Genomic DNA, 241,570 nt, shown 5'->3' on the forward strand with positions numbered 1-241,570 from the left:
TTACAGAGAAGGGGGAGGGATAAACAGTGTTGTGGTTTGAAGGTGCAGCTCGACCACCGGGTGCTCGTAATAAGGGGACAACAAGGCGACCAGAGCTGGCAGACTGGAGTGGTCTTGGGTATAGGGAGCAATTAAGGTTTGGATGTAGAGTGAGGTAGTCCCTTTAGCAGCTTGGAATGCTAACACTAGCGCCTTGAAGCGGATGTGTGCGGCAATAGGCAGCCAGATGAGGCCAATGAGGAGTGGGGTGACATGAGCAGCATTCTGGACCAGCTGGAGGGCCTTGATGGTACAAGCTGGGAGACCAGCCAGGAGGGAGTTGCAGTAATCCAGACGGGAGATGAAGAGCGCCTGGACTAGTTGGTATCGAGATATATAGATATATAGAAGATAACATTAAACAAAGTGAATTTCAAACATAACATTTCTATTAATTTTACTATAATAATCACATATAATCTAATCTAATGTCAACTTTGATGGATGAGGAGACCCTTGGCAACCTACAAATCCATAAGGTTTGTTTATTTTTTAACTGTGAACATCGTTATGGTTTCCAGGAAATTTAAAAGATTAAATCTGCTGTCAAGGAAACTGTGCTGCCTGGACCGGATTCTCGATTTCCAGCCAAGCTAATTTAACATCATCTGGTTCCGCTCAATATGAAAGAGACCGATGTTACTTTTGTTGTCTGCCCAGTAGGCTATATATCGTTGTGTAGCCTAAAAATACAATTAAAGTGAATTGATCATGCTTCAAAGTTTTCCCCTCTAAAAAAAATCTCTCAGTTCGGTGTAGTTTAAGCCATGCCATTTTTACTGTTGTCAGTATTTCTTAGTTTTAGCATAGCATGTTTAACCTGTTTAGCTACAGGTTTAATGGGATTAAATCTTGCCCACAATAAATATTTAAGCAATGTTTTATTGAAATTCTGATGGAAGAAAATTCTAACAATTTTTAACAAATTTCTCTTATTCATGAGATTCGTTAGAATTACACTTTTTGTAAAAGTGAAGGCTAACTCCAGCAAAATAATGTTTTGAGAGAAACGTCTGATTAGTAGGCCTATATCCAAGTCCTCATCTTCCATTGCTGTCATAGACTGGAAAATTTCCAGTCTACCCTGCGCATTGCACACAGTTCCATCCATCCATTCATCCATTATCCTAACCCGCTTATCCTGAACAGGGTTGCAGGGGGGCTGGAGCCTATCCCAGCATACATTGGGCAAAAGGCAGGAATACACCCTGGACAGGTCGCCAGTCCATCGCAGGGCACACACACCATTCACTCACACACTCATACCTATGGGCAATTTAGACTCTCCAATCAGCCTAACCTGCATGTCTTTAGACTGTGGGAGGAAACCGGAGTACCCGGAGGAAACCCACACGAACACGGGGAGAACATGCAAACTCCGCACAGAGAGGCCCCGGCCGACGGGGATTCGAACCCAGGAGCACACAATTCTAAAAGGCAATTAAAAGAGGTCAGTTGATTGACTGTGAATGAATTGAGCTTGGAAACACCCACTGGTAATATACTCACCATAATCCAGGCCATTTGCCATCTGTGCTGCGTGTCTCACCTCCAGTCACGAAAATACCAACATTCAGTGGCCACACCCAGTGTGCTGACACCCACACCACTGTGCCCACGCACCATACGACTTTGATTCCAGAAAATAGAACCCTTAAAGTTGGTTTTATTACAGAATACAAATATTTTGAAAGCCTCAAGCACGTTATTGCCGTTCATCGACATGAGGACCAGAGTTCTGCCAATGATAGTGAATAAAGCAATTATGTGGCAGAGAAATAAGGCTAGCCAATAGGCTTACCGAAACAAACTTGGAACATCATTAAGAAGAACGAGCACTGCTGCTGTCCAATGAGTTTGGAGGCATTTGATTTATATGCAGAAGAGTGTCAGGTTCTTTGTGTTCTGTGATCAGTTTTCTGTGTGAGTCCATGGTGTTTTTGTTTATTTGTACCCTCTGTGTCTATTTCCTGTTCATTTCATTCATTCATTCAGACTCCCTAAGAGATTAATGAAAACTGCTCTGCCTCATCACCCCATTTGTTACAATTTGTTATCAATAAGAATGCTGTAGGCATACTATATTTATGATCCCAGAAGGATTCCAATTCCAATTCTGATTCCAATTCAATCCTGAGTGAGTTTACACTGTTCCTTGTATGCATAAAATTGCACGGCTGCATTCACTGTGCCTCATTTGTGCCACCAGAAGTAGGGCCAGGTTTTCAGGTTAATGCAGATCTAGTTCCTTCCAACATTATAACCTAACATAGGTAATTAAAGAGTATCAACTGTTGTAAAACCCCACAGCTAACCCAATGACGGAATTTAGCGGGGGCCGAAGGGGGTTTTGCGTGCTTGTCCTTCTGGCGTTGCTGGGAGAACATTAGTTGGGTTAATTATTATCCTCCGTACAAGAACAGAGCACAATTATGTTTAAGAATATACTGGGTCCGTTGCCATGGGTCGGATATGGATTGACCTGCCCCATATCAGCTTATAGCTGGCCAGAAACGGATCAGTACAATTATGAATATTCTCCGTTCTCAAACGGGGCCGTATTGTACGCTTAGTGCAATACGTTTATCTGACTCCATTTAAAATATAATTTAGAAATTTGGGTTTGCAACTTACGCGGACCTCGGGAGTGATTACATTCGACTTGTACCTGCGCCACCATTACTCAATATATGCTCCCGGGATTAGCATTACTGCTGAAATCTCAGTTCGGTGGAGAACTCAGAGGCTGAGGGTCCAGTCAACACAATACATGCAAACCTGCCATGATAGTTGCGAGCCCAGGTCGGCGTAGCATTAACTGGGCTCCTTAGAGCTAATTTGGCAGGAACCGGCGCCGTAACGCCCATGGGTTCCCTTCGCACCAGATTACAAGAGCCGTGCGTCCCCCGACCCTTAAGGGACAGAAATTGCTGGCCGCACAGCTTAGAACTACCACAGATGTACCGCCCCGCCGATCGGTCGGTCTTTGGCCACCATTTCCCCCTCAGTATTTCAGTTGTAATTTAGGCTGAAAAGGTACAAGATGAATTAGAGTCATGGAGATCACGCAAGTTACAAGCAAAATAGTTTATTCGCAGACAGGTAGGTTATTAGCTTTAGAATATCACAATCAAGTATAAAATACACAAATTAAGAATAGAGAGAGTAAATAATCATACCTAGCCTGCTTGGACTACACACAAACACAGAGTATAGAATATGCCGTGTGGAAAGTCGAATACGATCTTCCTGATACTTACATACACGTACAATATGCTGTGTGGGAAGTCGAATACAATCTTCCACTGCTACACATACATACATACATACACAAGACATGTTGTGTGGGAAGTCGAATACGATCTTCCCAGATTGGTCTGTCTCCCTTGCTTTTATGCCAAATCATACGTTTGAAAGCAGGCGGCAGTGCCATAAATCAACCTGGAGCGGTGGGCAAATCTGGAATTTAGACCCCCACCGTTGGGGGTTGTTGAGTAGGGAAAATTAGATGATTACCAGGAGAGGACGTGTAGGTTTTCCCTTGGGATACTGAAACTATAGTTTATTAAATTCCATTTGGTATGAAATGTATCTCATCCGATTCCTTGATTTTATCAGATCACATCCATACCAAACAGATTACCCTTATGTTTTATTATGTTGCAGTTATCATGAAACTTCCCTCCTGATTATCCATTTTACATGCAATTCCTGTTACCATTACATAAGACTTAATGCAATAATACAAGGATCACATGGGCAATGTTTTCAAGGTGTTATTGGGTCTATTTACTATCTTAATAGCAGTTTTGAATATTTAATCTAAGAGAGCAGTCACCGGTGTAATGACAGCAGTGCCCAAATGAGGGCAATGTGGCATTGTCCGGAGTCTTCCCCCTTGGAAGTGACCAGGTATGGGGTCACAGGGAGGTCACCAATCTGTAAGCCAGTCATAAGTAACATTTGGTCTCATGCGCTGGTCAGCTTGCTGACTTCCCCCTCCTGGAGTATACATTGTTAGCCCCCACCGTTGGCACACATGTCTGTGGGGGAGAGCTAGAGAAGGATTCTTAGAGGCACCTTCCTTTCTCACATTCCAGAACAGGAATATTGGAGATGGTATAAAGATGTTTCATGATAATCCCAGGTCAGAATATAGTGATGTTTGGTGTTATTCTGATTGGTTCAGTGTGACTGGTGTAATGGTCTAGTTTTTGTAACAGTCTACCTTTGATAGCATAACCATTCAGGAGCCGAGGGGAAACTGGGCAAAAGCTGTCTCTGTAGAAGCCATGTGTTTTAGCCCCCTGCCTGGTGGGCCTGGCTGTAAATTATAGATGGGTGACTCACTTTTAGGGTCAAGAACTCTAAGGCCTGGATTTCGGAGATAAGGAGAAGAAACCAAACAGTCTGGGATGTCTCCTTTCCTTTCATTCACCCAAATCAGGTTTATCCAAAAGGTATATTACCATGAGAGGCACAAAGACATATTTACAGCATAATGCAGTTATCATGAAAACTCCCAACTACAGCATTCATAGATATGATGGGGCGGCCTGTAGCATGGTGGTTAAGGTCAGGAAGGGCTGCCATGTGTGAGGGGCCTGAGAGCTGGGGTTCCAATGTTGTTTAGACTACCTGTTGGGGAGTTAAGATGTATGAGTGGTCCAAGGCCAGTTGGGTCATGGGAAAAGAATCCTCCCGAACATTGGTAACCTCCCTGTGACCCCATACCTGGTCACTTCCAAGGGGGAAGACTCCGGACAATGCCACAGTGCCCTCATTTGGGCACTGCTGTCATTACACCGGTGACTGCTCTCTTGTATTAAATATTCAAAACTGCTATTAAGATAGTAAATAGACCCGGTAACACCTTGAAAACATTGCCCATGTGATCCTTGTATTATTGCATTAAGTCTTATGTAATGTAACATGAATTGCATGTAAAATGGATAATCAGGAGGGAAGTTTCATGATAACTGCAACATAATAAAACATAAGGGTAATCTGTTTGGTATGGATGTGATCCGATAAAATCAAGGAATCGGATGAGATACATTTCATACCAAATGGAATTTAATAAACTATAGTTTCAGTATCCCAAGGGAAAACCTACACGTCCTCTCCTGGTAATCATCTCATTTTCCCTACTCAACAACCCCCAACGGTGGGGGTCTAAATTCCAGATTTGACCACCCCTCCAGGTTGATTTATGGCACTGCCGCCTGGTTCCAAACGTATGATTTGGCATAAAAGCAAGGGAGACAGACCAATCTGGGAAGATCGTATTCGACTTCCCACACAACATGTCTTGTGTATGTATGTATGTATGTGTAGCAGTGGAAGATCGTATTCGACTTCCCACACAACATATTGTACGTGTATGTAAGTATCAGGAAGATCGTATTCGACTTTCCATACGGCATATTCTATACTCTGTGTTTGTGTGTAGTCCAAGCAGGCTAGGTATGATTATTTACTCTATTTCTATTCTTAATTTGTGTATTTTATACTTGATTGTGATATTCTAAAGCTAATAACCTACCTGTCTGCGAATAAACTATTTTGCTTGTAACTTGCGTGATCTCCATGACTCTAATTCATCTTGTACCTTTTCAGCCTAAATTACAACTGAAATACTCAGGGGGAAATGGTGGCCGAAGACCGACCGATCGGCGGGGCGGTACACCTGTGGTAGTTCTAAGCTGTGCGGCCAGCAATTTCTGTCCCTTAAGGGTCGGGGGACGCATGGCTCTTGTGATTTGGTGCGAAGGGAACCCTTGGGCGTTACGGCGCCGGTTCCTGCCAAATTAGCTCGAAGGAGCCCAGTTAATGCTACGCCGACCTGGGCTCGCAACTATCAGGGCAGGTTTGCAAGTATTGTGTTGACTGGACCCTCAGCCTCTCAGTTCTCCACCGAACTGAGATTTCAGCAGTAATGCTAATCCCGGGAGCATCTATTGAGTAATGGTGGCACAGGTACAAGTCGAATGTAATCACTCCTGAGGTCCGCGTAAGTTGCAAACCCAAATTGCTAAATTATATTTTAAATGGAGTCAGATAAACGAGTAAAACTATAGTAACCACTAAGCGTACAATACGGCCCCGTTTGAGAACGGAGAAGATTAAGAATTGTACTGATCCGTTTCTGGCCAGCTATAAGCGGGATATGGGGCAGGTCAATCCATATCCGACCCATGGCAACGGACCCAGTATATTCTTAAACATAATTGTGCTCTGTTCTTGTACGGAGGATAATAATTAACCCAACTAATGTTCTCCCAGCAACGCCAGAAGGACAAGCACGCAAAACCCCCTTCGGCCCCCGCTAAATTCCGTCATTGGGTTAGCTGTGGGGTTTTACAGTTGGTGACCCCGACGTGATCAAATTTTCATTCATATCAGATTCGGCTGCCGACGTGATCAAATTTTCATTCATATCTGATTTGTCCGACGTGATCAAATTTTCATTGATATCAGATTTGTCCGACGTGATGGTAACTTTTCATTCATATAAGATTTGTCTGCCGATGTGATCAAATTTCATGCATGTGTGTGAAATCAGGAGTTTTACAGTTGGTAAGCTCGACTTGAACAGCTTTCATCCATGTGAGATTCGTCTGCTGAGGCTTACAATGGGTGAGGTGTCTGAAGTTTGTTCCTTCTGGTGGTGTTGTTGCATTCCGGCATGATACCCGTTACCTCGGGTGTGTGGTTTTTCTTCCATCTGGTTTTGCTGTCCTTGGTGTGGTGAGTAGCACGATTTCTTTCATATCAGCATATGTTAGGGAGAGTTGTGTTATTTTACTGCATGGATACTGTTTAGGGGATCGAAATATCCTGTACAGGGCTGGGACCGTAGAATCCAGTCATATTTGCAGGTTACTACCTCTCAGGGTATGTAACGTAATTATTGGAGGAGGTAAAGAGAGAGAAATGTTGAGGTGCATGTTTTGTAACGGCGCTGTGCTGCTGTGGCTATTAGCTTAGAGAGCAAGTAGGCTCCGGTAGCAACAGGTTTGCAAACAAGTATGTCACAGAGAAGGTAAAAGTGTTTAGATCTGTATGTAGGGATGAGTGGTTTATGAGCTGGTAAGCTTTGAAAGTTGTATAATAATACATATATGTGTGCGGTCTGTTAGGATGCGCATATATAATATTAATTTTGGAGTAAGCTTGAGCTCCGTTAAAGGTGGCAAGTTTCTCCATTATAATTGCATAAATTGTTATAAGTTGCAACTGGGTGCTGAATCAGGGGCATAGCCTAGGTTCTAGGTTCCAGACCTAGAAGCGGAGTCTGGGGAGTGCTGATACTAAACCCAGGTTGTCTGTGTTCCACGGCGGGTATACGTCTCAAGCCCTTTGATTGTAGTGGTTATAACAAGTGTGGTGTTTATAACAAGACTTGAGACTATGGGGTATCCGTCCGTAGGGAGCAGCAGTTTAAGTCTCAGTGATTGAGGCCTGTATCAGTGGTTGCGATATCTCTGTGTACTAGGCCCGATGTTACGTCATAGGGCCGCTGGGTGCCACAGCTGATATAAGTCTCCACCCCTCTGATGCGCTGCTGCAAGGTTGGGGAATATGCTGCACGTGGTGCCTATGTCTAGACCTCTGAGACTGGTGTTGGGTGTCGCCTCACAGAATTTCTGTCTTTCTGAGCGGCTGGAGACTTGAGTCCTCTGGCATGTGCTACCTGTATTGGCAACAGTTGTATACTTATAATTAAATACATAGGCAATAGTTTGTGAAATATTTGTTATAGACATATGTAAAATTAAATCTACTAAATGTTCTATAATAGATGTCACATAGGCTTTGCCCTAGTGGGGATACATCTGTTGTAAAACAGGATGAAATCCCTGATTATATAATTTGTCCTATCGGATAAATTAAATTATTTAGGCATAGGCCAAATGTATAGTGCATCTTGGTGCACCATATTAGTTTCCTCTGCTTCACTTTGTGTGCTCTAGCTGCACCACAGTGAATGCAGAGGATTTATATTATTATATATGGTATACTGCATGTCTGTGCATATCATTTAAGAATTGTTAGTTAATAATACTAATATACTTACTTGGATGCCAGTTAGATTAACTGAGGCATGTGTGTACCTAAATCTAATTGTATGTTTGTGTGGTTTCTCCCACTAACACAAAATATATATATTAGAATATTTTCTAGACCTTAGATAAATCAGTTAATGCCATGAAATGAACCCTTTAAAGTTTTCACTGATTTACAGTGACTTGCGGCATCTGTGCTTATACGGTTTACAACAGGAGAGGTCTTTATAGCCCAGTAACACTGAATTGGCTTATATTTTGGAAGGTGTTCCAAATGAAAAATGTTTAAGCAAATTTCAGAGTAAAAGAGAAGAAGCAATTCCTCCTCTTATTTACACCTCTGGGCATAAAACCTAACAAGGGGGGGTCATTTTCTGGCAAGGACTGATTTATGGGTCATTCTACTCCCCCCACAGTTTCAAACTTCTCAGTTCCTCACTGCCCCCCCTCACAGCTCTCACTGCTCCCTTTGCCCTTTGCCCTTGTCTCTCCTTCCCTAAGTGTTTGTCACGTGTGGTGTTTCTTGTTGTAAGAGCAGTGAACCTGCACTCTCAATGGTTTATCTTGAGAGAGTGTATGAATTGTTTTGTTTTGATGTTGTTTTTGATCAATTTTTTAATTTGATTACAGATTTATGCAGACATTCACCCTGCATAAATGTGTATATTTTAATAGTTTTTAATCATTCTTTAATTTGATTACGGATTTATGCACACATTCACCCTGCATAAATGTGGATATTTTTATTGTTTTTAATTAATTATTTGATTGGACGTATGGATTTGTGCAGACATTCACCCTACATAAATGTTTATATTTTGAAGCAAATAGCTGCGTTATACATCTTGTGTTTGGTATATGTTAGTTTTAACCGTCCCAGCATTCTGTTCTGCATGCGATATACTGCAATATAGTAGTATGCATGGCTACAGGCACAGCTCGATAATTTAGTTCCTGAATTCTTAGGCAGACGTGCCATCCAAATACTTATAGGATAATTAATTATCCTAAATTTCATCAAGTTTGGTAAACCAGATGATCACTGGTCTCAAACATATCATTAATAGTTTACAAAAAATATATTCACGGCTATTAGATCTGAAGCGCAGGCGCTCCATTCTATTAGCCGTTCACTTGTCCATCAGACCCACACCATTGAGCGTGTCTTAGCCTGCAGAACATATGCCAAGGGTTGGTTTGCTGCTGCCAGCAAGATATTCTGGACTTTTGTCTGCACAAGAACCCTAGTCATGTTGTAAGGGAATTCATTGAGGCCTTAGGCTGGCATAGGTGGATTGTGTCAGAACAAAGATAAATATTCTTTATCCACCTCATTAATGTGTCTATGTATTGTTTGTATGTTTACTATAAATAGTTGTACTGTCTATATTGGATTCTTGGTTTCTTTTTCTTTGATTCACCTAAAACAGGTCGATCTAAATTCCACTACCATATGCTCAACCTGCATAGTAGTGAAGAATCAGGTATTTAAATTAGATCACCGTATTGGTGCATATCTCTATAAGGGACATGAAGACCATATTCACCACTCGCACTGGTTGTCATGAAACATCTTGTAATGATTATATGTCTAACAATATTTTCCCATTTTGTGCCAAATGTAGTATAGTGTTCAGTTTTTGTATGGCCACGCTGAGATCGTCCAAGTGTCTCACCCACAGTAGTACGTCATCAGCGAGATGAGCTCCTTCGCGCATGAAGGTCTGACCTCTCCAGCGAGTCACTTGATCGACTGGAAGTGATTGAGGACTTCGTAATGGGTCAGATCTGCGTTCTGAGGAGAATTCTGCTGGAGGTGGACGTCTTTCTGTGGTGGAAGGACACTATTTCTGGACAGTGTGCATGGTCTCTGACTGACCTAATGGACCTGGTGCAACAGGTCGTCCAGGGCTAGCTCCTCTCCCAGCTCTGCCCAGGATGCCTACACATGGTGGACTGCTGGGACTGGGTATTCTGAGGGTCCGTCATCACCAGCCTCATTCCACTCCCTAAAATCTTCTACCCCTGCTGTTTCGGTGCTCAGCCCCCTGCAGGTGCCAACACTGTCGGGATTGAGACCCCAAGCATCCCCAGGGAATTACATGTACAGCCACGGCTTTCACAGTGACCCCTTGGAACTGTGTTGTTTGTCCCTCGGGGCCATAGGGGGGAATCTGTAAGCCAGTCATAAGTAACATTTGGTCTCATGCGCTGGTCAGCTTGCTGACTTCCCCCTCCTGGAGCATACATTGTTAGCCCCCACCGTTGGCACACATGTCTGTGGGGGAGAGCTAGAGAAGGATTCTTAGAGGCACCTTCCTTTCTCACATTCCAGAACAGGAATATTGGAGATGGTATAAAGATGTTTCATGATCATCCCAGGTCAGAATATAGTTATTCTGATTGGTTCAGTGTGACTGGTGTAATGGTCTAGTTTTTGTAACAGTCTACCTTTGACAGCATAACCATTCAGGAGCCGAGGGGAAACTGGGCAAAAGCTGTCTCTGTAGAAGCCATGTGTTTTAGCCCCCTGCCTGGTGGGCCTGGCTGTAAATTATAGATGGGTGACTCACTTTTAGGGTCAAGAACTCTAAGGCCTGGATTTCGGAGATAAGGAGAAGAAACCAAACAGTCTGGGATGTCTCCTTTCCTTTCATTCACCCAAATCAGGTTTATCCAAAAGGTATATTACCATGAGAGGCACAAAGACATATTTACAGCATAATGCAGTTATCATGAAAACTCCCAACTACAGCATTCATAGATATGATGGGGCGGCCTGTAGCATGGTGGTTAAGGTCAGGAAGGGCTGCCATGTGTGAGGGGCCTGAGAGCTGGGGTTCCAATGTTGTTTAGACTACCTGTTGGGGAGTTAAGATGTATGAGTGGTCCAAGGCCAGTTGGGTCATGGGAAAAGAATGGGCACATTGCACACATTTGTTACTGCTGCAGTGCCCGTTGCTGCCTGGTTGAGTTCAAGTGGCAAAGCAGTGGAAATTACAATACGCAGTGCAAGTTTGCTTATGCAACATTGGTGTGTTTTATTTCATTACTATGCAGGGACTGTATGTTTACCTGCAGCAAAATATTTGGAAATACAACCCATAGGTCTTAGACAGGATTGTTCATGTGTCTACTCATGTTTCTACCTCTGAGGTTAAATAACCCTTTCAGACATCCCACACACTGCATTGCAATCACATTGCATAACCCAGGTCAATTAACAAGGCTGGATGGAGGAGAATTGAATACAAATGATTTTTTCAAGGGGATTGGATACACAAATGCCTCGTGCCATTCAAATGTTGGCACACTCCGTCGGCGTGTTTTGGAGGGCTCCGACGCCGATTCAACATGTTGAATCGGCGTCGGAGCCCCCGGAGCCGTCGATGAGAGAGAGCTCTCTGATTGGCTGTCCAGCTAGCGAATCAGTGCACGAGAAGAGAAACGGAAGCGACGAAAGCAAGCCATTCCAAAGTTACTATCACTACCAGACATAATTTTCGATTAGTATTACTAAATAGCGAGAGAACAAGGAAATTGCTGCAAACTGTTTGTTGTGAGCGAGACAATGGCTGCTTCTAGGTCCAACGCAATGCAAACGCATTCCCCGGTCTTCCGGTTTCCATTTTTTGAAAGACAAATACAGACTACCGCCACCTGCTGGTGTGGAGAGTTATTACCTCTCACGCAGGCGCAGAACGTATGTGCAAATCGGCCGTCGGCGGACCGTTGTTGCGGTGTGTTTGGCACAGCCAACATTAACGACACGTATCGACGCGAGGCGATCTTTGTCGGCGCTCTGCGACCGACCGTCGGTTTGGTGTGTCCGGGCCTTAACCGTGATCCCAAGGCGCCCGGAGGTGCTTTTTTGCGGCGATCTACTAACCCTGCCAAGTCCCTCCCCCTGGAGCAGCGAGCCAATTATGCTGCTCCACATGAGCCGGGCCAAACTTGGCTTTTGGCAGGACCGAGAATCAAACCCCAGTGCCCGGTGTGCAACTGCAGCAAACTGCAACCGCAAGTCTGCTGCATCTTAGCCTGGTGCGCCACCGCGGCCCTTTTTTTAATGTCCAGATTCTGTGATCGTAACAGGAAGATTTAAACTATATTTCATCCCTTCTTTACCTTATCCCTGCCCAATTAATTATTTCAATAATTGTATATACTTCTCAATGGCAAACTGCACCTCTCAGTTCAGTGATGCATGGACCCATCTCAAATGCAAAATCTAATTTATTTTATAGTTTAGCTTGGGCAAATACTGTACCGTACTGGACAAATGTGTGTAAATATTCCATTAGAACTTGAAACTAATTTTGTGCTTAAAGGGAAAAAGGTACAACAAACTAGGTATTTAAAGTGAGGAAGGAAAGTGGCAATTAAAAAATAAATCAACTGTACTGAAAGCAAACAATATCCCTGGGTTTTGAAGAACAACCCCTTATTTAGAATTTTAGTAATATTGATTTAATTGCATGAGAAAGCATTGAAAAACATAAGCACAGATCATGGTTTGGCAAGAGTCTATATTTATGTTTTACAAATACACTGCATAGACAGCAACTAGTACTTTCAATTGCCTTCATTCTTGAAAAGGTAAGGTGGACTGAATGAATTCAGACCTATAAGTCAATATAGTGATCTGTCTCACAGCTGTTCATTCTCATGGCATGTGAATGTTTCTTTTGGAGTCAGCAGTCTGCCACATTTACAGTAAACCATGGGAAGCTATTACCCCTGTAAATGGGAACATTTATTGGTCAATTACTGTCAAATAACGAACACTAGCTTTAAATCATGTGACCTTCAGCAGGACAAATTTACTCAAGGAAATGAATGCAGCTGCAACACCTGGCAGTACAGAGTAATTTCCCTCATGTATCACTTGTCCTTCACACCCATCTACACAACCTCCTGACAGAGAGATGATTGACAGTCCCCCATGCCATCGTCCAAACCTCCTCCCTAGCTCCACCTTGCCCTTGAGGTTGTGGAATGAGTGTCAGATTTTCTCATTTCATAGCAAGAACTCTCTCGCCTATGTAATGATGCAGCTACAATATATAGAAACAATTAATTAATGAATCACTTGTGCAGCTTTTCTGATTTTCCTTAGGTGGTAGGACAAATGTGAATGTTTACACCATCCTGCCTGACCATGGGCGTATCCTTACTTTTTCTGGCATCTGGTTGCACAGGCTTCATGAGAACTGACAAAGAACTGTTTTGATTGAGTTGAAATGAGAATCAGTTTTGGTATTCAATTCAGTTGCATTAGAACAGACAATCCTTGGTAAATTCCTTGGTAAAGGGCATTTTTGTTATGTCTGAGGACCAGCCATTCTTCCCTTGACTGAAGCCAATGCTTGTAGAATTTAATAAATTGGAATACGTTGAAAAGTCCGTATACTGATACTTTTCACCAAACTTTGTGATTTATAGAGCATCACAATGACTTCCAGATGCATTCTATTTTATACACTCAATGAGCCCTTTATTAAGTATTTATTAAACTTATTTTTTAGACTTCAACTGTGGTAGCCTATCCACTTAGAGTTATGATGTGTTGTGTGTTCAGAGGTGCTCTTCTGCATACCACTGTTTGTTATTTGCGTTACAGTCACCTTCCTGTCAGCTTTGACCAGTCTGGCCATTCTCCTCTGACATCTCTCATTAACAAGGCATTTCTGTCTGCAGAACTGCTGCTCACTTGATGTTTTTGTTTTGTTTTTTTGCACCATTCTTTGCAAACTCAATAGACTAATGTGCGTGAAAATCCCAGGAGATCAGACGTTTCTGAGATACTCAAACCACCCTGTCTGCCACCAACAATCATTCCCTGGTCAAAATGAAGTCAAATGGTCAAATTCCATGGTCAAGCTCCTGACCCGTATCTACATGAGTGTATGCATTGCACTGCTGCCACACAATTGGCTGATTAGGTAATTGCATTAATATGTGTAATAAAGTAAAAATGGAGTTTGTGTAATAAAGTAAAAATGGAGTTTGTGTAATAAAGTAAAAATGTTCCTAATAAAGTGCTGCAGTGAGTGTGTATATATATATATATATATATATATATATATATATATATTCAGTACTGTGCAAAAGTATTAGGCACCTGTATAACAAGATTCTTTCAAAAATAATTCAATGAAAGGTCCTAAATAAACATACTATACATTTTACATTACATTTTAGTAATTTGGCTAAATTTGGCTAAAAACTGAATCAAATCAATATTTTTTGTGACCACCCTTTGGTGTTAAAACTGCATCACTTCTCTGAGATAGCCAACGCTGTCCTGCAGTTCTATAAGACAATCAGCAGGGAGGTTGTTCCAAGCATGTTGGAGAACTGGCTGTCACGTTTCAGGTCTGTCTCGCCATGTTTTATGTTTATTCATTTTGTCTTAGTCTTGTATTGTCTTATGTATTATGTTAGTCTAGGTTCGTCATGTTGTTTAGTTTATTTCTTGTTACGATTTATTTTCTCGTCATGTCTAGTTATGTTTCGTCACGATTATATTACCTTGTTATGTTGAGTGGTTATCGTCTTAGTTTCGTTTTGTGTTATGTTTTGATTTATGTTTATTGTTACGGAGACTGGTTACTGTTTTCAACATACACTTTTACATGTCTTTCCGCAAACCTTGCGTTTCGCCTTTTCTCTCTCTCTCTTTCTGTCATTCACACCCTAATTGTTTCCATTTGTCTATCTACTAAAACTACTAACGCTAGATCAGGATTGGGTAGAACTAACAAACTAATCATGTGTTCATGTTACCTTACGTTTCTCGTGCATGTCATTTACTAATTTACTAATGCTAGGGCAGGATAGGTTTATTACTAATGATTACTAATTACCTTGTTAAACTTGTCATCCATCGCACCTGTTTTCCATTTCCTTGCTACGCTCTAACTAATTGTCTACACCTGCCTACCCCTGCATTTATATCCCAGTCGCGCTACTGTTCACTGCGAAATTGTCTGCCTCTAGTTTACTACGCAACTCTTGAGTATTATTACTGATTGAGTCACGTTAAGAGCCAAGCCTGTTTTACCGACCATCATTTATTGATTTCTGTTTCGTTGACCATTGTTTGTTTTTTGACCACGTCTTCGCCTACCGTTTTGTACCTTTGCCTCACTGATTGTTTCATGGTTTCGACTTCCGCATCGCCCTCGACTACGACTCTGCCTGCCGTCCGCCTGTACTTCTGCCCCGCTGACGGCTCTCCTGCTACCGGACCTTCCTGCACGTCTACCGACTACGAGTTTGCCTCTTCCCTCGGCACCGTGCTTTTTGTTTGTTTAGTGTTTGTTTGGCTGGATCTACGAGTATGGACTCTGCTTGTTTTGACTACGCTCCTGGGATTCGTCCCGAATAAAGCCCTGCTGGGACTTTATCTAACCATTGTTTCTGAGTCGTGCATTTTGGGTCCAACCCCCACGCACCCGTCTCACTGGCCACAGTTCTTCTGCAGACTTCTGCAGTCACGTTCCATGCTTGTCATGTCATGTTTTATGTTTAGTTATTGTCTTGGTTATGTTATGTCACAAATTTTGTTTGTCTTGTCATGTCACATAACCAGTTTGCAAAACTATGACAATAAACTGTATTATGTCACAATTTATGTTTTATGTTATTTTGTACTGTTCATTGATTAGCATACACTTTTTCTGTTTCTGCAAATCTTGCATTCCTGCTTTCTCTCTCTCCCTTTCTGTCACTCGCACCCTAATTGTTTCAATTTCCCTTGGCTTCTTACTAATCTACTAACTTTAGATCGGGATTGGGTAATACTAACATTCTTACCATGTGTTCATGTTACCTTATGTTTCTTGTGCATGTCATTTAATTTACTAATTTACTAACACGGGCAGGATGGGTTTATTACTAACGATGACTAATTACCTCGTTAACTTGTCAATCCTCCACACTTGATTTCCATTCTCATGCTGCTCTCAAGCTAATTGTTTACACCTGCATATAAAGTTCAGTTTCACGTCATGTCTTTGCAAAATTGTTGCCTCCTGTTTGTCAGTGCAGCGCTTTAGTGGTTTTGTCAAGCCATTGTCTACTCGATATGATCCAAGCCTGTTTATTGACCAAAGATTATTGACTTCTGTTTTGTTGACCATTGCCTGCTTGTTTTTTGACAACACTCATTGGACTCTCCATGAATAAAGCCCTAACGGGACTTTATTACACCTGTTTCTGAGTCGTGCATTTTGGGTCCAACCCCCCACACACCCGTCTCACTTTGATTGGCTCCTTGTTTCTGATCTCAGACGGCCTTTTTTTGTAAAAGTTTTTATGTAAAAAGTAGTCAATTGCTTACAGTAATATATTACTTTTTTAAATTAAATACAAAAATGTCTAATATAGTCTAGGGTGCCTAAGACTTCTGCACAGTACTGTATATATTTAAATAAAATGAAAAATATAAAATATATATATATATATATATATATAAACTAGATCTTTCAGAAATACTATTTGCTGAAACTTGGACATCCTGTATTGCACATCACACAACATCAAATAAAAGTAAAAGTAAATAAAAACTTCAACTGGAAAATAATCATCAGATCTATTTGACAGTATAATTACAAGAAATATGATCGCAGTTTTGGCCTTGTTGCCCTGTCCAGTATTCATTCACACTGTACTCCTGCCTGACTTTTGGTTTTCCTCCAAATTAAGAGTGGTATGTGGTTTATTATGTTTTATTAACTGTTGGAAAGTGCTGAGCTCTTTTATAAGGTTTTGCCTGGGTGTAGTCCATAGTCCTGGAAATTCATTCACAAGGCTACACAATATAACCACACATTAGGGCTGCTGGATGGCATATTTGGTCATTAGGGCTGCTGGATGGCACTGTGTTACACGGGTGAGCCTTACAGCTTTGCACTGTGCCAGTGGTGACTGTGGATGGTAGCTCCATAGGGCTACATGCAACTGCCGATTGTGTTGCCCAGCAGGGAATGGGAGGGTTCAGTCAGAAAGCATTCCGTATGCATCACTATCTAGCAACCTTGGCACCTGTAGATTGCAGTCAAAGCCGCATATGAAAAGCACTTTGTTTTGTCCATCCATTCATTCTAAGTCTGTAGTGCACAAAAGTCCCAGAAAGGTAGCTGTTTCTGAGATGCTGGAACCACCATTTCTGGCACCCACAATCATACCACTGTCAAAGTCTCATAGATCGCTCTTAGATTGCCTATTGTAATGTATGGTCGAACAACAACTTAACCTTGTTACCATGTCTGCATGCTTTATATATTGAGTTGCAACCATGATTCACTGTTTGGAGGAACAGGTTAATGAGCAGTTGTATCTACATTACATTACATTATTGGCATTTGGCAGACGCTCTTATCCAGAGCGACGTACAACAAAGTGCATACCCATAACCAGGGATAAGTTCGCTGAAAGACCCTAGAGGTAAGTACAATTTCAACTGCTACCTGTACAACAAAGATAAGGACAAGGGCCTTTTTTTTTTTTTTTTTTTTTTTTTTTTAATAGTGGCCAGTAAGTCAACCTTCCTGGGACTTGCATTGACAGGAGTTTTTTCTACTCATGAATGTGACCGGCAGGCCAGCATCCCCTACACAAAATTAGCTTCACTCGTTGAGTGGGAGACAAAGAAAGGTATAATTATGAGCCACTTTTTCCTGAACCCATCCATCAGCACATGGAACTGAAAGAAAGAGAGATTTGTATGCTGAAACCCACAAAATAATATCATTATTATTCATAATGATAAAATAGCTGTGGCGTTCCCCTCATTGCATTCTTTATCTCCTTTTATGAAGTGAATGCACAAAAAAGGCATTTCATGAATTATAACTGGATGGAGAGCGCTGGCGCCATATAAATAAGTCTATCATAAGTGGTCAGACAACTGCTGTCAACAACTGCCCATGTGTCTCCTTGATGAGGCACATTAAACAACAGCAAAGTGTTCCATTGCTGTGAAAAATGCACAATGTTGCATTTATGTTGTCTGTGTCGTCAGGTCCAGCAAGATGTTTCATTAAGATACAAATATATCAGCTTTGTGGTTACTCACTTTAAAAAAAGTCTGCTAGTTGGGATTTCCACAGTCTATATGGTTGGAATACCTAACTAACAACCGAGGAGTGAGACACAGTGAAATATAGCAATGAAATAGAAGCATGGATCTGAATTTGAAGTTATTGATGATGCATTGCACAAGGATGGCGTTCAAGTAAGTAACGTTAGACAGTGAAAAGGGATTTTTTGGGGGGTTTGCCACTGTGGGTATGAACAATTGTGTTTTACATACTAACAGTAAGCCCTTACCAAGAAACGTATATCAAGGATAAGGTAAAATAATCCAGATGTACTGTTTCTAAAAGTTAAGGCACCAAGTTTCAAGCTCCAAAACCTATAGGTTGGGTTGGTGAGGGTCTGTTTAGGAAATCTGTTTGATTTGGAAAATTACTTACAATGGAAAAGATGTGGGGTGTATGGTTACATCTTGGAATTTGTGTGTTTTTCAATCATTTCGTAACATTAGATTTGGGGATGTAGTTTTTGAGTGTTTGAAATTGGGAACAGTAAAAATCAAGGCAATAACAGGTGGACTTTATTGCAAGATGATTATATATATTATATTTATTTGATTATATAGCCAGCTTGTATGTTTTTGGCTATAACAATATAAAATAGATCTTATTGTGTCTACACCTAGCCAACTTCCTGGGTCCCAGTCATGTACCTTAGCACAAAACATACTTAGTAGGGCGTAAACCCTTCATAAAGTAATGTGCAGTTGCACAAAAAATTACAATGAATTTTGGGTCCAACCCCCACGCACCCGTCTCATTGTTTATCTAATCAGCCAATTCAATTACAATTTTATTTGTATCACGCCTTTCACAGAAGACTATCACAAAGACACTTTTCAGAGTAACAGAACAAATAATAAAAAGGGGAACTATAACTGAGCCCCAAATAGCATGAGGTAAAAAAATAAAAAAAATAAAATTAAAACATAGTGGGGAGAAAAACCCTCAAACGGTGACGAGAAACTCCCTGAAGGGCCTGCTCACATTTTTATTTTAACAATTTAAAGGCATACTCTGCAGGATTTTCACTGCTCAGTCATTGCCACTGGATACACTGGCAACCTGTGCCTGTATCTAATTCTGCCCAATACCTTGACTGTCTACTTTTATTTGTTTTCCTAAAAACTCCTCGGGCCTCTTCTGGGCGTGGCCTTTTTATTTCTGAGCTGTATCTGAAAAGCATGTGTCCAATGCACTAAACTCATATGCTTTATGACCAAATAGAAGGAGGAGGGGGGCCAGAGGAGATGATTGGCTACTACCGTAGTGAGCTGGGCTTGCGAGAGATTAGCCTTGGCAGCAAACCATTAAAATGACTTGACAGCTTTCGGTAACATTAGATAGCTGCTGCATTATTTGCTAGCTAAATAAATTCCCTGGGCTGGGAGCCCATGCCTAAATCTAAGTGAATCCCAGACTTTCAGAAGACTTGAGATGCCTGATAAAAATATAAGCAACAATGAATTGATTTTTACGGTTGTTTGTTACGGAATTGTGCAGGCAGGCTAGAGAGAAGACTGAAATCCCCTGGTGTTGGCACCAGAATCAGTGGCTAGCATCACTACTAGCTAACGTTAAACTAAAGTTACCACACTACACTAGTTACTACACTAGCTAACTAAATACATACACAAGTAATGTCAGTTAATAGCTTGTGAAATAGCCATTGTGGAAAGCGACTACTAAAGCTGATGTTTTATGAATCATATCAGACTGCAGATTCTCAGCTCATTGCTATCACGGTATTGACTTTCACTACTTACCTGTCACTTAAGTCAACCTTCTGTCTTCTGTCTCATGGTTCCCCTCAGGCCAGGCCAGTGACATTCATCAACCTGATTCCCATTCCAAAGAGAGAAAGAGAGATTTGAAAGAGGGCTAAACCCCCCAGCTACCGACTCACCAGCAAGGAGCATTTCAACTATGTTTGTTCAACATGTTTGAGCCAACAAAGGCTGAGCAAGCAGCCAGCCAAGCAGAAACCCAAACTTGCAGCAGCTACCCCCATAAGGTCTGTAGGAGAATGTATGGGGACAAAAGTGACACCAATGCAACAGAGTGGATTAACTATCACCAGCGCCATTGCTGGTTCCAGGAGAGCTATGGGGAGAATTTTTTTGCTACAATTTAACAATTAAAACTAAAACCGAACTAAAACCCTGTTAAATTTAAACCTTAACATAACCTCTTAAATGTTTCATATTTCATAGCACAGTTATTTCACTCTGTGCCGCCCTTCTATAAACGTTTTATTTTGTTATCATATGTAATTATTTAATTGTAATTATTTAAATGTATTATATTGTAATTGTATTCTTAATTAACACCTGATTCCCGATTATATGCTGTTCAACCCTTCTATAAGCTATAATGTACTTTGTTCAATTGTACTATTTTCTAACAAAAAAATATTTGAACAGAAAATGAATCTCCCAATTTACCTTACAAGCTGTCAGATTTTATCGGAACATGCCATCATCATGAGAGAAGAGGCCTTGGTGTGTTTGAAGGTCAGTAGTTTCAAAACAAGTATACTTTACAACATAATTTCTAAACATAATATTGCAGAGATCCGCGATAAACATCATTGGAGTGAGTAACCAGCTTTTTGGTGGTCTCCTGGTAATTCTACCAACAAGTGTCCCAAAGAACCTGATTCCACTATACCTCAAATGTTACCTGATAGCAAGGTATGGGGCAGTTCGGACATTACTTACAGTACTGTGCAGAAGTCTTAGGCACCCGATACTTTATTATATTCATTCATTCATTATCCTAACCCGCTTATCCTGAACAGGGTCGCAGGGGGGCTGGAGCCTATCCAAGCATACATTGGGCGAAAGGCAGGAATACACCCTGGACAGGTCACCAGTCCATCGCAGGGCACACACACCATTCACTCAGACACTCATACCTATGGGCAATTTAGACTCTCCAATCAGCCTAACCTGCATGTATTTGGACTGTGGGAGGAAACCGGAGTACCCGGAGGAAACCCACGCAAACACGGGGAGAACATGCAAACTCCGCACAGAGGGGCCCCGGCCGACGGCGATTCGAACCCAGGACCTCCTTGCTGTGAGGCGGCAGTGCTACCATTACATTACATTACATTATTGGCATTTTGGCAGACGCTCTTATCCAGAGCGACGTACACGCCGTACACGACGTGCTACCAGTGTGTGTTAGTATAAAAGAACACATTTGAGATTTCCAAATATTCAATTTCCAAAAGATTTCATTATACAGAGACATTTTTGTATTTAAAAAAGTTACATATTACTGTAAGCAATTGACTACTTTTTACATGAAAAACTTGATCAAGGCTGTCTGAGATCAGAAGCAAGGACCCAACCAAAGTCTGCAGAATAACTGTGGCAAGTTCTCCAACATGTTTGGAACAAGCTCCCTGCTGATTGTCTTATAGAACTGCAGGACAGCGTTGGCTATCTCAGAGAAGTGATGCAGTTTTAATGCCGAAGGGTGGTCACAGAAAAATATTGATTTGATTCAGTTTTTAACTATTCTGCCAAATGACTAAAATGTAATGTAAAATGTATAGTATGTTTATTTAGGACCTTTCATTGAATTATTTTTTAAAGAATCTTATCTGTACAGAATGTTATACAGGTGCCTAAGACTTCTGCACAGTACTGTATTTTGAAATGTAGTGATAATCCATGCGAGCCCAGTGTATTGAATGAGGTGTATTGCCTATGTCACAGACTGCCATGAGAGTTAACGCTAGCGGTCCAAGGATCTGGACGGGAGTGTGGTCACTGGTTACACAAGTGTTTGTGATTTATGCTATGTTATTTGAGTGATTTTTATCTGCATTCTTTTATTTATGTAACAAAATGTGATGGATGTTTTGCTTAAGAATATAGTGCTTTAGGAAAATGAGTGTGATTGCAACACGGATAGCCAAAATTGTTCTTTGTAAAATTTGATTTGTTAATGCACACGCACCATTTTATATAGACGTTTCGGTTTTTAATTTATGTTAAGATTAACCAGAGAAAGATTTAATAGAGATTTAGCTGCATAACAGTGCAAAACTGTAGTAGTTGTGCTTCAATGTACTGTAAATCGCAATGTAGTACGGTAGACTGTTTAAACAACACCACTTCTGGGTTAAGTCACGCCCATTTCCGAGTGCGAGTAACGAGTAATGCACTACTCGCTCACCCCTACTGCACAAAGTCAGTCATCTGCAATGGAGAGGCGGTAGACAATTACATTTACATTTACATTACATCATAGGTTCTACCATAAGTCAAAGCATCACATCCAGAACTAGCAAAATACACATGAAATGCTGTTCTGAACATAGTTGTCATCATAAGTGTTTTTTTTTTTTTTTTTTTGGGGGGGGGGGCGTTAGTCAAGGATAGGGATATCAGAAAGGAGGGGCAGGGGAAATCAGGAGGGAGGACTAAGCTAGAGTTTGAAAAGGTGGGTTTTGAGTCTGCGTTGAAATAGGGGGAGGGATTCTGCTGTTCTGACAGTGGTAGGCAAGTCATTCCACCACTGAGGAACCAGAACGGAAAACAGGCGTGAACGTGCACCTCGACCGCCAGGTGCATGTAGAGAGGGAACCATAAGGCGACCAGAGCTGGCAGACCGGAGTGGTCTAGCTGGGCAGTAGGGAGTGATCAAGGATTGTATGTAAGGTGGGGTAGTCCCCTTAGCAGCCTGAAATGCCAACACTGGGGCCTTGAATCGGATTTGTGCGGCAATAGGAAGCCAGTGGAGGCCAATGAGGAGCGGGGTGACATGAGCCGACCTGGGCTGACTGGTGATCAGGCGGGCAGCAGCATTCTGGACCAGCTGGAGGGGCTTGATGGCACACGCTGGGAGACCGGCTACGAGGGAGTTGCAATATTCCAGGCGGGAAATGACGAGCGCCTAGACTAGGAGCTGGGTGGCTTTCTCAGTCAGGAGATGACGGATATGGCGTATATTGCAGAGAAAGAACCTGCAGGTTCTGGCAGTGGAGGATACTTGTGGAGCCTGGGTGAGGCAGTTATCAAGAGTCACCCCAAGATTCTTTTTCGTACGGGAGGAGGAAACTACAAAGTCCTCAACAGTCAATGAGAGGTCGATTGACGGAGAGGACTTAGCAGGGATGTAGAGAAGCTCAGTTTTGGCAAGGTTGAGCTTCAGGTGGTGGGAAGTCATCCACGCAGAAATATCAGCCAAGCAGGCAGAGGCAGAGGTGTCGGGGGGGAAGGAAATAAAGAGTTGGGTGTCATCAGCGTAAGAATGATAAGAAAAGCCATGGGAAGAGATAACAGAACCAAGAGACATGGTGTATAGCGAGAAGAAGAGAGGCCCAAGAACTGAGCCCTACGGGACTCCAGTTCGTAGAGGGTGAGGGTCGGAGACTGAGCCCCTCCAAGTCACCTGGTAGGAGCGACCAGAGAGGTAGGAGGAAAACCAAGCGAGTGCAGACCCTGTGACACCCATCCCAGACAACGATGAGAGCAGAATCTCATGGTTGACTGTATGGAAGGCGGCCGACAGGTTGAGGAAGATGAGGAACTCTAAATGGTACAGAGTTAACATGAGACCTTTCTGCAAATTTTAAGCAAGATTGCTGTTTATTAAAATGTTTTTTTTTCCCTGTGCAAAAGTTTGGGAACCTTTTCGGACTATGCTTTGTTACTTTTAAAAAAGATGATTACTCATTAGGGCTTCAATGAGTCAGGTGAGTATAATTCCAGGGCTGCACTTTTTATCATGAAGTAACAGGCTGTTCTGCCTGTTCTTCTAAACAGTTATCCAAGGATTTCAGAATGAAGATGGTTCATTTCTACCAAGAAGGAGAAGGCTACAAAAACTCTCTCAATGTTTAAAATGACCTATTTCCACTGTCAAAAACATTATTAGAATTTGAAAGATAAATTGAAAAGTTGAGGCAAAGCAAGGTCTGGATGACCAAGAAAGATTTCCGATTGAAAGGCCTGAGACCTGTGATAGAGCATACCTTGAAATGAACCATGAAGTACCCCCATGAAAGACGGATGAAGGTTTTGGAATGGCCATCACAGTCCCCAGACTTGAATATTATTGAAAATCTGTCAAACATGCTGTAAATGCAAGAAGGCTGAAGAATATGTCTGAGAAGAATATGAAAGACTATCTGGCCACGGAAAGCATTTACAAGCTGATATAGTTGCCCGAGGAGGAGTTACAAAGTACTAATTAACAGGTTTCCTAAACTTTCGCACAGGCCATTTCCCCTTTTTTTGGATTATTTTGAAACTAAAAAGTAACCTTGCTTTAAAATGTGAAGAAATGTGTCATGTTTAACATACCATTTAGAGGTCAGGTTCACTTAGATATTAATTGTAAAAGGCATTTTGGCCACTACTGTATATGGGCTGTTTTGTGCAAGAAACGCAGGTCCCTCTGTCCATGCTTAATCATGACAAATTCCCCTGTTTATAACAGCCTGTGCAAAAATGAGGCGCCCTTGACTTCTCCTGTCACCATCCATCTGTGGCCGGCATAATTGCCACTCCGCGCCCCCCGCCTCCAAAGACCTGTGGCTGCGATCATTCAACTTCATTATCATCCATCCATCATTCAGGGTGGCATTGCACTGCCAAGGCCAGGCGTGGACATCACAACGTTGTGCTTTATGATGACAACTTTTTAAATAAGGTTGCTCTAATGGCTCACGCCTCCATCAGCTGCATTCCCAGACTAAATCCATGGACAGCATGGAAAATAGGAGGAATGCCATTACTGTATGCATACCTTAAATATCTGAATGCATTATGTAAGGTAATTAAGGTATAAAGTACTGTGCAAAGGTTTTAAGCAGGTGTGAAAAAATTCTGTAAAGGAAGAATGCTTTCAAAAATATAAATGTTAATAGTTTATTTGTATCAATTAACAAAATGCAAAGTGAGTGAACAAAAGAAAAATCTAAATCAAATCAATATTTGGTTTGACCACCCTTTGCCTTCAAACCAGCATCAATTCTTCTAGGTACACTTGCACAAAGTCAGGGATTTTGTAAGCATATAGTCAGGTGAGTGATTAACCAATTAGCCCAAAAAGGAGCTAATGATCAACAGTCATTAACTGAAAGAGAAACAGCTGTGTAGGAGGGTTAAAACTGGGTGAGGAACAGCCAAGCTCTGCTTCCAAGGTGAGGTTGCTGAAGACAGATTAATGTCAGAAGTCATACACCCTGGGGTTTCCAGATGTGCTGTTCAAGCTCTGTTGAAGAAGCACAAAGAAACGGGCAACGTTGAGGACCCAACCTCGGCAGTGGTCGGCCAAGGAAACTTACTGTACATAAGGTAAATGCATAAGGTAGGGTAATTCTGTTACTCTGTAGAAAGTGTTTGTGACAGGGTTCTGTGAAAGGGCAATGCAAATAAAATTGTACTTAAAATCGATTACAATTATTTGTGCCATATTCTGGACTCAGATATTGTATTGGTTATATTTAGGAGATTTTTCACAAAATATGGTTTGGTCACATCAAATCTTCAAACTGTCTCATTCTATGTACAGTCAAATCAAATCTTATCGAGTATATACAGTATGATTCTAAAGGGACATTGCAAAAAAGAAAAATCATAAAGTTTCTCATGAGCACACAAAAGGGTTCTCGTGAGAATGCAAAAGGTTAGATGAGAGCACGAGAAAGGTTTCAAGTGAGCGCATGACACAATCAAACACCTGATATCCGGTCTCCTGGATAAGGTGTCCGGCTAACAATGTTGATTAGACTGGGGATGGTTGCAACAGGGGATGGTTGCAACAAGTCTTATTCCTCCAATCAGAAACATGATAGAAGACACTTTCAACATCTGTTGTTATGTCTGCTTAAGCAGTGGGAATTTATTGGAATACCAGCTTGTGTGTTTCTATGTCTTTAAGAGCGGTTGTCGTGAGTGGCAGAGCTGTACGGTTTACAGCAGTGTTGAGGATGCTTTGGTAATGAGTACACAAGAGTAAAGTTAACTAAAACCCAGCTCCAGGTCTGGTCATTGTCAGAACATTATATTTGGCATACAAGGATGTCTTATTTGGTTTTACCACCACCCCTCCTTTCCTACCTGTTCCCGGTGGTCCTGCAGTTCCCAACAGATGGTTAACATTGTTTGAGGACTATCTGTTAGCTTTGGGACATGACGACTTGCAGCCGACTGCCCTCTTACTGTGCTCAAAGGGCACTTCAGCTCCGGAAAGGGCTGACGTATGCACCGGTTTGAGTTTTGTCCAGTGAGTCCGTTGCTCAGTTTGTGTCAGTGGTACGTGAGCTAGGTAAGTATTATGACTTTGGGGGGTTGGAAGGTGGTCTGATGGTTCAGCTGATAGAGTGTCAAAGGAGAGTGGGCCCAAGCGTTGTGGTAACTGTGGCTCTCCTAAGCATAGACTTAGAGACCAATCATGTCCTGCCCTGGGTAAGTGCTGCTGTCTCTGGAATAAACTAAATTATTTTGCATGCTGGTGCACTGAAAGACCCTAGGGGGAAGTACAATTCCAACTGCTACCTGCACAACAAAGATAAGGACAATTTGATCATGGGATTTTTTGTATTATTATTTATTTATTTATTTAATCATAATACTGCAACACGCAAATGTAGGAACAAACCACTTATTTAGCCAAACACTGCTTACCTAAACAAACAAAACATCCTAATACACAAGTAAATATCACAGGTAAAGACAACAATTAAGGTTTATCGGTAGGTAGGGAGGGACGGGGAGAGGTGCAGCTTGAAGAGGTGCGTCTTCAGTTTGCGCTTGAAGATGGCAAGAGATTTTGCTGTTCTGACCACCACGGGGAGTTTTTTCAACGTCGAGTAGGGGGTGAGAAAGGGGCAGATTCTCTGGATGTTGTACAGGAAGAACCAGCATGAATGGGTCACCGCCGCAATGTTCTCGGAGAGGGATAGTCTGCTGTCGATCACCACGCCGAGGTTCCTTGCACAAGGTGATGGCGTCAGTGAGGTATCCCCTAGGGCAGGGGTGTCAAACTCAAATACACAGTGGGCCAAAATTTAAAATTAAACAAAGCCGTGGGCCAACGTTGAACAAATGAACCTTTTAATATGGACCCAAACAAGTTTTGCTTTAACATTGAATATGGAACAAGCAGCGCTTATATAACTTCGAAAAAAAAACAAAAAAAAAAAAACATATCAATGGCATATTAAATTAAATTTTAATTTTAATTGTATGCCTCTTTTCTATTTGCAGCCTTCTGAGGTAAATATCAAAATAAACTTTTTCCACAGGCTAATAAATTTGAAAATAAAATAACAACAATGAATGAATCAACCATTCAGGCCTTGGAGTAGCAAGAAAAAGTGCATAAAGAAAACGTTAATTATTGCTCAGTTTGCGACACACTGATCTAATCTGATGTGCCCAAGCCAGATACCTGGCATCTTTTCTTGGATGCTAGTTCATCAATGTCTGGGCTCAGGCTCTGAACCCTCAGTATCGAACGAAGGTGTTCATCAGTCAGACGTCTCCTGTGAGATGTTTTCGTCATCTTCATCAAGGAGAAAAGTTGCTCACATAGATAAGTGCTGCCGAACATGGAGAGCAATTGAGCAGCTTGGGTGCGGAGCTGAGGCATTGTGTCAGGGATGAACTGTGGAAACTGTGCGGCGCAAACAGCATCATACTTTGACTTCAGCGTGTCATTACACTGGAGTTCAATCAGCTCCATTTGGAGGTTGGTTGGTGCATTTTCCACATCAACTGCGAAGGAATTACTAAGCAGTTCAAATCTACATTTCTGGACATCAAAGTCGGCAAATCGCCGGCTAAACTCAGCGCCGAGTACACTGAATTTTTCAGCAAACGGTGCGCACACGGCGGTTCCATCAATGTTAAATGCTGGACCCCGACGGCACCGAAAAACAGGCAGATTTCACTGCCATTCCATTGTTTACATTTATGGAGATGGTGACGCAACAATAGCTTTAACTGGTTTACTTCACGCGCTCATACATGGCAGTTGATGGCAGTTCGAACTGTCAAAAGTGTGACTGTAGCCAGGTCAATATTTTTGCTGGGTACTCGGTAAGTCCAAAGTCCCTGGTTACTTTTTAATAGTTTCAATGGATTTTGACAATAGACATGTCAGACTTCAATCATGTTAACGCTCTCGAGCGTGCGTCAAAGTTTAGGTAGCAAATAACAGTGCTGTATCCTTCTGACGTCATTTATAAAGCTACAGAACTGTCCGATCACGCCGAATCATTGATAGAAACAGGATGAATTAATGACGATTCAGAAAATGTATAACTTTTAAAGATTTAAATAAATCCTATGGTGGGACTTTGGCCATTTATGGACGGTACGACAGACAATTCCGGTGCCGTCGAACTTAATCGAATGCTTTTATTTATATCGTCCGAATGACCAAGTGCCGTTAAAAAGCTAATTGTATGGCTTTGTGCTATTCGCGTATGCTAGCTACATCATGCTAACATCGTACAGGGACCAGTAAAGGCTTAGAACACACTAGCACTTAGTTATTGTAAGTTTGATCACCTCTACTGTGAAGTAAAAAAGTGGACAAATTACGTTTTCTGTGAGAAATGTATTGGCGAGCTCACGTGCACACACAGCGGTCTACATTCTAAAGCTCCAGTTTGCCCTCCCTAAAACAAGACAAACAGGTCTGTCTTTTACATATGTAAACAGATATTCTGCCTCCCACCTGTCCATAAAAGTTCTGTTTTCTGCCTTTCTTTTCGACATTTTTGGGAAGGGGTAACACGGTGACAGTTGTAGTATGAGGTCGCGGCGTCGTCTGGGAGAGAGGCACGGGGAGGCGGGGTGAGCGGGGGCTTTCCAGCCGAAGCACGGATCGCTACTTACACAGAGGAGAGGGCATGTCTGGGTCCTATCCTGATTTACGCGCCAAAACAACAGCAGAGCATTATGGGATTTGTAGTATTAGCGGTGAATACGCTGTTACAGTGGCGCCGCCGCCGCTGTATAATACCGGCGGGCCAGCTCTAATAGTAATTTGATATTGCCTCGCGGGCCAAATATAATTACACTACGGGCCAAATTTGGCCCGCGGGCAAGAGTTTGACACCCATGCCCTAGGGAAATGGAGAGATCCAGATGGGGAGAGGTAATAGCTGGAATTAATATAATTTCAGTCTTACCTGGGTTGAGCTTTAGATTGTGGTTGTCCATCCAGCTCTGGATGTCACTGAGGCAAGGAGAGATACGGGCTGAAACCTGTGTGTCAGACTGTGGGAATGAGATGAAGAGTTGGGTAACATCCGCATAGCAGTGGTAGGATAGACCATGAGCAGGGATAACAGGGCCAAGGGAACGAGTGTAAAGAGAGAAAATAAGGGGGCCTAGGACTGAGCCCTGGGGAACTCCTGTGGAAAGGGGCTGAGGTGTCGATACTGTACCAGCTGTAAGACCCCACGCTAACCCAATGACAGAATTTAGTGGGGGCCGAAGGGGGTTTTGCGTGCTTGTCCTTCTGGCGTTGCTGGGAGAACATTAGTAGAGTTAATTATTATCCTCCATACAAGAACAGAGCACAATTATGTTTAAGAATATACTGGGTCCGTTGCCTGGCCAGAAATGGATCAGTACAATTCTTAATAGTCTCCGTTCTCAAACGGGGCCGTATTGTACGCTTAGTGGTTACTATAGTTTTACTCATTTATCTGACTCCATTTAAAATATAATTTAGAAATTTGGGTTTGCAACTTACACGGACCTCGGGAGTGACATTCGACTTGTACCTGCGCCACCATTACTCAATAGATGCTCCCGGGATTAGCATTACTGCTGAAATCTCAGTTCGGTGGAGAACTCAGAGGCTGAGGGTCCAGTCAACACAATACATGCAAACCTGCCATGATAGTTGCGAGCCCAGGTCGGCGTAGCATTAACTGGGCTCCTTAGAGCTAATTTGGCAGGAACCAGCGCCGTAACGCCCATGGGTTCCCTTCGCACCAGATTACAAGAGCCGTGCGTCCCCCAAGCCTTTAAGGGACAGAAATTGTTGGCCTCACAGCTTAGAACTACCACAGGTGTACCGCCCTGCCGATCGGTCGGTCTTTGGCCACCATTTCCCCCTGAGTATTCAGTTGGAATTTAGGCTGAAAAGGTACAAGATGAATTACAGTCATGGAGATCACGCAAGTTACAAACAAAATAGTTTATTCGCAGACAGGTAGGTTATTAGCTTTAGAATATCACAATCAAGTACAAAATACACAAATTAAGAATAGAGATAGAGTAAATAATCATACCTGCCATCATTACACCCCTCCTCAAAAAACCCACCTTGGACTCGGCAGTCCTTGCCAATTACAGACCCATCTCCAACCTCCCTTTCCTTTCCAAGGTCCTGGAAAAAGTGGTAGCTGCACAGCTCCAGGACCATCTCCAACTCAATAACATTGCAGAGAAGTTTCAGTCTGGCTTCCGCACCGCCCACAGCACTGAAACAGCACTTGTCAGGGTTACTAATGACCTGTTGATGGCGGCTGATGCTGGCTCCCCTTCACTCCTCACCCTGCTTGACCTAACCGCAGCATTTGACACCATTGACCATCATATCCTCCTTAACCATCTATGCTCCATCGGCCTCTCTGACTTTGCTCTGAATTGGTTTGAATCATACCTCTCCGACAGAACCGAGTACGTCTCTTTGGGAGGGAAAAAATCCCGGACCCATCCTGTCACCTGTGGCGTCCCCCAAGGATCCGTCCTCGGCCCCGTCCTCTTCACCCTCTACTTGCTCCCCCTCAGCCGTGTCATCAGCCAGTATGGAATTTCTTTCCATTGCTACGCTGATGACACACAACTGTACCTTAAGACTGACTCACCACCTTCTGCAGCTCCGCCGTCACCATCTCCATCATCCACACTCACTACCTGCCTGGAGGAGATAAAGGCGTGGATGAAATCAAACTTCCTACAACTCAACAGCTCCTAAACCGAAGCCATCCTAATTGGCACCCCCCACCAGGTCCATTCATCCATTCAATTGACCCTCACCTAAACTTTGAGGCCCACATTAAACACCTGTGCAAAACCTCCTTTTTCCACCTCAGGAACATTGCCAAACTCCGTCCCACACTTACCCTCCCAGATGCAGAAAAACTTGTCCACGCCTTTGTCTCCTCCAGGCTGGATTACTGTAACGCTCTTCTCATCGGGATCCCTAGCAAGAGCCTCCTGAGGCTCCAATACATCCAGAACAGCACTGCTAGGATCCTGATGAGAGTGCGTAAGTACGACCACATCACCCCGATCCTCCACTCACTTCACTGGCTCCCCATCACCTCCCGGACTGAATACAAAATATCCCTTCTGACCCATCAGTGCATCTATGGAAATGCCCCCCCCTATCTCAAAGAACTCCTCACCCCAGAACCCTCCACTCGAAACCTTCGCTCTGCCAACACCAACCGCCTCCGTCCCCACAAGACCAAGCTCTGCACCATGGGCGACCGAGCCTTCTGCTCGGCTGCTCCCCGCCTGTGGAATGCCCTCCCTGACTACCTGAGAGCACCACAGACCACTGATGCTTTTAAAAGAGGGCTAAAAACCTACCTGTTTACCAAAGCTTTTTCTTAGTTTTTACATTTTATACATGCCATTGGGTGTTTTATTCCCTGTTTTTACCCTGTAGCACTTTGAGATTTGGTCTCCAAATGTAAAGTGCACTACAAATAAAATGCATTATTATTATTATTACCTAGCCTGCTTGGACTACACACAAACACAGAGTATAGAATATGCCGTGTGGAAAGTCGAATTCGATCTTCCGTTGCTACACATACATACATACATACCTACATACCCAAGACATGTTGTGTTGGAAGTCGAATACGATCTTCCCGATACTTACATATACATACAATGTGCTGTGTGGGAAGTCGAATACGATCTTCCCAGATTGGTCTGTCTCCCTTGCTTTTATGCCAAATCATACGTTTGGAACCAGGCGGCAGTGCCATAAATCAACCTGGAGGGGTGGTCAAATCTGGAATTTAGACCCCCACCGTTGGGGGTTGTTGAGTAGGGAAAATGAGATGATTACCAAGAGAGGACGTGTAGGTTTTCCCTTGGGTTACTGAAACTATAGTTTATTAAATTCCATTTGGTATGAAATGTATCTCATCCAATTCCTTGATTTTATCAGATCACATCCATATCAAACAGATTACCCTTATGTTTTATTATGTTGCAGTTATCATGAAACTTCAGATTATCCATTTTACATGCAATTCCTGTTACCATTACATAAGACTTAATGCAATAATACAAGGATCACATGGGCAATGTTTTCAAGGTGTTACCGGGTCTATTTACTATCTTAATAGCAGTTTTGAATATTTAATCTAGGAGAGCAGTCACCGGTGTAATGACAGCAGTGCCCAAATGAGGGCACTGTGGCATTGTCCGGAGTCTCCCCCCTTGGAAGTGACCAGGTATGGGGTCACAGGGAGGTCACCAATGTTCGGGAGGATTCTTTTCCCATGACCCAACTGGCCTTGGACCACTCATACATCTTAACTCCCCAACAGGTAGTCTAAACAACATTGAAACCCCAGCTCTCAGGCCCCTCACAAATGGCAGCCCTTCCTGACCTTAACCACTATGCTACAGGCCGCCCCATCATATCTATGAATGCTGTAGTTGGGAGTTTTCATGATAACTGCATTATGCTGTAAATATGTATTTGTGCCTCTCATGGTAATATACCTTTTGGATAAACCTGATTTGGGTGAATGAAAGGAAAGGAGACACAACCCCAGATTGCTTGGTTTCTTCTCCTTATCTCCGAAATCCAGGCCTTAGTTCTTGACCCTAAAAGTGAGTCACCCATCTATAATTTACAGCCAGGCCCACCAGGCAGGGGGCTTCTACAGAGACAGCTTTTGCCCAGTTTCCCCTCGGCTCCTGAATGGTTATGCTATCAAAGGTAGACTGTTACAAAAACTAGACCATTACACCAGTCGCACTGAACCAATCAGAATAACACCAAACATTACTATATTCTGACCTGGGATTATCATGAAACATCTTTATACCATCTCCAATATTCCTGTTCTGGAATGTGAGAAAAGGGGGCCCCCAGGGCCCAAGAAGGCGCCTCTAAGAATCCTTCTCTAGCTCTCCCCCACAGGCATGTGTGCCAATGGTGGGGGCTAACAATGTATGCTCCAGGAGGGGGAAGTCAGCAAGCTGACCAGCGCATGAGACCAAATGTTACTTTTAACTGGCTTACACAGCCCAGGCAACCTGGAAGGAGCGCCAGAGCAGTAAGACTTGATCCAGTTCAGGGCTGTGCCACAAATCCCCGTTGCGGACAGGAAGAACAGGAGGATGGAGTGATCCACAGTGTCAAAGGCATAGAGGAGATAGAGGAGAGGGAGGCTGCTCGTGAGGCATGGAGTGATTCACTGATGGAGTCTCCGTCGAGTGGCTAGGTCTGAAGCCAGACTGATAGGGGTCTAGCAGGTTGTTCTTAGAAAAGAAAGGGGAAAGTTGATTTGAAGCAGCTTGTTCGATTGTTTTAGATAGAAAAGGAATAGAGATTCCGGGTGGTAGGTCTGACCAATGCACATACCCACCTCTGTTTGCATAAGAATGAGTCCTGTTATCTCAAGAAAGATTATTTAATGAATTTGAAGCCATTTATCTCATGCTCAGTATGTGTTTGCCTTTAAAATCTTCCATGTCTGAGGGTGGCACTGTAGAATAACTGAAACTGGGCTACAACTACAAGATTGTAATTTTGATTCCCAGGTGGGGAAATTGTATTCATGAGCAAGGTACTTTCACATTAGTTGCTTCAGCAAGTATAAGAAATGTTTTGTCCATTCAACTGCTACTGAATTAATAATAGAATAAAACAATAAATCTAATTATGGTTTATTGTTTTGCACATGTCTTTGATAAAGTTATTTTTCTGAATTATAATGAATTATAGTGTCCTTCACAGTGACTTAAAGCCCTTCTAAGGGAAAGTGTAAAAGGCAGCTAGATGAGGCCCAGCTCGGTCCTGTCACCCAGCAGAGGAACTTTCTGGAATTACACTTTCATCACTGAAAAGTAATAAGCAGAAAATTGCGTGCAGTGTTGTTTTCCACCATCAAAGGGTCCTGGTGAAAAGGATTACATTCTCATCTAACGCTTCCTCTCCCCCTTGACATCTATGCAGTTGAATTGGAGTCAGAAAAATGAAAAAACTGCACTTGAATCCATCCAATTTGGCATGCTACCAGAGCTGTAATATATACTACAATTTGATACCATTTTGAATGATCTGCCATTTCCTTTATTTTTTATTTGTTTGTTCAGCATGAAAATATACAGTGTATATATTTGTCCTCTTGAAATCCATAACATACAACATAATAGAATTAACTAAAAAAGAGTAATATATAAAAAACAGCAAGCTAAATTTGTTCATATTATATTAGATATACATAACTATCACTTTGTTTTAAGAATCCAAACTACATACTGTAAGGGAAGCACATTCACATCTACTCGAATGTAGTAAAGCAACCTAACATCCCTAAAATGTGCCTGCAGAAATGATACACAGCACTCTGCTGTGCAGTGTGCTCTCATTTGAGGATGTTAGCTGAGGGATGTCTCACTATCAGGTAAGGTGCAATTATGCACAATCAAATAGAGACTATGGGCACCACTGTTGACAATTCCACACCCTGTTCTCTGGTTTGTCATTAATTCATTACAGCAGTTTGCTGCTTGCAGTTTTGAAAAAGCATATTGCATGACTCTTTCAATGTCAGTTTGAGACTCGTATCCCTTTCAGGGGGAAAAACCTCCGGTAAAAATCCACATAGAGTTTGATGCATTGCAAGATGCTCTTCTGCATACCATTGTTGTAATGCGTGGTTATCTGCATTACTGTCACCATCCTGTCAGCTTCGACCAGTGTGACCATTCTCCTCAGACCTCTCTCATTAACAGCATATTTCTGGGCACAGAACTGCTACTTGCTGGATGTTTTTTGTTTATTGCGCCATTCTCTGCTATTTTGGGACAGTTGTTCATGTGAAGTCCAGGAGATAAACTAGTTCTTCAGATACTCAAACCACCCTGTCTGGCACCAATAATCATTCCATGGTCAAAGTTAAACTTAAATCACATTTCCCCATCCTGACATTTGGTCTGAAAAATAACTGAACCTCTTGACCACATGCTTTTATGCATTGAGTTGCTGCCACATGATTAGCTGATTAAATATTTGCATTAATACGCTGGTGTACATGTCTACCTAAAAATGCTCACTGAGTGTACACAGTTGTGAGGTTTAATTACATTAATTTGCCAGGCAATTTTACACAAATACTTTTTATGACAAACACAACTGACTGCCAAATCCTGCATGCACATGCAAGTTCCATGAGAGGAGAGATTTTCATCAGTTATCCTATGTACGAATGCATGCTTGTTCCTACTTTTTATGATATCGGCATGTGGGCCATATAGTGAATCCATGTGCAGAATGAGTATACGTGTGTTGCGTCAGAGAGCGAGTGAAACTGTTTGAGTCAATTTAAATTTAGCTGTTGGAGAAACCTTTTCCGTTAAACACATACATTAAGGGCATACCATGTGCTCATACTAGAAAGTTGTAAAATGAGAGGAGAGCTGTTATGTGTAATTGCACTCATTCACTTGGTCGATACTTGTTCCCAAAGTGTCGTATGGCACGTCAAGCAAAATTGCGTTAGAGAGTGAATGACACAGTTTACTCGAATGTATTTCATGATATTTTTTGCCTGGCTTGAACATGAGTGTCAAGTGATTCACTGACGGAGAGGAGCGCGGTCTCTGTCGAGTGGCCCGATCTGAAGCCAGACTGATGGGGGTCTAGCAGGTTGTTGTTAGAAAAGACAGAAGAAAGTTGAGTAGAAGCGGCTCGTTCTATGGTTTTAGAAAGAAAAGGAAGAAGAGATACCGGGCGGTAGTTCTGGATGATGGAGGGATCCAGAGTAGGCTTTTTTTAGCAGCGGAGTGATGTGGGCCCTCTTAGAGGATGCTGGGAAACAGCCAGAAGACAGGGAGGAGTTGACAAGGGAGGTGACAAATGGGAGAATGTCAGGTGTGATAGTCTGGAGAAGAGACGAGGGAATAGGGTCAAGGGCACAGGTTGTAGGGCGGTGGGAGAGCAGGAGTTGAGAAACCTCAGAGTCTGTGAGGGGGGAGAAAGTGGAAAAGGAAGGGATGGGCCTAGAGGGGGGGAAGGGCACAGTGAGGGGGGCAGTGGTTGTAAAGGATCTGTGGATGTCTGTGACCTTTTCATCGAAAAAATCAGCAAAGTCATCAGCAGCGAAGGAGGACTGAGGTGCGTTGAGGAGAGAGGAGAAAATAGAGAACAGTTTCCGGGGGTTAGAAGTAGAGTTCTGAATTTGTGTATGATAGTAATTTGTTTTGGCGGCAGTGACAGCGGAAGAGAATGCCGCCAGGTGAGACTGGTAAGTTGTGAGGTCTGAAGGGTCTCTGGATTTTCCCCACTTCCTCTCCGCTGCGCGGAGGCTGGCCCTGGAGGTACGGAGGGTAACAGATATCCAAGGACTGGGGGGGGTGTGCGAGGCGGCTTTGAGACAGGGGGACAGAGAGAGTCAAAGGCGGAGGAGAGAGATGAAAGGAGGGTGGCAGATGCAGAGTCAGTGGGGAGTTTGGAGAAGGATTTGAGAGGGGGGAGTGAGGTGGTGACCGTGGTGGCAAAGGAAGAGGGTGAGAGGGAGTGGAGGTTCCGGCGGACTGAGGAAGTATGGGTCGGAGGAGGGGGAGGAGGATGGGGAGGAAGAGGGAGGAAGAATGAGATGAAGTGGTGATCCTATGTATGCAGAGGGGTAACCGTGAAATCAGAGCATGAGCAGTTCCTCACAAAGACAAGGTCTAGGACATTGCCTGCCTTGTGGGTTGGAGGAGAGTGTTGCAGGGAGAGTCCGAAGGAGTGGAGTCGGGACATAGACATCACAGACACAGACATCTCAGGGGAAAACGAGTGCAAAGACTAATGAAGGTAAACAGAACACCAGACATGAATATGAAAAATTATCAATTACAAGATTAATGATAATAAACTGATAACAGGAACATATATGAGTGTTATTGGCAAATCACCTTATAAGTGCAATAGGTCTGCTGAAAGCATCTTCACCTTAATATTTATGAAGAAAATACTTGTGTAAATGCACATTTTCTTCATACGGATTGTATGGATTTAGTTGGGGACTGTGCATGTTGATAATTTGTGTTTTATAGCACCTTCAACTCATTTATAATCCACATAGCAAGGGAAATGTCATTTTACACAATATGAGACCTTTAAGTTTGTGCCTCAATAATAGAAGATCTCAAACTAAAATGTAGAAAAAATAAAAACTTAGACAAAATAAGGCTACCAGCTGCAAGATAATTTTGTGTTTACTCAATGTCAGGGCCAAGTAGCGCCAACTCATGTTTCAGTTAGACTGTTAGTTTACTTAAACTACTATTTGAGGTTCAATGAACTCACAATTAATATTCAGTTGTACTTATAGAACAAGGTTGAGCTTAAAATAGTAGTTTGAGTGAACTAACAGTCTAAGTTTGAAAAATGAGTTGGCACAACTTCTTAGCCCTGAAGTTGAGTAAACTCAAATCTCTTGCAGCTGGTTATTTTTTTAAGTTGTTATATTTTACAGTGTGTGAATTGTTAATTGAAGTGGTGTTACAGTAGTTTAGTGGCTAACATTAGCTGACTTAAATGTTTATCTATTTTATTTTGTTTGCATTGCATTTTTGTAGATTTCAAGAAATATACACCTATTCTTATTAAAAACAACTTAAATTCCATGTGTTTGCGCTAACCTTATTGAGGTTGTGTAATTGTATGCTCATAAGAGGATAGTATAAGAGGATAGTGGATATGAGTGTGCCTCTGATTGGCCACCCCAGTGTCACCCTGCACGTAGTGAGTCTGCTTTTGCCAAGACACCGTTTTTCCCGTTTTACTGCCTTCCAAATGTGCATCAAAAGCGCACCTGTCAGAAGCGTCAACCTGATTTGCACATTATTGGCTGTTTTGTCAGTCAGTCTGTTTTTACAAAGACATCGTCTTTTCCACTTGCAAGACTACCAAATGTGCAGCAAAAAAGGCAGAATCACTTGGACATGACAGGACAGCTTGCAAGCTTGTATGGTGCAGTTTGTAAGCTAAGGCGACCAGATTTCTTGGATCAAATCCGGGGACATTTTCATTCAGTGTAACTGTGCGACAGCCATAAGTGCATCTCTATATAACCATAAGTGCATCTCTATTTCAAATAATAATTTATTTGAGAATTTAATAACACTTGTGGTAATAGCATCATACAGGGCACTTGATTTGTTATAAATCACAGCAGTCACGTTATGTCAAGTCACGTCACTATGTAATCTTCTTTTTTTTTTTTTTTTGTGGTGGGAATTATTGTGAGGTTTATTATATTTGGCGGGACTCCAAGATCCAAATGTTTAGTTTTAAACCTGGTTTGAATTATAGATTTCAGCTGGAGGTATTCTAAATATTTGTTTTTGTCAATACCATGGGTATCTATTATTTGGGTAAATGGTATGAAGTGGTTACCTTGAAAAATGTGCTCCAGATGTCTAATTCCCTTATCATACCAAGTTGCAAAGTTTATTGTTTTTTTTATTTTGTAGGATGTGAGGGTTGTTCCAGATTGGTGTGAGTCTGCATGGGACCAATGAGGACCTGTTTAATTTAAGAAGTTCCCACCATGCTGTCAGCGAAGAGCTAATGCTGATACTCTTGAAGCAGCAGTGATGTTTGATGATGGGACTGATGAATGGTAATTTACATAGTCATTACCTAGTGATTGTTCAATATCCAACCAGCCACAATCTTGTTGATTTTGCGTTATCCATTGTACGATATATTTTAGTCTATTGGCCAAAAAATAATTATAGAAATTGGGAAGCTCAAGTCCACCCCTATTTTTGGCCTTCTGTAATGTTTTTATGCTTATCCGCGGTGGTTTAGATTTCCATAAGAATTTAGTAATTGTGGAGTCTAATGATTTGAACCATGCCCTAGGAGGTTTATTGGGGATCATTGAGAAAATATCGTTGATTTTTGGTAGAATTGTCATTTTGATTGTAGCTACCCTTCCCATGAGTGATATGGGCAGAGAGCTCCAGCGAGTGAGGTCCACTTCTATTGTTTTGAGTAGGGGAGCGTGATTTAAGCGTATTAAATCAGATAGTTTGTCTGAGATGTTGATGCCCAGGTATTTGATGTTCCCGGATTTTAGTGGAATGGCTGCGCTGAACTGGAAGTCGTGAGCAATAGGAAGGACTATTGATTTGTTCCAATTTATAGAGTAGTCTGAGATAGATGAGAATTTGTCTATGAGTGATAATGTTGCAGGTAGAGAAGTGTGTGCGTTTTGGAGAAAAGTTAATACGTCATCTGCGTATAAGCTAATTTTATGGCTCATGTTTGCTGTTTGAATCACAAACTATCTAATCTCACAGGCAGGAGTCGGCTATTGACGCTCGGCTGCAACAATAGACATTTCTGGGGACGGTGCCAGCCAGGGACAAGACACCGAATCCAGGGACTGTCCCCGGAAATCGAGGACGTCTGGTCACCATATTGTAAGCCTCTAAACTTTATTTTGCTCTTGTCAGTGTGACAGGTTGAAATATTGAATATGTTGAATGGTAACGTTATGGTTGAAATATCATTTAAATATCATCATTAAATAACTTCAAACTAGTTAGCTAGCTGACATTAGCTAACGTTAGCATTAGCTGACTAAATTGAAGACGAGTGACTAGCTAGCTAGCTAACAAATGTTAGTCTCAACAAGAAATAAAATACTTGAATGCTGTCTTTCTTTAATATAATATAATAACCCTTGCATACTACTAGCTAAATCAACTAAATCTACATTGCTAACTAACTAGATAAGTTAGCGATTTGGCTAACGTAACATTGTAACAGGTGGTTTTAAAGAATGTATTTACATAATAATATTGTACCCACTGCGTAGGTGCTGGTACATAATTCTTACAGTACTTAGCCTTTTTGTGTGACACATTGATTGATGCAAGTACTCAAGACAATAATTCATTCATATAGTTTCCAAAAGCTCTTAAAAATGTTACATGTAAACTTTCTTCTCATGTCACATTGTGACATCACTGTGTCTGACCCCTCTATGTTTTGAAAGACAATAAAAAAAGACAATAATTTAAATAAAGATAATTGTTCTTATGTTGTTGTTTGTGTTCTCTGTATTAATTCAGAAGAAGACTAATATGAAGTGACTGGATAAGTAACATAAGAGCTGGTGAGAATGTGATTTTGGACTAAGCAACAATGTATATTATCATAATTTTAATTAATTAAATTAATCATTTTAATTATATTAAGTTCATTTGTTAAAGATCCATGACCACAAATTCTTGAACAGGCTGAGTTCCAGGTCAGAGCATTATTTGCATGTGTTACTTATCCAGTCACTTCATGGTATTCTTCTTCTCAGATTGAAACAAGCCTGTAAATATTGGTATTATGTTGGTGTACCATGGCAGGGATTGCTCTACACCTTTGTTCTGAAGAACACAGTCCATGACTTTGACAGCATTTAAGGCCATGAAACAATTTGTTTTTATTCTTGGTCCATAAACATCTAATTGTCTTATGATAACAATTTATGATGTAATGTATGATATACTATGTAATTCAGATTAGTCGTAATTGGTGCAATTTTGAGGCTCTTCAGTGTGCTTTGCGCTAAAACAGGCATGGTAAATGGAATAAATGAGTCTACTGGATGTGTAGACTGCAGTTGTTAATGTCATCCTTACATTAACTTATTAGTAGCCTATAGCCTATTAATTTACGTTTAGTCTTAGTAGCCTAGTAATGCATAGTGTTTTTTGTTGTTTTTTGCACATGAAGCAATAAAAAAAAAACATAAATAAACCAAAAAATGCTCTGCGCGTGTGAACAAGCCACCCGTGTGTGGTTCTCTCGGAATATCACCCAGTCTAGTTGCGGAATTGATTTAACATTTCCCCTTTTAACAATTATTTAGTCTATTGTGTAAACTGCAACCAAGTGTAGTTGGTTAAATAATGATAATCATTACCCCTCTTTCATTGTAGATAAAAGAGGGTTAAATATAAAGATATATAAAGAATATAAAGAATAAGAATTTAAAGATAAAAATGTGTAGCCTAGCCTATTAATCAGAGGAAAAAACAAACGCAATATTATTATTTTTTGGATTGTACCTAGACAGTGATTTGGGTCGGATCAGGCCTGAAATCGGCCGGTACCAGCACTGATCCGGTCCGGAGTCACTTGCTTGCGGGCAGCTGGTCAATAAATTGAACATCTTTTTAGGTTAGGAATGTGTGTGTGTGCGTGCAGGCGCACGTGTCCCTTGAACAAAGGAAAGGTAAGGGTAGCTAGCTTGGGTAGTGTGGGAGTGTTAGTGCTAGCTGTGAGAAAGAGAGACTACCTGCGTAGTTCCACTCTATAATTACATACGCAAAAGACGGCAGATCTATTCACGTAACCAACTAACCGAATGCATTCAAGCGATAACACAGAGGTGCAAAAAACCATAGATTCACAATATCAGTTAAGACACTGGAACTGAAACTGCCTGGAATGTTTGGTTAGTCTTACTGATTCCATAGACATTGCCGGATCCAAAAGACGTGCTGTTCTTGTAGAAGCAGCGATGGAGCTGTGAATCGATGTCCTGGAGAGCTGAGCTGGGGTGTTTCCCATGTGCTGCGCGTTGTCATTTGGTCCATTCAGTCGCTGAAAAGATGTCCCTTTTTCGGGTGGAAAAGCTTGTTTTCTGCAGTTTCTAGTGGTAAGCTGATGTAACTGGCGTACACCAGTTTCCACTCACTATAGGTCACTAAGTTACTGCGAGGCACGCTGGGTGTGTCCAAAAGGCTTGGTGGTGTGCTGTAGAGGCCTCTGCCTGAGTGTCGAGAGCAGGGCGTGGAAGCCGGAAGCCAGATGAGGTGAAGGGAAGGGCCAAAGAGCAAAAAGAACAGAAAAGAGGAAGTCCAATGAGGGTGCCTTGCTCTTATTCTGGGGGAATTTATTGCTTCCACCGTTACGGTATTGGCTAAACCGTAACTAGACATCATGCCGGGATGGACGTTGCAGAAGTGTCCTGTGGGATTGTGGGAAATGTAGTTTTGTGGTCCCTACAAAGCAATATGCATATTTTCCAGCACCTCAGTTTGAGTGAAAAGGGCTTACAGTTGCGAAGAATTGGTTGCTTTCAGATTAGTCTTGCCCTGCTGTGTTTCACTGCCAAACCTGTCCTTCTGTTACAGAGAGCCAGCTCCTGTACTCATTGATAATGTCATCATATACAAACGCCCCAAGATAGCAGATGCACATCGGCCACATTAACATACAGCAGCCTCAGTGCAAGAGGAGGCAGTGGGTGTCATGGTTCTGGTAGGGATTCAGCTAGGTTTTCCAGACATTACTGTTATGCGCCTCTAGATGGCGGCATTGCCACATTCCAGCCTATTTTGGTAATTAATTTCACTTTGGCAAAGAATGGTGTTTATGTAATCAATTTTTGAAAATGTAAGGAACACTGCTACTTTACAGAGTCACCACTTTATTGGCAGACGTGCTGATGTTTCGGCACTAGGCCTTCATCAGAGTAACTTGGCCAGAAAATGGAGAGCTTCATTTATAGAGACATACAATAGGGAACACCCAATAGGGAGTCCCTACCAATAATTCTATCATTGATGTGAAAAGACATTAGGACATAAGGGCAATACATACATTGTTGAATAAAGACTTAACATCAATCACAAATTTGCAGCAACTAAGATGCTCAAACCACAACACTGTTTATCCCATCCCTTCTCTGTGAACAAGCTGACGTTGAAATGCCTTTGGCTGTGGCAATTAAAACCAATTTTCAACCAATGAGCTTGAATTATTGTACAGCTATACGCTGTTTTGGTACAGTGCCAGGCCATCAGCTGTATATTTTGGACTATAAACACAGGCAGACGGTGAGTCAACATGTCAGGGAGCCTTTTTCAATGATAGGAAGGGATTTACAATGGTCTTTTTACTATGTTTTAACACAATAATCTTACCTATTGTACCTTTAATGCTCCGGAAAATAAACTAAAAGAGGTAATCACTGCGAAATTACATAAGTACATAGTGTATATCTGATCTAATGGGAGCTGCCATGAAAAGCCATGTTCAGACAACCGTACATTCAGATCACAGCAGAGAACATTTGTACATATTTTGTAGAATTTGTGATTTGATTGATTTTACTTGCAAATTGTATAGTTTAAATTGTATTTTAAAATGTATAGTTCTATTTTAATTGTATTTCCTGTCGTATTGTGCTGCTTCTACTGATTCTTGTTAACAGAAAACTCTTGAAAATAAAAAGTACACTTTTCACACCTGGCCTGACCCCTCCCTACCTCTAAGACAAAGATTTTCTACAAAGCAATACTCAGTGAGCCATTTAGAATATATTTTTTGATTCAGGAATTTATTGAAATCACCACACCAACTACATAAAATGAAGATGCCATTCACAAATACCTCAAAGTTTTGCGTGCTGTTTTTCAAAACACTTCCTGTTTAGCTGCAAGCACAGAGGGACATCACACTCTTTGCTCTACCACAGAGATGTAATGGTTAGAATCGTTTCAGAACTGAGTGGGAACTTACAAACACACATTACTGAATATTCAGATGAATACAGAGAGAAGCTGCAATACAGCACACGTATTTACCGATATGACTGTAAGAAATACACTTGCTCTTGGAGTTGGTCTGTTTAGCTAATTTATTTCAGCTTTTTCCTCAAACGTAGACAGTGTGCTAATGTCGATTGTGCAAGGACACCCAGTTTTAGAATCCTGGCTACACCACTACACATCACGTATGTATTATTTTGAGATGCAAAGGTTAGAGTGTGGGAATTTACAAACACAAATATTGCTGATTATTTTTTTATTAAGATGGAGAAGTTGCAGTATACACAGACGAAATGCATGATGTCCAGTCATCCGTGCCATTTTCCATCATGAAACATGTTCCATGATGAAAAATGGTTTGCTCAAAAATATTTAGCCTAATTTTTGTGTTGTTATTATCATAATAATAACCCATACCAGGGTTATTATCTTCCTACCCAGACTTTTAAATGTCAGTTTGTTTTTATGGGTCATATCCGACAAACAAATTTGGCAATTTAAAACAGGGAAGTGGGTTCATGCATTTGGTTGTAGCCTACATAAAACCAGCATGACTGTTAACAAGCAGGGCAGCTATAGTTATTTCAGTAGCCTACGTAAACAGGCATGGATGAATTTATTCAACCAACTGTGTCCAATGGCATATTTATTGCAAATACATTTGTTACAGATGTTACAATGTGAACATTCGCGATAACTGACATATGAAGAGCCAAAAAGCATAGGCTACATTTCACTAATCTAAAGAAATGTTTCTCAATTAGTGTATGTGAGATGGAACTGACAATAGCCAAGAACATAAACTGTTACAGTACACGGTGTTCAGATCGGACACATTGGGATTCCAGGATTAGCCTATGGAGCTGGTCTAACTGCTCAACCAGCTGCTTCAAAACCTAGCGCAAGGTACTTTTTTCAGCAGGGGTTGATATTCGCTTGCAAAGCTGGACAGGGATGTAACGTTATAAGCAACGAGGAAATAATGATACGGACCAGGTCTTGTTTGGTTGTAGCCTATCGAGATGGCAAAGTATGGCTTTTAATTATACACAAGCTAAATGACAGGGTAAACACTGCCTGCTTAGTCACGTTACTGGAGGTCAGGAGGCAGAAGAGCCGTTAAGTTCTTTGCTGGAGTGACGTCACTGCCCTTCTGCCATTTTGGCTCCATATGGCTCTGGCAATGTATTATCGTATGTTCCATGAGTCGCGTGGCTTGCAGTTGCACCATGTCTTAGTAGAGTCACTGGCTTACAGACAAGCTAACTTTTCACTGGTAATTTTAATTGGAGCCTCATTCTGGAGAATAGCAACACCCTAGCACATCCTAGCAACCACCTACCAACACTTTAGCAACCACCTACCAACACCCTAGCAACAGCCTAGTGTAAAAAGACATTAACTAGCGAATAGGCTAGATGGTAAATGGTAAATGGTTGGCATTTATATAGCGCCTTTATCCAAAGCGCTGTACAATTGATGCTTCTCATTCACCCATTCATACACACACTCGCACACCGACGGCGATTGGCTGCCATGCAATGCGCCGACCGGCTCGTCAGGAGCATTTGGGGGTTAGGTGTCTTGCTCAGGGACACTTTGACACAGCCCGGGCGGGGGATCGAACCGGCAACCCTCCGACTGCCAGACGACTGCTCTTACTGCCTGAGCCATGTCATGTAGATTAACATGCATTCAGGTATCTGGTTTGCTGACACACATATCAATCATTTCGGGAGGCCTATAAATAGGCTGCTGCAGTCAGGTACAAGGAAATGCCTTACCTGTTGGGGTTCTTGTTCTTCCCTGCTTGTGGGCAGGTTCCTGTCTGGCTTCAAGGTTTGTTGCAGTTTGCTCTGTGTTACTTGCAGCCACGTAATGTTCCATGTAAGCCTGATGAAAATTGTTATTGTAGGTCACCATAGATAAAGTGGTAGAGCTTGAGACTCTGCATTTGCATAGCCTATTGAGGTATTTCTTTTAATCTTTATATCTTGTTAATGGTATGAGTAGTAGGCACACACCTGGAATACGTTACAAATCAGTCCAGGAAGTGTGCTTCTTTCCACAGTAGGCGACTGAGACCAGGAAATTACAGGGAGCAGAGAGCTAAGCCGAGATGAGATGCCAAATAGCTCAAAAGTTAGCCAGTGGAAAAGCCCATGTTTCAACATTCTTTGTGTTAGTTTGTACCCTGGTCACCCTTACACAATTGCCTTACCATTGGCCTGTACCTGGTAATCACTGCTGTAGCTGTCATATTATCTGGATATAAACCTCACTCTGTTTAAAGATAATTTAGTAATTTAGTCTCAGGTTGTGGGGAGGCACGGATGGTGCAGTGGGTAGCACTGCCTCACAGCAAGGAGGTCCTGGGTTCGAATCCGAATCTCTGTGCAGAGTTTGCATGTTCTCCCCGTGTTGCGTGGGTTTCCTCCGAGTACTCCGGTTTCCTCCCACAGTCCAAAGACATGCAGGTTAGGCTAAATTGCCCATGGGTATGAGTGTGTGAGTGAATGGTGTGTGTGCCCTGCGATGGATTGGCGACCTGTCCAGGGTGTATTCCTGCCTTTCGCCCAATGTATCCTGGGCTCCAGACCCCCTGCGACCCTGTTCAGGATAAGTAGGTTAAGATAATGTATGGATGGTCTCAGGTTGTGAAGATTAGAATTTTATGAAAAATGCATAAATTAACAAAATGGTGCAAAAGAAAAAGTCTGTGCACAGATCGGTGTGAGATCCTATCTCCCAGCTGAGCTGCTGGCCACAGTCATCATTGCCACAGTTGTTTAAGCCCTGCCTGTTTCTTTTCAATTTTATTTTCTTCCCTGTATTTCATTAATGGCATTTGGCAGACGCTCTTATCCAGAGTGACCAGAGATAAGCGCGCTGAGTGACCCGAGAGTGAAGTACAATTTCGACTGCTACCTGTGCCAGAAGATAAGGACCAGTGCCTATTTGATCGTCAGATTTTTTAAAAAGTAAAAAATATATGTATATAAATAGTAATACAGCAACACGCAAAAATAAACTGCTTACCTAGCCAAACAAAACTAGCTAGGTATCATCCTAATACACAAGCAAAAAACACAGGTAAAGACAACAGTTAATGTTTACAGGGAGGTAGGGAGGGATGGGGAGAGGTTCTGAGATCCTGCTGTTCTGACCTCCACAGGGAGTTCGTTCCACCACCGTGGAGCCAGAACAGACAGTAGTTGTGAGCAGGAGGTGGAAGTTTGGAGAGGGGGCGGCGTCAGGTGGCCTGTGGTGGCCGAACGAAGAGGTCTGGCAGGAGTGTAAGGTCTGATGATTTAAGCTGGGGCTGAGCCCTTGACTGTATGGAAGGCTAGCACCAATGTTTTAAATTTGAGGTGAGCCATGACAGGCAGCCAGTGGAGGGAAGTAAGCACGTGCGAGTGTTTGGAAAAGTTGAAGACCAGACAAGCTTCTGCATTCTGGATAAGTTGGAGGGGTCTGATGGCCAATGCTGGGAGGCTAGGAGTTCCAGTAGTCCAGGCGGGACAAAGGCATCGCTTGGACCAGGAGCTAGGTCGAGTAGGGGGTGAGAAAGGGGCGGATTCTCTGGATGTTGTATAGGAGGAACCACTGCAATGTTCTCGGAGAGGGACAGTCTGTTCATCACCACGCCAAGGTTTCTTGCACAGGGTGATTGAGTCGATATCCCCTAGGGAGAGATCCAGATGGGGAGAAATATGTGCAGTTCACAAGGGAGGTGACAAATGGGAGGATGTCAGGTGTGATAGTCTGGAGGAGAGAAGAGGGAATAGGGTCAAGGGCACAGGTTGTAGGGCGGTGGGAGAGCACGAGTTGAGAAACATCAAAGTCTGTAAGGGGAGAGAAAGCGGAAAAGGGATGGGCCTAAAGGGGGGCAGGGGCACAGAGAGGGGGGTGGTGGTTGTGAAGGATCTGCGGATGTCTGTGACCTTCTCATCGAAGTAATCTGCAAAGTCATCAGCAGCAAGGGAGGACTGAGGTGGAGGGGGAGGCCTGCTGAGGAGAGAGGAGAAAGTAGAGAACAGTTTCTGGGGGTTAGAAGTACAATTGTGAATTTGTGTTTGATAGTATTTTACCTTGGCGGCAGAAATTACAGCGGAAGAGAATGCTGCCAGGAGAGACTGGTTGGTTGTGAGGTCTGATGGGTCTCTGGATTTTCCTCACGTCCCCTCAGCTGCATGGAGGCTGGCCCTGGAGGTACATAGGGTATCGGATGTCCAAGGACTGGGAGGGGATGTGCGAGGTGGCCTTGAGACAAGGGGAAAGAGAGAGTCACAGGCAGAGGAGAGAGATGAGAGGAGGGTCGCAGATGCAGAGTCAGTGGGACTTTGGAGTTTGGAGAAGGATTCGAGAGGGGGGAGAGAGGCGGTGATAGTGGATGCAAAGGAAGAGGCTGAGAGGGTGTTGAGGTTATAGCGGGCTGAGGAAGTGGGGGAGGGAGGATGGGGAGGAAGGGGGAGGGAGAATGAGATGAAGTGTTGATCAGTGTTGATGCAGAGGGGTAACCGTAAAATTGGAGCATGAGCAGTTCCTCACAAAGACAAGGTCTAGGACGTTGCCCGCCTTGTTGTTTTGAGGCGAATGTTGCAGGGAGAGGTAGAAGGAGTGGAGTAGTGGCAGCAGCCTGGGAGGCTTCAAGGTGGATGTTGAAGTCTCCGAGGAAAATCAGTGGGGTGCCATCCTCAGGGAAGGAGCTGAGAAGGGCGTCTAGTTCATCAAGGAAACTTCCCAGGGACCCTGGAGGACAATAGACATCTGCAATAAAGAGGTTAGTAGGGTAGGTTATTTTGTTGTCTTTCTAAGACTAATGTAAAAAAAAAAAGGGAAATTCGCAATCCCGTACAAATTATGTATAAGATGTAAAAAATCAGTGACTAGTAGGGGTGAGCTGAGTACTCTTATATGAGTACCCATTACGATTATTTACTTTTTTCTGACAGGAGTGTAATTGGATCATTCATCGTGATCGAAGAAGTAAATCCAGGTAGTTTATAATAGCATATACAGTTAGGTCCGGAAATATTTGGACAGTGACACAATTTTCATAATTTTGGCCCTGTACGCTACCACAATGGATTTGAAATTAAATAATCGAGATGCAATTGAAGTGCAGACTTTCAGCTTTAATTTGAGGGTATTTACATCAAAATTGGAGGAAGGGCTTAGGAATTGCAGCAATTTTCATACATAGTCCCCTCATTTCAAGGGACCTAAAGTAATTGGACAATTGACTCAAAAGCTGTTTCATGAGCAGGTGTGGGCTATTCCCTTGTTATTTCATCATCAATTAAGCAGGTAAAAGGTCTGGAGTTGATTTCAGGTGTGGCATTTTCATTTGGAAGCTGTTGCTGCGAATCCACAACATGTGGTCAAAGGAGCTCTCAATGCAAGTGAAACAGGCCATCCTTAGGCTGCGAAAAAAGAAAAAATCCATCAGAGAGATAGCAGAAACATCAACACAAAAAGGCCCGGACGTCCACGGAAGACAACAGTGGTTAATGATCGCAGGATCCTTTCCATGGTAAAGAAGAACCCTTTCACAACATCTAGTGAAGTGATGAAGACTCTCCAGGAAGTAGGCGTATCATTATCCAAGTCTACCATAAAGAGAAGACTTCACGAGAGCAAATACAGAGGGTTCACCACAAGGTGCAAACCATTCATAAGCCACAAGAATAGAAAGGCCAGATTAGAGTTTGCCAGAACACATCTAAAAAAGCCAGCCCAGTTCTGGAACAGCATTATTTGAACAGATGAAACTAAGATCAACCTGTACCAGAATGATGGGAAGAGAAAAGTATGGAGAAGGCTTGGAACGGCTCATGATCCGAAGCACACCACATCATCTGTAAAACATGGTGGAGGCAGTGTGATGGCATGGGCATGCATGGCTTCCAATGGCACTGGGTCACTAGTGTTTATTGATGATATGACAGAAGACGGAAGCAGCCACATGAATTCTGAAGTCTATAGGAACATTCTGTCTGCTCACATTCAGCCAAATTCAGCAAAGTTGATTGGACGGCGCTTCACAGTACAGACGGACAATGACCCAAAACATACTGCGAAAGCAACCCAGGAGTTTTTCAAGGTAAAGAAGTGGAATATTCTACAATGGCCGAGTCAATCACCTGATCTCAATCCGATTGAGCATGCATTCCACTTGCTTAACACAAATCTTAAGGCAGAAAGACCTGCAAACAAAGAACAACTGAAGACAGCTGCAGTCAAGGCCTGGCAAAGCATCACAAAGGAGGAAACCCAACGTTTGGTGATGTCCATGGGTTCCAGACTTCAGGCAGTCATCGCCTGCAAAGGATTCTCAACAAAGTATTAAGAATGAATATTTTATTTATGATTATATTCATTTGTCCAATTACTTTAGGTCCCTTGAAATGAGGGGACAATGTATGAAAATTGTTGCAATTCCTAAACCCTTCCTTCAATTTTGATGTAAATACCCTCAAATTAAAGCTGAAAGTCTGCACTTCAATTGCATCTCGATTATTTAATTTCAAATCCATTGTGGTAGCGTACAGGGCCAAAATTATGAAAATTGTGTCACTGTCCAAATATTTCCGGACCTAACTGTAGGTGTATGTTCTGCTTCACAAGACCTAGCATTTATACAGAATGTAGTTCATTTGGCTGAAAAAGCTCAAACAAGTCTTATTTTTATCTTCAAGTGTTCCGCTGCATAGAAGCCTTGCGGAAAGTACACAGAGCATATGTCACGCCCCCAAAAGCTTGAGGCAGTGCAATTCTCCGTTGAAAGCAACAACGAAGAATTGGACTTTCTATTCTTCCCAAAGGACAGCTCAGGGGTACAGTAATGACACATTTTAATGTTTAAAATGCTTGGTTTTCCCTTTTAACAGAGATGTACGCTGACCCTTACTCTTACCTGACATACACTTTTATTGATATCTTAATGGTAATATATTCGATCCTTCCAAAATTTCTTGATTTTGTCAAGTAACATGTCCTCAATAAATACATACAATTTCTTTCTGGTTTCTGCCTTAATTTGGAGTGATGTGATGTGATGAGGAGGTGACATATCCTTTGGGGCCATATACAACCCAGTCAAAAGTAACATATTTCACCAATGCAACTTGATAAAGGAATTTAGATTTCTGTGGGGACAAGATATAAAGTGATACATGCCCACAGATTTCTTTGGCAGGTAGAATTATGTTCCAAATTAAAATTATTGGATACATGTGCTTAATTAATACAGAGGGTATATTTTAAATGTTTAAGTTATAAACATTGAATGTAAATTCTGAAAATTTGGAATTTCAGCACACGGCACAATACAGTGTGGGGAAAAAGTTCAAATTGTTTGGCTGTAGCATGAAGTAGGGGATGTCTGTAGTTCATTGTCCGTAGAACAATTTGGCAGCAGCAACTACAGAGCTTGTGAATCTTTTACTGATACCCCTGATTCAGTTCACAAATAATTATCAAAGAACAGAGTGACATATCACATAAAAAGGATATAAGCAATTTCTCACAATTTTACCTCAAGAACATTATACACTCAGTGACCACTTTATTAGGAAAACCTGTAGACCAGCTTGTCAATGTAAATACTTTAATCCGCAAATCATGTAGCAGCAACTAAATGCATTAAAGCATGCAAATGTGGTCAGCTGTCTTTCAGACTAAATGTCAGAATGGGGAAGAAATGTGATCTAAGTGACTTTCACTGTGGAATGATTGTTGGTGCCAGACAGGGTGGTTTGAGTATCTCAGAAACTGCTGATCTCCTGGGATTTTCAGCACAATGGCCTCTATAATTTGCAGAGAATGCTGCAAAAAAACAAAAAAACAGTGAGCAGCAGTTCTGCAGGCAGAAACGTGTTGTTAATGAGAGGTCAGAGGAGAAGGGCCAGACAGGAAGGTCGAAGCTGACAGGAAGGTGACAGAAATCAAATAACCACACATTACAACAGGTATGCAGAAGAGCATCTCTGAACAGCAGTGTTCATTTCATTTATGAAAACTATGACAAAAATCTTTGTCAACTACATTTTTTCTGTGACGAAAACGAAGCGACAACAAAATAAAAAATATTATTTGATGATAAAACGTGTTTACATTTTCATTAACGAATTGACACTAAAATGTTGCTCACAAATGACTGGACAAACAGTGTGAGCGGCAATGCACAAAGCCATAACCAACTAATATTTTTACTTTACTGTTAATATTCTTTAAAAAAACGTGAATGAATAAAAAAACTTAAACAAATCCCAGTGTTTCCCATTAATTTACTGGGAAGCAATAGAGTGTTTTTGATCTGTTTCTTCACCATAGCGAGTTTTCTCCGGTCATCCACTACAGTGGTCCTCCTCCATCTTCCGGGTATTTGACATAATTGAGTTAACCAGTTGTTTTTTTCTTGTTAATAATATTTTTTTCTTGTTAATAATTGACTTGGACATTGTTTTTTCAATGTTCCTGATTGATTGATTATAATTTCTGAGCTTAATAACATCCATCTTAATTTGCTGTGACACTTGCTGTCATCCTCTTGTTGTCACACCCCAAAAACAATGTTAACAGATCATTGTCAACAAGCCTATCTGAGAATGGACAGATTGTTTTTACTTTTCGTTTTTATGTGTTTGAGATGTGATTTGTGGATATGTGGTCTATGGTTTAGAAATACAATAAATACTAAGCTTATCTGGAGAAACTTCCAAAATTGGTCATTTTCTATACAATATTGGTATAGATTCATGTGCATGTGTCTTTCAAAAGCATATGAAGACTTTTTACATACAGAGTAGTGAGTGCGATGATTCTTGGAATAAATTATGATGAATTATATAAATTATAATGAATCTAGCATGATCTGTATATATAAAATGGCTGGTATTTTAAGGATGGGCACTCCAGTTAATAATAATAATTTAGTCTACTAAAAGTAGGCCTACTTTTTAACTGTTAAATGACTAAAATATGACTAAAACTATTTTATTTGAAGACAATGAAGTTAAACTAAACTATTTAAACTAAATAAGTCTAATAAATACCTAATAAAGTGCTCACTGAGTGTATGTTGACCTTTCAACCTTGTGTTATGGCTTAATGATATTGATGTTTTCATGAAAATGTTTAATGACATTTTAATGAAAATAAATGTTCTCCAATTGTTTGGGGCTTCTTTTTCATGAGTTTGAAATCGGGGTCATATGTGACCCCAGATGGTAATTTGTGTGTGCGGAATTATGTTGGTCGCTTGAGGGTTAATCAGTTATCAGTGCCACCAAACCTGTGAGTTTATCTCCTTTAAATATTCCCCAGGCAACACCGCCCTCTGCTGGCACTTATGTGTATGCACATATTTCATTTCACATTTTACTGAAAGTGCACAACAGAGTACCATAAACGTTTTTTTGTTTTTTTTGTTGTTGTTTTTTAAATTATATGCTGCTTATGGCTACGTCAAGGTTATTTTTAAAGTAGGGCTATACTACATTTTCAAATTATTCACACAACTAATGCGGCCAATTTCAAGTATTGGCTACCTACTAGTGAAGTATTTCATAGTAGCCCATGCCATTTATTCTAACGTCTGCATACTAAAGCGGTATACTTTAAAATTATTTTCTACTGGAAAGTGCAATTTAAAAAAAAAAGCACTGACAGCTCTGTGCCATAGTCAGCTTTCTTGGGATTGTCAGACGAAGCAATGCTATAAGCAAACCTTTTGTTCACATAAAGCAACGACACATTGTAAATACTGATTTCATTCAGTTTCCCGAGCCCCAACACAGGCTTCAAGTGAAATTTCTACGTAGTACTTGGTCTCCAAAAAGTCCTTTGTGCAATTGATAGTTTACAAATTCCGATCAAATTCCGACTGAGAACGAACACACTTTCCTGTGGAAATTAGTAGGCTTCCGCTCTGTAGCCAATACATCGCCCAACAAGTTGTATGTAATGCCAGTAGGCTAGACTTATCGACTGTGGTTAATCTGGGAGCACAAATACCCGGAAGATGGAGGAGGACCACTGTAGTGGATGACCGGAGAAAACTCGCTATGGTGAAGAAACAGATCAAAAACTCTGTTATGCCAGTGAAGACTTAAGGCGCAAAAGCCGCTGAGCCACTTCCATGAAAAACGAGATAACGATATCAAGTGAAAGCTATGAGTGCGTAGTTTACGATACTCAAATACTTGTGCTTAAAAAACGCTAAATCCCACACATAAGCTATTCCAAAACACAGTTCGTTGGCCGTTTGCATTCTTTGGCAAAAGCCGATATATTCACAGCGAGATCAGATGACGCGCATTCAAGATTCACTGATTCTTCACGATGCAGTGCGAGATTTTTTTGTTGCCAGTTTAATGCCAAATGAACATTAAAACAAAAGATCTCAGTTTCCGGAGCCATATAACTTTTTTTTCTTCCATATTTAGATTTTAGTCTATTTTTAAAAGTTTGAACTTTTTTTTTTGATGTTCCAAACCTCGTGTCCATGACAGGTCAATTAATTGTTGTGGGCGTGGCCATGTTTTATAAAACAGCTGTAACTTGTTCAAAGAAAGCCAGGGTCCTTTCTGTGTGGAGCTTGTATCAGGTCCCATGTTTACCTGTCCCACTTCCAAGGTCTTTGTCCTGCTCCAGTCCCTTCGCACGGCCCATGGTCCTCCACCCTTCTCATCCTCCAAGCCCCATCTCCGTTCCTGCCTTCCCCTCGGACTGATCTCCCTCGCCTGTGATTGACTTTGTCTCGCCTGCTCTCTATTGTACTATCTGCCTGGATTCTGACCCACACCTGTCCATTCACTACAAACTGATCCGGTGTTGGTCCCGTTTGCTGGCTATTGAACCTGGACTACCTGACCTCAAGAATCAAGCTCCATTTTCTACCAGTTCTAAGTCTGCACTGGGTTTAAGATATTCTATATGTGATAACTTGTATGTTCTCTGGGTGCTTCTTTGGTTTCCCTTCATCACATGAAATGGACTTAAATGGACTTGACTTGAAATGTGGTCCATGTGTACTACTGTTCCATCGAAGTCCAACTGCTGCTATGCTGCATGGACCCCGTCAATTGCTGCTTGCAGTTGTCTACATATTATTATAGACAGAATGTTTTTGTAAACTTCTGAATTCGTCTTGCTACTACCATGATGAGTTACATCATCAATGAAGATTAGTGAGCCTACTCCAGAAGCAGCCATGCAAGCCCAAGCCATGACACTTCCTCCACCGTGCTTCACATAGGAGCTTGTATGTTTTGGATCATGAGCAGATCCGTTCTTTCCCCACACTTTGGCCTTTCCATCACTTTGGTAGAGGTTAATCTTGGTCTCGTCTGTCCATAAAACTTAGTTCCAGAACTTTTGTGGCCTTTTCAAATTGTAATCTCACCTTCCAATTCTTACTACTGATGAGTGGTTTGCATCTTGTGGTATAGCCTCTATATTGCTGCTCTTCTTTGAATAGTTGATTGAGATTCCTTCACCCCTGCCGTGTGGATATTGTTTGTGATCACATCTTGCTTTCTTCACAGCTCTCACAATGTTTCTGTCATCCACTGCTGTTGTTTGCCTTGCTCAACCTGTTTGATGTCTGTTGCTCAGTACACCAGTGGTTTCTTTCTTTTTCAGGACATGTCATGTTGCTGTACAACAGTTAGTAAAAGGAGGCTTACGGGGGATTTGATTGATGCTTTTAAATTCATTAAAGGGATTAACAAAGTGAATTATAGGGGATTCTTCAGGTTGAGTTCGGTTAGCAGAAGGAGAGGACACAAATGGAAATTGTCCAAGGAGAAATTCCGTACAGATATTAGGAAGTATATTTTCACACAGCGAATGTGTGGAATAGCTTGCTAATGCATGTAATGGAGGCAGAAACACTGGGGGTTTTCAAGACCAGGCTTGATATGTTGTTAAATTCTATTGAGCTTATAGGAAAATTAGGCAGTACGTACACTTAGTGGTAGGAAAAGGCGAGCATTGCTGGGCTGAATGGCCTGTTCTCGCCATTACCTTATGTTATGTTCTGTTATGTTCTGTTATGTTATGTTAATTGCGCATTTCCATTTATTGTTAAGTCAGTGAAATATGACTCTTGACTATCGCTTTGCTGGAATGTTTGTTTCTGAGTTTGTTTGATCGGACAGTATGTTGCTTCATTGTTTCCTGTTCAGCATGGATGGAAAACCTCCAATAAGTTTTTTATGAGCTTTCAGACCTTCAAGATAAAGCTTTTTCTTAAATTATGCCATGAATCCTAACAATAAATCACTTCTCATCGTTGTGACTGTCTGTATATTTGAGGCAAAATCTTACTCATGCACACTCACTGTCATGATCTACCTGACTTCCAGTCATGCATCAGACAGGTCCTGTATTGCAGTGGTCCTCAGGCTGTGGTTGGTGTAAGAAGCTTGTGTCCTTGCCTATTTCCACATCCTGGATAACATTTTGTGCCAGCAGAACTGCGGTATAGCTGACGTTATATAACACCACTTTCATCTTTTCCGGCTGCAAATAGAGGGCTTTTGCATTGGGTGGAATTTTGCTCAGATTTCTACCCCTCCGATCTCTCTCCAACAGGTATTTCAGTTTTTTTGTTTGTTTGTTAAATGTAAACTTTGTTACATTCTTGTCACATTTTAGCAAGAATGAGTCTGGCTTCCGATTTCCATCTTTGCCCCTGCATCCAAAATGCAATTGAATGTCATACCAGACCTTATTCAGTAAAAAATTTGTGTAGTCTGGACTAAGTGCTGCAGAATCTTTCAAGATGTGCTGGTCTTTAGGTGAAATCGGAGGGTGGTGTGATTCTGTTTTATCCAGTCTTTTTGATCTGTTTCACCACGCCTTTTTTATTACCTGATATGAATTCCATAAACAGCTAAGAGGGGGGTCATTTATCTTAACAATTTAAATTTAATAAAAAGGTGAGGAGGTTCCTTGCCAGTTTGTTGGGGATTTGGTCAGAGTTAATGGTATCTTCAGTGTGAAGAAGAACAAGGAGTCCTGGAAGTGATGGCCATTCGCAATTCCTTCTCCCAACCCTCTCCCCCTGCTGACCCTCCTACCTTCCCCAACTCCCTAGCCTCCTTTTCTCCCCTCTCTGACTCCGACACTTTGAAACTCCTTACATCCCACTGCCTGACCACCTGTCCTCTTGACCCCATCCCCTCTCCCCTTCTACAATCTATCTCTAATGTCATTCTCCCTTTTCTCTCCTCTCTAATCAACACCTCCCTCTCTTCTGGCACCATGCTCCCAACTGTCCACCTATCTTCTTCACAATAATCTCCACGATCCCAACCAGTCCGGCTTCAAGAGTGGCCACTCCACTGAGACCGCCCTGCTCGCGGTCACTGAGGCACTCCACTCTGCTAAAGCCAAATCCCTCTCCTCATCGCTGTCTGGGATGGGTGTCACAGGGTCTGCACTTGCTTGGTTTTCCTCCTACCTCTCTGGTCGTTCCAACCAGGTGACTTGGAGGGGCTCAGTCTCTGACCCTCCCCCCCTACAAACTGGAGTCCCGCAGGGCTCAGTTCTTGGTCCTCTCCTCTTCTCGCTATACACCATGTCTCTTGGTTCTGTTATATCTTCCCATGGCTTTTCCTACCATTCTTACGCCGATGACACCCAACTCTTTATTTCCTTCCCCCCCGATACCCAGGTCACCGCACAGATCTCTGCCTGCTTGGCTGATATCTCCGCGTGGATGACTTCCCACCACCTGAAGCTTAACCTTGCCAAAACTGAGCTTCTCTACATCTCTGCTAAGTCTTCTCTGACAATCGACATCTCACTCAGTGTTGAGGACTTTGTAGTTTCCTCCTCCCGTACGGCAAAGAATCTTGGGGTGACTCTTGATAACTGCCTCACCCTGGCTCCACAAGTATCCTCCACTGCCAGAACCTGCAGGTTCTTTCTCTGCAATATACGCCGTATCCGTCATCTCCTGACTGAGAAAGCCACCCAGCTCCTAGTCCAGGCGCTCGTCATTTCCCGCCTGGATTACTGCAACTCCTTCCTAGCCGGTCTCCCAGCTTGTGCCATCAAGCCCCTCCAGCTGGTCCAGAATCTTGCAGCCTGCCTGATCACCAGTCAGCCCAGGTCGGCTCATGTCACCCCGCTCCTCATTGGCCTCCACTGGCTTCCTATTGCCGCACACATCCGATTCAAGGCCCCAGTGTTGGCATTTCAGGCTGCTAAGGGGACTGCCCCACCTTATATACAATCCTTAATCACTCCCTACTCCCCAGCTAGACCACTTCGGTCTGCCAGCTCTGGTCGCCTTATGGTTTCCTCTCTACGAGCACCTGCACTTGTAATTCACTTTGGATTAAAAGCGTCTGCTAAATGACTGTAAGCCAGTCATAAGTAACATTTGGTCTCATGCGCTGGTCAGCTTGCTGACTTCCCCCTCCTGGAGCATACATTGTTAGCCCCCACCATTGGCACACATGCCTGTGGGGGAGAGCTAGAGAAGGATTGTTAGAGGTGCCTTCTTGGGACCTGGGGGCCCCCTTTTCTCACATTCCAGAACAGGAATATTGGAGATGGTATAAAGATGTTTCATGATAATCCCAGGTCAGAATATAGTGATGTTTGGTGTTATTCTGATTGGTTCAGTGCGACTGGTGTAATGGTCTAGTTTTTGTAACAGTCTACCTTTGATAGCATAACCATTCAGGAGCCGAGGGGAAACTGGGCAAAAGCTGTCTCTGTAGAAGCCATGTGTTTTAGCCCCCTGCCTGGTGGGCCTGGCTGTAAATTATAGATGGGTGACTCACTTTTAAGGTCAAGAACTAAGGCCTGGATTTCGGAGATAAGGAGAAGAAACCAAACAGTCTGGGATGTCTCCTTTCCTTTCATTCACCCAAATCAGGTTTATCCCAAAGGTATATTACCATGAGAGGCACCAAGACATATTTACAGCATAATGCAGTTATCATGAAAACTCCCAACTACAGCATTCATAGATATGATGGGGCGGCCTGTAGCATAGTGGTTAAGGTTAGGAAGGGCTGCCATTTGTGAGGGGCCTGAGAGCTGGGGTTTCAATGTTGTTTAGACTACCTGTTGGGGAGTTAAGATGTATGAGTGGTCCAAGGCCAGTTGGGTCATGGGAAAAGAATCCTCCTGAACATTGGTGACCTCCCTGTGACCCCGTACCTGGTCACTTCCAAGGGGGAAGACTCCGGACAATGCCACAGTGCCCTCATTTGGGCACTGCTCTCTTGTATTAAATATTCAAAACTGCTATTAAGATAGTAAATAGACCCGGTAACACCTTGAAAACATTGCCCATGTGATCCTTGTATTATTGCATTAAGTCTTATGTAATGGTAACAGGAATTGCATGTAAACTGGATAATCAGGAGGGAAGTTTCATGATAACTGCAACATAATAAAACATAAGGGTAATCTGTTTGGTATGGATGTGATCTGATAAAATCAAGGAATCGGATGAGATACATTTCATACCAAATGGAATGTAATAAACTATAGTTTCAGTATCCGAAGGGAAAACCTACATGTCCTCTCTTGGTAATCATCTCATTTTCCCTACTCAACAACCCCCAACGGTGGGGGTCTAAATTCCAGATTTGACCACCCCTCCAGGTTGATTTATGGCACTGCCGCCTGGTTCCAAACGTATGATTTGGCATAAAAGCAAGGGAGACAGACCTATCTGGGAAGATCGTATTCGACTTCCCACACAGCATATTGTACGTGTATGTAAGTATCAGGAAGATCGTATTCGACTTCCACACAACATGTCTTATGTATGTATGTATGTATGTATGTGTAGCAGCGGAAGATCGTATTCGACTTTCCACACGGTATATTCTATACTCTGTGTTTGTGTGTAGTCCAAGCAGGCTAGGTATGATTATTTACTCTATCTCTATTCTTAATTTGTGTATTTTATACTTGATTGTGATATTCTAAAGCTAATAACCTACCTGTCTGCGAATAAACTATTTTGTTTGTAACTTGCGTGATCTCCATGACTCTAATTCATCTTGTACCTTTTCAGCCTAAATTACAACTGAATACTCAGGGGGAAATGGTGGCCAAAGACCGACCGATCGGCGGGGCGGTACACCTGTGGTAGTTCTAAACTGTGCGGCCAGCAATTTCTGTCCCTTAACGGTCGGGGGACGCACGGCTCTTGTAATCTGGTGCGAAGGGAACCCATGGGCGTTACGGCGCTGGTTCCTGCCAAATTAGCTCTAAGGAGCCCAGTTAATGCTACGCCGACCTGGGCTCGCAACTATCATGGCACGTTTGCACGTATTGTGTTGACTGGACCCTCAGCCTCTGAGTTCTCCACCGAACTGAGATTTCAGCAGTAATGCTAATCCCGGGAGCATATATTGAGTAATGGTGGCGCAGGTACAAGTCGAATGTAATCACTCCCGAGGTCCGCGTAAATTGCAAACCCAAATTTCTAAATTATATTTTAAATGGAGTCAGATAAACGAGTAAAACTATAGTAACCACTAAGCGTACCATACGGCCCCGTTTGAGAACGGAGAATATTAAGAATTGTACTGATCCGTTTCTGGCCAGCTATAACGGGATATGGGGCAGGTCAATCCATATCCGACCCATGGCAACGGACCCAGTATATTCTTAAACATAATTGTGCTCTGTTCTTGTACGGAGGATAATAATTAACCCAACTAATGTTCTCCCAGCAACGCCAGAAGGACAAGCACGCAAAACCCCCTTCGGCCCCCGCTAAATTCCGTCATTGGGTTAGCTGTGGGGTTTTACATGACAAAAATGTAAATGTAATGGTGTGGCTCCCACAGAGCCCTGATCTCAACATCATCGAGTCTGTCTGGGATTACATGAAGAGACAGAAGCATGTGAGGCTGCCTAAATCCACAGAAGAACTGTGGCTAGTTCTCCAAGATGTTTGGAACAACCTACCTGCCGAGTTCCTTCAAAAAGTATGTGTGCAAGTATACCTAGAAGAATTGAGGCAAAGGGTGGTCACGCCAAATATTGACTTTATTTCGATTTTTCTTCTGTTTGTTCGCTTCTTCTGTTCATGCATTTTGTTAATTGATGAAAATAAACTATTAACATTTCTATTTTGAAAGCTTTCTTATTTTACAGTATTTTTTCACACCTACCTAAAACTTTTGCACAGTACTGTATATCTTCCACTGTAGCACTTACCGTCATTAGCACTGGCATCTCGTTTTGCGTTGTTCGGTCCCTCCCTCCACATGAAGTTAACAAAGTTCATAATATATTGCTTGTAACGTTACATCTCTTTCCAGCTTTAGCAGCGAATATCAACAGCTAACGTCAGCTAGCCAGCTTGTATATTTAACAAACAAGTTAATGTACTGATGAGCTAACATTAACAACATCCACGTTTCTATAACACTAGACTAGTTCCGAATAATTGTATTACAGTCTTTAAATTGCAGTCTGGACTAGCTCCACCCTGCACCACACTTTTACAATGTAACGTATAACTAAAAAAAGTTTAATACGACTCTCAGAAAGAGAGGGCCTTCTAACTCATAGCCAGTACCATCTCTCTTGTAGTGGCATCCAACTTAGTTGTAAAGTTGTAAACAGAGAAACTGAGTTGGTAGCTGATACAAAACATTTTTAAACAAGAAACGGCTTGGCTTCCTGGTGCTAACTGAAGAAATTTGGCAAATAGCATCAAGATGGCAAAGTCTGGGCAAAGTCACTTGAAAAAAGTAACATGACATTTCCCATGTCCTTTTAAAGCTACCTGTGTTTGTGCCTTGACACATTGCTAATATGATGGTGGATTTAGCAAAAAGACTGATATGAGATGAGGTTTGAAAATATATGGAAACAACAGGGTTCCAGCAAATCTCTTAAAATCAATTTTTTTTTAGTAAGAGGTGAAATAATGAATTGCATAGCCTGCATATTCAGTAACATCTAAATGTTTAAATATTGGCCAAAACAGTTTATAACATAATCCAATATTAAAGATTATTTAGATAATACTGTAATTATGCTGCAGCACTTTTATGAAGGAGAATACTAGCTGTGCTTTTAAAGAAGTCAAAAATATGGCAATTGTCAAATTAATTTGGAGGAAATATTTTCATAATCCCCATGGTTTTAGTACAGGAATTTATTTTGTGCAGTTCCCTGTACATCCTGCTTATTCATGTCTCTTTGCCTTTTCTTCTTGTCTCTTTGAGCACACTGGGATTAGCCCTACATGTGCCCAGAGGTGCTTGTCTGCCCCATTTCAGAACAACAGAGATGAGCCTCTCACTGAATGGAGTGTGAGAGGTAGGGTTACGCGACACGCAGTGAGCAAGGGGGTTGTCTTGCATGAAAGCGGATGCGTGTCTGTAACTCGTCCGAGGCAGTGTACCAAGACAACTTGGCATGGTCAGCACTCATGTTGGCAAGGTGAAAAATGGTCTCCAGGCTTCCTCAATGATCGTGGAACAGTTATATACATTTATAAAAACAGTTTTGAAATACGTAGTATATACTACGTGAGCAGTATGCCAAAAAATGCAACATGCAGACCACACATAAGAACCACTACAAGATCACTGACCATTGCTTAGGTGCCAAATACTTTCCTGGTTTCTTCACTGAGGACCAGGAAAGTATCTGGTATTTCTTGTGGTCATTCATGATTGCTATGGAAAGCCTAAGGTTTGCATGGCGTCATGACAAGTGGGTGAGCATAACTACCTGAGAAACCCAAACTGCCAAACCTGGCCTACATTCAACAACCAGAAAAAAAAAAAAAAAGTCACAATATCAAATAATAGGTTTTCTTATAAATTCAGTCTTTATTCACATTCATTTCCACATATAAAAATGAGATGAGAAACCATGGCTAGAGAGCACTTTTTCATGTTGCAGTTCCACACAGAGCCTGCAGGGGGTAGTGGCGAGGCAATGCTGTGCTACAGGGCGCAGCTGCGGCAGGGCTGTAGTCCATTCTCGTTGCAGGACGTGCACCGGAGAGCCTTGAATGTGTCTGTGAAGCAGTTGCGGAACACAGACATCTTGCTGCCATGGCACACGGGACAGGGGACGAAGGCAAAGCCCCCACACACTGGGCACCCATGGGGGTGCTGTACTTTCTACAATGACAAAACAACATGCAGAGGTATTGCTTCTAAGTATATATTTTGCTATTATTCTTATGATGTTATGCTGCATAACAAGACCTACTATGAACAATAATAATGTGCCCTGTTATGATTACGTGCAGCCACATGAGGGTTCCAAACATTATGAGAAGCATCATGTTATCATAGTTATAAACAGAATCACCATTGCCAGGGAGAAACAGCCATGCACTGACTTCAGCTTTAATGCTCAACTTTGCTTACAGTTTAAAGGGGCCTGTCTTTTTGGACTAATCACGTGTCACTATTTGCCAGGCCAGTTAACACTCCTGACTGGTTCACATTGCCCAGACATGTATCAACAAACTTTGTGAATACTGAAGTGACATTTCCCCATTCATAATTGATGGCCCATTTATCGATGTCCATTCATAATTCAGGGAAGGGTTCTGGTGCTTTACTGATACCATATCTGCGCTTTATCATTCTCATATTGGCTCCCTCACTGCGGTGGTATGTGGGCACCAGACTAAGTACCTCAGAACCCTGTAAATATTTATTTGAAATACAGTGAAAATACAGCCTCTGCCTTTGCTTAATGGATTTATCGAAAGTTACTCTAATTGTTCAGATTTTGTACAACATCTTGCATTCACATAGGACCTTTCATCTCAGCAATTCAAGGCACTATACAGCGAAATATTCTCAGCCACCACAGATTAATCCCAGGTGGGAGATTTATGGCAGTCTTGTACACGTGTCAGCTGAGGTTGTGAGGGAAGGGCAATCAAGGGGGATAGCTAGAAAGCCAGTGAGCAAGCTAAGTTTGGAATTTGGAAAGCACTCCAGGGAGCTACGAAATCCAGGAATAAAATTACATGGAGTCATTATTGACCACAGTCGGCTTTTGGATGAGGTGAGTCAAGACCTATCTCTCCTCAACATACAGGGCCCTCCAAAACTATGTTAAATGTAGAGTGAATTGTGTTATGATTATGCTATTTACTTAAGGTTTTGCGATTAAAAGATGCATATAAAAGTACGGACAATCAGCTTTTATTTAATGGTATTTACATGCAAATATATTTTACCATTTAACATTGGCTCAGGAGGTAAGAGCAGGCGTCTTGCAGTTGGAGGGTTTCTGGTTCGATCCTGCCCTGGGTGTGTCGAAGTGTCTCTGAGCAAGACACCTGACCCCCAATTGCCCCTGACAAGCTGGTTGGTGCCTTGCAAGGCAGCCAATTGCCGTTGGTGTGTGAGTGTGAGTGGGTGTGTGAATGGGTGGATGAGAAGCATCAATTCTACAGCGCTTTAGATAAAGGCGCTATATAAATGGCAACAATTCACCATTGTTGGCAGTTTTTTGCTGTTTTTGACAACTTTCACCTCAATTTTTGTGAGAAGATCTTGGAGTTCTCCAGATTCATTCATGTCCAGTATTTTCTCTGCACCCTGTGAAGTGATACATTCAAATGAAAGATCTGCAATCACGGTAGCATTCTAACAGAATTTCAGTTGATTATATGTTTCTAACACACAATTATATTTGGAAAGCCATTAAAAGGCATCTTTAATAAAGAACAAAGTTAAATGTTCTTACATTTTCAGTGGGACATTCCAGCTCAGGTAAACTGCTATGAACTTAAACATAATGTAACTTCCATTGTGTGTACATTACAGGCCATGGTATAACTTTGGAAAACATTGTGTTGAAAGTGTGTGTCACGCATTCGTAACAATATAACTATGTTAGCCGTCTTGGCTAACAGCAACCTTGGCTAATAACTGTACGAACAGCCATCTTGTTATATTAGCTAATAAGACCCTGAGGGTCTTTCCCAGGGACCCTCACCCCAAGGTAGTGTCCATCAATGAAGATCACAGGGAGTGAGGGAGTCTCCCCGACCTTTCTGCACCGCTCCTCCAGGTCTTTGCCATACTCGCTGTTCAGAGCTATGTTCTTCTCCAGGAATTTTACCCGGTGGTTCTGGAAGATCTTGCGGACCAGCTCACAGCGCTCAAATGTTGTCCTGATGACACGGAAGCTGGTGGTGTAGATCACGATCCGCCCGTACTCCAGCGTAAACTCTGGCTGGGTAGAATCAGTACTTTAGAGGAGACTCAGTTATTTAAAGCAGAAGTGGTTGTCTCAGATTCTGAATTTTGTTTTAATAGAATACTCAGTTACTTGTATAAATCACGTCCTTCCAACATTCAAGCTTAGAGCAAAATATTGTGTGATCTAAAAACATATTGGCTAAACCTCCAGGATGTCTAAGATGTCATTGCCTGTTAATCCACTATTATTAATGTAATTATTAATAGTGAATTGTCTTTTTATTTTTGTATAACTTGCAGAAATACCTGTTTTATAGGGTTTTTTTTTCATTTTATGTTGTTAATATAAAATGAAGCATAAGTGATTCTAGCCATGTATCAGTAACAACTGTCTGCATGTGAAGTGTACAAATCAGGTATGAATACTGTGCCATTCTGCTGAAAGACAGGCTAGAAATGAGGTGATCCAAGACACGGCTTTCTTCAAAATAGAGTATACATTCAGTGAGCACTTTATTAGGTAGACCTGTTCACTAGCTTGCTAATGTAAATATTTAATCAGCCAATCATGTGGCAGCAACTGAATGCATAAAAGCATGCAGACATGGTCAAGAGGTCCAGCTGTTTTTCAGACCAAATGTCAGAATGGGCAAGAAATGTGATCTAAGTGACTTTGGCCATGGAATGATTGCAAAAACCAAAGGACATCCAGTGAGCAGCAGTTCCGCGGGCAAAAATTCCTTGTTAATGAGAGAGGTCAGTGGAGATGGGCAAGATGCTGACCAATGCTGACAGGAAGGTGACAGTAATGCAAATAACAACACACTAGAACAGTGGTATGCAGAAGATGGACCTGAGTACCAAGTTCCAGGATTGTCAGTTTACACAAATTCTAGGCAAATGCATTGGTGGTGACAGGTGCGAGAGAAAACTGACTTGCATATAAGGGGATAACATTTTTAGGATTTCAGAACTGAATCAACAGAAATCATATCCAAACAAGTTTACAGAAGTCATATCCAAACAAGTTTGGATCAGAGATTTATTTATTTTTATCATTAATCTTTTTAGTTTTTTGTAATTTATTTACTCCTAAGTGGTTCTATTTTGTGAGCTTCAGTTTTTAGGCACTATATATGCTGCATATTACATTAAATTAAGGGTATTTGGCAGACACTCCAACCCAGAGCGATGTACAGTTGATTAGACTAAGCAGGAAACAATCCTCTCCTGGAGCAATGCTGGGTTAAGGGCCTTGTTCAAGGGCCCAACGGCTTTACCACTAACCCCTACTCTATAGACCGCCCTATATAATATGGCTGATGACACCTTCAGATCCCGCTCCAGAGGTGGCAGCATTTATGAGATTACCTCGTGCCATCACAGGTAATAATGAATAAGCATCACTGGGATTTAATTTGTTCATACTGTATATGAATCACTTCCGTCCTCTGATTCAGTTGGTTTGGTGCAGTCAGAGCCAGTATAATCTTCCATATACGTAGTTCTCAATGTTCTGCAAGCAACTGAATGTACATTGTCCCATTTAAAAATGAGCAAAACTTAAGTAAACAACTTTTTAAAAGGTAGTTGCACAGACATAAAATAGTAAAATAGGTGAAGCGGTGGAGGATAAAAGACTATCATTATAAGTTTAAAAATGTTTTCCATATTACAGTACATTGTTGCAGCATATTGAACATCCTAAAATATATCAACCCAGAGATTAAACTGAGCAGTATGTTAATAATGTAGAGCTTATGTGTACCAGTTTATTTGTTGAGTAAAATCAGTATAGATGTTATTCACGAACAGGGAGTACAGCACACTGTCAGAATTTCTATTAAGTTTTGCTATGCTTAAATAAACCAATAGAACTGGTCCAGTACAACGAGTTCTAGGCATAACCATTTAACAGGGACTGCAGATGGAAATGAGCTCAGCTAAATTTGGTAAAAAGCATCTGTAATGAACATATATTTATGTGGTCTCTGCCAAAATAAATAAAAGCAACAATTTCTTAACTAAAAATAATTTAATCAAAAAGAAGTCAAATATTCTAATGACAGATTTGAAAGGACAAACCATGCCTAACAGTTGTGTAATGATGATTGGCATGCACTTGTCACATACTGAAATTTCAGCCTTTTGAAATGTATATAATTAATGCACAATTACTGGTAATGTGCAACATAATACATGATTAAACAATAATAATAACCTCTGATATTTTCAGTTCCCTAATTTGTGCTGATATTCAACTGACAGAATGTCCTAAAATTATGTTTACTCTGCCAGTGTGGATTTTGCAAGCTGGCAAGCTGTGCAGACATGGAACAAACAGTTTAGACAGGAATAACTGGGTCAGATAGCTCAAGAGCAGAGGAAAGCTCAAATAAAGAGTATCATCTGTAACATTTTCAAGACAATTCCAGCAAGGTCTCTCATACTTTTGTTTATGATTTCCTACTGTGCTCACACACAGTGTGTCATCTGAAGAAACGCTGGTCAAGAAAATGTGCAAGCTTTTCCATGAGCACATATCACATTCTTCATTCTTGGGTAACCTACAGCCTGTGAGTGTGATCTAATGGAAACAGACTTCCAGTTTCAAGTTGAATAAATGGTTACAGTAACAGTATGTAATATAATGTACTTAGATAAACCAAAATGTATTGTAACATAAATTTCAGTATTATCTGGGCACACAGATGAAAATATACACAAACATTTTTCAATATTCTGTAACGCTTTGTAAGTCATGTTGTCATTGCTGTGTATCAAGCCAGTCCATACTATTTTTAAATATTCAAATGTATTTTAAATGTATGTAAGCATACAGAAGGATTTCACAATCACTGTACAATGGAGACATACAGTATGGTGCACAGTGTCTGACTCCTTGTATGCATTTGGACAAAACTGCACACATAAATATTTTATTATTTGGTTGGATTTATGTTAATTTTCAAGAGAGTTCCAAAGAACCATTTAACAGTAATTTCAATTTATCATTTAATGGTTGACAGAGGCTTTTATCTAATGTATGACAATGTACATACAATAGCTTCCATCTTCATATTCTTTTTAACTGAACATTTATTTATACAAAACACAAATAAGGCTTACAACACTAATAGCCCATCCAGGTTTTGAAACTGTCACCATCTGGTGACAAGGTCAGTTCCCTAACTCTTACATCACACTGTTGTCTCACATTCCCAGTAATATCACAAATTCACCTACATGTGCATAGCATTAACCGCTTAATCACCCTGCTATAGACATACTATTGACCTGACATGAGCATATTCACTACAGAGCATATTCACTACTACATTGTGTCATTAACCTAATTAGTTCCCTCTGTAACACTTAGTGAATTACCACATGCATTTTTAATTTGGCCATGACCCTGTGCTTTAATCTCACACAGCTGGAACTCAAGGAAGAGAAAAGAGGCACTGAATCCAAAACCAAGTCAAAACTGTTTAAAATGCATCACTGGTACTGTGTATCAGTGACTGACAATTGTTCCCATTTAATGTATCAATTTCCTCAGCAAGGAATATTGTTTATACATTATCATTCATTTGACCTTTCCTAAAAGAAAGCTCATTTGATCTTTCCTAAAATAAAGCTCATTTGATCTTTCCTAAAAGAAAGCTCTTGTGTTTATTTAAATCATGTATATATTTTCAGAGGGTTTCTGATTAGTCTATTTCTTGTTAGTATGCTCCTGTAGTGCAGGAAAACTATTAATTGACTATCCAACTGAGATTATCGGTGATGTTTTTGATGGTCACAGCACAAAATAACTTCTTTAAGAGGCTCAATTTGGAATGAGATGCTGAATACTGAAAACAGGCAAACATTCTCAGAAACAAACCCAATTTTGCTCCTTCAGGGCACATCAACCTTGAGTAGGTGACTGAATACAAGAAAGTGATAGAATCAATCAAAACAGCCATAAGTATCAGTCTATTTAATGCACTCACCCCATAGACATTGGAAAGGTTGCTGAACAGCGCTTGGCCAGCACTGACTTTGTGCCTCACCCCCCGCACAGTCCCATTTTTGCTGAGAATATTGATTCGCTTAGTGCCGAATGCCCGGTCCTTGGAGGCACCGGCGTGCATCAGCAAGTCATCAGGTTCGCTCTCACTGTCATCCAGCTCTGAGCCGAGAAATCCACTGAAGTGGCCACTTGTGTCGCTGCTTGAAGGAGTGCTGGCCCGTTCAGCCTCTGAACTGCTGGTGATGTCTGAATCCAAAGAATCCAACGGTCCCTCATCCCTGAACATCTCCTTCAGGACCCGACCGCTGTTCGCTGATGACACACGAAACCTAACTCTCTTCTGCGGCTTCTCGTCCTCCAGTTTGAACGCTTCCCCCTCCATCGGAAAACAGCGACTGCTTTACATCGTCCTTCGCTTGGTCTTTCACCTTTTAGTTTCATTTGAGGACAGCTTCGAACATTAACATGTACACTACTGTACCAAAAAGACTCAAGACACAAGCTACAACAGAGTCAGTGTCATCAAGTCAGTTAATAATGCATGAACATGTGCTATGGTTACCAAAAAACTCCAAGAGAGTAAAATGATAGCCCCCCTGGTAAATAATTGAGCCCATTGTAAAAAATAAAAAAAAATTGAACAGCTTTAAAATGGATGCAAGAACCCATTTGACATGATGAAGTTGTTTAAACCAACAAACAAAATGCCTGTCAACAGCCAAAATTTACAGCCTACAGTGGTCACAAAAATGGGTAGAACCTTAAGCAAAGTCATTTCATAAATAAGAGGAAACCACATTCAAAATGATTGTTCTCTGTTATCTTTTTAGTAGGTAACGGGGTGAATGTATGAACAAATGGTTTTATATTTCATGGTTATGGTGTCAATTTCACTACTGTACATCATCTAGTCAGCCCTCTTGTTATAACTGGAGTGTTCTCCAAAGTGAGTTGAAGCTAGCTCAGATTACAGTAAGAGAGAAAGGGGTTGTTGGGTGGCTCGTTATGGCACAGTTCTAGTGTGTGGTTGGGCCCCATGGTCTAGATAGATAGATAGATAGATACTTTATTCATCCCGAGGGAAATTTTAGAAATTCTACGCCAGTCTCATTATCCACCAGAGGCCTCTCTTGTCAGTCAGATGCCCACAGTCTACCTGTGCAAGCAGCTCATGGATTATACTCCTCAAATTCTATGTACATAGGAGATTAGCATAGTTGATGTGGGGTTGTTGGGTGGCTCATCCTGTTCAGGCCAGGGGCCACACTACCATCCTGCTCCTGCCGAATGGCTGAAGCTGAGTGTGGGCTTGGTTACTACTCGGGAAAAGTTGCTGTGCAAAGTGCCCTTGGTGAATGAGAAGAGGGATGCTTTTCCCTTTGGTTGAAATGTCCCAGTGCAGATTAGACATTAACACTAAAAACGCCAGAGGCAATTCCATGGCCAATTAAATTACACCTGCACTGTAAATGCAATAATCCTTCCATGACTTTTCCAAAATATTTGGGCTCAAAATAACAAAAGAACATCACCGCTCAGTAAAGAAATAGTGGCAGTTTATTCCACTGTCGTCATAGAAATGCAGGAAGCAGGTACTGGTACCCAGGTATGAATCTGTCGCTCTCCTTCAACATGCTGTTCAGCAAGTGAATGGCCAATGCTTTGATGTGAATTGCTCAATAAAGTTCTATCAAAACAAATTTTGCACATAATAATCAAATCAATACTCATTGCAATCATTTCATTAAGATTAAAGATGACAAATCATTTCATTAAGATGACAAAGAGTGTAGGTGCGGATGAATAATTGCAGGTGTTGTAGTTATAGAAATGATTGCTTTAGCGTATAACTCCACAGAGATAATGCCTTCGACATATACTCAGTGAACATTTTATTAGGTATTTATTAGACTTCTTTTTTTAGATTTTTTAGAAGTCTTCTGCTGCTGTAGCCTATAATTTGCTGTAGCCTATAACTGCTGTAGTGTATAATTTCATTAACCATGCTTCCAAAAGAGATTCAGAAATTAAAATGAAAGGAGCTCTTGGTATAAGGAACATACACCCAGTGAGCACTATATTAGGTATGTATTAGATTTTTTTTTTTACTTCTACTGCTGTAGCCTATCCACTTAGTTATGATGCGTTGTGTGTTCAGAGATGCTGTTCACTGGTTTTCTTCTTTTTTTTTGCACCATTCTGCAAACTCTAGCTTGCATGAAAATCCAAGGAGATCAACAGTTTCTGAGATACTCAAACTACCTTGTCTGCCACCAACAATCATTCCACGGTCAAAGTCACATTTTTTCCCCGACTGATGGTTGATGTGAACATTAACTGAAGCTTCTGACTCCTGATATCTACATGATTGTATGCATTGCACTGCTGCCACACAAGTGGCTGATTAGATAATTGCATGAATAAGTAGGTGTAATAAAGTCCTAGTAAAATGCTCAGAGTAAAGTGCTTGGCAATGATCTATTATTATGTATTATATAATCATTTATTTAAAGACCCTCAACTTGACAACAAGACTTGGTCAAGCTATAGTTTGAGTACTGCTTAAGAGTTGCATTGCTTTGAAAGACTTTTGTAATTCCAATTGAAATATATTGCATAATATGCATATACTTTATTTGCCGGCTTAATGACTCTGAAAATGAAATCATTCTGGTTTTATCAAACATAAGGTTTAGTACTACACGTTATCAATCCCAGTAGTGGAGACATTGGTGCAGGGGTCTCTATGTAAGACGCTAATATATATTTTAAACTATGATTCTTTTTTAATGATCTCTTGTATGTAATTCATTGTATGTTATGTCTTGTCTTTTATCTCGACTCTTGAGTCTAAAATAAAGTTTGAATGAATAAATGCTAAATAAGTAAGTATATGTAATTGTATAACATATGAAAACATGAAATGTAAATGGTTGGGAGTATTCCCTTTTTGCCACTAGAGGGTAGAAGAACACTTATTTTGAAGAGTGAGCCAACTGAAGGGAGGAATGCAGAAAGGTGGGTGATTGCAGTTCTGACTACTTCTCTTATCATCTGAGCTGGGATGAGCTTAAACCATAAGGACCTTTTCTGTAAAGGCTGGTAAAGGTAGTAAAGAGTTCAGAAAATTAAAGTCTGGTTAATCTCATTGGTTATTTATTAGTCTTACAATATATTGTTCCAATCACCTTTTCCAATGGACCTGTGAAAGATGCATCCATGCTCTGTGTATTTATCTGAAGCCCAGAAGCGGATGGAAGCTGTTTGCCTTTAATTTCAATGATACTACTTTCAATGAACTTCAAGGAAGTTTATCAAAACCTGTGACACATGGAAAGCACACAGACATGTGATGTTTGAGATCTGAGACATTGTGTAAGGCAGTCATGGCAGCTTGAGGGCATAGAGGGCTTGGCAGTAGCAGACTGCTCGTACCTAGCCATTTTATCTGATGCAAGCAGTGACAACACAGTATATATACCCTTCCATGTAAGCAAGAACTGAAAAAACATCACTTGCATAATCCAAAATACAAGCATTCCCTCCTTGCTCTAAGAAACCAGACCTGCCACAGATACAAATCCCTGTAATGATGCAATTTTCACAGATCTGGCTAAATAAGGATGATTGCTCTGTTTGTCTGACCTTTCAGACACAAGAATGTTTTAATATAGGCCTATCATCCTCTCCATAAATGCAGTAATGTAAATCCCTTGTTGTGTTAATGTAACACAAAAAGACCATAATGTACAGCAAGTCAAACAGGATCAAGGTGAATAAATATTTAAAATAAATGTTGAAATGGTTTTCATGTTAACTCAAGTATTAGATGGGTAAACAGTGAATAGAATATGAACTTACTATGAGTGAATTAAGCGGTTCCACAGCTAACACAATCTTTTCATGAGCATAGAAAGATATTCTATATTGGTTAAATCATACCTGGTTATGACTGTTATAACCTTTTCCAAGTTCTCCATGATGGAGTGCATTCTAATTGAAATATGGGATTCATTCAAAATGGTTAATTTGATGTGATGTGGCACAACAGAACAGAAGGCATCAGGATTGATCAGAAGCAAATAATCCGTTTGAGGATGATCAAAGGGGAAGAACAACAAACAATGACCCCCGGATGCAGAATTGCAACTGTTGCTAACTAAAAACTGAATTCCACACACATGACTGCTGATCATTGTACTTAAACTAACTTTGTACTGACCATCGATTAAACTCCACGCTTACTGACTATAAGAAAGAAACCCACAGACCAGTAGTAGGCAGGCCCCATGATGAAACATGTATCACCATACACCATACACCTTCCAGGGAATTTGGAAAAAGCATGTGTTAGTAACATTTATACTAACTTTCCATTTTTATGAAATAATGATTTAATTATTAGCACATGCAGGCACATTTGTTTGTGCACCTCATAGGATACATGTACATTTTACATGTGCTTATGTGTGTGCTATACATATTTTAAAGTTATAATTTTCAACTAACAAACACAGCATAGGAAAGTAAACTATGCAGCTACACAGAATAAAACTGTGCTTCAATGGCAAATAACAGCTTCTATGTAAGGCTTTGCCAGGACAGAGACAAAAGGTACAAAACATGTTCTCTGGATATACTGGATATACCCTGAAGTTCTGTAGTCTGCTTTTGTGATTTCTTGGTGCTAGTGACTAGAGACATTCTTAATGATGGCTGTTGACTGGAAAACTCTATACACTTAGTGAGCACTTTATTAGGCATTTAATACTTATGCATTTAGTTGCTGCCACATGATTGGTTGATGAAATATTTGCATTAACAAGCCGGTGTACAGGTCGACCTAATAATGTGATCACTGAGTGTATATTGGTGTGGCCCTTAAGATACAAAATAGTCTCTGATTTGTGGATGAAGGCATCAAAGAGGATTTAAGCTGAAGTACAGGTGCCCCAAGCACAATTGCCAAGACAAACTTGACAAAGAGCGGAAATTGCAAATTGCTTTATTGACTGCATCTACGTTTACAACGAGTCCACTCCAATCTGCTATGATTTAAAGGCTGCTTTAGGGCTTTCAGTTCAAGGTTCTGATGTAGAACAGGAAGTGCCTATAGTTATGTTTCTGGCAAAGGCTGCATTATTGGTGTTACAGTCCCCTCCTTTTGGGGCCTCTGCCCTCCTCTGTGGTTCATTTTTGTCTGGCAGGTGGCTTGTGCAGGTCACCTGATAGCTATGGGTTTGGCCAGGCTCAGGTTACAATGTTGCGATGGCCACAGATGTTGGGGGGGGGGGGGGGGCAACTTCTGTTGACCTCTGACCTCCTAAGATGATCCCCCTCTCCACCAGGAGGTGGGTATCTAACAGGAGTGTGTAACTGGCTCTGGCCTCTGCTTCATAATAACTGTCCTCCACCCGGCACTAGGCCCCACACCCCAGTTGCCATCAGACTCCAAACATCACGGAGCCCCCTGATTCGTCGTCGCTGCCTCCACCCTTCCCTCCAACTAAAATGCACTCTTCCCCCTGGGGCGGCCTCCAGACGTCTAAGTGCCGTGCTCCTCGCGGACACATCAGGAGCATCACCAAGTCCCATCTCCCTCAGCCGTCTTGTCACAGGCCATGCCAGGGGCCCCCGGGCATCACCGGCCCCTCTGACCGCAAGGTTGTCCTCCATTTTGGCCTGCTTCCTACACACTCCTGCAGGTCAGATATGCCGTAAACATGCATCAGCCCTGCTTTAGCTTGCCCGAGCAGGACACCATAACATTTCTTATTCCTTTTTTCTTTTCATGGATGTGCGATCTTCTTCTGTTTTTTTAGATAATTGAGCACTTTATTGACTTTTTCATTGGCACCCCTTGTGGAATTCCACATGCTGTAGCGCAACCTTTTCTCAATATTTTCATTTGTTAGGCCTCGTTAGTCCTTTTGAATGTTGCGAGGAGAAACGAGAACGCATTTTGCTCTGCCTGAATTGCAACACTGATCTCTGCATTTAAAAACGAACTTTTATCACGTGCATTGTGAATTATTAAATGTCAATAACACTACAAAAGCATCATTACTGTTCCGTACAACAGGTTAAGTTATATACTGTATATTGTTAAGTATAACGCAGACAGACACACATGCACGCACAACAACGTTTTTTGGAGGTCAGGTCATCGCCAACGCTTACCTTAATGTTATTGTTTTCTTATTGGTCATGATCGTTATTATTTAGCAAAACCATAATGCCTATCTGCGGTGAGTACAGTACAAAGACTAAACATACACTTCTAAAGGGACAACAGCTAACAGTTATTGGTTTTTATAGAATCACAAAGTGGGACTGTGACGTCATAGGTGAAAACCACGCGCGAATATAAATATAATTATTAGACTGAAATATTTTGACGTTTATAATATTATTTTTATAATGACTTTGGTAGAAAATAATTTTGTCATGGAAATATATTTTCAGCTGCCTACTTGTAGCCACATACTTTCGCCAGCAATGTCTTATGTTTTAGATGATTAACAAATGTAAGACTATCGTGGATCGCGTTTCCTAAACGGACTTGGAGCCCTAAAATCCCTAAACACACTTGCAGCCCAGAATGCCTCATTTCTACCTTAGTCTATCTACTAGTGGCTATAGGACTCGCTACTATGTGATGATGTTCTATAAACTGTGAATGTTATATAAACATTGGGACAATGTTGTGTAGGCCTATTCAGCAGGTAGCGTCATTCCTTAATGTCTTTTCTTTAGTATTGTTTAATTTGTAAAACCTTTTCTCCGCATGTGTATGTCGCATTAGGCACATGGCATATTTAGGCGTACAGATGTACAACTGAAATTCATGATGTATCGTGAATTAGAATTTACAACAGTGAAAAAGAAAGGCAGTCCTGACATTATAGATGATTACCACAGACCGAAAGCAGTTTGATGTTCCCTCTTCTACTAGAGTCTTCTACTAGCACATGAATATAGGGGGACACAAGCGGAACTTTAATTTTTATTTGTATTCTATCATGTAAAAATGAATTAAAGTACTGACGATTGCTATAAACATAAAAACAGTTTTTAAGTTAAAGCTTCAAAATTAAATTGTGAACTCTGAAATACAGTAAATCGACAAACAAGCGTAGCTGCTGTCTCCAACACCCCCTATGCAACCCAGATGGTACACTCTGACTCGTAAAGTGGCGCTGTTACCCTCAGTTCACATTAGGAGAATGGATCAATTCTTGAATAGTGGTGAACCGTCTGCAGTCGCAGGGTGTGTTCGAAACCGATAGCTCACAGATCTATCATCTGTGTTTTCTTCTGGGCAATGGGACTGTGAGCGCCCTGGATATGCTGACTGAATCAGGCATTTTTATGTAGGGACGAAATTCTGTTGCATGTGGACTAGTTTTGACAAAAGACGACGGTGGAAAGGAACGGGACAGGCAATACAGAAGTCGTGGTTTGACAGGTGCCTTGCCGCGAGAGATGCATCCTGTTCAAAAAACGGTGTCCAATCTCCGCTCCCGGGTGGAAGGTGGGTGGCAGGCTAACGAGATAACACTGCATGCACAATGACAATGAATGGCCAGTATATTGTTGATTTCTGTTGATTGCACCGATATGCTTGCATTTGTTCGCTCTGGAGTTAGGTATATGTTATTGCAAGTTGTCCCATATCCATACACACAGATCACAAGCCTAGCTAGCTGTCCGTGTTAGGGCTGTTGACTAGCTATTTGATTACACATAGCCTAGTCCCCCGCACCGATCTTGCATCTGGAAAGAGACATTTGAAAGAAAAAGAAAGTTGGGTAATGGCCTGTTTTGTCCATTTGCAGTGCAGTTTAAACAATCTAGATGAACCAAAATTAGACTAACATTGGCGAGATTAGTCTAATTTGGGTTCTGTCTTGTCTACTTTAAAGTTACCGGGCTAGATAGCCTACCTGACAGAAATAATTTCCGTCTGAAACGAGTTCATGTTGCTTTCAAGATATTGCCTCCTAACGTCTCAAATCAAACCAGGAACAATGGTCACAGGGAAATGCTATGACACTCTGAAACATTTAATGAAACATTTAATTTCGCAACTGGGATTCTTGCGCAATAGAGTGTTATTTTATTTTTAGTGTTTCCGACTTCCCGAAGATTTGTAAATACTGAATGTTTTCAAATTCGTTAGGAAAAGGTTATCAGATGAAACCCATCCATGTCTGTCCAATGTGTTGCTGTATAACTGCCAGGTAGAGTTGAGGCCAAATTCAAAAGAAGCGATGACCAATTATTCTGAAGTGTCTGGACCTTTTTGTTTTGGGGTAATGATACAACTATTTGTAGAAAATTGCACAATTCCTGCGAGTGTTGAATTGGATGAACTAAATAATTAATTCCAGTATCAACAGAAAATTGTGTACAACATTTAGGGAAAACGTTTTTTTGTGGGGGTTTTTTTAGCACCGCACACTTAGGCTAAAGTAGGCCTGCCTCTCTGAGCTGGTGAATAGATGTTACCAAACACTCGAACTACCAGAAATACAGTGACAGCTGAGGTACATTTTTGCTCTTCAAGGGTCAAATTTTCCCACTATACCCTGGACAATTACAGTAATTGTCTATTTGGGTACAAATTAGTATGTGTGTTCCAAGCAAAAAAGGTACAAATCAATTCTGTATTGTTGGCTAGGGGTAACATTTTATTGGTTAAAAAACCTTTGTATCCTGCGATAAACCTTTGTACCTTTTTAGAAACTTTCCGTACCTGTATTTCTGAGAGTGCGTTGTGTCAGTGAAAATGAAATAAATATATATATATATATATATATATATATATATATATATATATATATATATATTATTATTGTATTTCCTGGTATTTATTTGCCATGTGGCTTTTAAAACTCGCACTTCCTTTTCTGTCAAGCGGATAGACCGTTTCCAAGACATACTGTAGGTCTGTAAGTATTTGGACAGTTGTACATTTTCTTTTGGCTCTGTACTCCAGCATTGGATTTGAAATTAAATTATGAATATGAGGTTGAAGTGCAGTCCTTCACCTTCATCCATATCAGGTAATCCGTGTAGGAACAATTTTTATACATTGCTGAAAGAGTTAACGCTTCAGTTCACTTGTCGAGAGTTCTGGAAAACATATTGTGTACTGATGAGTATAATAAGTTTATTTTCTGAATCCAGTGGTTGCAACAAACAATATCCTTGTTAAGATGTTCAGCACTCTAAATACTGAACACAAGTGGTGTTGCATGCTAGAACCCCTTACTTAACCTACGTATAAAATATATTTGATGTGATTTAAATTAATAATTATTATTAGGAAGGACAATTATCAAATTCTTTGAAAGGTCAGTCTACAGTAAGCTGGTGGAATCAATCATTCTGTCTGATGCATGCCAAAACAAACTCTATATCAGATCCTAAGGTTACATTACATAAGCTGACAGAATGATTCATACAAATCATATATTCATACAAATCATACTTTATTGTAGGCTCACTACATCTAATTTACAAAAGAGGAGACATTCTACAAGACATGAAACTGCAAATGCCAGAAAAGAAAGAGAGTGAAACCGATAAGCCAGACCTTGGCAGAGTATTACCCCAGGAACCAGCACCACAAGTTTCCACAAACACCAATAACAGATTCCAAAGGCAATCAAAAGACTAGATACTGAAAGCCTTCTTATACCTGCATTAAGGAAGTGATTGAAGACTGTGACTAATCAGAAACGACTGTGAAACTAACTGTCCAATTACTTTTGGTCCCCTAAAATGGGGGATAGTATGTATAAGAATTTATGTATATTCTACATGGATGACCTGATATGGATGTAAATACCCTCACATTAAAGGTGACCATCTGCACTTTAACCTTCTATACATCATTTAAGTTAAAATCCAATGTGCTGGAGTTCAAAGCAAAAAAAATAATAATAATTGTTCAACTGGCCAAATACTTACGAATCTCACTGTATGCGTAGAAGGCAGGCCTATACATTTTTTTCTCAGCCAGAGACAAGTGTCTGAGCCGTGTGCAGTTACAGAGATGCTCTTAGTTTCTGAGATGCTCAAACCGTGTCTGCCACCAACAATCACACCATCCGTTCCGCCCGCTCAAAGTCACTTCGATAAAATTTTTCCCATTCTGATGGTTGATGTGAACACTAACTGAAGCTCCTGACCCATATCTACATGATTGTATGCATTGTACTGCTGCCATACAATTGGCTGATTAGATACTTGCATGAATAAGTAGGTGTAATAAAGTCAAAATGCTACGAATAAAGTGCTTGTGAGTCAATGAAGCTGAAAAGGCATGGAATGTACTGTCATTGGAAATATCACAATTCTACATTGGGTGATAATATAAATAGAGCTGTTGTGTCAGCATATACAAAGGTATATTCAGAAAGGTGGTGCATGGGTGCTCAATCTAATCTGATAAGAAAGAGTGGATGCAAGCTTTATTGTCTAATACAGTATAATGTTATTGTGAAAATGGACAATCTTGCTGTAGTGTAAAGAGAGCCATAGTATTTGCCCCTTTCCCTGTAAAAATGCATTGATTTGTTCACCCACTTTCCCCATCCCTGCCAGAAGTATCCCTTTCTTCAACGCCAGCGCTTCTGAAGCCATATGTATCGATCGTGTCTGAGCTGAAGGAATCCGTGACCTCTACTGCTCTGTTCTATCGACCATGCCTGTAACAGCTGGTTGTATAATATTGAATAGTCTTTTTACAGTTTGCAGTTTGAGTTCTCAGATCTCAAAGAGAATCTGCATGAATGTCTTGGACTCATTAGAGGATGAATCACAAGACGCATTACTACAGTAACAATGCCTGGAAGCCATATATGTAGAGCTATTTAAATTGGGGTGTTGTCTGCATAGCTAAGATTTGATGCCAATTTGAACAATGTTCATAGGGAACTCATAAGTCTACTACATGGGGCCTAAAATGCGTCTTGCGTTCTGACCATTAAGGGGCCTTGCTCAAAGGCCCAAGAGCTTTACAGATCTTATCATGGCTACACCGGGGCTTGAACCACCAACCTTTCCGGATCCCTGTCATGTACCTTAGCCACTAGGCTACAGACTGACCATAGTAATCAGATAACCAGAATCCTTTGTAAACAGATTGCGGCCATCAACATCATAAAATCATTTCACCCAGGTGATTGTAAATTTTATGACTAGGACTTTGACTGGCTTTTCATTGACCCAGATTCATATCTGAAGAGATCTGTTGCCATATATAGAATGTTCAGGAACAAAATGTCAAGAAGTCTCAAAATCAAACCTAAAATGCCAGATCCATACAATGAGGCTGTTTGGAAGGGTTCCATAAAGAAAGCCCTTATTGAGAACAACCAGGGCATTGAAGTGTCTAGATCCCATTGGAACTATGGCTGGGACTATGGTCAGATGAGTTCAGAACTATTTCTTCTATTGTGGGAACTCACCTATGTCCATGCAATCAGAAGTATTTTTACCAAAGCACACCAGCATTCTTGAGCAGTTATTAGTGTGATTGCGAAGTAACACGCTACTGTTATTCTTTAGCTTTATTTATTGTTATTTATTGTTATTATTATTATTATTATTATTATTATTATTATTATTATTATTATTATTATCATCATCATGGGCGGCACGGATTGTGCAGTGGGTAGCACTGCCGCCTCACAGCAAGGAGGTCCTGGGTTCGAATCCCCGTCGGCCTGGGCCTCTCTGTGTGGAGTTTGCATGTTCTCCCCGTGTTTGTGTGAGTTTCCTCCTACAGTCCAAAGACATGCAGGTTAGGCTGATTGGAGAGTCTAAATTGCCTGTGGGTATTAGTGTGTGTGTGAATGGTGTGTGTGCCCTGCGAAGGACTGGCGACCTGTCCAGGGTGTATTCCTGCCTTTCACCCAATGTATGCTGGGATAGGCTCCAGCCCCCCTGCGACCCTGTTCAGGAGAAGCGGGTTGGTAAGCATCATTATTATTATTCCTTTTTTGATGGTCTACTCCTCACACTGTTTTTTTTTTATTAATTTTTTTATCGACTCCCAACCTACTAGAAAATGTCTGGCTTGGTCCAGAATGGTGTGCTTGTTCATAGCCTTTTTATATTCCCATTAATTTCCAAGATATTTACGGTTTGCAAGGAAGAAAAAAAAGTCCCATAGGAATGAATGGCTGAATATTGAACTCCCATAGTATTAGCAATAGTAACAATAGTCCACTGATTTTCCACAATCACACTCCGCATTTTCTTTAGGAAATGCACAGCTCAAGTTTTTAAAATTGAACTCTGCTTTTGTCCTTTTGTGTTGACTGAATAAAAAAAAAAAAAGAAGCCCAGTTTTGGCTGCTTGCTTCAGACCAGCTTGGAATCCTTTGTGGTGGGAGAGTGTGTATTTGTAGGGTCTCGAAGTGTTTCTACCTTCAGAGCCCTGCTACTGGTTACTTGGTTTGATCAATAAGTAGAGGGGAACCTTATGCAAAGACCGGGAGGCAGGTTCTCTGACCCCTCCCTTTCTCTGTCAGCAGTTGGTCAGGGGTCAGCATCTGCCTGAACCACTCGTCTTTGTCCCGTGTTTATGGATATAACTTTTGATTCCTTTCTTCTGCAGATTTTATGTGGCTTTCAAGATGCATTGTTCCCTGTATATTTGTTATGTTTTTGTTGTTTCCCATGCACTTTATGAAACAATGTGAAGATAATGTTGCATTCATCAACATTTGTCAGAAATTAGTAATAGGAATTTGACTAATTTATTGAAACAATTTTCAGTTAACTTTTTTTCTTCTTTTTTTGTTTCACCTTGCGATTCCAGTTAGTATGCATGTACTCAGTGAGCACTTTATTAGGTATTTATTATACTTATTTGTTTAGGCTTCTACTGCTGTAGCCTATCCAATTAGAGTTTTGATGCATTGTGTGTTCAGAGATGCTCTTCTGTGTACCACTAATTCATGGTTATTTGCGTTACTATCACCTTCGACCAGTCAGGCCATTCTCCTCTGTCCTCTGTCATTAACAACATGTTTCTGCCTGCAGAACTGCTGCTCACTTGATGTTTTTTGCACCATTCTCTGCAAACTCTAAAGACCTATTGTGTGTGAAAATCCCAGGAGATCATTCAGACATTTGGTCTGAAAAACAGCTGAACCTCTTGATCATGTCAGCATGCTTTTATGCATTTAGTTGCTGCCACATGATTGGCTGATTAAATATTTGCATTAACAAGCTGGTATACAGATCTACTTAATGAAGTGATCACTGAGTGTATATCACAATCCTACTTGCCGTTGATTATGCCTTTCCTTTTGAGTTCAATTCTAACATCACCACAGGGACCACTGCTTATCAAAAAAGCTGATAAGCAGTTTTGCTGACAGATGAGTGAAGCTCATCTGTCATCAAATGTGTCCCAATAATCACCCTTTTTCAAAGTGGGCTAATACTTCTTATTTCTCATTAATGAGGTGCTTCCATTTTGTGATATACTTGTACTTAGCTGACAAAGAGTAGTCATTACATGGATGATCTATCAGCCTGGACCAGGTACTGCTTCTCAAACCTGCAGGCAATAGGATGGGCTGAATGGCCTGTTTTTGTTATTAAACTTGAGTTGGGTTTCTTTTGTATTCCTTTTTTTAAGTTTGCACCTGCTGTGATGTGATAATTATGTCTCACTTTAACAATTATGGGCTTACTTCATTCATAATTTTTATGAAATATTGTGTCCCATTTATTTCTGAGGAAGACCATGAAAACAGTATTGACTCTACAATAGACTGCATTGACCCCACATTCTCAAAATATTTTATCATTATTCACTATGCTAAATATTGAATAATAAATTGCATGAATAAAATGTGAAATTGTGGAATGTGTTTGACTTGTTGATGGGGGTTGGATATTTGACAGAAACTTCAATCAATGGATCTCAATGAATATATTGGTGCACAAGATGGTATTATTGTGATTATTGTACTTCTTTCTTTATGATCTTCTTCACCTGTTGCTGTCTGAGGATAGACACCAGGAGTGGTAGGTTGAGACCGAGAGGTAGGGGGAGAGTGACAGGTGGCGGGAAGTGCAAACATCTTTTTTTCAGGATAAAAAGTGTTGTACAGTTTAGTAAACAAAATGCAGTATTTTACACCTCATGAAACCCATAATATAATTTAGTTTTCATGTGTCCTTTTGGAGTCTCCAAATGTATTTTTTGGAAAACTGCCTAGACATACAGTACTGTGCAAATGTCTTAGGCACCTGTATAACATTCTGTACTGATAAGATACTTTCAAAAATAGTTCAATGAAAGGTCCTAAATAAACGTACTATACATTTTACATTACATTTGAGTAATTTGGCAGAATACTTAAACACTGAATCAAATCAATATTTTTTGATTGCCTTCGGCATTAAAAGTGCATCACTTCTCTGAGATAGTCAACACTGTCTTGCAGTTCTATAAGACAATCAGCAGGGAGGTTGATCCAAGCATGTTGGAGAACTAGCCACAGTTCTTCTGCAGACTTTGATTGGCTCCTGATCTCAGACAGCCATGATCAAGTTTTTATGTAAAAAGTAGTCAATTGCTTACAGTAATTTATAACTTTTTAAAATTAAATACAAAAATTAAATCTTTTGGAAAATGAATATTTGGAAATCTCAAATGGGTTCTTTTATACTAACACACAAAATAAATGTGTATAATAAAGGCTAGGGTGCCTAAGACTTCTGCACAGTGCAGTAATTTATAAAAAAACAATGCAGAAGGCTCGTTTTTGGTGATATTGTCGTCAGATCTGAAAGGGTCCAGTGTTGTGGCTGTGGCTCTAGTGTTGTGGCTTTTGTTTCACACTTTCAGTGTGTTTGTGCGTGTCTAACTTTGTTTTAGTAATAACTGGAGTTATTGTGACTCTTGGTAAATAAAGCGCAAAGGGTACCTTTCAGAAGAGTTGAGGATTATGCCTGTTGTCAAAAGTGTTCAAGAATAGTAACAATTTTATTTTGGGTATGTCATTTTCAAGGTTTTCAAGAAAAGGGGTGATACTTATGGGATTAAGAATGTAGAATATCCCTCTTTCTGCCCTGGCTACATTGCACTGTACACTCCACAAGGCAAATCAGTACAGTGACAAGGTTCACATGTATTATGGCTTTGTCATCAGAGCCACAGCTTTATAACGTATCTGATGCAGCGTTATGACATACGTCACAGCATTATAACATAAAAGTCACTGTTTTATGACTTCAGGGACACAGCTTAATTACATCAGTGGCACATCTTAAGGATATCAGGGGCACAGCTTTATGACATCAGGGATGCAATCCAATGAAGGGATCATAGATTCAGTTCATGGGTGCCTAACTTTGATCGAACATGGGGGAGCAAACTTAAAGTTTGGAGGTCTGCCCTAGCCCCCAAAAAAGAGTCTCAAACCAATTTCATGCAATTCTGCTATGTTTCAACCATATACAACCAACCTACAATGTATGTGTCTTCTATGAGTAATTATGTAATACAGTCGTGCTTGAAAATAGGTGAACCCTTTTGGAATAGTCTGTTTTTCTCATATTTCAGACATGAACCTTTATCAGAAAATTTAATGAAATCTAATGAAAATGTAGTTCTGAAATATGAGAAGCTGGCTACTCCAAAAGGGTTCACATACTTTCCATGACTGTAGTTGTCTTACTTTACAAGTAGTCTAAGTCTTTACCAGGCCCTAAGCGTGGGACCCTGAAATTCCATTATGAAACTAACACAAGCTGCTACAAAGCATCAGAAGCCATTGGGCAGTTAGCAAACACTACTAGACTGTATGTCTGTATTGATTGTATTGTGATTTCTAATAATATGTAATATAATGTAATATAATTTCAATCATTAGAAACAGCAATCATTTTTTGTCAGCTCTTGCTCTTTAAACTTAGAGTATTATAACTGAAACATATATATAAATAAACTGAAGTGAATTACTGAACATGCCATTTTCAAAAGGTTACATTTCTCCTGCACTGTTTTGATATTGCGTTTGATCTTTTCTGCTCTAAGTGAATGATCCAAAGGCATTTCTCCTTGCACTTGTTTGACACACAAACTCTTTGGCAATCCTCTGAAGATCAAACGGGTCTGTTCTTTCCTGGTGTATGTGAAGGACTAGCATGTGATTGAGCCTCTGTTGACATACGACTGTGAAGGCAAGTCTTGAATCTTCTCAAGCCTGAAAAACTCCTCTCAGCCTCTGCTGAGGAGCTTGATAAGACTTTACCTCACTGAAAGTACTTCATAATGATGCTGGTCATGATGAAGCACCCACCCCCCATATTCCTCCTTGCTTCAACAAAGGTCGGTACATTGGTTTTTCCAGTCATGGAAGTCTGGAAACAGTTGGATTTTCAATCGCTCCATGTCAATATCTGTGTGGTAATGCTTTTCCGCAATGGTCAGCTCTTCAGTGCATTCCTCCTGTTGTGCTCCACAGATGCCACCAGTTTTTCAAACTGGCTTCAACCACCACATCAATTAGGGAAGGTTGAAGGTTCAGGCTGGATATAATCTTCCCTGACATCAAAAATTCTTGGCTTCTTCCTAGGATGAGGAAAGTGTGGTTCTTCTATATCCAGTATCATGACCATTTCATTGCATTCTTTCCAGAGGACAAGGAATGTTTTGAACTCATTAAGCTGATTATCAAGTCCTGCTGCCTTGCTTCCAGCTGGTCTGGTCTCATTGTCAGCCATCATCTGAAGTGCTTGGCTTAGCTCATTGAGAATGGCAGTTATTGCTGAAGTTGTCCATCTTGTTGGGAACAGATGTCTGAGTGCAGTGGGAAGTTCTTTGCATTCTTTGCAACATTATGTTATTTCATGTACCAAATCGGTTGTATTCCGCACAAGGGGCACTAACCTTGTGGCCTCTTGTAGGACCAAATTGAGGGAATGTGCATTGCAGTGCACATAAAAAGCCTTCAGCTGTTCTGCAACACCTGAGTACATTCCAGACATTGCACTGGCACTATCGTAGCACTGGCCTCTATCCAATGATAAACCTAGTCTGAGAATTACATCCTTGATTACACTGGCAAGAGCATTTGCTTTGGCAGAAAAAATAATCTGACGCATCAATGAAATGTACTCATCTTTGACTTGCTTTGCTCTATCCCACAGTAAAGTGTTGCTCATAATGTCTACTGTCATTTTCACTGTCATGGCCTAACCACTTCACTTTAAGCCAGTTTGACAAATCTTTAGTGTCAGATTGAGTAACTGATGTAAGTTACTGTCCTTGTCAATGTGCCCTCTAGTTGCAAGGCCTTAATTTAGCTTTTGCCTTCTGTGCTGCTTTTTTGAAAGGAGATGAAGAACCGATTCACTGGAAAAGTAGTTCAGTTTTTGCACTGCTTCTTTGCGAGCATTCGTGTTGTCATGGGAACTAAATCAAACCGTGGCTTTACTCCCAATTGTTTACACCATGAGTCACAAAGGCATCATCCTTTTACTTTGAATATGTAAGGAGTTTCAAATGGTCCGACATCCTGCATGTCTGGAAGAAATCGGCAAGAGCCAAGAGCGGCGTCATATTCAAACCAAGGGTATCGTTGGTACCATCTTAACTTAAAGCATCTTTCCATTGTTACGAATTTTCCAAAACAACATTGTGCTGCTCTAGTATAAGTATAACTAGTATAATAGAACAAAGTGGTGGGGAAACACCAGCTACTGTATATAATGTGATTGATTGTCAATAATAGAGAACTCAATCACACTAGTATATTGGTAGGTTAAACTAACTGACGTTATGCTCATTATGCTATTTGTTTCACTACCTCTTCCCCTGTCAGGTCTGTCTCCACCAATGACACTGCTTTTACATTACATTACATTACATAAATGGCATTTGGCAGACGCTCTTATCCAGAGCGACATACAGTTGATTAGTCTAAGCAGGAGACAATCCTCCCCTGGAGCAATGCAGGGTTAAGGCCCTTGCTCAAGGGCCTAACGGCTGTGCGGATGTTATTGTGGCTACACCGGGGATTGAACCGCCGACCTTGCGGGTCCCAGTCACGTACCTTAACCACTACACTACAGGCCTCCCTGTAGTGAGGATTCAAATGCATTTCTGCTTCTGTCTGGTCCTTCTCTGAGGCTGTCTCATCAAATGCAAAAAAATTATATTAGTACGTTATAGTGTGAGAGACAAGCCTTCTACATAGTCTGGCCGTTCTCTGTCTGGCCAGGCCTGGAAAAATCTGTTGGCAAGCTGCACGCCCAGCATAGGTCACATAGACACTTTACTCTAGGACTCTAGGACATATTCTAGCTGTTGTCCCCTGCCACCTACACCCATGTCAGAAAATGATTTACCCAAAGGCCCGGGGAGCGATGCTTAATTAACACCTTGGATGGTGAGCAATGTGATTGGAGTGGGAAAGGGAGAGGGAAAGTACGCATGGAGATCCCTGACAGCCTTCCTTGAGATGCTGCACTTTGAGATGGTCCCTGATCCATTTAATTTGTGTGTTGGGTACACCCTGGTGGAAACCGACCACTGAGCTCCAGTTAATATCCTGAATCCTCTTTGGATCTTCTGGTCTGCGTGTTCCGTGCACACATCTACAGGAGAGGTCGCCCACTTTTTGGTCCTCAACCTCGGATTGTAGCCTGGCCACCTAACCCAGCATGCAGAACTTCAGATGAGCTACACTGAAGGTTAGCAGCACTGCAGGCGGGTTTGGGCAGACAAGAGTGGGTGCAGTAATGGAACCCTCACCCTGTGATTTTGGGGCTTATGTGTAACGACTTGCAAAACAGGTCCTTGCTGGCCTGAAGCAGTGAACTCGCATAACCCCCTGGCAGCCACCCATGGCCTGCTATTATATGACCGTGGGATCGACAGGGTAGTGCTATTTTAGCCTCTACCTCATGGCTGGATAGAGGTGGTCGCCACGGTGCTGAAAAGAAACTCATAAAAGAATTATCGCAAAATACAAAAAATTCACATAACAGTGGGGCCTCAAAGTAGATGGGATTAGAGGAAGTAGGTGTGAGGGAAATTCTCTGAGATCTGTTGAGAGTTCCACTCTGTTTCCCCTGGTACCTGGCATAGGCTTAAGGGCAGTAAGTTGGTGGGACGAGGCAGGCTGTGTGATGCGAGTGGAGTATTACCGGTGGAGGTATCCCATTACGACTCTTTATATGACTCTGTGCTTTGTTGCCACTGTCTTTTAAAGCAGCAGCGCTGTGTTGTGTTTGGATCCCCGCCATCTCTACTTCCTGTTTTATATCTGTACTTCCTTGTAACCTATTTATAGGTTACAGGATATAGGTTATGGTTCATAGGTTAGCATATCTCAAATGCCAACCGTGGCCCAACCTGTCACTGCTGCAGCAGAGGAACAACATTGGGGGGCCTGGATGCAAGTGTGATGGGTGTTGTGATTACAGCAGACCTGGGTCAATTGCATAATTGTTTTGGATTCAAATGCATTTCTGCGCTTTCCTGAGCATGTCTGGTGTATTGGAACCTTTGAAATACTCAGTCAAAGTGCAAACCCAACCTTCTGGTCCTGTTGCTTGGCTCAGTTGCCAAAGGCAAATTCAGTCAAACACAGAAAGTATTTGAATCCAATACAATGAATGTAATTGACCAAGGTCTCGATTATAGGGAGGCAGTATAGTATAATGTCTATGGAGCTGGGTTTGGACCCTATATTTTACATATTCGATTCCCAGGTCAGACTCTGTTGTAGCCTTGAACAAGGTACTGACCTTAGTCATTCCATAGACAGCATACCCAGCTGTATAACGTGTGTAAAATTCCTAAATTTGATCTAGATAGGACTGTCTGCTAAATGCCTCTAATGTGTAATGTGATTTGTGTTGGTGGGGAATTTTGCAGATGCCTTTTCAGCAGGTCTGGCTGCTTTTATTGTCCTGTTCGTTTCTAGTTTCGTTTCACTGTTGTGGACTTTGCTTATCTTTAAGCCTTTCTGTCTGTGTTAGTTATGTCAGAACTCAAGCCAGCTGCATCATTCCAAGTCATGCACCTGATCTGAGGTTGCCGTTCTGAATTGTGGCACACAAGCTTCAGCTTCCTCCTCCCAGCCACCCCTTGTGTAAAAATATCTGTGGAGCTTTTCTGTTGAATGGAATTTCAACAGATGGAATGTCCCTGACATTGTCTCTGAATACTCAATTAAGAATAGGTCTATGTAACAGACAAAGATAAAGGGTCCATTGTAGATGTTTCTCCAGTTGCCCTTGTCTATATTTGAATTGTAATGATGATGGTCATTGTACAGACCGTTCATTGTTGGTGTTGGTTTTTCAGAGAGTCCCTCCTCAGTAGGGGTCACGCGCTATAAGCTTTCTCTCTAGTGTCTGCCAAAAGGCTATGTTTAGAAAACTCAGAGAGAGCCATCGCAACAGACTAAATCGAGTCACTTAACTGTTTTAAGTTGACTCTCCAAAATGATGTAAATAGTTTTTTCTAATATTTTAATTTTGCCTTTAGTAATTTTTATCTTTAATTGACATGTTATTGTACCAGGACTGTGGCAACAATAGAAAAAATGCTTGTTTGTAACAATAGTTTATCTGTGTTTGTATCTGTATGTTACTGGCTGGTGAAGGTGTTCTGGCAGGGACAATTGCTGATAAGAATGAGCAGGTTTTATGAAACTGCCACTTTAACCCCTTATGTCTCTGGGCTGGTGTGGGTTTTTTTGCATTCTTTCATTTTCACACTGCAATTTTAAATAACTATGTTAAAAGGATCTGCCATTTGAAAGCATTGAAACTCACAGTACCATCTTTATATCCTATTTTCTGATATTATTGCATTAGTGAAAACAGTACCTTATTTTGTAACGTGGGTGGTAAAACAAGCGTGGAGGGACCTCGCATACTCTGCATTTTGGAAATCAACATACTACATGAAATATATCTTGATCTGGCACAAGAAAGAAGAAGGCCAAAGGAAGATACACTTACCATGAAAAACATAATCAAGGATTACCAAAGGGGACGAACATCCATAAACAATGGGCCTCATGCAAACACATTTGTTCTTAAATCACTTGTACGAGTGATTTAAGAGAACTTGGTGCATTCACCAATTTTATGAATTCTTATAATGTTTTGCGAAAAAAAACGATGAACCGCAGTCTACCCAATCGGGTACCGACCTAGTGGTAGATGCTTCTTGTTCCTGTTAATTCCATTGGCCATCTGTCCTACAGAACCCACCTACAGTTACATATATACTGTATTATAATAGATAAATCTTCATTTGGGACAGTTGTCTGAAGTTTGTTGAATCCAACGTGGTTCCCTTGTACAAAAATAAATATGAAAATGTTCTTGCATGAGACCCAATGACCCCCTGGTGCAGGATTGCGACTGTTAGCTAAATCAAGATGATTGAAGTCCACACGCATGCAGACCAGCAGGCAGGCTTCTGCAGGCAGAGTCTCTGGGGCCCCATGCTGCTGGTATAGTGTAATAATAAATTATTTTGATGCTGGTATTATGTTTTCCATCTCCCTTCAGTCTTCATTTATGGGCCATTTCCATTTCCTGATCTGTTTCAAAGCTATAAAAATGTCATTGTTAGCTTGTTGCTGAAAGAAAATGTGAAAGTGGAGGTGGGAATGAGAGGATGCATGATGTCAATGTAGGACATTGTTAGTGAATAACTTACAAAAGCACATTTTTATAAAGAACCCTTATGTAGTGAAATAATGGATATGAAGGCAGTGTAGCGTGGTCCATTGTGTCAAGTGTCCTGATTTGGTGAGCTGGATTTGAAACTAAAACTACAAATCTTAGAATGTGCTAGGACAGTAGGCAAAATAATCTACAAGAGACAAGGATAGAGACCCCCTGCAGAAGGGTTCTAATTGTACAGGTTCAATTGCAGCAATAGGAAGTTCATAATAAACTCTTTGATTATAAGCACACCCCCCTAACCCTAACCCTAACCCTAACCCCCCCCCCAATCAACATTTTGTGGCGCCATGGAAGATCAGTTATGGGATTTTGCAAACATTAATCAGTGACAGTGTGCTTTTTTGTGGAACAAGGTCTTTCTCAATCAATTAATCAGACTTTATTTGCATTGTGCCATTTACAATCAACTTGTCATGCTTCACAGTAGGACATTTTCCACAGAGAATAAACTGTAAAGATATCTTTCGCTGAAAATAAAACTCATCTCATGACTAAATTGGGTCAGGTAGTGTGCTTCCCTTGTTTCATCGGGAGAGTTTTTGGGTGGGGCTGGCACTTTTCCAAAGGGAACTGTAACTAATCTTCTACATATGCAAGGTACAGGACTGCTTGTGTTTGTGTTGCTATTGACTCCAGTCTGGGGTATAATAGGAGTGAGCTTCATGGTGCAGGGACATATTGTCTATGGTGGAGACGTTTGCAGGTTGGTCGGTCCACTTCCTGGGCTGTGTCCCTGATACTGTGGCATTTACGACTGGAGGTGATGGCATGGAGTCAAGTCTGTCGACATGTTGCTGCTACCCACCTCTGCTCTACAGCAGAAAAGCCTCAGGTGGTGTGTGTGTGTGACGGGGTATATGTGTCTCATTTTATCTGCAGTCACAACTGGCTGCTGAGGGCAGACAAACTGGTTCTCCAACCAGTTTCTTGTTAGGATTTTGTTCCACTTTTAACCCCTTAAGTCTCGTTTTTTTGCATTCATTCCTTTTTTCACAGTGAAATTTTCCATCACTATTGGTGACAGGATAACAGGAAAGCATTAAAAGTCTGGTTCTAACTGTATGACATAATTTAAGATGCCATTGCTTTAGTGATAACAGTTCCTTATTTTGTAATGTGGGTGATCAAACATGCATGGGGGGGCCTCACCTTCTCTGCATCCAGTGAACCAAATGCTTAATAGTTTAAAATTCTAAAAAGTCTCGAAGAAACGAAGAAACATCAAAAGAATGTCCATTGTTTATTTAGAATTTCTCTGGAGAAATTATATCATTGTTGTCCGTTTCACTGTTGTGTACTTCTACAAAAGTACTTGTACATAGGAATGTTATTCTTGCATGAGATGTGCATGAGGGGTAATGTCATCTGGGGTTACGTCTTAGCTTTTGGCAATAGAAGAGCTCTGAGTGAGGTCTCCTGTAGCATCTAGATTGAAGGAAAGATCTTGCTTTGGACAGGACTTGGAGGGACTGTTGAGCACCCATGTCATGGCCAGTATTATAAAGAAACTACTGGTAAATTATATTACAACATTCTAGTAATTGCTGGTCCAAGGACTTACAAGTGCATAGGTTCTTCCACAGGTTAAAGCTTCAAATCCATAACTAGTAAAATACACATGAAGGACTCTAAACAAAAGGACAACAGTCATCGTAAGTGCAATTTTGGGGTTAGACAAGAGGGATATCAGAAGGGGGGGGGGGGATCAGGAGGGAGGACTGAGGTATAGTTTGAAGAGGTGTGTTTTTCGTCTGTGTCGATTGATTAGAACATTTAAATCTACTGTGTTAATAAACTAAAAGTTGTGAAATGTGGAAAAAAGGAAAAGTAGGGTAAAGTAATGAGCTGGACACATTGCAATTTGCTAGTTCTTGGAACATGAAGTGTCTACCTAGTAACTTCCCTGAACGTTTTCCTAGATGCACCCCAGCTGTCGTTTATGACATTTTAGAGCACTCCAGCAGATACTGCAGACATTACAGCAAATCAGCAGATGAGCGTTTGGCTATTTCTAAGCAGCACGTGGCCCAAGCCCTCTCTGCAGGAGTCTAAGTGTCTAGACAGGAGGATGGTCATGACAGAAGAGATGGCAGAATAAAGGCTCTTATCGATCAATGGCACCGCATGGGAACGTACGCTATTGCAGCGGCTGCAACCTTTCACAGGGGAAAAGCAGATGGCAGAATGTCATTTCACTCTTGTGAAAAAGTGTGGCGTGCAGCAGCAGACTGCTCCTAACGCAGTCCATCTCTCCCTCTGCCCCCTTCCCAGGCTACGAGAGGACAGAGGACACCTCAGGGAAGACGTCGGCAACTGCCCAAGAAGAGGCCAGAGTGATATTCATCAACAAGCCCCAGTACGCCAAGTTCTGCAGCAACCACGTCAGGTGGGGTCACAACAGGTCATGCTGCAGCTGTTGGGGCTAGACCTGGGTCAATTACATATTTGTTTTGGACTAAAATACTTTGTCCGTATAATAGGAGGTTGCTTTACTTCATGCTTTGCTGCTAGAATGTGTGGCAATTAGGATAATCTAATCTTTATTCATTTTTATTTATTTTTTGTTGTTGTTACTGAGCAAGCTGGGTACTGATATACAGTCCCCTCCAAATGTATTGGAACCGCAAGGCCAATTCCTTTGTTTTTGATATACACTCAAGTCAACTGAGTTTCAGGTCATGGCCAATCTCAATTTCAGCTTTTATTTTTTATTTAGATTTGTTAAACAACTTAGAACATATCACCTTTTGTATCAGACCACCCAATCTTTAGGTGAGCAAAAGTATTGGAACATGTGACTGACAGGTGTTTCTTGTTGCCCAGATGTGTCCTGTTAGATTGGAATCTCTACTCTTGGTTTTAGACTTGGGTTTTGCCTGTGAAGACGGTACTTGTGTTAGACAAGATAAACCAACATGAAGACCAGAGAGCTGTCTTCGGGAGAAAAGCAAGCCATTGTGAACCTTAGAAAAGCGGGGAAAGCATTAATTTTGGTCGAAAAAGTACAAGTAACCATATGGTACTCCAAGGATTTTACGGTAGTTAAGCTTGAGTGCCATATGGCACTCTTGGGACTGAAATGGTTAAAGTATGAGTGAATTAGTAGTGCCAAATTCCAAGTGTCAAATACACTGTACCTTGCCATTGCAATCCTCTTACAGTTAGTAGCTAACCAGCACTTGGTTAGTGCACATATTTTCTGCACCATTCACTGGGAAATTTCCAGGCCTAGCAAGCTAGCTAAGTAATGTATTGACTCCCCATTGAGGTCAGAACTGTAGAATCTCTTCCCACCTTCAAGCGCAAACTGAAGACGCACCTTCATTTCTGCTTGTTGTTTGTTTGTTTATTTGTTTGTAAAAAAATAAAATAAAATAAAAAATAAAATAGGCCCTGGTCCTTATCGTTGTTGTACAGGTAGCAGTTGAAATTGTACTTCCCTCTAGGGTCTTTCAGCGCACTTATCCCTGGTTATGGGTATGCACTTTGTTGTACGTCGCTCTGGATAAGACTGTCTGCCAAATGCCATTAATGTAATGTAATGTAATGTAATGATAATCTTAAGGGGGGTGGAAAACCACACTTATCTCTTTAGAGAAGCCTTATATGCTTTCAGCCATACGCAATGGCAGTTAGCAGGCAAACGCTCTCTTTTGTGATCACTGCCACCATGCCTCCCTGTTCTGAAACAAGTCACAAGCCAGGAGCCATTTGTCTTAGCTTGACAACTGAACCGTGGCCACATGCAAACATGAAAACTCCTTTGAAAAGCTATGTTCTAAATCAACAGTCACAAGGATGTGGATGTGGTGAACAATCAGGGTGTGGTACAGTATACTGTTTGGCTATCTTTGTATGAATGCAGGCTAATGTACATCAGGATTTGAGTCACACAGAATTGTTTATGTTTGCTTATTATTGATGCAATGTCAAAGATAACGCTTCAACACAGAACTGTCATTAGCACAGCACTTTCACATAAGCACACAAACATTCAGAAATGCTAATAATAATGGATTATAAATGCATTTTGGTTTTAGAATTTTGATATTAAAACATATTTGTTTTATTATTTACATTATTTTTTAAAGCAGTATAAGTCATTTTACTTATGTTTTGTGAAGCTTGAAATCTTTTTTTTGTCAAGCAACAGCAAAAAAAAAAAAACAGTTTCATGAGCTTATCGACTTCAGCTGTCTCTGGGTTCTTGCAGCTTGGCCTTGGCTTCAGAAAGGAGAGATGTTTTTAACTTGGGCGTGGCTCCACGCTCAGTGTGGTTTGACCACCTCAAGCTAGGTTTGAAATGGCTGGTCATTTCAAGCTGGTTATAGCTGGATGTTACAGCCCTGCTTCTTTTCACTTATTCTGAGAATATCTTGCTTTATTTAAATGGTGGAAGACTGCATTTGTGTCTATATATAGTGTATTTTTCTGTCAACAGTACATATCCTATCAATTTATTTGGGGGATGTATGTGTGTATGAATGCATTGTCGAGAAAGAGAGAGAGAGAGAGAGCTTATTTGTTTGTGCTTGTGTCCGATGTGACAGGCTGTAAAACACTTCTCTTCCTAATTGAATCAATCAATCAATCATATTTAATATTTATAGAGTCTTTGTATCGATTAGCTTATCCCACATCTTCCAACTGATGTTCTTTTTGACTCATGGGTCATTTCTGTGTCTAGATGGAGTGACAGTCAGGAGTAAACAAGCCAATATCTAATCACATGATATATTGCCTCTAAATAAGCTGCCACAGGGCCTTAATATGGCGATAAATCGTCCGAGTCGGCCCCGCTTTTCTGCCCTACATCCAGCTCTTCAGCTCCCTCTGCATTTATTATTCATGTGCAACTGTCCCTCATTCCATCTGTGAGACCCCAAGTGGCATTTCCTGCACTCTCAGAAAAAAAAAAAAAGTTCCAAAAGGAACCCTTTGATACCATAGAATCACATCTAGTTCAATGGTTTGTTGCTGAGAAAAATCATTCTTTGTTTGAGAGCTTTCACTCTTCACACCTATGATTGAGTTTTTTGTTAAGAACTAAAAAGGGCTTCTCTATAGAGGTGAACCGAATATCCCTTTTAATTTTGGGGTGAAGGGATTGTACAAAATTACTTGCATAATGCAAAAATCTGAATAAAATCCTGAAATGTAAATCCTGAGAAATATGCTGTTCTTTGACATTGCTGTCTGTATTAGAGGAGTTACTGATTTAAGCAGAATAAGTTCTGCAGTGTGAGTGATGTTGTGTTTAATGCAGTTCCACGGAGGCATGTGGAAGTCATTACATTAATTGAATAATGACCAAAACCAGGTTGATGCTAAATTATCTAAAGTATTGGTTCTTGTAACAGTATTTTTGTTCAGCTTATTACAAATGCTGTCACTTTGGTAACTTTAGTGGTAAAAGTTTTAAATAATATTGAATGCATTGAAGTACATGTCCAGTATATTCATATCAATATGATTCAGCAATTCATTCTGCAAGTGGAAGATGGCAAGTCTCTTGCTTGTCCTCATACTCTCCCTCTCTAACTCACTCATTCAATCACTCACTCTCACACCCACATTCTCTCTCTCTTTCTCTGCTCTCTCTCTCTCAGCACTGCAAAATACAATGTCCTCACATTCCTGCCTCGGTTCCTGTATGCTCAGTTCAGACGGGCGGCCAATTCCTTCTTCCTGTTCATCGCACTCCTGCAGGTAGGTGGGACTTAAAGAATGGGATGTACCCAGCAAACATAAAATTTTTCCAGAACTTTGTGGAACATCTAGTTAGATTTCCATCTGTTTAGATAATGTTATGGCGGGAGAATGCAGTGTGTTGTTCCATACAAAACAAAGTTGAATAAAAAAATAGCCACTTGTAAATCACTTTGCAGTCAGGAGGAGGATACGTATCAAATATACTTCGGAAGAACGCTCCAGCATCCAAGCCTCCTGTTTTAGCACTATGTCACCAAATTTAAACCTAAGTAAGGTGTAAAGGTGAGGAGGGCCTTGTTTTTATTTTGCTATTCAGGTGTTCGTCCTCAAAGACTTTCAAAGCCCAGATCCCAGTCCTCCGCTGGAGAGGAATAGCAGCTTATGTCAGCAACCTTGGAGAGAACTTTTTGAAGGCGCAGCTGGTCCGAGCTTGCAGTGCCTCGCTGCCAGTTGCAGCGACCTTGAGCACAAGCGCAATGCATAGTGTTCAGGCAGCATGGCTTGTTCACAGCACAAGGGATGCTCAATCTTACCCAGAAAGGGCCCGTGTGGGTGCAGGCTTTTGTTCCAACCAAGCAGTTAAACACCTGATCAATCTGATTAACCTGATACTAATCAAAAGCTTTCACCACACAGAGATTGAGTATCCCTGATTTAGGCTATGCTGTACTGCTAGAGGGCCGAGACTGTGTGGACTGAAACACTCCTTCCCCCTCCTCAGTTGAATGTGAGCACAGAGCCTCCCTTGCTTACTTTAATCAATCCACATGCAAACCAGTTTAGGGCACTGATTTCTGTCTATATTCTATGCCCTATGGACATTGGTGACACTTCATTTGGGAAACCAATCGGCAGCAGGATCCCCGTTCTGTAGAAAGGCGGCAATGACCCACCAGCAGACTCTTTCTTAGAATAGCATGGGGTCATCAAATGGTAAATGAACTGCATTTATATATCCAACGAACTTACAACATACAATTAATACTTCCCCCGGGGATGGCAGTGCAACACACACTCACACACCAATGGCGATAGGCAGCCATGCAAGGCACTGAGCAGCTTGTTGGGAGCAATTGGATGTTAGGTGTCTTGCTCAGGGACACTTCGACGCATCCCGGGGGGATCGAACCAGCAACCTTCCGAAAGCCTGTCGACCGCTCTTACCTCCTGAGCTAATGTCGCCCAAATGCTTGCAGATATCTCATTGTGTAATTGGTCACAATTGGCTTTTATGTCAGTGAATACGCATTGAAAAATACTTCCAGTAGTTGTAGAGCTGAATTTGGATACACACGTGTCCAGGTGTGCCAGCCTTCCCTTATCTGACCCAAAAAAACCTGGCCTGGTGCTCCTTCTACCTGCTGCCATGGCTCAATGACTAATGGCTTTGCCCGAGTTGCCCCTGACAAATTGCATTGTGCACAGCTCAAGGAGAGCAGTGTCAAGAAGAGATATGGTTCATCTGTGGGCTGGAGGATCGCGGTGCCCTTCATTGCCATGGTTGTGTGGTGGGCGGGCGGAACTGGGGGATGCTGGGTAGGAAGCATGTCTTGTTTTTTTGCCAAATGGGACTTCATGGAGACGCAGCTATCTTTTGCGCCACCTTGACAGATCACGGCTTTGTCTGTACTTCAGTCATTTGAGTTGACAGCTGTTTCAGAAGGCCTTTGAGTTCATTCATATTATCCTGTTCAGATGCGGTTAGCACGCAGTCAAGCCACTAAATGTGACCTCTGTAGTTTGGAGCTTTCAGAGTAACCACAAGAGCATTCTCAGCTGTGTATTTGAGAGTCACATCTGAGAGTTGTATTAGTTGCATGATAACCATTAAGAACACAATGTATTCTCTGTTTCATTCTAGCAAATTCCAGATGTGTCTCCAACAGGACGCTGGACCACCCTGGTCCCTCTGCTTTTAATCTTGCTGGTGGCAGCCGTGAAAGAGATCATTGAGGACCTGGTGAGGAAAGTTTGACTTTTGTGTGTCAGGCTACATTCTCGACTATTCAGGTGGGAATGCAGGGGCACTGCAAAATTGAAGAACTGCAAAATTGAAGAACAGAGAACAACTGGAGAGAAAGGTCTTGTAGATTATGCTGATATAAGCATGGGATTCATCCTGTAAATTTTAGATTGCCTAAATTGGGGCGGCTTGTAGCGTAGTGGTTAAAGTACATGACTGGGACACGCAAGGTCGGTGGTTCCACAATATGATCCGCACAGCCGTTGGGCCCTTGAGCAAGGCCCTTAACCCTGCATTGCTCCAGGGGAGGATTTTCTCCTGCTTAGTCTAATCAACTGTACGTCGCTCTGGATAAGAGCGTCTGCCAAACGCCAATAATGTAATGTAAACTGCATATGCCTATGAAGATACCAAGAGCCAGTATCACAGATACAGATTACAGTTGAGTCTTATTCTGAATTCAATTTCGAACTTGCAGGTTCTCCATACAAAACTCAATTTAGTCCAGGACTAGGCTTAATCTCGATCCATGAAACCTGCTCTTTGTGTGTTTGATGAAATACCAATACAATTCAATTCTTCAGGAGTGCTTGTTGTTGATGTGGTAATCTCTAGGCACTAATTCAGTGCTAGTCTATAGAACCTTGGAGGGTAGATTATATAGTTGGCTAATGACTTTGCCTCTATTCAAATTATTATTCGGATTATGTCTAGCCTATAGGGTTCAGCCCACATTCAGCCGAAGGCAAGCATTTTAATTGGCTGAACCACTCGTTACAAGCAGAAGGATTCTCTTGTGGCCAGCAGACTTGTGCTGACATTAATGTAAGATGGACATTAATGCATTGGCTGTGAAATCCAAACTTCCTTTCTTTGCACTGCAGGAGTGGCTATACAGTCACATCTGTTTCAGTGAAAACCCTGGAAGAGCAAACCCAGCATTTTTAAGTCTCTTCTGTGAATATTATTGTGTGTGAGTGTGTGAGTGTGTGTGTAGGGGGGTTAGAGGAGGGGGGGTGCGATTCCTCGGATACAGACACCATCTGTCCACTGGTTATGATTGAACGTGATAGGCAGCCATCATGGAAACATTCTCCTCCTACTTGACCAAATTCACTCAACATAAACGATGTTTCAGGGAGGGTATTTGTTTTAATCTATTTTATAGCAGTATAATATTTCGGCTAATTTTGGGGCAGGTTAGGAGGATGTTTGGGAGGGTTTCAGCATATCTCCTTATCAGCAAGAAGTTCATGACTTTCATTCCTTAACCTTTTATTAAACCAGGTTAACCAACCATTGAGATTGAAATCTATTTTCCAAGAGAAACCTGTCCAAGAAGGACTGCAGTAATTTCAGACACAACTCGCTTCAACACAACAGTCTAGCTAAAAGTGCTATCCAGCCAAAGTGCAAAGGAAAGACAATCAAATTATCATGTAAAACAGTTACAGTTCAATGGGAGCTGACACACACCTGTGTATGCACGTAACCTTTGACTTGGCCGATGGTTCACCTTTCAGCATGACAATGAACCGAAGCATGCAGCGAAGACGCATGGCCTTGGTCCTTCAATGGCCTGTGGGAATTTGCCGGGTGAAATTGGTTAAACTGCACTATATATATATTAGATGTGACATTTGGACACAAAATGACAAACAAAATCCCTCAGTGAAATTACTCTTCATACATGATAAAAAATGGGGCCAAAGGGCCAAAATAAATGTGACAAATGCATGCAGTTATTTATGTGAGGGGAAAAGACCAGTCTTTTGGCATGACTATACACTTTCTAAAAAAAAAAATTTAATTTAAAATTGTAATTGCATTTTCGAACTTTATTTTGGGCCGTCTTGAAATTGTTTCATTTAAATGTCAACATTGTTAGTCAGATAATAGCCTAATCGCCAAATTAAGGATTTACATTTACACTGACATCATGCTCTCAGATGTCCAGCAGTCTGTAGTTCAAGCCATATAGGATACGTTCATAAATGTCATTTTTTAAAATATTCTTCATGTTTTCATCCCTCTTGCCTATGGCAACGTTGCCTATCTGTCTGACAGACTTAACTGGCATGAAATGTGCCCTGTCTACTGCTATTGAGAACTTTGTTACAGACAGGGTTGTGCACTCAAAATTCTGTGGTCGCGTTAATGTCCAATATTTGCGTGCTATACAGTAACGAGATAACACTGTGTTGTGGTGGTGACGTGATAAATCTGATCTATTTTATGCAGGGAATCCGACGGAAACAGTGTAAATATAAAAATGGGATTTTAAACAGATACCATAGTCGACTAGTCTAATGATTTTACTCTTATGCCAATGGTTTCTGTACAATTTGGCTTATATTGTTAAGTAACAGTAAACTTTGCCAATGCATTTGAGTTTATATGCGCAGGGCAATCTTTGTGGTGACAGGGTTAATGTGGTCCTTTTTAGCTTTCAATATCCAATGGATATGATGGGCTACTGGTCTAGGGATTTTTCTTTTATGCCAAAAATTTTACTTGACTTTTAATACTTAAACTACACGGTCATGGAAGATGTTGGTAGCTCTGACCAGCATTAGATGCATTAGATGTAGAACACAACATTTAAAAAAAACATTGTATATCTATTGCACTATATAGGTTAGACTCAATAAAAATAAATTGATTGATGGATTTAATAAAATTATAAACAGTGTTATTACAGTATATCCTTGCCTACTTAGTAATGTTGTGTGCAATATTTGCTCAATGACCAGGGCTGGATGGTCCTACAGGCACTAAGGCCCCCAGGAGAAAGGGGAATGGTTCTGTGATCAATGCCTACCCAGTTGTGTTTTTATCCTGAAGTAGATTGCCCTGATGGCGCATACGTGCATTAACATTGATCGCAAGAGTTGATTGGTGAATATTGCAGGCAACAGTGCAGAACATGATGTACCCACATGGGATATGAGACCAGTTAATGGCCTTGTCCTTTCACACAGCCCACCGTACCAGAAAGCAGTGGGTTCAGTCCCCAGCCAGGTGAAATGGCAGGGGTCTGGCAGTTGTAACCTTCTGACAGGAGTTCTGCAGTTCTGTCCAATGTGCTACCTGAGCAGCCACTGCTTCACACTGTAGGCTCCACTTCCATGGGGCGATGAACTCTTCATCTCTTAAGATTGATTGACAGAATAATAATAATAATAATTTGTTATTTAGCTCACGCTTTTATCCAAAGCGAATTACAGTTGATTGCAATGCGAGGATTAAGGGACTTGCACAAGGGCCCAACAGCTGTGCAGATTTGATTTTAGCTGAACTGGGGCTTGACCCACCAACCTGCCATGTCCTAGTCATGTACCTTGTGCTGTTTGCGGGGGGAAAAATGTTGGTTGGTTGGTGTGTTTATAAAAGATTCTAATACATTAGCTTGCTTCTGCCTTTAAAAATGTATCTCCATTCACTATCAATTCATGTTCACCTGAACTGATTGCAATTAAATAGTTATTTGGTCCATTATTGTTTGGCCTAAAACAATCACCAGTTGAAACGAGGAAATTTAATGGTGACTTTTTTTTTCGGGCCTATCTAGCGGCTGCTTGTTTACCTGTAGGGAAGATTATTATAAATGGCTTATGTTATAGTGTCATTTTAATTTTTTGTATTTCAGAAACGGCACAGTGCTGACAGCGTAGTGAACAAGAAGAAAACACAAGGTAGTGTGTGTGAGTTTGTGTGTGTGTGTAAGGTAATATGTAAGGAAAAATCCACAACAAGGTGATCACTAAAGGGTTTTAACGACCATGGAGGGAAAGAACCGCTGCATATTTATTTTCTAATTTCTAAGGTCTTCTAAGCAAATAGATTATTGTTGAGTTTAAATTAATTCATAAAGTATATATTGTACTTTCATCTGCAATTTATTACTGTTTTAAGGGGAGATGTGAAAATATAGCTGACATGACGTGCCTGTATCTTGTATTTCATGTAGCAATCTATTGCTGTGACAGCTGTGTCAAATAGCTCCTGGTGGCATTGTAAAGATTAATTATGATTGATTTTACTTCTTTCTCTCTCCTTGTGCTTTTTGAAGTGTTCAGAAATGGAGCATGGAAGACTGTCCACTGGCAGAAGGTATGACACTCACTGACAATCACTTATGTTCAGGGTAGATAGGCTAGGATATTTGAAATCATAGCTGAAATATATGCAGTGAGCCCTTTTGAACCCTGGAGGGAAACGCGTGTTTACCCACCCTAAGGACAGGGCCAATGCTAGCGAACAGATGCAGAATTTTTTCCTTTTCTTAACCACAATGCTTTTCCCCTCCGGTCTGTATATATTAAGAGGAGAAGGAATTCCAGCAGTGAGCTGTTCTTGTCTGTCACTACATTTTTTCCCGATGTGTCCTTGGGAGTATGGTCGCAGGTGTGGGAGTGTGGTGCGCAGCTTTAATGTAGGATTTTGGACCCCTTCCAGTGATGGTGAGGACAGGAGAAAAGTGCCGCCATTTTGTCCTGAAGCAACGTAACCAGTCTGTTTTTTGCAGGTGGAAGTGGGGGACATAATTAGAGTAAATGGCAGGGAATACGTGCCTGCAGACACAATCATCCTGTCATCCAGGTAGCGGAGGGATGAGGGAATCTTTCTGTGTTCTCACTAAGGCCATCCAGGGATGTGACGGTTAAAGAAAGGCAAAAATAGAACAAAATTGTGATCATCTTAAATGATTGCCTCTCGTTGACTAATGAACTAGTATATGTCATATGTACCTGAACACTCCAGTATGTGTACATAGACACATGCGTGTATACACACACACACACACACACACACACACAGGGACATACGTATACGCACACATTGGAGGGACACAAAGTCATAAGTTGTCAATAGGTCACGTTTGCTTGTGTGCTTTCTTTTTTTGCCCTGCTGGCTCCGTCACGTCTTTTGGACAGTGCACTGATTCCATGTTCAACTGTCAGATTAGGCTGATCTTTTCTCTTTTTCAAAATCCATTCACAGTTAAGGTCTGAGTGCAACCAGCTCTTACTACATTTAGCCAGAAAAGATGTGGTAGTGTTACATTTCTTTACAACACACCTTTCCCAGGGAAAGCAGGGCGCTTGTGTCATAGACGAGTCACACAACGCATCTGTTAGTGGGCTGAGTGCTATCTGGGGACTTATATCTGAGCTGCTGCAACATGGCTGGGTTTAAGCTATCCCCTCCAGATGGTAGCAGTGTTTCTTTAGGCCCATGTAAATGTAAAAAGATAAATAATAATAACAGTGGCCAAGATGACTGACATAATTATAATAATTTGTTAATTAGCTGAGGCTTTTATCCAAAGAGGCTTACAGTTGATTTGACTAAACAGAGGACAATCCCCCCTGAAGCAATGCAGAGTTAAGGGCCTTGCTCAAGGGCCCAACAGCTGAGTGGATCTTATCATGGCCACACCGTGGCTTGAACCACCAACCTTCCAGGTCCCAGTCATGTACCTTAGCCACTAGGTTACAGGCTGCCTGCCCAGCCGTTAGACTACATGTCCTCAGCCATACGCTTTGATCCCTTCGGCCTGCATGACCTCACTTGAATGGCTTTAGAAAAAAAGAGAAAGAAAACTACACTCGCCAGAATGCTGTTCATTATGTTCTATTAGTTCTATACTGTAGGTGTTATTCATAATCAGAATCAGTCACCACTCTCTTCCGATCTCTCTCCCTCTCTCTTTACCAATTGCTCCCCTGTACCACGCCTCTTTCCCTGGCCCTCATCCTTCCTCTCCATCATGCACTGCCCCACCGTGCACTTTGCTGGTTCACCGTGGGTATAAATAAGGTGGCTGTTGGAGAGATAGTCAGAGCCAGCAATGGGGACCACCTCCCGGCTGATCTCGTCATTCTGTCCTCCAGGTCAGGACCCGTGTCAGGCATGGCAAAGGAGCAGGGTGCATGTGCAGCATATAACTGCGTATAGAATGAGGTAACAGGTAGTCACTTAAGAAAATTAAATTTTATCTTGCATATGTGTACTTGATTTAGACAATGCATTGCCAGAAATACTCGATTTTCCATTCAACTTACAGTAGGCATTGAGGTACGTTGTGTGTGGTTCTGAAAAATTAATACACACATGTGGAGAACAAAAAACACAGGCATTTATTTAATACATTTATTTACAAAACTATTTTCAACAGAAATATGATGTAAATTGAGCTATTTCAGCTATATGAGCTGTATAATTATTGGTTTAATTGAGGTTTGCTTGAGGGTACAACAGCAGTGCCCTCACTAGGATTTTGAACCAATAACATTTTGGTTATAAGTTCAGTCCAGTCCTGAAACACTGCACTGCATACTGTCCTTTTTATTTTTATTTTTAAATCCATTTATTTCTGATTTTTCCCTTTTTCTCCCAATTTAGTAGCCAATTGTACCCCCCTCTATTCCAATTAGAGTTAGTGTTAGATACACCGTCCACACCCCGCCCCCTGGCGGGCCGAAGGCAACACGCCTTCTTCAAGACGTCTCATCTCTGAAATCGTGTTCGTGATTCCGAGGCATACGAGGTGCTTATTGTGCGGTGATCAGCTAACCCTGCCAAGGCCCTCCCTCTGGAGTAGCGAGCCAATTATGCCGCTCCTCGTGAGCTGGCCAAACATGGCTTTTTGGCAGGACCGGGAATTGAACCCCGGTCCCCGGTGTGCAACTGCAGCGAACTGCAACTGCAAGTCTGCTGCATCTTAGCCTGTTGCGCCACCGCACCCCGCGTATTCTGTCCTTTTAGGCTAAAGTAAACTACCCAATAAAAATAAGAGAGCAAAGTGTGCCATTGGGCCCTCTGAAAATATCATCCTGAAAGATTAATGGGGCACATAGCATCACGGAATGGTTGCGTAATCCTGTCGGGGGGGAAGGGGGGAGGAGCGGTGGCATGTTGGCTGGGATTCATTAAGGTTTTATAACAACCTCACCATGAGATGAATCTGTAGTTACTGTAGGTCTGCTCTCTTAAAGAGGCTGCATCACCTACTTCCATATTTATCAACCCTGGATGTACTGTTCTGACAACGCAACAGAAAAGCTAAAGGATGTATGAGCCAAGCTTTTCATCAATTCAAAATGCTGAATTACTGGGTAAAATAATTTGTGCAAATGTGGCTCTAGCGTGTGTTCAACCCTGTTGAGCTTTGTCCTTAAATCGGATTGGATGGATGTTTTTTGTTTTTTTTCTCCACGTTTAACTTATTTAGATTTCCCCTGATTCCTGATTTAAGGACAGAGCTTGTTTGGTCAGAGGCCGTAGCCCTACATGGCACAGTAGTGTGCTTGTCTGCAGCCACTGCCTGTCCATAGACTGCGGCATATTGTACGTGGGCACACACAATCTGCTTGCAAAAGAGATATGCTATTACTTAGTTTTGCGAGGTCTGAGACCTGATCTGTGTGTTATTTGAATGGGCACGTGTTATTTCCTAAAAAGGTAACCTACCTTCTTCAAAATGGAGAAATGCACCTTACAGCAACTCCAAAGCTGTCTTATTTACACAGACACATCATGTGTATTTGAAATACACGTGCAGGAAAAAAGAGATGTTGTTTTCGGAGAAATGTGTATTTCAAATGCACAGGCTACACGTAGGCTACTGCCATAGGCTTCAAGTTTTTATGCAAAGCTAACACGTCTTGCTAACATGGAAATTGAGTCAGTGAATGCACAAAAATTTTATCAAACATCTCGTCTAAGTCTGGGAAACCCAAAATGTTTTCCTTTAAATCCATTCAGTCCATAATGGTCTTTATTCAGGTTGTATACTCCGGGATGCCCAATTTAAAATAGATTTCTTAAACTATAGGCCACACCGCTTCTAACAAACAGATGAAATTGCATGAGGATCTGTGAAATATGTAGGATGGAGGTGACAATTTCATTCCTTTCTTGCTTTTTATCATCTGCCCAACACCACTAAATCAATTTGCGGTGTGCAGCTGGGTTGCTTCTCTTGAGTTACACAAAATGTTCTCAAAATGTTATTGGAATGTTTTGTCAATGTTATAACATTGCCACGACATTGCTGCAACATTGTGAGAATGTTTAGTGTCAGCTGGATTTAAAACTCCCCATTCTCTGCATGTAGCTTATTTTCCTGTCCCACTAACACCCAACCACTTTCCTGCTTTTCTTCATAACGATGCTTTCCTTTAAGGACAACCAAAGATATTTCTCTGTTTGTAATTGAAGATGGCCCACTGATCAATCCAATGCAGGTTGTTGATTACCTGAAATCTAGGTGGGGAAAATTCTGTTCTCTTGGAATATTTTTTTCGACCGCTTGATGCACTATTTAAACCTCAATGTGTGATAAACCGGACACTCTACTGAGCACTGTCTCTTTCCTTGTCCTTTCATGATGGCCGTGACATCTAAGATCAACTGGAATCAATGGATTGAATAAGAGCATAAAGCACAGAAATATACCAGTGCACTTCTGAAGTTCATCAATTCTCTCATTTCATTCTGAGAGCCGAAATAATAAAGTTAAATATAATAAGGAAAGACGATGGGCAACATCTTGCAAAGTGGTTATGTGCCTGACAGTTGTTTGACGATGGGACACGTATGTGTGCATGTATATTTGTGTGTGGCGTGGTCGATGCTATTCTTTCAGTCAAAATCATTCATTTTCATTCCAACCCAGTGAGCCACAGGCCATGTGCTACATCGAGACTTCAAACCTGGATGGAGAGACCAACCTCAAGATCCGCCAGGTGGGCCTGTTCAATCACTCCCCCTTTTCTTCTTTGTATATCTAACTGACATTTGAAATAAATGTAAATGAATCTGTAATGAATCTTTCCCGTGTCTTTTCAGAGAAAAGTCTCAGGTGATATTTAAAATGGCACAGCTGTTCTAAAGGTCCCCCTTATCTCTCTGCCTCTCTGTCTCTCTCAGGGCCTGCAGGTGACCGCTGAACTACGGGATGACGACAGCCTGTCGAGGCTAGTAGGAAGCATGGAGTGCGAGAACCCCAACCGCCACCTCTACGACTTTGTGGGGAACATCCGCCTGGAGGGCCAGAGGTAAAACTTCACACTGGTAGTCTCGGGCAACTCTTGGTAGTTCTCCACCTTGCTTATGTCTTAAAGGAGCACTGTCATACTTTTTTTCAGTTCAGTTTATTTGGATTAGATGCTTCAATTATGTATAGGCATTTTTTTAAATCACCGTCAGTGTAGCCATTTCCTAAATATGGGGCAAAACATTTAAGGGCTTGAATCTCCAGCCTGTGTTACTCAGAAGGTAACGGGCACTGAAACTCCACCCTTGAACTCAGAGACTGGTTTATGGGTGGCCACCTATCCAGGCGATCACATGACACTCCAACGAAGATACAGTATCGTTAGCATAAAGATACCACGGAATCTACCTTGGCTAGCCTGCGCGATATGATGGACAGCTCTAACTTTTCAGAGTTAGAGGACAAGCTTTTCGATTTTGAAGAAGAAATAAACTTTACAATTTTGAGCCGGAATTTACAGAGGAAGAATTGCGTGAGTGAGAGAGACAGACAGCAGAGGAACACTGAACACTGAGTTTGCATCAATGCCAATAATAACTTAGAAAACTTGCTTCATCCTGCAGTACTTAACAACTTCTTTTAAAAAGGCCTATGCAAATACATCATTTAAGCATTTAATTCAAATAATCTCAACTGAAAAAAGCGTGACAGTGCTCCTTTAATATCATATATTGGAAAGCACATCATTTAAACTCAGTTTAAGCCCTGAGTAATGTGTTTTTTATGTAAACCTTGAAAATTCTTCTCTACTAAGATTCATATCACTCTTAAGGGTACTGGAGGAGGTATATCACACTTTAGCTCTTGCCGTGGACATACTATACTTAAGCTCATAATTGGGTCAATGCTGAAGGCCAAGTTTACGTTGACTGTACTTAACCTTTACTGAGGTCTTTTATTCAAAATGAGGATTACCTTACCTAAGTCCATAATTTATATCTGCCATACTTAAGCCCTTACCTGCTATACTGAACACACAAGATGTTTACTGAGGTATGACATCCTCAAACGCCTCTAATTAAAACCTGCTATGCTTCAGACCTGGGTCAAATACAGAATTGTTTTAGTAATATTTAAAGTAATTCTGACTCTTGGAAATATTTTGGGTATGTAATTAAAGCCCAATAACTACAGTCTGTCGTAACTCATTTGTATTTCCGATGTGAATCTGCAATCCTTATTTTCTAGCACGGTGCCTTTGGGTCCAGACCAGATTCTGCTGAGAGGAGCCCAGCTTCGGAACACACAGTGGGTCCATGGCATTGTGGTCTACACTGGGCATGACACCAAGCTGATGCAGGTATGATACTTCCTCTGCAAGTACTGTACCGTATATGCGCCCCAAAACAAAGCCCTTGCACCACACCACACATGCTGATTCATGTACCCCTGGGCAATAGAATCAAGGGGATTCCAGACCGTTTCTATGCCAGTAGCATCCAAATGCTATTGCTCCTTGACTGTCAACAGATGACTGCTTTAGGCTGAGACCAAAGGAAAAACCATGTGTTTTACTAACTTAAAAAAATTTAATGATTTGATAAATGCTCAGTGTTAAATAATACATTTCATTGATGGCTATTTTTCATCTTCCACCCCCAAACCCCCGCCCCCTCATCTCAGAATTCGACAAGTCCACCCCTGAAGTTGTCCAACGTGGAGCAAATTACCAATTTCCAGATTCTGGCGCTTTTCGGTTGCCTGCTAGCCATTTCCCTGGTGTGTGCCATTGGCCAGACCATCTGGAAAGTCCAACACGGCAACGACGCCTGGTACATGGACCTCAACTGTAAGATCAACACCCTCTCCCCCCCGCCTCCCTCACAAACCTCTAACCCCACCTCTTTCTACTTGTCATTTATTTGTTTTTCCTCTTCAATCCTCTCTCTGACTTTGTTGTCATTTCATCTTTTTTATGTCAATTGTAAAATCACTTTGTGTCTCACAGCACCATAAATTCTTAAACTGTAAGTTCATAAATGGCAATAGGGATGCAGTAGACAGTAAATTCCCCAATTTACATGCCAAAACCAGTGACCAGTGCAGTGAATGAAATGGTTCAGTTTCTCAGTGCTGGTGTGTCTTCCCTCATGTTCTGTTGTATCTTTTTGTTTCCTTTGTGGTTGTGTGTTTCTTTTCATTGAACAGCTCCAGGTAACTGCCATTTTAAATCTACCTCTAGACCCTCTCCGCACTAACTCCCTAACCGAGTGGCTAAGCATCGCATTGCCTATATAGCTGGTTACCCTGCATCCTAAGGACAGGTGCACCCCCATTTTCTGACTAGTACTGGTTCAGACAGCACCCCTCCTCTCTTCCCTCTCTCAGTTAATCAGTTAAAATGTATCATCGGCCTACTTCGGCAAGGGAAATCTGAAGGCCTAACATAATGAGAAATAAACCCATGAAATATGCATGCTTTATTGAACATTTCTTCTAAAGAAATGACCAAGAAAATAGTTGCATAAAGCAATCAAAGACAACAGTGGTCACAGGACTTAAATTAATTACCCTTCACAATGATTAAAAGTCAGGTAGATGCAAGACCGGTAGATGCTTATTTTTCTGTTTGCAGCAGTATCGATAGTAGGGTTCAACAGAGAATATCTCTTGTCACAAGAGCTTTACTCACTCTTTAGAATGGGTCTGGTTTGGAGTTTTGATTTGTGTCAGAGCAGTTTGTGCTGGTTTTATGTCCAGATATCCACTGCACTTCAGAAGGATCACGCTTTTAGTGCCCTGGTTTGAAGCTGCGTTAGCTACTGCATTTATAACTGAAATGATTATGTATCTGTGGAATAACACTTGAAAGGGCAAAGCAGAACGTGTGATACACATATCTGTAGCTGTATAAGTGAATGCTCCCTTTGAGACTTAGAATTCACATTATCTTATTTGCTGTCACATGCAAAGCATCTAGATTGCACATTGACTGTTAAGATATACTTTATTATAATCAATCAAAAGAATAGAGTTATACAGATTACAGTGTACATATCATCTTTTGCAGTTTGCTAATCACATGCAAGTTACATATACCCCTCTTAGCTCTTTCTAAATTACCTTTCCACCACGATGTTTAAAAATCAAGGTACACCCCTCCAATATCCATCCTCCTCTTTGGCCTTTACCTTATCTTATGGCTCCCCCTTCACGGAGATAAAAGCTACTGAACTTCCATTAATACAATGGGTACGAACACCCCTAAAGTCTACTACTTATTTATATCGTATATAGTATCTTTCTAAAAAATAAAAGACATAAAAATAAAAGGAAACTTATAATGTATTACTTCTATGTATTACTTTTCCTACTTCTACAAGTAATATAGATTATAATTACCACTCATGCCCTAAATATAGCCATCTCGTTTTCTGCGGGATTTGATCCCTCCTCCTTGCTGTTGATGAGCTCCGTTTTCCTTATTTTTGTTTTTCTTTAGCCAGGCATTGTGCCCCTCCCCTGTAGGGTTGGGGTATTCTCAGTCAGAACTTTAACCTTGCTCCTTAAAACCCTAAATCTAAGTCCCCCGACTTCAGACTCCTCTACTGACAAGTATGGCTGCTCATTCTCTGAACCACATATTTTTCTTCTTACGGGCGTTCTTACTACCACCTCGATGGCGTGTGCGAGGGGTTAACAATGCATTCCTTTCTAACCCATCCCCCGTCAATCTCTCATCAGGGGGGCCTAGGGCCGGGTCCTCGACACTGTACACAGAAGAAATGCACCAGAGAGGGGAATGTAATGCAAGCCAATAATAGAATAAGAATAAGAAACTTAAGTGTGACCAGACCGAGGCACAAATATTTAATTTATTTCTTTCTGTGCCTTCTCCCCACTCTAAAGCCAATCCAAAACTTTATGGTTCGACCTCACACTGGCATCTAGGCCAATACTTCAATACTTGGTTATAAGAAAAAGGAAATCCTTGGCACTGTATTGTTGGGGACAGTGCTTTGGACTGAACCTCGTACATTTGTTCTGACAAATCCTTCCCACTGCTATCGATCCTGACCCTGCTTCCATCTGCTCATCCTTTTACAGTCTCCAGTGATGGCTATTATTAGTAGCCTAACTATAAGCTAATGTTAGCTCACCCTACACTTGAGGTCCTGTTGCCTGTCAGGATCGGCGAGTATGTCTTCTTTTGACTCATCAGAAGTTATTGAAAATGTACAACAGAGCTGCATGTGTTCCCGCTGTGACGTCACTCACTAGAGAAGTCATTTTGACTTAGGGGGTTTCTGTCAGCAGCGATCATTTTGTCCCATTTTTAGCCATACTAAGAACAATTTCCTCTATAATAACAATAATTGATCAAATATCTGTGGGGCGAGTCATTATGTGGCTCTTAACCCACTGGGAAAAATCGCTTTGAAGTTTCTGGCTGGGTATGTTGCTTGGATGTCCTCCCGACATATGTTCTCTCTGATGACGGTGCTTTATGAGGACCTGGGGGCTCTGTCCCTATCCACCAGAAGGGACTGTATACTTGGAGGTGGAAATCTGATACAAATAGGATGAGAAGCTGTGAGTGATGATTTACAATTTACCTCTACTACCATTTCCCAGAACCCAAACAATGCAAGGATATGTTTCAGTAACTTTGAAATTGATCCAATCATGGCCTTACTCACACCGGTCACCAAGGGAACCATTGCAAGGTCAACAGCGCTCTTCCTCTGACCTCACCTCCCAATATGTTATGTATGATAGTGTACAGGGGAGAGTTTTCGAGAGGTATTCCCAAACGGAGCGCGCCGCATGTTGGCCAGACCTGCTTCAGTCTCCCGCTTTGCAGGAGGGGAGCTATGCTTTGCCCCTTGCATACTCACTCTCAACTTTCTAACTCTAATACTACCCCCTCTCCCTCCCACTATCCCACCACCAATTTGCAGATGGCGGCGCCGCCAACTTTGGCCTCAACTTCCTGACCTTCATCATCCTTTTCAACAACTTGATTCCCATCAGCCTGCTGGTCACCTTGGAGGTCATCAAGTTCATCCAGGCTTTCTTCATCAACTGGGTGAGTGTTGTCTCAGCATGGACTCCCAGTTTTTCCAGCTGTGTGGAACCCTTTGGAACATAGTCACACGTGTGTTTCAGTGGTAGAGTGGTGCCTGAAGTGTATGGACACACCGCTGTGATTTGAACACAAGATTCAAAAGTCTATTTATGAATGACCCAACAATTAAACATCATTCTTTCTAAGACTAAAGACATGGGATAAATGCACTAGGATATCCAGTTTAGACTGCTAAAGCTGTCAAAATGAACATAAACATAAAAATGAATATAAACATAGACCTGTGTAATAGCAATTACAATTTAAAATGTATAATTCCCAATTGTAACTCACCTTACATTCCAGGAATTTAAAAATATATATTTTTGTACAACTATATTTATACAACTGGATATACAGTCCCCTCCAAAAGTATTAGGACAGGAAGGTTCATTCCTTTGTTTTTGCTATACACTGAAGACAATCAAGTTCAAAAGATGTACAATTTCTCCCAGACACGTAATTATTTGTATGGCTGGGTGTTTGACACAGATGTCGCAGGTCATTTTATCTTTTTTGGCAGTCCCTTTAATTCCCAGTTTTAAAACAAACGCTCTTTTCCACGATGGACAAAAGTGATTAAAGGCAGCATATCACTGCATTTAGTCTACTCATATTTTTTTACAAGCAGCAACGCTGCTTTTTTTACACTGTTTTTTTAGCACATTATTTCAGTCACTTCCAATTCCAATCCACTTCGAATTATTGGTTAATTTATTAAATTATTTTGTCAATATTTTCTGTAACAAACACCCAGCCTTAATCATTAATTAATATTTACTATTGATAATCGATTGAATTTTTTGCTCTGGGGGTTGCAATGGCGTGATTATTGTTGCAAAGATTATTTTTCCGAAGACTAGATCTGTGTTTCTGTCTTATGCCTTGCCTTACGCCTGCTCTTTATAGGCAGAGAAATTTAATGCACAATTCCACCCTCGTTAACTTTACAATTCAACAAAATGCATAATCAACCACACATATCCACTGATCCACCCTTAAATGCATATGCATTAAGGACCTACAGCATCTTGCGATGACTCGCCTAGATCACACGCATATTGTGGTTCTAGCCCTGTGCGCCATTTTGATTCATACAACGCATGTTTCCTGAGCAGGATGCGCCAAATGTGCGCCTGGAAATTGTCACAAAAGGCATCTGGTCCCGGCAGCAATTTAGAGGCTATACCACAAGATGCAAACCATTCATCAGTAGTAGGAATGGAAGGCAAAATTACAATTTGCAAAGAACTACAGAGATGAGCCAAAAGTTCTGGAACAAAGTTTTATTGATGAGATGAAAAGTGATGAAAGTGATGAAAAGGCCAAAGTGTGGAGAAAGAAGGCATTTGCTCATGATCCGAAACATACAAGCTGATCTGTGAAACATGGTGGAGGAAGACAATAAACACGGTGGAGGAAGGCTTTGGCTTGCATGGCTGCTTCTGAAGTGGGCTCACTAATCTTTATTGATGATTTAACTCATGATGGTAGCAGCAGGATGAATTCAGTCTACAAAAACATTCTGTCTGCCAACTTGCGGAGGAACTTCATCATGCAGCAAGACAATGACCAAAATCTCACTGCCACTGAAAAGCATGACAAAAGAAGAATGCAACAATTTGGTGATGTCAATGGTGGGGACTGCATTCTGAAACAATTCAGGTCAGGTACCTTGCTCAAGGATACAACATGTCTGTGAGTGTGCTTTTGTGTGTTTAAGGCATTCGTCACGAGTGTGTGTACATGTCTTCCATATGTCTTCATGTATCTAGGACACAGACATGCACTATGAAGTCACCAACACACCTGCAATGGCTCGGACCTCTAACCTCAATGAAGAGCTAGGACAGGTACCTGAGCTTCGTTCTTTCTTTTCGTCCTGTATTTTATACAGACTCCTCCTCAGTCTAACTACTTTGTGGTGTTTCCTTTCAGGTGAAGTACATCTTCTCAGACAAAACGGGAACCTTGACCTGCAACGTGATGCAGTTTAAAAAGTGCACCATCGCAGGCTTAGCCTATGGGTGAGAAGGCTTTCATTCTATTCATCCAATCTCCCTCTGCTAATGCGTGCACACAAACACACACACGTCGGCCTCATTAGTGGCATAAATCCGTATCTGAAGCTCTCCTCCCCTGCTGTCTAATTAGTGTCTGCTTGAACGCTCCTTGAGCGCTCAGCTATAAATAACAGGGGGCTTCCATTTGCATGCAGCGCTTTGGGATCCTACAAAGGGATGAAAGGTGCTATATAAGGCACTATATAAATGTGGTTTATCGCCATTTTCATGATACCTGGTGTTTTGTTCTCATGTTTGATATTTTTCGACACACTTTCATTGTTTGTGTGTCATTAGAATTGGAGTGTGTTTCTTTGATTCCAAGCTCATATTTAGAGATTTCCAGAGCCGTGGCATGGAAGAGTATGCCACCATGTGTGGTTGCAGTGTACCTGCTAGTTATATACACTCACCGAGCACTTTATTAGGAATATTTTAACTTTATTACGCCTACTTATTCATGTGATTATCCAATGAGCCAATTGTGCGGCAGCAGTGCAGTGCATACAGTCATGTAAATACGGGTCAGGAGCTTCAGTTTGTGTTCACATCAATCATCAGAATGGGGAAAAAATTTGATCTAAGTGACTTTGTCCGTGGAATGATTGTTGGTGCCAGACAGGGTGGTTTGAGTATCTCAGAAACTGCTGATCTCCTGGGATTTTCACGCATACTAGTCTCTAGAGTTTGCAAAGAATGGTGCAAAAACAAATCCAGTGAGCAGCAGTTCTACAGACAGAAACGCCTTGTTCATAGAGACATCAGAGGAAAATGGCCAGACTGGTCAGTAATACCAATAACCAACCAACAGTGGTATGCAGAAGAGCATCTCTGAACACACAACGCATCATAACTCTGAAGTGGATAGGCTGCGGCAGTAGAAGTCTAAAAAATAAGTCTAATGAATACCTAATGAAGTGCTTGGTGAGTGTATATATCAGTGTAGTTAAAGTCTTTTCTTTTTTATTGTACATAGAAATGATATACTACTGTGTTAGTTGTTATAGAGGAGAAGATGCATTTGTCATTTGAGAGCTCAGTCATCTCAAATTGTGGGAAATCTTTTACTTTGGATCAATGCTATGCAGATGTGAAGCAGACTGGCTGATCTATAGCTGATCTCTGTGGTTATTTCAATTCCCTGAGCTAGGACTAACATTCGGTCAACATGCCACCATGATTGGCGGCTCTGCAAATCACCTGCAATTCCGGATTTATTTTGTGTCAGCACTGACCTCGCACTCACCTCTGAAGCAGATGTCTGCTGTTAACGGCAGCGCTCTCTGAAAAGTAAAATATCTTATTTCTTGAACCGTGAATCCACCCGAAAAAAATTAGTTGCGTTAACACGAAAATGCTGCTAGCTGCCGCATCAGACCATGCCTATAATGTTATGTATTGTAATGTAATGATGACTTGGTTTCATTCTCAATTTGGTGAGTAAAACTTATCTGAGCAGGAAAGGCTGGGATTGTGGGTGAAGATGACGGACAGGTAGATGCCTGGATGGATGGTAGGAGGAGCCAGTGACTGTATAATCGAGTGATCGCAATTATATATAGGACAATTCATTTATACAATCATCGAATTTTATAAACCGGTTTGTGTTTACTTACTTTTCTGTCTCCTCTCAAACTAAATTAAACCCAAGTGTATACCTGTCTCACTACTTAACGATTAAACTTTTGTAATTTAACTTGTTACGTGAGAGAAACGGAATTAACGCAAGCACTCATTTTAAAATATTGACACCAAATAGCCTACCCAGGACTAAAACGGTAGCATGCTTATGTGCAGTGAAAATTATTTTAAACGATTAAATTGCTTTTATGAATTAATTAAGTTAATGAATTGCTTTTCGTCTTCAACCTCATCAAAGTTGTCGTCCTATTATAGCCCTATTATAATCGTTATTTTTTGCCAAACCCACACATATTCCCATAGCCAATTAGAGATCGTACACGTGGTCTGTCCATTTAAAATTTCTAAAATTTAAAAAATTTCCCTCGGGATGAATAAAGTATCTATCTATCTATCTATCTATCTATCTATCATTTTAAGTGACAAAATCGCTTTTAAGTTTTAAGAACAAGTTGCATAGGATACAGTAGCCTGTAAAATCATAGCCTAGCCTATATGGCACTTCATATGTGAGTTATCGTTTTCCGATGTTCAGTGTTCACATTGAAAAACAATTATTTCCCACTGTAACATTTGTAACAAATTTATTGTTAATAAATATGTCATTTGGAAATGGTCGGTTGAATAAATTCTTCCATGTATGTTTACGTAGGCTACTGAAATAATAGTAGCTGCCGTGCTTATTAAGAGTCATGCTGATTTTATGTACAAACAAATATATAAACCCACTTCCCTGTTTTAAATTGGCTAATTTCTTTGTCGGTTATGGGCCACAAAAACTAACTGACATTTCACAATCCAGGTAGGATGATATTCTTGATAATAACAACACAATAATTTGGACCTAAATATTTTGCATAATTGGGGAATTCAAGTGCCCTGCCATCTCTGTTTTCTGGATCTGGATAGTGCCCGATTTTGTGGGTTGGGTTTTCATAGTATGTGAGTAAGTCACCCAGAAACGTGAAAAGACTTCCGCTGAAACATACATCGTTGTACACTACGCTAGGGGAGTGGAAGAGGGCGGAGTTGTCGCCATTTTGTTTGTACACTTTGACAGTGGAGGGATGGTGTCCACAAAGATCGGTTTCCGGGGTACAGAGTGGAAGAGGGTGGTAGTGGAGTTAAAGAGTATGCACTTTCCGGCTAATGGGACGCACCCCTAGTGTCACCACATCATTTTTTGGTTCCTCCATTTCCTGTTAATGCTGTGACCTGTTAATGCTGTGTCTACAGCTACTCCTTCCAGCCCCTCCCCCTTTCCCATGAAAGCACATAACTGTGTGAAAGGGCTTACACTGACTGAAATGCTGAAATTTGTTTCAGCTTATGCTTGTGCCCTCACCTGTAAGGCACAGGAATCATGGGATGGGGTGACTTAAATTCAATTTAATCAATAATAAAGCAGATTGCGTTACAAATGTTGGAAAATAAAGCTTATGTCAATAACGGTATTATTTAGAATTTTATGTGCATATTTATTGAGAGTGCGAATAATTCTGGTACCCACTGTATCTCATCAGCCAATCAGGTGGTAGCAGCTCAGTGCTTAAAAGCATACAGACATGGTCAAGAGGTTCAGTTGTTGTTCAGACCAGACATCAGAAGGGGCAAGAAATGGAATGATTGTTGGTGCCAAACAGTGGTTTCAGTATCTCAGACACTGCTGATGTCCTGGGATTTTAACGCACAGCCGTCTCTATAGCTTATAGAGAATAATGCGAAAAGCAAAAAACATAAAACATCCAGTGAGCGGCAGTTCTGTGGGAAAAATGAGAGAGGTCACCCCATTTGGGCCCTAATGCCAAGCTGAGGCGACTGTCGCGATCGTAGCCCTGCAGCCAATCAGACAACGCTGGGGCATCGGCTCTAATAATGCCTGTGACTTCTTACAGTGGGGTCCAAAAATCTGAGACCACATTGAAAATCTGGGATGTAATCCTGGAAATTAACAGGATTTGAGGAATTACGATGAAAAATGTAGAACAGAGCATGGAGTGCTGCACAATCTAGTCACCTGAACCCCATTGAACATTTATAGAGATTACATTTGAAGACTGACATAAGCCAAGCATTCAGTAACATGGGTATTGCTTTTTGGAACATTGTCAAATAATCCTGGGATAACATGAATCATCAGGTTTTGTGCAAATTTGTGGAGTCCATTCCAGCTCAAGAGCATGTTGCCATTAAAACAACTAAAAAATTAATTGACATTTTTCAAGATTTTTCACTTTTCAGTGAAATCGATATGCTGATAATATAATTTGTCATTAAAAAGTTTGTATTCAATTAGAAAAGAATGTAAAATTGATGCATTTTCACTATGTTTGGACCCCACTGTATTTTTGTATTCCAGTGACTTGGATAGTAACATCCAAGTCATTGGATGGTAATTTATGTTTGTATGATGTATGACAGTGCTCTGTGTGCCCAATCTGTGTTTATCTGATTATATTCTCCATATCCATTTTTCGCATTGGCCTCCTGTCTTGTCCTCCTGAATGTTACAACGACTATTGCTAGTTCAATTTGCCTAGTGTATACAGTACACCTAGTATTTGAATGCATTTACTGTGTATAGTCTTTCTTGCATCAGTTTCTATATCTCTCCGCATCTGTCTTCTGCTTTTTTCTTCCTACACTCTTCTCCTTCACTGAAGGCATCACTCAGATGAAGATTATGGTTATTTTGAGGATGAAGGGTAAGATGGCCCCTCTCTTGCACTTCCTGCTTGGCTGCACATTTGCTGCTTTGCTGTACATTTTGCTCTGCTGTCTGTTTCCTGCTTTGAACCTTTGTAAATGTTCTTGGTGGTAACAGCACTTTGTGGTGTCATTTACCACAGTCATGCATCCTGTCATGTGCTGCTGTCCTTGTGAAGAGATGATGATTATGCTTGAGGCATATATACACGTGACCTGCTCTATCTGGGTTTTAGAAACTATTTGAAAGAGGAGAATGTAAGCTTTCTATAAAATACCAAGATTGTTGCTCTACTTCGGATATCAAGGGAGTTGAGTTCTGTAAGATATGTTGTGTTTAGATTATGGCCTAAAAGAGAGGAACAGGGTGATTGCATGGGGCAATATTATATTGATTCTAAGAATGCTAAGAATGCTGATGTCCTCTTTCATTGAGTGTCTATATCGAAAATCGATAATTGTTGAAACAGTTCCAGATTCAAGCTGAAACCAACGTGGTGTGATTTGGTTTTATTTTATTGAATATGTAGATGGAAATTGTCACTTCCCAGCTTTAACAATTATTTTTCTCCAAATATGACCTCTGTTGTGGGAAGCAGAAGTATAAAAGAGGTATTCAATCGCTAAGCAGGATTACCTCCGAAAACATTTATGTTTAGTGTCATTAAAAAGAGACTAAAACCATGAATCTTCTCATTATAATACAGTGGTGCATAGCCCTGCTTTCAACAATATAAGGTCAAATGAATTAAAGAAAATGAATTACCCCCTTCTACACTTAACTCAGCATCACTCAATCAGGGGCAAGCGTCCTTGGGTAGCCCTCTCTGTTTTCTTGTATTTGCAATTTACTGTCTTGTCTAACATCTCCTGTTTTGTAAATTTGAAATAGTGAGCCTACATTCAATGATTTTTATTAATTTTAAATATATTCTATATGTAGGTTAAGTGAGGGGTTCTAGCACGCAATACCACTTGTGTTTAGTGTTCAGAGTGCTGAACATCTTAAGAAGGATATTGTTTGTTTGAACCACTGGATTCAGAAATGTATTATACTTTTACCACTATACAATTCCAGCGTTATGGATGTAAATGGATGTGTATGGATTTGGACAAAATGGCAAACAAAATCCATCAGAAAATGTATCCTTCTACATGATAAAAAATGTTTGTGCATGTTATTATAATAATAATGGATGGGCCAAAAAATTTTAAAAGACAAATAACTTGCGTTATGAATGTGACGCAAAAAGACAGGTATTTTGGGGAGGCCATATACTTTCTAAATACTGAATTTCAGTAGCTTCAGCTAATGTTCACATCAACCATCAGAATTTTGAAAAAATTTGATCTAAGTGACTTTGACTGTGGAATGATTGTTGGTGACAGAAAATCCCAGGAGATCAGCCGTTTCTGAGATACTCAAACAGGGTGCTAAATAACTATAATGTAATGTATCCCTCGCCTAAAACCTGTAATCTCAGATCCTGTGTTTGCACAAACCTGTGGATACACGGTCTCCCCGCCATGTAAAGCAAGGATTCACAATCCTGTTTTTCCTCTCGGATAGACACACTGCGCAGGTGGCTGAAGAGGTGGGATTTAACGACCCCAGCCTGTTGGAGAACCTCCAGAGAAACCATGTAAGTTTGCCCACCAATGAGCTCTGTGCCCGAAAGAAGACACAGAGAGAAGCCAGAGGGAAATTTCCCTGAGCCAAACAAACCACACTCACCTGGAAAGGGACCTCTTCCTAGGGTTACCTAGGGTCAAGTCAAATTTAGGAACAACCTTTCAGTAATTGTTTGCTCATGAGAAAATTTTTTTGGTTTTTCTCTCTGGGAATTCCCATTGTTTCAAACCACTTCCTAGGTCCAAGCAGCGGGTGGGACATTAACACTCTGTTATCAATAGTTAATATTTTCTTCATAGGGTATATGGATTTTCAGCGTTGCCTGCATTTTTATTTTCAGCAAGTCACCAGCCAGACAGTAGCACTGTATCACACTTCATAGTGTTGAGTACCATACTGTATTAATGAATTAGATAGATTTTACATTTATATAGCGTTTATATAGCGTTTATATAGCGTTTTGTGCTTTACAGTGATGAACTAACCTGAACCACCACCAGCACTCACATGGGTAATGCAATGGCAGCCATTTTGTGCCAGAATGCTCACTACACATCAACTATGGTAGAGAAGGAGAGAACAATTTAAATTGGGATGATTAGATGGCAGGTTGAAAGGTTGGGAATTTAGCTTATGGGTTCTTGTGTTTGCAGCCAACTGCACCCACCATCCGGGAGTTTATGACCATGATGGCTGTGTGCCACACAGCCGTACCAGAGCGGACTGGCGATGAGATCATCTACCAGGCGGCTTCTCCAGGTTTGCCCCGCCAAATCCACTCCGCACCTCTGATTATCAGCTCTCCGTAGCTGCTGAATCACTTCCAACTACACTATATATGATACATTATACCCTATACACACCTCAAGCAGCAAGTTCACCCCTAAAATCTGGACTGCCCAACCTTTGTTCTACCAGGATCACATCTTCCTGTACACTCCCCACCCCATAATTCCCCACCAGAACTCTCCACCCCCAGAGCCACATTCTCCACCACATGACATTATATGATGTGAAGTGATCTTTGTGGAAAATGTTTCTGTTTTGACCCAATGAAATTCTGTAAACCACTGAAAGCACAGTGAGGTGATTGAGTGCCTATCAGTACTGTCTGAACTCCAAACCACTCGGCCGAGTGTCATGTGGGACAGTTTTGCTGTTTTTTAGCGGTCAGCGATAAATGTCCCATACATATCCCAGCAATTGTGTCTGTGTACAGTAAAAGGTGTTCTTTGGATTTGCAGTTATGTTTCCCATGAGTTTAGGCCATTTCTGAGCTGCTGGCCGAGCAATAGAACTTAGTCAATATCAGGCTGCTCAGGCTATTATCTAAAATCACTGAAATGTGGAATAAAGCAACTTTGGTGGTATCCATATTACTCTTACATATTTTCATACATATTTTCACTTTTATTCATTTTTGGCTTGTTTACTGTAATCCAGTTGCACATGACATAATTTACTATACCACTGAATGAATGATGGAATGTTTTACTGAAGTCAATGTCACACCTAAAGTTAATTCATATTCTCAATATTCCCAGTAGCAGTGCAGGCCAAAAGCATATCTATCTACTTTTGGGGGGAAAAAGCCACTTGGGATCTTCTCTTTGAACATTTGTGACAAACCAGAGTTTTAAGCCACATTGTACATTTTAGAGTAACGCAACAGCTGCACACCTTGCGCGAAGCCTGCTTTCTTTCCCCCTCAGAGGAGCCAAAAAATGAGGGCCGTTAATTCAAATGAATAAAGCAAGGTCTGACTGTCCCGAAAATATGCCTGAGTGCTTCTAGAACTATCCACAGTTGCTAATTAGGGAAGAATTCCCGACTCTTTCTTTCTCGCAGGGACAGTGTTCCCTGGCCTTCTTGTTAGTTATACTGCTGCTACTGGTGCATCCCTTTGTGTTAATTTCAGTGACTCAGTCTTCCTCCCCTCCTCTCTGTTTTACCGTCATTCTCGCTTTCTTTTTCTCACTCTCACTCCTTATTATTCTAAACTTTCCCTATTTGCCTCTGCTGCTGTTATATGTTTTTGCCACAGAGAGATTGCTTTATTTCCATGTGAGTTTTGTTGATAATTTCAGTTGGAATGCGTTTTTAATGATGTGCTACTTGATGTGTAGAATTTATGGATCCTAAACTAGCTGCTTTTACCCCTTCTTCTTCAAGTCTTTTACAAAGCCCAAATGGTACTACATGATTTGTCCATCTGTAAAGAAATTATAGATAGGGTACTGTATATACAGTAATTGCATGGTACACAATGCTGTAGTCATGTAGTGCTGTACATATCTGTTGTTGATGATATTGCCTATACTGTATCACTAAAGTGAGGTAATTGTTTGGATTCATTGTGCAAATGTTGGTGAGTTGATTTGGGCTCATGTTGTTTTTTTGGGACTCCCTATTTTTTCGTGATGCTGGGTCTTCCCCTGTTTTTTCCAGATGAGGGGGCCCTGGTGAGAGCAGCAAGGGACCTCGGCTTTGTGTTTTCTGGCCGAACCCCAGACTCTGTCATCATCAATTGTGTGAGTAACCAGTGGAACGGTACAGAATGGGATGGATGGTGTTCTATAAGTTCTTTGCCAGAGGAAATTAAACCCATAGAAAGTGTTCGGTTGGACATGCTGAAGCCACGCCAAGGAGATAGCCCTGGCATAAATCATATTGTACATGGTTAATGGTGCATTCTAGGGTTGTTGGGCGGTTGATTCAGTTAAGTCACCACACTGTGGTGCATGAATGAGCCCCATGGTCTCTGATGGAAAGCAGACCATGCTAGCAATGACTGTGGCTGGTAGCTCCATCGGGTGACATGCAATTGGTTCAATGGGTAAGGGATCAGTGTTTCACTGCTCTTTAGTCACCCCCACTGGTCGATTAGGCGCCCATGGTCTACAGGTCAAAGTGGCATATGAAAGGTCTTCCTCCGACTCCATTCTGTGCAAGATTGACTGTTGTCTGCAATGTGAAAAGAAGCAGCTGGTGACTCCGGAAAAATCCACGGATGGTTACACTCTTCCAAATCAGTAGTGGGGTTCACCCATGAACGTGCTGGCGGTTGCAGATAATTGGACATTCTAAGTTATGGTGGGAATTGGACAGCCCCATGTTGGTTAGCAAATTTATTTATAATGGTTTTTTTTTCTCCAAAAGGGATTTCCATCAAATAAAACTGAACAAACAACCCTGAAAGCACAAGTGCTATTAATAATTCAGTTAAATACATCGCCTTTCCAGCTTAATGAGCCAGTAAGACCACACCACTGTCTTAAGTGGGCAAAAGAGTAACACATTTCGGCAAGCAATATGATTTACACCTTTAGGCTGCAATTAGCAGTTTTCCGTTTTTACTCCGTATCCTAAAGCAGCATCTTGAGTCTTGAGTCTTGTCATAATGGATACAGAGTGCAGTATTTTGCCCCCATAAATCAATTGATTGAATCACATTCCGCTGTATCAATAGCTATAAACTCTTAATCCCCAGCATGGAATGGCTGTTGAGATTGTAATTGTGCATCAATCGAGTTTTTACTTATCACAGTCTGCTCTCTGTTCAGGTAATTATAGCCCCTCTCCCAGGGTACAGAGTTGATTTATGAATGGTTTCCAAGGGATATGAAATATTACTCCGGTGCATCCACGGGAGCCTGCCGCATAATTAACAGTTACAGTCTCCAACCTGCTCTCTTTAACTCTTTAATGCACATACACTCACTGAGCCACTTTATTAGGTCTTTATTCGACTTATTTTTTTGACTTATTGGTTACTTCTGCTGCTGTAGCCTAACCACTTAGAGGTTTGAGGTGTTGTGTGTTCAGAGATGCTCTTCTGAATACCACTGTTGTAATGTGTGCTTATTTATGTTACTGTCACCTTCCTGTCAGCTTTGACCAGTCTGGCCCTTGTTCTAACCACCCTCTACTGACCTCTCTCTTTAACAACACGTTTCTGCCTGCAGAACTCCTGCTCATTTGATGTTTTTTTGTTTTTCACACCAGTCTCTGTGAACTATAGGGACTGTTGTATGTGAAGTTTCTGAGATAAGCAGTTTCTAAGATACTCAAAACACCCTGTCTGGCACCAATAATCATTCCATGGACAAAGTCACATTTCTTTCCCATTCTGACATTTGGTCTGAAAAACAGCTGAACCTCTTGACCATGTCTGTATGCTTTTATGCTTTTATGCTTTTAGTTGCTGCCACATGATTGGCTGATTAAATATTTGCATTAACAAGCTGGTGTCCAGGTCTACCTAATAATGTGCTCACTGAGTGTATGTGCTATGTAAAAACTTCATACATAGAAGTTTAAATGCTGTTCTCCTCAAACCAGTTATCATTTTACTGGGTGTAATATATTTCTCAAGCTAAGAGCAATAATTACTTTAATTGGCAATTTCCTGTTATCCCACATGTAATTTTCTGTTATGTCCTGTTATTTCCTCTTATCCAGTTGTCCAGGAAGGGCAATTGATAAATAGATTGTATGTACTGTACTATACTGTAAAGCGTTTTTGCAAGTTTTTTAACTTTTTATGTATTTGGTTAGGGAAGATTGCACCACTCCAAGGTATCATAAAAAGAAAATGTAATGGATTTTAGGCCATGACTATAGGTTTCACTGACATTTTCTTGAGCCAGTACTTTCATTGTGTCATCATCCCATTCATCCCAGAATCTTGGTTTCTCTGTCACATTTCTACATTTCTGTTTTTGTTTAAGCCCAGCAGGGGCCTTCCTTATCACACAAGGGTCCATTAAGCATTTGAACTGAATGATCAGCTGAATGCTGGCATCTAGTGGTTGGGCTTGAAAATGACTGCTCAGATCAGTAGTATTGTGTGTAACTGATATTTAGTGGTTTTTACCTGTGTATTATATGCCAGTCATGTATTTGTCTTAATACTTAATACTTTTTGCCTCCATGATTTTTCAAAGATCACTGAATTGAGAGACATTGAGGGCCTTGTTTTGTTTTCTGTATTCTGTGCATCAGCTAAGCCAGGAGGAAAGGTATGAGCTGCTGAATGTTCTGGAGTTCACAAGGTAAGTTTTATCCAGTGTGCATGTCTGTGCTGACTGTCATCAGTGTGGCAGGTAGACCACTGGCTTGCCAGTTCCAAATGCAGGCATATCAACTGCAGCTCAGTCACATTTGGTGAAAATCAGTACCTATTAGACCAGACTGTCAGTGATGCTCATACTTACAGCAGCCCTGGATCAAATATGTAATTGTCTTGGATTCAAATACTTGTATCAAACTTATAAAATACTCTCAAAAAGTGCAAACCCTGCCGACACAGAACGGTATTAGAATCCAAGGCAATTGGGTTTGTATCCCAAGTCAGTAGTGATATTAGTTAATGGTGTAATGTAGTTGTCATAGTTGTCATGGAATCTACATGAAATTGTGTCTGGCAGTACTCTGTTAGTAGACTGTTGTATTCTGATACAATTTGTCCCAAAGCTATACACTAGTACACACTTGCAGAAATCAGTCATTGATTTTAAGCTTTAATGACACACCACTGCAAACTATATTGTAATAGATATATTGTATATTGTATATTATCTCTTTCAGGATGCATTATTTATTGCTAAATTATTAAATAGAATTTATTTTGAGCCTGATTCTTTTCCTGACCTCATTGGGCTTACAGTATCTGTCTCTGTTTCAAGAGAATGATATTAATCAAAATGTTTAGGTCAACCCAAGTCTTGGCGCCTTTGAAACGTTTTTGACATGACAAAGCTGGATGAAAATCACATACTAAAAAACAATGATTCAGTGTGATGTTTTTCTGTGATTATACTGTTTTTCCCTCCAAATTCCTCTCATTCTCTGGCCCCTTTCCGCTCAGTTCCAGGAAAAGAATGTCTGTCATAATGCGAACTCCATCCGGGAAGATCCGCCTCTACTGCAAAGGGGCTGTGAGTATTTCCCTTCATGAAACTACGGCTCTTCACCCACGACATTCAGTTCAGAGCTGTGTGTTTTCTAAAATACATGCTAACAAAAGAATGGGTGTGACTGTAGCTAAGCATATAAATGAATAATATGTATGTGCGCTAGCAAAACTTGACAGAACTCAGTCAAGGCATGCTTTGAAGCATACTCCATTTTTTTTTTCGTAGACATCCATGCCATAGTTGAGGTCCTTTATCCCCTTGACTTGACTAGAGGTTTGAAATGTGGGAGGAAGTCACTGACAAAGTTCACTCAATGCATCCTGATGAAAGGTCATTGCAAGGTGACAATGAACTTGTCACCATTTGCTGATGAGCCAAGCACCCAAGCACATAGTGTGCAAGAATGTGTTTTTAAATACGGCCCTGATCTTAGTAAGCCATAGTTCAGGTGGAGTCATCTCCAAACCAGCACTTCTGTTTTATTAGAGTTCCCAACAGGCGTCCTAACCTTCGGCATACAGTGCTGGAGGAGTGCTCTTTCTGTCCAAAATAAGAACGGGCTCGACAGAGTAACTCCATTAGGTAATAATATTTCAGGCTTGCCCCTGGAGAGAATCACATCCCTGTCCAGGCCATACATCACAAGCTCTCCAAACACTTTCCCATTCATAATTCCCAGAGTGCAAACTGTAACCATCTGGCTGTAGATATCAAGTGCCCCAAAACAAGGACAAAGAATACTTCAAAGAATACCTCTTTTATACCAAAGAATATTCAACTCCTCAACAAATGTGTTTATTGATTAATTGTTTATTATTGTATATATTATTTAGTGCCATATTGGCTATATCCTTTGTAATACATTGACTAAATGTTGAATCTTGTTAATGTGAATTTTTTTGTGCAGAACAAATTGCCTTCAGGGCAATCCATGTTTAATTTATTTGGCTCTTTCACTCACTAGCCAACTCACTCAGTCACACACGCACACACGCAACTGAATTAGAGCTGGAAAATGGCCATCCTCAGAAATCAGATGGTGTGCATCTTGATTTAAGATACTGTGCTTGTTTAGCAAAGTGTTTCACAACCCTCCACCTGGGAACTAACTGTGCATGCCAGTATTTGTTCTAACCACAGTGACAAGCTCTGCACTGTAATGAGCTATAATGAGGAACGGCATGGTGAGTAGCCAATGTCAAAAGTGCTTTCTTTTTCCCTGCAGGACACAGTCATCTATGATCGGCTGGCTGCCTCCTCTAAATATAAAGAAATCACACTTACTCACTTGGAGCAATTTGCCACGGAAGGTGAGTCACCCGCACACAGACACAGAATCACACAAACACACACACACACACACACACAAACAAACACATGCACATTTTTGCATGGTGGGTATTATATACAATGCAGCCTGTAAGTATTTGGACAGTCGTACAATTTCCGCTTTCCAAATCATTTCTGTACAGTTTTCACTGTCCAAATACTTACAGACTGCACTGTACATATGCTCAGTGACCACTTCATTACTTAGACTTATTAATTCAGACGTAGTGGTCTTCTGCTGCTGTAGCCCATCCACTTCAAGGTTCGATGTTGTGGGTTCAGAGTTGCTCCTCTGCACACCACTGTCGTTATTTGAGTTACTGTCACCTTCCTGTCAGCTTGAACCAGTCTGGTCATTCTCCTCTGACCTCTCTAATTAACGGATGTTTTCTTTAGTTTTTTTGCACCATTCTCTGTAAATGCTAGAGACTAGGAGATTAGCAGTTTCTCCTAGTCCAAATATTCAAAGAACCCCATCTGGCACCAACAATCATTCCACAGTCATAGTCACTTAGATTACATTTCTTCCCCCGTCCAATGTTTCTTGAATAAGATCTAAACCTTTTGTCCATCTGCATGTCTGCATTGGGTTGCTGCCACATGATTGGGTGATTTATATATTTACAGTAAACAAACTGATGTACGGGTCTTACCAACACTTTGGGTAAAATATTACATGCCCACAATCCATAATGGCCATAGAATTACTAGATTAGACACAGTACAAACAAATGTGCAGAGAGAGGAGAGAGCTTTATTAAGTCAAAGCAGCTTCTTTCATTTAGATTTCTAGTCACTAAGCTCTCCCGAGTGTACATACGATAACCAGTGGCTCTACCTAGAATTCATGTGTGGCTCCATTCTCCCACTCCTTAGGGCTGCGTACTCTGTGCTACGCAGTAGCCGACATCTCGGAGGTTTCGTACCAGGAGTGGGTGGAGGTGTACCACAGCGCTGCGACTGCACTACAGCATCGGGCACTGAAGCTGGAGGAGAGCTATGAGCGCATCGAAAAGGTCAGGCCTACCACCCCGTCCCACACTTACCCACGGTCCCGCCAACTGTGTCTTTCACTGCATGGGTCACTTAATTGGCTTTGATGAAGCTCAGCATACACTGTGGGTCCCCAGGACCAGGGTTGAGAAACGGCATGGTGAGTAGCCAAGGTGCAAGATGTCAAAAGTGACCTGCTTTCTTTTCTCCTGCAGGACACAGTCATCTATGATCGGCTGGCTGCCCCTCAATTTCTCCTCAAAATGTACGCAGGCAAGCGTACACCATATCTGGGTCAATTGCGTAATTGTTTTTGGATTCAGATACTTTTCGACACTTTACTGAGCTTGCAAACCCAACCAAAAGGACCAGAAAGTGGCTCAGTTGCACCAGACAAGATCAGTTGTTCAGGCAGAAGTTTTTGAATCCAAAACAATTCCGTAATTGATCCAGGTCTGATACACACGGAGACGCACACTAACCATGTGCCTAGCACAGTTATGGAGCCATTAACTAACATCTCGTAACTAACAATTTGCCAAAGCACTGAATCATGTAAGACCATTTACAGTAGCAAGTCCAGAAGGTCGTTCTTTTAGCTTAATGTACTCAAATCATTATTGGAAGGCCACTGACTGTAACAAGTGCTGAAGGAGAAATATTTTAACTTATTTCGATAACTCTTAATATTGTGCCTGTGATAAAGTGTGTCTTCAGAGGACATTGTGAAAGACAGTGGTATCCTGAGAGGTTCTTATCCGACCAGTAGTGTGCAGTGTTTATGTACTGTATGTAGCACCTCAGTGAGCTGCAGGTTTGAAACCCTGCTCCACCCCTGGAAATGGGCTACTCACCTCAGTTGCCCCCTGCTTATAAATGGATAATACGGCGAGTGCAAGTCATGCCAGCTGCCACCTCAGGCACCTGCAGAGGAAACACGCTGCATAATGACTTGTTTATTTTCTCGACTACCCCATTTGACCAGAGAACAGCCTTTACAGTGTACGGTCATTTTATCCCGCACTTAACGGCTGGAGCAGCAAAGTTCAACCTTTTGGAGCTGCACCGTTATTTAATGCCTCCCCCAATGAGCAGATTAATGTGGGAGGCAAGTGGGGAATCCTACAGCCGATGCAGAGTCACGGAGCACAATCACGCCCCTGTCAAGCGCAACAATTTATCTCCAAAGTGCAAGTCAAACACAGGTAGCCACGCTCATAAATCACAAGTGGACCGAGCCCGCCAGGCTAGGCAGCCTGTGCAAATAAGCGGCCTCAATAACGCGCCTTCATAGGAGAACGGGTGCATCTCTGCCTCCTAGCCACTGGGTGGCAGCGCTGATCAACTCCGGTGGAAAATATTTCTTCCAGCGCAACACTGAATGAATGAACCCAATTCAGAATTTAGCACTCAATTCAGTTAACTTGTATACCATTTTCAATTTTGTCATTACTTAAAGCGCAGGTAAAATTTTAAGGATTTCCCTGTCATGGTGATAGATCTTTTTATTTTTTCAAGTGATTTCAGAGCATTTAATTAAATGACAAATACTGAAAGCACTTTTTGTAATTAAAGGTTAATCTAAATTAAATACTGAATATATTACTCTGTACTCATTAAATGCCAGTTTGTTAATACAAGAGGTTCAAGAGGTTCAGCTGTTTTTCAGACCACATCTCAGAATGAGGAAGAAATGTGACTGACCATGGAATGATTTTTGGTGTCAGACAGGGTCAAGAGATGCACAACAGTCTCTTACACAGTGCATCATTACATTACATTACATTACATTATTGGCATTTGGCAGACGCTCTTATCCAGAGCGACGTACAGTTGATTAGACTAAGCAGGAGACAATCCTCCCCTACGGGCAATTTAGACTCTCCAATCAGCCTTAACCTGCATGTCTTTGGACTGTGGGAGGAAACCGGAGTGCCCGGAGGAAACCCACACAAACACGGGGAGAACATGCAAACTCCACACAGAGAGGCCATGGCCAATGGGGATTCGAACCCAGGACCTCCTTGCTGTGCTACCCACTGCACCATCCGTGCCGCCTATTAGTATACATATTAGGGGAAATAGATTAATGAGACAGAGCCTTCCAGGAACACAGTTTGAAAAATGTGAATACCCAGACATAAATGCAATGATATTCATAGTGATTGGGGAAGTTAAAAGGTACTATACATTACCCTATATCACTATACAGTATAAGTGTGTTGAAAGAGCACCTTGAATTGTTAATCCCGAGGTGTACTTTAGCACTTCTCTCTCCAAAGTCCTGTCAAAGCCTGTGCTGCTCACAACACAATTGTGGCTATGTTAGTGACCGCTAGTTTAGCTGAAGCGCTCATGCCACACACCCGGGCACGCGCCGTGCCCAAATGTGTCCACAATGTTCTTTTTTCATTATTATCATTTCTTTATCAGAAGTACCTTCTAATGTGGGATGAGTGAATCACTTCTTCCCTTGCTCCACCAGCATTTTGAAGCCACTTTTCCCTCATCATTTCTGCCCTTGTTCACTCCTCTTTTTCCAGATGGCCTTGAATTTTATTTGGGCGAAACTCTATTTGCAGTTGTCTTTGGCATGTGTACATACGTTGGGACATGAAACTTATAGGACTCCTTTGCAGTGAACATTTTTAAATAAACCCCACCACTCCAGCCCTGGGAGCTTCATGCACATGCCAAGCATTCACTACAGTAATGCAAAGGCTGTTTGTGCTGTAGTTGCCTGGTCCCTCTGAGTGAACAGTGTGGCTTGTCTCTGTTTTCAGAACCTGCAGTTGCTGGGGGCAACTGCCATTGAGGATAAGCTCCAGGACAAAGTTCCAGAGACGATTGAGACCCTTATGAAGGCTGACATCAAGATTTGGATCCTCACCGGGGACAAGCAAGAGACTGCCATCAACATCGGTGAGCCACATCCACATTGCCGTCACTTCCTGCTGTGCTAGCCTTTTCAGTAAGAGAAACTGTTACCAGCAGCTGGTAATTTTTGGAAAGCAAAATAAGAGTTCCTGGCCCCTTAGTTCCTTTCTGGGGTGATACTCATAACATGCTCATAGGCAGGCATGACATAATCTAAGAATTAAGAAACCAATCCTGAAAGTCTGGGTCGAGTTTAGCATTTCTTTGATATAGGATCTGCCACTCTGAGCAGGCTTGTCTGAGGCTGTGAGCTTTGCTATTGACAACATTGCGTTTAGCGGTGTAGTCCTAATTGGTCTCCCCCACAATACTAAATTTTGTATTTATGTGTTCATATAATCATTTTTAGTTTTTATTTTATTGCGTGCATGTGGCCTGTGGTCTCCGAAATGGAAATTGTGGTGACAAAATAGCAGCCTTACATGTACACATACGTATGCAAGAGTTGGATGTGAACATGTGTAGTACAGAGTTGGATGTGAACATGTGTAGTACACGGGTCTCCATTATCCTGCATTATCTGCAGGCTTTAAGCCCTCAGATGTGGGGATATTTGCTAAATCTCTATAGCCTGACTGCCTCACACAGCCGAGGGCAGGAAAGGTGAGTATCGCAAGGCACCCGGGCCACCTACCGGCCAGTTGAATCACCGTTTTGTGTTCTCCCTCAGAACCAACGTGCTAGCTGAGCCGGTGGGGGAACGTGTTATTCCAGGTCCGGCAGCCAAATGGCTCGCTCTTTGAAAGTCTCAATATTTATTTTGTTTTACGGCTTTTCTCGAAGCCAAGACACGTGTTGCCGGAAACACTGCTACGTGGACCTTCCAAGCTCATTCACCAATGGCACCACAGCCTTGAAAAAGGTCCAACTTGGACATTCTTGCAATGGTAAAAAAAGAAAGCAGAGCCTGATAAGGGACCCAGAGTGGCATGAAAGGGCATGAACAGGCTGGGCCCTATGGCCCGGAATTAGCAATGTCCTTCACTGACTATGACCACACTATGTCCACAGAAGTAGGCCACAACTGATTCTGTCCCATCATTGGCTTAATTCGGTAATGAGTCCCCACAGGGCACTACTGCATTTGTGCTCCTTGGCCCCTTGGAGGCTACAAGTTAGCAGCTATTAGCAAACCGTGGGCCTCTCCATCAATCAGCACTAGCTATGCTAATAGGCTGTGTGATTTATGAAGTGCACATTGGCAAACATAATAACAATAATCATAATACATAATTATTTATTAAGTCATTATCCTAACCCGCTTATCCTGAACAGGGTCGCAGGGGGGCTGGAGCCAATCCCAGCATACATTGGGTGAAAGGCAGGAATACACCCTGGACAGGTCTCCAGTCCATCGCAGGGTACACACACCATTCACTCACACACTCATACCTACGGGCAATTTAGACTCTCCAATCAGCCTAAACTGCATGTCTTTGGACTGTGGGAGAAAACCGGAGTACCCGGAGGAAACCCACGCAAACACGGGGAGAACATGCAAACTCCGCACAGAGAGGCCCCGGCCGACGGGGATTCGAACTCAGGACCTCCTTTCTGTGAGGCGGCAGTGCTAACCACTGCACCATCCATGCCGCCATAATGCATAATTACCAATTCATAATTAAACATAATAATTTGTTTACTCAGCTGCAGCTTTTATCCAAAGCAATTGATCTTATCATCAGTACACTGGGGTTTGAACCACCAACCTTCCACGTTCCAGTCATGTACCTTAGACACTATTGACAATAAACAGGGTACAATCGGTCAGCAAATTGGGTGAAAAATCAGGAACAGAAGAAAAAAAAAAAAAAAAAGGGGGATATGAAGTGTTAAGTGTCAGGTTCAGTTTTCAGACTGCTTCTTAAACTGTCCGCGATTTTAGTTTCTCTATGTCGTAGAATAGATTAGCAGCACAAGTTCTGTGCTGTTTAAATTAAATACATAATTTTTATTCATATTATTTATACAATTCAAACATTGTACATTATGGCAGTGCAATATTAGCTAGCACCATGCTAGTTGTGTCATGGAGTAGACTGTTGTAGTAGTAAAACTGAAAGTATCACACTTAATTTTGCCATACACCTGGCAAGAATGAGGGGACTAGCTATTATACATTACAATTGGATTACTAAGATTATGATAATTAAAAGGGAAGAGAAGTTATACAGTACAGTAATAGTCATACCAAGCATCACACTCACAAACAGTACTTAAATCTATGGGGGCCTACAGTTTGAGTCTACAGTTGTGACAGACTTGACAAGTGCAATTTTAGTGCTTCACATGGCCTGGAATACGGACCCAAATGGTCCTCACAAGTTATTACTCTCTAGACAACAGGAGAACAATAAGTTAATGCATCTTGATAAAAAAGCATAGGTGAGTAATACATGGATAATTTTGGAAATAAGGCTCAATTTTTTTTTTTTTTTTTTTTTTTTTTTTTGGTGATGCAGCTGTCCAATTAGGACCCCCCATCTCCCTCTCCGTACCTTTTATTAAATGCGTGTATCCCCCTCACATAAAACCTGAGAAAATTGGCCTCTTGTTTTCATTATTAGAAGATTGCCCAATTTGTTCACAAATTGTCAAGTATAAAAGATAGGCACATGGGTGGAGATTGTGTCAAGGGTTAGGGTTCAGAAAGTGAGGGACACATTTTCTATGCCCTGGTGAAGGTCCCTTCTCCCCCTTCTTCCTGCTCAAACCTCAACTGCCTGTTCGTCCAGCTTCAGGATTTTTGAGGCCAGAAAATCCCAAAGGAACAACTATTCAAGCAAGAGAGACATAATTGGGCCATAAAATTGTCTGCGTTCCTGTTGCTGGACACATTTGTCCAGCTGTTGGCTGCTGGATCATTTCTGGTAAATTGCCTTACACCTGAAGTAAACACAGGATCTCTCTATTTCTCTTTTCCCTCGAGCCAGACTCCCTCCCAATGTAATTGCACATAAAAATGCAGGGAGAATTAGAGGAATAGTCAGCTACATTCCTGGGAATCACACCCAGAACCTTCTGCTTACCACTATGCCATACTGCTGCACTATGTACAGTGTTGTTGTTGTTGTCTAATCTGGTCAAAATTGGTTTGTTGGGTGATGATGTTACCTGGTCCATTAGGTGCACTTAGCTCTGAATGGAGGGACCCATGTGGATATAAATAAGTTCCTTTGGGGTGGTCACTATACTGTCCCTACAGTTGTGTTTGGGCCCTGTTGATTATTATCCAACTTCCTGTGGGATCAGTGCTCCCCTCTGTGTACATATGTCTGACTGTCTATTTATGCAATTTTCCTAAACATAAGTAAAAATTAAATATTTATTGCAGATTTAAGATGATTTCCAGGCCTGTGTCAAATATGTACAGTGCAGTCTGTAAGTATTTGGATAGTGACAAGCAATTTTTTTTTCTTCCTTTTGGCTCTGTACTCCAGCACATTGGTTTTGAATACAGTGCAGACTGTCAGCTTTAATTTGCAGGTATTTACTTCAATATCAGGTGAACCATGAAGGAATTTCAGCCCTATTTTATACTGTACGTTGTCCCCAATTTTTGTGTGTTTCCTGACAAAGAAATGTATATTTTTGTCATTGTGTCATTGTGTGTTTTTTTTACATGTAAACTTGTATATAATTGAATTCACCAAAGGAATGTTTTCCAGTTTTTCTATCTTAAGTATTTCAAGTATGCATTTGAAGCATTTGATGATTTGTAGTAAGTCAACCAAAGTGCAATATCTCTGTGACTAATGTTATGTTTGCCTAACTTTCCCATGCTGATCTGAATCAGATATTTCCAAGGCATAATTTAGTTACTGATTGGTAGGCTACTCCTCCTTTTTGCTTTGATTAGCCCCACACCACAGACAAACGTAATTTTCTTTGTGTTCTAATTGGGCTGATTCCTTGGTCCTCGTGGTGGCTCACACTGGTGGGCAGGTCTGATTGTCCCCCTTTCTTTGTTTCCATAGGGCATTCCTGCAAACTTCTTACCAAGAACATGGGTCTTCTGGTGATCAATGAAGATTCGTTTGACGTGAGTGTGTCCAGGGCATTACAGGTTCTTTACAGTATGTTGCTAGAAAACATTTAATTATGGAACTACTTATTAATAACTTCCTGCTTTTTAAAATATTATCTTTAATAAATGGAGAGTCATTACAGAATTGATAGGTACACTTAAGTAAATTGGTTACTTAAATACAACCTTTGTCATAGAGTGATGAAATTGTGTTCTGCTAAAAATATCAATTAGAGAAACTGACATAAATGATGAAATCTTTAAACCCATTTGTTCAACATTTCATGCTCTAGCCATGGTAGTTAACCCGTTCAGTCCCAAGCCCAATCTGAAGTGGCTTCACTGAAATCCCAAGGGGTTTTGGCCAAGATACCTCCTCCTCCTTCAACCGTGCCCACCCTGCATTTTTATATATCAAATCATTATACCTTTTTATTTTTTTGTTAGCTCTCGCTAGGAAGGAAAAGCAATTTTAAGATTCAGAGGGAAAATAATTCCCTTTCAATTCACTTCACTGTAGGCTTCTTTTCCTTACCTCCTCCATTGCAGTATCTAGCATTCTGCTGCTGAAACATGAAATACTCAAAACATTCTTGCATTATTATTTTATATAACTGCACAATGCCTGCATAAAAATATGTTTTGTTTTTGTTTCACTCATCACAGCATTTGTTTTCTCTGTTTAGGGCTGTTCCGAATTAGATTTAAGCAGTGTGTAATGGTTGCCTGAAATGAAAAAGGTGTGACTTTGAAACTTTCTTTTTGTTGAACAACTGCAAGAGTTTTGAATCAGTGTCACTGAAGAGGGTTATTTTACCCTTTTCCTTTTTTCTCCCTTGGTCTCCATTTGTACCTTTCTACTCTCTCTCGCCATCTCTCTCTGGGACTATTACAGTTGTCATAACATGGTTGTTGAGCAGGTGGGCTTGAAGAGAAGTTCTGACCTTTGACCCAGGTAATTCATGAGGTCACAGCTCAGGGCCTGTGAGACAGAGCCAACCAAGAATGCTTCACTGTAAGGTGGATGGATCGGCCACTCAGAGAGGACAGAAAAACTGTTTGGTGGCAGTGAAACTTCAGTCAACTCAGATAGCGGCATGACAGACCATGGGGGGGGCTAAGCCACTGAGCGCTAACTTGTAGGAGGCACACTAGACGTTCGACAGAATACAAGATGCATTGCTTTTAGTATTATAAAAGTACTAGTAGTACTTAAAAAAGTATTACTTAACCAATAACAAATTTCAATTAAGAATAATTACAGTAACTCTGTTAGAATTATATATGCAACCAAAATAAACGCACCCCTGTGAGTGAGTGTCTGTACAGTTGTACATACATATATGTGTGCATATGTGGTCTGTACAGTTGTACATACATATATGTGTGCATATGTGTTTGTGTGTGTGTCCGTCCATGTGCTTAGTTTGAGTGTGTGCTGCCATGTGTGTATTGAGCGAAATTGGTTTGAATAGTGGTTCGCAGATTTGGTCTCATTAGGCAGATTATGTCAGATAAACGTCACTGTTAAAATATCAGGGAATAGAAAATGTTCAAATACACTGCTGACAGCATTCCCTCCAGTGCATTCAGCGTACAGTACGTTGGAGCTGTCCCAGTGTTCCAACACCAAAATGTGAAAGGGCACAGATTGATTTGTATATAAAAAAAAGGAGATGGAGACAGAAGTGCTGAAGGGTCTTTCCCTTTATGACCCATAAATCAATTGGGGTTACGTCCCCATGGCCAAGTTTGGCAACAGGTGCACGGAAGAGGCCCTAAGCACATGCAGATATTCCTTTTGCCTTGCAGTGGGGAAAAATAGTATTCTTCTCCTACAAAGGCCAAAACAACATTTTGGTTTCGACCATATAATAGTGACATTAATATCCCAGCTACACCTCTGCCTCAGTAATTTGGCCGCTGATAACGAAAGGAATCCTATTACTGATTGAGTGACATTTACTGTAGTGCGGTAGCATTTAAAAATATTGCAGGAATTGTCTGTACCTGTAGTTGACAACAGACATAGCAATATCCCTATTGAGTTCTCAGTAACCATCATCCATGAATTTATGAATTTACAGCTCAAACAGAAAGTTATTCAGTTAAGTTATCGGAAAAGACATTACATCATTAAGGGTACTTTGAAAGCACAATGGTCAACCATTGAACAGGCAGTTTCTAATTGCCCAGCTGAACTTACATTTCTGGCACTGTTCAGGGAGAAGTACATGCATGAATATCAAAAACGCATTAAAATATGTTTTATTGTACAAGAATGTGAATGTTTTTATTTCATGAAACCACGCCATTGGAAACATGCTGCCCTTGAAAAGGTGTAGATTTTCAGTGAGCCATGATACATATATGTTATTGAAGTAACTCGATGTAGCACAGGCCATGCAGATGTATTGGGCTCTTTGGCCTATTGGGCTTATATTTGGCTCTTTGGCCTAATTACAGGAGATTGTTAGTCATTGCCAGACCTTCAGCTGTCAGATGTTGGGTATGTTGTTTAATCTGCTCCCATTGCCCCACGTAACCTGAATGGCCTCCTCCTGGCCCTCTCAGTAGATCCTCTCTTATTAATTTCCTCTGTACCCCTCTCTCAATTTCTGTGACACCCGATGCACTGTGCTCCAAATATTTCCCTTAGCTCAGGTTTCCCAGCTTTGTTATAGCAGTTCAGGGCCAAGGGGTCCCTGAAGGCATGATCTACAACTTTGAAGTGGCTGAACCTCCACACCCAACTGCTCTCCCCCACATGCCCCGAGTATTGCACTCAAACGGTCATTAGTGTTCCACAGGGGCGGTCAATGAGGGTGTCTGTATCCAACACTTGAGGCAACACTAACCCTCAGTGAAAGGCCCCATTTGAGATCTGTAATCCCCTGGATACACACATTCGTCCTCGCATACATGTGGATACACAATTACACACACAGATACACACACATACTCTCTCTTTCTCTCTTTCTCTCACTCTCTCTTTCACATGTACATTCAGATGTTTATTTGTGGCCAAATTCCCCTTATGTGTATTCATACACCTTGTAATGCAGCTTCAGAAGATATGCATTATCCAGTCACTCATTACTAATTTTTTTCCACGATCTCCCAGCCAGCGTGGTCAGATAATCTCGGTCTGTTTGCTTGCTTTCTGTTTTCCAAGACCACGGTGGTTCTGCGGGTTCAATGAAGCCTTGAGATGGCACCATCAATCAAAGAGAGAGCGCATTGGTTCCCTCGTTCAGGTGCTGCCAGCAAACCTGCGATTTGGCAGGTGACCTCGCGGCTTTGGCACGTCTCTGCTAATTGGCAGGGGGCACTCCATCACCTCTCAGCCAAGCTAAACTGCCTGGTTTGTCTTGTGGGAGATGTCACCCCAGGGACCTTTGCCCACTGCTGAACAGAATAAGCGTTCTCAGCCAACATGGCTGCCTTCCCCTCTGTTGTCTGGGTGAATCTTATGTTCTTGATCACTTTGTCTGTACGTCTGGCCTGTCTGCTGAGAAAGCTGTCTGGAAAGCAGAAGTATAAAAACCCATTCACGTCATTAATTCTAGCAGAACATAATAAGTCAGAAAATGGTGAACTTTTCTCCAAATCAGCTCGTTGCAATGTACATCTGGCACATGCTGAAGTGGTTGGGAGAAATGGCCTGAAACTATTCTAATGGTCTGTTTATATTTTTTTCTTTTTGTATCTTTATCTAAGACCTTCAAACAGGTCAAATCATCCAAATGCAAGAATGTGGTCCCCAGCTTTATCATGTTTTTAGCTTCAGTGCATCCAACAAAAAGAGAAAGCCCAGAACATCATGAAAATGAAAAGCTCATTCCAGCCAGGGCAGCCTATTCTGAATATTGCAGAAATTTGAAAGTCATCTTGACAGGAAACAGGAACAGGAAAAAGTGACCACCTCTTGGTCTCAGCCGGGATTTGCGTGTAGTGTGTTGTTCCATTAGGACTGAAAGGCACAACGTTCCCAGCTAGAGCCAAAGGAAAAGTCGTGCCCAGAGGCGTTGATGGGTTAAGTCAACTGCTGATTTACCCGTCTTTGATGATAATGTATGCGTGGCCACAGTCATGGAATAAGCCATGATTTTTCTTCTCCAGAGGAGCAGTAGAACCAGGCCATGGGTTAATGACTCTTTCCCAGTCTTCGCCATGGCAGCGTCTGTGCTGATTTCATAACTAAACCTGCACTGTACTTGCTCTGTCACCTCAGAGAATGTGACCCCTTAATTAATGGAATTGAGAGAGATTTTTAGCTGCTGAACACGCAATTCATTTCCTGCCAGGAATACTACTGCGGAAGAGAGGGAGAATTTTTCTCTCAACATGAAAAATGGAGCTGGTTTCATGGGAGCTTGAGATGGGCTGATTGGTGATTGGGGCATCTGGCATCCTCACCTGACCTTGCTTGTCTTTTCTCTGAGTGTGTGATGCTGGCCTTTCCATAAATATTCAGAGCATTTTCTTGGATCTGTCTTGTGTGCACCATTAAGCTGTGCATGGGGGTGGGCATTGGGGAACGTAGCTGTACTTATTTCCAAAATGAATGTATAATGGAGTTCTGCGGCTGGTTAATCTTTGTCTGTGCTTCGATTTTAATTTTAATTTTTGTTATTTAAAACATATATTTTGTGAACTGGCCATCCACCAATTGCCCCTACTGGCACTTCACCACATCTTCTGATGAAATTATTAATTGTTTTATTTTATTTGTTACACTTACAATTAATGTGATTATCTAATCAGCCAATTGTGTGGCAGCAGTGCAATGCATACAATCATGTAGATACAGGTCAGGTTCAGTTAATGTTCACATCAACCATCAGATTGGGGAAAAAAATGTGATCTTTTAACGTGGAATGATTGTTGGTGGCAGACTGGGTGGTTTGAGTATCTCAGAAACAGCTGATCTCCTGAGATTTTCACGCACACTAGAATGTCGCAAATAATAAAAAAAGTGAGCAACACTTCTGCAGACAGAAACGCCTTGTTAATGAGAGATGTCAGAGGAGAATGGCCAGATTGGTCAAAGCTGACAGGAAGATGACAGTAATGCAAATAACCACATATTACAGCAGTGGTATGCAGAAGAGAATCTCTGAACACACAACGCATCATAACTAAGTGGATAGGCTACAGCAGTAGAAGTCAAAAATAAGTCTAATAAATACCCATTAAGTACTCACTGAGTGTATGTTGGAGGAATAGTAATATGCAAGTATAATCCTACACATAGTGTAACAGGGTGCCCCAAAATGTATCATTACCTTTGTCACCGGATTTTGTGAGCTGAAGTTGTGCTCTTTTGGCTTTGTTACGGTAAAATGTAGTCTCAAAAATAATTGACTGGATGAACGACCAATATTCTATGTAAAGGAACATAGGCATTTTTTTGTAACGCAGCATAAGCACCTGTGGATACAGGGACTTGCAGTATGGGATGCTGAGCATTAAATACATTAATGTGTATGTCCTAGCCAGCCATTGAGCTCAAAACACATGAGACTTTTCTTTGGCTGGAATTCTAAGCATTTTGGTGCCTTAAAGAGGGCAGCTGCCTTTAAGGAAAACAACGTATATCCTTTTCACGGCTGTCAGTGATTTACGGTCTTACAAAAGTGTACTCCTCGGAGTAATGCATTTTACTGAATAGCAGTCATGAACAGGTAATAACTTATATCTGCAGGAGAAAATGGTAACAACTTTGATCTCTCAGCAAAGTTTTCAGTCCTGAGAGAAATATTATACTTTGGAATTTTCTGTATGACCAGACATATTTTTTGTGGATTTTGTTTTCTGACATTTGTCGTGCAAGGTTTTCAAGAAAAAGGTCTCATTTGGGTGTCTACAGTAACAACTTATGCTTTTTGGTCCACTCTCCTCTCGCAGCAGAAAGAAAACTGTTTTCCACTGTATTCCTCTTTGCCAAGCGATAAGAATGATGATTTGCTTTTAAGGAATGTTAGAGGGTACAACTGGCTGACATAGTTTAAGTATCTAAAGTTCTCTTTCAAGAAGTAAATGGCCTGTAAAAAGATCCAGGTTTATTTTTGACATGAACGTAGTCCAGGTTTCATGTTGAGTAAATTAAACTGCCTCTTAAAATTTCATTAAGAATTAAACTCAGTAGGGAGTAAAATGTTTACATACACACAAAAATGAATTGTTATTGTTCACATTAGTTTCTTCTTTTTGATTATCATTATTGGGGCTGGTGTTATTTTCAGTTATTTGTTGTTGTTAGTTTTTAATTGCCTATCAACTAAACCCATTTTAATTACTTTGTTTAATGCCTACAATTTATTGGAAATTCTTCTTGTTTAAGTGTATTGCATACCTGAAATTTTTTACATTAAATGGGAAAAGGGTGAAAATCCTCATTCTCCAACTGGTTAATACTGAATGGTGAAAGGGTTTCTTTGGGGATGTAGAGCACAGAGAGAATGACACTCATCTCTCCACAGGGTGCCAGGGAGGCCCTCAGCCAGCATTGCAGCATGCTGGGAGATCCCCTGCACAAGGACAGTGATTTTGCCCTCATCATTGATGGAAAGACACTACAGCATGCCCTTACCTTTGCGGCTCGCCAGCTATTCTTGGACCTGGCACTGTCCTGCAAGGCAGTCATCTGCTGCAGGTAACTTCTGCTTCCGCATGGCTGCCATTGAGATGCACGTCACAGGCTGGCGATGCCTGGTTTACGGGAACAGCCCCACAGTAGGACATCCTGCAGCAGCTGCATTGAAAGGAGGTTCTGTCCATCTCTGCTGAGGCTTACAGAAGAAATATCACTTAATCACTTAAAAAAGCCTTTCAACAGTGGAAGGGGGTGGGTACGAGTTTAGCAAACCTTGAGTGATGTACACCTGTTCCTGTCTAACTATAGTGTGCAAAAATGGTCGCAGGCCTTATGAATTTGATGCGTTTCCCTTTGGGCTACAGGGTGTCCCCGCTGCAGAAATCTGACGTGGTGGAAATGGTGAAAAAGCAGGTTCGGGTCATCACGCTGGCAATCGGTGACGGTGCAAATGATGTGGGCATGATCCAGACGGCGCATGTCGGCGTGGGCATCTCGGGCAATGAGGGCCTGCAAGCTGCCAACTCCTCTGACTACTCCATTGCCCAGGTGTGAGGGGTGGGCCGGGGGTGTGCATGCTCAGGCTAGTGTGCAGTTTGGGCCATGAGGTAGGTCATTTTTCTCAGGCAAGCAGTTAATACACGGGTGTGGTCACTTCCTGAATTTCAGCTGTTGGCTATAGGTGCAAAGAAACATTGGTTCTAATTTGTTCTGAACTCTGATCTTATACCCTAATCTCCTTTGACATTCATCCCTTTGGATGAGATGGTATAGGCCACACTGTATCCGCCACAGCAACGGTAGGTCTCTGAATTCACTGTGACATCTTTGAAGGGTTCCTTTTTTTGTTGTTTGCTGTGCATGGATTTCCTGTTCATGTTTATTTTCCTGTTCTTTCCTGTTTTGCACAAGCTCAGTGGTTTGGCCTATAGGGAGGGAAATCCAGCAGTATGCTACTTTACAGGACATTCTCTGTGCTATGGCATCAGATTACTGCAATAGAGAAGGTTACATTAGGATTCAGTTGTATAATGGCCTGCAGGAACTCTTAACAGTGAGAAACAGGGGTCTTTGATGAAAACAGGCTTGTTTTACAACATGGAACGAAAGCCAATTTTTCTTTCACTACAGTAGTATCCAAGCTATCTGGTTCCATGCCTATTACTTGTCCAGTTACTTGTTACATATACTATTTCAGGGGGTTAGTGTGTCAACCATGCTGATTTTGCTTTCTTGTTCAAACGACCCACTCATCTGACTAGTGTGTATTCACCAAAAGGGAATTGGTTTTAACTGATGCCTTCCTTCATTTTCCAGACTTTGGAAAGAGAACTCTGAGCGAGAGATTTATAGCTGCATATAAGCATGACTGTAAATCACTACCTTTAAGAACTGTGGCATATCCTCTTGTGATTAGTACATTTCTAGCTCCTAAGTTTTTCAATACTGACAGGACAGTGGGGCAGCCTATAGCAACCTATAGCTATAGCTAACCTTGTGCTTGACTGAGGCCTAGAAAGTTGGTGGTTCAGGCCCCAGTGTAGCTCCAATAAGATCAGTGCAGCTCTTGGGCCCTTTAGTAAGGCTTCTAACCCCACATTGCTCCAGGAGGGATTGTGCTTAGTCTAATCAACCCCAAGTCACTTTGGATAAAAGAATAATTTTTAGTTGGGTTATCAATACACCTCATACTAAGTACAGAAGCCTTTACAACAGTGAGTGCAACCAAGTAACCATTATGAAACTAGTTAAGCATGATTACAACAGTTTTGCTTGGCCACAAAATAGCACCTTATTGCATTGGTTAGGGTTTGTGATCTCATTCACAAGTCACCTTTGATCATAACCTGAATGGCACAGTGTTAGTCCTTCAGTGGGTTTCTCCGGCAGATTTCACCACATGCCTGGAGCAAAGCCATTTGATCTCTCCGTACCTCAAGGAGTCAGGGCATCCACGTTGCAGTAATGAGGCAAGAGGCGTTCGGTGTTCCGTTCCGCCCCACCCCACATTTCCAGATTTATAAATTGTGTGTGGAATTTGTGGGGGATGGAGGTGGAGGTGGAAGGTTGATGTGGCCAGAGTTGTGTTTAGACATCCAAACACACAATTTGAGAAAAGTCAGAAGGTACCACTGCAAGACTGCCCCAAACTATGGTGCCATCACAAGCACAGTTACAGTTACCTGAATTAGTGACAGCAAAATTGAGATTCACAGCACAGGCACATGAGCTAGACAGTCTCCCACCAAAAACATTCCTTTTTAAAGGAGTAACTTGGTGGTTGACACTTGCCAGTTGTCTTTAGACAACAACAAAATAAATAATGTTTTTATTATTCAGTCATTTAAATACATTTTAAAACATATTTTTATAAGCCTAAATTTCCCACGATAAAAGTTCACCCAAACTGTCTGGGCGTGGTAATGAGAACGCTTCTCCAAAACTAAAGAATGGACATATTTAATACTTTCATTGGGTTTCTTCAATGAGCTCTTGTGCAAATTGCATATAAAAACCTTGAAAGTGTGACCAACCGATGTTACTCCTTTAATTAATGCTAGAAGAAAACAAATGTTTAATGATTGAGTAAAAGTTGTTGGAAAAATATAAGCCTTTTATCTGTCAATCAGTGATTGATAGCTCCTTGTATCTCCATCCAGTGTTTGGCTCCATGAACCCTCGCCATCCCATTAAAGGCATGATAGCATAATCAAACCAAGGTGTGAAATGTGGGGAATGCATTTTTTAAGGTCTTGCTCCTGCTTCCCGCAGCAGTCCTGCTTTGCTGGGTGTCAGTGATGATATGTTATCCCAAAGTTACCACAAAGTCCCTGGTGCTACTAGCGGCAACAGACACCGTGATTCAGAATGCCACCCGTAGGCCAGTCGGTTCATTTTTTTTTTTATGTCTCGCTCCCTCCCTCCTCCCGTCTGCAGTTCAAGTACTTGAAGAATCTGCTGCTGGTCCACGGCGCCTGGAACTACAACCGAGTGACCAAGTGCATCCTCTACTGCTTCTACAAGAACATTGTCCTGTACATAATCGAGGTACGACCCCGCTCGAGAGCCTGTCCTGCAGAAAAGCCCGATACTTCTAGACACAGCCCAGGCCTCGCACCGATAGCGGGGGCCAGGGTCTGCCCTGATAGGTCAAAAGGGCGCCTTTCAGCACCATCCATATCGCAGGGGATGGTGTGATTTACGACTGGACATTGGGGCTCCGCAGCCAACGGAAATCACACGTCTGGAATTGGTAAGAGTGTCCATAGTGTCATGAGAGGTGGAAGGAAAATGCCTTGAGTCGAGGAAATGTCCTATTGTGTATTTGGGGCACTCGACGCTTGGTATGTTATATGTGGTATCTTACTTGTATTAATTAACACGTATTAAAAAATGGTAAAATCTGAGTTTTCTTGGAAACGGTATTTTGTCAATTTTGCCAAAGGGTTTTTTTTTTTCTATGCAAACTGTGTCAGTATATGCCTCATATATACTGTGCTATGCAACAAACACCATATTTGCATAGTTCAAGTGCAGTTAGGCTTCACTCTAAATATAGGGCATTTTAAACATTCTTTTTTTTGTCTGCTTTTGTTTTATGCTTGGTGGTAAATTATACTGGACTTCAGATTCCCTGCACGCCCTCCTTTATCAAAGCCCAGACTTAAGGAGCTGCCAACAGACCCTTTTTTTATCATGTTGTGGGATGACTCTTGGACCATATGCACTGCGCTAGAGACTCTTGGCACTGCTTGTTCCTAGAGTTTGCTCTAACAGCTGTTCTTATAGTTTTTAGTCATTTTAGTATGCTGCTAGACACAGTGTAATAGCTCCTTTAGGCAGTGGTGTTCAAACTAGTTCTTTCTTTTTCTGCTCTCATTTGTTAGTATCCACAAAGCCTATGGTGCTATGAATCTGACTAGATTGACATTTAATGTGAGCTAAGTCCGCCCCAACTTTTCAGAATGTGCTTTGCTAATAATGCAATGGGTATTTACTCTTTTGTTTTTGGGGCTCCAATTGGCAATTTAAATGTGATTCACCTGACTGGCCTGCAAAGGTAGCTGCTGGAAAATGTAAAAATATCTTGAGAAAAGTATGCATAAAGGCAGCTACGACCATGTGGATACCGTAAGCCAGGCTTGATGTGTGTCAGACATTTTACACTGTTTAACAGCATGCAGGAAATACCTCTCAATTCAAAATACAAAATGCATTTCATTGCATTCAAGGAAGGGACAACATTTACATCTTTTTGGAAGGTTTTGTTTCAGTGTTGCATTGCAAACTTTAAGATTTTCAGATTATATTTTAACATTTTGAATATTTTGCATCAAGGTGTTTGGTGTGCTATTCAGTGTGTGCCATGTTTTCATTTTACATTACATTACATTAATGGAATTTAGCAGATGCTCTTGTCCAGAGCGACGTACAGTTGATTAGACTAGGCAGGAGACAGTCCTCTCCTGGAGCAATGCAGGGTTAAGGGCCTTGCTCAAGGGCCCAACGGCTGTGCAGATCTTATTGTGGCTACACCGGGGATCGAACCGCCGACCTTGCATGTCCTAGTCATGTACCTTAACCACTATGCTACAGACTGCCCTTTTTTATGTTTGATTAAGGATTAATTTGCCACCTGCCTACGTTAATCATACAGACTTCTAAAATAAGGTACAACAGCTTAAGGAATTTGAATACTGACATGATTTAAATATGACATGCTGAGAATTCTGTTCATATTAGTAAATGTGCATTAATTGATACACATCGAGGGTACTGTTATGTGTGCACTGTAGCCAGTGGTTGTTTAGCTCCAGTTAGCCTCTGACTGTGTATCAATGGAACAGGGAGCAGCATCCATGCCAGTGGGAGCAGTTTTATGTTGCTGTTCTCCTGCTTCCTGCTACCTGTTTTCCCTAAAGGGAGATTTGTAGAATGAGTGTTTGCCAAAACTGGCCAACAATATTAAGAGCACAAATCACCCTTAAACCAAACCACAGCCTTTTCTCTCATATCTCTTTCACGTTGAATCTAAAGGAGAGGCGGTGTAACTGCCCTGAAACACAATTTTCCATCCCCCTTTTAGCTCTTTCACATTAGCCTCCAGGCCGCTGTCAAGTACCATAGACGTGTACGTAGACCTCTGCCTTCGCAGGTTAAGGCTCTCTGTAAGCTGACTCCTCTGACACACAGGAGATATATCAACCTTTTGTCCCAATTGATCTTTTATCCCTCTCTATACCCCCCCCCCCTTGAGGGCTCAAAGTACATAATGGTAGAAATTCTGCTCATTTTTCAGGACTCTAATGCATCAAGGTGCCTGCATTGACATTCAAGACATTTGTGTCCCCGGGGAAGGCTGAAAGTAACATTTGTCGGGCTAATAGGTTTGCTTTTGTGGATAGGTGTAGCCGCCTCTCTCCCTGGCCAGCGTTTGAGCCGGCACAATGCAGATGCTCATGTAAACAAGGCCGGGCATCTCGGATGCCGCTGTTTATTTCAGCGCTTCCCACTTCCCTCACTCACTGTTATATTCCGCTGCTTTCAGAGTTTCCTTTTCTTTATTTTTGTATCCTTTTGGGGTCCAAGGATCTCAGAATGAAAGGAAAAATAACGGTCCTATTTTTTTGTGTGTGGGGGGGCGGGGGTGAATTATTTCTTTCCCGAATGAACTCCTATAGACGGCTCAGTATAATGGGGCCACTCCAAATTGTGAGACCAGCTGCCTAGCTGTTGTCCTCTGGCTGTGAGACCTAGCATAGTTGGAGGTCTCCAGGGAGGGTGGAGTGCACAAGGTCGGGGATGGGGGTGGGAGTATCTTTTTCCCGCACTTCATGTTTGCCTCACTGTAGAGATGGAGCAACACCTAGTTCTACATTAGTTTATTTGACAGGGACAATGCACATGGGCCACATTTTTGTAAATGTGCCAGAGTTGGCCAGGGCTCATTTTCATCTATAGTCCCTGCTACATGTCCGTGGACTATAGGAGGAAACCGCACCCTTAGAAAAACCATGCAAACTCAGGAGAACATGCAGAGAGAATGCAGGCCAGCTGGGATTACATTTACATTTACATTTTAGTCATTTGGCAGACGCTTTTAATCCAAAGCGACTTTTCAAGTGCATAGGTTCTTCCACAAGTCAAAGCATCACATCCATAACTAGGAAAATACATAGGAAGTGCTGTTTTAAACATATAGTCATCAAAAGTGAATTTTTTTTTTTTTTTGGGGGGGTTAGACAAGAGGGATAGGGATATCAGAAAGGGGGGCGGGGGAAATCAGGAGGGAGGACTAAGGTAGAGTTTGAAGAGGTGTGTTTTTAGTCGAAATAGGGGGAGGGATTCTGCTGTCCTGACAGTGGTAGGCAAGTCATTCCACCACTGAGGAACCAGAACGGAAAACAGGCGTGAACGTGCAGCTCGACCGCCAGGTGCTCGTAGTGAGGGAACCATAAGGCGACCAGAGCTGGCAGACCAGAGTGGTCTAGCTGGGGAGTAGGGAGTGATCAAGGATTGTATGTAGGGTGGGGCAGTTCCCTTAGCAGCCTGAAATGCCATTACATTTACATTTTAGTCATTTGGCAGATGCTTTTAATCCAAAGGGACTTACAAGTGCATAGGTTCTACCATAAGTCAGAGCATCACATCCAGAAACTAGCAAAATACACAGGAAATGCTGTTCTAAACATAGTTGTCATCAGAAGTGCATTTTTTTTTTTTTTTTTTTGGGGGAGGGGGGGGTTAGACAAGGATAGGGATATCAGAAAGGAGGGGCAGGGGAAATCAGGAGGGAGACTAAGGTAGAGTTTGAAAAGGTGGGTTTTGAGTCTGCGTCGAAATAGGGGGAGGGATTCTGCTGTTCTGACAGTGGTAGGCAAGTCATTCCACCACTGAGGAACCAGAACGGAAAACAGGTGTGAACGTGCAGCTCGACCGCCAGGTGCACATAGAGAGGGAACCGTAAGGCGACCAGAGCTGGCAGACCGGAGTGGTCTAGCTGGGGAGTAGGGAGTGATCAGGGATTGTATGTAAGGTGGGGCAGTCCCCTTAGCAGCCTGAAATGCCAACACTAGGGCCTTGAAACAGATGCGTGCGGCAATGGGAAGCCAGTGGAGGCCAATGAGAAGCGGGGTGACATGAGCCGACCTGGGCTGACTGGTGATCAGGCGGGCTGCAGCATTCTGGACCAGCTGGAGGGGCTTGATGGCACACGCTGGGAGACCGGCTAGGAGGGAGTTGCAGTAATCCAGGCGGGAAATGACGAGCGCCTGGACTAGGAGCTGGGTGGCTTTCTCAGTCAGGAGATGACGGATACGGCGTATATTATACAGAAAGAACCTGCAGGTTCTGGCAGTGGAGGATACTTGTGGAGCCAGGGTGAGGCAGTTATCAAGAGTCACCCCAAGATTCTTTGCCGTACGGGAGGAGGAAACTACAAAGTCCTCAACAGTCAATGAGAGGTCGATTGACGGAGAGGACTTAGCAGGGATGTAGAGAAGCTCAGTTTTGGCAAGGTTGAGCTTCAGGTGCTGGGAAGTCATCCGCGCAGAGATATCAGCCAAGCAGGCAGAGATCCGTGTGGTGATTTGGGTGTCGGGGGGGAAGGAAATGAAGAATGCCAACACTAGGGCCTTGAATCAAACAAGGCCAAAAAGCTCCAAACAGTGTTGAGAACAAGGTTAGAAGGTAACTTAGGACCAAGGCTTTGTTTCTCATGTTTCATTGTGGGTTAATTTGCACTAAATTGTATTCTGAGTATTATAGTGATAAGTAAGTAAGTAAATGTGCAACATGCAGGATAAGCCATTCGATCTACTCAAAAACTAATATCACGCTGAGAAACAGGATAATGCATTGTCAGCATTTCAGCTGGCTTAATTCCCACTGAGAACACCTTAGGTCCTGACTTAACACCTTATATACTGACTAACACCTTTGACCACTGACTTGCAACTTGGGCCGACCGATGCTTTAGGCCTTAATTAACCCTTTCAGCCCCCCTTTCAGGCGAGCAATTAGATCTGCATTATGACCAACACTACACTTATCAACACTGCTGACTGACACTTTAGACCTTAGTCAGTCTGACATATGAGTGGCATTTATGGCATGAGTACAAGAGCAGAGGGCAACGGACAAGGAAGAGACAAAAAAAAAAAGTAGAGGTGAAAGGGTAGACTAGAACAGCCTACAGGTGCCGCATTTTGAGAGCCTCAAGTTGTCATGCATCCCCCTTCCCAACTACCCCCCCCCCCCCCCCCCGATTCACAGATTAACTTGATATTTACCAACCCTTCTGTTTTCCTTTAATCCCCCTTTCTGCCTTTCTTTTTCTTGGATTTTCGAATTAGGCCTTAATTACCATTTTTGGAGCTTGCTATAGCTGGACACATGTCAATCACATCCTTCCCTTTCTGTCCATATTCTTGCCAATGCCCACCCACCAGCTTTGGGACTGTGCTGAGATCACTGGGTTTTGATAATGAATACCTTCTATTGCCCCCCTTAATCAGCAAAGAACCACCATCTCCTACCCAAGGCTTTCAGAATGTGTAGTGAGAAAGAAGGTTTGCCCCGCTTTTGCTGAAGGGCTCTGGACAGGGTGTGTACCCGCCCTCTACAAAATATGAAAGTTCAGGCGACGTCTGTTGTGGAAAATATATTGTGGAAAATGACATTTCTCTTGCTATGTGAATTATAAAGGAGATGGCAAAGTATCAAAAGTATCACACAGTCCTCAAATAAATCCACACAATTCGTATGAAGAAAATGCATTTAAACAAGCCATTTGCAATTCCGTGACGTTAGGAATCACAATGATATGCCTATTTGCTTCAGCACGGCCCACCTCGTAGCTGGGCACAGACTGCATTCAGTTCAGCCAGCCAATCATAACAGAGGTTCATTGATATCAATGTGTCTTAAAGGCACAGCCTCTTCTTGGTAAAGCTCACGAGAGGTGCTGGAGAATAGACATTTACAACCGGATATAGGTTCTTTTCATACTTTAAACCACACAAACATCTTCTTATGGATATCAGGACCTAACATAAAACACTGGAAAGGTGTACAATATTGGACCTTTCAAGGACTTTTTTGATATACTGGGTTTGGTTGGAGGTAAAGACTTGTGCCTGTACTTGCCATTGGCAGGTATACATTATCTTGATAATGTCGGCCCTGAACTCTCATTAATCAAGGCTGAAATTATTTACACACTGACCCACCCTGCTAGTGAGTCACTACTCATTGTGTGGCTCCAACAGTGTATATAGCTCTGGTCTCCACTGAATTTAACATGGTAGAAGCAGCGGGTCTCATTTCTGATTCAGGGGACTGCCATAAAGGAAAGTTCTAGAACACTTTGTGGATGGCATTATGGTCACATCGGGGAGGTGGATGGTCATCCCTGCTGCCTTTTTTTGAATGGGCGTCTGCCATGAAAGAAACCAAAGTTGAGCGGTGCCAGTCCTATTGAAAACAACCTCGCAGTGGACCACGTCTGACATGGGGGAGCAAGCAGTAGACATTTTGTTTTGGAAAGGGAAAAGTGTCACATGTCAGCCCGTGCGATTAGGAAGCCTGGTGTAGAGGTGATTGGTAGGGGGGAGAGTTCGCTTGGGGGGCGGGGGGGCCTGGGGGTTTGGCTTTGTCAGGCCATGTAGCAATTCTCGCTTTCATAATGAGGTTAAATGAAGCGAGGAAGGGCTGTGCTCCGGTGGGGCAAAACACAGCAGTCTAAATCTGTTCAACAAAGAAAGAGTGTGGGGCAGAGAGAGAGAGGCTGAGTGAGGGAGAGGTTAAATAATGAGGGGTAGAGAGTATGAGGGGTAGAGGGTAGACCGAAAAAATTAAAACTCCTCATTTTTAGTTCAGAATTTATTCAACAGGCTTGCTTGTGTTTGAACATTTATCTGGTGTCTTTGGTCAGTTAGTGGCTCTGTAGTCTTGGTGAAGGGTTTGTGAATTAGTGTCGGAGTGCTCCTGTCCTGAGACCTCCATTCTGTCTCCTTCTTGCCTCTTTTAAAACAGCCAGGGCTTCAAACAGTCCACTCGTTCCTTTTCCCAGATCTCCAAAACTTGTTTTTCCGTAGCGTCTGACTGACTGAGCCATATGACTAATCAAGAGAGGTGACGATAAGATGCCTTAATGTTTCAAATATGTTTCAAATATTCATATTTCTTCCCTCACCGTTCCAGACTTCAGCCAGAAAAGCGAGCCCCTCCAGATCCGGGCAGGCCACAAGCCCCTCTGCCTCTCTCTCATAAGTCATACTAAGGCAGGGCGATGTTGTTGGATGGTGGGGGGGAATGTGGAGGGGGGAAAATGTTTATTTGATATATATCCATATTTAATCCCTGACTAAATCCATGAGAAATTTTACAACATTTAGACAGCGCCTTGAGGTCTTATTCTTCCCTTGTCTGACTCTCTCTTACTTTCTCACTTGTTTGCACTCTCTCTCTCTCTCTCCCTGACTCACTCTCTCTTCCTCTCCATTCAATTCAAATGGAGCTTTATTGCCATAATAAATAACATTGTCTTGCCAACGCATAGTAAACATCAATAAAAATAATTATAGAAATAATCTTTCTCTTTCCAGTATGTCACCACAGGGTGATATGTCTAAATTGGTCTTGTGAAAAATAAATAAGATCAAGGAGTGTTGCTGTCCAGTGCAGTTTTGCCCTGATTTGAGGGCAAGTATCTAATGTAGTTTCATGTAGACCAAGTCATTCAAGGGTCCTAATGTATGAATGCATCCAATGGCATTCCAAGTGTTCCTTTCATGGAAGGGATTTATTATTGGTATGTTAATAATGTTTTTAGTCTTTGTGTCATTGTATTCAGACCTCTATTTCCATAATGAGCCATACTGTGTTCATAAAACATTCATGGAGACTCTGTATAGCCTCGTCCCGCAATATTCCCTTCACTGATGCTTATCAGCGCAGAGACAAGATGCTATCCGCAGCTGTCGGTGACAGAAAGCATGCATCTGGCCAAAATTGGGGGCAGGGGGGAGGTAAACCTTATCTGCAGATGCAACATTATGGCCCTCCTCTTACATGCTCCCTTGGGGTTGTGCAGGGTTGGCCTGTGTAATACCAAAGAGGTGCTGAATGCAGGGTCCAGGCCAAATAAAGTGGTTCTGTGTTTAGGCTGAAATTATTCTAAGCCTACTGTAAAGTCCATTAGATTCACACCTGCTGCATCTTTCACTGAGTCTACTAATAGCTAAATGTCATATTCAGTTTACAGCTCTGAGCATCTTACTTAAATTTTTTGCCTATGAGGGTGACTTCACCATATTGTGAGTATTTCTATGACATACATAACATAAGGAACAGCAGACCTCACGGTGATGTCATAGACATTCCTTATCCTCCATTTCAGTTACGTCTACATTACGATATCATGCCTTAAAGTAGGTTACCTCCATGAACCTGGTGTCTTAAAATGTCACATTTTCTGGTTTCAGTAACTATCGTTTCTTCCCTTCTCCATCATAGATCTGGTTTGCCTTTGTGAACGGTTTCTCCGGTCAAATCCTGTTCGAGCGCTGGTGCATTGGGCTGTACAACGTGGTGAGTTCCTGTGATTTACTCTTCCCATTCCCAACGCCTGTGAAAAGGGGTCTGTTTCATTCTGCCTCCCCTGGCGATTCCTAGGCCAGAAACCAATTTGCTGCGGCACCCCCGAACAGGATCCCTTTATAGCAGGGTTGTGTCATCGACATCCTGAAAAATTTAGCCTTTATTTACGACCCGTCGTCGAGTCCACATCCCCTCGTGCCAGAAAATATGTACTATATGTGAAAGTAGAACAGCCGTGCATGCCCTTAAAAGCACACTTCAGCTGCTGTCGAGTAGCGCACGAAGCAGTAGGATGCAGCCAGAAAAGGATCGCCAATTAAACAGTTTTGATGTGTGGGTCCCTCAAGGCTCTCTACTCTGAACCCTATCTATCGCATTATCATGTCATTATCATGATCATTATTATTATCGGCCAGTTTATATTTGGACCATTTTTGTATAGTTTCAGTAATTGGTGAAGAATTTTGATTTAGGTCCATTGCATTTTTCGTGAAAGGCCATCAAATAGTCATCTCCACAGTGCAGGAGACCCTGATAATATGTGGGTGTCTACAAATAGGACAAATACCACTGTGATCTGATGATTTCAAAGGCGTATGAACAAAAGGGGATTTGCTAAAGTGTCTTTCTGTGTGTGTGTGTGTGTGTGTGTGTGTGTGTCTGCATGTGTGTGTTGAGCAGATATTCACGGCACTGCCTCCACTTACTCTGGGGATATTTGAGCGTTCCTGCAGGAAAGAGAACATGCTGAAGTATCCGGAGCTCTACAAGACCTCCCAGAATGCAATGGGCTTCAATACCAAGGTATTACCGTTATCCACTGCACATATATCGGTAATTGTCATGTCCCATAATAATGGCCGTAATGTATGGAAAGAAAATTTGAAATCTCACGTGAGATTCAAATCGCTTATGAGAATTGAAGGCTTGGGTCTGATGGTCTTTGGATGTTTTTTTCAAGAGGCAGTGCATGTTGCATTTGAAGTTTTTCCAAATACTCTCTCCCAAACAAATGCTTTGTGCTTGATGAATGAAGAATGAATATTAATTCTTCCTGAATACAAAAGTCAGAAAAAAACGTTTTGAAGAAATCCTTTGATCCAATATTGTACCCAATAATTTAGGCATGGGAGAGCAATGTAAAGTCCATAAATTAGATAAGAAGCAAATTTATGAGACTTCGGATGTGAGGTATTATCTTTTCAAAGCTGTCTTTCTAATTTTAGCAGCTATAAATAAAATGATAATGTCTGCTTATTTGCCTCTTTGGAATAAAATTTGAATAATTTTCCCGTAGGAAAATAATTCTACATTCTAGCCTTTCTCATCCTTTGTCTGTTACCCTTCTTCCTGCCTGGATGAAGGGAAAAATACAAAAACTGAGCACTTTATTAGGTATTTATTAGACTTATATTTTAGACTTCTACTGCTGTAGCCTATTCACTTATTGTGTGTTGTGTGTTCATAGATGCTCATCTGCATACCACTGTTGTAATGTGTGGTTATTTGTGTTGCTGTTACCTTCCTGTCAGCTTTGACCAGTCTGACCATTCTCCTCTGACATCTCTTATTGACAAGGCGTTTCTGTCTGCAGAACTGCTGCTCCCTGTTTTTTTTGTTTTGTTTTTTGCACTATTCTTTGCAAACTCTAGAGATTAGTATGTGTGAAAATCCCAGGAGATCAGCAGTTTTTGAGATACTCAAACCAAGCTGTCTGCCACCAACAATCATTCCACAGTCAAAGTCACTTAGATCATATTTTTTCCCCATTCTGATGGTTCATGTGAACATTAACTGAAGCACCTGACCCGTATCTACATGATGTATGCATTGCACTGCTGCCACACAATTGGCTGATTAGATAATTGCATGAATAAGTAGGTGTAATAAAGTAAAAATGTTCCAAATAAACATTTTTTCCAGTTTGCGTATATGGCCTCACACTGACACATGCATATACTGTATTCTTGCATATATGGATATATGAATGCATTATATACATAATGTATATGCATTTTGTGTTTAGATTGATAGGTGGATAGATGGATAGATGGATCACTGTTGTTGTCATGGCATGGCAGCTCTCGGCCCCTGTTTTTAATAAAGTTGTCTCCCTGCCATAGGCATTAAGGTCACCACCAAGTGGAAATGGATTACAGGCCCCCTGTGGAATTAGAGGTCAGGGTCAACTGAGGGCCCCACCCTAAATGTCTGTATGGGGTGGGGGCGGTATGACTGTATTTGCTGTGGACACAAACATGCACACATAGCCTGTGTGTTGGGTATTGGAAGCCGGGTAATGCTGAGTACAAAGTGCTGATTGATTTTTAACCTTAGGCACTGACCCTGGATCAGCTCCAGTTTTCACAAAATTGTTGGATGTCAGGGATTAGGGTTGGGTAGGTAGAGCCTGGATCGGTTTGTGGAGGAGGAAGGTGGCATTGTGAGCAACTTGACAAAGATGTGAACTGGGTTTCATGATTTCTTTATTTCTTCCAGTGGGAGAAGGCTTTTAATTTAGGGAGAGTCAGGTTTGGATTTTGGCAGTTAGTCCCGGCTGCAGAGCTCCCGCTGCCAAGCAAAACGGAGCAGAATATTTAAAATTCCAGCCGTGACGGTGATTGAGACATAAACGTTTTGGGAAAGGGTGAATGGAAACGGACCACCTTCGCTTGTTTTTTTCATTGCCTGTTTTTACTAGCTAGTTTGGACACTCATCATATAATCCAGAGTCTTTTCACTCTGTCTCTGCCTGCTTTGTGCACTTTGTGAATGGGGGGCGGGGGGTGCTTTAATGTTTTAGACTCGCAAACTGCGTCCCCTTTCACTTTATATTATTTTCAAGGCATTGATGTCACCCTAATAAACCCAGCCAATCAGGGTGGCCCCTTCAACTGGGTTATTATACTCCTATAGTAGTTGATGGCTTTTTGTTCTTTACACCAGACTTCTATAAGCAAAGAGGGAGGAGGGGACTGCAAACACACAAGTGCATCCTTTCAGCGTTTTCTTTTTAAGCAATTAGCGAAGCCACAAAGCGCACATCTCGCTGTGTAGAGCGCAGCGGGGCTGTTTACAAAAGGGGCCCTTAGCAACCTGCTGGGAGACGAGGGGGTGCCCTTGCTTTGACAAACGATTATGAACATTTATTGGTTTCATTAGCATTCATTTTGGGAAGGAGGGGTGGTGAGAAGGATGGAGGGAAGGGGGTAGTGCTTATAGTGACCGTACATGTTTAAAAAAATCTAATCTAAGGTGCAAGATGATTTTTGGATACCATTGGAAACCCCTCATCTAAAGGCGTATTTGTGACCTGCTCTATCAAAATCGTATTGACCCCAAAACTTATTTTGAGTTTTAGAAACTAATCGAAAGAGGAAAATGTAAGTGTCAGCATTGTAACAATCCCAAAGTTATCTCTACTCCAAATATCAAGGGAGTCTCATTTCATGTTTTTGAGAAAAACGGCTTCAAAGTTTCATTGCGAGAGGCTGGGAGACTACCAACACCGGGCTAACAAAACTCTGGGACTATAACTTTTCATCTAATGTATAAACCCTTTAAAACTATTTTTACCCTGAACATTTACTCTTGACATTAAGACTTGCAGACAATGAAAGCAAATACATTAACATAGCCACGAATGCAGCTGATATGGTTGTTTGTGACTGGTGAACAAGTGACAAGCTGGCTAGCCTCTAGACAATGCGCAAGTCTGGTGTTGCTTTTACTTTGACATTTCGCGTTTAAAAGCTTAAAAACTACACTCACTGAGCACATTATTAGGAACATTTTTACTTTATTACACTTACTTATTCATGCGGTGATCTAATCAGTCAATTGTGTGGCAGCAGTGCAATCAGTGCAGTGTACAATCATGTAGATACAGGTCAGGAGCTTGACCGGTTTGACTGGTTTGAGTGTCACAGAAACTGCTGATCCGATTTTCACACACACTAGTCTCTAGAGCAGTGATACTCAGATCCCGGCCCGTGGGCCACTTCCTGCCCGTGACGCAATTTTGACCGGCCCGCCAATCTAAAAAAATAAGTAGGCCTAATAACATCTAATAACGCATCCCTCACTCGAAAACTGTAAGTCCTCCAACAAATTGGAAAATGGTAAAGCCAGCCAATACACAACAACAAATGGTCAGTAGAGGGCAGCAATATGGTTAGAGCTCTTACGCGACCTGCCGCATTTGAGTGGTAGGGTAGGCGGCGAGTAGGCTACCAACGATCAGGGCCGCGATGAGCTTGAGCAAACGACGGAAGGTTGATGCCGAAAACCGGCAGTTTCATCCGAAATGGACAGATGTGTTTGGTTTCATTTTACCATCGCACGCCAATCCTTTACCGCTGTGTTTAATTTGTCACAATATAGTGTCGGTTATCAAGGTTGCCAATATAAAGCGGCATTATGAAACTAAACATGCCAGCTTCCATACTGCATTCCCGCTCGGTAGCAGAGCCAGACAAGAAAAGTTTGCTACATTGAAATGATCGTATATCGCCTCGACAACAATACTGACGGTAGCTGCAACAGCAACCGAAAAGGCTACCGCTGCTTCACTTCGCGTGACGTGGGAGCTAGCAAAGAACTGTAAGCCATTCGTTGATGCTGAACTAGTGAAACAATGCACTTTGGGAATGGTGGAGGAATTGTATGCTGGGGAGAAAAGCAAGTCGGAAATTATCAACCGTGTGAAACAAGTCCAGCTTTCTGACTCAGCGGCGATGCGCAGGGTTGAGGTTTTATACGAGACTTGCTTTTCATCTTTGCTGTCGGATCTGAAATCTGAGGAGATGAAGTACATGTCTATTGCAGTGGACGAGTCAACGGATCAGACGGATACAGCTCAACTATCGGTATTTGTAAGGTATTTTGACGGGAAGTCTTTTAAAGAGGAGTTACTGTGCATTTTGCCTCTAGCAACTAACACAACCGGAGAGGCCATTTATGCTGCTGTTAAACAATTTTTTAATGACAATTCTTTGGACCTAAGTAAAATCAGTCTTCTCGTAACGGACGGTGGCCCATCTATGATTGGAAAGGAGAGGGGCTTTGCATCACGTTTAGCAGCAGAGTATCCCTCTGTCAATTCGCTGCATTGCATAATTCATCAGACTGTTTTGTGTGCGAAGCTGTCTGGTAAGATGAAACAGACTATGGACGTGGTAATCAAAATTGTCAACCATGTCCGTTCAACATCGAGCAGCATCGTCTTTTCAAAATGTTGCTGAAGGAGCAGGAGGCCGAATTCTCGGATCTCCTCCAGCAGAACGACGTACGGTGGCTCAGCAGGGGGCGTTCTGGAGCACTTCTTTGCACTGCGGAAAGAGGTTACTGAATTCCTTTCCCGTCAGAAATCTTCAAACCAGAGGAATTTTCCTTGTTTATGCAAGATTCCGAGTTTATTTCCCACCTGGCATTTCTCTGCGATATCACAAGCCACCTTAACAAGCTTAATCTGCAGCTGCAAGGTGCATGTGCGAGCATCGGAGACTTGTTACATAAAGTGAATGCATTTCGAGCTAATTTGGATGTATTCCTATCTGATTTAAATGACAGGAAATTGCACTTTCCTACTTTGCGCGATGTCCCTGCAAAGGCTACGGCACTGTCTGCAATGCGGTCACTGCTACAAAGTCTGATTGACAATTTCAAGTCTCGTTTTGATAGTTTCAAAATTCCGAGCGAAGCGCTCTTGTTTGTGCGCGACCCATTCGTCTCTGCCACCGGGACATTCCCTGCGCAAGCAAAGGCACTGCTGCCCACTATTGACGAGGGTGCTTTCCAGCTGGAACTGATTCAGTTACAAACCGATGATCTCCTGAAAGCAAAATTCACGGAGGAAGAGCTTGTCGCGTTTTGGGTGTGTTCTAAACAACAGTATAAAAACTGCTGCAAACTTGCTATTTACCTTTTAACAATGTTTGGTTCTACTTATATTTGCGAGTCAGGATTTTCTGTTATGAATCTGATTAAGAATAACAAGCGCAACAGACTCACTGACACGCACCTCAACCAGTGTATGCATCTCGCTCTGACATCGTACAAGCCTATGTTCAGTAAAATGGCAATGAAGATGAAATGTCACCCTTCTAACTAATCTACTGTGATCTACGCGAGATAATGCAAATTACATAGGATTGTTCTACCAACAGAGAAATATGTCACATTTTATTAATTTCATGTGATTAAGTTACAGGACAGAATAGAATTGAATAGAAAAGTCTTTTGACTTTTGATTTGTTTCTTGTAAATAATGCAAATGGCAGACATAATACTTATAAAAAGGTTGTCTTCACGAATGTAAGTTTATTTTTTATGTGTCTAATGGCTTTTGGCTAATTTGTACAAGTTATTTTATTTGTGCATTGTGCAAATTATACAGACTTGTTCTACATACTGTTACAGGAAAACATGCAGAAACATTATTAATAATTTCATTCAATAAATTTACTGGACGGAATAGAAATGCCAAAGGCCAAGCCACAAAATATGTTTTGGGTAAATAAAGCAAATGACTGACGTGAAAAAGTGTCATTAATGTTATGTAGTTCTATCAACTGCCCCCCCGCCTCTTGCCATTTTTTTTATGTGGCCCTCAAGATAAGCTATCTGAGTATCCCTGCTCTAGAGTTTACAAAGAATTGTGCAAAAAAACAACAAAAAAAATCCAGTGAGCAGAAGTTCTGCAGACAGAAACACTTTGTTAATGAGTCTAAAAATATACACTCAGTTTTGCTGGCAGGTTTAGCAGGTTTGCTGGCTTCCTGCTGTTTCAAAACATAGCTTTAGGTGGTCAAACCATGTCCAGTTGGCAGTTGGTCTGAACTGGCCAACCAGCTAAACCATGTGGAGCTGGAAGCTGGTCTGAATTTGTCAATGAGTTACCAGCTGTTTCAAAACCTAGCTTGAGCTGTTTTTTTCAGCAGGGCGTACTAATTGTGATTATCCCTGCCCGTGTCAGCTGTTAGGTGGGTGGCAGCACTCAGCACAGGGGTCCAACAGGGGGGCAGCATTGGGGGGAAGGGGGAGATGACTGGTGGTGGGGGAGGGTAGTGGCCTTTTTCATGGACTTTTTCAGCTGTGGTTTATTTTGCTAAGACGGCAGTCGGGGTCAAAAGGTCACAACAGAGAGGCCAAAGTGGCAGAGAAATCTGCAGATATGTTTTTTTTTCTTTTTTTTTCTTTTTTTTTTACTTTCCCCCTTTACCCTCACACTCCCACCCTCACCCATGATCTCTGCCACAATGAAAGAGTGGGGTGTTAGAGGCCAAGAAAAAGTGACCTCGCATAATAGCACAAGAGATCGTGGTTACAATGATAAAACTATAGGAGAAAGCACACGTTCCTCCAGACAGGGAACTAGTTCCAGTCCATGCATACCTTTTTTCACACTTCCTTAGAAACAATATTATTCGCTCGTACTTTGAGCTTAAACAGCAGTATGTTGTCAGGACTAATTTTTTCTGCCTTGTTAAACATTCATTTGTACTCAAGTATTGCTTGGCTGAGTTTGCGATTTGTCTCGGATGGCGCCTATTTTCATTTCAAAAAGATGATTTCATGATATTGCTTCAAGGTAACATGAAATTAGAGTGCCCATTTTGTCTGCAGGAAATGAAAAAAATTAGGCAGCCTAACTTTCCCTCACTGCAGCAGCCCCATGTTGTCACATACGATCAGTTTCAAATTCAAACTTATCGTAAGCTTTGTAATAAAGGGAGTGAATTGGGCTGCGGAGGTGGGATGGGGCATGAAAGTCCCCATTCATCCAAATTTTACTTCGTAACCTTTGCACTGCAGTACATCGTCCATCCCTGTTTTTCTTTGGCAGGTTACCGGTGTAATGTAAATTTTGAACTAAAGGATATTGATTTAAATGGCTTGTCCAATGTTCGCACATACAAATTCACGTGCTTGTGCACTCGCTTCACTTCGCTATAGTACAATCGGGCAGTAGTTATTTAATTATTTCTTACTTGCATAAAGCTCCTGTTTTGTTCGTTGACCTGGCAGTGAAATCTGATGAAGGCGAGAAAAGAGAAAACCATCATCTTCCCTTCTCACCCTCTTACCCTCTCCATTTCACATTTAGAAACATATGTGGAGATAATACCCCTACAACCCATCCCCCATGTCATCCTGTATACGCCAAACATTTGTCAGTGGTGAAGCTACTCACTGTGCAACCTGACAACTTAGCCGTGTGTTGAGCCCGGACAAAGGGCCATGAGGGGGTTGGAGGTTGGCGGGGTCAGGGGTCTCTGGCAGGGTTTTCTCATGGCTCCTGTCACCTGCAGGTCTTCTGGGCTCATTGTCTGAATGGCCTGTTCCACTCCATCATCCTCTTCTGGTTTCCCCTCGCAGCCTTCAAGCATGGTAAGTGGCTTCCAGAACTTTCTCGGAGGGGTCCGCACACCTTTCCCTTTTCTGCTTCAATTTTGCTCTCATGGCATACATAGAGCACTGCCGCCTCACAGCAAGGAGGTCCTGGGTTCGAATCCCCGTCGGCCGGGGCCTCTCTGTGCGGAGTTTGCATGTTCTCCCCGTGTCTGCGTGGGTTTCCTCCGGGTACTCCGGTTTCCTCCCACAGTCCAAAGACATGCACGTTAGGCTGATTGGAGAGTCTAAATTGCCCGTAGGTATGAGTGTATGAGTGTGTGAGTGAATGGTGTGTGTGCCCTGAGATAGACTGGCGACCTGTCCAGGGTGTATTCCTGCCTTTCTCCCAATGTATGCTGGGATAGGCTCCAGCCCCCCTGCGACCCTGATCAGGATAAGCGGGTTCAGATAATGGATGGATGGATGGATGGATGGCATACATAGGACACACACCTTGCATGCTTTGCCTCACATTTATTAGTGATGTACAATAAGTACATACCAAAGACCATAACCATAACTACAGAATACGATTCACATAAAGTGTACATAAGTTGTCTACAGCCACTAACATAATATCTAGTTCACATGGTAAATGTAGGTTGTCAGTAGGTGTGGTATAACAGACTATAAAAAAGGAAATTATAGAATGCTGTAGAGAGGCAGACAGCACAGCAAAATTAGTGAAGAGGGAAAAAAATAATAATAATTATGGTAAGAAGAGAGGGGCACCATCAACGACATCACAAACTGCAAGCCAAACTGGTCTGTCAGTGACTGACATCCACAGGCAGAAACCTCTTGTCCCATAGAACTGTCACACCACAGTGAACTTGTAGTGGTGAAAGGAATTGTTATTTTTTTCAAGTTAATTTTCTTTCAAGATGGTCAAATTGTGTTAGCAAGCATGCCAGTGTGTTCTTTGGAACCAAGTTTATCATTCTGGCCAGTGAATCGACATCTTGGAGACTGAATGAATGAAAGACAGCAGCTAATGCCAGGCATTTTTGTTTATTTTCATTTCAACTCATTTTGGTTTTCAGTTTTTATTCAGCCAGGCTGTTTCATAATTGTTGTACGAGACAGTGGGACAGCGCTCTGTGAGCGAATTGGAAATAATAAGCACCAAATTAGTGGCGTCTCGCTGAGTTGGGCCATGTTAAGTCTGGGGACGTGTCCCAACAATCCCTCTGTGAAGGAGCTCTCTCTCGCTCTCTCTCCCTTTCAGAGATGACAGGTCTTCAATGACAGGACTTGGTATATTAGGATTACTGTTACACTGCTCATGAGTGCTAAAAGCTAAGCTGGGACACCTGTACATACAGTTCCAGGAGCAGGACTGGGAACAGTGCCTTACACCAGCTGCTGTTCAAAATTCCAGGCTTAGTTTCTCTGGCTTTTGACCCTCTTCCTGTGTCTGATCCTGGATCTCGCTCATACTTAATTCTAACAAACATCTGTAATCAATAACCTGCTTCGTAAAACGAGGGATATTTTCGTAGATGGGACTAAGCTCCTACGTTGATCTCTTTGTACGTCTTTTTCTTTCAGCCCCACTTTTTCTTTCTTGTACATTATTCTCTCTCTCCTATCTCCCTCCCTCCATCCCTCACACCCTGAATATGCAGATACGTTTTTATCGTCATTACCATTTCTCAATGCAAAGCTTCCTCAAGAATCAATTTCAATAGTGGGAACGGGTTGGTTGAGAGGTATTCACACACCCCCACCCTTTCAAAGGATTGAAAGTTGATTTATTTTGCAGACACAGTCTTTGGAAGCGGCAAGACCCCAGACTACCTTCTCCTCGGGAACATGGTCTACACAGTAAGTTTTTTTTCTGGAATGGTTATAAGTTCAAATACCTTTGCCGAGGTTTTATTGGCCTTTGCACATCAGTCTCTGTGAGCCATTATTGGCTTTCCTGAAGTCATTTTTCCATGCCTAATGTAAAACTAATTTCTACTTATGGAAAACCTGCAGAAAAGTGAAAATAGTTACATCACCCTGCTTTTTGCTGCAGGCGTCTGACTGTTAAGATCATTTCATTCAAATGCAATGAGTTGTAGCTGGAGGCCTGCTTTTACTGTCCGTCCAAGACAGTGACATTATAAATGTGCTAATTTACAGACCTTTTGAATTGCCTTTTCTGCTCAGATGGTTTTCAACATCTTGAGCCAGGGCAATGAGGCCCCCAAAAGGTGCAAGCCACCAGCACACACTGGTACCAGGTTCAAGTCTGATCCAGGCTAGAAAATGAAAAGGCAATCTAAAATAAGTGATAAAAACAAAAGTTAACTTGAAGGGTTTAGAATAAGTAAAATCCCTGGAACAATCTTTACTTCGTTGCATGCCAGCTACCAATACCAATTACCAATCAACCACATCAGCACCATTGACTTGGCATTTGCTATGGAAAACTAGTATATCGATGATTCTGTGAACCTGTTTTCCAACAGAACTGTAGAAAAAATTAAGATGTTCAATCATATTCATGTTAAAGGCCCATCCACACCCAGAACAATAACTATAGCAATAACTATGAATATGTTTTAAATATAAAAATTGTTCTAACTGAAGTGGAACAACAATGACAGTGACAAACAATATCATTGGGATCACTTACTGGGGCATTTTTCCAGCTGACAACCAATCAAAATCCTACCAAATTTACAGGGTGTCACATGACATAAATGGCAGATGACATAGCTGAGAGACTATTTACAGAGCGTTATCGTTCTGCAGTGTGGACGCTCACATCATTATCGTTAGTTATATATATATATATATATATATATATATATATATATATATATATATATATATTTGAAGGGCCCACAGAATTTGCATCAATTCTGGGAGGCAAAGCATTTCATGAATTTAATGACAATTTAATTGCTTATCTTTTTTTTTGTCCTCCCCAGTTTGTGGTGATCACTGTGTGTCTCAAAGCTGGTCTGGAGACTTCTTCCTGGACTATGGTAGGTTTTCATGGCATGTTATTTTTACTATTTCATAAATTAGTGTTAAACTGGGGCAATAAAAAGGGATGGCAGCAGGTTGTCTTGGTTGGCTCAGTTGCACAAGGCAACAGCAATCGAGCACAGATTCCAAAACAAGCATTTGACCCAGGTCTGGAAGGCAGTATTTCAGCATGCCACTTGAGCATTCTTGTCAGTGCTGCCATCCTCATCCCTTTTTCCTTTAACTCCCATTTCCTGAAGAGGATAGATGTCACTGTGACATTACAGTTATGCTATCCAGTGAGGTGTAGTGAAGATATGATGATACTGCAATGCAGTCATGCTGAACTGATGTTTCAATGATGCTGCTGGTATATTATAATGCTGAACTGTTGTTTCAGTGATGCTACAGGTATATTATAATGCAGAACTCCACTGGCTCCTTTGCTTCCCTTCTATCTCCCCACAGTTCAGTCACATTGCCATTTGGGGCAGTATCAGCCTGTGGGTGGTGTTTTTCTGGATCTACTCCTCGCTGTGGCCCCTCATCACCCTGGCCCCGGACATGTCCGGACAGGTAGGAGAAACACCCCCCACCCCCTCAATCAACATCTTCAAGGGCTCGTGGGAAACTAACCCCAACCCCAATAGTATCTCTGAGGGCTCATTGCAAAGAAACCCCGTTTCATGGGAAACAAAACCCAGCCAAATAATGTCTGTGAGGACTTGTTTCTTACCTTGTGATTGACATTCAAGGTAAGAAACACTTTTGACCACCATTGAAAAGACATGTAGCATTAAAGAGCAGTGATTCACTTTGTGACCACCAGTGAATAGCAATGTTTCATATTGTGACCAGCATTGCATGGCAGTGTTTCACATTGTGACCAGCATTGAGGAGCAGTGATTCACATTGTGACCAGCATTGCACAGTAGCGTTTTACATTGTGACCAGCATTGCACAGTAGCGTTTTACATTGTGACCAGCATTGAGGAGCAGTGTTTCACATTGTGACCAGCATTGAGGAGCAGTGATTCACATTGTGACCAGAATTGCACAGCAATGTTTCACATTGTGACCAGCATTGCACAGCAGTGTTTCACATTGTGACCAGCATTGAGGAGCAGTGTTTCACATTGTGACCAGCATTGAGGAGCAGTCATTCACATTCTGACCAATGATAAGGAACAGTGTCTCAGTGTCTCCAAACAGAATCAAAATTGACAGCAGTCTTATGTTGTGTCTCTATTTGCCATTGCATAACTGGACCTCCGTCAGGCCTGCTTCTTTAAATGAAATGAGAGATCTTTGTCCACTGCAGTGTATCCTGGACGAGCCGGTACAACAGAGGCGGGGAAATGCAGCCAACGGGTAACATTTTGCACATTGAATGGCCATACACTCACTGAGGACTTTTTGTTCCTTTTTTGCGGCTTTCAAGCTGTCGAGAAACAACTCACTCATAAGTAGACAGATTGACTGATCCCAAATGTAACTTTCCTCTGCTACCAGATGTTGAAAAGCCTAAAAAGGGGTCCGCTTAAGTATTCACAGCCCCTGAAATGTGTCTGTTCCTGTTTCTGTGTGTCTCACTGACAACATTGTCAGTTTAGCAGCCATTAAGACAAATAGCCAAAGCTTGTAATATTAAAGTAACAGGCCAGTCTCAGGCCATAAATATATAATATGCTTAGGCTCGCTAAACGTCAGTCCGTGTAAATGTTTTGGCTGACATTACATTTGAAATATTGCAAGCACCCCACCCACGGACACAGGGATACGGAGTGGTGTCTCGTTTGAGATGAAGGACAGGACTTCCCATCGCCTCGGGGCTGTTGCCCGCCAGCTCTCCAGTTGCTGTAGACGGACCGACGAGCCACTCGATCCCTGGCACCTGCTGTTTTCCCTGCCTCCTCCCTGGCTCCTTCCAGGGCCGCTCGCAGACACATTCATTATCACGCAGTGCACAGTGGATTCCTGACGCTCTCCAAATTCACAGCATCGCCGTTACTGCGACTGAAAGGGATGTAAATAGTGAGTGAGGGGAAGGAGAAAGCGGTCAAATAAAATTTCTTGCGATTTATGGAAAAGAATAGACGTTTTTTTTTTTTTTAATTCCCAGTCGGTGACACAGATTAAAACTTCTGAAATCGATTCCTCGCCCACCCATTCTTTGCACATGTTTCCAATACATTACACTGTTACACAAAAAAATACAGTGTGAACCATAACTGTAAGCTGTACTACTATTTGCCTCAACAGTACTTTTTCACAAACTGTTATATCAGTATAATTGAAATGTACTTTCAGTAATATTCAACTGGGATTTTTGTATGGAACAGCACAGGGTGCTTGGCAATCATGCTAGTGTCCCCTGCCATCTTTTTCTTGCTGTTACCCCCAAACCCTCGGGCACCAGGAAACCGCCAGGAGGAAAAGGAAAAGGTACTGCTATCAATTTAAAGGGAATGTTTTGTGTGATTACACACTGGGCCTGAATTACTTTTACATTCTTTTAAAATTCCCATGGTGTTTTATTGGTACAGTCTATCAACTCTGCACCCAAGCTCCCAAATCCATAATGTTGGAAGGCTTGAAATTTACAAGAGCCTGCCTGCTGTCCCAAAGCCACCGAGTTGGCTCAGACCATGTTTTTGGAGATTTGTGGGTCTGTTTGAGCTAGAGAGGGAATGCCAGGTGGCTTCATCAGTGTACTGCTGTATAAGGTCTTTTTAGACCACAGCAGAACGTTGTTACTAAGGACAAGGTCAAAGAATAACTTTTGACAGGTTAAGGTTATTTTCACATAGGGGTGGGAGGTTTACACATTTTGGGTGCTGCACACATTTAGCAGCCAGAGAACATCAGAATGAGAACATCTCATTCAGGACAAGGGGCTCTCACAGGGGATCTTGGGCAGGGGATGGGCATTCCATGCAACCTCTCGTAAAACCAAGTAATGCATTCATTTGATACCCCCTGTTTTTCCCCCCTCTGTCTGAAATGTCTCCTAAGCGCTCAGACGGGACAGAATGAGTAAAACAACCGTTTTGGGCTGAAGCCACAAATCTCCCCAACTCAGTATAGGGGCTCAATTTTCATTTTTTTTTGCCTTCCCAACTAGAAACATAAAATGTACAGGGACACGGGTGATATAGAAACAGTCTGCCAGTGGGGAGGGGTGGGACGGATTAGGGGTGTGGGGGGGTGTGGGGTGACTTGGCTTCTCGGTACCGTTTGTTTGGAAAATGTTGCAAGAATGGACCGGGCTGTGGATGAATAGCTGGTGCCTGATTGTTCGTCTTCTCCTCATTTTTACCATCACAATGGTCTGAACATTCCAGCTCTTACATCACCACTCCTGTACCGTTCCAGCAGCCAAGCATGACCAGCTGCCCACCAATACTAGCCCTCTCTCATTACGGCCTGCCTTGTCAATCACCGGTGGACAGCGTTAGACCGTTGTCATCGACACATTCACTCACAGAGAGACTGTGTTAGTTAATGGGAGGAATTCCTTTGCATTTAGTTCATATTAACAGGATGAAATGGTTTCTTGTTTTGCTTGCGGTTGTATTTTTCCCATAGTGCGAGTTCTCATATGGGTCATCAGTGTTTTAATTTTGTACCAGGTCGACTAGTGCACAGTGGGCTCCAGAATTATTGCCACCTTTGAGAAATATGCACAAAAAGTGCTGTAAACTAAAAAGTAATATTATTTACTTGAACTTTATTTTCCAGCATGTGTAAAGTAGTGCCCATTATTCAGTAGAATCAACCAAAGTCTTAAATTTTTCAAATTATAATTATTTTCCCAAAAAAACAGGTTCCACAATTATTGCCGCCCCTGTTTTAATACTTTTTACAAAGATGACAGCCATGAGACTTTTTCTATAATTTGTGATAAGGTTAGAAAACACTTTTGGAGGGATTTTATATCCATGGGATACCCCCCTCTTCAGTTCAGACCACAGGTTTTTCCATGGGATTTAAGATTTTGATGGATGTTTGGAGTCATTGTCCTGCTGCACAAGCTACCTATGATCAAACAAAGGTAACCAGATTTCTGCAAGGATTTCCTGGTACTTTGTGGAATGAATTGTGCCATTGATCTTAAATAGTGGCCCTGGACCACTGGCAGCAACACATCATCAAATCTTCACTTCTTGTATGCATTCCTTTTTGCCACCAAACTTGTTGATGGTGTGTATATCGCCAATTTTGGTGTCATCTGATCATAGCACTCTCTTTCAGTGATAATTCCAATTATGGTGTGGCAAACTCAAGATGCTTGGTTTTTGTTTATTGTGCTTAGTAAGGGCTGTCTTAATGCCACCCTTCCAAATAGTTTGCTGATATGGTGGAATATTTCTCCCTTTTTATGAAGGACGCCAATAATTCCAGATCCCCCGTAGACTGTCCCATTACAAGACATTAATCGAAGGAAAATTTGTTGAATGAAATTTCAAATGGAGAAAAATGCTTTAAAGGATAGTAAAAGCTAATGGATATTTATTCTCTGTTTGCAAACTTGGGTGGGCTTCAGTCAGTCTAAACACTGCACAGCGTCTTTTGGAACTATTTGTGACGGTAAACTTATGGTGATGTGCCAGTACTGAAAGAGGGTAACGCAAGATTACTTCAGAGGGGCAATCTTCATTCAGAGTACAATTTCAGCTAAAATTGTCACCTGATCTTGACTTGTTTCAACAGAAATCTTTTCATTTCACCATCTTAACTGTTCTTTCTCTTCCACTCTAATCCCCTATATGTTTGCGATGTGTTGTGGGATAAACTAAGCAGAAGAGTGGCCGGATATGGCAAACTCTACCTACTCCTTCAAAGCCATAATGCACTGCTCTATACAAGCATTAGGACTGAAAAATTAATCATGCATGTCATTGTACGTGAATGTGTGGGTGTACACTGGTTAGTTAGGTTGTCCAAATCCCTGTTAAAGACAAATAAAAGATCAAAATCACAGATAATTGAACTGAGTTAACGGATTTGCTACGCCTTGAGGCTTTTAAACCTTTGTCTCCCCATATGGAATGTGGTATTTATATTTGAAATACACGATTTTTTCAGTGTAACAGTGTGTGATTGTTTTTAAGGTCACCTTTCCTCAAACATAGTGTGGGGCTCTCTGATTTAAAAATAAATTCTGGGCTGGCTTTTTTTTCCAATGAACTATAATTGTATTTTTAGAATGAGTTGTCTGTGTTTATTTTTATGGGGATCTTATACCCTTGTAGTTATGTTTGATGAGAGTAAAAAAAATGGTGTGTTGCAGTGGAAAATGGCATTCAAAGAAAGGAAAGGAAAGTAAATTGAAAGGAAAACCACATTTTCCATGCGGGTCTGTCTCCCATCCCGTTGGGAAAGCACATCGCCTCTGGTCGTTATCATACTGTAACTTTCCAGTTGTTTACGTTGCTTTAACCTCCTTCATTCATTCATTCATTCATGTGTAATGTGTATAAAAAAAGGAAAAAGGAATCCCTTCAGATTTTCAGCCAGGCTGTTCCCACTCCAGATGTTCTGTGTTTTTGCAGGCTTTCAAAGTCAATTTGCTCATAATGACGGACAGATTATCCCATTTGCCTTTAATATCCCAACACCTTTGACATTGATCCGTGTGCATGTGACACGGGGCTGCGTTTTGAGGGGCGGTGTCAAGGCCCCTGTGCAGCACAAACGCATACCACCCTCCCCCAGTTTCACATTACGCTTTACAGGGAGAACTTTGTCTGCGACCCCCAAGTTTAAACAAGCGGCGCAAGCATGTTCGGCAATTTAGGAAAGCAGGATGTATTCCACTCTTTGACATTTAATGACAGATGCTTTCAGTGCAGCAGGGCCAATCCAAACACGACTGGCGAAGACCACCGCTCTTGACGTCCCATCACAGAGAATCCCTTTTAAAGGAATTCACCAACATTTTGGGAAATATACCTTTTTTCCCCAACTTGCCCAGATTTGACGAGATGTTCGATTTAATTTTAATTTCTGTGCTTTCGCTGGATGGTTTCCATGTTAGCATAACGTGTTAGCTTAGCATACAGACTTGAAGCCTATAGGAGTCAGTAGCCTATCTCCTCCTTCAAAGTGAAGAAATACACCTTACAGCAACTCTGAAGCTGTCTTATTTACGCAAGGTATCGTGTATTTGAATAACATGCAGAAAAACATTTTAAAAAACGAGGGAAGTTTTCGGAGTAATTAGACGGTTGGAACTATAACCTCTGAACACACATGTGTCCTTTGTCAACACACATGTATGAATTATATATGTTACATAACATTTATTCCTACAGTGAGGATAGAAGTGATTTGTGGCTGACACTATCATTGCGTGACTGCGAATGCACAGTGGTTAGCCATGACTTTGTTTAACTGGTCAATTACTTTTGGACAAATATGAATAATTATGTTGGCTATATATCTGCTTCTACGCTTTTATCCAGAACGACATACAGTATGGCTCTATGAATGAGATTATAGTAATACACACTCTTTACTGCCGGATCTATCAATTAATCACACTAGTTTAAAAACGGTATGCAACGTACTGACACAGTTTGTGGGCAAGCTATATTGAAAGAGTGATATAAGATATATGGTACCAAATGGGACACAGTGGACATGTTGGAAATGCTTTACCAAGCAAGCTTTACAAAAGAGTAAAATAAGTATATTGCCTCTGACATTAAGAAGCAAAATTGCCAATAACACTTGGGTGGGGGGGGGGCTGGCAGGATGGTGTGCAGAGTTGGGATGAAGGTCCTCCCCCTGCCAAAGCTCATCACACAGATGGCATTGTGGGACTCTCACCGTTGGCCCAAGGTGAAAGAACTGGATGGTTTTAACCGAGCTCATACTGCTATTATCAGCACCCTGATATCACATAACAATGCAAGAGCTTAAGTGCTCCATATCTCCTCCAGCAAAAGCCAATGGTACCACACAGCTGCCTGTAACAGTAGATGCTTCTGTGAAACTGTAGTGGGAATGGGCCTGTTCAAGCTCCCATTATAGAACTTCTTTCTCACTGGATTGTGTGGCAGACCAGATTTTATGAATTGTGAACCCACAGGTTTGTCCTAAGGTTTCATCATAACATGCTCTCACTGGCTCCTCTTGTCTTAGTTTCTTACTAACATTAAATGCATCTTTTATATGAACTATTCCTTTCGTCTGAAAGGAGCTAGTGGTCTAAATGGTAAGCTGGTACATATTGTACCGTTTAATTTTGAGAATTTCAGATGGCTATGTGTGAGAAATAAATATTAATTGTGTGTGTGTGTGTGTGTGTTTTGCAGGCGAACATGATGTTTAGTTCTGGGGTGTTCTGGATGGGCCTGATCTTCATTCCCATCACCTCCCTCATCTTCGAAGTTGCCTACAAAGTGTGAGTCTATCCAGCACACCCCTCACTCCCTCTCTGTCAATCTCTGGGGGCTGTGAATATGGCTGGGTATCGATAGGTGGGGGGTTAGGGTAGGGGTCTCCCTCTCTTGTCTCTGGGGGCTGTGAATATGGCTGGGTAACGATAGGTGGGGGGTTAGGGTAGGGGTTTGATATATATAGGGCTTGATATAGGGCTGAGTTTGTGGTTAGGTGTTCAGCTGACAGCGGAATTAGGTTTAGGGTTAGATGTAGGCTTAAGTATGGGGTTGGCTGTTGTGGCTTAATCTCATATCACTGAGACCTTTTTTGGGAAGGCAGAAAAACTCACAATCCTCGAGGGCTGAAAACTTCTGGTTTTCTTTACCTGGGAGTCTGGTGTGAAGACGGTCTGTTCAATCAGTAGCACCAATTACCCAGGAGAAAATAAATCCAGTGCTGGATTTGAGGGCCAGAGCTGATGATCCCGACCTTACATCCTGCCTTCCGCAGGATGAAGAAGGTGTTCTTCAAGACCCTGGTGGATGAGGTGCAGGAGCTAGAGGCTTTGTCCAAGGACCCTGGAGCAGTGGTTCATGGGAAAAGGTACACACCTCATTTATGTCAAATTATTTATACACATTGATAGGCCATCCGTTTGGTCTCCACCCCAATGTATGAAAATGCACTACAAAGCAAGTTGATTCAAAACTTTGATGAAGATGATAGAAGGTTGCAAAAAATAATACAGGCAAACAGCTGTGTGGTTATTTTATTATTTATCCCTGATACCGTTGATTAGAAAAAAAGATCAAATTTGTGTCCAAAATTATATTAATCACAATGAATCTCATGTCTTATACTTCCTTGAAATAAAAGAACATCATGTAAAACATTTACAGTACATTCTACTTCTTAATTCATATTAATCTCAGTTTGGGGGCTGTATTGTAAAAATGAGGTAACATGCATGCCCCAAGAAGCAAGGTGAGGGTTTTTTCATATTCACATGACAGGTGACGGTTACAAACAAATAAAGATAAACTTCCCACAATTTGGTCAGTAATGAAGACCACTGAATAATTAGACCACTGAACCAATGGAACAGAGGTAAACTTGCCTGATTGAGGCTGTTGGGACATCTTGCCCCAATGCACAGTGACAGTGAGCCAAAGAATTCCAGGACCACTGTGTACATCTTCAGTGGTTCCACCTCCATGTCAACAGTTTTTTGGGATGATCAATAAAAATACAGTATGCATCAGCACTGAAACTTTAATTTGAACTGGTGTTATGGTCAGAAGAGATCAACCACATACCAGTGGGTGGAAGACGGCCACACATGTAGGAAAGATTATATCTACAGTGACATATGGTGGCCATAGTTTACATTACTAGCAATTTTTATGTCACTGTCTATGGGGTTGAACCTACCTGAAACAATAACACAAGGCTTTGAGCAGTAGTAAAATGGCAGTGGCAAGAAACACCACTAAAATTGTTCAACCTATATTGCATTAGGAGGGCAGAAGAAAATTGAGCTGGGTCTGGTAATGGACCTGGTGTCACTTTAAAGAGCATGGGTCTGTCTCCAGGAAAAATGTTTAACTTCCGTAATTTGAGGAAGCTATTGGGTATTTGCTTTTGGTATTACTTGCTTGTCTATATTCCCCCCACCAGAGGAACCTGTGACATGCATATGCTATACCCTGAGAGGTGCTTTTGTTTCTTGACAGGGATACAAATATCCAAGATGTGAGAGTGGAGGGTATTTGTTCCTGTCAAATAAATAATATAAACTGAACAGAATGGGGCTACTCCCTCCAGTCGCTGGTCCACTTACATGTCCCTATATCCGTAGATGCTTACCTTTTTTGTGTAGAGTTAAATGTTGAAATCTTTCAGTTATAGACTGTGTATTTGTTAATTTTGTCCACTCCAGATGAATAATTTATCCTGTTTAATACGATTATTAGACCCATTCTTAAATGTGGATTTCATAGGATAACAGGATAATTTGTCATGCAATATAGGCCTGTACACCAGCTTGTTAATGCAAATATTTAATCAGCCAATCATGTGGCAGCAACTAAATGCATAAAAGCATGCGTAGATGGTCAAGGGGTTTGTTGTTGTTCAGACCAAATGTCAGAATGGGGAAGAAATGTGATCTAAGTGACTTTGACCTTGGAATGATTGTTGGTGCCAAATCAGAAACTGCTGATCTCCTGGGATTTTCACACTCAACAGTTTCTAGAGTTTCCAGAGAATGGTGCGAAAAACAAAAAATCATCAGTCCTGTGAGCAAATATGCATGGTTAATGAGAGAGCAGCTACCTTACCTGTACTGCTGTCTCGGCTGTAGGTTTAGGAAACTGCATTGCCTCGGCTCTGGGTGGGGGGCACGTGTGATATATATGGATAACTGTGTCCGACTGACGTTTGTCTGCATGTCTCCACAGCTTGACTGAGAGAGCTCAGCTCCTGAAGAATGTCTTCAAGAAGAACACTGTTGCCATGTACCGCTCAGAGTCGATGCAGCTGAACATACTCCGTAAGTTTGTCGCACACTCGCACTTATGCGCACCTTCATATTCATTTACAGATGCATACTACATATGCATACACACACACACACACACACACACACACACACACACACACAAGAAGAGCACAGATATTACATTCGGAATTTGGCAGACGCTCTCATCCGAAGAGACGTACACAAGGTGCATACCCATAACCAGGGACAAGTGCGCTGAAAGACACTAGAGGGAGGTACAGTTCCAACTGTTAGGAATGACAACAAAGATAAGAACAAGTAAAGACAAGACAAGTAAGTAAATATTTGCGCATAGATATTCTAGCTCTTGTCAGGGGAGAACTAGATTTAAGAGCTGAATTGTGTACCACTGAGCTTGGTGCAAACAAGAAGCAGATGCAAGCACTAGCAAAAACATATCAGATCATCCTAAGGTTATGTCTCTGGCCGCAACATTCAGCACTTAGGTCTCTGTCATGCTGTTTCTTTTGTTGTTTTTCTATTACACTTCTTTTCTGAAGTCTCTTAGGGTATGACTTGAACTTTGTTTTAGAGAGGGCTATGAGTTGGACCATAGAATGACGGGTCTCTTTTTTTTTTTGGGATACTCAAAGATGTGGGCTCAGGCTACGGTGCATGTTGCATGCTGGGACAGGAAGGGAGAGAAACCACATCTGTAAATGGCATGTATATCAATATCATCATCATTTCCACTGTGCACCATGTAACTACACAGATGGACTTTTCTGGAATGTATTTGTTATTTGATTGATTTATACAATGCACGCAAGATATAAATGTGTGGCTCCTATGAAATTACCCACTTGTTTACTAGAGAGATTTGTAGTTCTTTTTGGGGTAAATGGATGTATTCATGAACTTGCTGAAATGTTAAATTTATATGTATGTCTATATGTATTTGTTGCTAATAAGGAGTAACCTTCAAGTAGACTCAGGAAAAAAGTAACACAGTAAAGGAAGGGTTCACATGCAATAAGAAATAGCTATTACACGACTGGTGCTATGGCTTCAAGTTTTTAAAAGGTAGTTCCATAATGGGTAGTGGAGTGGTATTGTCAGTTCACTTTATAAATGACAGTCTAACTTAGGCGAGGACAATTACAACACTGTCAGTGCTTTAACAGGTTTTAACCTGTTTCTCTGCATTGTAGATGGCTATGCGTTCTCTCAAGATGAAAACGGCGTTGTCTCCCAGTCGGAAGTTATGCGGGCATATGACACCACAAAGCAGACCGATTAGCACTGAAGTTCTGCACCCTTGGGAGACACCACTTCCTCAGAGATGCAGTCCTACATCCACACTTGGACAGGGAAGTCCTGGACCAGTTCCTGGATCTTCTGTTCATACATATACAGTATATACACTCAGTGGCCACTTTATTAGGTACACTTGTACACCAGCTTGGACAGAAGAATATATGAGCGGATGGTCTAGGAAGTGTTCCAGCAGTTTCCTTTGTGTGTGTGCATGCATGCGTTTAGGCATGTTCGTGTTTGGGTGTGACAGAGCGAGAGAGTGTGGTAATTTTTTTTACCAATGGGGGTGACAAAAACGAATGCTCCAGCTCAACAGAATGATCCTCCAAACTATAGTTTGCTTTCCCGTAGTGAGTAACCAGTGTAGTTTCACTGTAACAGCCCGCAAGTCTAAAGTCTCCCTTGTAAGCCAACAGAGTTTATCTTTACAATATGGCTCTTCTCTTCGATCTCTTAAAAGCAGACTGTATGGCAGAGATCAGCAACTCACAGGCCTCGTGGGCTGAAAACGGCTGGTTTTCTACCCTGCCTTTACCTGGGAGTCAGGTGTGAAGACAGTCTGGACAATCAGACCCAGGAGAAAAGAAAAACAGGCCTGGATGTGGATTCATAGGCCAGAGTTGGTGATCCCTGCTATAAGAGATATAGCCATATAGCTCCTCTTTTACAATGCTGTTAGAATTGTTACTGGGTACATACTGCAAATATGTGATCGGGATAGAATAATCCAGATTATTTTGAAAGAAAATCGAAAAGCTTGACAATGCAAGGTTCGAGGGAGTCCTGACTGCCAAAGAAAAACAACAGTTTTTTGAGGCTGTGACTCGTGAATGCGGTTGCTGCTGAAGTTTCTCACTACACTTGGATTCTAGTATTGAACATACCCTATTTTCCAAACAGACTGGATATTTTTGTAGTTTGGATTTTGTTTGCACTGAAATGTTTGACATCTAGGGCATTGTATGGGTCATTGCCTTTGGCCATAATTCTTTCAGTTTTAGTTTAAATTTTTTTTTTTTTTTTTTTCGTTGTTTTGCAAAATTCACTTTTGACACAGTGCTGTAAATTTTTTAATTGCCATTTGGCCTATAGTTTTCGCATAACAGTTATTTGCATTCCATGTGTGGCTATCACAACAGTGCCTAAAACAATACTTCCCTGAATAAAATGTGTTGAAAAGGTCAGTTATGGTTGTACCCCTATGAGTGAGATGAGACCAATTTGTGGGACACCTTGCTCGTGTGTAAATAATCTGTCTGACCTATATAGCATTTTTGCTTCCAAGTTCCTTTGGAAAGCTATGGAGCACAACAACTTTTAAAATAACAGTTTTCACAGGGTGAAGTGTAGTTAAATTTCACATTCAGTCATTTCATTGTCACATTTGTGTTTCAAGCTTCCTCTTTGAACAGTTTTGGTTGTGTTAAGAATCTCATTAGCTAAAGGGAAGTCTTATTAGCTAAAGGGAGAAGAAACACTTTTGTGAATTCATTTTTATATGTATTATAGCAACTGGACAAATATAGTTTTCTACATTGGCCTACTGAATTGTAATGAATTTTCCATTCATTCTGAACTGATTTTTTTTTCAGACAGATGGTATATCTTTTCATACAAGGAAACGGGGAAAAAATGAAATGTGTAGATATTGCTTATATTTTTAAAAATGCTTATTTTAAATTGTAAAAATAATGATAATGTGTGAGTCTCCCTGTGGGAGAACTGTTCAGGGTGGGCATCTGTGCATCTGATATGTGTCTAACCTCTGTGCCTGTTGTGTGTGTGTGTGTGTGTGTGTGTGTGTACTTGTGTGTTTGGATGCGCCTGTTAATATTTTCAAAGGTTCTTGTGGATGAACGAATGCATGTGCCACAGATTCCGGTTGTGTATACATGGCAGTACCACTCATTGCTTTGTCTGCATGATCTCGGATGTAGTGCCAGTTACCCCTTCTCCGCCTAACATCCATACCTTTGGATCCTTCTAGTGCCCACCCCCTGGCCACTAATAAAGGGTGATAGGCCCTGCCAGGAAGTGCCAGGATATGGTTTTAAACATAGGGGACATTCATTATCATTTAGAAGTGACACTGTGTAACATACAATTTGGCTGCATCATAGTTTTCAGGAGCATGTTTTAAAATTTGAGAGAATGTTATTTTTTATTTTTTATTCTGAATGTTCACTGGGGTAGGGGGGGTGTAGCATCTTTGTAATTCTTTATTTCTTGAGGCTGTAGTTAAATAAAAATATAAAATTGTAGCCATACACTGAAAACAATGTTTTCATAACCAGTTTGGGAATCTGATGAACAGGAATGTTTTTGTTTTGGGCACATATGTCTGTTTCTGTCGACCTGTTCTGCTTGTATGTAATGTCAAACGAATCCTCAAAACATAAAAGTGGAGCACCTGCTGCAAATCTTCGATCATCTCATCTGTGAATCTTGGTCGCTGGCCTGCTGGTAGTCACTTTTAGAAAGAAAATGCACTTTTACGTGTGATGGTCTATTATTTTTAATATACCTTGTGATTCCTCTGCATGTGGCGACTGCAGCTTTTTAACATGTTAAATGTATTTTACTGCCATGATGGAAATAAACCTTGCTAATGGAGTAACATTTGTATGTGTTAGTGTGCACAATTTGTTGTATACAGCTCTGTTGAACTCATTGAGTGAGTCCTTGCTTGTCAAGTCGTTGACCTCACTGCTTCGTTTAGTACAGGGATCCTCACTTCGCATTCAAGTTACGTAGCGGAAAATTAGGATGTGGGGCTGGGCTGGTGATGTTTTTTTTGCATTCATTCCCCTTTTCACACTGTAATTTTCAATCAAAGCTTTAAAACTCACAGTTTATCTGTATAACCTATTCTAAGATGCTACTTCTTTTGGGCACATATGTCTTGAGATTTCATGGCAAAAAAAAAAAAAAAGGAATTTCTGAGGAAAACACTGATGACTCCACAATAGAGGGCATTTCAGTAACGTGACCAATTTTTTTTTTTTTTATCAGTGAGCATCTAAATACATTCTCAAAATATTTTATTATTATTCTGTATGCTTACGAATAAGGAACCAGCCTGCTTTTGAAAAATAAATAGCACTTGCAATTGGAAGGTGTTTGACCCAACCCCCATCAATATTTGACAAAAATTTCAATCTATTGACCTCAATAAATATTGATAAATACTCAGTATATTATGATATAAGATGTTATTATTGTGATTATTGTACTTCTAAAAAGTTTCCATTTTCACTGTTTGAGCTTCTGTAACTTCATTTGAATTTTTTAATTTTGAATTCTCTTGGAAAACAAACCCCAAAGGATTGATTAAAATGACTGCATCGGAATCAAAAGTGTGCAACCTTTCTTTTTAAGAAGCCATTTTTAATACCATAATGTTGTCAATAAGAAAAAGCAGAGAGCTTCTACATCGTCCATTAAGCCAACCTGGTTCATGTACCTGATACAGTTGGCCGGACATACACACATACAGTGGTGTGAAAAAGTGTTTGCCCCCTTCCTGATTTCTTATTTTTTTGCATGTTTGTCACACTTAAATGTTTCAGATCATCAAACAAATTTAAATATTAGTCAAAGACAACTCAAGTAAACACAAAATGCAGTTTTTAAATGAAGGTTTTTATTATTATGGGAGAAAAAAAATCCAAACCTACATGGCCCTGTGTGAAAAAGTGATTGCCCCCTAAACCTAATAACTGGTTGGGCCACCCTTAGCAGCAACAACTGCAATCAAGCGTTTGCGATAACTTGCAATGAGTCTCTTACAGCGGTGTGGAGGAATTTTGGCCCACTCATCTTTGCAGAATTGTTGTAATTCAGCCACATTGGAGGGTTTTCGAGCATGAACCGCCTTTTTAAGGTCATGCCACAGCATCTCAATAGGATTCAGTTGACTAGGCCACTCCAAAGTCTTCATTTTGTTTTTCTTCAGCCATTCAGAGGTGGACTTGCTGGTGTGTTTTGGATCATTGTCTTGATGCAGAACCCAAGTTCGTTTCAGCTTGAGGTCACAAACAGATGGCCGGACGTTCTCCTTCAGGATTTTTTGGTAGACAGCAGAATTCATGGTTCCATTTATCACAGCAAGTCTTCCAGGTCCTGAAGCAGCAAAACAGCCCCAGACCATCACACTACCACCACCATATTTTACTGTTGATGTTCTTTTTCTGAAATGCGGTGTTACTTTTACGCCAGATGTAATGGGACACACACCTTCCAAAAAGTTCAACTTTTGTCTCGTCAGACCACAGAGTATTTTCCCAAAAGTCTTGGGGATCATCAAGATGTTTTCTGGCAAAATTGAGACAAGCCTTAATGTTCTTTTTGCTCAGCAGTGGTTTTCGTCTTGGAACTCTGCCATGCAGGCCAGTTTTGCCCAGTCTCTTTCTTATGGTGGAGTCATGAACACTGACCTGAACTGAGGCAAGTGAGGCCTGCAGTTCTTTGGATGTTGTTGTGGGGTCTTTTGTGACCTCTTGGATGAGTCGTCGCTGCGCTCTTGGGGTAATTTTGGTCGGCCGGCCACTCCTGGGAAGGTTCACCACTGTTCCATGTTTTCGCCATTTGTGGATAATGGCTCTCACTGTGGTTCGCTGGAGTCCCAAAGCTTTAGAAATGGCTTTATAACCTTTTCCAGACTGATAGATCTCAATTACTTTCTTTCTCATTTGTTCCTGAATTTCTTTAGATCTCGGCATGATGTCTAGCTTTTGAGGATCATTTGGTCTACTTCACTTTGTCAGGCAGGTCCTATTTAAGTGATTTCTTGATTGAGAACAGGTGTGGCAGTAATCAGGCCTGGGTATGGCTAGAGAAATTGAACTCAAGTTTCATAAACCACAGTTAAGTTATGTTTTAACAGGGGGGGCAATCACTTTTTCACACAGGGCCAGATCTCTTAAAAAACTATTTGGTTGCTTTTGCAGTATGCTTCGGGTCATTGTCCATCTGCACTGTGAAGCACCGTCCAATGAGTTCTGAAGCATTTGGCTGAATATGAGCAGATAATATTGCCCAAAACCCTTCAGAATTCATCGTGCTGCTTTTGTCAGCAGTCACATCATCAATAAATACAAGGGAACCAGTTCCATTGGCAGCCATACATGCCCACGCCATGACATTACCACCACCATGCTTCACTGATGAGGTGGTATGTTTTGGATCATGAGCAGTTCCTTTCCTTCTCCATACTCTTCTCTTCCCATCATTCTGGTACAAGTTGATCTTTGTCTCATCTGTCCATAGGATGTTGTTCCAGAACTGTAAAGGCTTTTTTAGATGTTGTTTGGCAAACTCTAATCTGGTCTTCCTGTTTTTAAGGCTCACCAATGGTTTACATCTTGTGGTGAACCCTCTGTATTCACTCTGGTGAAGTCTTCTCTTGAATGTTGACTTTGACACACATGCACCTACCTCCTGGAGAGTGTTCTTGATCTGGCCAACTGTTGTGAAGGGGTTTTTCTTCACCAGAGAAAGAATTCTGTCATCCACCACAGTTGTTTTCCGTGGTCTTCTGGGTCTTTTGGTGTTGCTGAGCTCACCGGTGCGTTCTTTCTTTTTAAGAATGTTCCAAACAGTTGATTTGGCCACACCTAATGTTTTTGCTATCTCGCTGATGGGTTTGTTTAGATTTTTCAGCCTAATGATGGCTTGCTTCACTGATAGTGACAGCTCTTTGGATCTCATATTGAGAGTTGACAGCAACAGATTCCAAATGCAAATAGCACACTTGAAATGAACTCTAGACCTTTTATCTGCTCCTTGTAATTGAGATAATGAGGGAATAACACACACCTGGCCATGGAACAGCTGAGCAGCCAATTGTCCCATTACTTTTGCTCCCTTAAAAAGTGGGAGGCACATATAGAAACTGTTGTAATTCCTACACCATTCACCTGATTTGGATGTAAATACCCTCAAATTAAAGCTGAAAGTCTCTGTTTCATTTCAAATCCATTGTGGTGGTGTATAGAGCCAAAAAGAGGAGAATTGTGTCGATGTCCCAATATTTATGGACCTAACTGTACCTTTCCTCCCCCCGTTCCAATATCCCTCTTGTCTAACTCTAACCCTTAATAAAAAATAAAAAAATGTAATTGCACTTACAATGACTATTGACTTTTTGTTTAGAACAGCTCTTCATGCGTGTTTTGCTAGTTATGGATTTAATGTTTTTAACTTATCGAAGAACCTATGCACTTGTAAATCGCTTTGGATTAAAAGTGGCTGCCAAATGACAAAAATGTAAATGTAAATGTTGTCCCCACGGACAGTGAGTAAGGTGGTGAGGGAGGCAATAAATGACGAAAACAGCCCTTACTGAGCACAATTAACAAAACCAATCAACTGGAGTCTGCCAAACCGCATAGGAATTATGATTTTGCCATTGAATACTTCAACAACAGTACTTATATACTTATATATAAATGCTATTATCTATGTTTTGTATAGGCTCTCTCTCGAGCCCAAGTAGTAGTGTCTCTGACCAGTATTGGTAATGTAGTTGCAGAGAAAATGTGTTACCCCCATCCGTGTGTAATAAAATTCACTATTCAACTTCAAGAACCCACTATGGGCATTCTCCATTTTAGTCATTTTCGTGACGTGACCGCATTTTATATCGGCCAGCATCTAAACACATTCTCAAAATATTTTATAATTCAGCATGCTTATGAATAAGTAGCCAGCCTGCTTTTGAATAGGAAATAGCATGTGAAATTGTGGAATGTGTTTGACTTGTTTATGTAGGTTGTGTATTTGTTTTTTCAGGATGAAAAGTGTTGTATAGCTTCATAAGCAAAATGCAGTATTTTACACATAAGACCCATATCATATCATTTAGCTTCCTTTTGGAATCCCAAAATGTCCTTGGAAAACTGCCTAGACATAGATTATAAAAAACAATGCCAATAATTTTGGCACTTGTGTTTTTTAGAAAAATAAATATTTTAATGAAACATATTGAAGCATGAGAATAAATGTAGTGAAATAAAATTATATAGTTCTCCTACTCTCAGTGAGCACTTTATTAGGTATTTATTACACTTCTGCTGTAGCCTATCCACTTACAGTTATGATGCATTGTGTGTACAGAGATGCTCTTCTGCATACCACTGTTTTAATGTGTGGTTATTTGCATTCGGTCACCTTCAACCAGTCTGGCCCTTCTCCTCTGACCTCTCTCATTAACAATGCATTTTTGCCCACAGAACTGCTGCTCACTGGATGATTTTTTTTTTAAATCCCAATTTGGTAGCCAATTGGACCCCGTCTGATTCAATTAGAGCTAGTATTGGATACACCACCCACACCCCGTCCCTCCGCGGCCGGCAGGAGAGCGACACGCCTTCTTCAAGCCGTCTCGTCTCACAACTTGTGACCGTGATTCCGAGACGCTCGAGGTGCTTGTTTGTGCAGCAATCTACTAACCCTGCCAAGTCCCTCCCTCTGGAGCAGCAAGCCAATTATTGCTGCTCCACGTGAGCCGGCCAAACTTGGCTTTTGGCAGGACCGAGAATGGAACCCCGTTCCCCGGTGTGCAACTGCAGTAAACTGCAACCGCAAGTCTGCTGTGTCTTAGCCTGTTGCGCCATTGCGGCTCATAAACTGGATGTGTTTTGTTTTTCATACCATTCTCTGCAAACTCTAGACTCCGAGCAGAACAGCTGACATTTGAACAGCTGAACCTCTTGACCACATCTGCATGCTTTTATGCATTTAGGTGTTGCCACATGATTGGCTAATTAAATATTTGCATTAACAAGCCAGTGTACAGGTCTACCTAAGAAAGTGGTCACCAAAAGTATGTCACATGTAAAAGATAGAGCTGGCAGAGACCTATACAGTGATATAAGAACTCTTTCTCTATGACCTACAGTAATGTAAATATACAAAATCATTATTCATTAGTGCAAAATGTGTTAGCCCTTATCTCCCAGATTAACAATCCAAGAGTGTAAATTTGGTTCCAGGGTTTTATTATAAGGCTAAATAAGCATGTGATGGTGAGGTCTAAACGTGTGTTGAGTTGAGATGGAATGGTTCAACAATGGAAACTGCAGTCTAAGTGGTGCTTGTGCTGGAAGATATTGTCTAGTTAGCAGCTTGGTATTATATTCAATCAAGTTCCAGCTATGTATTACATCTAAATTGTTTCTGAAATCTTTGTAATTATATTCAATCAAGTTCCAGCTATGTATTACATCTAAATTGTTTCTGAAATCTTTGTACACCAGTCAGTGAAGAAACATCTTGACACTACAGACAAAAATGGGCAAGTAAGGCACTTAAAATGGACATGGTTTAACATGACAACATTATCCTTATATTTTAGTATCAAACTTTTGACATAATAATGTCCAACATCTGGAAAGATGACAGGCATTGTCCCACCCAACAACTATGCCAAACAAAGGCTTGCAATGTAGTCCATTCTTTAAAAATTACTGTACTGAACAAAAAGTAATCATTTATTCAGTTCAAAACCATCTCCTGCTGTGCAGGCTCAAGATTGTCAACATTGTCCTTGTATGTCCCCGATTGATTTACAACAAAATCCCTCATCAGTATCTCAAGTCCAGAATGTTACCCTAGAATGCAAGGCAGGGTTTACTGTATATCACCAGTTTTGTGCTGAGATCTAAGAATCCTTTAACATTTTTTGAAATGACACACATATGCCATTAGACAGAAGCCTGGAGAATATATAGTACACAGACAGGGAATCATGTCTCCAGAGGACATTCTGTACATTATAAAAGTGCAATAAGTCAAAACATGAACTCAATATGTCAAAACATTAGCAACCCCCTGGTTACACTTTCTTCTGCAAGCACCACCAAAACCCCATCCGAAGGAAATGTACAACCACTACCCTCCATGAACCTCCGGTCAACCCAGCCCAAAATCCGCAACGGCCTTTCCCCCTAGTCAGCTCTGGCCAAAATCCGCAAAGCCGTTCCCCCCAGAGAAGGGCTCGGCCTGCACGGGAAAGGGGAAGTGGGTTTGGGGGAAGAGGAAGGCTGGGTTTTGGGAGGGGTGGAGGGGCTGGTGTAGCTGCAGTGGGGCGTGGGGGTGGGAGAGCATGCCTTGAGCACCCATGGGGGAGGCGTAGGGGGGCGGCAGGCTCAGGGACAGGGCAGGCTGAGGGGAGGAGGGAGTGGAGGTGGCGCAGGTGGACACCAGGCCCTGCTGCTGCTGTCCTGGCCCCTGCGCCAGGTCGGCCCGGCCCAGGGAGAAGCGTCGCACCGAGCCGCCCCCGCCAACCGAGCTAGAGCTGGTGGTGGCCGAGCTCGACTGGCAGGAGGGGGAACGCAGGCTGGGCGGTGCGGCCGTCAGGATCATGGGGATGGTCTCTCCCTGGAAGCTGCGCAGGGAGAAGCGGATGGGAGGCTGTGCGGGCAGCTTGGGCCGCAGGCAGGTGCAGCAGTACACCGCCACCAGGGAGCCCACGGCCACAAACGCCACGAAGATTGAGCCCACCATCAGGAAGGGCACATAGACCGGCTCTGCGGGACAAAGGGGGAGCAAAAGCTAGAATTTTAAACATGTAGAGTTAGGTTTTGACATTAAAAGACTAGGTCAGTGGTCTGGAGCGCTACTGGGTCTGCTGGTTTTTCTTTTCACCTTGAAATCAGTACCCTGTTGAGACCCAGGTAAACAGGTATGGTGAGATAACTGCAATCAACTGCTCTAATTGATTAATTAAGTGCAGAATAACAATAAAGAACAGCAGACCATGTCGCTGGACAACTGGACTAGCTTAACCCCATGGCTTTGAACTTGGGAGCACACACTACATAAATATTCATAGTGGTGAGTGCTTTGGCCATTTCACATTGGACATCACATTCAGGACATCACAATTGCGGTCTCAAAACCACCAATATCAAAAACTCCACCAGGTGGCAATGTCGAGCATTCTAATGGGCATTTGGGAGCCCTAATTCATTACACATTTGATGTTACAATTATTTCATACATGTATGTAAGTAACCTTATAATCTTTGGACATAATATAATGATTTTGATGAATCATGATTTTAACTGCAAAGGGTCTAAGAATATTAAATGGTCCCTTATCATTGAACTACACTCCACTACCTTATTCGTGCATTAATGAATGTTAATGTTTTTAATGTGATGTAATTACCAAGCAAAATTACAATAAAAGGTCATGCAAAAAGTACCAATACAGAAAAAACTGGAAATGTTTTTCCAAGGTGAGTTTGGTTTAATTCCACGTCGAGAGTGATTACCTAAATAAACTCTATTAATAGCTCCAAACATAAATCACATTTTACTATTTGAAATACAGTACCAGTCAAAGGTTTGGAGACATCTTCCCTTTTTCTGGCTTTTCTAATTAATGTTTTATTTCAAAGTGAAATAAACCATGTTTTTATACATTCAGATTTCACCATGTAGTAATTACAGCATTTTTTATACATAGCCCCCCTTCAATGTTTGAGACAAATGAACAGACTGTCAAATAAAATATGAATGTTTTGTGTTGCATATTCTTTGAATGCCATGACTGTGTCTGTGACCTATCAACATCACTAGAGCTCTGGATATCGTATTTTCAGGTTGTCCTACAAGTGATACGATAACTTCTTTACATTTTAATTCATCTCTGTCGAAATTTGGCGGTGGGACTAGATTCAGATTCATACTGCTGATACAGTATACAGTATGATGCTGGCTGTGTATCCAAACTGTAGGTACTGGTAAACATGACAACAAAGTTCTCGTAGATCGTGATTAAGTTTGCTGCTAGGTTGCACATTGAAGATTCTTATTTCTAATGCAAAAAACACAAACTGTAGAAATGAGACTTGTTAGTGATTCTTATTAGTATTTTATGTGACAAATGTCACATTTATTTGTCACAAAAAAAAATACAAAAAAAATAATAATAATAATAATATCAAATATTATTGAAACAAACATATCGGGAAACCAAATATGAGACTAAAATAATAAATAGCTACAGCTTCATGCAGAATTTTTTTTTTAATCTAATTAAAATAAAACGTCCTCGTGATATGCTTATGTAAGACTGCAAAGTATATTCAGAATATACATTATCTACAGTTTCCTTTAAAGCAAAGCAGTGAATTGCTTCTGGCAGTGGGGTTGACTTTAATTAATCACACTAATATATTTTCCGCTCTGTAACTTTTAGACTCAAACAACACAAGAAAAATCGGGCATAATTTCAAAGTGTATTACCCTTCGAATTATTAAGGATTAGCACTATACATAAAAAGTATTTCTAGCTTTGAAGATTGCATATTTATTATCCACACCAAAAAGTGTATTGCATAGGTTATGTCGTGTCCTCCTAGTGTTAACCGAACAGGAGCGATCGGGGAAAGATCAACAACCGAACTTTACATGGAAAGGTCCGATTACACCTCGGTCGAACTGATGAACGGAATGGAAATATTTGTTTGTATTCGGCGGTCTGAAACATATCCAACCCACACCGTTTTTTCAATAATTAAACAGTTTTTCAATCTTAAAAAGTCCTATTTTTCCCTCGATTCTGATACACCCGGGTATTAAGGTTCTGTCGCTCTTCGTTCCACTTTTACTAAAATGCTCAACAAGAGTTTTTATTTAACTCTCTGCCTACCTTTCGCCCTTCCAGTGCTGCAAAATAGGCTATAACAACACGATTAAATGTGCCGTTTTGAACCAGACTGTTCGGAGGCTTTTGGAAGATACATTAGTTAGGCTATGTACTGGCCTACATCAGAACAATTTGGCTAATTTCGAATAGTAAAAGCAGTTTATGCGCTGACTAGTAGGGTAGGCTATACAACAGGTGAATGTGCCAATAACTTTACGCAGTATTTATTTATTCGTTAATTCATTCATTAATTCATTTTCCTGGTCAGTTAAATCTTTTGAATTTGTATCTATATTGTTTTTGTTGTTTTGAGTTGAGTAGAGCATTGTGTTATAGGCTATTTAACCTACCATATGAATGTCCTCTTTGATTTGCAGCTTTTTTCTACAAATTACAGTGGTGGTTTTATGTGAAAGATAACCTCTTGTCCTCACCAAAGAATGTCCTTCTTTGTCATATTTTGCATTTTCGCGTTGGGTGTCGTGCTACTTCAGGAATGTGTGATGACACTTCAGGAGTATCGCTTGTCAAATTTACTTCTCCCATCGCTTCGTCAAAGGAAATGACGAGTCGGATACCCTCTAAAATGTCTCTAAACCAGGGGTGCACAACAAGGGCCGATCCGGTTCAGGATCTTGAGGATGCTTCTGATCTTAATTATTTAATGGACTCAATCATATCTTATCTGACATGAGATGATGAGTACCGGCTACAGCTGCAGACTGCAAGTGTATGCTAATGCTCACTGGATTTTTTGTTCTCCATTCTTTGCAAACTCTAGAGACTTCCCTCTAGACTTCATTCTAGAAAATCCCAGGAGATCAGCAGTTTCTGAGATACTCAAACCACCCTGTCTGCCACCAACAATTATTCCACGGTCAAAGTCACTTAGATCCCATTTTTCCCCATTCTGATGGTTGGTGTGAACATTAACTGAAGCTCCTGACCCGTATCTACATGATTGTATGCATTGCACTGCTGCACATTGGCCGATAAGATAATCCCATGAATACGTAGGTGTAATAAAGTAAATGTTATGTTCATAATATATATATATATCTTTTTTGAAACACAATATTGTAAGAAGTAAACCTACAACTCTAAGGCTAAAGTAAACCTACACCTCAAAGGCTGAACATCCATAAAAGTTTCAGGTTGTAGCCTAATATTCATATAGGCTACTTGATACACAGTAGATGCAATTTAATGTCCACACAAAACAGAGAAAAATGAAAAAGCCTGATTTGTTCAAATGTAAGGATAAAGAATCTAGATTTTTACATTTTAGTTGTTAATAGTGGTTGATAGATCTATGCCTATAGTTATTTTTATACAACTAGGCTTAGTCCGTTACATGTTTCAGGGACTTTGCTCTTGTTCCCAATACATACAATATAAGTATTTGTGTCTTTTTTGACCACGGTTTACCTTTTTTCCAAACTGTTACTTCCCGCAGGATAATACAGCATGTCATACAACTGAGTGACTTCGATCTACTCCATTGGCCTTCACAGTCCTCACACCACCAAGTAATTACTACACATTTGGAATGAGGTGAAAGGGGAGTTTTGCAGCATGAATGTGTGGTTGAAATATCTGAAAGAACTGTGTGATGCTATCAAGTCAGCCCGGGCCAAAATCAATTGGGATGTGGTTCAAAATTATGTTCCAAACAGTTAATTGTGCTTTGCCTATTGTTCGGACTATATCTCTGACTTTTTTATTTATTATTATTTCTCAGCCTCATAATGGCCTCCTTGATTTTAATTGGTAGAATCATGTTCACAAAAGGCAATAAATCCAAAGGCGATCAACAGCCTAGATTCAAGACTAGACACTTAAGGAAACTCCGAAACTGTGAAGTCATTCCTCCCAAATATTTTAGCGCTCTGAAATGGGGGACTATGTATAAAAAGTGTAATTTCTACATGGTGAAAAGAAAATACTGTTTGTTTAAAGCTAAAAATCACATATCACACGTGAACTGTTTCTTTAGAAATCTAAAATGGGTACAGAGCAAATAAAAAATATGCAAATATGTCTGTCCCAAGACTTATGCGGCTCAATGTATATATAAAACCAGTGGCCACTTTATTAGGTATTTATTAGACTTATTGGTCTTCTGCTGCTGTAGCCAATCCTCAAGGTTCAACGTGTTGTGTGTTCAGTGCTGCTCTTCTGCATCCCACTGTTGGTAACCAGTGGATATCTGAGTTAATGTCACCTTCATGTCAGCTTGAACCAGTCTGGCCATTCTCATCAGACCTCTCTGGCTAATAAGGCATTGTAGCCAACAGAACAGCCACCCAATTGGTGTTTTTTGCACCATTCTCTGTAAACTCTAGAGACTGTTGTGTGTGAAAGTCCCAGAAGATCTGCAGTTTCTGAGATACTCAAACCGGCCTGTCTGGCACCAACAGTCATTCCATGGTCAAAGGCACTTTTCTTCCACATTTTGATGTTTGGTCTGAACAACAACTGAATATCTTGACCACGTCTACATGCTTTTATGCACTGAGTTGCAGCCACACGATTGGTTGGTTATATATTTGCATTAACGAGCGGGTGTATTGTTTTACCCATGTTATGTACATGTATTACCCACTCACACATTCACAAATACATATTTACATAGATTACTTACGTGCAGCAAATTCGGTATTCTCTAGTTCTCTGTCGTTAGTACAGCTGCCCTGATCTAGCCGGGCGTCCACGGCAGCGCAACAGTATCGCAGGGCGCAGGTGCCGCAACATACGGTCGCGTCCATGGTGTCGAAGTCCTCCGGACATTGAAAACCGTCGTGGTAATTCCCACTGCCGTCTAGCCAGCCGTGGCAGTACTCCCCCTGGGCGTCAGATATCCGAAGATTCCATGTTAAGTATCCGAGCACGAGGCAGTTTAACAGACGCATCATCCCGGGAGATGCGGTCGCGTGCCCCCCACACGGTCCAGCTGTAGGCTGATTCAGTGTATTTTCTTTCTCACTAAATTATTTTCTTTTATTCAGTTAATCTGTACAACTAATAGAGACGAAAACACGTGGTTAATGGTCACGGAATATACTATATAAAATCTGCATGGTCTGCCCATATTTCCCATTTTCAAGTTCTGACATAAAAATTTAAAAAAAGTATTCACCGGTAGCCATACGCAAGACGTTCTTCCATTTCAAGCTTTTCCATATCAAAAAAGCTCTAAAGAACAGCAAATTAATGAATGAATTTCAACATTAAGTGCAATTCGATTTTGTCAGCTTGCTGTTTGCGCGAGCCGTGACAGACAGATTAACAGGAGCGTTTCAAAAAGAAAATCTTCCCTATTTGTTCAACATTTTTTAAATATCTTCTTTCTCCTCCTTCTTTTCTACGAAATAATGTTTCATTTCAGTAGAATGCAGGAGATTTTTTGTCCACAGGAGATGAGTAGCCAGAGTTCCCAATGCGCTGGTGAGCTGGTCTTTCTCTACTCATTTCAAATATGTCGCTTTTTTAGTGAGCGCTCTGCAGACGCGCACGCTGTCCATTTCCTGGACGTGCGCATTCATGTAATTATGGGAGGGAAGGAAAGGGGGTTCTCCAAAGTAGCGTTGTCCATCACTTTTTTCGTCGTCTCATTGATGTTAAGTGAAGGAAAAACGGGTTCTATCAATATTGTGTTGTTAGGGAACGCAACTAATTCAACAGGTCTTGCAATTTAGTTTGAAGATACTTAATCTGAGACGTTTGAACCACAGGATGCAACTAAACTATAATTACAAACACAGTGGCAACTGAAATGTAAACCCACAAATGAAAACCACGCATGTTTGCGCACCATGCCAAAAATTGAGGCTCAGTCAACCTGAAATGTCTCTGGACCATAATGAAGAGTATGCATCACAGATTCGCCCTGTACATCCAATTGCAACTGAAGCACGGCACTCGGTCATTGGTGCTGTGAGGCGCCCCACAACCCAGGAATCATGTATCACAATTTGCGATGTAATATTGTCACAGCATCGCCAATGGAAAGAGGGAATTGCCAATCTCGCAAGCAGTTGCGCTGGAAGTGCAGTTGTCGGTTGGTTTCATGCACGCACGAAAAAACGTGCGTGACACCTGTTGCAATGTCAAAATAGAGCAGTTACAATATTAAACTGAACTTGTATTGATATGGCTCCCCCTTGTGGCAATTCACAGCAATCGAACGGAATGTGGAATAAAATTAAATACAAATACAATTAATTAAACAATTAATTGAATATATTAATACAATTATGTAAATAATATGCATATAAATGCACGATGAATGAATATGATTTAGTTTGAACTCCTTGCTGTATACTTTTCAGGAATAAACTTAAATTGCTTTAATGTTTTGAAGAAATATGAAACAATAATAATAATAATAATAATAATAATAATATGTACTGTTGTAGAACAGTTATTATTTCTCATCATTGTCGAATGGTCTCTGACATTGTCCATCTGTCTTATCATTCTAAGATTCTATGGAAGAGGTTAGCTCAGTGGTACATGAAAGATGATTGTCATGGCAGTGTAGTCCATTCAACTTGCCACAGTTGAGCCCTGGAGCCATAATGGCAGCCTCCAAATGCGCAATTGCACAAGAGGCAGGGTATGACTCTTATTTCAATGACAAATAAAAAAGATGAATTCTCATGTTCAGTTACTTTGCATCCATTTTCTGCATACAGACTGAAAATGAATATACAATGGTGTCCTCCAAAATGCCATTAGGCACACTTAATTGAACCTCCTAAGGGAGGTACCGCTCTCCAGCCCTTTGTGTTCCAACCTACATATTAAATTGATGTTTGGCTCCTGTTTGGTATAATTGGTTAATCACACACCTGACTATATGCCTACAAAATTCCTGACTTTGTGCAAGTATACCTAGAAGAATTGATGCTGTTTTGAAGGCAAAGGGTGGTCACACCAAATATTGATTTGAATTAGATTTTTCTTCTATTCATTTTGTTAATTGATAAAAATAATCTATTAACATTTCTATTTTTGAAAGCATTCTTATTTCACAACATTTTCACACCTGCCTAAAACTTTTGCAGAGTACTGTATATGAGATTACTGAGCCAAATTTCAGCTTTTATTTCCTGGTTTATTTTGCTTTGTTAAACAACTTGGAATGTATCACCTTTTGTATCAGACCACCCAATTTTAGCTGAGCAAAAGTATTGGAACATGTGACTGACAGGTGTTTCTTGTTGCCCAGATGTGTCCTGTTAGATTGATTGGTTAAACAATAAATAGTTCTGAATATCTACTCTGTGTTTTAGCCTTGGATTTTGCCTGGGAAGACTGCATTTGTGTTAGAAAAGATAAACCAACATGAAGACCAGAGAGCTGTCTTTGGGAGAAAAGCAAGCCATTTTGAAGTTCAGAAAAGAGTAATCAATCAGAGCCATTTCACGAACATTGAGGATAGCTTGGACAACAACTTGGAATGTCCTGAAAAAGAAAGAAACCACTGGTGTACTGAGCAACAGACATCGAACAGGTCGACCAAGGGAAACAACTGCAGTTGTTGATAGAAGCATTGTGAGAGCTGTGAGGAAAAACCCGAAAACATCAGTCAGTGACATGACACTACCTCCACAGGGCAGGGGTGAAGGTATCCCAATCAATGGTTTGAAAAATACTTAGAGAGCAGTAATATAGAGGCTATAACACAAGATGCAAACCACTCATCGGTAGTAAGAATCAGAAAATAAGATTATAATTTGCAAATAATTACAGAGATGAGCCACAAAAGTTCTGGAACAAAGTTTTATGGACTGATGAGACCAAGATGAACCTTTACCAAAGTGATGGAAAGGTCAAAGTGTGGAGAAAGAAGGGATCTGCTCATGATCCAAAACATACAAGCTCATCTCTGGAGCACGGTAGAGGAAGAGGGCTTGGGCTTCTGGAGTGGGCTCACTAATCTTTATTGATGATGTAACTCATGATGGTTGCAGCAGGATGAATTCTGAAGTCAACAAAAACATTCTGACTGCCAGTTTACGGAGAAATGTGTCCAAAGTAATTGGGATGAACTTCATGCAGCAAGACAATGACCCAAAACACACTGCCAACACAACAAAGGACTTCATTAGGGAGAAAAAGTTGAAGGTTTTAGTCTGGACAAGTCAATCACCAGACCTTAACCCAATGGAGCATGCTTTTCACCTCCTGAAGAGGAGGTTGAAGAGAACCCGCCCAAAAAAAACAAAAAACAACAACAACTGAAAGAGGCTGCAGTTATAGCAGCACAAAAGAACAATGCAACAGTTTGGTGATGTCAATGGGTCGCAGGCTTGATGCAGTTATTGCAGGCAAGGGATTTGCTACTCTTTATCTCAACCACAAATGTATTCAACGTATTGCAAAAATAAAGGAATTGGCCTTGCTGATCCAATACTTGGGGTGGGGACTGTAATTCAGATCAGATCTATACAGTTTGACTTATATTTCCAGTGGCTTGGGGTGTGGGTAGTGTAAAAAGGGATCAAATTATGCCACCAATGATTTCTATTTGAAGTCCCACATAATCGTGCTGCAAATCAAACTTATGTGTTGCAACAAAGCAATCCAAATTCACATTTACATTCAATGAATTAACATTGCATCCAATGTATATAAAGAACATAGACAATTTCAAATTATTACTATGTTCAGCGGAGCTCCTCTTTAATTTTCTATATACAATGTATGTGGAAAAGTTTCCTCTGGTTGCTACAGTTCAACAATCTGTAAGTCTTATTCAGCCTATTCTCTCTGCCTGCTTGTGTGGCAAATATGTTGTTAATTTCATCCTAATGCAGCATATTTATAATTAACCAAATTATATTCATTAAATATATGGCTTACTTGTCCAGCTCCAATAATATGATTTATTCAGAGTCTGTTTAATCTGTTTGTGAATGCATTTCCATGTATTCTGAGTGAGCACTTTATTAGGTATTTATTAGACTTATTTTTAGATTTATTACTTTTCTGCTGCTGTAGCCTATCCACTTAGAGGTTTGATGCATTGTGTGTTCAGATATGCTCTTCTGCAAACCACTGTTGTAATGTGTGCTTATTTGCGTTACTATTACCTTCTGGTGTCTGCTGCTCACAGGATGTTTTTTGTTTTTCGCACCATTCACTCAAACCACCCTTTCTGGCACCAACAATCATTCCATGGTCAAAGTTACTTAGATCACATTTCTTCCCCATTCTGACATTTGGTCTGAATAACAGCTGAACCTCTTGTCCACGTCTCCATGCGTTTATGCATTGAGTTACTGCCACATTATTGGCTGATTAAATATTTACATTAACCTGATGGTGTACAGGTCTACCTAATAAAGTGATCACTGAGCGTAAAGTTATCACAAAAATACATTTTGTTCACCATTCAACATATTACTTAATGTGCTTGATCTTTTTATGTTATTATAAGATGTAGCCATGTAGATGTGCAACAGTTAATAAATAAACAAACAAATAAATAAATAAATAAATAAATAAATAAATAAATAGGCCAACATACAGCCCAGACCAGTGAAGCATGTGTCACTTTCTCTACAAGAATGAAAAACATGAAATGAAAATGAAAAACTCTACATTATAGCCTACTGTTTAAATGAAAAGCATCACTACTGATGTTACACCCCCTACGGCTGCAACATGCGCTGCTCAGGCGGCGCGTGCACGTCCCGCCCGTATTCCCCCGTTGGTAGAATCGCGAAAGCGAGCTTCTCTCGTCAGGGGATTGGCTCGGTGGCTTGTCAGTAAAGTGAATCCTCCGTCACACTATTCCAGAGTGACTGAAGTGGCGGAGACACTGAGCCAGACAGCGGGGGGTGCGGGGAATAGCCTGCTGGGCTAAGCGACACACGTAGTACGGGGACGACAGAGGACTAGACGCGACAGAAAAGGCAAAGTCACACCACCAGTCGAGATTCACAGTGATGGAGGACATGCCGCCGGCAGACGAGGGACTCTGCTCCGCCAAAATCTGTAGACAGCGGAGCCCTTATAGTGCCCTGAAGACCTTCCCCAGCAAGCGACCGGCAGTCAAAGCAAGGTATGACAGACCCACTATGCTGACTATCCCACTGCTAGCAAGCGGCGGCGGGCAGCATCATCACAGCCATTATCAACATCAGCACCCTCAGCCCTCCGTCATCAGCAGCGGCGAGCACCACCAGCGCACGCTGCAGCAGCGATTCCCCTACGAGACCGGGCCCAGCTGCGGGGTCGCCACGTCCTCTTCAGCGGTGGCGACAACAGCAACCGTGGGCACCCCGCGGAGGGTCTGCGGCGCATCGGACCATCATAGCACCAGGTACCCGGCAGGAAGCTCCGTACATTGCCACGAATCTCCAGACTGCAGTCAAGAACTGAGCGCAGGTATGTTTTTCGACTTACAGTTTGACTGCGGACTGAGAAAAAGTTTCATACAGTAAATTCTAAAGCAACAATAACAGGAGCCTATAATTAGATTACATATCGGCCTACATTTGGTCTATTCTAGCACCTTTCGCAGTGCTAAGATGCATAAAATCAGCTACATAAAGGATAACTTGTGGAGTGGTTCCGTTCATGTCAACATGACTGGTAGTGTAGCCTACTAGTGAGAATGATCTGAAATCGCAGTTTGTCCGAAGTGGTACGGCTTTATTATGCGTAATTTAGGCTTGCTATTCAGTGCTTAGATTTCGCCTATTTCCTGTAATTATACGCGTTTCGAAATCAAATGTGCTTGTCATCCCGATGATATTTGGAATAAATATATGCTCAAAATCTGTTCTGCAAAATTAAGCAGATTAATTGAGCAACTCCATGGGACTCGAGCCAACCTATGCTTTCGAGTTTCGGTTCTGTCGGATATTTTAGCTTTTTATTAAGCCCTATTTATTTATTTACTTACTTGCTTATTTAGGCTTCTTATTTACTTAGCCAACGTATTGTGGATTTACAGTAGGTGAGACCAGGGACAATTGTAACACATTTTTCTCCAACATATATAACTCAATGAGTGTTTATGCTCTCAAACTTTGACAGGAGCTACCCAGATTTGTCTGCTACAAAAGTAATTTAGACATCAGTGTGAGTGCCACTGATACAACTTACCCCAACGACTGGGGAGAGTTGTGGCACTAGTTGGGGATGGATGTAATGGGAACAGAAAATTGGCTTAAATCAGATCCATATTATTACATTTATACAAGAACTTGTGCATAGGAGTAAAGTACATTCTTAGTAATACAACAAATTAAAAGTAAAGACTTATTCTTAAACATGAAATATAAAACAGCCTTTTTCTAACATAATTTGAAAACAGAAGTCCGTTCTACAAATATACATGTCTTTTTTTATAACATTGCCCTTTTCAAAATAATATATTTAAAATAAAATAAATTATGCTTCATAGCCTTTAATTTTAAAACAACTCTATTTCTAAAAATGTATTTCCAAAACAATATACTGTAACAGTGTGTTTGTGTGTGCGTGAGTGTGTTTGCCCCATCCAATTAAATTGTTTCTCTCTCTAGGGCCATAAGCATAGGCATGCTGAGAAATGAATAAATGCCAAAAACAATGAGTTTCAGTCAGAGTTAAGTGTCACAACCATCCCCAACCTGGGCAGCTGTTACATAGCCAGCTATTTTGGCATGTGGGTTTGAAGCTAGCATGAATCTGAAGCATCACATTTGACTCAAGGAACTGCTTATTACTGCCTCGGAAGTTAACCCATCAACAATACTGTTGATGAGATAAGAATTATTATTTTTGTGCCTCCGTTTCTTTTGGCTTAAAACACCAACCATTTAATATAGAGTCATCAAACTTCTGTGAGCTCAAAGAAATATGGTTCTGGACAAAACTGTCCAGTTTTGGTCATCCCAAGTGATCTTTTGTTGATTAAATTGATGGTGTTACAACTAGCCCATTGTTTAAACCATCCCCAATCTCCCCTATAGTAGGTTGGCCTTTGTTTGCCACAAAATCTATGCAATGACGGATGTGCAGCACTCATTTGTTCATGTGTTGACTTTCACTGTCATATAATTCAATGTTTTAAGTCAGCAAACAATATGCAAAGAAACACTTCCATATTGAAATGCATGCAAATTTACTTAATTATCAATCACATGCAAAAGGGGCAGCAGTTGTGTCAGCGAAATGTTATCATTCATGATATGAAAGATGCTGGAATACCTATTTTGAAGTCAAGTGGATTCACCGCCTGTGCCACTGCAAAAGGATATGTGCGTTAGCTATGATTGACAGCACATGTCCTTACGGTTGAGCTGGGTTTAACTTAATCTGCTGCCCCTTCCTGGATGAGTGTTGTATCAAGGGAACGCTGAAGTACCTCCTCAGCCCAAATTCCTTCTTCTTGTGCTCCTGTTATAAGCTGTCATCTATACACAAACTGATTATTCTGAAAAAAATAAATAAAAATGAAGCAGTTAAAGGGATACAGCTTGAAATGGGGCATTAGTCAATAGGTAGGTTGATCTGTTTAATCTGTTCAAAACCTGCAACACCACTTTGAAGCATCAGGATTTACATACCGTGCATATACAGCTGTATACAAAAAAATTAAAATACAGTTATTGACATAAGCTTTATTTTCCAACATGCACAACATGCATAAATTAGTGTTTTATTAATGATTCAATGGAATCAATCATTACATTTTACAAATAAAACCACAAAAAAATAGGTTCCACAATTACTGTACTGGCACCCCTGGTTTAATACTTTGTACAAACACCCCTGGCAAAGATGACAGCCATGAGCCTTTTCCTATAATTTGTGATACGGTTAGAGAATACATTTGGAGGGATTTCTGACCATTCATACATGCAGAACTTTTCAAAATCATTGATATCCTTGGGATACCCACCTCTTCAAATGACAGGTCTTTCTGGGATTTATGTCTGGAGACTGAGATGGCCATTGCAGAACATGGTTGTTGTTTTTATTTATCCATGTCTATGTGGATTTTGATGTATGCTTGGAGTCATTGTCCTGCTGGATAATCTACCTACGAACAAAATGCAGTGGCAACCAGATTTACTGGTACTTTTTAGAATTCATTGAGCCATTGATCTTAAATGGTGCTCCTGGATGACTGGCAGCAAAACATCTCCAAAACATCTATGACCCATATTTGACAGTAGGTATGAGGTGCTTCTCCTTGTATGCATTCCATTGTGCTGCCAAACATTGTATGCTGGTGTGTATGGCCAAAAAGTTAAATGATTGTCTCATCTGTCCATAGCAGTTTCTTCCAGTCATAATTCCAATAAGGCAAACTGAAGATGCTTGGTATTGTTTATTGTGCTCAATAAGGTATGAGGGTGTATTTTTAATGTTTTTTTTAGACTTGATGACCCCAAGGCACCAATCTCTGCAATTCTAAAACTGCGATCCTTGGGTTACCTATGTTCTCCCTCATCATCTTACTTGCCATCCATGAGGATACTATGCACTTGCATCCTCTTCCTGGCAAGTTTGCAACCATTCCATATGTTTTATGCCTTTTTATTATTGCCCTTACAGTGCCAAGTGGTATGGTTAAGCATTTATGTATTTTTTGGTACCCATTACCCACTTGTGATGGTCAATTACCTGCATCTTCTGAATATGTTTGCACATTAACTATAGACCATTATCCATGTTTTTTAATATGCAGTCTTCTCAATTTGTATGGTATTGAGTTATACATGGTGCCAATAATTCTGGAGCCCACTGTATGTTCATCTCCCTTTGTACATCTTTTTTTAATTCACTCTCTTACCCATTCTTTCTCTGTCTCTGTCTCTTGCACACACTCTCCCTTTCTGTAACCTCTCTTTATCTCAGTTGTTGTGTGTGTGTGTGTGTATGCATGCGTGCAGGAAAGCCTTCATACTCACATTTATTTGGGGGAGGGGGGGGGGGGGGGTGAACTTTATCTAACAGTCATAAGCCTGCCTGAATAGACGAAAGAGCTGTCCATTGTCCCCAGAGATACAAACAGCCTTATCTCTGTGGCGGCAGGGGAGATGGTGGGGGGGCAGTAGTTTGCCTGCATACGGAGCCTGTGTCCTCGCTCCATTGCAGACAGCGCATCTTATCTCATTCCTGGTGTAGGGTCCTAAGGTCCGTACGCTAATCATGCAGAAGGGTCAGTTCAGGGGGGCGTTGTTGTTTGTGGCTTGTTGTGGTCTCACAGCGCTGCAATAACTGACACCTGGTGGGCTGACTGACACTGGAGGACATTTTGGCTCTGCTTCTCAGTATGGTGTGTATTGCTTGTTGCCTCTGGGAATTTATGATGCGTTTCCACAGCAGATGAGTGCTCCTCTGCACATAATTGCAAGAATGGGACAATGCCATCATGTTGCACAGCAATTGTTATTGATATAATTGCACCACCTGATATTGGGATGGTAGAGTGGTGCAATGGGTAGCACTGTTGCTTCACAGCAAGAAGTCCCTGGTTCTGAATCCTGGCCTTTCTGTGTGGATTTTGCATGTTCCCCCTGTGTCTGCTTGGGTTGCGGTTCCTGATCACAGGTAAAAGATATGTATGCTAGGTTAAAAAAGAAAACATTTCTTCTACAAGGGTCCAAAACCAATTGCATCACACTCCAGCCTTTTCCTATGGCCATCTTAAATACATTAACCAGCAGCAGCAGGGTTCGAGGATGCTTGCCCTCATTGGGTGATGTCCAGCCAAGGTTTGAAAAAAAAAATGGTGGGCGGTCAGGTGACAGGGCTAAACACCATGAACACATTTGCCCTATCTAATTGCATTGTTTCTCTCCTAAGGCCGCAATCGAAACACTAGAATCTACAAATGAAAATGTACATCATATAGGGAGACAAAGTATGCATGTGGAAGTGCATATGCCTTCACACCCACACATAGGCACACAGACACAAACATACATATGCACACACACACACACACACACACACACACACACGCACGCACACAAAAACACTCACAGAAATGGTCTTCAACCACACACCCTACAAGCCAAATAATATCTCACCTCTACAACCAAATACCAAAGATAACCTTTACAAATTAACAAAGCAAAGAAAAGCAACAAAATGCTTGCCCAGCTCTGCAGCATACAGTTGTGTATATATGTGTCTTAATGTTTGTGTAAAATACAGATTGAGAGAGATTATTCTTCCAGTGTGGAAATTGTGTTTTGTGGAGGATGGGGCGTGGGTGAAGAAAAAAGGAAACAGCAGCCTGGGGGTGACAAACAGAAAAGATGGCAATCTTTTTAATTTAGCACCCTGAAATCGGGAGGGGGTGCAAGGCCCACACCGCTGAAATCCGTGTCATAAAGCAAATTGCATTTAAAAGCCTTTCCAAAGAGTTGTGATTAAAATAAATGGCACTCATAAATCCCCCTCTCCTTGCACATGTTGTCCTTAATGAAATTTTATGAGCATCCTTCTAAACGGCGTCTGTGGGGAAACGATATCAGATATATCTCAGTGAATAAACACATACACTGTGCATATTAATAAATCTGCACATCTGCGCCAGCCAGTTAGACATGCCTCAGTGCCAGGCGCTCAAATCTACCGATCAGGAACGTGCGAGGGCCTCGTAATTACGTGCCTTGTCTCCCAATGAGCTTGAGAGATTTATCTCCCTTAGAGCAGAGACGGCCGGAACGATCAGAGCTGACCTCTCAGTCACTGCAATAAGTTTGTGTTTTTCTGTTATTTTATTTTACAAGCTAATCGGACGGGATTGCGACTTTCCACCTGTTGTAAGCATTTCAGGAGTGTACGATAGCCTATTTGTCTAGTTTGTAGCAGCTGCATTGTAGGTTAGGCTATTTATTTCCGTCACACCAATTTGTGTATGCCAAGTAGATGTTATAATCAACAATGTTGAAAGCTGGCCGTGTCTACATTAATAGCCTACTCTCTGGGGGCAGTGAAATGCAGGGTTTAGGCTGCTTGATGGTTAAAGTGTGCGAAAAAACTAGGTCTGTGTCTCATCTCTTGAAGCGCTCTCAGAAATAAACATAGAAAAAGTGTCTGGAAAGGTACAAATGGTTGTTGCTGGGGCAGTACCCTATAGGTGCATACAATTGTATCCCTAGTGTTGTGTAATTAATCTAAAACACAAGGAAGAGAGACTATTTTCTGATTACCCAATTTATTTCAATGATTGATCAATCAGTAATACACTTCTGTCAGAATGGTTGGTTGGTTTTGAAATAGCAGTCACAAGTTTCAAACCCATGAATCCTTCAAGGCATTGTCTTGCTGGTTGCTGTCTCACATATCTAATTTATCTTGTAAAAATGTTTACAAAGGTTCTTGTTGTACCAGTACAAATATCACAATGTTGTTTTTCTGAACTTTGCATCTTTACATGCATACTCATTACACAAACTAACATGCTACCTTTTTAATGGCAGATTCAGGCAACTTCTTTCACACAGTGATTAATCACGGAATCCTGTTTTCAATTTCTCTCTCACTAGTCAGCACTAATACAAATTTTGAAAAAGAATTATCTTGGAAAATGTATGATTTTTTTACCAAAAGAGAGCATTACTGTACTTTCAGGTTACATTTGGGAAATTTGATCCTTGAAGGAGAAAAATGTTTCCGAGAGTGAGTTACATATTAGCCTGCATCAGATGTGTTCACTGCGGCTGTTGGTATCTTATCTTGTTTTTTAGAGATGCAAAGATTAAACAGAGCTTGGTAGCAAAACAACCACAAACAAACAAGGGATGGGGAAGGGAGGGTTTGGGGGGTGAGGAGGGGACTTGAGCAGACAACGACGGACTGCAGACCAGACGATGACAGTGTATCACACTGGCCTCAGGATAAGAGTGTGGGGATGGAGGACCAGACGCGACCAGAAGTTACCACCAGAACCTGTGATAACCACTAATATAATCTAGGGTTCTCCCCAATATAATTTAAAGGAACCACTAGAGGAGAAAGGGGAAAACCAAAAACAGGACAACAACTCCTCGGCGAAACACCAACTAAAATAGTACCGAAGACCTGGTACAAGTCTATTTTTGACTTCATAGGTGAAAAAAATACGAAAGAAAACCTGATATGGTTACCCAAATACGGGGTAACACACCTTTAGATCTCTAATGAGTAAACCCCCCCCCCCCCCCCTCTATGGTCTGTATGTCAATGATTTAACCCTATGATGCAGTACTCAATATGTGGGATATTTTTTAATTTAAATACACTTCATTCATTCACACATTTTAGGCAATAGGAAATAAATATATAATATCCTTAGCAATATCATCCAAATAGTGGTATTGGGACCAACAATCCCACCAAAAATGTATTAATATTCATTCCTTATAGAGGAATGACGTATTCATCGCAGCACTAAATATGGAAGAAAGCACTGTGTTGCAGGCTGTAGCAAATTTCTACTCGAGTTTAGTGAAGAATTGCTTAGTGAAGAAAAGTTTGATTATAAATATAGCTGTGTTACTGAAGAAAAGACCAGTGCCCTGTTTCACAAAGCAGAATTTTGCTGGATAACTGAGTAAAACACGGAACCCCTGGTTATAGGTAGGCACAAAGTAAAAAGAGCTGTTCCGGGATTCACTCAGCCCAGATATCCAGCTAACTCAGTAATCCTGCTTTGTGAAATATATGATCCTTCAACCTTGGCTCAAGCCACTACAAGAAGTTAACCAAAGCAACAATTTGAAGAAGCCAAGCCAGTCAAAACAGAAAGTGATCTTGGTTGGAACAAAGTGAGAAATTAAATCTGCAGACGTAACTGTAGCCCATTATATTTTTGTAGTACTTTGTATTACTTTCATAGAGCATAGCTAGCTGTCTTCAAACCATACCAAGCACTTGTAGAAGCAGATCAGATCTATTACTGCTTCAGTATAGATAGATAACTTAGTTAAGTAAGTCTTATCTGCAAATTGTTGCTGATAGGGTGCATATACAAGCCAAATACTTTTGTAGAGAATTACATTTCCTGGGATAAAAGTAAACATTTCTAATGTGATATCTGACAATGAACCATGCTTTCCAGGAGTATAAAGTTGGCAACCCTGTAGCCACTAGCAAGTCAAAATTGTAATAATTTGCTAACTACAGTTAGGCTTGTCCTGATCATGGGCTGTAGAAAAATATGGACCAAGTGTCTGTGACATCACCCATTTACTTTCCATGAGCTTGTGAAAAGCATTTTGACACTGTCGAAGTGGAGTGTTCGGGTGCTGCCATTTTGTGCACGTTGGAGCCAGCAGTAGGGAGAAGGGGGACTCATATATGGACATGACAGTCGCAGAGTCAGATCCTTCCACTAAGCATGTGAGATACCGTGACTCGGCAGTGATGCAATCTGGTCCTAATTCATACACAAAGTATTTTTCATTCATTCATTCATTTATTCATTATCCTAACCCGCTTATCCTGAACAGGGTTGCAGGGGGGCTGGAGCCTATCCCAGCATACATTGGGCGAAAGGCAGGAATACACCCTGGACAGGTTGCCAGTCCATCACAGGGCACACACACCATTCACACACACACTCATACCTACGGGCAATTTAGACTCTCCAATCAGCCTAACCTGCATGTCTTTGGACTGTGGGAGGAAACCGGAGTACCCGGAGGAAACCCACACAAACACGGGGAGAACATGCAAACTCCACACAGAGAGGCCCTGGCCGACCGGGATTCGAACCCAAGACCTTTGAGGCGGCAGTGCTACCCACTGCACCATCCTTGCCACCCAAAATATTTTTATATTGTGTAAATAACAACAAATCGGCACATCAGGGAGACATTAGATTAAGTTTTTTACTATATTTTTGTGGGGAAAAAAGATGGCTGAAACACATACAGAGGGCTCCAGAATTATTGGCACTCTTGATAAATATGCACAAAACATAAACTTTACTGATTCAATGGAATCAACTGAAGTCTTATATTTTTCAAAAAATATATATATTTCCTCAAAAAAACAAAAAATAATATCAAACTTGGCAGGATAACACATATTTTTATAACCTCAATTCTGCCTGTGGTGCAAATTGCTGATTTGTGGGAGACTTCTGACCAGCTTCCTAGCAGAGACAACAAGATTTTCTGCCAAAATTTCCTGGTATTTTCTTTAATTCATTGTGCCATTGATCTTAAATAGTGCCCCTGGAGCACTGGCAGAAAAACATCTCCAAAACACCAATGACCCACCTCCATATTACACAATAGCATGGGTATGCATTCCTTTTTTGCCGGCAAGCTTGTAAATGGTTTGTACGGCAATGGTGTATAAGTGCTATGTTTAACTATTTATGTATTTTCTGTACCCATCACCCGACTTGTGGCGGTCAATTACTATCTGTCTGTTCTGAATATATACTTATATTCATACTTTAGTGAAGCAGGAAGTGATGCAATGACAATGTAGTTCCTTTAAACTGAGCGTAACTAAATTAAGTACAATTGCATTGCCAATTCCAATCATTTTGACACCAATGGTTTTCAGAAAGAAATTGATTACTTAATAGAAAAACATTGAAACATGAGAGGGAAGGTATTGAAATACAAGTATATGCACTCAGTGATCATTAGGTAGACCTGTACACCAGCTTTATATTACATTACAGTGGTATGCAGAAGAGCATCTCTGAACACACAACATGTCAACACTCTTAAGTGGATGGACTACAGCAGCAGAAGACTGAAGTCTAAAAAATAAGACTAATAAATAGCATATAAAAGTAGTGCCATACTTATAATGCATTTTCTTGAGCTTTAAGGCTTTGAGTACATAGAAGCCATTGGAGAAAACTTCTTTCCATTGGAAATTGTGCTAATGATTGCTTGCAACATAATACTAAAAGCAAATGTACCCTCCATTAAATTCCGTAACACAATTCTAGTTTTATCTTTTTCTCTCACATGCAAGTGCACATACAGGCACACACAGAGCAGAATTTTTGACAGAGTTTAGTTTAGTAGTGTAGCTGAATGGCAATGAGTTTCAGCCGACTTCATTTGTATCTTCTTGTGACCTACATGTCAGTAAAATGGCATTATAATTTCAATTCACTCATTTATTTTGGAACAGCACCAATTACTATTGAAACGAAGAGTCTTCAAAGATGAGCCTGCAAATGACAGAAACAGTGCCAAAAGTCTGCCTTATTAACAGCGCCCTTTGCAAACTTCCTCCCCCAGGAAGCAAACAGGGGAATTTGGGAATGGCAAACTGCCTTCGTTAATTCTGACAGGAGCTTGGTGGCTTTTCATCTTTACTGTAGGGGAAAACATAGTGCAGTTCAAGGCTAGCATGGGCCGCGTCAAGCCAAGGATTTGGTCACAAATTAGTGTGGGTGTTCTGTGTTAAAGACACAACTTCAAAAGACAAGCACAGATCAAGAGCAATCAGGTACCTTTGAAGAAGATACCGGAGCTAGATTTAGATTTCATATTTAGAGTGCACAGTGGTTCCTATGGAAATTGATGGTTTCAATTATTTCCCAAACAAATAACTGTATCCTGCTGAATGAGTTGTTATTTGCCAGCACATTAAGTGTTTTAATGTTTAGTTTTGTTATAAAAGCATACTTTTTTGTATTTGTATTTTGTAATCCAAAAAAAGATTTTGATGGATGGAAATATAATATGGCTAAATCTGTCTTGGAACATCCACTTGATACAACCAACAAAAAGAACCTTATCACTTTTATATCCTTTTTCAGTGAAAATGTTTGTACGAGAAACATCATTAATTCTTGATATTAATGAATTTGATATTATTCTTTCTTGAATGCTTTTTTTTTTTGTGCTAACTTTGTGAAAAGGCCGTTGTCAAAGGTTACATCTGGTAAAAATGGAAAATAAGTCTGTGTGGTTGATTGACGGTCACATTTGGCAAAGATTTGGCTCAGTTGCAGCTCATGTCATGGCCATGAAGTGTAGACTACAGCATATTAAGTGTTGCTCATGACAAAGCCACAGTCACCGAAAGCTCCTGAGTGATGTGGTATAGTAATTCGTAATAGTAATTAATGTAATAGTAATGTAAAAACCTCTAGTAGTTAACAGCATGTAGTTAATGTTTGTCATTAAAATATAAAATATGAGTTTTAGTACAGTATTTATTTTGAGTAAAATATGAGTTTGAGCAGTATAGTTTCCAAAGGACTGTGAGCCTGATAAGAGACATGCCGCTAAACTAAGGGGACTATAAGGAGAAGCATGGACCTTCCTTATAAAAACAAACATACATCCAGGCCATTTTCAGTGAGTGCTTTACATTGCGAATATCACACATGAGGTTGGAGCTGGAAACGTCTTCTCAGATTACCATGGGAGGCCTCTCCCTCCTACTTTCTAGAAACTCAGATATGGAATTAACAACAAATCATGAGAAAATAGGTTTAGTATGTGTTAATCAAATATATTTAGTCTCATGTTACAATGTTTTTTATTTAGTAATCAAATTTTTTCTGAAAACCACAGGTGCCAAATTATGGGCACCCCTAGCAGTTGTTGTAAATAGAATTTACATAAAATTGACAATAGAATTTTACTTTAATTTAGTTAATCTCAGTCTAAAGGAACTATATTGTGTAATTCCATCCTGTTTTACTAGTGTATAAAAACAAGGTAAGAAGTATGCATAATCCCTTTGTCAACCGTCAGCATGAGAAAAGCCAAAGAACTGTCAATTCAGAAGAAACCTCTTTGGAATTATGGCTGGAGTGCTATGATCAGATGAGATACAAATTGAGCATTGTGGCCATACACACCATCAGAATGTTTGGTGGCAAAATGGAATGTATACAAGGAGAAGCACCTCATACCTACTGTCAAATATGGCGGTGGATCATTGATTTTTTAGATATGATTTGCGGCCAGTGGTCCAGAGGCACTATTTAAGACCAATGGCACAATGAATACAACAAAGTACCATCTTGGCATAATATCAGGTTGTCTTGGTCGTAGGTAGATTGTCCAGCAGGACAATGACCCCAAGTGTACGTTAAAATCCACACAGAAATGTTAAAAACAACAACAAAGTTCTGCATGGATGAATGGTAGGTATAGTATCCCTACAAATGCGTTCTCTTTATCACAAATTATTGGAAAGGACTCACGACTGTCATCTTTGCCAGGGGTGTTTGCACAAATAATAATTGTGGAACCTGTTTCTTATTTGAAAGATGCAAGCTTAGTTGATTCCATTGAATCATTAATAAATTCTAAATTAATTAATTAATTAAATGTAATTAATTCTAAAATTTCCCTCGGGATGAATAAAGTATCTATCTATCTATCTATCTGAAGGGCACTACTTTACTCAAGCTGTAAAATTAAGCTCATGTCAATAACTAATTTATACAGCCTGTTTTGCACATATTTATCAAGGGTGCCAATAATTCTGGAGCCCACTGTATTTAGCAGGCATTTGAGCAACTCAAAATATGGTGGCCTGTTGTATGAGATCCCAGCCTTTCATCAGAGGAGATATTAGCAGGAGATATAGCAATCACATATTTGACCCAGGTCTGGTGTGTGTGCATGCGTGTGTGTGCTTGAGATGCATGCGTTTTTGTCATTTTTAGTACTGTAAGTTGCTCTTCTGTATTTTATTCTATATTTGGTATTGAATATTATTGTTTTGCTGAGATATCAGGAATACCAAGCAGAGGTGAAAACGCATGAAGGGAACACCACTGTGTCTGCACTGCAGTACTACACCAAACCACAAGGTGGCTTCTCTGTGCTTTGAAATAGCCTTTGAAATAGTCTCCTACCCATTTATGTATTTTACGTCCATTTTATGGATGAATTTTCCATTGAAATGATTTTAACTTTCCGGATAAAAAAATAGATACTCTTTGATATAAAAGTGTTCATTACTGAATTAGCACATTATGTGGATTCCAATCAAGACTTCCAATCAATGCATGTTATTTTTCTTTTTCAATCTTTAAGGTTCAGATGTTAATTAATTTTCAGTGCATCATTTTTGGAGATAAATACCTGTAATGGAAATGTTGAAGTATGAAATGTTGGACATGGGTATGGATGAAGTCAAGGAATGTGTCTACATATCTTAGTCCTAGTAAAGCGCGGGGTCTTGTGTATTTCCTCTGCATTTGAGCAAAGCATACATCATGTGGTCAGGACTGAGAATGAGTAGGATTGTTGACATACACATTTCATGCAGCTAATTTGTGTAAATTGCTATTTCCTTTTGCCTCAATATATGTTTTGTTTTTTTTATCACGGGGAACAAAGCTCTGGTCCTCGGGTTTATACTGTCGTGTAAGGGAAGTGACATCATGCTGTTCTGTAACGTCCGGTCATGTCTGCTGATGCTCACTCTCTCTCTCTGTCTCTCTCTCTTTCTCTTTCTCTCTTGCTTTAACACGCTCTCACACACACACACAAACACACACACATTCACGCTCTCACACACACACACACACACATACGCGCTCGCACACACACACGTACATACACGCTCACACACATACACACACACACACACATGCACGCTCACACACACACATACACGCTCACACACACACATACACGCTCACACATACACACACACACACACACGCTCACACACACATACACGCTCACACACATACACACACACATACGCACACACACACACACACACACATGCATTCACGTAGAAAACCGCCTCATTCTGGACGCCTTCGCCCAGCAGTGCAGCCGCGTCCTCACGCTTCTCAACAGCAGTGGCAGGTGCCTGGATGCCCGTGCGCCTCTCCCCGCGGCCCTGTCCCTGCCCTCCTGCGTCAAGCAGGAGGAGGCGGGCGAGCAGTGGGGGACCGACCACACGGACACCTCCGAGGCAGAGTCCCAGAAGGGCAGCGGGAACCGCCAACAGCGACCGCGGACGTCGGCCGTCCTCCGTGCCTTCACCGAATCGCTCCAGGGCTACCTCATCTCCGGCGCCCGCCCGCCTGACCTCGGCCTCCCAGCTGACCCCCCCCCCCCCACGGGCTCCCCCGCTCGCACCCTGGGCGGCTGGGCGTCCCCCTCGCCCTCAGAGTCCCACGGCCACCCCTCCTCCACTCTGCCCGAGGAAGAGCAGGAAGAGGAGAGCTGCTGCCCTCGCTGTGTGGAGATGGAGCAGGAGGTGCTGTGCTTGCAGCAGGAGAACGAGGACCTGCGGTGCAAGCTGGACAGCATTCCTGGTACCCCCACCCTCCCCCACCCCCTTGCGGCTGGGAGGTCTTATTACATGGTGGAGGGGTAATGGTGACGATGCAAGTACTGCAACTGTTGGTTTATGGTTTATTGTTGTGACAGTAGTTTAAAGAAACAGGGATGTTCTCTGTAGGTTGTCATTCATGAAAAAAACATCTGAGACCTTAATAGGCCAATAACTGGTGAGGTTCATTTCAGGTTACATGTTAAGTTGCAAATATCATGAACCTGAGTGTGATATACGGCCAATCTCCACCATAGAGCCACTGAACTGAAGTCTGTTAGTTTGAACTGTTATGGCTTATGGCAGATTTGTCCCATGTTATTTTTCTATAGAAATATTAAAATATCACCAAAGCACTGACCCTGCAGCAGTTGTATTCCTTTCTGCCTGAAGTATTTTGGGGTAGAATAAGGCTTGGATATGGTGATCCTGGATCAGGGCTCAAGGATTTCTTGTGGTCACTCTCTGCTGCAGCCCCGTGTCAGACAGTCCTGGACTTTTTCAAGACCGTCCTCCAGCACCACAACCAATTCTTGCAGCCTGTTCTGGAGGAGCAGCTGACAGAGGTAATTTATGCCCTTGGAACATAAACACTAAAGGCCCCTCAACAGGACACTTGGATGTTGAATTGAGACAAGCCACATTTTCAGTGAGTGATGTGTGCATTAGCGGACTATTAAAATGCTAGGCCTTTGTGTTTTTACTGAATTGAAAGGCTGAGACAGTAATATACCTATACCTTTTATAAATATACATTAAGGCAAAAGGAAATAGCAATTTACACAAATTGGCTGCATAAAATATGTCAACATTCTGAATCATTCTGACCCCTGCCCACATTATGTACGTTCAACTCAAATTATTTGGCACCACTTTTCACTAAATGTGGAAGCCTGTAATGGGTGATTGACTTGCACATGTAATAGGATGAGTTTTAATAATGAAAAGGTAAACTCACTGTACACTTCTATTGAAGGTATATCTACTGACAGACAGGTGCTTTATGAGGCAGATGTTTAATATTATGCAATTAGGTGTGAAAGCAGCACTAACATCTGCTACACTGAGATACATAAAAATATGTCAGTAATGAGAAAATCTGTGTAACTCCTTTATCTCCACTCCATTATCCAAATTTGGTTAAGCAATAATAGGAGTGAGCATGACTAGAATATAACTGTAGGTTGGTAACCGTAAAAGTCAATATAAATCGCACACGATTGTTTTAACAGAAAAACAAAATAAAAAATACATGTGAAAAGGTGTAGACTACCACAGCAAACTTCATCTGCATCGTTCAACTCTCATAAATCAAAGTTGCACCCAGCAAACATGCAGTACAGTAGGGGAAACACAAGCATGAGAAGAAAATGTGCACAAAGTTATCCTACGCAACAATAAATAGTGTCACAACCACTATATCCCCCCACCACCCCCACCCCACTCAGCAAACATCATTCATCACTCCATCATTCTCAGCTCAATTCCAGCTTTGCCAATAAGTCTAAATACACATTTTTTAATAACTTTCCGAAATGTACCAGACCTGGTGCAGGAAAGCCAACCAAGAGGGCCAGCTTTGCACTTTTTCAGTGTTTCATATGTTCCAATACACCAGACATGCTCAGTAAAGAATTACATATTTTACCCAGATCTGCGACATTTTGGATTTACATTTGGTACATTTTGTATGTGCTAGCTGAATTGGCAACATTTACAAAAACAGTCAGCCAATAATCAGTGTTGATTAAATGCCACTCCTGTGCCCCAGGGCAGTAAGCAGCTCCTGGGAAACTACCCCGTCTTCATAACCAACAAGCAGTGGGACGAGGCGGTCAACTCTTCCAAGAAAGACGGGCGTCGGCTCCTGCGCTACCTGATCCGATTCGTCTTCACCACCGACGAGCTCAAGTACTCCTGCGGCCTGGGCAAGAGGAAGCGCTCCGCTCAGTCCGGCGATCCGGGCCCAGAGAGACGCCCGCTCAACCCAGTCAAGGTCACCTGCCTCAGAGGTACACCACCGAACAATGAGCACACCCGTCATCGGCTATGTTGATGTTGTGCCAATCCTAAGAGCATGATGGAATGGGAGGACTGTCATCCTTCTCCTGCACTTGGACCATCCTCTTACCATCTACTGTCTGTTTTTTTTCCTTGGAAAGGGTTAGCCAGTTTAGGAAGTGTTTTACAGACATTTTGTCACACAGGGAGTGGGCACTGCATGGAATAGCTTGTAGTGGAGTTAGAAACACTGGGGGGGTTTTCAAGACCAGGCTTGATATGGTGCTAGATACTATTTTGTTTTTAGGCAAACTAAGTAATAGGTACAATTTAATGGTAGGAAAAGGCGAGCATTGGTGGGCTGAATGGCCTGTTCTCATCATTATGTTTTGTTATAACTCAGATTAAGCCTAGTCCCAGTCCTATTTTTAATGGAGATTATCCATACAATACTCAATTTATTCCAGGACTAAACATATTCTGTGTCTGAAAACCGACCTTAAAGGTACTTCCCTGGGGTTTGCTAAGTTACGTGTCGGTTACGTGAGCTGAGAGATATTTTTCACTACCCCACTCCTCCAGCATGGGATGTTCTGACATCATTGCTGTGACCTTGTTCCGATGTCGCTGCGGACATGTTGTTTGGATGTTGTTGGCACACACTCTTGCTATTCTCCGTTCCTTCTCAGCCCAACCTAATTTCTTCCTCACCCTGTCCCTCTTTCTGATCTTTTTTCTCCATTCCTTCCATCTTCTCTTTCCCTCCATCCCCTGTCCCCCCCCCCCCCCCCCCATTCTCTCCCTCGCCTCTGTAGAGTTTATACGGATTCACTGTGCCTCTAATCCTGATTGGTGGATGCCGTCAGAAGAGCAGATAAACAAGGTGTTCAGTGATGCGGTGGGCCACGCGCGGCAGGGCCGGGCAGTTGGCACCTTCCTGGGCATCGCCAGCAGCAGCAACTGTGGAAGCATCTACTCAGAAAGCATAGACAGCCACCTGTCTCAGGACGAGTTTTTCCTCAAGGGCCTTCAGGAAAGCTCGGCAGACTGAGGGCGGGGCAAGGGCACGCACATGTGTGGGGGGGGGTGGGTGGGTGGGGGGGGGTACTGCGGACCACTCCACTGCTCTGAACTGCAGGCTGAACAACAGAATTCTGGGAAATCTTAAGCCTCTCAGAATTTCAGAGATCACAGATGTCTGCAACGTTCTTCTGACGTTGGACCAGTGTCGCACCAGGGTGAGATCGAGGCTTATTTGATCAGGTGAACAGGGAACACCAATTGTGATTGTGACATCAATCAAAATCAATAAAAATGATTTTGGAAAAATTCTGTCTACAGTTTGTGAGCATGACAGCTTGACCTGTTTTTCTGTGCAGTTTTTACTGAGCAGGTTGTTCAGGGTGGGCAGCCTGTAGCCAACCGCTTTTTGGATTAAGCATCAGCTAAATAGATGGCATTTTTGCTTCTCAATTGATGCTTCACACATGGACACACACACACACACACACACACACACACCAATAGCGATCGGCTGCCATGCAAGGCACCAACCAGCTCGTCAGGAGCATTTAGGGGTTAGGTGTCTTGTTCAGGGACACTTCAACACAGTCCGGGGGGGGGGGGGGGGGGGTTTGTACCGGCAACCCTCCGACTGCCAACGACTGCTCTTACCGCCTGAACCAATATCACTCCAATACCTGTAATGTAATGTTTACCTCTGAATTTTTGCTGAGTCAACCTGTCTAAGGGAAAATTAACCTTGACAGCTGACAGCCCCAATGGTCAAAGTTCTCCGTTATGAGGCGATGCCTCACATTGAAGCGCTGCCAGCTGAACCAAGGAGAGTTTGTTACACTTTGTTGTGTGTTCATAATTGTCATTCTATTCTGTCTAATCGTTGCATCACAAACAGCGCCCAGCTTCAAACTCCCAACAGCCCCCTCTCTCAGCCTCACACTCCCAGCAACCTTCACTCATATTCTCACACTTCTACTTTTGGTGCACCTTGTTTCACTGGAATGCCAAAACATGAGAAATCTGAATATAACCTAGTTGGGTTTCTGTCATCTTATTGTTATAAATAAGCATTTACCAGGGGCCTATTCCACAAAGAAGGATTACCTAGTTAGCTAGATAGCCACTAGGCTACAGGCTTTACATTGTGCAGTTAAGGTTCATGTCTGGGACCCGGAAGGACGATAAGATCCACGCCACTGTTGGGCCCTTGAGCGAGGCCCTTAACTTTATAAATGGACCAGCTACCCTTAACCTTAGCAACCAATGTGAAATTTCGCCAGTGGGATTGTCCTTCTTAGTATAATCAACTGTAAGTTGCTTTGGATAATGTGTCCGCTAAATATCTGTAATTTAAAACCTGGAACAGCTCTTTTTACTTCAGTCCTTGTTCCAGATTTGTGAGTTCTTGGGTTTTACAATCATCCAGCTAACAAATTTTATGAGCTGTGTAATATTGCAACCACATGACCGGGATCAAACATGTCATCATAAATGCAACCTCACATGGTGTAAGTGGCATTCAGTCAAGGCTAGAAAGGTCATTAGTGAACAACTGAAAAATTTCCAGCTATGATGCAGCATCTGTATGGGACACTGTCACACTCTGTGACACACCCCTGAGAGGACAGACGAGTTTGACACAGGGAGAGAGGCATTTTATTTACAGTTGCGTGATATGAGAGAGCCAGAGCGTTCACCAAAAAATAAACTCCCATCACCCTCATGGAATCCAGGTAAAAATAATAAGGCAAAATAACAAAGGAAAAATAAATCAAACCAAACACTTTTCAGCTCCATAGCTTTTCCTGTGTTTGCACGCAGCTCTGCCTCTTGTACATTGCCTCCCCAATCTCATCCACCTACTGTGGAAAGAAACACCATATAAACTCCTGGACTGATTTGTAACATAGTCCAGGTGTGTGCCTACTTAACCAGTTGGCGTGGTCCTTGGATAGCCCTGCTTCCTTCCTGCAAACCAAGTTCCATCACTGCAAGATATTGCTATGACTGTAACCCCCACCCTGACTCACAAACAAGGACTGTATAGTGGAATGCAAAAATTTGGTCAAAAAGCCTTTTACAATTAATATCTTGGTAGCGAACCTGACCTCAAAGTTACTCAACATATTTCTTCAAATTTTAAAGCAAGATTGTATTACAGTTTCAAAATAATAAAAAAGGAAAAAGGCCCTGTGCAAAGGTTTTGGAACCCTGTCAGTTAGTACTTTGTAACTCCTGCTTGGGCATCTATAACAGCTTGCAAATGCTTCCTGTAACCAGCTAAGAGTCTTTCAATTCTCAATGTTTCCCTATTCTTCCTGGCAGAACACCTCTAGCTCTGAAATATTCTCTGGCCTCCTTTCATGTATGGCAGATCTCTCCATAGACTTTCAATAATATTCAAGTCTGGGGACTGACCTTCATCTGTCTTTCCTGGATTTTAATTCAATTAAAATTCATTTTGCAGTGATGTGTATCAAATGAGCCTCAACACATGCTGTTGTCAGATATGCAGCAGATATGGATGGATCACTTCTAGGGTTGTTCCTCCTGAATAATTGTCTTACTGACCCCAATGGAAAAACTATTCAGGAGAAACAATCCTTGAAGTGATCTCTATCCATATCTGCTGCATATCTATCAACAGCATGATGGTTTGAGGCTCATTTGATACCTTGGACCCTTTACGACTTAAAGCCCTTTAGCCAACAAATGTGTTCTATACTGCATCAGCATAATTTACAGCTGAATCTAGACCCACCCCCAATATTTCCCATAGAGATCCATTCAAATGCAAAGAGTTTTACTATCACCTGTAGGACAACCTGAAAATAAGATATCTAGACTAGGAAGGCATGCAAAGGATATGCAACCAAGTATAAAAAAGTGACAATATAATCTATAATTAAGTGAATTATAGTCTGCACTTTGAGCTCATATTCATGATTTACTTATCTCCAATATCCTGTGGTAGACAGCTAAATTAACAATAACACTGTCAATGTCCAAATATTTATGGTCCTGACTGTACATACTAGTAGTGGATTACAGACTAATTCTGAGACCCACCTCATACAGTTCCACAGCCTATTTTGGGTCGTGACCCATAGTTTTAGAAACACTAACTTAAAGTGTAAAAAATTGTTTGGCCTTATCCCCATACGGTAATAGCTGCTACACTGTTGCTATGCTCAGGTGATGTATTTAATATTCGCTGTATGTTCTAACAGACACTGCCTCCCTGAAACTGGCAATGACACGTGTGTTTGGGTTACCGCTAGTCCAAGATAGAGCCCAAAACTAATCTAGTTTTTTCTATTTGTGGGAATTTTGAGACAGATCGCTATTTCATAATTTTATTGCAGACAGATACAGTAATATTTCTTGGCCCAAAGTTATATCCACTTAAAAAAGAAAAACAGTATGTGAATCCATTTCATGGTACTTTTCGCTTATGATTCATAGAATTGTTTATCATTACTAATAAAAAGCCTGCAGATGCAATACTGTTATAGTCACAGTTCACAACGTTTTTAACCACGCTCGGACTATACCTTGTTTAGCTTCCAATTATGCTAAACAGCAAATGCATTATCTGTGTAAATATCAGATCTGGATTAGATGTAACTGTACAAATGGCTTTACAATAAGCTTCAAAACACTGTCACTGAAACAATTTACTAGTGCTTTCACAAATTTGGGGGAATCTCACTGTTGGTTTGTTTCATCTTGCTGTTGGTGCCTGGCTGTTTAAAGATCCCTAAAGTGATCATTATGGAAGTGATCATAAACGTGATCATAAACGTAACTGATTCAGCTGGAACTTTAAAAACGAGGTATACTATTGTGCAAAAGTCTTAACACCTGTAAAAAAAAACCTGTACAGCTCAGATGCTTTCAAAATAATGACATGAAAGCTTCTAAATATCGAAGAGTTTACTATAAAGTGACCATCCTTTAAAAGCGCATCAATTATTTTTGGTATACTCTCCTCCACTTGTATGAAGAAATTGTCTGGTAGGTTGTTCCAAGAATGCTGATGAACTTGGGGGGTGGCGACATGGCTCAGGAGGTCAGAGCATTCGTCTGACGTGCCGGTTCGATCCCGCCCTGGGTGTGTCCAAGTGTCCCTGAGCAAGTAACCTAACCCCTAAGTGTGAGTGTGTTGGAATGGGTGAATGAGAAGCATCAATTGAACAGTGCTTTGGAAGGCGCTATATAAATTCCAACCATTTACCATTTACCATTTGCCACAGTCCTGCAGACTTTGCTCCTTTCACTGACACACAAATGCAGACATGTGCCCACTAAATAATGTATGTATGTATGTATGTATTTTAATCTAGGGTGCCCAAGACTTTTGCACAGTAGTGTATACATTATGGTGAACTTTGGAACTATGGGACACGCTGTAAGGACAGAGGAATGGTCAAACAAATGAAAAAAAAATGTAAAAAAGAAAAATAGCATATGATTGATTAGGCTACAATTGTAGGATGGTGATGTCACATGATTTATAAAATAATATTCCATTTCTTTTTATATAGCCTATAGCAAGCAGAAATATGTTTTTGCAAGTTAACGGGTGTTTGACAGACATCTCTCAACTATTGAAAATGTACAAGCAGACACAATTTTAAGTAACCAATGTTTGATACAGCACCCTTGGTAATGCTGAAGGCATTTATTCATTCATTAATTATCCTAACCTGTTTATCCTGAACGGGGTTGCAGGGGGGCTGGAGCCTATCCCAGCATACATTGGGCGAAAGGCAGGAATACACCCTGGACAGGTCGCCAGTCCATCGCAGGGCACACACACCATTCCCATGAGCAATTTAGACTCTCCAATCAAGCTAACCTGCATGTCTTTGGACTGTGGGAGGAAACCCACACAAACACGGGGAGAACATGCAAACTCCACACAGAGAGGCCCCGGCCGATCGGGATTTGAACCCAAGACCTCCTTGGTGTGAGGCAGCAGTGCTACCCACTGCACCATCCATGCCGCCCCTTGAAGGCATTTCATTTTACTCAAAAAATCTATTTTGGAGACCAAGTTTAGCCTATATTCCTGTGTATGTATCATCTCAGAAACTATTGTTTTTCATGTCATTTCATATCCCCTTTTCCATTAGCCTACATTTTGTTGTGAATTAGTGCCTGTATCGCAATGAGTTTATTGAGATTTAAGATTCATCTGAACAGTTTTCCGTTGGTTGCGTGTTAACTTGACGTAATAATGCACTGCTGATATCCATCAATCATAGTGAAATCATTACGTTCGTTAACGAGTAACGTCAGAACCCGGTGCTATTCACTTGTATAAATCTAACTTATTCGACTAGCGAGCTAGTTTATTGCTAAACCACTAACGGCATATTAACTGTGCATTGGCTCCACTTGTGTCTAATTACTCTGAGTTTGAGACATCCTTTTCTAGGCTCTTTGGAGCCATCTAAAGTCGTCAAGCTACCTGCCTCACACAAACAGCGGAATTCCGATGAAGAGTGGCTTGTTTCATTTGCGACATCCGCCCTTTTATAGCTACAAACCTTTTTCATTGCACTAAATCAAATTACATCAAGCCAACTCTAATCCACCGCGAGCGAACGAATTCTTGCGCATCATATGCCGAATTAACTTGTTTTCCATTAGCGTCGTCGCAATAACTTTCTGTTGCGCATCAAGTCGTAGCAATATCATTATTTAAAGGGCTAATGCTATGTTATGTCCGGTTCGGACTTTCATTGAATATACGGTTAAAAGTTGTTGTTTTTTTCGTTTTTCAATCAAAGTTAAGTGCCATTCTATGTCGAACCAGATTTTACCGTTATACTACATAATGACATACTGCCGTGATCCTAGTGGACCGAGATCCCTGAAGGATTCTGGCACCTTGAATGTTTGTCATAGAATATCACAGTTCTGTGATGTCATAAGTGGTGCTATTAGAGTATGTGAAGGTGAGCTCACGGTATATAAACTGTGACAATCCAGGATTCTCATTGATGCAGAGAAATACTGTACTGAGAGACATTAACAAAGAGATACATATAATGGAAAGACCACAATTCACTGATACTCAAGACCATCAGAGTAATATCAAGTGGACTAGGAATCAGAAGCAGTCAGACAGACTAGAGAGGAGTGATAATGTTACTGAATCTGAAGGGCCCAGCAAGAAAGAGGAGGTAGACCTCACAGAAAAAGGTAGTATGGCTCACAAGAAAGGTGAAGGAATGCTTCAAAACCAGAGCAGCTGATAAACCTAAAGAGAAGACAAATGTAAAGAGTTTATTTAAAAAGCTTTGTGTTGGCAAGGACAAGACCAAAGAGCCAAAGTCCACACAGTTGCAAGAAACTGAGGACAGGAAGCAGGAAGGTGCAACCATGGTTCCCATGTTACTGAGGGAGGCTCAAGAACTGGCCACCAAAAACACAGAGCTCCTGGCGCGGCTGGACCAGGAGAAAAAAGAAAAAGATGCTCACCGAAGGAGACTTCTACAGGAGCTGAGTGAAGCACAGAAGAAACTATCAAGGTGCGAGGAATTGCTACCAGAGAGCAACCAGGGGCACTCCCTGGTAGGCCAGGGTAATGAGGTCACAGCCTCCAATAGGCTGAAGGAGGTCCTGGCGTCCTCCACACACATGGAAGGAATCACTCAGCAGCTGCAGCTTGAAAACAGCAAACTGAAAATGCAAGTCAGAGATGCAGACTCGGCCCTTCGGGAGGAGCATGAGCGAGTCAGCAGAGACCGGGAGCTGAAAGAGGCCCTGCAGGAGAAGGTGGAGCAGGTGGAGGGAAGCCTGCAGAGAAGCGAGGACCAGAAGAGTGAAGCAAACCTCTGCCTCCGCAAACTGAGGCTCTCCCTGGAAGAAAAAGGTCGTGAGGTCATCGCCACCACTCAGAAGGTGCAAGAGGCCCTGTCGACCTTTGCTCATTTTGAGAAGACCATTAAGGAGCTCAAGGGGTCTGTGCAGAAGCTGGACTTGGAAAACGCCAGGCTGAAAAAGCAAGCGATAGAGACTCTTAGGGACAAAAAGGAGCGAGTCAAGAAGGCCAAAGAGCTGCAAGGCGTCCTGGGGGAGCAGGAGTATGAGGCGGCTCAGGAGAACATGGTAGCTGGTGTGAAGGACATTCTAGTGAAGGTGAGGGCAGAAAGCCAAGAGAAATTACAGAAGATAGAGAAATGGAATATGGAGCTGGCCATCAGAAACACAGAGCTGCAGGAGAACCTGGACTGGGAAAAGTCAGAGAGAGAGAACACCCTAAGTTATCTGCAGAAGCAGCTGGCTGACACACAGTTGAATATGGCCACGTGCGAGGAATCACTCAAAGTCAACTCGCCAATGCAATGAACTCAAAGGCAAAAAAAAAAAACTGGCTTGATGGACAGCTGACACACGTCTTTACAGCAGTCTCGGGATTGGATCAGAGCAGCCAGTGAGGCTGGACGTTCTTTTTGGTTGGAGCCGCACACCCAAGGCTCAGAGAGCAAGCTGGGCCAAGTGAGAAGCAGTCAGGACAGGTTCAGCCAAAGGAATACAGCCCCAAGTTCTTCATGAAAATAGTTTGGCAATTTCTTTGCCAGAAAAGTGGTTCAGGTCATTACAGCAGTTAACTCCCAAACCACGTTTCCCCACACAAGCAGGAGATTGATCAATACCATGGTACTTTTCTCTTGACAGTCCTTTCTCTGTCCATTATCCTCTGTATTTTGTACCCGTTTGAAAAAATAAAAAATACAATTCAAAACAGACTGTCCTGCTTGCCTTTTTTTCAACCCCATTTTAGAAGTTTTGGCAACTAAAGTATAGTATTTATTGGGGATTGGACCCCTGAAACTAGGGATAATTGACCACTACATGCCTCTTGTCTATATATAATATATATCTATATATATATATATATATATATATATATAGTTTCTGAAATAAAACACAAATAAACAAATACATGAATATTTGAATTGATACTGATAAACAATGGTGCAGTGGTTAGCACTGCCGCCTCACAGCAAGGAGGTCCTGGTTTCGAATCCCGGTCGGACAGGGCCTCTTTGTCTGGAGTTTGCATGTTCTCCCCGTGTCTGCATGGGTTTCCTCCGGGTACACCGGTTTCCTCCCACAGTCCAAAGACATGCAGGTTAGGCTGATTGTAGAGTCTAAATTGCCCGTAGGTATGAGTGTGTGAGTGAATGGTGTGTGTGCCCTGAGATGGACTGGCGACCTGTCCAGGGTGTATTCCTGCCTTTCGCCCAATGTATGCTGGGATAGGCTCCAGCCCCCCTGCGATCCTGTTCAGGATAAGCGGGTTAAGATAATGGATGGATGGATGGATGGATGGACTGATAAACAAAATTAACTGAAAGCATTTAAGGACTGTATTGATCTGCATATCTCTGGATAGGCAGGCCTCGTCTCTGGATGAATACTAACTTGAACTTTTGCTAGTATAAGCTAGTTTCCGAACATGAGAATTACTGAACCGAGTCATTCGCGGTAAACAAGCGGTAAAATGAATATGATTAACATGGACTAAACAATATAAAGTCATGAAACACGGAGAAAGAAGCACGTTGTTATGTTATATGAACTTTCTTACACTGATAATTAAACTTACATCGTCAGTGACTAACTAACCGGTAGTGAAAACATAAAACAGAAGCCAATATATGGCACGATAATAAACGGAAACAAACCATCCGAATAGAAGCATTAATTTCAGAATGAAATTCTCTGAACATGAAGAATTCACAACAGCCGCCCCCACATTTGGTGCAGCTGGATAGCAGTAAGACGCAGCTATAGTCTCATAGACAGGGGCTGTAGCAGCAAACTGCTGTTGTACATGAGGCTGGAGGCCTCGTCCAGCATTATCATAGCAGTGAGGTAGCCCTGTGGCCTGTGGTTGCACAGGGTCTGGCCTGGTGGGGTGTTGCCAAACCAGTCTTGGCGTCACCATGCCAGACGAGATGTTAGAATAAGGGGGGCATGGACACTTTGAAGAGGCTGGGTGTATTGGTGTGAATGAAGAGTTTGGTCTCTCACTTCCTAATACAGGGGTGTAGTCCCTCACCTTCGCCTCACCCTCTGGTCCCAAAGACACGTACGCCATAGTGTGTCCGTCAGCCTGGGGCTCCATGTTGTGTGCCTGCTTCACTGGTGAAGGAGGAGAATGTCTGGGGGAAAGAAGAGATGTATGGGGGCGAAGCACGGACTGTGATCTTGTTGGAGGGGGTGTAGCAGCCTTCCCGCTGTTCCGATCCTCATCTACCTCTTCTTTCATTAGGAATGATGTGATATGTTCCAATAGCTCCTGGCGGCGGCGCTGTCGGTTTTCATACTGATGGAGTTTGTTGGTGATCTGAGCCACTTCTGCATTCTCCTCCCTCTCGCTCCGGGAGATGGATTCAATTAGCTTCCTACGTGAAGTAGTGCTCAGCAGCCAACCTGAACTGGGGCTGTGCAAGGCTGCACCTCTGTCCGGATGGGAGGCTGCATCCGCTTGGCTACCGTCCACCACGGCTGCTGCTCCTCTGGCTCCCTCTGGGTAGGGCGGGAGGAAAGAGCAGGTCGCTGAGGAATGTAGTCAAGGATGTAGTCTTCAAGATATCTGGGGATGCGGTGATACCTCCCATGGTGCTCTTGAGCATCAGGATGGGGCGCAGATGCTGAAATATCCTCTGATGACATCTTCTGCAGTAGCCAATTTATCCGGCGCGAAGGACCCTTTGTTGGGGATTGGACCCCTGAAACTGGTTGTGGGATAATTGACCACTACAGGGCTCCGGTCAGAGAGCATGGAGTCATCAGTTTGGTTTGAAACTGTTTACTTGTAGAATGTCAGCAGAGCCAGTAGTACAAATGGTACAACGTAATGGTGTATACTGGTATATATATAGTTTCTGAAATAAAACACAAATAAACAAATACATGAATATTTGAATTATTACTGATAAACATTAACTAAAAGCATTTAAGGACTGTATTGATCTGCATATCTCTGGATGAATACTAACTTCAACTATTGCAGTAACCACTATCGATATAATAACACGGAAATCAAGTTAACTGTGTGCTTGTCGTGATACAGGGCAAGCTAGCGAAACTAGCCAGTTAGCTAGTACCTCGCGAAGCTAGTTTCCGAACATGAGAATGACTGAACCAAGTCATTCGCGGTAGACAAGCGGTAAAATGAATATGATTAACATCGACTAAACAATGTAAAGTCATGAAACACGGAGAAAGAATCACGTTGTTATGTTACATGGACTTTCTAACACTGATAATTAAACTTACATCGTCAGTGACTAACTATTGCACCGGTAGTGACAGCATAAAACAGAAGCCAATATGCGGCACGAGAATAAACGGAAACAAACCTTCCGAATTGAAGCGTTAATTCCAGAATAAAAGTATCTGAACATGAAGAATTCACAACAATATTAATTTTCACTAGCTGGTGTGGAGCACATTTAACAGACTTTCTCTTTCGGACTGCTCTAGAAATGGTCTTCTCAGGATGGCAAGCTCTCTGCTTCCCTTTAATGGTGTGTGAAGGTCTTTCCAAACCATATAGCCTGAGGAATCTATTGCAGGTGGATGTTTCCTGCCTTTCTGTCATAACACAAATATTTGCCTGAGGGATTTATCAGTCAACAGGAAAAGCAAAACATTTACCCATTCACCTGCAGCGCTCTGGGCTTTCATGAGCATGATAGATGAGATCCTTAACGTCCTTTTGAGGAGGTGTAATGAAATTATTTTGACACAATCCCAATTAGTTACATTTTGGTGTGTAACAGAAACTTTTGCTGAAACAGGGTTTCAAATGCCATTTTTAAGTGTTGCAACTTGGTGAAAGATAACCATAAGCAAAGAAATTTGATCAGCTTGTCTCAGAATGGGATCAATCCAGTCCTTTGACATATTTCTCTTCCAATAATCAGATTTGATCCTGCAATTAAGAGTCAGACATTGGGCGAAAGGCAGGAATACACCCTGGACAGGTCGCCAGTCCATCGCAGGGCACACACACCATTCACTCACACACTCATACCCATGAGCAATTTAGACTCTCCAATCAGCCTAACCTGCATGTCTTTGGACTGTGGGAGGAAACCCACACAAACACGGGGAGAACATGCAAACTCCACACAGAGAGGCCCTGGCCGATCGGGATTTGAACCCAGGACCACCTTGCTGTGAGGCAGCAGTGCTACCCCCACTGCACCAACCATGCCTCCCCTTGAAGGCATTTAATTTTACTCAAAAAATCTATTTTGGAGACCAAGTTTAGCCTATATTGCTGTGTATGTATTATCTGAGAAACTATCGTTTTTCATGTCATTTCATAGCCCCTTTTCCATTAGCCTACACTTTGTTTGGAATTAGTGCCTGTATCGCTATGAGTTTATCGCGATTTAAGATTCATCTGAACAGTTTTCCGTTGGTCGCGCGTTAACTTGACGTAATAATGCTCTGCTGATAGCCATCAATCATACTGAAATCATTACGCTCGTTAACGAGTAACGTCAGAACCTGGTGCTATTCACTTGTATAAATCTAACTTATTCGACCTGATGATACGTTAAACTAGTGTTAGATTTCGGTGTTTTCAAGATGTAACTGAGTTAAAAAGTTGACACGCAAGTTCAACTTAAGTGTAAGATTGGTGAAAGCTCAGGAGAACGTACACACTACCTGGAACCACGAATAAAGAGCTGAAACTTGTCTTACACCCTCGAATTTCGAGTAACGACTCTTTCTTTCCTGAAACGCGATTCGAAGTACCAGCAACGAAACAGTTATAATTTTGAAGAAGAAACAAGAAATTCTTCAATTGGAGGTTCCACCGAGATCACAAAGTACCAAGACTACAGGATTTTTTCCAGTGACCAGAGAAGATTGGCCTGCACATCAGTCTGCTTCTTTCTCCATTTATCTGGTGAGTTTCTTGTGTTATTTTATTTCGTTGATAAACGAACGGAAAAATTCACTGTTGTATTTTAGGAAATAGAGAGGAAATACCTGCTTTGGTGTTGACATCGCAATACCATTGTATGTTGGATTAGTAAAGCGTGTAGTTCATAAGTACTGAAGCTGAGCACTAAATTGTTGTTCAGGGGACCCCACGTACATAGGTGACAAGGTACCTTTATTTAATTTTGAAGGGTAAGTTAAATAAATCCTCCATTTGAGTGGCATCGTTTTCAGAGAGCTTTGACCGCAATAGAGTGTTGAGGGGACGTCTGTGATTCAACGTTGGTACCCGATTGTTAGACCGTGACGTGCGTACCCCCGGGAGCAAACATTGTATGTGAGTAAGTACTCTTAGAAGTTGTGGAAGCAGTACTACTATTTCTTGCGGGAGGCAAGATTGCTCCGTGGGAGCAAGGTTAAGGGGAATCCCAAGGAAGTAGGCGAGCAAAGCACATTTCGTTAATTTTAAGAAGTAAATTAATGAAACCTCCATTGAGCGATTGACTGTTTTCAGAGAACCAATAAATTGCAACAGGGTGTTTGTGGCGACGTTTGTGATTTAACGTTGGTGCGTGCTTGTTCGGCCTTACTGGTGTATAAAACTTGCTCTACCCTGACGTGTGTATGAGAAATTATCCGTTGTCAGTATCGTGGTTGTTGTTTAACGTTTAATGTATAAGTGTTTCCTACTTGTGTCTGGTATACCGTTTTGTTAAAAATAGCTTATGCATTTTTTGGCATTAACTTTGGTAGTTGTGTTGTTTAGTTTCAGAGTCCTAATTAATACAAAGGAGTGCTAACATTAAGTCGTGCCAATTGTGCATCCAAGCCTAAAAAAAATGGTAATCTGTGTGTGATTCTGTGATTGACACGTGAATAGCCTTTGAAAGTTCAAGTTTGAGTTATTTTAATTTTGTAACTGAAATCATGTTTGTGAAACGTGATAAGAGTCAGGTTCTCACTTCTGAGAAAGGCGGAAAGGCCGTACCTGACGTCACCAGTGACTCCCTTATCAATGATACAAAAGGTTTTATATATTCACATTTGAAGTTGGAGGACATAGAAAGCTATATTGAAAATAAGTATGGTTTTCAAGTTGACGAAGATAAGGTGTGGAGCTTGGATAGTATAAAGAGAGCGTATGGGAAATTTCTATGCATGTCGGATAAACGTAAACTTCCCCTCGCCGTGCTTATTGTTAGTCATATGCGAAGGCGGAATGAAATGAATGCCAAGGTTGAAACCAACGACTCCTTGACATTGAAAGAGAAAAAGTGAAAAATCTAGCCGACGAATTGGAAAGTGTTAAAGCAAAGAAGGCTAAAAGGGATGCAGAAATAATAGCATTAAAAGAACAAATTACACATTTGCGGAAAATACAATTATTGGCCCCTGAGAGTGAAGCGTTGTCACGACCAGTTCAACCTTCTGCCCCACCTTTTTTTCAGGAAAGGAAGCCAGTTGTTTTAGCTCGGGACGATGAATGGACGAGCAGTGGTAGTGAATCGGAAGATGACATGGCACCTCAATTAAGGGCAGTAATATAAAGACGTGTAGAAGGTGAAATTCAGTTTACCCATAAACCAACAAAGCCCCAAGATATTGACAAGTGGTCGCAGGATTTAAAACATCCGCGTGTGGCCGGCATGGACACCTGGGCGAGAATTAATCGTTTGAAAACAATGTATTGCCTACATCCGTATGACGGTGTACAGCTGATGGCCACGGTGATAACCCCCATAGAGGTCAACAAACTTAATTCGTCTGTTACTATTGCCTTGGAAGGTAATGGTCAAAATCTTGCTCAGGGATGGGAGGTAATTGAGGAATTTATACAGAAAGCTACAAATGCATCTACGAATTGGGGAAAAGTGGCAAAAGACTGGCGAGGTAGTTGATGTTTTTTCTGAACGTTTTTCTGAAACCTTTTTAAGGCACTGGGCATGGATTTTGTTTTTTTAATTAAAGTTAAACTTGTGTCTTGAATTTTCTGACGGTAAAATCATGTGCAATTTAAGACAGCTACAAAAAGCAGATGTAGCTATGGAACCAGCGTTACTCACCAGGACATCTCCCCCCAACACGCGACAGTACCCCATTAGTAGGGAGGCTATTGATGGTATTAGACCTATAATTAAAGAGCTTGAAGAGGCAAATAAAACAATTGACAAGCTGACACCTTTGGTAGCAGATCCCTCCACGATATTCAACTCATTAAAACCTGAGCATTGCATTTTTACAGTGATTGATATGGTCAATGCATACTAGACCGTACCTTTAGCTACAGAATGTCAGGACTGGCTAGCCTTTACGTTAAATGAACAACAATATCGTTGGACATGCATCCCCCAGGGAATGCATTCGAGCGGTACCGTTTTCCATGGAGGTGTTACATAAACACCTCACATCTAAACAAGATTGTGCTGACAGATAATATATTAAAAAATGGGATATCCAATAGTTCTATGTTTCTTTGATACTACTCCTGGTCTGATTAAGTTTGGAGACGACCAGACATCCCCAACACTGCGATGTCATAAAGCAGTCGACTCTACCCTACGGCAAGAGAATGAGGCCTCCAAGAAATGAACAGTCATCGCTGCAGTCTTGGAGCCCCGAAAATAACAGCGAATCCTTGCCGTGAATGGGACCAGAGACCGAAACAATCACAGACATACCATACATACCAATACAAACTGAACATATGCATACACCTATACTAATTCAAGTTTTATCCTTATGTTATGATTTACTTTACATTATTTATTTATTTCCCCGTATTTCATTTTCTGTTTTTTCGTTTTATTTGGGCGGCACGGTGAATTATGGAGTTTGCATGTTCTCCCCGTGCCCGCGTGGGTTTCGTCTGGGTACTCCGGTTTCCTCCCACAATCTAAAAACATACAGGTTTAGACTATTTCACAGGGCTTTGCTGCAAAAGAGCATGTGTGCTCAGTCATGGTCAGCATACATCACTTGTGTCACACCAATGCATATTTAATTTCTATTTCTGTACTCTCTTGAAATGATGGTTGATCATAGATGTATATGTGATCATATGAACAGAGGGGGAAATAGTTAGATTTCGGTGTTTTCAAGATAAGAAAGCGTATGGGAGTTAAAAAGTTGACACGCAAGTTCTGCTCCGCTCTGTTCTTTACATTTCCTTTCCTGGCGTTGATTTGAGGTCTAGGTGCCAACAACCATTTGTCTGTGGCCTAACCAGGAAACCTGTCAAAAGACATTATCATATCTAAAGGAGTGTTTTGTCACAATGGATGAAGCACTTCCTTTCAGATACTGATATAAACTCTGTCATTCCCAGGAAGGATTGTGTAAGATTGGTGAAAGCTCAGGAGAAAGTACACACTAACTGGAACCACGAATAAAGAGCTGAAACTTGTCTTACACCCTCGAATTTCGAGTAACGACTCTTTCTTTCCTGAAACGCGATTCGAAGTACCAGCAGCGAAACAGTTATAATATTGAAGAAGAAACAAGAAGTTCTTCACTAGCGAGCTGGTTTATTGCTAAACCACTAACGGTGTATTAACTGTGTCTAATGACTCTGAGTTTGAGACATCATTTTCTAGGCTCTTTGGAGCCATCTAAAGTCGTCAAGCTATCTGCCTCACACACACAGCGGAATTCCGATGAAGAGCGGCTTGTTTCATTTGCGACATCCGCCCTTATATAGCTACAAGCCTTTTTCACTGCACTAAATCCAATTACATCTAGCCAACTGTAATCCACCTCTAGCAAACAAATTCTTGTGCATCATATGCCGAATTAACTTGTTTTCCATTAGCGTTGTCGCAATAACTTTCTGTTGCGCATCAAGTCTTAGCGATATCATTATTTAAAGGGCTAATGCTATGTTATGTCCGGTTCGGATTTTCATTGAGTTTAAAGTTTTTTTTATTTTTTTAATCAAAGTTAAGTGCCATTCTTTGTCTAACCAGATTTTACCGTTATACTACATAATGACATACTGCCGTGATCCTAGTGGACCGAGATCCGTGAAGGATTCTGGCACCTGGAATGTTTGTCATAGAATATCACAGTTCTGTGATGTCATAAGTGGTGCTATTACAGTATGTGAAGGTGAGCACACGGTATATAAACTGTGACAATCCAGGATTCTCATTACTGCAGAGAAATACTGTTCTGAGAGACATTAACAAAAAGATACATATAATGGAAAGACCACAATTCACAATTCAAGACCATCAGAGTAATATCAAGTGGACTAGGAATCAGAAGCAGTCAGACAGACTAGAGAGGAGTGATAATGTTACTGAATCTGAGGGGCCCAGCAAGAAAGAGGAGGTAGACCTCTCAGAAAAAGGTAGTATGGCTCACAAGAAAGGTAAAGGAATGCTTCACACAACAACCTGGTCCAAAACCAGAGCAGCTAATAAACCTAAAGAGAAGACAAATGTAAAGAGTTTATTTAAAAAGCTTTGTGTAGGCAAGGACAAGACCAAAGAGCCAAAGTCCACACAGTTGCAAGAAACTGAGGACAGAAAGCAGGAAGGTGCAACCATGATTCCCATGTTACTGGGGGAGGCTCAAGAACTGGCCACCAAAAACACAGAGCTCCTGGCGCGGCTGGACCAGGAGAAAAAAGAAAAAGATGCTCACCGAAGGAGACTGCTACAGGAGCTGAGTGAAGCACAGAAGAAACTATCAAGGTGCGAGGAATTGCTACCAGAGAGCAACCTGGGGCACTCCCTGGTAGGCCAGGGTAATGAGGTCACAGCCTCCAATAGGCTGAAGGAGGTCCTGGCGTCCTCCACACACATGGAAGGAATCATTCAGCAGCTGCAGCTTGAAAATAGCAAACTGAAAATGCAAGTGAGAGATGCAGACTCGGCCCTTCGGGAGGAGCGTGAGCGAGTCAGCAGAGACCGGGAGCTGAAAGAGGCCCTGCAGGAGAAGGTGGAGCAGGTGGAGGGAAGCCTGCAGAGAAGCGAGGACCAGAAGAGTGAAGCAAACCTCTGCCTCCGCAAACTGAGGCTCTCCCTGGAAGAAAAAGGTTGTGAGGTCATCGCCACCACTCAGAAGGTGCAAGAGGCCCTGTCGACCTTTGCTCATTTTGAGAAGACCATTAAGGAGCTCAAGGGGTCTGTACAGAAGCTGGACTTAGAAAACGCCAGGCTGAAAAAGCAAGCGATAGAGACTCTTAGGGACAAAAAGGAGCGAGTCAAGAAGGCCAAAGAGCTGCAAGGCGTCCTGGGGGAGCAGGAGTATGAGGCGGCTCAGGAGAACATGGTAGCTGGTGTGAAGGACATTCTAGCGAAGCTGAGGGCAGAAAGCCAAGAGAAATTACAGAAGGTAGAGAAGCGGAATATGGAGCTGGCCACCAGAAACACAGAGCTGCAGGAGAACCTGGACAGGGAAAAGTCAGAGAGAGAGAACACCCTAAGTTATCTGCAGAAGCAGCTGGCCGACACACAGTTGAATATGGCCACGTGCGAGGAATCACTCAAAGTCAACTCCCGCCAATGCAATGAACTCAAAGGCGAGAAAATAAAACTGCAGGAACATATAAACTGGCTCGATGGACAGCTGAAAGAAAAAGAGGAACTGAACATGCAGTCAAAGCGCTGCATCCACAACCTTAAACGTTCCCTGGAAGACAAGGATCGCTCAGCCATCATCTCCTCCCAGAAGCTGCAGGAAGCCCGGTGGACGTCTGTGCAATTTCAGGAGACCATCAAGGAGCTAGGGGAGTCTGTGACAAAGCTGGACTTTGAAAAGGCCAGGCTGAAAGAGCAAGGGAAAGAGGCCGGTGCAGCTCTTCGCAAGGGTTCTCAAGTCTTAGTGAGAGAGCCACAACAGGTCCCGCAGACTACAAATCAGCCCAAGATGCTCCATCAGACTTTGGAGGAGGCCAGGCAGTCCCGATATGTGCATGACCCCCAACAACAATGGAAAGAAAAGGTGATGACTAAACCCAGAATCCAGTCAAGCCTTGGCATGCGGAAGACAGAAGAACAGCCAAGTAGCCCGACTAACGTTGAAAAGAAAGAGAAAGGAATGGTTGAGAATCTGAAGGAGTCTGTAAACAAGCTTGATCTGGCAATGGAGAGGAACAGTAAGCTGCAGAAAGAAGTGGCCGAACTGATGTCCCTGGCGGAACTAAAGGGGGCGCAGCTCTTCCTGCGGACACACACGTCTTCACAGCAGTCTCGGGATTGGATCAGAGCAGCCAGTGAGGCTGGACGTTCTTTTCGGTTGGAGCCGCACACCCAAGGTTCGGAGAGCAAGCTGGGCCAAGTCAGAAGCAGTCAGGACAGGTTCAGCCAGAGGAATACAGCCCCAAGTTCTTCATGAAAATAGTTTGGCAATTTCTTTGCCAGAAAAGTGGTTCAGGTCATTACAGCAGTTAACTCCCAAACCACGCTTCCCCACACAGGCAGGGGATTGATCAATACCATGGTACTTTTCTCTTGACAGTCCTTTCTCTGTCCATTATCCTCTGTATTTTGTACCCGTTTGAATAAATAAAAATACAATTCAAAACAGGCTGTCCTGCTTGCCTTTTTTTCAACCCCATTTTATAAGTTTTGGCAACTGTAGGGGTCCTCGCACGGGACTCCAAATTATGTAGGGTCCTCGCACGGGCCGCCAAATAACGCAGGGATTTTACTCTCTACGAAACCAGGGCGCCAGTTACACGTTGTGTAGCAGTACAACTGCAAAAAGTAATCAGTCTCATAAAATTACTATTACCAGAAATATCTAACCACAAATTTAGTATTTTAATTAATTAAAATAACCAATATTCATGATTAAACATACCGATAACCTGAAGGTTGGAAGTTCTTCGAAAGACTGCTTTAACTCGGCTCTCATGTCTATGCGATTCCAAAACGGACACCGGGGTTTAATAAAATATATTTATTAAACAAACATACAAACACATAACAGATAAACGAACGGGAAGTTAGTAGGGAAATTTAGTTGGGTATGTGTGTGTGCGTGTGTGGCGCGCGCAAGCGCGCGTGTCGCTTGAACAAAGGAAAGGTGGGAGTAGCTAGCTTGAGTAAGCTAGAGTTCTGGGTATGGTAATGAGTTAGAGTTAACTGTGAGAAGGGACTACTTGCGTAGTTTTACTCTATATATGCGCAAAAGACGGCGAATCAATTCACGTACATATATATGTAGCTAACCAAACACATTACAATGGTTGGATGGTAAATATTGAAACACAGATTCACAAAAACAGTTAAGACTAAACTAAACACTGGCTATGCCTGAATGTTTGTTTTCTTACTGAGTCCATACGCATTGCTGGATCCAAAAGACATGCTGTCCTTGTAGAAGCGGCGATGGTGCTGTGAATGGTGTCCGGGAGAGATGCGCAGGCTGGGGTGTTCCCGTCTTAGCAGCGCGTTGTCGTCTGATCCGCTGGTCCTTTTCCAGGTGTAAAAGTTCGTTGCTGTTTCGTTGTTGAGCTTTATTGGGGTAAACTGATGTAGCGTTCCGCGTACAACAATTTCCACTCACTATAGGCCACGTAGTTACCGCGAGGTAACTGGGTGTGTCCGTAGGCCTGGTAGTGCGCTGTGCAGCATTCAGCCTCTGTCCGAGTCTCGGAGCAGATGAGCTGAAGCGACTGGCCAAAAAGGGTGCGTCGAAGAGAACAAGCAGAAGAGGCAGAAAAAGTAGAAGAGAGATCCCAAGAACGTGTCTTGCTCTTATACGGGACCGTTTATTGCTCCCGCCATTACGGGATTGGCTGAACCAAGTTAGACGTCATTCGTGGTGGACGTCGCAGAATTTTCCTGTGGGAATGTGGAAGTTGTAGTCCCTACATCCCCCCTGTGGTCTCAGGATGCGGCTGAAGCCAGTGTTCCTCGAGAGCACAAAAGTCAGTTCACAGTCCACAGGTCAAGTACATTGGGTCGGTAACACAGTTCACAATTGACTGACAAACATCCAGGCATTTATCAACAATTAACTAAACTGGTCTAAAACACATGATACAAACAATGTGAAACACTAAGGTCGAACAGTGAATACATTGTCACAAAACATGAGAAACCTTGGTGAAAGGGTTAGTCATTTTGTTAGTTCAGGTGTTTTGTTAGTTATTGGATGGTGTCCAGAAGGTGGAGCACCAACAGGAATGACCCAGCCATGAAAATGTTCAGATGATGTAGGGGTCTAGGATGGAGAGGCTGTAGCCTTTTTGGAAGTCTTGTTCAGACAATTGTTCTAGTCCCTACAGTCAGGTTGCTGACGAGGGTTGTCATCTGAAATATGTGGGGACATTTTCAAATTAGGGCAGCTTTCTGTATCCAAGCTTAACCTTATGGCTGTGTCATCAGGAAGGAAATGGAGAGGTGGTCTCATTTCTAAATGATGTGGTAAGCTAACAAGTGGTCTTGTCTTGCTTGGGGAAGAGGTGGAGTAAGGCACACTGGGGTGTGGCAATATACTTGTAAAGATTACACTGTAGTTTCTACATGCAATACTTTACGATGGTTCAGTAGGTATAGAAAGAAGCAATGAACGTTTATGAGTTGTAGCAGGTGTCGGATTTAACTCTACAGTACCTACTTACGATCTGCGTTTGCTGCTGCTACATGCAAATCTAAGTGGCTGCTATAAACTACCAGTTTATTTTGCCACCCCCCTTTGGTAGGAAAGGTGTGCAAAAGAAAGTGGTCAAAGCTTCAGCTGGGAGTCTGCCTGTGAGGAGACCACGGCTATAGATCAGTCTTATTCAACGTCTTTTGATGGAGGTTGAACAAGACCAGATAGCTCTTTGGAGTGGTTACTCAAGGCATACACACTACTGAACAAAGGTTAGAGGCTTTAGTTGTCCTCAGAGGAACTGAAGAAGCTCTCTACAGACAAGGTATCTTCCCTATCAGAGTCATGCTGGTGACTCTGAGGCCTACAGTATTCATTTTCACTAGCTGGTGTGGAGCACATTTAACAGACTTTCTCTTTTGGACTACTCTAGAAATCGTCTTCTCAGGATGGCAAGCTCTCTGCTTCCCTTTAATGGTGTGTGAAGGCCTTTCCAAACCATATAGCCTGAGGAATCTATTGCAGGTGGATGTTTCCTGCCTTTCTGTCATAACAAAAAAATTTTCCCACGGGATTATCGGTCAACAGGAAAAGCAAAACATTTACCCATTCCCCTGCAGTGCTCTGGGCTTTCATAAGCATGATAGATAAGATCCTTAACTTCCTTTTGAGGAGTTGTAATAAAATAATTTTGACACAATCCCAATTAATTACATTTTGGTGTGTAACAGAAACTTTTGCTGGAAGTTCCTTTTCAAATGCCATCTTTAAGTGTTGCAACTTGGTGAAAGATAACCATAAGCAAAGAAATTTGATCAGCTTGTCTCAGAATGGGATCAATCCAGTCCTTTGACATATTTCTCTTTCAAAAATCAGATTTGATCCTGCAATTAAGAGTCAGACATTGGGCGAAAGGCAGGAATACACCCTGGACAGGTCGCCAGTCCATCGCAGGGCACACACACCATTCACTCACACACTCATACCCATGAGCAATTTAGACTCTCCAATCAGCCTAACCTGCATGTCTTTGGACTGTGGGAGGAAACCCACACAAACACGGGGAGAACATGCAAACTCCACACAGAGAGGCCCCGGCCGATCGGGATTTGAACCCAGGACCACCTTGCTGTGAGGCAGCAGTGCTACCCCCACTGCACCATCCATGCCTCCCCTTGAAGGCATTTAATTTTACTCAAAAAATTTATTTTGGAGACCAAGTTTAGCCTATATTGCTGTGTATGTATTATCTCAGAAACTATCGTTTTTCATGTCATTTCATAGCCCCTTTTCCATTAGCCTACATTTTGTTGTGAATTAGTGCCTGTAGTGCTATGTATCGACATTTGCGACATCCGCCCTTATATAGCTACAAGCCTTTTTCACTGCACTAAATCCAATTACATCTAGCCAACTCTAATCCACCTCTAGCGAACAAATTCTTGCGCATCATATGCCAAATTAACTTGTTTTCCATTTGTGTTGTCGCAATAACTTTCTGTTGGGCATCAAGTCGTAGCGATATCATTATTTAAAGGGCTAATGCTATGTTATGTCCGGTTCGGATTTTCATTGAATATACGGTGAAAAGTTTTTATTTATTTTTTTAAATCAAAGTTAAGTGCCATTCTTTGTCTAACCAGATTTTACCGTTATACTACATAATGACATACTGCCGTGGTCCTAGTGGACCGAGATCCATGAAGGATTCTGGCACCTGACTATGAGTTTATCGCGATTTAAGATTCATCTGAACAGTTTTCCGTTGGTCGGGCGTTAACTTGACGTAATAATGCTCTGCTGATAGCCATCAATTATACTGAAATCATTACGCTCGTTAACGAGTAACGTCAGAACCCGGTGCTATTCACTTGTATAAATCTAACTTATTCGACCTGATGATACGTTAAACTAGCGAGCTGGTTTATTGCTAAACCACTAACGGTGTATTAACTGTGTCTAATGACTCTGAGTTTGAGACATCATTTTCTAGGCTCTTTGGAGCCATCTAAAGTCGTCAAGCTACCTGCCTCACACAAACAGCGGAATTCCGACGAAGAGCGGCTTGTTTCATTTGCGACATCCGCCCTTATATAGCTACAAGCCTTTTCACTGCTCTAAATCCAATTACATCTAGCCAACTCTAATCCACCTCTAGCGAACAAATTCTTGCGCATCATATGCCGAATTAACTTGTTTTCCATTAGCGTCGTCGCAATAACTTTCTGTTGCGCATCAAGTCGTAGCGATATCATTATTTAAAGGGCTGATGCTATGTTATGTCCGGTTCGGATTTTCATTGAATATACTGTGAAAAGTTGTTTTTTATTTTTTTAAATCAAAGTTAAGTGCCATTTTTTGTCTAACCAGATTTTACCGTTATACTACATAATGACATACTGTCGTGATCCTAGTGGACCGAGATCCATGAAGGATTCTGGCACCTGGAATGTTTGTCATAGAATATCACAGTTCTGTGATGTCATAAGTGGTGCTATTACAGTATGTGAAGGTGAGCACACGGTATATAAACTGTGACAATCCAGGATTCTCATTGATGCAGAGAAATACTGTACTGAGAGACATTAACAAAGAGATACATATAATGGAAAGACCACAATTCACTGATACTCAAGACCATCAGAGTAATATCAAGTGGACTAGGAATCAGAAGCAGTCAGACAGACTAGAGAGGAGTGATAATGTTACTGAATCTGAGGGGCCCAGCAAGAAAGAGGAGGTAGACCTCTCAGAAAAAGGTAGTATGGCTCACAAGAAAGGTGAAGGAATGCTTCACACAACAACCTGGTCCAAAACCAGAGCAGCTGATAAACCTAAAGAGAAGACAAATGTAAAGAGTTTATTTAAAAAGCTTTGTGTTGGCAAGGACAAGAAAAAGTCCACACAGTTGCAAGAAACTGAGGACAGGAAGCAGGAAGGTGCAACCATGATTCCCATGTTACTGAGGGAGGCTCAAGAACTGGCCACCAAAAACACAGAGCTCCAGGCGCGGCTGGACCAGGAGAAAAAAGAAAAAGATGCTCACCGAAGGAGACTTCTACAGGAGCTGAGTGAAGCACAGAAGAAACTATCAAGGTGCAAGGAATTGCTAGAAGCCAGCACTCACTTCAGTGAGCCCCCCGCTGCAAAAATTAGCATACAGAAAGATGTAAACTGGCCCAAAAGACAGTGGAAGGAGAGACAGGAACAGAACAAACAGCCAGAGAGCAACCAGGGGCACTCCCTGGTAGGCCAGGGTAATGAGGTCACAGCCTCCAATAGGCTGAAGGAGGTCCTGGCGTCCTCCACACACATGGAAGGAATCATTCAGCAGCTGCAGCTTGAAAACAGCAAACTGAAAATGCAAGTGAGAGATGCAGACTCGGCCCTTCGGGAGGAGCGTGAGCAAGTCAGCAGAGACAGGGAGCTGAAAGAGGCCCTGCAGGAGAAGGTGGAGCAGGTGGAGGGAAGCCTGCAGAGAAGCGAGGACCAGAAGAGTGAAGCAAACCTCTGCCTCCGCAAACTGAGGCTCTCCCTGGAAGAAAAAGGTTGTGAGGTCATCGCCACCACTCAGAAGGTGCAAGAGGCCCTGTCGACCTTTGCTCATTTTGAGAAGACCATTAAGGAGCTCAAGGGGTCTGTACAGAAGCTGGACTTAGAAAACGCCAGGCTGAAAAAGCAAGCGATAGAGACTCTTAGGGACAAAAAGGAGCGAGTCAAGAAGGCCAAAGAGCTGCAAGGCGTCCTGGGGGAGCAGGAGTATGAGGCGGCTCAGGAGAACATGGTAGCTGGTGTGAAGGACATTCTAGCGAAGCTGAGGGCAGAAAGCCAAGAGAAATTACAGAAGGTAGAGAAGCGGAATATGGAGCTGGCCACCAGAAACACAGAGCTGCAGGAGAACCTGGACAGGGAAAAGTCAGAGAGAGAGAACACCCTAAGTTATCTGCAGAAGCAGCTGGCCGACACACAGTTGAATATGGCCACGTGCGAGGAATCACTCAAAGTCAACTCCCGCCAATGCAATGAACTCAAAGGCGAGAAAATAAAACTGCAGGAACATATAAACTGGCTCGATGGACAGCTGAAAGAAAAAGAGGAACTGAACATGCAGTCAAAGCGCTGCATCCACAACCTTAAACGTTCTCTGGAAGACAAGGATCGCTCAGCCATCATCTCCTCCCAGAAGCTGCAGGAGGCCCGGTGGACGTCTGTGCAATTTCAGGAGACCATCAAGGAGCTAGGGGAGTCTGTGACGAAGCTGGACTTTGAAAACGCCAGGCTGAAAGAGCAAGGGAAAGAGGCCGGTGCAGCTCTTCGCAAGGGTTCTCAAGTCTTAGTGAGAGAGCCGCAACAGGTCCCGCAGACTACAAATCAGCCCAAGATGCTCCATCAGACTTTGAAGGAGGCCAGGCAGTCCCGATATGTGCATGACCCCCAACAACAATGGAAAGAAAAGGTGATGACTAAACCCAGAATCCAGTCAAGCCTTGGCATGCGGAAGACAGAAGAACAGCCAAGGAGCCCGACTAACGTTGAAAAGAAAGAGAAAGGAATGGTTGAGAATCTGAAGGAGTCTGTAAACAAGCTTGATCTGGCAATGGAGAGGAACAGTAAGCTGCAGAAAGAAGTGGCCGAACTGATGTCCCTGGCGGAACTAAAGGGGGCGCAGCTCTTCCTGTGGACACACACGTCTTCACAGCAGTCTCGGGATTGGATCAGAGCAGCCAGTGAGGCTGGACGTTCTTTTTGGTTAGAGCCGCACACCCAAGGTTCGGAGAGCAAGCTGGGCCAAGTCAGAAGCAGTCAGGACAGGTTCAGCCAGAGGAATACAGCCCCAAGTTCTTCATGAAAATAGTTTGGCAATTTCTTTGCCAGAAAAGTGGTTCAGGTCATTACAGCAGTTAACTCCCAAACCACATTTCCCCACACAGGCAGGGGATTGATCAATACCATGGTACTTTTCGCTTGACAGTCCTTTCTCTGTCCATTATCCTCTGTATTTTGTACCCGTTTGAATAAATAAAAATACAATTCAAAACAGGCTGTCCTGCTTGCCTTTTTTTCAACCCCATTTTAGAAGTTTTGGCAACTAAAGTACAGTATTCATTTTCACTAGCTGGTGTGGAGCACATTTAACAGACTTTCTCTTTCGGACTACTCTAGAAATCGTCTTCTCAGGATGGCAAGCTCTCTGCTTCCCTTTAATGGTGTGTGAAGGCCTTTCCAAACCATATAGCCTGAGGAATCTATTGCAGGTGGATGTTTCCTGCCTTTCTGTCATAACAAAAATTTTTGCCCAAGGGATTATCGGTCAACAGGAAAAGCAAAACATTTACCCATTCCCCTGCAGTGCTCTGGGCTTTCATAAGCATGATAGATAAGATCCTTAACTTCCTTTTGAGGAGTTGTAATAAAATAATTTTGACACAATCCCAATTAATTACATTTTGGTGTGTAACAGAAACTTTTGCTGGAAGTTCCTTTTCAAATGCCATCTTTAAGTGTTGCAACTTGGTGAAAGATAACCATAAGCAAAGAAATTTGATCAGCTTGTCTCAGAATGGGATCAATCCAGTCCTTTGACATATTTCTCTTTCAAAAATCAGATTTGATCCTGCAATTAAGAGTCAGACATTGGGCGAAAGGCAGGAATACACCCTGGACAGGTCGCCAGTCCATCGCAGGGCACACACACCATTCACTCACACACCATTCACTCACACACTCATACCCATGAGCAATTTAGACTCTCCAATCAGCCTAACCTGCATGTCTTTGGACTGTGGGAGGAAACCCACACAAACACGGGGAGAACATGCAAACTCCACACAGAGAGGCCCCGGCCGATCGGGATTTGAACCCAGGACCACCTTGCTGTGAGGCAGCAGTGCTACCCCCACTGCACCAACCATGCCTCCCCTGGAAGGCATTTAATTTTACTCAAAAAATCTATTTTGGAGACCAAGTTTAGCCTATATTGCTGTGTATGTATTATCTCAGAAACTATCGTTTTTCATGTCATTTCATAGCCCCTTTTCCATTAGCCTACATTTTGTTGTGAATTAGTGCCTGTAGTGCTATGTATCGACATTTGCGACATCCGCCCTTATATAGCTACAAGCCTTTTTCACTGCACTAAATCCAATTACATCTCGCCAACTCTAATCCACCTCTAGCGAACAAATTCTTGCGCATTATATGCCGAATTAACTTGTTTTCCATTAGCGTTGTCGCAGTAACTTTCTGTTGGGCATCAAGTCGTAGCGATATCAGTATTTAAAGGGCTAATGCTATGTTATGTCCGGTTCGGACTTTCATTGAATATACGGCGAAAAGTTTTTTAAATTTTTTTTATCAAAGTTAAGTGCCATTCTTCGTCTAACCAGATTTTACCGTTATACTACATAATGACATACTGCCGTGATCCTAGTGGACCGAGATTTAAACTTGGTGAAAGATAACCATAAGCAAATTAATTTGATCAGCTTGTCTCAGAATGGGATCAATCCAGTCCTTTGACATATTTTTCTTTCAAAAATCAATTTCATCCTGCAATTAAGAGTCAGAAAGGAACCAGGCAAAAGGAAAAAATGGGGAAAAAGGTTTAATAAATTAATCCCAATTTATTCAAACACCTCATTCAGCGCATGTTCCATCGATCCAAACAAAAGGGCAATCATACAGCATGTGATCCGCTGTTAAAAATATATACCCTTTCCCCAATCCCTGCCCCCCCCCCCCCAAAAAAAAAAAAAAAACCCAAAACAAAAACCCAATTCTGCCCAAGAGTACTAAGCAGGGATTTGCGCTTGCAGGTGACTGCCGCAAACAATTTCCATTCTCAATTTGGGCTCATGGACAGCAAAGTTAGTGTGAAATGGAATTAAACAGAAGAACATGAAGACCCATTTTTAGCCGTTTGATGCACCATTCTGTCCATGAATATTCCGCTCGGTTGTATACAGAGAAAGCAATGGGTAAAGGCAGCCATGCAGATATGCATTTTAACTAACTGCATTTTAATTACATTTTTTTTGGATTTAAATTCAATTTAGCTGTCGAGGATATTTATCAAGAGATTCATATCAACAGCTTGCTGCACAGCAGTCTAGATTTTGTCCATGATCAGGAAACAAATTCAACTCTGCACTGAGGAAACATTTGATACATTTAACCATTAAAATTGCTTCCCTCCCAACAAACCTTATGAAACCGTACTCGCCAACTAGGAAATGTGTTATGGTATGCATTTTCTCTGTAAATGTCATTATTTCTTGCTGCAAATAGCACCTCACTTAACTATACATCT

At 41.6% G+C, this 241,570-nt stretch overlaps 4 protein-coding genes across 8 annotated transcripts; 2 read left to right on the forward strand and 2 right to left on the reverse strand.

Moving 5' to 3' along the window:
• Positions 1–62,981: 62,981 nt before the first annotated feature.
• Positions 62,982–69,610, reverse strand: grxcr1a (glutaredoxin and cysteine rich domain containing 1 a). Its single transcript, XM_061251978.1, has 4 exons — positions 69,209–69,610; positions 65,005–65,244; positions 64,539–64,604; positions 62,982–63,161 (listed from the first exon to the last, which is right to left on the reverse strand). Exons 1-4 carry the CDS (start codon positions 69,608–69,610, stop codon positions 62,982–62,984), a joined length of 888 nt encoding a protein of 295 aa, XP_061107962.1.
• A 6,856-nt stretch (positions 69,611–76,466) lies between these two features.
• Positions 76,467–179,422, forward strand: LOC133134957 (probable phospholipid-transporting ATPase IA). Of its 5 annotated transcripts, XM_061251603.1 has the most exons (38): positions 76,467–76,762; positions 93,256–93,370; positions 96,594–96,693; positions 98,558–98,656; positions 102,309–102,354; positions 102,732–102,772; positions 104,483–104,556; positions 107,343–107,412; positions 107,597–107,724; positions 108,912–109,023; positions 109,347–109,512; positions 112,625–112,752; positions 114,567–114,644; positions 114,730–114,818; positions 119,159–119,200; positions 120,772–120,844; positions 121,488–121,593; positions 123,283–123,365; positions 125,839–125,888; positions 126,704–126,773; positions 127,978–128,062; positions 128,958–129,097; positions 131,858–131,996; positions 135,989–136,053; positions 142,524–142,696; positions 143,002–143,185; positions 145,574–145,684; positions 154,154–154,228; positions 154,919–155,041; positions 162,550–162,628; positions 164,397–164,458; positions 165,556–165,612; positions 166,064–166,171; positions 172,918–173,006; positions 173,495–173,587; positions 175,444–175,535; positions 176,138–176,206; positions 176,696–179,422. In XM_061251603.1, the coding sequence occupies exons 1-38, from the start codon at positions 76,714–76,716 to the stop codon at positions 176,782–176,784; spliced, it is 3,552 nt and encodes a 1,183-aa protein (XP_061107587.1). In that variant the 5' UTR covers positions 76,467–76,713; the 3' UTR covers positions 176,785–179,422. The 5 variants fall into 5 exon arrangements, with proteins under 5 accessions (XP_061107587.1, XP_061107591.1, XP_061107589.1 ...); XM_061251607.1 differs by lacking the exons at positions 104,483–104,556; positions 176,138–176,206 and adding an exon at positions 103,188–103,261; XM_061251605.1 differs by lacking the exons at positions 104,483–104,556; positions 119,159–119,200 and adding an exon at positions 103,188–103,261.
• A 5,672-nt stretch (positions 179,423–185,094) lies between these two features.
• Positions 185,095–191,899, reverse strand: LOC133135620 (protein shisa-3-like). Its single transcript, XM_061252775.1, has 2 exons — positions 191,105–191,899; positions 185,095–186,331 (listed from the first exon to the last, which is right to left on the reverse strand). Exons 1-2 carry the CDS (start codon positions 191,373–191,375, stop codon positions 185,754–185,756), a joined length of 849 nt encoding a protein of 282 aa, XP_061108759.1. The 5' UTR covers positions 191,376–191,899; the 3' UTR covers positions 185,095–185,753.
• A 4,402-nt stretch (positions 191,900–196,301) lies between these two features.
• On the forward strand, positions 196,302–213,757 carry LOC133135172 (BEN domain-containing protein 4). Its single transcript, XM_061251980.1, has 5 exons — positions 196,302–196,860; positions 210,161–210,688; positions 211,180–211,271; positions 212,477–212,717; positions 213,522–213,757. Exons 1-5 carry the CDS (start codon positions 196,419–196,421, stop codon positions 213,755–213,757), a joined length of 1,539 nt encoding a protein of 512 aa, XP_061107964.1. The 5' UTR covers positions 196,302–196,418.
• The last annotated feature ends 27,813 nt before the right edge of the window (positions 213,758–241,570 follow it).

This window comes from Conger conger, chromosome 8 (assembly GCF_963514075.1).
Source record: "Conger conger chromosome 8, fConCon1.1, whole genome shotgun sequence".
Classification (NCBI taxonomy): Eukaryota; Metazoa; Chordata; class Actinopteri; order Anguilliformes; family Congridae; genus Conger; species Conger conger.

Excerpts from the sequence above, each read along its gene's own strand:
- LOC133135620 (XM_061252775.1), bottom strand. The coding sequence starts at position 191,375 with ATGATGCGTCTGTTAAACTGCCTCGTGCTCGGATACTTAACATGGAAT. Across the intron at positions 186,332-191,104 it reads GAATACCGAATTTGCTGCAC|AGCCGGTCTATGTGCCCTTC; the intron begins GTAAGTAATCTA and ends TTTGTCCCGCAG.
- LOC133134957 (XM_061251603.1), top strand. The coding sequence starts at position 76,714 with ATGCATCCTGTTCAAAAAACGGTGTCCAATCTCCGCTCCCGGGTGGAA. Across the intron at positions 102,355-102,731 it reads GAACAAGAAGAAAACACAAG|TGTTCAGAAATGGAGCATGG; the intron begins GTAGTGTGTGTG and ends TGCTTTTTGAAG. Across the intron at positions 109,024-109,346 it reads ATGACACCAAGCTGATGCAG|AATTCGACAAGTCCACCCCT; the intron begins GTATGATACTTC and ends CCCTCATCTCAG.
- LOC133135172 (XM_061251980.1), top strand. The coding sequence starts at position 196,419 with ATGGAGGACATGCCGCCGGCAGACGAGGGACTCTGCTCCGCCAAAATC. Across the intron at positions 210,689-211,179 it reads CAAGCTGGACAGCATTCCTG|CCCCGTGTCAGACAGTCCTG; the intron begins GTACCCCCACCC and ends TCTCTGCTGCAG. Across the intron at positions 211,272-212,476 it reads TGGAGGAGCAGCTGACAGAG|GGCAGTAAGCAGCTCCTGGG; the intron begins GTAATTTATGCC and ends CCTGTGCCCCAG.
- grxcr1a (XM_061251978.1), bottom strand. The coding sequence starts at position 69,610 with ATGGAGGGGGAAGCGTTCAAACTGGAGGACGAGAAGCCGCAGAAGAGA. Across the intron at positions 65,245-69,208 it reads ACCTTTCCAATGTCTATGGG|CCAGAGTTTACGCTGGAGTA; the intron begins GTGAGTGCATTA and ends GATTCTACCCAG. Across the intron at positions 63,162-64,538 it reads ATCTTCTCACAAAAATTGAG|AAAGTACAGCACCCCCATGG; the intron begins GTGAAAGTTGTC and ends TTGTCATTGTAG.